Source organism: Pyrgilauda ruficollis, unplaced genomic scaffold (genome assembly GCF_017590135.1).
Source record: "Pyrgilauda ruficollis isolate IOZ18807 unplaced genomic scaffold, ASM1759013v1 scaffold112, whole genome shotgun sequence".
NCBI lineage: Eukaryota > Metazoa > Chordata > Aves > Passeriformes > Passeridae > Pyrgilauda > Pyrgilauda ruficollis.
Genome location: NW_024509433.1, coordinates 1,077,982 through 1,335,422, shown reverse-complemented (window position 1 = coordinate 1,335,422; position 257,441 = coordinate 1,077,982). Strand labels below are relative to the sequence as shown.

General features: G+C 36.3%; 1 protein-coding gene across 1 annotated transcript; it reads right to left on the bottom strand.

Annotated features, from left to right (window-relative positions):
* Positions 1 to 89,472: 89,472 nt before the first annotated feature.
* Positions 89,473 to 215,444, bottom strand: SEMA3E (semaphorin 3E). Its single transcript, XM_041477691.1, has 17 exons — positions 215,163 to 215,444; positions 148,973 to 149,133; positions 141,441 to 141,500; positions 137,740 to 137,859; positions 123,054 to 123,147; positions 116,625 to 116,744; positions 116,003 to 116,145; positions 114,145 to 114,259; positions 113,743 to 113,812; positions 112,248 to 112,392; positions 107,425 to 107,647; positions 104,678 to 104,769; positions 103,476 to 103,517; positions 99,783 to 99,949; positions 93,752 to 93,819; positions 92,146 to 92,285; positions 89,473 to 90,554 (listed from the first exon to the last, which is right to left on the bottom strand). The coding sequence occupies exons 1-17, from the start codon at positions 215,275 to 215,277 to the stop codon at positions 90,102 to 90,104; spliced, it is 2,328 nt and encodes a 775-aa protein (XP_041333625.1). The 5' UTR covers positions 215,278 to 215,444; the 3' UTR covers positions 89,473 to 90,101.
* Positions 215,445 to 257,441: the final 41,997 nt, after the last annotated feature.

Genomic DNA, 257,441 nt, shown 5'->3' with positions numbered 1-257,441 from the left:
ATGCTCCGGGCGGGCGGCTCCCCCCGCGCTCCGGGCCCGCCCCGCGCCCCGGCCTTTAAAGGCACCGCCGCCCCCGCCCCGCGCCCGCCGCCTCTTGAGGGACAGAGCTGGGACCCGCGGCCGGCCGGCCCTGCGGGTGCTGCTGCCTCCCGCTCTCCTTCCCTCTGCGTCCAAGGATGTGCTCGCGAGCAGTTAAAGCTTTCAGAAGCCTCGCTCGCCCAAAGCAAAGTAAGAGGGACTGGAAGATGCGCCTGGAGGACACCCCCCGCAAGCAACCCCTTCAGAGTAGAGTCAGCGAGGTCGGATTGCTCCGTGCCCTGAACAGCAGAGCTTTCAGTGTCCCTATGGATAGAGATTTTACAGCTTCTCTCGGTCTGGGTTTTGGTACTGGACTACCATTGTGATGGCTGTCTCCACCATATCAGTGTCATTCCAGGACAAATCAGCCCCAAACTGGACACTGTATTCCTAGTGCAGTTTCACAACAGCTGAATATATTGAGGAGAATAACCTTCTCCAACCTTCTGGCCACACTTGAGGTAGCAGAGGTCAGTCTGCCTCTGGCATTCTTCATCACAACCACATACTGCTGGAATGCAGTTCACCTGGATGTTTGCTGCAAAGCTTCTTTTGGGACAACCTATGCTGGTGCATGGAGTTACTCCTTCCCAGATACAGGACTCTCTGCTTGCCGTTCTTCAAGACCTTCCTGCCAACCTGCCCATCCTCCCACTTGTAAGGAGCAGAATGGCCCTGCTCTTTAGTGTATCTACTGCTCTCCCAGCTGATATTTGCAGAGAATGTATTCCATGCTTTGCTCACATCAGTAGCAGAGACATTGCATACCATTAGCCAGAAAGATACAAATAGTGACACGCCAGGAGTTGGATGTGATGCAAATAACCACAGCTGGTTTGAGCCCAATAGTTTGGTCTATTTTTCATCCACTGGACAGGTCTTCCTAATTTGGCTATAAGGATGTTATAGTTGATCATGCTGAAAGCCTGATGGATTGATTTGCCTGGGGTTAAACATATGCTGTCTGTTTTTAATAACCTTCCTGTCTTTTGTCTGCTTGGACATGGCTCCTAAGAGGACTTGCACTTTCCCGGGAAGGGTACTGGCCACATTTGTCGAACTGCCTGACAGTCCACTTGTGGATCTCCTTTTTGAAGATGAGTACAGTGCTTGCTTTTTTTCTGGTCAGTAGGAAACTTTCCCAGTGACTTTCTGAAGATGACTGACTTTGCAGTAGCATCAACTCCCTCATCACTTTTTGATCCATCCCATTTAGCGCCGTAAGCTTCTGCATATCCAACTGGTTTAAATACTCTCTACTACAGCTTTTCCTCACAGACCTGGGAGACTACAGGACAAACCCAATCCATAAAAGCCACTAAGTGACTTGGCCTCTCAATGTCTTTGCCACTAGTTTTCCTGCCTCATTGATCAGAGCCAAGTTTTTACCAAATCCTTTCTAGAGATCGTACTAAATTGTGGCTGCATTTGGCATATTCAAATGTGTTTGTCAAGCAAGTAGATCTTCACAAATATAATTTGTTTTAGCAAAGAAGTTGTGCCAGCATTTAGTACTCTGGCTTGTCTCCTTCAGACACAGCTGTATGCAGACAAGCTCCCAAAATGACCTACATAGGGATGCTGTACAAATATTTATAGTGCTCTTGTAGTGTAGCAATCAGAGATCATTTTTCCAGCACTGGTTCACAGTAAGTGATAAAACTAGTAGCAGCTGGGTTCTTCCTACTTTTCTCCCGAGTGACTACAAGTAGCACATCAAGAGAACAGGTCAGAGAGATCATGATAGAGCAGAGGGGAAACTATCTTAGTGGAGTATCATGACATGAGTGTAAGTGGCTGCCTCTTCAGATGGTGTTCTAGGTAAAGATATTAGAAGGGCCTGTGGGAAAGGCTACACACAATGCAGTCGCACCTGAAGGAAGGTTGATTGCCTTGACATGTAAAGAAAAGACTAAGTTCATTTAAGGGTGTTAGAAGGAAACAAATACACATCCTGACATCATTTTGCACAAGTGAGAATCATACATGTAATTATGAATAGGTGTCCAAAGTGCTGCTGCATGGAAGAAGACAAGTACAAAAAAAAAAAAAAAAAAAAAAGGGGAAAGAGGGATTTAATCAATGAAAACGTTTGGTTTTCTGATACTTACTAATGTGAGCATTCATAATACTCTTAAATATTGAATATTTCGTGGAGGGCGGTATTCCTGTCCTTCAGTTGGGTAGTCTGAAACTTTATAATGTTCCCAAATGAAAATTTTAAACAATAAGCATTAGCAGAACTCTTGGTTCCCCACTTTTAATTGTTTTATAGTGTGAATTTATTTATTCAAAGCCAAATGAGTGACTAGTTCTTCTGACTCAGACCGAGAAGTTGTCTTATGTTTAAAATACATATGCCATCTGATTTTAAACATAAGACAACTTCTCAGTCTGAGTCAGAAGACCTAGTGGCTTTGAATAAATAAATTCACTCAATAAAACAATTAAAAGAGGGGAAACAAGAGTTCTGCTGATGCTTATTGTTTAAAACTATATACACTGTTTCTGTTTCACTGTTAACTTGTCCCAAGATAGAAAATAGGAGGAAGAGATATCAAGGCCTAAGGAAGTAAGATGAGCACAAAAAGAGGCAAAGGATGAGAAATGACCTTCAGTGGGAAGTTCATTATTGGCTTCACTGGAGCCAAGGATTTCACCTTAAAAAATATGATTTCAAATATCTTAGGGATTTTTGTGGAAGCAGTCTCTTTTCACAGTTCTGTGACATTTACCTTTTCTTGTGAAAGAGCATGAAATCAATAGTTATCTGTTCCAGAAGTCCTGCTGCAGGCCTGTTTTCCCTACATCCTATCATTTCCACATCTTTCTCTCTATGTACTATATGGTCTGTCCAAAAGTGACAAGAACTCTCTCATTTTGGTGTTACCAATGAAGCTCACAAACTAATGAGTCTTAAGATTCTGTGACAGTAAGGAAAGAAAAGTTATCAAATTCATCATCCCATTTCTCAAAAATTCTAATATCTAACTTGCAAGAAACAGCTCATTGGTGCCAGCATAAAAACCCTTATTAAAAATTGCTTAATCTCTAGCACAGAAAAATATTATTAAAACCTTTTCAGAGATAAAACAGTCTTTTTTAAAGTGCATGCAAATTAGAGTTCTTCCTGCAAATTTAGAGGCAGAGATACAGAAGCAAGTTACCTTTTCTTTGATACTAGGTAATATAAAAAGGATGATCATAAATAGCAGCAAATCAAACTACCCTTTGAGGACCTGTTCACAGTTTTTGTAGCATCTTAATTGTATCTGTTAGAATCCAAAATAGACCAGCAGAATCACAAACAATTTTATATTTTACATTGAGACCATACATGGCATCTTTATCCCTGCAAAACAAAGGCACCATATATTTGAAATGACATAACTTCATTCAGACTAAACACTGTGCTTTATCAGTAATGCAGTACTTTCAACAGGGCCTGAACAATTTGGTATGCAAACTAGATACATCAGATCTCCAAAGGAGTCTGTCCAAGTTAGAGTTGAGTATGCAGAAGCAGCAAAAGGACACTAGTTCATCTTTTTCTGCTGAATCTGATCTGGGACAAGGGAATCTCAGTTAAAAGTGTATCTGCTGCACTGAGTGCTAGAAGTTAATTTACTGATTGACAGCATTGAAGACATCCAATTTTTCATCACCAAGCTATTTAGTATAGATGTGCTCCTTACATTTTGCAGTTGAGAAAAAGCCATTTAGTGCATAGAAGTTGGAGAAGTAATGCTAAGATCATCAGAAGAAAGAAGAGGTAGGTAACACCTTGGCATGAACTAGAAAAATGGGAGAAACTTTCATATCTTAATAATATGCCTGGCACTGCGCCCAGACAAAAGTGAAGAGGGTAGAGTTGTGTTAATTGTTAGCGATTACCAGAGGCTGTACTGATCAGTACCACAAAATAAGACACAGGAAGCTAGAAGAGAAGCTAGAATTTGCATAGACGTATTTATAAAACTTTACACATTAATATTTTTTTCTTCTAACTTGTACAAATACTTGGCTAAATGTTGCAGTGCCCCTATCACATTTATCTACCTCATTTCAGAGATACAGAGACTGTGGAGATGGCTAAGATGCATACAGCAGTTAAGTCCATCTGCTGTACAGAATGAGCAATACCTTGTAATGACAGCTCCCACCAGCAAGGCTTGTCTCACAAGTAATAATTCTGTGTCAAAACTGCACTCATCTATATACCAACCAAATTTTGGCTAAATACTGCACAGCAAATATTCTTGAAGATCATGACTAGTCTCCAGTCTCACCTGAATTACTACTCACCAAAACAACCAGTAAATTATGATAACAAGTAACCTTGCAAAGCATTGTGTGTTTTTGCTCTTCTATTCAAATATATATAACTATTTCTGCATAGAATTCTCTACTCCATTACTTTATAAATGCAGGTTGAGAAACTAGTGGAATAGTGATCTACCCTGTTTCAAAACTCCTTCAAAACTCACCCATTTAAGGAAAAACAACCCACCTAACCCAAAACTGAATACAGCATAAAGACTCCCAGGATTTATAAAACATCTTGGGCAGAATTATTTGCAGTACTCCAGAGTACCTGAGTGTCTGGGGTTTAGGGATACCATGCACTGTGATATAATAGCATTACTGTTATGGCATCCTTTTTAAGATCAAACAAATCACTTCTGAGAAGTCTCTGCAGATATTTAGCCTCATTATCATCAGTCTAAGTGAAACAGGATTACTACATGCACTTTACCCTACTGAATAGCCAGTGCATGGACACCTGACTAACTTTTCCCAGCAATCTCAGAACCACACTTTCTTACTTCAACAAAACAAGGTCTGGCACCTGAGTACAGCACAGGAATGCTGATATGCTCATCATATGATATGAGCATAGTATAGATTAGTCACAATGTTAAACATAATTTGCAATGAGTATTTTTACTACACAAATAGTAGTGAAGAATGGGACAAAATAGCCACTAATCTCAAAGGCTGTGTCCTAAACAACATGCAACAGCAATATTGTTGTTCTGTCCTGTTGTCCTCCTCTTGCTTCCTTTAATATGAGTTAATTCGCCTGCAGCAGTTGAGTCCAACTAATAGTGGTACAGATACCACCACAAAGAGTTCAATTTTTATTTGCTTATATGGTGAAAGAGTCATATGTGTTATTATTACAATTCAAAAGCAAACCCAAGGAAGAACCTAGGGGAAGATTTGAGCTGTCATTAGCAGCAAGTTCTGATAAATCACATCAAAATAAAGAATTGGGTTTGCACCAGCCAGCATAACAGTGAGACCCTCAGGATCTTTCTCTTAGGATTTTAATTGGTAACATAAGAGTGTTGAAAGTTCTCATTCCCCTAGCAGTTATCTCTTTCATGTCGGGAACACAATAGGAAAAACTTCATAGCCTAAACAGAGGAAAGTCTTGCTAGTGAAGTACATTTTTAGATTATATGTTCAGGTCCTGCCAATGCCACACAGAACAGGTTCATTTTAAACATAATGTTATATATTTTTTACTTCTAAATGAATCCAGGGGGTTGGGGGTTGGGGGTGTAGTGGATATTATATCAAATGTAACTCTTTTGTATTACATGGATTTTAACTAAAACCCCTAAATATTGGCCAAGGTTACCATTTCAAATGATAAGAGATTAAAGAAGCACCTGTTTCCTTCTGTAGGAGCTCACAAGTAGAATGATAACAAGAATGCAGAGCACACATTTCCAGTGGGTTCTGCCCATTGCTTACCACATATTGAGTGGCATGCTGTAGACCACGTTAAATACACTAACCAAGTTTTCTGGCATGATCTACCAACTGTCTTTTGTACAGAATTAAAGAGAAAAATGTAAAAAAGTTATCTTTGTTCTACAGTCATAGAATGGGCTCTGAATACTGCTCATTTCAGCTAAAGTAAACAACAGTTTTTATCCCAGAAAGTGTATCTGTACAGGACTAAGAAAGTTTACCCTTCTCTTCAGATATGTACTTAGAGGTTTTATACTCTTGGCATTAGAAATAGCTCCTTGCTCATAATGGCACCAAACCAGTCATATATCCCAAAGGCCTTGATTTTCATTTTAGTCCAAAATCAATTTTAGAATGGGTAAGAAGTAACCTTTGGAGGTCACCCAGACCAACCACTTCCTCAAAACAAGGCCAACATACATTATGTTGCTCAGAGCAACTTTCAGTCAAATTCAGTCAAATCTCTCAGCCTCTCCTCAGAGGACAGTTACTCCAATTTCCTAACAGTCTGGGCAACCCTTCATTGGATTTATTCCAGTTTGCCAATCTCTTTCTTATGCAGAGGAACCCAAACCTGGCTGCCGCACTCCAGATGCAATATTACAAATGCTGAGTACAAAGGAATAATCAGTTCCCTCAATTTCTTGGCTACAATACAGCCCAATATACTGTTGACCATCTAAAGTGAAGGTCTTTGCACAAATCCCTCCTGAATTTCAATGGCCTCATGTCTGCCCATTCCTCCAGTCTGTCTACATCTCCTTGGATGCCAGCCCTACCAGAGAGCTCATTGACCTCATCTGCCAGTTTGGCAGATCATGAGGTCATGAATCATGAGCAAACTTGAGGGTCCTTCTCCTCCAGATCATTGATAAACTTATTATACAGGTTAAGAGCAATCCAGTTGGCTGAAGCATGACCTACATGTTGTACATCTATTTTCTGTACTGGTATTTTCATTCAACACATTCCTCTTCATTTGTCTAGAAATGGTTTACAACAGTACTCACTCCATGATTTTTCCAGGAACAAAGGTGAGGTTGACCTGCCCTTTGTTTACTGGTATCATTTTTGGTTCTTTCTGAAGATGGCTGTAGAATTTTCCTTTCCCCAGGGAACTCAGGGGACCTCCCTCAGTCTCCACAACCTTTCAAGGACACCGAAAACTTACCTCATATGACATTGGCCAAATCTCTGAATACTCACAGATGCATCCCTTATAGTCCTGTGGATCTGTATATATTGAGATTCCTCAGATCACTGACTCTATCATCTTCCACTGTTTGACCTACCTAACACCATCTGTACCTACCCAAGCAATGTTTCTAAATTCCTCCTTAGCCTGCTTTACTCCTATAAATGTTCTTTTTGCACTGGACCCCAGCCAGGTCCTTGTTTAACCAAGACAGGCTCCTGATATATATACTAATTTTTGTGTGAGTACGAGGATGGATCATTGCTTTGTTTCAAGGAGACTGATCTTAAAGGTCTAGCTTTCATGAGCTCCTTTGCCCTTCAATACTGCTTCCCACCAGAATTACTTCCCAGTTCTCTGCCAAAACTGAAATCTACATTCTTGAAATTCAGGGTCTGGGTTCTTTCTTGCCTTCCTCAGGAATCCCCTCAGGATCTCGAGCTCTGCAATTTCATTGTCACTGACCAAGCCTGCCTGTCATTGACGGTCACATCCCCAACAAGCTCTTCAGAGGCCATGAATGTCCAGGAAAACATCACCTCTGCTTGTCACACACAACATTTGTATTATGAAGTTGTACATGACAACCTCCAGAATTTTCTGGGGATGTGTCCTGCTGTACTGCCCTTTTGGCAGGTGTCAGGCAGGCTTAAATATACTATGAGAAACAAAGTCTGTAATACAAAGATTTTAGTCAACTGTTTAAGGATGGCTGTCTACTTCTTCACTCACATTCAGAGTGTCTGTAATACACCCTTGCCAAATTTCATGTTTACTGGCCTCTCCTCTGAACCTGACATGCAAACTCTCAACTACACTGTTGCCCATGCCACAGAAGAGCTGCTTCTTTACATTAGCAGCAATTCCCTTTCTCTTTACCGTTGTCTGTCTTGAAGAAATTCTTTCCATCCATCTCAGCACACCAGGGACCTCACTAAACCTCAGACATACCTGGGATCTCATAAAATACATGTCTACTCCTGCCCAAGCTTGTCCTCTTCACCAGGAGGGTTGAGAATAAAGCCTGGACTCCCACACTGTTCACCATCGCCCCCAGAGCTTTCTTGTCACTCTTGCTAGCCTCAGGGCCTTCCCTGGCAGTGCCATTGGTGCCCATGTGGATGAGCACCCAGGAAAGCATAATATCTTTCTCTCATTTATCATAGTTCTCATACCACACAGGACATCCTTCACAGCATCCAGTACCTGAAAATGTAAATTACCATTGATTATGTGATACTTTTCACTGCCATGTGCAACTTCCATTAGCCTCTTACAAGTTCTGCAGCAGTACAATTCCAGGTGGTGTAATCTCAACTTTAGAAACAGAGCTTCTCTTATTAAATATCTAGTACCTTTGCAAAAAAAAAAAAAAAAGTTTTTTTGCCTATATGCCAAAGTTTTATTATAATGAAATAAACAATAATGAAAATCAGTAAAGTCCAAAACCCCCAAGTGTACTATATTCAGTACACTTTTCTAACTCTTACAATACCGCTTTCTTAATACCACTTTCTTTAGATAATTAGGCACGTTGCAGTGGCTTGTATTATCAGGCAATGTAGCAGTGTCTTTTTCCTCAACAAGTTGCTAACCTAAAAGATGATCCACAGCTTAAGAAACCAAGACTTCCTTTTGTTAAAGAGATTTTTTTTTATACCTGTAGGTAGCCACTAGAAGATAATCACTTCTAGTGATTAACTGTATACCACTGTGTAGGAGGCTTTCTTGTCTGTTATATGGGAACAGTGACACATCTTACTCTAACAGTGGTAATTTATGGTTTTAGGAGTTTGAAAACTCACATGCTCTAGTCATGACGTGCAAAAAAAAAATCTCAGATTTCTTGCAATTTGCAGTTCACAACTTCATCTGCTTGCTGTGTCTTTACTCAGGGAACAATTGAGTGTGTATATGTGTGTGTACTGATGACACATGGTTGGCCTGGCTACTGGGTGAACTTCAAACAGGGAACCACAGCAGTTTTATCTCAAGTGCCATGGCAGGAAAACTCCCCTGGCTCCCAAGGTCCACTACTCTTAGCAGCTTTTGCACTCTCTAAATAAACATTCAGATTTTCAGAGATCTTACCATCATTTTCACACTAAGCAGTTGGATTCTAGAGCAGGATTTAACTAAGTTAAAAGGATGCCTACATTTAATACCCACAAACAAACTCTACATGTGAGCTGAGTGTTCCCATTGCAGCTGGATGAGAGCCAGTCCATAAACCATTAAGGGGGAATCAGGTGAATAACAGATGGGATGCAATTGCATAAACATGTTATATGCTACTTAAGACTCCAGCTGCCAGTGCAGAGAGAAGGAGATCTTTTATAAGATCTATAATTTATTTTATAAATTCTCAGTCATATCTGCCAGCCCTACCATAAGGCACATTGAATGGCATTACATAGCTACCGGTGGGCACATAACTTAAGGGAGCAGTGCATACCTCATAAAGTTAGACAGCTTTGTGGGAAGCCACAGAGCCAGATTTCTTGAAATTTAGATGTCCCCATGTCTTCAGCTGCATCTCAGTTTTAGTGTGTACTGAAAAGGTAAAGTTTATAAGCCTTTCCTAAGTGCTCTATTCCTTCACAGTGCAAGCCCCTGGCTGACAAATCCAGTGCAAATAACGCCTGCAGTTAAGATCAAGAGTAGTTTTTAAGCCTCAAAGAAAAGTCTTTGTAACAGATTGAGGCATGGAGGAAGAGGAGTATGAGAACTCTTTCAAATGTTGTTTTTGAAAAATGATCAAGCCTTTCGTAGGTCTGAAGAAGTATATTTTTACAGATTTGGTGGAATGTTTGCACATTCACAGAATGACAGACTGGCTGAGGTTGGAAGGAACTTCTGGGCACTCCCATTCAGGTCCTCTGCTCATGCAGGATCACGTACAGCTGATTGCCCAGGAGCATGTACAGACAGCTTTTGAATACATCTAAGGGTGGAGACTCCACTGCTTTTCTCTAATTCAATAGAATACTGCTAAAAAACTTGCTGCTTTGCAATAATATAGCACCAAAGTTACAAATATGCCTGTGATTTAATTCGGCTACAGGGTTTCCCAAAGCAGCACAACCAACAATATACAGTCACTTTAGAGATTGTAGAACAGCAGCAAGTACACTATGAATGTAAATACCCAGCCTATTTCTCTTACCAGCTTTACTGTTAAAGAAAATGTAGCAACTAGCTGAAAAAAAAAAAAAAAAAACTCGTAAAGAATTTTAAATTACTATTATAAACTCATTCAGCTTAAAATAAACCTCACCCATTTGGGCTTGGTTATTTTTTTCAATTGCCTCCATTGATTTTAACATCGCAGATTCACTCTCACCAGCTGAAAGAGAATTTCCACTTTAACAGAGTTCATTTATATAGCACAGAGATACTCAGAGTTGTAGCAATTTAATTAGGTTTCTCAACAGTTAAGAAGTCCTTTGGACTAATTCATACAAAGAAATTCTGAGGATACAATGACAGATGAATCTACAATTTCAGCTAAAACAAGCAAATATTCCCTCCCACATGGATCCTCTTCCTTCTTTTATCTCATCTTTCCTCTTCCCCTGCCCTGAAGTATCTTTAAGTCATCATTTTGTCTAACAATAATTCCCTTAACACCTGGACTACATTTACAAAAATAAAAGTAAAAATAATCAGCTCTAACTCAGAAGGCACACAAAGAGAATCAAAGAGCAGCTGAGCACTCCCCATGGGTTCTGATGGGAGTGGTGGGATATGACCTAACTGAGTTCTCAACTTTGCCCATTACCACGGTGTCTTTGATAGTCTTGTGACTGTAGAGAAGAAAAAAAAACCACCAGCATTTTATCATTAAAAGAATGGATTTATGCAAAGATTAAGGGGAAATATGCATCCACAGTGCTATGCTAAATAAATTGATGTTCTCTTTTCTCTTTTATATTCTTTCTGTTGACCTAGAAAAGTGACTTTGAAATCTAAGATTCGTCTTTTTAAAGTATGATCTAGACTGTTTTTAGGCCTTTCACTGGTTTGTTTTCTGAGTTTGTCTGCAGTGAAATATGGAAGAAGAGTTCTATACATTCAAATATTTTCATCTGTCTTAAAAAAGTAACTCTCTCCCAATATCATTTGCAAACCAAAATTTCATAGACAAATTCTAGTACAGAAATGATTGCTATTGACTATGCTCCCTGGACCTAAAATTCCACAAAATAAAATTACATTAAGGAAATCTACAACACAGCCAAAATTCCCAATCATTGAAGATACCTCCTTCCAGAAACAACTCAAGAGCATCAAATCAAAGCTCTTAAAAGGCCAAGATTTAATAACTCCCAACAGTCTCAGGTTTGAACTTTGAGTTGTTTCTGTATTATCTTTCCATAACCTTGACTCAGTTCCTCCCTAAGGACTAGCTCCATTTTAAAATTTTATTTTGTTTTTTTCAAATCCCTTCTTAGTTAAGTCCTTTTTAAACTCTTCACCCAAAGTTCCTGACTCATTCACTTGCCTTTGGTAAATCTATGAAGTGCTGGATTATTCAGCTGCTAGAAACTGTTTTTTCTGCTACCATGAGGATCACACAGATTCCAGAGGACTACCACCTTTCTTTATTTGTTGCATTTTGACCCTAAATTGCCTAGAACATAATTTGAGAAGTTACTTATAAAAGAAAAAAATACCTAAACACAAAAGCCCAGTGGCTAAAAAATCAGTATTTTTGGACAAAACCCTGTAGGCATAACCCTAACATTTCCCTTACAGTATGAACAGGCTTATAGACAACAGTGAAATAAGTTTCAAAATCCTGCTCAATTTTAAACTCCTACTGTTACTTGGCTTCTACATTTCCCTTACAGTATGAACAGGCTTATAGACAACAGTGAAATAAGTTTCAAAATCCAGCTCAATTTTAAACTCCTACTGTTGTTACTTGGCTTCTATTGATCTCTATTTGAGAATTCTTATTTTATATCTACATTTAAGATTTTTTTTCTGTAAATTAATTATAAGCAACATAAAACTTCATGCCTTTTATAAATTTTTGTCAAAATTGCATTTTTGACTCACATTTGTTGTTTAAAAAATGATAAATGGCAGGTGGAGTACCTCTTCACCAGATATTTTTCAGACCTAGAAATTTCTAGAATTAGTAAAGATCTTCAGCAATGAGGATCACAGTACTTTCCAAAAAGATCAAAATAACTTACTTTAAACTATTTTTAGGACCATTTTTCCTACATACATGAAAGTTTAGCAATGCAAAACAGTAGCATTTAGCAATATGACTAATTTGATTATTCCCTTCTCTGTACGCTTACACAGAGTATTACACAACAGTTAAGACTGCAATAGTTGGATTGAAGTTATTATTTTTCTTCAGTTTTTATTCCCATCTTTGATAATTTTTCCTTCTTTCTCTTTTCCATTCCTCAATTAGACATTTGAAATACAATTATTTCACTGTTCATGAACATCTCTAGTAAACACCACTCTCTTCATGACGTGGAGTTGCTGTTTTACTGTTTAGTGGCTGTATCCATGATGTTCTGAAGCTTCTCACAGGACCCCTGATACCACTGATGGAGAGCACAGCCAGAAAAGGGTAATCCACAAAAGAATCAGAAATTTTAGCATAAGTCTTGCAGTTTAGTATGTGTTTCTAAAATACTAAGGAAAAAAACTAGATTATCTCTCCTGTTGGGACAAGGGAGAAAGCCATACAAGTGTTGTTTAGTTAGAACTTCGTATCTACTATTAACCTATTTTATAAAAAATTAATTATGATAAAAGATTATGTTATATAAGACTACATTTCTCTTTAACACAGCATGTGATTCTATTAAAATAAAAAATATGTTTGTGTGGTTTATTTGTTTTTTAGATTGTGATTTTTATGTATCAATAGAGACTTTTGATATTTTTCAAGGTATAAACATCTCCTAATAATACTCTAATTTTTACTACTTGGCTGGAAGTAACTTTATTATCACAATTCAAAAATGTTGAATTCAGGAATATAATTCAGAATATCCTTCAGGAATTCCACTAAGGAGATATAAACTGAAAGGTGAGTTAGTTGCTGCTAGTAACTATTCAACCAGTGATGTTCTTTTTGTTTATCTAAAAAAAATTTAGCTGCTGCTTAAATTCCCAATTCAGTAAGGAAAAACAGCTCAACATAGAAAATTACAATTAATAAAAGAGTTGCTTACCTTGAACTTCAGTTTTCCTTATAATCTAGATTTCTTCTTGTTTGTTTTGATATCTAGTGGCTCCAGAAAGCAGCAGAATGAGAATTGCCTGTGTCCCTGCGAATGTCCAGAGCGAAGAGGTTAGTCTGTGATATATTAGTCTCTCTAATCTCCTCATATCCTCCCTGGCACAGCTGAGTGTTTCGTGTAGCCCTTAATACTGAATACAGACTGCAAAATCAGTGATTCCAACTCATCATAGCAGGAGATTAATTCAATTTCACATACTGTTTTATAACATAACCATCTTATATAAGGTTTGGAAACCCATTACTTTCAGGGCAGGAATATATCAGTGGTATACCTTACTTCATTATGCATTTTTTTAAATAGTCATTTTTAATTTAGAAAACTGTCAGTAGTATATTTAATTAAATTATAGGCAGCAGTGAACAAAAAAGATACAAAACATAGCCAATCCTGATCCAAAACCCATTTGCCACGTGCCCTACTCTCACACACACAAATCCAACTCTGGACAGCTGCCAGTTCACACTTACTTTTCCTGTCTGAGCTGGGGTTTTATAACTGATAACCACCATTCCTCAAGCAAATTTATGGGCAAAGTGGGATTTCTCATTTAGTTAGCAACATATTTGTGCCAACTGTTTTTTATCAGTGTCATGTTTTTTTAAATATTTGATGGCTATACAACTAGTAAAATCTGCTTTCTTCACAATAACTACTCCAAATGACTTGCTGATTTATCCAAATTCTTAAATGCATCAAAGGGGTACAGATTTTTAATATTCACAATCTAATATTTCTTACCCACTTCATTTTTTCCCCTTAATTCTGAGTTAGTAGAATTGAAAAGAACAAACCCAAAGCATAACTGGAATGAGCTGACCCAGCACGATTTCTGCCAGTAGACCAAAGCAGATTACATCACACAAGGATTATAGATTAAGATTACTTTGCTGATTCTGTGAATGTCTATGAAGAGCTCAGATTTTTTTTCTTTACTGAAACTTTAATATTTGGGTGGGGTCATTTAGTGTCTCTTCACATGTGTAATTTCATCTATGCATTTGCTATGTCATGTTTTAAGTTGAATGCAAATTAATGTGACAGCTGTTTGTTTACTTCCACCAGCTGTCCTCGTGCACATCCATAACAGACATGACCTGTTCTAAATGGGTCTTAAGAAGATCCTTTAGACAGAAAACAGGCAGTACTGCAATGAAAGATAAGACTCAAATGAGGTATCTTCTGTTTCTACTGTGACACAAAACTGTCACATGACCAGTCCCTAATTATTTAGACACAACTATCCTATTGCTGAAATACCTTTAAATTCTTACCCTGCTTTATACTATGCTTCAGTACACCTGTAGAAAATAAAAACTTGCACTGCAGACATGTGCAACTAAAATAGGCATTTATATATTAAAAATCTCATTTGAATATTTTGAATATTCTTATTAAAATCCACTATATTTTCCCTGATCTCATAATCATGTGGTTGAAGCTTATCTTAGACCACTACAACGTTGGAGTTCATATTATGATGTTAGACTTCTACTTTTGGTTTGCTTTAACTCCTGTAGTGACCTGTGTATTCCACTGTCACATGCAAAATGAATTATGCTAAAATTTATGTATATTGGGCAAGGGAAATGTCCTTGCTGTCTGCATGCAACAGTTCTTCCAAATCATGACTCTGCATTCATTATCAATGTCATGTTTTAACACAGTTTAGCAGCTGAGGCATAGTTTGAAGAAAGTTTCTGATAGTCCATCATTATTCATGCCAGGTAATCGATTAGTTGTCCCCACTGACTGAAGCTATCACCTGTGGGTTGAAAATCTGAAACTTCAGGTGACATGTTTTCACTACAACAGTCTGCTGGCCAGTTTCTAAGGTTTATGTGGAAACTAGTAACTTTGAATTGGTTTTCAGGATCTGCTGATTGCCTGTCACTGGAGTTTGTGTAAGGGGGTTTATGCATTCCCCTTGACTCAGGTCTGGATCAATAGCAGAGTTCAGTGTGAGGGAACTGCCACCTTGACACTTACTGATTCGCTGTGGTAGTGATCGACTCTGTCACACTGCCTTTTTCTTCAAGTCTCTCTTTTCTCTGTAACAGTTGTAAGAGACCCCTAAGACAAGTAGGAAATGAAACTCCCAGTTTAAGAAATCGAGAAGTGAAAAATTAAGTCTCCGTCTTCAGCTCAGAACTGTTTAAAATTTTCAATTCCCATGTGTTTCTATTGTATATGATCAGGAGAAAGGTGCCATTCAGAAATGTTAATTGTGCAAATCCAAAATATCCAGTATCTTCAAACTTCTGAAGATTTTGTGTAAGCAACATATTTCATAATCACCGTATAGTCTGTGTAATTTTGTCCAAGAACTTTAACTTCAAAACATATCTGCTCATTAAAATATGGAAGAAAGCAGGACTAAACAAAAAATGCTGAATTCTCTTACTATGAAGCTTACTGTGACATAGAGTACATAATATTTAGAGCTATATCCTCACTTTTTAGACTATTTCCATCAGTTCTAAAAGGCCACTTTCTTCCCCCACACCTTATAGACCTTAATTTTCCTTTAAAAATATAGCTATAGCTACAACAACTATAACTGTAACTATAAATTATATTTTAAAAGGAATTGCTTAGTTTATTTTAAATGCCATACACACCTGTATGGGATGAACAGCAGAAGTGCAAACAGATCAAAGGTCAGAGAAGGGGAACTCCAGCCGCCAGAACAGGGCTTCCTGGCAGCCCAGGGAGGGAATAATGCCAGAGCAGATATCCATACTGCAGTCCATGCAGGACCCAACAATGGAGCCAGTGAATATTCCCTGAAGGAGGGACCTACACTGGAATAGACCACTGATAGACCGCTGACAAGAATTTGGCTGGTGCTATCATTACTGCTCCCATACTGGGTACTTTTTCCTGAAGGACCTATGGGGTTACCAGGCTGTTCATTTTATAATTATAGAAATCACAATTTTTATCTATATATATATGTATATAAAATTGTACATTTCAGCTCTAATATCAATGATGAAAGCAAACAGGAAGATCTGTCAGGTATCCGGTATCTGATTACAAGTTTTCTGTTACTGATAGAAATATGAGCAGAAATTCTCTGTATGCAAATGTGGTTCCACATTATCTCTCTGTTTGTCTTACCTTTTCTGCAAATCTATGTCTCTGGATACAGATGGAGGGAGAATACAAGGTTAGAGGCAACTGCCACTTTTCTGCCTCAACATTTAAAAAAATCTTTTCCAATCCAAGGTAACTATTGCTTCACTTTCACAAGAAACAGTGATTATCCTTGGACTTGAACTAAAGAAAATTGCAGTAACCACCTTCATTTCCATCTCGTGTATGTTCTCTCAGATGACATTTTCCTACTCTTCTGTGCTAGAGTGATTTTGCAAGGAGGTGTTTTTTGTTCCTGAAATGCAGGGGTTCGTTTGGCAGAAACAGCCTTCTAGAATAACCTTTAGTATTTTAAGGTTAACTGAGATGAAATTGTTATATTACTTCTGCAGAAAAATGCAGAAACCAAATACAAGGTCTCTTTTGCAGACCTCTGAGGAACAGTAGCTATTGTTTTTCTTAGTTATATGCATAAAAGCAAGGGCCTCTTTCCAACTGATGAGTATCTCTCCTGACCATGCTGCTTCTTCATGATCCAAATAGCATATTAAAAAAAATAGTATTCATTGATAATCTTTTCCAAAGATATCTCAATTAAGAATATAGCTTAACATTTAGAGTGTGGTATATCCTTGCCAACATATGAAGCAATAAACCTGGTTGAAACATTTCAGAATTTTGATTATCAGAACATGTGAAATAAAATTTTACACTTCGACCACCTTAATGTCTTTAAGTATCATATATTTTTAATATTTTAAATTTTATATTTTAATATAAAATAATATTATATTTTAATGTTTATATGTTAATATTTTAATTTTTAATGTAAATAGCCATTTCCAATTTTTACTCTTAATTCAGCAAGACTGACTAACATACATCCACTGAAGCTATAAAAAATTTTAGAGAGTAAAATTATTATCCTGTTGAAATGATTTTTTTTGTCATTAACTTATGAGTATGCAGTATTTTTTCTATTGCCTCCTCATTTAATCTTCCCTCTGCTTATTTAAAATAGAAAGTATGCAATTATATAAGCATAATATACATGTGATTAATCTACATTTTGAAGAACCTGTGGAAAAAAGTTATTGTAGTTTATACCTTTCTAATTGGTTATTTCTATATTTCAAGCATCCATTCAGCCTGTAGACATGACTGTTGCAAATAATTCAGAATTATAAAGACATTAGAATTTATTTTTAAACATCCATCTGTAGTTTTATTCTTATAATATGTCTCAATACTTAAAAATTAGAAACTTAAAAATCAGAAAAATGCCAACAGACATCGCTGCAAATTCGAATGGTGCATACCCTGTATCACCAAATGCTTCCTAATTAATGGCAAAAATAGAAAACACAGACTCTGTATGTGCTAGCAAAATAAGGCTGATTAAACACATTCATTTCTTGCGTGCTGAACCTCTTAACAGTTAATTGGATTGACATCTTCCCCGAAGAGACACACCAGCAGGTGCCTTTTGAATTCGATAGAAGTCTACAACTGCAAATCATTGATCAGTGAAAGATCCCACTGACTCCCTTTAGTCCTGCATCAGGACTTACACTGTCTGAACACGACCATGATTTGTGAGCCCTGGTACAGAGCCCAGCAACCATGGACTATCCCCATGCACTCGCTCTGTGGAAGGAGTTATAATTTATAGACTGATAAAACAGCAGATAATTCTGGTACAGAAGAAACTATTATTTTTTCCTCTGAAACACGCAGGGATCTGTTCAACGACCTTATAACCCCAGCCCTAAATGAAATCACACAATTTGGAGGAATTAGTTATGGGGTAACTTCTACCATAGATTTCAACACATTGGTGCCATGGGACTGCACCAGAAGAAATGAAGCTCGAATTGCAAAACACATTTATGCTCAGCCACAATCCTATTTCCTGCCCTCAAGCTTGAAGGTGGAACTTTGCCTTTTATATCTATTATAAATCATGTTTCCTTCCATTGCCTGCAAGCTTGCTAGACATTTCCACAGGCATAAACAGAAGCAAGCCAAAACAACTGCTTATGCTGTTAGTACAAATGATTTTCCTTACTTCAAACATTCTAACTCCTAATTAATAAACTCTTTTAAAAAAGATTCCATTCTCTCTTCCCAAAAGTAAAAATATATTTATGACTCATTGTGATATAGCTTTGATGGAAGTTTTCCTTTAGTGGAAACATTTTCTGTAAATGCAATTTATTACCTTGTTCCTAATACTTTACGCAAGTTATTTTTCCTGTGACTGTCAAATTCGATGTGCCTTCTGTAAAAGTATACCTTGAGTTAATCTCAGTCAGGATTGGCTCTTGCACAGTTCTCCTAATTTTACTATACTATTAAAAGCAAGAAATTAAAGGTTTTGTTTGTCCCAAACTGTGGTAAAATTCACTGAATATTCCTAGACAGGATTCAGAGATTTTTCTGGCAATTTCTGGAGAAAGGTATTACTTTCTTCAGCTGTGGAAACAGAATTTTTCCAAGCTCATTACTGTTAGTTGTCTTGTAGTTATAGGTGACAAGAAAAGTAATGCTATTTCTAGGGCTGTGTGGTCATCTGTGAGAACAGCAGGTTCAGTTCCATAACACTGATGAGAGAAATAATGACAAGTGTTTAAAAAAGAGTCCCTTAGACCTCTACCCCTTAGAGAAGAGCATAGATATGACTGGGTCTCCAAAGTTCACTGTGTTCAGAAGATATTTTTGTCTGCCTTACTGTTGTTACGACCCTTTCTGTGTACACTTTTCCATGTTTTTCAACCTTTCCTCCAACTGAACTGTAATTGCTTATGGTTATACCTTTCTAAAAAGGACACCAAATGTACTACTGTTTTCATAAGAACATCTATCTGCTATATAATTAACACTGTTAGTGTGCAAGAGGGAAAATGAAGTCTTCAGGGAGCATCAGGAGGAGAAAAAAGTATTTTAAAAGCACATTTAAGTTGCCTTTTCCAAACTCCACTCAAAGGTCACAACTATTTGACTTCAATAATCTAATGATACAAGTGTAAAATGCAGACAGAAGGAAAAGATCATAAAGAGGACCTTTTTTCTTTTACCGTAATAAAGAGTTTTTCTTGCAGGTACTTTACAGCTGTAATTAATTATTTACCTTGTCCTTTACAGTGCAGGACAAACAACCCCTTGCAATTTTCATTATCTAAAGAAATTACTGAGATTACAGTCACCTTGTGCCAGGGCTTCTCCTTCTCTGATATTGCCATGCTGTTCCCTTCAGCTGTGTTCCATTGCAGGGCACAGAAGTGCTAACCGCTGACAGAGGTCACCATGGCTGCATTAGACAGGGTTCATGGAGTTTTCACTGCAACACAATTATTCACATAGTCATTTCTTTATTTAGTTTTATGGAGTTAAGGCATTGCATATGGTAAATGGACAGTTCTAGAAAGTTTCTTGAGAAAATTCTCGAAATGCTACTGTTGCTTATGCATAGGTAGAAAAAAGTCTTAAGTATTCAGAAAAAAGTCCATAAAAGCAGACAGATGTCAGCATCAGTGAAAACAACAATTTTAGTATGGCAGGTGAAAGAAATTATACACCACTAGCAGCCCAAACAACAATTAATACCATCTTAAAATACATAGTATAGGAGTTGACTTCTTCCTACATGTGTTCCTATCTTCTATGGTAATTCACAGAACAAGAATGAAATCCAACACTGTTCTTATTGTTGAGAGATGAGTTAAAAAAATATTTTTAATAATTTTAACAATGCAAAGTGGGGAGGGAGGAAAAGGCCAGGTCTTGAGAAAGTGGTGCAAAGTATTATGAGACTTTGAACAGAGAAAATCATGTGGTATGCAAAGACCAGAAGTCAAAACCAGCAAATTACATGACTCTGGTTGAAATGACTTGCCTTTGGATTGAAAACATTGCTTTTGCTTTTTGGTCCGCAATGTGCCTTTTAAGTCTAATTTCCATGTATATAATACTACAGAATAAAAGTTTGCAGTGGTAACGATTTATTGCTTCTAGTAAGAAGCAGCCAAAAGTTCATAAAAGGCCAGAGCTAAGGTAAACTTAATGCTAAAGCTTCAGCAGAACAAGACATAATTTTTGAGAAAGGTTTGAGGTTTTGTCTCTTGTTTGCTTTTTCCTTTCCTCTTTCTTTTCCAGTCATGCACATGGAAGAGAATGGGTAAAGTGAACAAGAGAATCAAAGGGAGGACCCTTTGCATGTGTTTAGCTGGCTATGACTAGGTATTTATTTTATCCATAAATTGCCAGGGGCCACAGCTTTTACACTATATGAGCAACTGTACATGTCAATAGGAAAAAAAATACATTTTCTAAAGAGGTAGCAAGTTAGATGCCTAAATACTAGTGATTTCAGCTTGCTTTTCAGGCTAGCCCCTAGAAAGCAGGGGAAAAAAGGGGGGTGTGCAAAGGGGAAAGGGTGGGAATGTATCAAAAATTTCCGTTAAACCTGGGATTAAAAAGAGATGGCCACCATTGTAAAGGACACAGAAAGATATTGTGGTTGTCAAAGTTTAGGTTACTAACAGAAGACCTTTCTTGCAGATCATTAGTTTTTACCTCACTGTACACAAAACGGCACGTGAATTTCCTTTTACATGTCTCCCGCATCTTTCACTCTCAAGAGGAGAGAAAGCAAGGTAGTACTCCAAGTTTTCCTTTCATCTATCAAATTACTTTACCATTCCAGAACCTTTTTACTCCTATAAATGTTCATACTGAAAAAAAGAGGTGTTTATCTTGATATATTGATGTAAAAATATATGAGACAGAATGAGTTTACTGGTCTAGATTAACCTAAGTTTTCTATTGATAAGAGACTGAATTTTCATTTTCCTTAGAGGCTGGGTGCATCTTACCTGTCTGGGTGTCAGCGAAATACCTGACATAGTACCACACTGGTGAAAATTGGATAGTATTGAGACATTTGGGTTTGTGGAGAACTGAAAAGCAAGAAATATAGAAAAGCACAGTAAAGGGCAATCTTGGGGAAGGCTTACAAGAGAGAACTGGTCATGAGGTTAATCTTTTTAATATGCTATCTGATGTCCTTGGCACAAAGTGGAAGAGTGGGTTAATGAGATTGTCTGATTAAAAAGAATTGGAGTCATCATCTGTGCAAAAAAGAATTGAAAATTCTCTTCCATGTAGGAAAAATTGGATGACCTTGAGGGTGGTAATAACAGAAATGAAGTGAAAGTCAATAGCTTGTGAACTTTAGGCTAAACAAAGGAATTGATGCTACAATGCAGAGGGTGAGTCTGAAACAGGAGAGGAAAAGAACATGGGTAAATATATCAGTTACAGGATGACTAGAAATCATTGATGCGAGAAAGTTCTGAAAAACAGCAAAGCAATTTAAAACTATTTCAGGCTTTGTATTTGCAATAAAGAAAGAAAATTTTTTATGTCACTATGAAAGATCTTAAGGTCTTACTCCCATCTGCAGTACTGGTTAAATCAAGTATGGTAGCTCTGGTTCAAGAGAAAATAACTTGAAATAAAGCAGATAAAAAATTCAGCCAGGAGTACCACAAAGCCTGTTTTAGGAGTTAGTATTAAATGAGTACAGTTCTTTAAACCCTGGTAAGTACATGCTGAAAGAGGGATACAATTGTATACCCTTGCATCAGAAAAACAAACAAGGCAAGAATTGAAGGCAATTGAAGGCAAGAATCTACAGGACAGTGTTGACACAGGAACAAATTATACGCAGTCCTTCAAATCACAAGCCTTGCCAGCAAAACTCTCCAGCATGGGCTACTTTCTTCAGGGGTCCACAGGTCCTGCCAGGAGATTGTCTCTAGTGTGGTCTTTCCACGGGGACACAGCCTCCTTGGCCCTCCACCTGCTCTGATGTGGGCTCCTCCATGGGTTCCAGGAAGGAGGCACAGCTGTCCCACCACATCTTCCCCACGGGCTACAGGGGAATCTCTGCTGCTGGAGCACCCCCTGCCCTTCCTTCTGCTGGATCTTGTGTCTGCAGGGCTGCTGCCCACGTACTCTCACTACCTTCTCCAGCTGCAATTTCTCTTCTGCACAGTAATTTTTCCCCACTACCACCATCACAGAGGGCTCAGCCTGGCCAGCAGCAGGTCTGACCGGGAGCTGGGTGGAACTGGGTGTCTCTGGCTCTGTCGAACACAGAGGGAGCTTCTGGCAGCTTCTCGCAAAAGCCACCCCTGTAACTTCTGTCTACCAAAACCTTGCCATGCACAACAAACACAGACCTAATATTAATACTTTTAGGTTCAAATGCTGAGATCTAATGCCTATGGAGCATAAACACAAACATTTTTTGACCTGTGTATACAACATTAAAGGTTGATACATTTCCATGGAAATATCCTTAGCATGACTTTCTGCTTGAACAGGAACAACAGTTTATTTCATGACACTCAAAGAAGGTGTGCCACACATTATATTGCATAAAGACTGACCGGCCAGCTTTAGAGAAAGCTTTTACAGGAGTAGACTACAAACATAATCAAGAGGATATCAAACAGCAAGATATGCAGCACCTTCCAATTTGCACAGGTATAACTACTATCTAGGAGGTGTATTTAATCATCTGTGACAAAAAGTACATTTTGCATTAATAATGAAACTGACATTTAAGCGTTCACAGTTAGCTTTTTAGTTAATCTTCTCTGAGACCTATCCATGTATCTCTGTTGTAATTATAGCACATTTATTTCATTTAATTGATGCTTTTAATCTAAAAGGTTATGTTTTAAAACACTTTCCCCTAAAACACATAACAGGAACGAATTATTGGCAGGACAGCAAAATTGTTCTGAGGACCATAAATCAACAGAACATTAGAGATTCTGCACACTGATATTTATTTTAAGACAAAGTTACAGAAAAAAGTTACCTTTGATCATGTGTCTAAGAGTTCTAATAAGTGATCTGTTTTCAAAAGATACATGAATGGAGGAACTGCAGACAACTATTAAGGAAAATCAGCACTGCAAAGAAAAAAATGTAATTTGCCAGGTATTTCTTTTACTCAAATAGAATTGGACCTAATAGTAATCAAAGCCAACTGCAAAAATATTTTAATGTTATTTCAATCTTACTTAGTTTAGATACTGAGGCATAGAAGATTGATTTTCATCATGCTTTTTATAAATTCTGTTCAAATTCAGTGGTATATAATTCCCCAACCAAGACCCAGTTGAAAAACAAATTTTGGAAATGTTGTAACAACAAATAGTAATTCACAGAAGCACTGTCTGATAAGGTTGGAAGTGACCTCTGGCATCATTTAGTCCAATCTTTGCTGCTGCAAGGTCAGCTAGAGCTGACCAGGACCATATCAGTTCTTAACATCTCCAGGGTAGAAAACTCACAACTAAAGGCAACTTCCAGTCTTTGGTCACCCTTACAGTAAAAATTTGTTTCCTGATGTTCAGAGCCTTCAGCATCTCTGTTTGTGCCCACTGCCTCTTGTCCTTTCACCCCAGTGAAAGGGGTCTGACTCCATCCTCGTACTCTCCTTTCAGGCATTTGTATACATTAGTAAGACCTCCCAAGACTTTTGTTCTGAATAATTCCGACTCAGCTTTTTTCATAGAAGTAATGCTCTTAGCCATATTAGTGACCCTTCCCTGAACCCTGTCCAGTATGTCCCTGTGTTTCTAGTACTGGGGAGCCCAGAACAGGACACAGGACTCCAGCTGTGACCTCTCTAACAATGAATAAAGGGGAAGGATCACCCCCCTCAGCCTGGGGGCAACACTTCCTTAGACACTTGTTCTGCCAGGGTATATGCTGGTTTATTTTCAACTACATGTCCACCAGGACTCCCAGATCCATTTTCTTCAAAGCTGTGTCCCCTCTGATTGTCCCCAGCAAGCACCAGTGCCTGAAGTGGTTGTTCCTCCCCAGGTGCAGAACTTTGCCCTTCCCCTTGTTGAACTGCATGGTTGATTCTACCAGTGCACCTGGGCTGTGTGTTGGGTAGATTATATATGAGATCAATTAAGGGTAGAGGTATGACTGTGTCTGTCTGGTCAGAGGAAGGTACAAACTCCATTTCCTCTGCTAGAACAAAGAATAGGGTACTTATACTGCCAGCATTGAAATGAAGAGTTTCAAAATCAAATATTATATTAATAAACAGAGGAAGATTGTAGAGATTAGAAAGCCCTTTCACATGCAGAGGAAGAGGTAGATGAATCTCACTCCCCACTATGCTTGGGTGAATTTGTAATGTCAATTCAGTGGTAAGATTGTTTATTTCCCCTTGGGCATTTTTAACATTTTACAATTAAGATGAATACTTACTGAATCAGATAATAAAATGTGAATTAAAAAAGTAATTCTGTTTTGTCTGTCTAAACTGTTCTATCCTCTAAATGATATTAATACTACACATTTTTTTCTCTACAAGTATTTATCAGTGCTCATAAGCAGCCTGTCCTGATCTATGCACTTTTCACTTTCAAACACTCTAGGTGTCTCCATCTTTTTCACTCGATAGTTTCAGCAATAATGGGATACTGAAGTACAAAATGCATTAATATAATTAAGATTTTAAGAGCATAAAACTTTACGAAAGCAACATAGAATAATAAAAAGAACTGCTTTAAAATGAGTATTGAACACTATTATATTATTGTAACAAAACAAAGCATTTAGAACAATTAAGTTATAGCTAAGTAAAATGTTGATCGTTTTTCTGAAAAGCAGATATTTAAATGAGAACCTGAATGAACAGGTAGAAAGATTTTGACAGCTAAGTTTTAGAAAGAAAATTTAAGAAAATGAACGAACATTCAATATTTAACTCTGCTGTCAAAGCCAGACACTCAAAAAATCACAATCCAGGCACAATAAGTCATGAGATTCTAAGAGAGAACTCATGAACTCATTAGTTTTAAGGCATCTTATAGATTGAATTATTTTTATTTCCCATCTGATATGAATGTGTAAGAATGATGATCTTGGGTTTTCTCCACAACCTGAAGGGCAAAGGAGTAGATAAAATATTGAGAACTAATAGCATTATGAATCTCTTTACATGCAATATTTTGTTTAAAACCTTCGTTCCCATGAATAAGCTAAGAATTTGATCAAACTAATTTCTCCCAAGGTATGGAACTTCAAATGAAATGTTGAAAAGCATGAGAATCAAGATCAAATAATGAGAGACAACACTAATTTTAAAGAAAACCAAACACTTGACTTAATTTTGCACCACATCAGTATTATTTAAAGATTCTACCAAATTATTGTGAAAAATTTGCAGATTTGTTTGTTTGTTTCTTCTGTTTATGTCACGTGAATAAAAGGTTTTTTTTTTTTTTGAAAAATGAAACTTTTCACATAATCTGACAAAAAGCTTATAGGCAGTTTTTATTGTCCTTCAGTGGGCTTCAGACAAAATGTGCAAGGCTTCTTCTTGGAAAACTGCAATATTCAAAAAGAGTCTGCAAAAAAAAACCTGTGCTAAAAAAACCCCAAAAAAACCAACAAACCAACCGACCAAACAAACAAAAACTCAAACTCAGGCTCTTTTGCTATGCTCTTAATATACTGACATCTATTTTTTTTTTTAAACCTAGTTATTAAAGGTTCTGAACTCCTTTCTGGAAATAAAACACCTGGAGTCAAATATGAATTTTTCTGTCTTCTCTAGGAAGAGGAAAGCCCATTCTCAGGTGGATATTTTTCTGTTCCTTCTCTTTGAAGATTGCATTTTATTGATTGGATAAGACTGCAATGGAGATAATGTGTTGAATAGCATAATTCTTTGGAAAAAAGTTACATTTGACAGTTAAAAAATAAATAAGCAGAATTCTGCTATATGGAACTCAAATAGCCTTTTCTTCCTAATTGTGATGGTAATTTCTTTTTTTTTTTTGCTACATGATTTTTCAAAATAACCTCTATGTACACAACTGTCAAAGAAACTAGTTTACATGCAGATCATTGGCAAGTAAAGGAAATTTCTATAAACTCAGGAGGTGTTTTTCAACTGCCTTGGAGAAGACTCTGTGGACACTGCTGCTCTCTTCTGAAATCGTCGCCAGTAATTTATTACTCCAAAAAACAAATGTGCTCTCCTGGAGCCATAGGTTGTCCTTTCACTATCTGTTTCTTGGCAGAACCACTCATAAATAAAGGATTAGGCTTCTCACACTATGGGGATCAGGCACCAGCCTGACTTCAACAGATGAATTACAAATACACGAGACCTGAGATTTTAAAACTGCTTGAATTTAGACATTGCAGTGATTTATTTGCTAACATATAATTATTTAGATATTTTTCTTTAGGAGAAATAAGAACATATAAAAGTGCATAATTACCAAAATCGATTTTATATACTAGTTAAGCCTAAAATGAAAATAAGAGCTTTTATTTTAGCAAAGTTATGTCAACTTTATTGTCCTTGCCCAGCTGGACAGGTTGTTACAGAAAAAAAAAATATAACAGAAGAAAATATGCCCCGTGATTTAATCCTAGTATCCATCATGTTAGTTTAGATGATATTTATGGTTTCTTTAAGTTTGCTATCAGCTGTAGAAGCCAAGAAAATTACTTAGGCAATGCCTTCCAGAAACAAACTTCAGGTTTCAAGGTTAGCGAACCCATCCACCTCCTTTGACAAGACAACCTATGAGGAGTCTGGGCTGCCTCTATTTGTTCCAAATCTCTGTTTTCCCTTTCTCTCCCATGTTTTTACACCTTGTCTGAGGAGGTGCTGACATACCAAACAAATGCAGACACTTCTGTTCATCTTTCCTAAATCTCCCCATTTACAAGCGTAATTTGTTTGCTCAGAATATCCTCCTAAATTAAATGGTTTTCCAGCTAGTCCTGGGCTTTTCAGGAGCATTTGCTACATTTTAAATATGTATTATTGAATAGCAATCAACTCCATTTTATCAAACTTGCAATCTCTGGTGAGCTCACCGTAGAAACCACAACTAATTATGTTAATTTTCAATGTACAAAGGAGGGGAAAAATCAGAAGACATGGAAAGCTAAGAATGACATAAAAAGCCCATCTGTAGTTCCTTTATGTACCAATTATCCATTACTGGATAGCTGTGAGGGATTTTATTTAGGAGAGGCTACCAGTCAGCTGAAAAAAAGCAAAAGAAATGAGACACTGTGAGAAGATGAAAAGGCTACAAAACAAAGCTGATTTGTAGAGTCTAAATAAGGAGGAAAAGTGAGTTTGCAGTAAACCACATGTGGCAGGAACTGTTCAATCATTGCTGCAGGAGGTTTTCAGAATGGTGAAGTTGCTTTATTGTTCAGGCTTGGGCTATAACTATAGTGCTTTTTGTGATTGTTTTTGTTGGATTTTTTTGTTTGATTTCTTTTTCTAAGTTTGGTTGATTTTTTCTTTGTTTGGTTTTTGTTTTTTTTTTTTTTTTTTTTTTTTTTTTTTTTTTTTTTTCTGGAAGCCACATCTGGGAGTTGTGATGGAAAAGAAAAGAGAAAATACCTGGTTCCTATAATTCCATCAACAGTAGAGGCAATTTTCCCTAATTTCCATATTATAGCTTATGTTATTTCCATATTATAGCTTATGTTATTGCATACATAATCCTTTTTAAACTTAAATTAGATTTTCATAATATGACAAATGTATCAATACACAGCATTGCAAATCTTTAGCATTAAATAATTTGTGCTAAGTAGGACTTATTAATTTTAGTGTGCTTCTACAATATTAGAAAATTAATTAGTCATTTCTCCCTTGAAAATATTGAGTTAATACTGCCAGGAATTATCAACCTTTAAGAAAATTAGAGGATATTTGTAAGTACAGAGTGCTAATTTAGAACATCTACCAATGAAGCCTCTCAAAGGCTTTATGAGCACCACTAAATTTAGAATCTCAGAATCCTTCCAGATTACAGAAATATAATTATTCCTGATGTAAAACAAATTAAAACAAAGAGATTAATTGCCAGACCAAAGTCTCAGGCTGGCATGGGGAAATTTAGGTCTCTTTTTTTCTCCCTCTTCTTTGTCTTGGCTCTTGACTGTCTTAAAAGTATGCAGTTCCCACATTCACATTTCTTATCTGCCCAAATAAATTAAATACTCCCAATTAGTGATGGCAAATGATCTAAGAGTTTTCTAAATTGCCCATCAGTAGAATATAAGAGCTTCACAGAAAATGAGACTTGCATAACTAAGAAAATAAATGAACTTTACAGTTTTCAGCTCTTCTTCCTGGAATGCTCATAAGTGTCTTAATTTCAGATTTTGTTTTCAGTAATTTTAATCTACATGATAAAACAGACATCAGAGCATAAGAGCACAAAGAACAAATCCCGGTATTGCTACCAATATTCATGTGAATTACCCTTCCAAATATGGGCAATTGTGATAGCTGTTCCCATTAAAAATACTCTTAAAGATGGTGAATGATTATTTATGATATAGTATATTTGATGTCTTAGCTGATGGTTTAATATATAAACCTGTGTTTTTAGAATTTACTGAACTTTGGAACTATTGGAACCAGAGCAGTTACATGGACAATTAAAGATTGTTAGGCAACTGATTCAGGAATCAGGAAAAACAATAAATTAATAAAAAGCTAGATGCAAACCAAATTTTGTTTTCTGTAAGTTGTGACCCATTCTAATTAGGATTAAGAAGTTTTTGCAAACTCTCTGTGCTTTAGATTGAGGTATTACAGCTTTTGGGCATTCTAATGTATTTTAGTAGCAGTTTTTAAATTCTTACTTGGCTTTATTCATATAGTCATACATAATCAACCTTTTGCACTTACTCAGAACTTTTTGAGAATGATACACTTTAAAATTTTGTTTTAAATATTTTAAATTATGTTATTTTGAAGAAATATTCCTTCACTTGCGCCAGATACTCCTGCTTTTCTGCAACAGTGTGAGTATTCACAGGAAGATGTATGTGTTCGTACCAGTGAATCCTTAGTTCAGTTTTGTAAATAAGGTAAGTTAATTTGGAACTACAGAATCTCAAGCTTGTTGTGGAGTAACAAAGGCCTGACTGGGTATTTTTTTACTGACAGTCTATGGTTCAATCATTGTCTTTTCTTTCCAATTAATATTTAATCAGAAATGTTTTCTTCCTGGTAGTTTCCCACTGGAGGAGACGGAGAGTGGGAACTCAATTATTCAAAAGTCTTCAGATCCCTAAGGACTAGAACTTCAATGAAGATATAAAGATTTGTTGACCCAAATCTTCCAGTTCTGGATAAGAAGAGGTCAGGAAGACTTTCCAAAAAGACATCAAGGTTTCTACATGGTATCTGAAAGATTTGCATGCTCAGACATTCCCACAAAAGTAACAAAAAAAAAAAAAAAAAAAAAAAAAAAAAGAAAAAAACCACTCTGAACTTTCTTTTAAAGGAGAAGAAACACACACAAAAAAAAAAAAAAAAAAGGTTATATGTTTCAATACATGTTTGTAGAGCTTATTAATTAATCCAGGTAGTACAGACAATATTTTCCAAACTTTTTTGATACCTGAGACAGACGATCTTTTTTGTTAGAATGGATGGCATGAGACAGATCTCCCTGAGCAGCCCTGCTTCTGCCCAGTACAGCTCTGACCAGCTGCTGGACTTGTCATGCATGATATTCCACTCCCCAGGCTCCCTCATTCTTTCCAGGCTATTCAGAGTGGTTTCAGGGCAGAAGGCACTGGCCATCACATTATACCTGTAGGGAATTTTTACCATAAGGCATCAGAAACATTAATAGGAAAACAACTTCATAAAGACTGTAACTTTTTATTTTATTCACAAATGCAGAGAGAAATCCTGGCCAGAAGAGGAACAGAACGTATATTTTGATCTCTATTCTCAACTTCAATGAGTTTTCTTGCACAAAATGAGAAAAAAATATAGCTCAGGGCTTAGAAGTTCTGAAGTTCAAAAAAATTAATCTTGTTTTTTTATATCTTTTGAATTTTAGGTTTCAGGTAGGAAGACTACAATATCCAGTCCTGCCAATGGATTATAATCAAAGAATACCTATGTATTTACATCTTAAAGATTATCAGATAGGGTCTTGTGTGTGTGTGTTTTGGTGGGGACTTTTTAAGGGGAAAATTCTTTTCCTCTTCACATCTGTGGTTCTTTGTTGGCACTGTCTGGCTTTTTATATAGAATTATTTATGTTGCTCTTTTGTATATCTCTAATCAAATCAAACCATAGTGCTTTACTTCTCTTGGTTTGTGGGAAAATATTAACTGAAGCCCATTTTGTAAATTCACAGACAACCTGGCCAGCACAGTGTGGTAGGGTCACTGCACAGGAGGCTCCTCACTCATGATACCCAGCATTAAATTGCTAAAGAGAACAGATGCAGTAGTGAGGCAAGGAGACTGCCTTCTTCCATGCTGAATACATCCACTGCAAAAAACCTCTGTGCACAAGTCTTGTAAGGATGGTGATGGAGAACATTTTCAAAACAGGTCTAAGACTAATATGACATCATAGTAGCAGAATTCCTGTAACTCCAAAAAATATAATGGGTGAGTTATTATACATAGTGAAGAGCTATGTATTCAGCACAAGGGAAAGTAGAACAGCTGAGTATTCAGCATGCCAAAAATGATCAGGACCTTTAGTAGCCCAGGAATGCCTTTGCAAAACTGATATGAAAATTTTGTATTATATTAATTGTCTGAGCATTTGTCAGAGAGTGTCTGGATTCACTTCAACAGAAAATCAAATATCAGTTTTAAATGACAGCCAGCAAGTCTTCTGGGTTAGCAGCTTAAATAGAAAATAGGAAAAGGCAGAAAATCAGTTTAATAATGCTTTTCTCACTTTGCTGTTCATGTAGCAAGGGAGCTCAGGAAGCAATGCCATGGGTCAGTCCTTCTCCCAGCCATCCAGCATCCCATCTCTGCAAAGCAGGGCTTGGGAACTGCTCTAATAAGTTACTGTAACAAGGAAAGCTCTGGGGCCACAGTCTAAGCCTTGCTGATGGTGAACATGCTCTATCAAGCAATGTTAAACAAAACTACTATTTCTAGAGTTAAGATGATGCTGAACAAATCAAAAGATGTCTCAGCCCTCAGGGACTTATCTTATCCCTCTTAAAGAAGTATTAGCTGTTAATTTTCTGCTAATAATTCTTAGTGCAGAAATGTAAACTATCTTTGGGGTCACAGTAGAAATAAATATAAATGATGACAGAGAATGGAAATAAGGTTAAAAAAAACAAAGATGCGTAGAAAGGGTAGAGTTAAAAAAAGATCTTGAGGACAAAAAAAAATTAAATAAAACCACAAACCCCCCACCCCACCTCCCTACCACCAAAACACAAAACCCCACAGAAACACCCCCCCCCACACACACACACACAAATCCCCTCCAACAATCACAACACAAATGCATAATAATATGATAATAAAAAATCAGTTTGCTTGCAAATACTGACTTGGGATGAGTGTTAAAGATCTACAACCACCCCAATGCCTTTTTCTTCCTTCTAAATAATGCCATTTAAAACCCAAATCCTTATCTAATCTCTGGGTGCAGTATCTCTTCTTTCTATTATAGAAATTGAAGAGAAAATGTGAACAATTACTAGCATCAAATATGAACCAGGATTTAATCAGATACATTTAAGAATTTCTGTTCAGCTCTTGGATCAGACCTCAGATTTTAAACTCAGTTTTTCTGCAATACAAAATCCTCTGGACTTTGAAGAAGATTTTTCTTAGGAAGGAAAGAATTCAAAATATAACCTGACATTTAGATTTAAATTTCATTGTAAAGCAGTTGTGAAATTTTTTTTCTGCATAATTTAATCCAGGAATATATGTTATTTTACATTTTTGTAATGTGAACACATTGTACTGTATGAAGATTGTGAAGGACATGAGTAAATTGAGTGGAGAATTTTTTGCCATCTCATTCTTCTTCAGACAGTTCTTTGGCAATGAATTTTTGGCTGTTTCTTGTCAAGGCACTGACAAAGCGATTCTGAACATAAATTGGCGGCAGTAGTTTAGTTAAATTATACTAAATGTATTGATTTATGCTTCTATCTGTGATTCTTGGGACTTTCTAGACCTTTTTTTCAAAGCTCAGCTTTACAGTATGTGTTTTTTGGGAATTTGTCTTGGGCACCTAAATGGAATGAAAAATTAAACAGATTATATTTTGGTCTCTTAAAGTCAATACAATTACAGAGAAGCTGGATTTTCCCTACAGATGCTGGAATTCAGGAGGGCAATGTGAGAAATTACCTAATGTATAGCTACATAGATATGCTCAGTTTAAAACCACTTTCTCTTGACTTACAAGTATACTTATAAACTGACTACTAAATTCCACAGATATTACTTTGTCTGTAGCTGTGGCAATGTACCTCAACATATTCCATGATTAGGTTGAGATTAAAGCTTTATTTGGGGCAAAATAAAACCAATTATGTTTCAAACTACTAATTTTCTTGAGAGTCATTTATTTCTGCCACTTTTTTAACTTCCTCCCTTCCTTTCCAATGTTTCTACAGTTTCTCTTAAAGCATTTGTATTTTGATGTTTGGTTCATCTTCATGGACTACTCTCAAGATCATATTTCAATCCTTCCAAATTCCATGGTCACATGGGACATACCTTCAGCCCTGAGAGTGAACAAGGCTTTCCAAATGTTTGCCAGGTCAAGGCTTTAAACATATTTGAACAGTGCATGATGTTTTCTTCTGGAAGAGAAAACAAGAGAACTTTTCTGGCCAAAGTTATGAATGCCCTGTCCCTGGAAGTGTTCAAAGTCAGGTTGGATGGAGCAATTGGGTTTAGTGGAAAGTGTCCCTGATCCTGGAAAGGGAGTTGGAACTAGATGACATTAAAGTCACTCCCAACCCAAACCATTCAATGACTCTTTAATTCTGTGATTGCCAGGATTACTGTTCTGGCCCCCTGAGCTCAACTCCATAGGATGAGGCCTGACCCTCTCCCTTCCCGTGACACCCACAATGCCTCCGCCCAGGGAGGCTTTGCTTGAGCAAAGATGAGGAATGGGAAGAGGCCTCTTTTTCCTCCCTTGCTTTAAGGAAATGCCCCAGGAATGTCCATGTTCACATTAGATTAAATGAAAGCCCCACAATGGAAGCTGTGCTGCAGCACATGGGAGAAAAGATTTTTTCTTCCAAAACTCCAGTATCACTTTGTCCCAGATTTAATAGCATTGCAATAATAGCTAATACTGCACAGATGACTTACATGAGCATATTTGGAATATTTTAAGAAGCACATAAATAATTTGTGCATTTAATTCCTGTGTAAGTTCATGTGCAATTTTCATCTAAATCTATTACAATTGGTTGCCTAGATGGCTCCTTGCCATATAGTCATGGGTGCATGATTTCTAATCTTCCTGTGTTTTTCATCACTTTTGCACATTATTTTTTGTCACTGTATTATGGTGCTTGGCTTCCATATTGCCTTTTTGCTCTCTTCTCACATCAATTTTTATGCTAACTTTAGATGCTAATTTTTCTGCAGATATAATGTTATTTGCATTCCTCTCTGGTTTAACAATTAACCTAAGCAATCCAGTCAAAATACCACTGAAAATATTCCTATTACCACCATCAATATTTCAGAGAGAACAAAGAAAAAAACTAAGAAAATGTTATGTTAGTTATTAGCAAGGACCACTGTAAACATATTATTTTTATCAATATACAAATATTTCCTACAAAGACTTCTTATTCACTTTGATGCATAATATTATTTAACAATTTTTGACTACAGTCTCTCTAGAACCACATAGATTCTTTGTTGTAAATAAAAAGTGTTCCTATGGTAATTTTTATGATATAAAGATAAGAAATATTTCAATATATATTGCCTTTTTTTAAAAATTACCCTTAAAAATTAATTTATTTAGACAAAAGCTAACTTAAATATGACGTACAGACAGAAAACTATTAATATTTAAGTTTTTGAGTTTCCAAGTGTCTCATTCTTGTGGCCTTGGAATCAACATTTAACTTTTCCATGACTTTGCAACATCATCTGTATAACAAAGATAATACTCATCAGGCTGGAGCAAAAAGCATTAAAAGCTACTTAAAAGCTTGCTCTAAAGACTTGCTAAATGAATGGATACATTTCCATTTATTTTAATGACATTTATATCAAGCTGTTAATTCAGAGGATTACATTTTCATTAAATTTACAAGAAAAAAAATGTCAACACATGAAAAACTTCTGCTTGATCCACAGTTCCTCATAACATTTATTTTCTAAATAATGTATCCATGTGGTAATGCCTCACAGCTAAGTGATACTGCTTAGAAATGGCACTCTACCCACTTTGCTTCCTCCTTTTAGCATGGAAACAGAAAATATTATCTACAGAATAAGTGTATTAAAAGTTATAATTTTATAACTTTTATATAACTTATATATAATTATAAGTTTTTTTTTAATGTTAAAAGTACAGTAACTTCTATGGGTATCCACATGTTAAAGAGAAAGTGTATTGGCATTGTCCTCATGGCATTTAATTTCACCAATTATTAAATAGAAAATGTCTATGTTCTCAACTCACTACATGTTTTGCTTTAGTGATCTATTTCACATGTCAAAAATACTAAAAAATGAAAATTGAAATCAAGACATCATGGAGCTCAGGACTAGTGATCAAGTGGAAGTCAGGTTCAACTATCCAAGTGTACTAAAGGCCACTAAAAAAGATTAGACAATCAGTACGCTGGATAATAAAAATAATCTTCAATGTGATATTCAGTGTTGTGTCTCAAGACATGATTCCATTTGAAATATGAGTATGTTTCATATATCAGAGAGCAAACCAAATGAGACAAGAAAAAGAATGGCTATTAATTTTACAATTCTCAATTCTTCTTTATTTACTGAATTAATTTGGTTGAAATAAGTCACCATCTTGTAGAAAGTGAAATAAAAATGACTCAGAAGAGGCACAGGTATGAGGCTGAGGCACTGACCTAACCTCCAATCAGACCAAATGATGCCTAAATGTCTTTTGACTTATTATTTAACAAGTTTCACATCCTTTTTTCTTTCCAAATGACAACTGATTTTTTTTAAAAAAATCAAGCTATAAGGAATAAAACCAGAATCATAGAGTCCAAACTAACACTTGCTTTCATAGCTGAAAAAGACCCCAACAAACAACATATTAACACAATTTTCTTAAGAATCTTTTTATGAAAGGTAACTTATTTAAATTTCTCTTAAAAATTGACTGTTGTAAAGTTGTGGTTTAGTACAAGCAGCAGAAGAAAATTGCTGTGTTTTGCAAGTCGACTGCTCAGCTTGTTGATTCTGCATATTGAGGAACTGTGAGCAATGATGTCTCTTAACAGAAAAAGGCCTTTGTAAAAAGACATTTTCAGCAGAAAAATGAATCTCTTGTTAAGCTTTCACATATTTCACCATTTGGTACTGAGTCACTGAAGCATCTGGCATGAATTTCAGCACCTTTGAACCATTTATGCACTGCTAATGTTGATACACACTTCTTTGTTTATGGAAAAGAAGATATGAATACATTCATTACTGCTTATGATGGAGAAGAAGGAGTGGAGCTATCATAAGTAAATAAAAAGATTTAAAACTGAAAAAAAGCAAACCAAGAGCAACAGGCAAAATAAATGCAAATGCTACATTCATTTTTGGGAACACAGCATCTGAAATCTTTGCCAAGGTGATGATACATCACTTTTCAGATAGCATGAAGTTGAGGCAGCCAAGAGAAGCCTGAAGGAATTACTGTTGCAAGATTTTTTCACCTAATTGTTAATTTCCAAATGACATTGTTTTGAAAATAATGGCTTTGAATCAAAGTTGAAAGCATTGTTTTGGCTTATCATAGCCAAAGAACGGGGAGAATAATCTCATTACTAAAAGCTATCCTGCTTCCACAGGGAAGTTAAATTCTCAGCTGAATTTTCATAAGCTAAAAGCATCGCCAGCATTTGGGGAGACATGATTATCACAATTAATGACAAAGCAACATTTTGTCCACAGCTCCTCCACCCCACAAAATCTCTCACCCCTTCTCCAAAACAATCTAAGTACCATCATCTGTAGCTGTGAAAAGAATATATACCTACTAAAAATGTAAATTATTTATAAGAAATAAAAAATCCATTCAAAATGTAAATCCATTAGATCACAATAAAGAATTTTTAGAAACCAAGACCTTCCTATGTTATTTTGCAGTTATTTTCAATAGGAACATACTTGCAGATGTACGAGACAAAAGGGAATTTGGTGGTGCTGGATAATGACAGCATAGACCCCATTTTTATATGCTTTTCTCTGTTTACTTGACTGAAGTACTGGTGTAAATGAAAACGGAATATAAACTTTTTTTTGGCACTCACAGCTCTCTGAGGAAAATCTTTTCCACATGCAAATGCATCAGCTTCAAACTGTCTACTTAGAAAATTTAGATGGCTGAACAATTGGAGCTCTTGAGCACCTCTGCAAGTCACACCAATTTTTACCTGCTTTCCTATTCTAGTTCTTGGATCTTCTTTTTTGCTAATCAGAAATGCACTGGATTGATAATCAAAGTATTTTAATGACCTGAGAAATAACAAAGTAAGAACAACTAGATTCTGGCACATATCAGACCAGTGTAATTTTCTTCTATAAGACAGTCCATTAAAGCTCATAAAGTAGGAAGGAAAACAATACAAATAAAAGTGCTACGGTTGAATGTAAGACTAGTTAGATAACATGGCTGAAGAACAGTTATATGTAATGCATTGGCAAATAGTGAAAAACAAATCAAGCTATACTGCATAGGAAGCTGTCTTGAGACTATGGAAAAAAAATAACTTGCTAGCATTTATTCTTTTCTTATTATAATTTAGATTATTTTGGTCTGGGAGAAACTATGAATATACTGCAGGAAAATATTTAACTCTAACTTTATTACAGTGAAAAGTTTAAAAAATATCTTGAGAATTATGGAATTCTGTAGGTAAATAATACAATTTGCTTATTTGAGCAAGCTCATCCAGTTAATAAAACACAGGTAAAGAATAATCAGGCAGGCAGCGGACCAAGATTTGAGGTTACAGTGGATCAGATGCAGCACACATCAACAACATAATTTTGATAAGTAAAACCCTTCACTACTATCTAAATCAGAACAACGTGTAGAGTATTTTCAACTTTTCAAGGCATATCCCTGATGTTTGGGGTTTTTTTCATTTTATTTTTTTAATTCCAAAGTGGAAGAAACATGGACTGTTTAAAAATAAAAAAGGAGAATGTCTTTGCAAGTTGTTGAATACTCTAACTGTGAAATGTTATCTCGTGATAGTTTTTCTGTGCTAAGTCCAACCACCCAGCAAGATCCTAAGTAAATATTTGTATTTAGCAGTAATTTGTCCAGAAGAGAACAAATGTTTTAGTTAAGGAAAGACAAAAGACGATACAGTATGGCAGATAAACTTGTCACAAACATTACTGAGTGAACAGCATTACTGAGTAAAGTACAGACCACTTCTGTGATTCTGAGTTCTTATTGGACATCCCATCTCAGCAACAACTTCAAAGGTGTTAAATCATATATATTTTAGTCACTTAAATACTGATCTATGCTAACAAAATCAACATACTAAGCCAATTGTTAGATTAAGCAGATTCAAAGAATTAAATTTGGATGAGTAAATCAATATTTGGAAAGGCTCTTACAGTATCAAAGAAAAATAACACCTTATTAATCAAATCTACCCTCTAGAAAAGGAATGGGAATATCTCAGCACTCCTTTTTCACAGAAAAAACCAGCCTCCAGTCTCTCTGTCTTCTCTGAGTTTAGGAGAGAAGACTCTCTGGTACTGCTGCAGGAGAGACTATGCAACTTCTGTCACCCCTTGTATCTGCAGCTACACAGAAAAATACAGGATCATGGTAGGGAAGAACAAACATTATTGCTAGAATCAGCAGCTCTGATCAGCTGGAAAGTAGCCATGAAGAACACAATCTATCAAAAGCCTACTGTTATCCCTGAGGCTTTTATGACCCATATAAACATACTTAGGTGCATTAAAAATTAAGGAATCATAATATTATATTATTTCTTTGAATTGATGAAAAAGATATACTAAGAGGAACTATAATGAGTGCTTGAATAATAAGTAAATATACAATATCATAGTAAGAACAAGTAGCTTGTGATGTAAATATTATTATGTCTTATGGCTTTTGTTCATTTATGCTTTAATATTTTTGGGAAGAAAAAAAATCACATTAAAAAAAAAGTTAGACTTTCAATAGCATATAAATTACATCCTGAGAGATGTTCATATCGAAGCACTTAATCTTTCAGAGAAATCCTCAGCCATCTGTTTGCCTTAGGTTCAGAGAGATGGCTGAAAAGAAATAGAGAATACACCTCAGATTAATTTACAGTGCTCCCATTTGCAGTCAGACCCTAACACACAGCCCAAATGCTTATGCTTGTTTTCCTACCCTAGAAAACACGCTCATAAATCAGAAAACAGTGAAACTCCCTCTATGAAAAAACAAACCACGAAGCCTGTGTTCACAGATTCAGAACACTAGATGAGAATGTTTGCTCTCTCAACACACATCCTTTATGCAGAACATTTTTCCTCCTCTCTCACTTATCTCTTGCTTGAAGACTGCAAGAGAGTACTCAGTGAAATGTCTCACACCAAACTTAGTGCCATGATTACCTTCACCAGAAGCCATTTTATAACATTTTCATAAAATAGCACCACAGTTTCTGTAGCTCTGCCTCCTGCAAAATTTCAGACTTTATTTTCTTCTCCTTTTAGAATGAAGCTACATAGTTCATTGGAGCAGTATGTGAGAAAGCCTAGATTTTCCCCCAAATAAACAGGTAAATCTAAGAAATAGAGCACTGTGCATGGGCCTAGGCTCTCTATATATTCCACTGAAGATTGTATGCAGTCATGTTTTTGTTCAAATATTTGTCAAATAATTTTTTATTATATTGAAAAAAAGTCCAGCTGAATAGATAAAAGAACTGCAGACTGTTAGATCTGAATTGTGCTTCCAAGTAGGTTTGAGGCACCTACAATTCAAATATTAATGCTTTCATCACCTAAATCCATTAAAGCAAAAAAGATAAAAAGTAAAAGAATATAAGTATATATATCACCTGACAGGCAGGAGGAAATTCTAGGCAGTCTTTTACTGTTTTATTTAATATTATTATTGTCAAAGCATAAATTACCCAAAGTCATTTTGATGACAGAGAGCATTTACAGAAGTGTCTAATGACACTCCACCTCAAGTCCGATTTTACACTTACAGAAGGCACCAGTCAGCACTTTTATGAATAACTATTTTTTTAAACTCTTTGATTTATTTTTGTTGAACTATTCCTATAATATTCCAATCATTCGAAACAGATAAAAATATTTTTAAAATGGAAGGATCAGTATGATCATCTAGTTTGGTTTCTTTTGTCCCTCTCAAACCAATTAAACTTTTTGATTTGCAAATTGAATACAGAAGAATCTACTTAATGGGCAACAAATGTTTTAGAGAACAAATATTTTTACCTAATGATAAAAATAACCTGTGATAATGATCTTCAATTGCTTAATTGTTCTTATATTTAGAAGATAGATGTTTAAATGATACTTAAATGAAACACTGAAATTCTCAAATGCCTTATGAAATAGCTTTGACCTTTATGGTAAGCTGCCACTCAAGTTACTATCAACCTGAGCTGAATCAGAAATGCCTCCTACTCTGGTGGCTAAACAAAGGTTTCTATGAAATGAATAAAAGTATTTAACTTTTTCTTCACAGAATGGAGTCTTAATTTTGCTTTGTTTTATTTTTTTTATTACTATGACAAGTACCCTTTTCTGAAGCAAAGAGAAGAAAATGGAGATTTAAGTAGGGCAATCTCAGAGGATAAGATCCTGTAGTTCCACACTGCTTCTCACAACCTAAAGCAATGCTTAGCTACTTAGAGTTGCAGTATCATTACCAGGTAATATTTATCCTCTCCACATAGCTTCATTTTGAAATTAATAAAATGTACTTCCATACTCTTTTAGTGCTTAATTTGAACTGGAAAACAATTTTTATATGACCTGAAAGAAGACTCCAAATATTTTTGAATTATATTATATATTTATTAACTATATTAACTATTACTTACAAACATTATCTTTCATAGATCTTGAGTACTGTATCATTTGTATAAGACTTTACATCCATGCAAATATGCCTTGAGGTAACAATCAGGACTAAAAATATTCTTATGAGAATTCTTCATTCCCTGAAAAGAATAATTTCTGAGAGGAAAGAAGCTACTGAAGGATATGTTGAATGCAGAAAATTAATAAATTTCTATTTCAATACAATTAAAATTTATGGAATAGCATTATTTGTAAATAATTCTGTCAAAGAGGGATGAATCATAAAATATTGTAAAAGATAAAGATAAAATTAACATTCATTATAGCATGTTTAATAAGACATTCACGGTCTACAAACTGTCTTCAGAAGTGTCCTACTGTAGATTTTACCTAGATAGTACTTCAAACATATACTGCAACAGAAAGAAACTTACTGAAATTTATGCAGTCAGCTTACAAATTACACTAAAAATTTGCAAAACCTGAGTCACCTCCAAATTCTCCTTTCAAAAAACCCAGAACCAAACATATAAAAAAAGTGCAACTAGAATGGGTGCTAGAACATTGTGACTTCAGCACACCATGAGCTATTTGATTTTGCTAAACAACAAAACAGTTTGAAAATGATACCTTATTTTAGTTTTTATAAGACTGTAAATACATTAATAAATCATTGAGATGACAATTATGAGCATCTGTATTTTAAGTAATGCCTTGCCTTAAATATAAATTCAGTAAAAGAAAAAACAATGATGATAATGATAATAGTAATAACAAAAATAGCAACAACAATAGAAATACTAATTAAAAAACTGGTTTTTTTCAGGTCTAAAATTAGGGGGCTAAGATCAGGAATCATCAGACCAAACCCAGTAACCCACAGCATAATGTTCTTCCCTGGGTTACTTGTTTTACCCCTCTCTATACACAGTGGAGAGCACAAATATTCTCAGGAACGTGATTCATCCCATCTCCTGAAGCTGCTGTCTAAAGCAGGTCTAAAGCATGCTGTCTAGGGCATGTCAGAATCATGGCCTAGATGTTTGTTTTTCTTAGCCACTTCTAAAGGGCTCTGGGTTACTGGCTCAAAGGTAGCCAGATGACATCAAACTGTGTGCTGTGTCTTTTTCAGCAAGTGTGCCCTGCAAGAAGGAATAATCTTTCTGGTCCACAAATATTGTATTTGCAGGGATCCCCATGGCAGGGAGGAATGATGAATCTGACTCCATGTTCTTAGAAGGCTAATTTATTATTTTATGATACTATATTTTATTAAAGAATATTATACTAACTATGCTAAATAACACAGAAAAGATACTTACTCAGTGCTAAAAATATAATAATGAGAACTCGTGACTCTCTTCAGAGTCTTGGCACAGCTTGGCACTGATTGGCCATTGAGTCAGAACAACTCACAACAGAATCCAATGAAACAGTCACCGGTGGATAAACAATCTCCAACCACATTCCACATGAGCACAACAGAGGAGAAACAAATGAGATAATAATTGTTTCCCTTTTCTCTGAGGCTTCTCAGTTTTGCAGGCGCAAAATCATGGGCAAAGGGATTTCTTCAGAGAATGTGAATGCCACACACAGATGTTAAAGCAAATCATCAGCACATGGTATTGTTAAAAAGAGAGACACTGCCCATAAAGTTATTGAAGAGGCAGAAAAAAAGTAGCTCACCACTTTGCTGTTGAGATATGTTTGAAAATAATGCTGGCAATAATACTGGAAATAATGGCACAATATGTATCTGTTTTTCATTCCTGTTGAAATGGTCACCATAAGTAACATCATTAAAGAATGTAATTGCTAAATGTGCAACCCTGATATGCACCTACATCTCTGAGATGTGACGTACCCACTGCAGCTGTGGTGTGACTTACAGGTTGGCTAGTATGAGTTAAAGTCCTTTTGAAAAAGATCTGATTGTGACCACATTGCTCTTGATTTCTGTTTTGTGTGAAATTATGTTAAAAGCATTGAAAAGATATTTCAAAAAACCTGAAAATTCAGGTATCTTCTTGGTACTGCTATGTAATGGATTGGCACTCTGAAAACTGACATAGAAATTGCTGAAATATTGCTTGATTAAAAATTTAGAAGCAAGTTACCTGATTACATATAAGTAAATGGTAAAAGTGGGTTGTTAAAAAATCATATTAGAAAAGCATAAAAGCATCTAATTAAGTATGCTATAACAAGGACTCATTCGAGCTAAACTGTTTGCAGTGATCAAACATACAAGAGATTAGTGGCTAAAAAACTGTAAATTTATTCCTCATGCTGTGGAGATGATATCAGATTGAGCCAGACAGACGAAACATAAGGAGGTTCCAGCTTTGTAAACAAGTGAAGAAGCAAACAAATAAACAAACAGCAAAAGCTGGAATCTGCTTCATCATTAAAACCTAAAATAATACAAGTTGTGAAGGAGCCAATAAATCTGACAGCACACCAAGAAAAACCATTCAAGAAAAATGCTAAAATGTATGGGATGCCTCTAACATCTACAAAATAAAGATCTGTCCAGAAACTGCAGGAGATCTTGATGCATATTATGTCTTTCCTAGACAGGGAAAAAGTGCTGATAATGGAAAGATAATAAGTCTAGCTTGAAATAATACTCCCTAAACCTTCCACAGCTGAATGAGGCCACTCAATACTACGAGCCTAGGAAAGCTGTGCAGACACTTCTTTTCCACTTTGCCCTGGAATTTCACATGTATAAACCAAATTGTAGTTCAAATACCACATTTAAACAACTTCTGATGTCACTCCCCTTGAGTCTGATATGTCCAGGGAAATTAAATCAATCACATTTAATAAGTATGGAAAACCAATTATCTTATTAAGAAAGATCACAGAATTACAGGTTAATTTAAGTTGGAATAAAACTTTGGAGGTCATCTGTACCAGGTGCAAGTCAAAGCACATCTAAGTTCAAAATCAGAGATTGCTGAGGGCTTTTTCCAGTGGACTTTAGTGGACCTTCATGGATGAAAATTATGAAATTTTTAGAGAGGAACTTTTCCAAATTTTGACCACTCATTAAAAAAAAAATCAGCTTCATAATTTTTTGGTACACATGCCTGCTGTAAAATGTATGTTGCCTCTTGCCCTTTTAAAATGTACCTCAAAGGACTGCTGCTTTATTGTTATTCCTGTTATCGTATATATCTTTGAACACTGAATTAATTAATTCTGGGGACAGCTGACCCAATTATTTAATATTCTCTTTAATTTCTACCTATATAAAAGTTACAGTTCTTATTTTTATTTATGTGCCTGGGTAATTTTTTTTCCATTTTTCCATTGAAAATTCAAAATCATATTATTTTAAGCAGTTTACCTCATCTCTACAGGACTGACAGGACTTGGTTGTTGAGCATTCCTACATTCTACAGATAATATTTATCATTTCCTGATATCTCTCTAGACGAAGCTATTTACTCCACTTGTTTGGGACTGGATTTTTTCACCTCTCTTATTTAAAATAAAATCTTCATGTAGCATTAGCTGCTTTAATTTAACTTGAAAGGTTTCTCCAAACTGAAACCTATAGCTCCTAAATTGGGGAAACTTCATTAAAAACCCACATACATCATCAGAATTTATATTTTTTAAACTGTGGAACATAAAAATCTCCTCTTGGATATTAGTTGTGTTAACCAATAGTCCACTTCCTTCTGCCTCAAGCTGGAGGCTAAAAGCTCATTGATATCAGACTGTTGCTTCTTTATTTACCCAGTGCAAAAAATTACAATACTCTGGTACATCAGTAGGCAAAAATACCCATATAGCATGGCCATGCAGCAGCTAAAAATCAACACTGCCTTCATTGATACACAAGTCAAACACAAAATTCCAGTTGTTGTGATAATCAATAATGTTATGGTCATATTATGCAGTTTTTGTAACTAATCATTATTTTTAAAAACTAAAAATTGATCTAAACCAGTATCCTAATCGGTACTGCTGAGAATTTATTTCTATTAGCTAATACCAGCAGCAGTGTCACATATCAAGTGTCCTTGCTCTGATTCAATTATTTTAACTAAGAGTTGATTTTAGCTAACTTAGCAATTTATTTATATGTAAGTCCCAATTTACATTTTTTTTTTTTTTTTACTTAAACTCATATTGAATAATTGTAAAATATTATAAAAGTCTATTTCCGACTATGTCTGACAAGCAGACCTTGTAAGGACCAGAATCAACTCCCACCCAAGGCTGCCTCAGGTTGGTTGACAGGTGGTTAACAGCTATTTAGGAAGAAATGAGAGCAATTACATTCAGGGATTGCTGTGCCCTACAGCATTAGCAGCCTTTCATTCCAATCAGTACCTCAGATTTTACATCCTCTGTATGACAGAATTTCTGATATTATTTGTTTCACTAACACCATTGAAGAAATCATTTGACTAACTAAATCTCAGTCTGACCATGGGAGGTCCACAGCAGATTTCTGAGCACAAACTCAGAACAATTGGTTATAACCATCCTTTCTCAAAGTAATTTTACTCGGACCCAATTATTTAAATGCTGAGAGGTACAGACAGTCTACCAGCCCCAAAAATAGGGGCATTTTCCATGACAGTCAAGTCCACTTAGCTGAGTAAAAATATTTCAAAATGTAGGTGTTCTGTCTTTTTTTATTTGTATTTTTGTGTGTGTGTGTGTGCGTCGAGACTTTTTGTATATACTTTTAATTTTTGTTAGCTTCTTTTTTTAACTGGAAATCATTAAGAAGACTAAAGTGTTGAAATTGGCAAATTTTCCTACATAGTGCACATATTGTACCTGCCTAAATCTACCTTCTGTTTCAAATGAATAAAAAATTAACTGTATTGTCTGTGTCTTTTTGTTTTGTTTTGATTTGGTTTATTTTTTTTTTTACCCGTGTGATGTGTTTTATAAAATAGGAGAAATTTCAGACAGTGAGAGTACAGGAATAGGTAGTTTGTAGCTTTAGTGCCATTTTGGTAGGCATTAACCCACACACCCTGTTGAGAAACTGATGCATTATACCAGTGCAACTACTAAGAAATAAATATGCAAATTAGAAGGAAGTCGTGGATACAAAATCTAAAAAAACCCCTAGGAGTATGGTGGCATTTATTTATTTTTTTAGCTGTGTGGGGTAGAACGCATCTTGCATATTTAAACACAGACTTACAGTCTCAGAATTAGTTCCAAGTAATAAGTGACATCAAAGGCTTTATCATCTGCTAGAAGAAGTCATGCATCTGGATAATATTTCCTGAGGCCTTGTAAGTCCGCCACTAAAGGAAAATTCTATGCAGATCAGGGCCCTGTTTTTAAATCAGGCTTCCCATTCTTTTTTTATTTATTCAAACTTAGGAGAAAGCCATCATGGCAATCATGCTTGGAAAGAACCATTAATTAAAAGTTACAAATCTATTTCCGTGTACCAGTCTGCGTTCACATGCCTGTCCCCACCAGGTGACCTTCAACATGCAGCTGCTGTCTGTCTTGTCCTGCTAACCATGGACTTAAAGATCTGTTGAAGTACTAACATTACAATATTTACCTCATATCCAGCAGCAAGTATCTGTAGTACTGTTTTCACCAGTTAAGAGGCAGAAATACACTTCTACTTAAAGACACACGAGGCATTGTGTGCTTTGTGAAGTAATACCCAACATTTTCTCTATAATTTACACAGTCTCATCAGACTAATGTGAGGTGCTGGGGCATTTCTTTAAGGAGCTACTTGTATTCATGCTTTTCAAATGTATGTTGTCTGCATCCAAAAGTTCAGCCAGAAAAGAGTTGTTGGGATGGGACTGATGTGCTGTGGGGGGTGGATGGACTCTGGTGCTGCTCTTGCACCAGCCAGCAGCCACAAGATAGGGCTGGTGTGGCTGCAGGGTGGTTCCAGGTGCCTCCAAAACCAGTGAAACAGGCTCAGGGGCAATCAGAAAAGTGGGAGCTGCAGGGACAGACGTACACCTGAGGGACCATGGATGGCCACAGGGCAGGGACCCTCTAATGGGCCACGGCAGCACGGGTGTGAAACACTTCACTGTCTCTGGGCCGGGGCAGGATGCAGCTCAGCATAAATCAGGCTTGAAGGAGGCTCAGCTGCAGGTATTGATGGGCTGGATATGAGAAACAGGAGACATGGCCCCAAGGAAAATTGGCAGGATGAAGAGGAAAATTGGCAGGGTCAAAACTACACACAGGTAGCAAAACTGAGGAAAACAACCTATTGACAAGACTATATGTTTGTCACTCAAAGAGGAACTGAAAATAAACAATAATGAAGTAATTAATACGTAAGTGAAGAAAAATGGAACAGCAAAAGACAGTGTTAAAGGTAAAAAGGGGAATACTGATGCAACCGCAAGAAGTTATTTATTATCAGACAGAAAAGCTGCTTTAAAATGCAGGGATGATCTGACAAACACACACCACCCGTTCCTTTTTACATGAGTGACTTTCCCAAAGCTCTTTTCCCCCCATTCCAATGCCAGCTGCCGCGGAGCAGGGATGCTCCCGTGCATCCCCAGGAGGGTGGCGGGCTGTGCCACCCGCCTGTGCCTAGCACCCTCTAGTGAGCCTCGGCCGGCCGCTCCTCCTGCAAGGAATGAAAGCACTAAAAGTGATATTCCCGAAATTTCAGCCCGCAGAAATATTTGGAGAACAATGCAGATTGCTCTGACACTTGAATTTAGATGAAGGAAAATCTGTTCCAGGTGACTTTTGAGGAGGCAGATCTCTCCTTCTTTCGAACACACATCTTTATCTGGGATAAGGAGCAGAGCGGCTGCGTGTGCTATAACAGCAGGGTGGTTATCAAGGTGTTCCTTAGATTTTAAAAACTCTGTCTTAGCTCTAATAAGCTAGCTTGAGTACCTCTCCTTTTATTAATATTATTGTTTAATTGGACTGGTGATTAAAGTAATATTTAGTCTGGTCTTATTATGTTTTTTTTTTTTTGTTTTGTTTTGTTTTGTTTTGTTTTATTCCTGAGAAATAAATCTATATTCTTCTTTCCAATAAAGATGAAAACTAATTTATAAAATACTTGCAGTAGCCAACATATTTCTGGGAAACACAAATTGTTTGTCCCTTAAAACGTTGCTGCAAAGAGCAGAATCAAAAAATACTATATTATTATAATAATTAGTACAGTTACCATGCACTTCAATCTTCATTGAAGATTGATTGATTTTATGAAATTAGGTGCATTTGAAACACATTTCACTTGGATACAAAGTGAACTTAGAGAACACTTCACTATGAGTCAACTACAAATCAGAAAACCACTTTAAGGTCTATTTACTCTGGACATCTAATATCCTTTGAATAATAAAAGGTAGAGTCAAGAAGAGGAAAGGTGAAGTCCAGCAGGCACCTGGAGACAGAATGCAGTGATTATTTCATGAGATCCATTAACTGAAGGACAATCAGAGGAGGAGTATTGGTGTTATTGAGGCTCTACTTTTCTATGTTGCTTTCTGATAATAAACTTGGTACATTTCCATCACTTTCTTTCTTCCATTCCCTCCTGCCCTCTTTGAAACACTGCACTTCCAGTAAAAAGTGTGGAGACCTTAGGGGCATCCAGGGTTTTGTATTGTTTTTGTTGTCTTTCTATCTGGGTTTATGTGCTATGCTCACACTACCAAATGGTCTTCAGCACATTCATTCAGGGAAGTAGTGGTGCAACAAAAAATATATAAAAGAAAAAAAATTCAAGCAGCAAATTCAGGTTTACAAATGTTCAAAATAGTGCTCAGTACTAAGAGATGAGTAATAATCTAGAGGTAAAACTTAATGACTTCTGGATACATGAGTATAAATTATAAATTACATGGTATTAATGAAGAATTTACTGTTTGCTTAGAGAAAATAAGGCTAATTTTGAGAGAAATTTCAGTCTCAAAAAATGCTCCAGTCACTCCTTAATTACCCTACTCATTAGTTGTTTAACATAGTCTGACTACATAAATTTAGGTGAAGAAAATTAAATAGAAAACTTGTCCCTAAGGAGATCAAATGAAGTGTGCAATGGACTTGAGGGAAGCCAGGGTCTAATTTAAAGCTACCAGACATAGCTTTATACATGATATATATAAATATATAGTTTTAACTTTCTCTTCATGCAGGCACCATTCTTCCATTTTTCCTTTGTGAATGCCTGTGTTTCCCCTGAAGGAAAATGCTTTCCACAAGGCATGTCCCTCATGTAGTTTTCTCCACAAAAACAAACAAACAAGAAAACCTAAAGAAACCAAAGAAAAAACCCCTTTTGCTAACCAAACAAAAAAAAAAAAAAAATAAAGTAAGATAATTCAGCTCTGCCTAAGAGGAATGTTTCTTCCAGTTAAGAACAAATTACCGGCTAAGACCCTCGAGGCCACCTGGAATTGTTAAAAATCTTGGCACTGGATCATAAATTACAATGTTTATCAGTATTTTTCTATTTTCTTCTGTTTGTGGACACTTCAGGATTTTGGGGTTTTTTTTGTTGTTTATTTGGTTTTTTTTTTAAACTGGAATAGTAGACCACACATTAAACAAAGTTAAACCATTCAGAGGGTTATTAACCAGGTACTAGACACTAGAATTTAGTCAACAAGCGTTGAGTAAAATCTGTATGACTGGCTGACAAGCAGAATTCCCATATGTTTAGGTGAGGGTTTTTTGCTTTCTTTTAAATATAGTTTCAGTTCAAAAGGACCTGTTCCTCCCCCCTGCCCCAGAGACAAAGGAATTTGAAAAAATACTGCATCTCATATTTCTAAAAGTATACTTAATTTTCACAGCTTCCAGTGTTCCTTTACAAGAATTGAGCTGCTGAAAATCTGTCACCTTCATGAATCTTGCCAAAAAAAGTCAATTTCAAGAGGCATTGAACAAATCTAAACCCAAACTTTGAAGCTGGCTTTGATTTATATCTCTGAGTTAAATACCTAATGTTCCTTAATCAGTGCCTGTAGGGAATTAAATACCGCAAAATAGAATTCATTATAATTTCCTTAGTAAGTGACATGAAGCCTAAAACAGGGAAATCTGGGAAGGGTGGAGCAAAGACAGTCCCTTTGTGGTAGTGTGGCAACTAAATGAGGATTAGAGGGAGATTCCCATGTGGGAGCAAAATCAGCTATAGCTACTCCAACTTTCAGAGGTCAATATCACCACTTTTCAAAATGTGGAGCAAACATTTTTATTTAAAGCTTAAGGGGTTTAAAATATAAAACTAGAACTTATAACAATTTGCACAGGACTTTAAGCACGAAAAAATTTTTTTTTTTTTCATAACTGTTTGTATATATTTTAGTTAACTCTTGGAGAAGAGACTAGGACTTTTTCAGTTACCTGCTCCTGACCTAAGAGTCTACATGAAAAAGCAGATGTGTTCTTTCCCTGAAGCAGAGGTATTAGATTTTGGGTACATAAACTCAGCCTCTAAGGAATACTAAGTTTGCTGACAACACTAAATTGTGAGAAGCTGTCAGAGCAAGGGGGCCTTGCAGAGACACTCTGACAAATTAGAGAGATGGACAGTCACCAACCATGTGAGTTAACAAGGGCAAGAACCAGGGTCTGCAGCTGAGGTGGGGATGTGTGTACAGACAAGGGAAGAGGCTGGAGAGCAGCTGCAGAAAGGGACCTGGAAATCCTGGCAGTGGCAAGTTGAACATAGATCAGCAGTGTCCTGGCAGCCAGGAGGGACATCCCTGTCCTGGGGGATTCAGGCACAGCATGGCCAGCTGGGCAAGGGAGGGGATTGTCCCACTCTGCTCTGCACTGGGGTGGCCCCATCTTGAGAGCTGGGGCAGTTTTGAACAACAATATAGAAAAGAGATTGAAGTATTAGAGAGTGCCCAAAGGAGACCACGAGGTTGGTGAAGGGTCTGAAGGAGAATCCTTATGAGGATTTGCTGAGGTCGCTTGGTTTTCTCAGCCTGGAGGAAACTGAGGTCAGACCTCATTGTGGTCTTCACCTTCCTCCTGAAGGGAAGAGGAGGGGCAGACACTGATTTTTTTACTCTCGTGCCCAGTGACAGGACTTGAGGAAATGGCCTAAAGATGCCAGGGGAGGTTCACATTGGATATCAGGATATATTTTTTTACACCCAAAGGATGGTTGAGCACTGAAACAGGCTCTCCAGGGCAGTGGTCACAGTACCAAGCCTGATGAAAGTTCAAGGAGCATTTGGTGTGATTGGGGTGTCCTGCACAGGGCCAGGTGCTCGACTGGACTCCATGATTCTGATAGATCCCTTCCAACTCAGCATATTCTATGATTCTAAGACTTCACCAGACAAGTGGAAAGCTTTTCCTTAGAACTGGCTGCTGTAGGGCAGGAGTTCCTGAGAGCAGAGGGAATCTCTTTTCCTCCCATTAACTGGAGATTTTGAATTAAGAAATGGATAGCAAATATCATCTATATAATTATTTGAATAGAAGTTGTTTGGTATAGAGCTTAATACAATCATCGCATAAAGAAAACTTTGAGGACAATTAATGTATTGATCTTGTTAGTAGACAGAGAAGCATCCAGTTTAGAGATTTGAACAAGATGAAAAAACTGTTGAGCTGGTCATGTTTACCAAAAAGGCATAATTTTTAACCACATACAGAAGAAAAACTGTGAATACCTTTAGAAAATTTAGCAGACAAAAGCAGGTTAAATTCACGGTATTTAACTCGTAAATATTGAAAATTTCCCTGTAGGGTGGCTGGAGATTTTATCATGTCATGTTCTTTGAAGAACCAATATTTTTAAAAATAGAATTATAGAATGTCTTGGGTTGGAAGGGAACTTAAAGACCTGGCATGATTTCTAAAGGCTTGACCTTGCATGTTACACCTCCTGTGGTCTGAGTAATACCACTTAAAATGTTGTATGACTGTCTCCATGACAAAAAGGAATTCTAAAAAAAGACCACCTTTATCTTGAAGAATAAAATGAGCTCCTAGAGTTTCTAAGAGTTGGACTTAAAAAAGGACAAGAGAACAGCTAGCTAAAGTAAATATGGCAGAGAAATATAATTCCTGTGTTAGAACATAAGACCTGCAAAATAAAGACAGATGGGTACATGGCCCAACCCACTCAGTCATCCCATCCTGTGTGCCGTCCTGAGAATAAATAAAAGGACAAGTGCAACCATATCATTTCCTCATTCCTGATGATATTGTATTTATCAAGTGCACTTTATATCTAGCTGTGGGTGTTCTCTACATATGCTAGGGACAAGAAAAATGAATGAGTAATAGGCCAACTGAGCAGCAATATGCTAGTTAAAAGCATCGCCATTTGAAAATATACTAATGGGAGCTGAAATTCAACATCATATAAACAAATACAGCTATCTTCTACAGTCATATCTCAGCTTGGTTGTGAGACTGGGTTTCAAGATATGGCTTGTGTTAGATAAAATGTTACTGGCAAGAGAGATACACTGCATACATAGAATTAAAACATGAGGAATAATAATGAACAAGAACAAGAATATAACTAATAACTGATATAATTTAAACTAATTTTAATAGTCTAATCCTCCAAGTTATCTAATTGAAACAGCAATTCATATTAGCAATACACTTAAAATCATTACATAGAACACATATTCCTATATCGCAAAGTCTTTTTTCTCTCACATTATGATCCAACGCCCCTCCTGTCTTAAGCTTGACAGTTGTAGCTATCTTCAAGCAGGAATTGGAGTGATAGCTGTGCTGAGTTTCCAGCCTTTGTTTGTCATTTATGATGAATTAAAGTAGGAATCAAACTGAGTCAAATAGAATAGAATATTTGCATTGGAAGGGATGTGCAATGTTCATCCAGTCCAGCTGCCCAACTACTTCAGGGCTGACCAAAAGCTAAAGAACATTATTAAGGACATTGCCTAGAACACAGACAGGCTTGAAGCATTGCCCACCTCTCCAGGAAACTTGTCCCAGTTTCTGACCACTTTTCCATAAGAAATGCTTCCTAATTTTAATTCTGGAACTCGCGTCCTCTCTCTGTGTGTTGTTCACAGTGGATGAGAGTTTCTTCCTCATTCCTCTTGGGGTCTACTTAGAGTTATATTTAAATATTTTCTTATTCTAGTTTTCCTCTTCATCACTTATTCCCTTGAAGTCAGAAAGTTTTCTCCCTCAAGCCCCAGCTGACATCAAGAACTGCTTCTTGCAAGGCAGTGCCTCTCCAGCTTTGCCAGACCTTCACCATTCTTGGTGTTCACAAAGCTTCAGCTCATACAAATATGAAGCAATAGTTACTTTGCCACCAGGCAAATATAAAACTCAGCTGAAACAAAGACAAAGACAGACATGTTCTGACACCCTGCAATACCACAGCATTTCAACTCTTTTGCTGGTTATAGCAAAAATCATATTTCCTGGGTTACACAGCATTTTAAACAATTCCTGACAATTGAATTTCCTGACAATATTAATGATCAGCATTTTATTTACTCATCAAGATAAAATATCTGATTAGGAATTGAATATGAAATTCAGTCTTTAAGTGGAGAAAATGTTCTCTCTTGCTCAAGAGACACATTTCCACTATTTTATCTCCAGCCCTCAGCTGGAGGTCATGGGTGTAATAATGTGGACGTGTGAAAACTAGTGAATGTGGATGTTGAGTGTCAATAATGAATATCCATTTCAATCTGTTGAAAATCAATAGTACATGTGACAGAAATATACAAAATTACTGTATTCAAACTGAAAAGGCTTTTCAGTTTTTAAGCTCTTTGAGAGGAGTTTCTAATCAGCAGCAAGGGAGAAGATGTACTTGCTTATAAGTGAACAAGAATATAAAGTCCATTCACCTTGGGACTAAACCAAATCACATGTCAGAGCCTAAAGATAGCTCAGATTTTCTGTGGTTGACTCAGATAATCTGGTAGATTAGCCCAGACAGCGCTGTATGTATTGTCTTAGATCCTATTCATTGTGCTGGAGGATGGATATGTTCATATTGTTGATTTTTCAATCAGCATACTCCTTCTGAATAAAGGATACCATATCAAAACTGGAACAAATAAGCTGCATGGATCTTATTTATTCAAATTTCTAATTCCACTGTATTTATAGTAAAGAAGTTATTAAGAAGTGAATATTTGTTCTCTTCTCTGAGTTGTCTCTTACCTTCTTGAATAAAAAAAGTGCATTTTAATTCCATCTGAGTATTAATATCGCTGCTTTTGAAGCTTCAAAGACAAAGTCAAGATTTCCAGTGAATCTGACGGGATGCTGGGGAGATGGCAGCTCCCTGGGCTGGTGGCAGGGATCTCAGGGGCTCCCAGGTCAGCAGGGACCAGCAGACAGGGGTCTGATTCCTCACCCTGGGTAGGGCAGGGCAAGTGGGGGTCAGCCACAGCCTCTGGCACCCGGCTTCTCCCAGGGGATGCAGATTTTCTGGGACATCAGCTGGTGCGTGGGGGTCAACATGCAGGCTCTGAGACACTGGGCCACGCACTCCCACGGTTGTGACACTGCAGGACCTGAATTCAGTGGGAGGCAAAGAGTAGAGGCTGTGCTGGCCTGAGACACAGCCAGACAGTCTCTCTGTGTCTCATGAGCCATCCCTCTTTATAGTCTCCACACTAGCATTTTCCTCACAAGTTGTAAGGGAGGTGGTGAGAGAGGAGAGAGAAGCCAGTAAAGCTCCCAGTGTTTGAAACATCTGTTGAAGCCTCTCTGGCAGAGCTCCACTGCTGAGGTGAGCCCCCTGAGCAAAACAAAGCACTACAGAGATGGCATTTGGTCACTGATGTTTGCAGCTCACATAAGTGTGCTCCAAGGCTGCTTTGAACAGCCCCTTCTACTGTCATCAGTACACTGCTCAAATGAACTTAAAACAACTAATCTGTCCATATATATCCAAATTAGCGCTTGCAGAACTCCAGCCAGACCATGGCAATAATTCTCATCCTGAAACTGGCATTGTTATAGGTAGCTGTGCATAAATAATGTTCCGATTGGACACAGACCAGGAGGCATATCTTTCTTTTGCCCATTTGCTTGCCAAATGGGCTGTGACTATTTGTAGATATTACAGTACACGTTTCACATACCCACTAACACACAATAAAGTAGGATAATTGCGCAACTTACCTGCTAGCAGAATGAAAATGTAAACACAGTAAGGAGGAGAATTAGTTTGAGTCATGCAAAACCAGCATTGAAAGATTATTTGTATTAGCTGACATACTTTCCCTCTCCATTTCTAAGAATGTATTAGTAAACTTTTTTTTTTTTGTTCATGATCAAGTCCTGTACCCTCAGTATCTAATAAAATTAATGAGGCAATTATTTGGCAAGTAAAGGTAACTCAATAACTTATCCATTAAGAGTAATCTAATAAATAGTCACACCTTGGACTTTGTTCAACATAAACTCAGACTGTATTTATAGTAAAGAAATTTAAGAAACCCAAAAAGACATTAACCCAAATATATTATACCTAAGCCCCACTACAAAACTCTAAGACAGCCTCAAAGATAAAGTTTTGAAACTGGATCTCAAATGTGTGAATGTAAAGGGATCTAATTTTCTAGGACCACATTAAGAACATGGAAAGAATAATAAGAAATTGTAATAACGTTAGTCAAAAGCTTTGGAAAAGAGTGTCAAGCAGCAATTAAGGTAAAAATGGAAGATTAAGGTGTTCAAAGGGTGCTGCCTCTGTTCATAGCTAAAAATAATTCCCAAAAAATCATTCAATCATTCCTATGACTATCTTCCAGTCTATGTTTACCAAACTGAATATCACTGGGGTTAATGATTTTAGCTACTGAATACCAACAAACACATTCACTATGTTGGGACAATAAAATAAGTAAGAGAGAAATGGTGTGAAATACACTATAAATCAGGGTGTCTTAAATTACAGTCTTGAAGATGCAAGAACCCAAGGAAGTCAATTCAGGCTGAAAATGTTGTCCTTAACTGATGTAGGATTTTTTTTCAAATGACTTAAGAACAGATGGCCAGCCTCAACCCAAAATTAATTTTCTGAGTTTGATTCAACCCCACAGTACAAATTGTAAGTAATGTTTCCTGATTAATTTTAAATATTTTTCAATGGAAGAATGAGCTTTGATCTGCTTTCAGGACATTTACATCTTTTGTATGGTTGCTCTTAGAAAAAAATGTAAATTGATGCTATGCAGGATAGGCTATGGTAATTATGGTTATTGTAATTGGTTACAAAATATGAAAAGAGGAAAGTGGGAGCAGGAATTAAAAACTAGAGCAAGATGGAGAATTTCAGCTTCTAATGCTATAGATACAGAATGTGAACTTGGCTTGCAAAAATTTCCAGACGCTTGTCAAAGAAAAGTGAAAAGAGGAAACAGAAAATCTGGAAGATCTTAAAGATAGATGCAAAAAGACTGAAATTTGAAGATTAAAGGGATTAAAACTATGAGATCCTGAAAATTTTGGCCATCATGTCCAAAGTTCCTGAACACGAGAGACATATATTCTATATGAAAGACATATATTCTATATATGAAAGTAAGAGTTTCCAGAACGTCTGAGGACTAATTTGACTCAGGTCTGAAAATTGAATCAAAATGCAAGGAATAGCTTCCCTTTACTCAAGTCATCTTTCCTACAGACAGATTTCCAGATCAGAGAAGATTGTTAAATCATGCTGCCTTACACAGCTTCACAGACTAAATCATCAACTTTCAAGAACAAAAATAAAGCCAGGCTTTAAACCTGTGTGCTTTAAGAGCAGTCTTAAAACACTTTACTCTAATTGAAGCAAACAAGTATATTTTCTGCATCAGGGAAAAGAGGGGAAACTACTCTCACTCTTTTATTTAAAAAAACAGCTTTGGGTTTTAGATTAGGAACTTTGTCAACTTCCATCTTCCATGTAACTGCTGGAAAGAAAAGAGTTCACCACCAGCTGTGCTGGAGCATAAGGTAATGAGCTAATTTAGCTGACTTTAGTCAAGGGGGGACTGAGGGTCTTCTTGGACAGCATTTCTTAAATTAATCTAATTACTAACAGCTTAACAAGAATTAGATAAACTGCAAATGGGCAGTTTTTTTGCTAAGTCTATTTTCTCTTTTCCAGTTTTCCTAATGTGAATTAACTATGAAAATTGAAATATCAGAATGCCTAGAATTACATTTTTTTGTGTATTTAGACAGCTTTGGCACATGGAGTTTGATTTCTGGTCAGATGATGGATATGTGGGGAGTAGAAGAGTTGCATGCACAGCTCAAGTCATAAATATAGTGAAAAGAATGAAAATCCTTTTGGTTGATATTAATACTGCAATTAAGGAGACACGGTAAAAGTAAATTACATTCATTGTCATTTAAAATTTTTTTGGTTTTTTTGTTAGATAGACTTACAGGGAATTTTATTTCTTTTAGAAAAAAACTACTACTTAACTAATCTTCCAATATGAGAATAGGAGGCAGAATGCTAAAATAGATAAAGATCTATATTATGTTTTCTCACCAAGAATATTAAGAAGCAGGTTTGCCAGATTTTCTCAAATGTACCTTTGGGCTTCAAAAAGCTTAATTAATTTATATCTTGTGGATACAATTTGCTTGATCTGCACCCAATATTCCTTGGGTGTATTCAATCACTCAGAATATTGCTATTGAATTTAATAATGCTTATAGGGGAGGAAGCAGAACCCTCTTGCACTTCTTTGAAAACACAGTCTGTTAGAGAAGACCCTAAATCAAAGGGTCTGACACATCCTGCCATGCATGTGAAATAATTCTCTGCCAGAATGCATTAGTGGAGGGATGAATTATGTACCAGTGCCTTCATTACAGCTGACATTAGAGTGTGATTCTTATTCTAGTTTCATATATTTTTTGTTACTTCAGGAAAAACATCCCTGCTTTTCCCTCCTTCACAAAACCCCACAAAGCCAAACAAATAAGATGATTTTATATCTGAGTCTGGATTTTTTTTAAAATTTCTTTCAGGAGTTCTCATTTCTATTCTAGATTGTTGTTTTGATTTTAGATACTAAAACAACTTTTAACTGTAGCTGTTACCTGCACTGAAAGCATTAATTAGTGAGAACAGTATAGGGAAATGTGTGATGGCAGTCAAAGTGCCTTTATTTTTAAAATAAATTCAGGTCAACACACTTGTATGTCAGCTGGTTTCCATCTCTAAAACCCTGGAGTTTCACTCTAAGGTAATTGTGAAACAATTCCATCAAATAGATTTCACAAAAGGCACCTTAATGGGAAGGCCAGTAAATATATTTATTACAGGTCTTTGTTCTATGGCAGAGCTTGAAGGCTGAAGCTGGGGGCAGGATCCCATTTAGACTATCCACTGTATAGAAAGGGAAAGTGCTGTCCTGAAGAGCTAAGGAAACAAATTATGAAAGACAGAAATGTCCAAAGCCACATGGAAAATGGGTAGCAGACTAACAGATTTTTCTTGCTCTCCCTGTCGTACTTTTTCTAGTCTCATGGACAGAAGATGACACAGTCATAACGATGCCTGACTTTGGCACTTGCAGGGTCGGTGGTTTTCATGATGGAGACAGAAATCCCACAAAATAACCCCGTTGTCTGGGAAAAGCATTTACACTTCACACAGACACACAGTCTCAACACAGAGCAGTTTTGTCAGATTAAAATATAAAAAATGGATGCAAATGTGTGCAGAAACACTTTAAACTGGAGCTCCAGATCCCATTGCCCAGTGACACAATAATGTATCTTTCTCTCTGCTGTTATTCCACAGACACCCATCTTGTAGACATTTGAAAAAGGAAATAATGTCCCTATGGCTGCTGAGTCACTCTCAGGGTAGCACTTGCCTATGTATGTAATGAATCTCAATAATGGGACATGAGGGCAGTTCTACAGGGGAGCAAAACATGCTGGGGATAACTGGAGGTGTGTGTGTGGAAATAATGCTGTGGGGCATCTTCCTGAAGGGAATATTTCAACTCTGACATACCTAGAAAAGGGGAGCTTACCAGACCAAAGTCATTCATCTGGGTGTGTTCCATGGACAGAAATGCAGCAGCAAATTAGGGCTGAAAAAATCTGATCCAAACCATGGGACACACCTGTCTGTCACAGTGTGAAAAAGGGAAGGACTGAGAGCAAAACCAGCAAACCCATCCTTCTGAATTAGGCATTGCTGGAGAATATGTCCCAGGAGGCAGTGCCATGATCCTGAGTGAGGCTGAGTGACCTGGCTATTCTTTGAAGTCTTTCATTTTTGCCAGAAATATATTACATAGATGTTTGTGACCCCTTTAACAAAAACAGGAAAAGGACAGGCTTGGATGACTAGTTTTCATTTTGGCATATTGCAGTGAGCTGATTTTTTTCTGTCAGGTGGTACCAAGCCTGTGTGAAAGGCCTTGCTTTAGTTTTTTGGTCAGAAAGTTCCTGTCAGCATCATGCACTGTGGCTTGTTTTTTTGCCCTTCAAAAAAGACTCTTTCTTCTGTGACTCTTAAGGTATAATAGATTTTGGAAATGCAGAAGAAATTATTAAACAATCTGCAAATAGAAAAAGTATCTGTATATCCTGCTTTTGCTACTCTCACTGAGAGTAATATTGTGTTTTAAAAATCAGCTGGACAGGTTTATAAGCTCCCCACAAAATGAAGGATTTTCAATACCTTTCTGTATTTCCAAACAACAAAAGTGAAAAAACAGACATTTCTTGAAAGAGTGACTTGAGTTCAAGTTAACCAAAATAACTTGAAAATCTCAAAGTGAAAAACTTATTAATTTTGAAATTTCCCTAACGTCATTGTTTTCAGATAATTGGGTGTGACAATAGCCCAGTGGGAAAACAGGACCACTTTGCAATATACATTTGGCCCAAAACTCAAAAAAAGTCAAAGCATAACTATGTTCTTCTGGAAGCTCACTAAAGTGATCCTGGATTCTGGACTGCATTCACAACTCTGTGCTGTATTTGACATTAACACTGTCATTTTAAAATTTAGAACAATGAGGAAAATGCTCAGTTGAACTCTGTTTCCAGTGTTGCAGTGACCATCCATCAAGTAGAATTTTTCTCCAGTGGTCTTGTAAAATTTTTGGTTAAGCTGCATTAATATGGAAATTGGGAAATACTTAGCCATAGGAAATGAAATATGGGGAGATGTAAATGTGTCTTTTTTTGTTTGTTTGTTTGTTAAGCAAACTCTTTATAGGTATAAAGCCTGAGAATGTTAAAATAGCCCGTATGTTTTCTTCTGAGAGTCTTGGATTAGAATGAATGGCATTTACAACCAGGGCATTTTAACTGCTGGACATAAACTTCATGGACTTGGTTGTTTGTAGTACAGCTTTTTTAACAAAACAAAATAGCACACAAGATGTAACCTGGATGCTATACCTATCAGAGGTACACTGTATAGGAAATGAACAGCCAGGTAGAATGTAGGGAAGGGTTAATCTATCAAGAGGGTTAACCTGCATTAAAGGAACTTGCTTAGAATTAGTAAGAATGAGATGGGGGAACTTAGAAAATTTTCCTTTACATTATATCTCTTTACTTAAATGATATTCACATCCCAGGTATTGTTTCCTACTACTAATATGAACAGCTTATTAGCAATGGAGGACAGTGCTTTACTCCATTGAAATAACTGAAAAAAAGTTCCTGACTACCACCTCCAATAATTCCAAATTCATAGCTTGGTAATAATTCTATTTGTGCATTTTGCTATATATATATAGCACATCTTGGATATTCAGCTTACTTCCCCATACTTATCCCTTTATTTTCAAGATAATTTTTAATTAAATGTCTTGAATTTATAAGGCAACAGAAGAAGTTTTGCCTAAACCTGTACACAATGATGTTTCATATGTATCCTCTGCTCAGCACATCAGGCTCCCTCTCTTTTCAGACACCAGATGTTGCAGAGCTCTGACCCCTGTAGGCTGCCTGTGTAGCCAGACAGGGACTAACAACAGGACAATACATAATAGGTGCACCACAGAGTTATAAATTAACATTAACAGCAGTTCCAGCCAGAGGCAATAAGTGTCCTGAGCCTACCCATATGCACTATAAACTTAATGTTTGCTTTTGGAGTTAGGACAGCCAAAGATCTGTCTGGTTACAAGATCCAACACTTCCACCTGAGTTTGGCATCCACTGATCAGGTAGTTATTCAAAAGAGGGTTGTCACATCAAACTGATTTTTATGCCTGGCCTTTCTGGTAGTCACTGAGTCATAGAATTGTTTGGGTTGGAACAGACCTCTAAGGTCATTGAGTCCAGCCATCAACCCAGCACTGCCAAGTCTACCACTAAACCATGTCCCCAAGTGCCACATCTGCTACACATCTTTTAAATGCTTCCACAGATGGCAGCCTTGGGCAGCCTGATCCAAAAATACTTGACAGCCTATTTGGTGAGGAAATTTTTTTTTCTGATGTTCTGTTCAGTTCAAACCCCAGCCTGTTGCAACTTGTGGCCATTTCCTCTTGTTCTATTGCTTGAGAGCAAGGCTGACCCCCACCTGGCTACAATCTCCTTTCTGGTAATTGTAGAGAGCAAAAAGGTCCCTCTGGCCCTCCTTTTCTTCAGACTAAACAATGCCATTTATTATATATGTTGAAGACATGAAAGCATGTTTCTTCTTAATCACAATCATATGTAAATATATAAAAAGACATTAAAAAGTCATTAAAGGAAGAGAAAATCTCACATCTAGCTCCAGTGAAAGAAATCAAAGTTAGTTAATAATTCACAGGGGAAGAGTGTGGGCAGCTATTTTCAATGGATAATCGTTCATATTTTCTCTGTGGTTCATTTTTTGACTCTTGTGTGTTTGGCATTGCTTTTTCACATCTCACCTAATCCAGAAATACTGAATAGCTTTGGGCAGTGTCAATACCTGAAGGATTAAGTAAGGGGTTTTCTTCAAATTTAAATGAGCAGACAGTGAAATTAATATGAATTACTCAGCAGTTAGAAACATGGGACTGACTTCCTATTATCAGAAGAAAGGTAGATAGTTTACAAAATTATACAGTGTGTGCTTGCAATGGGTTTATCTGGGCATGTCATTAACTACTTGTGTTGCTGCTTGCAGGAAAATCTGCCATAAATGTCTGACCATGGAGTTAGACTAAACAGCATATTCTGGATCCTAATACCTCACCTGTGTTTGGAAGTCTCAACCATAACTTTGCCAATGTAAAAGGAAATAGTCACAGTAATATCCTTGGGAGTGCTTCAAGGTTAGCTGAAATTATTGAAAGAACTACCAGCTTCATGAGATTTGATTTGAAGTGACTGGGTTCAAAGAGCTTATTGGACTCAATAGTTAAAATTATAAATCATCACAATATGATATTTAGTCATCTTATGATTATTTCATTGTCAATCCTATAATTATATGGTGATCAAGGTTAACTTATGTCCATTTGTCCAGTGCTGTTTTTCATTCTCAAATTCAAGACCATCTGTACTTTATATCAAAAAATCCAGTTAACCCAGGAGCACCTTGCAGCCCTGTAAAATATGAAACCTCAAAGTTGGGTAAAAGTGCATCTAAAAAGCTTGTGTTCACTCAGTAAAGCTTGTGTTCACTCTCAGTCATCCAAGTGACACAGAATTGTGTTTGAAATACAGTGCTCTATCCCACCACCAAGGTTAATGTGTACACTCATGCCTCGCCTGTTTTCTACCAGATTTCTGATGTGACTGCCTCTACATACTAAATGATAGGTCCTTTGCATTTCCCAGACATTACAATCAATCACTTCCAGCTCTGCAGCTCACCTTTGTTTTGCAAGCCTGGTCATTTTCTCTTAGCTGTGCTGTGTCTTTATTAATCACACCAGCTATCATCTCCTTAGGTAAAAATAACATTGATAACTGTGGCAAAAAAATTATTACAGAGAACCGAGAGAAAAATCCATCTCAGAAAGAATGTAAGCTAAGTATTAGTGGTTGTTATATACAGTTGTCACCATTTAATGATTTAGGAACAGGTCCTGGTTCTTTTGCACAATCTCTTTCTGCTACTCCCACACACTTCAACATTTATGGTTTTTTTCCTCTCTCCAGAGTGCAAAACCACCCATAATTCCTTTAAACTTTCTTTCTTTTTTTTTTTTTCCCTGACCCATACTATTTGTCTTTAGTGGAGAAGAAGGATTACTGGTTTTAAAGAAGCACATTGAAATCACTGCAGCTATTTCCTGATCCCTGGTTAAAAACTTAGTTCATAATTTGTTCATAGTGGCTCCAAACCAGTTCCTACCTCTGCCAAGTTCAGAGAAATCATGAGTGTTTATCTGTATTGATTTTGATCTGGCACTACTACTTGAATGGAGAAAAGTTCTTGCCTGTGAACAAAATGATGTAGAAAATAATTTAGAGCTATATTCTGAATTCTAATCATACTGGAATACAACCTTTCACAAAGAAGTCACAACCAAGTGAAATACTCTACTTAAGAAAATCTTGAAAGAATATAGCTGGATTGTACTGCATGACTTGGAAGTAAAAATATCACTGAATATATGGAATATTGTGGGCATGGAGAATCTTGGGACAAAATCAGTCTGTCAGTTTCTGTTTAGCTAAACTTTATTTAACAGTCTGGATCAGTAGATGCAAGGCAGGCAATCAGAAATTTCTGTGTGCCAGTCCTGATTCTAACTCTTGGCAGGTAAATTGCCCGTGGCTGAGATAATGGCCACTAATTCAAAAGCGCTGTTTCCTCACCCCTGGCGTAAGTCTGTTATGTATAGAGTAGAGCAATTAGCCTACATTTTACATGAGGAGTAGTTTGACTATAAAAAATATTCTGTAGCTGATGCTTAATATGAAAGAACTCACAAGCAGATTTGAAGAAATAAGATCCTATAAATAACCAAACATTTGGTGTCTAAGAAATATAAACATTTGAATATATGAAAAAAGGTATTTCTGTGGCATGGCAAGATCTATAAATGGAGTACTGAGTGGAAAAAAATGGTGATGAGTCAGGAAAAAGTTGAGAGAGAAAAGAAAATGTACGAAAGAGACTGCATTAATGACATGTCTTTAAAAACACAGGAAGTTATCAGAAACATAGGATTGCAGATCCTTTATATTTCAGAACAGCTTTCTTTAAAATTTATGTGACACAAAATCTTCTCAGATGCTTGTGATAGTTGGGTCATAGTATTTGATAGTATTGGGTTGGGCTGGGATGGAGTTAATTTTTCCCACAGTATCTCTCCTACTGATGTGCTTTGCATTGGTAGGCAGAAAAGTGTTGGTAACAGACCAGTGTTGAGCTGCTGCTGAGCAGGATGGGCACAGCTTCAGTGCCACCCCTCAGCACTCCCCCCTCACCAGTGCCCTTGTGGTGGGCAGGATCTTGGCAGGGGACACAGCCAGGACATCTGAGCCAGACTGAACAAAGGGGTAGTCCACACCCAGTATGGTGCTGGTGGTGGTAAAGCAGGCAATGGAGGACCTCATTCTGGAGCAGGATGTCCAAAGGAAGCAGTGACCCTGTGGAAAAGCCAAGCTGGCTCAACTCCAGCTGGACCTGAGAACCTACGCAGAGAGAAGCCCACGCTGGAGCAGGGCTGCTGGTAGGACTTGTGACCCCACAGAGAACTCAGCCTGGAGCAGTTTGTGAAGAACTGCAGCCCATGGGAAGGGGAAATGTTGGAAAAGTTTGTGGAGGACTGTCCCCTGTGGGAGGGACCCATGCTGGAACAAGGGAAGAGTGTGGGCAGACCTTCCCTGTGGAGTAAGGAGAGGCAGAGACAACATGTGATGAACTGACCACAACCCCCATTCCCCCTGGGGAGGACAAAGTGGAGCAATTGGGAGTGAAGTTAAGGCTTGTGGGGAAGGGCAAGATAAGGTGTTTTTAAGATTTTTTATAATTTTTTATTATTTTCCTGTTACAATTTGATAAATAATAAATTCAGTTAGTCTCTCCAAGTCAAATCTGTTTTGCCTTTGACAATAACTGCTGAGTGATCTCTCCCTGCCCTTACCTCAACCCACAAGCCTTTTGTTATATTTTTTGTCCTGCTGAGGAAGGCAGTGAGGAAGGCAGAATGGCTTTGGTGGGCTCTTGGCATCAAGCCAGGGTCAAACCACCACAACAGTACACGTGGGGTCATGAGCAAAATCACCCTGGAGTCAGTTTAGAGGCAACAGTAGATTTGGGGGGGTTATTTTTCCATTAAGTGTGATTTTCCACATTTCTTGACCAAAGAAACTCATCAGTTCCCAGGTAATTTCACTCTCCATTTCTCCTCCACCAATCAAATTGACATGGTTCCACATTTGCAAATACTGCAATGAAACAGGATTTTTTTTTAGCTAGTGTTTCAGAATATTCACAAAAAGCACATTTTGAATTAATGGTCAATAGCATTTATTTTAGAAAAGCGATTCTTGAAGTTACATTATAATATGCAATCAAGAAAAATTAAATCAGGTATTTGAGTACTATAAAGTACTGAGAAATCATGGATTTATTCTTAAAATAATTATTTGAAATACAGATACATTTAAATTTTCATTACCTGCGTTTGTTTCATGCTTTCTGAAAAATGTCTGAATTCCACATTTTCATGTTGTTTCATTTTTGTCATCCAAATCTTCAGTTTCAAAAGCATATTAAAAAGTTACAGTCTAAAATGACTTGATTCCATGATCTTCCATTTTAAAATGGCAGATGGTGGTCCTTTGAACACTTATCAGAGGGTCTCTGAGTTTCTCACAAACAAAAAAAAAAAATCAAGAGATATTCTGTAAGTAATTTGCTGGAATTTATTTTCATTTATTTTTAGAAACAGACCAAAAGGTTCTCAAGACTGTTCTTGCTGCTAAACTGAGTATGAGAAATGGACTCTAATTCCCTGACTTATGAATTATTGGAGACTCTCTCCCCATTGCAACATTAATACATCTCAATTTGTGTCACTACCTACCATCCATGTAGCCAGGTCTGTAGCTTTTTCAAAAAATTACAAAGCTTATTTCCCACCCTTGTAACTCATTTGGAAGGAAAACAGAAGAAAACTAGATGATTGCAAAGAATCCCCAATTCACTACTTTAGATAAAATCTACCATTATTCTGCTTCAATGTAGTGTTTTCTTTGTAGTCATATTTTTACCAATGCTATCCATAGCCTTGCTTGAAAAAAAAAATTAAAAGCCAAGGACTGTTAGAAAAAAAAGGTGCCATTAAGATATAAAGACAAAAGGAAAGCTTTCCAATGCATTTGGAAGTAAAACACAGTTAGAAATCTTACAACCTCGTCCCTTTTTATTCTAGCACCTCATTAAATCTGCAGGATACCATAATCTTATATCCAACCCTTCCTAAAAGCAAGACATGTGCTACCAAACAACTTAGAAGATGGGTTTCAAATACTAAACTTTTCTAATGCAAAAGGTTTTATTAAGGAAACTTTACAGTCTGACTAAGCATGAGACTCTCTGGCAATCACACTCCTGAGGACAGAGAATGCCACTCTTGGGACTGAAGTCACTGCACAGCGGTGGCTCCAGTGACCCAAATGGTCCCTGCTTGGTTCCCCATACACCCCACTCACACAGTCAGACCAGTTTCCTTACTGGCTCGACCCCAGGAATCACAGAACAGAGTCTCAGATGATTTGCTCAATAAAGAAATCTATTTACAGTGCTGTAACACAGAAACAACTCAAGGTGGTGCCTCCAAGGAGGGACCCCAAAAAAAGGAACCTCAGGACTTTTATATCCTTGCAGTCCAAGCAAGTCAAGTGAAGGAAAAGCAAAGCAAAGGTCAAGCCAAGGAAAGCAGTGCCATGGAAAGGGCCCTGGGGATCCTGGTTGATGGCAAGTTGAACATGAATCAGCAGTGCCCTAGCAGCCTGGAGAGCCAAGCCTGGCACCATCAAGAGCAGAACTGCCAGCCAAGCAAGGGAGGGGATTGTTCCACTCTGCTCTGCGCTGGGGTGGCCTCACTTTGAGTCATGGGGGCAGTTTTGGGCACCACAATATAAGACATTATGCTGTTAGAAGTTGTGCAAGGAAGGCCATGAGGATGGTGAAGGATGTAAAGGTGAAGCCAAAAGAAGAGAGGCTGAGGTGGCTTGGGTTGTTCAGCCTGCAGAAGAGGAGACTGAAAGGAGAACCCATTGCAGTCTGCATCTTCCTTAAGAGGAGACCTGAAAGGAGAACCCATTGCAGTCTGCAGCTTCCTTGAGAGGTGAAGCAGAGGGGCAGGCACTGACCTCTTCTCTCTAGTGACCAAAGGAATGGACTGAAGTTGTGTCAGGGGAGGTTTAGGTTGGATTTTAGGAAAAGATTCTTCACCTCTAGTGGGCAGAGCTTGGGCACCAGACAAGCTTCTCAGAGAAGTGGTCACAGCAGCAGCCCGACAGAGTTCAAGAAGTGTTTGGACAATGCTCCCAGGCACAGGGTGTGAATCTTGGGGTGTCCTGTGCAGGGCCAGAAGCTGGACTTAATGATCCCTGTGGGTCCCTTACAACTCAGGACATGCAGTAATTCTGTGATATGAACAGTCAGCTTCTTTGTGTCAAGCTGTCTGGCAGCATGGGAATAACTGACAGCCAGACTATAACTGCTGTAAATAAAGTAAGCAGCAGGTAAATACAGGACAATTTTACTGTGTTTTTCATTTGGTCGATGAATCTTGTACTTCCTTCTTTTAATTCTCCAGTCTTTATTAAACAAGGCCTAATTTTAATTGCACTTCTTTTTTTCCTGCTAATCTTTACTTTTAATTTTGAAAGAAAAAAGCAAAGCTAAAATACATTGTTATCCTGCTGGAATGTAATTTTCTGTTGCTATGGGCAACAAAGCTCTGTTTACCTAATGGGTTGTTTTGCTACAAAGGGGAAAAATATCCCCTGGGGAGCAATAGAGATTGTGTCCTCCACTGTCATATCTTATGACTAACAGAGGCAGAGAAGCTTCCAGAGGTATATGAGCTTCAGCTATCAGAAGGGGTTAATTTGTTCTCCATTCTCTTCTTTCCATCTTCCATTTCCTCACAATGAGCATATACAAGTTTCTCCTTGTACTGCAGCATGTTTTATCACAATGCTGAGTTGTCACTGAAGGTTTTACTGACTGGTATATTTGCTATTATACTGTTTCTCTAAGAAGGTTATTAATGAGAACAGAGGATGGCACAATATTAAATCATTGTAACAATGGGAATGAGACACAGCACATTGTCTTCCCATTGTCTTGAAAATGTGATGGGTAAAAGGAGGAAAAAATAGCTTGAAATATCCCATGAAAATGTGCTGAGCAGAATGAGCAACAAGAAATCATACATTACACTTCATACTGCTCTTAAAGCCAGCAGTGGCAGTGCTGTGAAGAGGTGACACGTTGACCACTGGCTCCTAGGCTGTGGTTGTGTGACTGAGTGTGACTTACAGCAGCTTAGCAACTTATTTCTTCACAGCTGTGCTCGCTTTCTGGCTTTTTTTTCATGCTTTTCACTCTCTCATTTATGAAACAGGATGTATGTAGGCTCTCTGACAGCTTCACAAACCAGCCTATTTTGCCCCACAAGCAGAAGGAATCAGGAGAAAGAGCTGAGTCAGACCTGCAATTTCAGCTGATAATGGGCAGCAGCTTCAACCACTGAGATTTCCTTGGCTTGGCTATCAGAAAAATCACAGCTACTATCAACAATTAGATTTGTTCTATCTTTTGTCATCACTGAAATAGCAGCAGAGCTATATCTACAAAGGGGCTTGCTGATATTTTGTTACCCAGTATGTAAATCTGGATCTTCACAGTACCTTGGCTTTGCAGCTCCAGTCTGCAGTCAGTAGTTGCAGGTTTCCAGCTATGCAGCTTGAGTGCAGAGCAGGAATGAAAAGGTATAGAAGCAGGAGTTACCTGACATGCCTGAGGGCTCTTTCAAACCAGGGAATTAGGACACCCTGTCTCATACCTTAATGCAGAAGCATTGAAGTTGGTGTTTTATTTGATCTACAGTCTGTGTAACCCAGTAAAATAGGCTGGGGTTTCTACAAACTGCTATATAACTTTAATTTTAAAATTTGCTTTTTTAAGTATAGAAAGGTGATTTTTTTTCCCTTATTACTGTGCTTTCAATAAATTTTGGAAGGATTCTTACTTTTTAACACCACTACTCCTTTACTCTGGTTTTCTCAGTACATTGTTTTCTGAAGACTTTAAATATCTGAAGATATTAAAACTATCATCTGCTTATTTTTCACAGTAGTTGCATGATAGAATTCTCATTATTTTTATTGTATTTATAATTGTTTGTACTTCTCACACAGAGTTAATGATTAGCTGGCTAGTACAGAGAACAGAATGAAGGAAATCAATATTAAATCAGAGGAGTAAAATAACCTGAGTAGCTCAGAAAACCTGCGAAGGAAAGCAAACACTCAGATGACATGATGATTAATGCAGTTTAATAGCACAGAAAGAAGGCATGGCTTATAGTTCCTTGCCCCACACTCCAATTTGCAGTGTTAGAATGCTGTGCCTTTGCCTCCTGAAACTGGAGCACACTGCTGCTGCAGAGGATGGTGTTCCCAGTGCTAGTCTGAAAAAAATGCTTGGCAATTGTTACTGAGCTGAAAACCAACAGCTCCTCTACCTCCTTTAACCTCATGAAAGGAAAGTTAATTCCTGCCCTGTGTGTGTCCTCAGATCAGACCAGAATACATCCAGGCAGTTGTGATTATGTTGATGCTATACTTGACCTCACACTCAAGAAACTGAAAGCACAAATAATCCAGGTTAGCACAAGAAAAAATCACTTTTTGTCTTACTCCCTGGTTGTAGAATGAAGGACTGCATTTAGTACCCCTACCAGCAAGCTACAGGAAAGCTGAATCCTCTTTGTATTTTCCCAGCATTAGAGGAATTCACAAACTAGATATATGTAGGAAAAAATTAGACTGGAATATATAATCAATTAAAAATGTCTTCCTGTTCTATAACCAAAAATACAGCAATTCACACTTACACACAACTCACTGTCCTAAAACACAAAAATATGCTGTCATGATAAAATTAGAACTATTTAAAAATCTTTAAGATGCTCAAGTGTTAGCAGTGTCAGAGTGCAAGAAAAGAGGTTATTTTTGAAAAGTTTATCAGGTTTTCATGATGGAAGAAAGTAATGAGAGAAGCCTAAAAGTTTTCAACAAAATCACTACACATGACCAAGCCCTTTCCACAGGGCTTGGTCTCACCTGTGACAAATTTTGCATCACAGGTTTCAAGCTAATTTTTATCAACTTTGTGACTCTTTTAGCAACTTTTGTCACTACTGATGAAGCAAGAAAGATCATAGACCTTCAGATTTTCAATACTAAGTCTTAGAGGTTGTCACTACTGCTTAAAATACAGTGCTGTCAAGATGGATGCTCCAGCAATAGAAGTGGATTCCTCTTACAGCAAATTGCACTCCTTGATTTTCAAGATTGGATTGAGAAGGGCCTCTTTCGAGGAGAAGGAAACAGTATTGTTTAATTGCTTTGATCTTTTAAAACTTAGATGAAGTAATGCTTTTTATTTTTTTTCTGTTAAACTTAACATTACACAAGAGCCTCTACAGTGGTGAAACAGAAGATTGCCCATAAATATTCTAGCAATATCAGACTGTGTTAGGCATTTTGGGCATCTGTTTTGGTGTAATCCCCATTTGTGTCATGATATCAGCAAAACATGACTGGTCATACAAATACTGCCCTTAAACGTTTCAGATGATACAGAACAAGAAAAGGTAGTCAAACATATCACATAATAACTATCAGGAATAATGTGGTGGCTTGTGTTTGTTCTTTTCCAAAACACGAATTTTATTATCTCTTCTTATCTCAGAAGTATCAAAATGGCTTAGTGTAGATCGGTTCACTTTCAGTGAGTCTCTTAAATGTGTGCAGTCAGGATACTGCTGCCCACTGCCAAGTGCTGCAGATACAGATTTTTGGCTTTCCAAGGGCTCTTTGCCAACACAGAGAGGAGCTGTATTTTCCTCTTAGTCCTACCTCACAGTCCTACCAACTGCATGTGTTTTATGAACAGAGGAACTTTTTTTATAGAGGCACTGTAGAGCACGATTTTTCAGTATGTGACACTATGTGACTTATCTAAGGTTTCTGCATAGAAGGAATTTTAGTTATTTCCCTTCATGCATTAAATATGAGACTTGTGATTCTAGCTTCACGAAAATCTGAGACATTCACGGAAGTTTTGACAATTCAGCTATGTAATGTCTGCTCCTTATGTTTCTGTGAGTGCTTCTTACACCTTTAGCACTGAGGATGACTCACCACCCGAACACAGCTGGAGTGAGAAAACCGGTTACAGCCAGGGGACAAAAAAAAGAATTATGAATCAGCTTTTCACCCTGCCCAGCTGCAGGGCTGTTCTGTGCTCACATGGTATGCACAGCTACTTGACAGGGCTTGTAATGTGGCGTGTGGCTGTGGTGGACATAACAGATGGTGACATGCTGTCACATTAAAGCTGCTGAGCTGTGTAACAAGGTCTGTGGCAGGGACCTGAGTACAGACTCAGAAATTTGGTCAGTGAGGTTGGAGGTCAGCTTTGATATGGAGCAGCTGTGTAAACTTGGTTGCTTGTTTGAAAAAGAGGTCTACTGGCCTTAGGAACTGCATTTTAGTTCAGAACCTGTCTTGGTCCTTGCCTGAGTTACACTTTAAACATGCCTTGGATTTGCTGAGCTTGACCCTGGTCCTCAGAGCTGACTTCCCACACAAATCTTGGACTTGCTGCATTGCCGTGGACTTCTCTGGTCACCTGGACTCTGGGCTGAGCACAGCTGCCATGCCCAGCCTGTGCCACTCACCCCACTGAGGTGCAGAGGGACTGGTCTTGCTTGGTGAGGCCACTGCCCTGTGGACCAAGGTGGCACATCCCCATCCCTTGCTGCTGCCTGTCACTCTGCTCCTGTCCACATGCTGCTCAAAGCTAAAAGAAAAAAAAATAAAAAAGAAAAAAAAAATAAAAAGGAAAATCTTTTAAAATTAAATCCTGAACCATCTGTGTTGGAGATAAAAGGGACCTGAAAAAATGACTGAGATCCCACAGTTCAATGCTATTTAATTAAGGTGGCAAATAACTGCATCAAAATTTAAAATACTATCCCATGCTGACTTCTTAGCTAATGCTCAGAGGTCATGGAGCATGTTTGAGATAAATTGATGTGCTTTCTGGAAAATGTCTCCAAATTATCAGGAACAGCTAAAAATGTTATTTATGTATATTTAAGCTTTTCATTAAATCTTTTTTTCGGTTAAGAGTGACTTTGACTTTTCCTCTGTATCTTTAAAGTATTAATGACATATCAGAAGACTTGCAAAGAAATGATAAAATGAATACTCCGAAGCTTTTCCAAATCAACACTGATTTAGAAGGTGAACACTGAGTTTCTCTTCTAAATCTGATCCAATGTTTCTCCCCACAAAAATTCAGAAGGAAGATTCAGATAAGCAGTGCACCTATGCAAATATTAAATTCCCCTTAATAAAAAGCACTCATATTTCATGTATTCATTTGTGCTATTTTTAATGTAAAATTTAGCATTTGTATATAAGAGTCATTACTTGTATAATTGATTTTGTTATAACTATTTGTCCCATCCTGAACTTGATTCTGAGGATGAGAATCTGTTTGCCAAGATCAGAGAGAGGACTTTTCCTCTCCTCCAACTATAGAAGAAAATTATGAAAAATAAATCTCTATCTGTCAGATGGTTAATTCAGGTTCATCTAGATTCTCTACAGACTCTGTGAATTATTCTCATAGCTTTTGTGTTAACATTTATATTTTATTTTTGCTGTTATTATTTCTCTACTGTTATTATTAGCAATTGAATGCAACTCACAGTGGAAAAAAATGCAGTCACATCAATCTGAAAAATCAGTGGTTTAAAATCTGTTCTGAAGGCACCTCAGCAGAGATATGCAGTTGCACTGGATCATGTATTGTATGCACGCAAATTAAAATATTAATTAAAAATAGTAAATTAAACAAATAATTCCAAAGAAAACAAATATCACACTATATTTGTAGCTTTAATTTGATCCTTTGATGCATAACCACTCTTTAAAATGTGAAACAAAAAGAAATCATAGCTCTACCAATAGGATTCTTCCCTTATTCAGGGCAAAAAAATGAACAATAAGTTATTCAATATTTTGCTTGTACAATTTATGCCTTACTACAGTACTATTGTTGTATTATTTGAACAAATGTCCAATAGCAAAATTTTTCATTTCTTTTGCAGTCTGGTATCTGAGTGCATAATTAATGCTAAATTATTAATTTCACAAAGACCTGCCCCCAAAGGTAGATGGATTATTGCACCAGTCAAGAAATCCCCATCGTTTCCATTTTAATGATTCTAAGAAAATGTCTCAAACACTGGGGAGCTGATGAGTGGCAAGCACACCTAGTTCAAGAGTCAGAAAAGGTATCTGTAAAGCACAGAATAGCTTTCCCTGTTTTACTAGATGTCAGCTTGCCCTTCTTCTCCATCACTCACCCAGGGAAATGACTATCTCATAGCAAAGGGGACCAATCTGCTCATTAGTTAATAAGGACTGTCAGCACAGCTTCTTCACTTGTCTTTTTTCATCATTATTTTTTATTTTTGTCTACTTTGACCTGGATTGAGAAGCTTCAAAAACTTTTTCAGCAAAAATCATCTGGCCCAGTTAAGCTCATCCAGGCACAGAAATAAGTGAACTGAGAAATAAGTTTGTCACTATGATCAGTGGTGCAGTGATTTCCAATTCCAGGATTAAGTATGCCTCTCTGCAGTTTGTATGGAGGGAATAGACTCTGTCTGTCTGACAAGGAGCTTGGTATTTTCAGGAACTCAGACTAAGATGGATTCCCTTCTAATTGCTGGGAGAGATGGCAATGAATATTTATGCTTTATTGCAGCATTACTGGAGGATTTGAAGAGAAATTCTCTTTTCTCTGACCCAAAGATCTGCTAGAACAAGAGCCCTGATCAGAGCATTATACACCAAAAAGGTGTACCTCTATGCCTCAGACTGGCTACATTTTATTTCAATTTTTATTTTTTTTCTCTCTGTAACAGATGGATTTAACTTTTTGCCTTCCCACAAGAGTACCTTCATTTGGATACTTGAATTTGGACAACTTCCAGGCCTGGCATTCAGACACTCATCCCTTTGAATGGTAAAGAGACAAAGGAGGAAGAGGCATGGTAAAGGCAGCATCTTTTGATGATCCACAGGCTATTTGAGAGATGATCAGAGGGTGGTCAGATGTTCTGCAGAACATGCATGTCACAGTTCCTCCTCCACATGGACTTACACATGGAGTGGAAGAGCTTGCCTTCATTCAGAACACCTGAGGTCTTCACATCAAGTGACATCCTTGGAAATGGATCTCAGCATTCCCACCCATGAATAATGACTCTACACAGCTGTGCCTCTGCAGCTGCACGCTGTGGATCACTGCACACCTGTAGCCCCCAGCCAAGTTTGGAATGGATGTCCTGCCTTCCACCTTAATTCTGAGCAAAGGCAGCAATTCTACTCTGCTGCTTTTCACTAGTTCATTACCAAGATTCTAGGATTCTTGCTAGCTGTTGGTGTTGGATAAGAAATCTAAAACAAATTTTTAAAAGACTGCCAGGACATTGATCATGGTGGAGCTTCCTTCAGTAGCTTCCAAGATAATTTGAAAAAAATGGAATAAAGTATAGACCAAACCAATATTTTACATCCAATTTACAACTTTCAATGTACAGGGTGTTGTTTTATTTAATTAAAAAGAAAATTAAATCACCATTAATCACAGTCTCCTCCACACAGAAGATACAACCTAATGTATGTTTTGTACAGATTAATTAAAACTACCGACAGTTCTGTTTATTGGTTTGCTTTTTGTTTAATGGTAGATAAGAGTAATACATATTTTGGAGTTATCCATAAGAATGAATGTCTTTTTTCAGACACATGGTAAAAATTTATCAGGATGCCTCTCTACAAATATATATATTCAAATATTTTATATAAGTGTATATAAAACTATATTTATACATTTATTTATATATTTATGCATACAATAATATGTCTCTGTAGATATAATATTTTTCTTGGATTATCTTCCTCAAATGGTTACTTACATATAATGTCTGTGTTGTAATTAATAACAGAAGAAAGGAATAAAGCCTAATAAAAACAAGTGCTGCACAATGCACTGACCAATGCCCAGCCTGTCCCCAGGCAGCTCCTGACCAAGTCCCCCCAGTTTCTGCACTGGACACAACACTCCATGGTATGGGACATCCCTTTGGTCAGCTCAGGTCAGCTGTCCTGGCCCTGCTTCCCCCTCGGATTCTTGTGCACCTGCCCACTGGCAGAGCCTGGGAAACTGAAAAGTCCTGGATTTAGTGTAAGTGCTTCCAAGCAATATCTAAAACCTCACTGTTAGCAACATCAGTTAGCAACAATATTCTCAGTCTGAATCCAAAACACAGCACTGTACCAGTTAGCAGGCAGAAAATAAACTCTATCCAAGCCAAACCCACAACAGAGCATAAATCCCTCTCTATTCTATTCTATTCTATTCTATTCTATTCTATTCTATTCTATTCTATTCTATTCTATTCTATTCTATTCTATTCTATTCTATTCTATTCTATTCTATTCTATTCTATTCTATTCTATTCTATTCTATTCTATTCTATTCTATTCTATTCTATTCTATTCCGTTTGGGACAGTTGTTCATCTCATCCTCTAAGGAATATGTGTGAACCTTGTTTAGGAAACTTTCTAGCCTGTGTCTATTGCACAGTACATAAAATTAATTTGGTTTAGCTGTTTTTCTTATCCTGCTTGAATGCTTTTTTTAAAATAGTATCGTCTATCAGCCTTGTAAATTCTCTAGCAGGTTGCCTTCTTCTGATGTATTTGAAAATTTTCATTATTAGTTTTCATACCTCTAGCAAGTTTCTCCCTAAAATATTTTTCTTTTCTTTTCTTTTTTTTTTATTATCTTCTAGCTTCCCTCATTGCAGTTTTATATCTAATTTGACATTTTATCCTCTTCTGTGTCTTTGTGTTGCAAAGCCTCCCTTTTTGGAAAGTTGATTTTATGTTCTTAATACTTATTTTCTTTATTATTTAACCATGATATCTGGCTTGAGGGTTTTTTTGTTTGACTGGTTGTTTTCATTTGGGTGTGGTTTTTTGTTTGTTTGTTTCCTTGTGTGTGTGTACGTGTGTTCCTCATACATTTTGTTTCTCACTTTCTGATTCTGTGTATTTTTAAGTTAAATATCTATTAAGACATTTTTAACTAATTTTTCTTGGAAGTATTTTATCCTGTGAGCAGTTTATTTTATCTCATTCTCACTTTCTTCATCCTGTATGTATGGATTCCACCTTTATAGAAGGAGTATCCTCCAAGGGTTATCAGATTTCACTACGGTATGGTCCCTGTTACTCAAAAATGAAATTGCTGATATGTTATTGCCTCTTCAATCTTTTGTCCTGAACCAGGATGGCACTGATGTAAAAGTCATTTGCTCTCTTGTGAATGTTCTATCTACTCCAATAGACAATAGCAGTTTTAAAGTGCAGTTTATACACCATGTTTCCCATGTTCACTTCAATTAAGGAGGGCTCACTGAAGATTTACTCAATTCTTGTTTTAATTCACAATTATTGTAATATTTTTCATCATTTTCAGAACATATTTTTTCTTTTATAATTTGTTTCTTCAATAAATCTATTATTACATTTTTCCTAATTCAAGTAGGAATTTCAATCTATGAAGACTATGTGACACATTGTGACAGCAAAGGCTTATTGACTATTATTTTTTGACAGAATCCCTCTCCTTTTCACAAGTGCAGTAGACTCTCTCATTCTCATATTATTGAACTACAATAACAGCATAATGATTATTTTCTTTCTATCAAGTTTCCAACTGGCATATTAAATAGATATTTGTCTTATAAAAGTATGTTATTCATCATAAATATGTGTTATTCAAAACTGGGTATTTCATCCAGGATTTTGCAAAAAATATAATTACACAGTAGTTTTATGTTAAAAGTAATTTAATGTAAACTACCAGTACAGATCGTCTAAATCCAGCTGCTTATTTTTATTTCCACATTTAACTGAATTTTATGCTTTTAGCATTTATTTCTCTGCTTGCCTCCATTTTTTTACTGTTGTTACAGCCTTTACTTTATAACAATCCTTGCAAGGAATTGATTACCTCTAACTATTTTTTCTTTATTCATTTTTTGTTTATTGATTTTTATCTTTATTTATGCTTAGCTCTAAAACTTTTTCAAAAGTTAAGTGCAGGCATATGTGCAACCGAACATATTTTTCTCTAGATTCCATATTTCTTGAAGAGTTTTCCCTTGTTTTTTGTAAAATTTAAACAATTTCTCTTTATGTGAAGGACTGTCTGCCTGCCTGCCTCCCTGCCTGCCTGCCTGCCTGCCTGTATATCCCTGTGCTTAAAATTAGAAATATTTCAAAGAACACTGTCTAAGAAATTCTGATCCAAAGCCTCCATACAAAAGTCTACATCTGCCATCAAGAACCTCTCTGGTATCTGCAAGAGCTGCCAATCACCAGCCCCCCTACTGCACTCTGTAAAATGCTGCTTCACTATCTTGTGCCTGCTTCGCATTCAATGGACTCTGGAATCAGAATCCCCCTGAACACAGGTTTTTTAACTTATACGCCAGCTCTCCATCCTGTGTTCTGCTAATCTTGACCCTCTCAAGCACAGATCTGATAGAGGCAGCAGGAACACAGCTATGGCTTGTTCTTTGACACCTTTATTTCACAGTTCTCCATCTTCATGGAGATTCAATGTGAATGCCAGCTGGGGCCTTGTGTTCCTTCCCACAATTTATGCTTCACGTTTTTAAGCACTGCAAAACACATCTTCATGTACACATTTGGGTTGGTTGTGAGAGCAGAGAGTAAACAGCACTCAACATGAAATCACCTGTGGATTCCAGCTGTTCCTGGAGTTTTGCAGCTGCAAGTACCATTATTGGTGCCCTGGGAACAGACTGTAAATAACTGTAAGACAATAAATTATTTCACTGTGGAGGTGAGATGTCTGCAGGCCACTTGTCAGAGGTAAAAGACTTTGGAGCTGTCTGTGTGAGAACCAGAGCAGAGGACCTCACGTTTTGGTAAGAGGAGATGAAAACGGGCAGACAAAGTGTCCATTTTGGGGACTTTCTGTTGGGGTAAAGGAAGACTTGTATTCTGCTGTTGAGCCTAGAATTGTGATAATTTGCATTTTAAATATATAAAGTTCTATTCCTTTTAATATTCTTATTTCAGTTCTGTGTCTTCCTCTACTTACAGTCCAAGCTGGAGACACATTCCTTTGTTTATAATTGCTCATAAATTTCAGCTCTTCCTGACAGATACAAATAGGGGTTTTCAGTATTTTTAAGAAAAAGTTATTTAAAAGTTGTTCACTCTGATTCTTATTCAGGTTTGTTATGTTTTAGCTGTACCAAGAGAGTCTAAAGGGGCCATATATCAAAAGGTTTTCTGAATTCTCAGTTTCTGTGCTTACTGTACCTAGGTATTGGAGCTTTTCCATCTATTAATGAAGGTATTTATGGTGTTCACTCAATGCAGCAGTGAGAGCAGCCAGGCCAGTTCCTGCAAGTGTCAGATACTTTTAATTTAGAGAAGTTTTAAATTCTTAGGCTTAGCTTGTAAACATATATATTCTATAGCACTATTTGCTAAGAGGTGTATTTTGTATGTGCATTGCACGTTTATGTGACTACAAATCCTCAGATATGTCCCTAAGTCATACACAGAGGGCAACACAAGGAAATAATCCTGGAAATCAAACAGCCTTCAAACAAATATGTGAGTTTTATCTAAAAATAATTATTTCTGATGCAAATGAATATGTAAAAGGGTCATGGATCCTTTTTGCAATAGGAAATTCAGCTTACAAATAATTTCATTCTGGCTTTTTTTTTTTTTCTGTTCCTACTGTCCTTTGACCCTGCCGTGCCTCTAGCATAATTGTATCAGTTTGTGAATCCTTGACTTTGATCCCCCCAGGGAGCCCCACAAGCCCCTGCTCAGACAGAGCTGAGAATGGTACTCAGGGAAAGCAATGAGGGGCCAGGGCTGGTGTAGCTGGAAGGCAAAAATTACTCAAGAATTGAGAATATGATTATGGAATGAAATGGGGTCAAAATTCAATTCTCATGTAAGTGGCAGAGTTGATAAACTGTGCCATTTGTTTGCCCCCCTTTCTGATGTGTGTAGTTGGCGCAAGTGTGTTATGTGTTCCAGCTGTCCTGGTCTGCAATGTCAGGAAACAAAATTGTCATTATTTTTTCCTTTCAAGAAGTAGGACATATGTTACTTATTTGCTGAGCAGCAAAATTGCCTCTTCACCATTATCTCAGCTATGTGCAAAGGAATTGAGTTGTCCTTCTAGAATGAGAATTTGGAAAAAATATACAGTAAACAAATTATCTGAATGCGCTTGTCCAGATCTCTTTCCTGTATATTCCTACAGATATTTAAATGTTTGGGTTTTTGATTTGAACCCTGCAATCTATCTAAATAGCAAATGAGGTATGCGTGCAACCTATTAGCATACAGAAAAACTTTATAAAGTTATATTAGGCATATGAGGTAGCTTTCAGAATGGCCAATGACTTTTTCCCCAAACTGGTTCACAGCTTGTGTTTGCCCATGACCAGACACATTGCTGTGTAAATCTAATCCACTGCTGATATTTCTCTTTTAATAATGTTAACCGTGCCAAGTGTGCTAATAGATCAGTTTCAAGTTCCTCAAGCTGAATCCCTGATCTGAAGAAGAATCTTTCCCTGCTAAGAAGAAAGTCTGTAGCTGGTATCTGTGAAGTGCCTAGCACAGTGTTTGCTTCTAAGCAATTGTATTTTAAATACAGTAATATTTTTAAAAATCTTCACTGCAGAAATAAGGGGAACTCAAAAGACTGCTGATGCAAGAAAAACCACACTGATATAGTAAGAGATTTGAGAACAGAGTCATAGCAGAAAACTTCTAGCATAAAATCCTCATTTTCTGGGAACAGAATGCAGGTTTTCATTTAGAAAACCTGAATGATATACTAGTTTTGCAAGTAACTCGAAAATATTTTAAAATGATGACATAAACAAAAATGGCAGGACTAGGAAAATGTCAAGGTACTAAGAGAAATTGCAGTTGTCTACAGGCACGCTACCATGTGTAGCAATTATCTGTTAATTCAGTAGTCCCTGGAAGCTAATGTATAATTACCACTATTGTCTGTACTTTCATTAGAACTGGGCAATCTTGGACTCTAAAATTTCATCTCATACCATGTGAAGCAGATTCCTATCATCTTTGTTATGACCATGAGCCATACATGTGGCTCACAGATACAGTAGGACTATGAATCATAGAATTATGGAATCATAGAATGTTTGACATGGAAGGCCCCTGTGAAGACCGTGTAGTCCAACCCCCCTACCAGGGGCAGGGCCAGCTTTCACTAGATCAAGTTGCTCAAGGCCCTGTCTAAACTGACCTTGAGTACTTCTATTGATGGGGAAATCACAACTCCTCTGGGCAACCTGTCCCAGTGTCTCATGAAAAAAAAAAATAAATCTTCCTTTATTCAATCTGACTCTACCTCCTTTCAGTTTAAAATCATTAGCTCTTGTCATGTTGCTACACACCCTAGTAAAAAGTCCTTCCCCATTGTTCTTCTAAACCCCCTTTGTATATTGACCAAAATACCATTTCCCCACAGCCTTCTCTTCTCCAGGCTGAGCTCCAACTCTCAATCTCTCTGCATATAAGAGGTACTCTATCTCTCTGATAATTTTTGTGCCCCTCTTCTCAACCTGCTCCAACAGGATCTTGGTGGGCAACCATTAAAGTAAGACCAGGATTCCAAACAGGATCCTTCTTTTTTTTTCCATGGTCCCAGTTTCTGTCCTTTTCACGACGATCGTGAGGCAAATGTGAGAAAGGATTCCAAACAGGATCCTTTTTTTTTTTCCATGGTCCCAGTTTCTGTCCTTTTCAAAGGATCGTGAGGCAAATGTGAGAAGTTTTGGACAGAGACTTACACCGGGGCTGGATGCAATACTCCAGGTGGAGTCACACAAGAGCAGAGTAGAAAGGGATAATCACCTTCCTTGATTCCTTCCTTGACTTTCTGGCCTTTCTTCTTGTGAGGTAGCCCAGGATAGGGTTGACTTTCTGAGCTGCAAGTCGACATGGCCATGTCTTACTGAATTTTTCTTCTCCTGATATGCACTTCTCTTAACCCCATCATGCCCCAGACTGTCCTGATACTGGGGTTTGCCCTGACCCCAGTGCAGGGCCTTGGACTTGGCCTTGTCGAACTATATGAGTTTCTCATGGGTCCACTCCAGGTCCCTCTGGATGGCCTCCCTGCCCTCTAGCAAATAACTGCACCACTCAGTTCTGTGTTCCTCACGTGCTGGGGGTGCATTCAATCTCACTGTCTGTCATTAATGAAGATATTGAAAGGAACCAGTCTCAGTCCCCTGAGGGAGACCATTTTTTACTGATCTCCATTTGGACACCGAGCCATTGACTGCAACCCTTTGGATGCAACCATCCAGTTCTTTCAGGAACTTCCTCAGGAGAAGAGGGTGTGGGTTTACAACTGAACAGAGTTGTGAAGGGGTGGGACATTGGCATGATAAAAAGCACTGTCCTACCTTTCAGGATCTGTCTCTTATTGGCCTCAAAGCCCAGCTTGCCACCTCTGGTAATGATTGTTCACCCCATCTGTCTTATGCAGAGCAGAGCCTTGTCATTACACTCTCAAAAACTCACCTCCTCCCACTCTGCAACCTGGCCTGTGTTTTTTTTGTCATTAACATTTCAGTCTCTCACAATAACCAGCTCTCACTGAAAGAAACAAAACAGTTTGTCTCCAAAGAAACTAAGAAGAAACTTCTTTAATTCTATTGCAAAGTAGCTACTGATTTCAAACTCATCAGGTTGGTTTTACTTATTTCAGGTAAAAGTCTTGTATGCATTAAAGAAAGACACACCATCTGTGCTGCATAAATCACTGCCTTGACTATGCCCTTAATTATTCAGACCTTGGTCTCTTTGCCTGCCTAGATCTTGTGTGAGAGAACAGCCTTTGTTATGCTGATGACAGGAAGATTCAGTTTCAGGTAAGAAGAGATTTCCCACAGTGTGGCTTTTGTTTATGGCTACAAAAATAGACTAATTGCTTCATTTGATACATTGTTTTTATGTGGCATAAACCCACGAATTTGTAGGAGATGGACTAAATATGAGACAAGAAAGAGATCAGTCTCTTTTGCATCTCTCCTTCTTTTCAAGTCCTTTATAACCTTATGTTTAGTGAAAGGGAAGCAAACACACTTCCTCTATAGCCTGAATAGAATGGGGACTAACATGATTATTCTGCAAGCTTTGAAAGTTTAGCTCATGTTCATATTCTGCTCCCACCAAGCTAAAAGATTGATATATTCTCTTTTCCTGTAGCCTTTGTGTAATTGCAGTGTTGATGACCCTCTCTGCAGTTGCTTTGCTCTGTGGAGCCTATGACATCTGCTGACCAAGGATTGCCATTCACTTAATTTTAATTCTGTGAATCCAGCTTTCCAAGAGGGAAAATTCAAACTACAGAAGTACAGAAGTTGCTAAAAATTATTTATTTTTTCAGACTCCTTCTCCTGCATTGCACAGTATCAAATGCAGTGAACTGTAAATGAGAAAGGCTTCCCCACCTACCAGTCCTCCCACAGCACCCTTTGCTCCTGCCATATGGATTTTGCAATGTCCCACACAAGACTTCTCAATCCTGATGCTGTCTCATGGCTGGATGTAGTGGTTTGGGGCAAAACCACAGTGGCTCAGACCAGAGCTGCACAGGAACACACTGAAAACAACCAGTGGCAAGAATCCTCTCTTTGGGGATGTGCTCCCTGGCACAAGCTGTGGATGTGGCAATCCTCTTGGCAGCTTTAGCTCCACTGGCAACTGTTGGAGAGGATGGAGTTCACACTGACCCTCCTTTCACCACCAAAGACACAGATCAAAGTCAGGAGAACCCAGAAAGGCCACTCTTGCAACTCTTTTTCCTCTGTGGTTTCCCAAGTTGTGCATTTTAGGTGCTTTGAAAAGGAGGCACAGGATGGAAATATGTTTCTGCTTTTCTGGAGCATATTCTCTTTGCAATTAAAAATTTCTCCACATTTCATAATCCATCCAGGCACAAGAACTATAATAAAAAATCACAACTCAAAGTATTTTATAAAGCTTCTGTGGGTGAGCAGTTCTTATATCATTATAGACACTAACATCACACCAATATAAATAACTCACAGCCAAATATTCGTCTTCCAGATGAAAATTCCCTGTGAAAACTGCAACATTTAATGAAATTCAGGAAACAATGCCATGAAAGTGTGGAAAACAGTCAAAAAGCCACAGCACAGAGCAGACAGGGTAATGTTCTGGGCTGGGGGAGTCATAATTTTATACTGGAGTTTAAATGATTTTTTTTTTTCATGTACACACTACAAAGGTCAGTGCACATTAAAAGAATAATACTATAGTTTTCAGATGATAAAAAAATCTCATCTCTGACCTTTTGAAAGTTATATTTCAGGTTCATTAATATCTCTTTTTTACAGAAATGTGGTGTAAAAGTGTGTTAAAATTTAATCCCCCAGATTCTAAGCAAATATAAAAATAATGGTTTCTTAAAATTTGTCTCTAATGAAATATGACCTATGAGACATGAGAGTACATTTAAAAAAACCCTCTGAACAAAACTGTTGTGCAATATATATTTTCTTGTTGAATGCTGTCAATGTCACCCTCCCCAGTGACTTTGTTTAGTTGTTCTCTAATGCAAAATTGCTGAGAAGTAGTTATCATATTTTCATATATATGGATAGCTCTAATATTTTGGAGTATTTATTTTGAGACAAACACCAGCTTGAAATATTTTTTTCTGATTACCTGAAATGTAATCATGGTGGAGTTAATCTGATGAATCCTCTACTTGTAATGAGCACATGTTAAAAGGACAGATTGCTGTTTAAAAATTTATATTTCTTTTTCATCAACAATTAGAATGGAAAAAGCTTTAAAAAATACAACCCCCCAACCATACAATCAAAATCTCATACCTTCACCCTTTTCCCTAAAAAAAAAAAAAAAAAAAAAAAAAAAAGAAAAAAAAATATGTTGCTCTTTGCTCTTGTGCTTTGAATATTAATATGGGCTGTACTCTGGACTCCATCTGAGAAGACCATGAATGGACATCACTGTAAAAAGAATTTGTACTCCTTGACAGACTTACTAACTTCAGATTTTTCACTCTTAACACTATTCCAGAGAGTTCCGCTCTATAACAGGAATGACTGAGGAGTCTGTGTTAGACTGTAGTACCAGAAACTGCCTGGGAAAAAATATTGATTACTACATGATTACTACAGATTCCTTCTCTCCCTGCTTTTGGAGCACAAGCTGGGGTCTCCCTGATGATTTGACTTGTCTGCTCACCTGGCACTACTCTTCATTGCTGCAGCAGGACACTGCACTCTGACAAGGGGAGCTTTGGCCACAGGCCAGAGAGATAAATGAGAGTCAAGGGTCTGTAAAGAAGGAATCAAGGGATGTAAAAACATCTTTTCATCCCTCTGGTGGTTATTGTGAAGCTAAGCCAATTTAAAATGTAAAAAGCACTATCAAATGTTGATTTTTTTAATTATTGAAGAATAATATTGTATTAAGTAAAATATTTAAGCAGAAGAAAACACAGTAAACTGAATACTAATGATCTTTATGCTTGAGTTAAAGCTACAAGTGGAATATTTCTATTATCTTGATTATGATAAGGTCCACAGTGCATTCTTTAAGTTCTGATTAACAGCATGTTTTAATACACCTAGCAAATTAAAATGCAGAAAATGCTCATGGTGAATTAATCATGTCCACTGGTATGCAAATTTCACCTCTTGATATTGGGAAAGGGAGAAGACAGTGAATTATAGCTGTTGTGGTTTATGATGCTGATGATGGTTATGACATTATTAGGTGCCTTCACAGACATACTTGAAGTCCAGGTTGAGAGGACTTGGCAAATGTGATTCTTCAGTGAGAAAAAAACATCATGAGCTATCTGCCTGTATGTTGGAAATAATGAAACTCAAATTGACTAGAGATAGTCCAAGAGTTCATAAGTTATAAGCAACAAATGCAGCCACATTAAATATAATCCTGGACTATTCTTAAAACATAGCTTTCCAAAGCTGTGCAAAACCACTTTCAAAGACATGAAACTCTGTTGTTGAATTAACTGACAGTGCAAGTAAAGAGATGTCTTGTTTCAGTGGGGTTTTCTGCTTGATGCCTTTGGGGAAATCTACTGAAACAAGTTCACGAAGGACCCTTAGCCCACAGGTGTCCTGAAACAGGATTTGTGTTGCACAAAACCATTCACTGATCCAGGCTTCTCTTCCTGCAACCACATGTGCTCTTTCTAGATAGGCATCTATAAGAACCTCAAGAAATCTTCGAATTAGGCAGATAGGGCTTCCATGCTTCAAGTTTGTTCAATTGAGCTCCATTCTCTTACTCTCACTACAGCAAATTATGAGCACATGTGCACAAATGCTTAACAAAGTATTTCCTGGTTCAACATTACCTGAGAGCCATATCCCAAAGGAGCAAAGCTCTTTTGTGAAATGCAATTGCAGTAATGGATTAGGTTGATGTTTGGCAAATGTGATCTTCAACATGTGCATCACTGTAGAAAGCTGATTAACTCGTAGTGACAAGAGGTTTTCTTGACATTGCTAGCTCTGCTATCTTTCTGTTTATAGTGCTAGTCAGATAACTTATTTCCTCAAAAAATAAAATACTAAAAAATCACTCATTGAAAGTAAAAAAACTAAACATCACCCAAAGGGAAACTTGCCAATCATGGCTTCATTTACAATAAATACTCATGTCAGCTGGACATGAATTCCCCATTAAAAACAGTAATTTGGTGAAGTGAACAGGATTCCAGGGCTGATAGGAATTGCAGGCATCCTGCTTGGTTACAGCTGTAAAAAAGCTCACTTTCAGTGCCTCTTATCTGGACAGTGCAGCTGTCAGAGGCATTTGTGCCTTCTGGACTCAGAGATATAAAGTTGCATAAATAACTCCAGCCTCAGTGCTCCAAGGTAGAATAAGGAGATTACTGTTTGTTTTGTTTGTTTTTTTTTTTTTTGTTTTTGTTTTTTTTTTTTTAGAGGGAAACTGACTGACATTTAGGAGAAAATTGATTTTTTTCTCCCCTGTCAGGGTTAAGAACCAGCCAGCAACCAAGCCCCAGCACAGAAACTCATTCACTCCTCATCCAGCAGGATCAGGGAGAGAACTGGAATGGTGAAAGAGAGAAAACTTGTGAGTTGAGATAAAGAAAGTTTAATAGGGAAAGCTAAAGCCATGTGCACAAGCAAAGTAAAGCAAGGAATTAATTCACTGCTTCCCATGGCAGGCAGGTGTTCAGCCATCTCCAGGAGAGCAGGGCCTCATCATATGTAACAGTGACTTGGGAAGACAATCATCATTACTCCAAATTTCCCCCCAGTCTCCTTCTTCCTCTCACTTTATAAACTGACCATGATGTCACATGGTTTGGAGTATTTGTTTGGGTCACCTGTCCCAGCTGCATCTCCCCCCAACCTCTCACATGTCCCCAGGTCCCTCATCAGTGTGGCAATGTGAAAAGCAAAGAAAGGCCCTGGCTCTGTGTAATCCCTGCTCAGCAATTAAAAAAAAAAAAAAAACAAAACCAAACAACAACAACAAAAAACAACCCTCTCTGTATTATCAACCCTGTGTTCAGAACAATTCCAAAACATTTCCTAGTAGCAGACACTGTGAAGAAAATTAACTCTACACCAGCCAAAACCAGCATACTCTTGAAATTTAAGAGAAAATAAAAGAACAAGAGAAACTCCATAACTGTGTTAATTATGTTGATTCAAGCACTTTTTCAAACATGATTTTTACTTGTGCTATTCAGGTACCTGAATAATTCCCCTTCAGGGCAATTATTTTGCTTGATTGCCTACAGAAGGAGATCTGTTTCATGCTACAGAATAGCAGTGTATATCCAATATTTTGAGATATAAAAGCTAGGAGTTGCACATCAGGCTAACATTCTCCTGCCCTCATGTCCCAGAGAATCTGAGAGCACAGCAGTCTGTACAAGGTGACAGTAATCTCACTGGCACCAAAAGAGCAAGAGCAAAGCAAAGGAAGTGTTAATCCAAGTGCTCTGGATTTTCCTTCATCACAAAACAAGGTAGAGCCCAAAGCTTTACCCAAATTGTGGCTTCTCAGTGAGTTTCCATTGGTTAGCATCTTCTGGGCTTAAGTGACAAAGTTCCACTCTCAAAATACATTCACATCAGGCAGACTGTATCTACTCATTACCCTGTGCCACATTTCCCATTTGGCAACTGTATACATACATCCTTCTGTCCTTATCTGTGGTCTCTGCTCATAAAATGCATGGTGAAGGACATCTAAAATTAACAATGTGTGACTAGTGAGCTGCAGATAATCATGCTGTCTGGGGAAAATATAAGAAATAATACAGATTATTTCAGCCAAATATGGTTCTTAATTATATTTATAATTTGACCACTTCATGCACATACAAAATACATCAAACTCATAATGATAAGAAGCAAACAATGGCCCCCAAATATACAAAGAAGCATTTTAAATAATTTTGTGCTAAATGCACATTTGTGCATATCCTTCCAAAATACACTGTCACGCTTTCTCTTCTTCCATAGATGTCAGAGCACTCTTTGACCAGACCTTGTAGTTCTGAATTCTCATAGGCATTGCAACCATGAAAGGAGCAAGGTGTAAGCTAAAAATTTAATTTTTAAAAGGCAAATAAAAAGGTAATGCAATTCTCATGTAAACACTAAAGAGATGGATAGGTAAAAACATACACTCTCATATTAAATCAAGAATCCTGATTTCCATATAAGATGATTTCCACCTGAAATCTCAATGAATGAGACAAAGTTATATCTGTTCCATGAGGCTGAGATGCTATAATTCCCTTCTAATAGTTAATTAATGATACATTTAGCACTAGATACTTGCAAATTAATCAAAAAATAAATAATAACTCCCATTGTTGTTTAAAATAATTTATCCATAATTCATCAGAAAATTATTTTAGTAGTGTTTTAGAAGTTTTCCACCAAGGGTGTCAGTGAGGTTTGTACAGGGCATTAAGTTCAGATCAGGGATGCTTGTTCTGTGTGTGTTCTCTGCCACAGCTTGCGGTGCTGGTGCTTTCTATACAGCTGTAAACAAACAGAGGATGATCTGTTTGTTTACAGCTGTAAACAGAGCTGTCCCAGAAACATGAGTTCATCCAGTCTCCTGTCTCAGACCAAATCTAGCAAGTACTAGATTTGAATTAACTCTGCAAGGACCAGCAGAGCATCCGGTTCCATCTCTTAGATATTGTAGCTAAACTAAGTGCAAACCCCCAGATACCCGATTCCCTTAACAGGCTGATGAAGATTTATCTGCTGCTGTACCCACACCAGGTGAATCCCTGTTTTCCTCACACTGGTTGCTGACAGTGTGCCATGTGCTCCTTCCAAGCACGGGGTCAGTCTCTGCTCCCAGAAGAGCACAGCAAAGCTCACTGGCCCTGTCAGCAGCTGTGAGCTCCTCTCACAAACAGCCTGCTTGGAAAACACTGGGTTAGCACTGATTGCTGCCTTCGGCAACACAGCAAGCCACAAACCTCTGCTACCCAGGGTGCTAATTCCCACTTGTCCAGGCCTAGAAGTTGAAACTTAACATGAAACTCTTTGTAGGTGATGAATCCCTTGTATATTTTCTTCATGGCATAAAAATTTGGATCAGCTTGGCTATTTCCCCTACTGGCATCATGTTCTTATTTTAGGAGTAAACTCATTTTTGACTAATTTGTGTTTACATTTAGCTTGCATTTATGCTTAACTTGTGTTTAATTTCCCTTTCTTATTTTAAATTTTTAATTAAAAAAAAAGTCCCCAATCCAATTCATGTTGTAATATTAAATTTCTCAGGTATTGACATACTAGGTTTTCTGCATTTTCTAGTTCTGGTTTCTTAAAGCAAGTTTTTCTTATATACATACACATATATATCTTTTCTTATATATGTACACATATATACTTTTTTAAAAAAAGTCAGTCTTGTAAGACCTGGAATGTAAATGACTTAGTTATTTTGATCTCCTTTTCTGGTATCACTCATAAGAGGAGCAAAGCAGCCCTTTTGAACAGAGACCACACATCAGAAAAAGGTTTATGTGGACCAGATCCTGAAACTACAGAAACACAGCTCCACAATGCTGAATTTTTTGGTTTTTTTTTTTTTTTTTCAATCTGTATTCTAACTTTTTTATAACTGCATTTTATCCCAAAAGCACACTAACAACGTAAAGCATCACTTATTTAAAATGCTGCCTTCCCTGTATAAATTACTTCAAACACTGCCTTCTAAATCTGTGGCTTTAACACATGGAGACTAAAAGTGTCTGCTAAAAGCAAACCAGCTGGGGATCTTGGTAATACTTCTTTGCTTATACATATTTCTTCAAAAAAGTAATTTAAATATCGTGTATCGCTTTCTTTAGCCACAAGAGGGCGATCCCTTAATTCCTGTCCGCTAAGGCAATGCACAGACACAAGATGGCTTGTTTTCTATCTAAGCCATTATTTCAGCTTTTTATGTAGATAAATTGATGAATTTAATTCTGTCTTTGTTCTCAGCATGCATGTGGCTTACATGAAATTACTAGGCAATATTATTTAGCTGTGGGAGCACACTGCGCTTCATAAATGGCTGATACTGAAAAAAAAAAAAGGTGGGAAGTAAATAGGATTTCCCTTCATTATCTTTAGAAGTAGCAGTACACTGTATTAACACAACTCGTTCTCAGTGATGAACTCAGACAGGTCACAATCAAAAGGAATAAGATCTTAAGACGTGCTGCTTTCAGAAGCATGAGAAATTTGTGAAACAAAGAAAAGATATCTCTTATACTTTTCATCCACTTGTGAATGTTTAGCTATTTGAATTTGTTAAATATGCCATCATGTGCAACAATATACAGCGCAAGCACAATCCACACAGGAAACTGATTCAAGCACTCAAAACCTGAAGATTGTCACATCCTCCCTAATGCAAAACTCTGATTGCATTTGCTTACTTAGAATCAGATAGTTGGGAAGATTTTGTTTAAAATGCTTCTAAACAGTCATCATGAGTGTACAATATAACTTACCATAGCATTTTTGTTTTCAGTCCCAATATTTTACATATATAAACCTGTGAAATTTACTCAAACCAAGACTGATTTCTCCCTCTTAAGTCCAAATAAAATTTTGCTCAGAAACAGTGGATGGATTTTGTCCATCAAGAGTCAGCTATGTTCCTGGGCAGCCGGTAATGCTCTGGCCTGATCCTTGCCTTCTTCTCCTGAGGGCTGGCATATTTCCACTTGGATGGAGACATTTTCAGCTTTTTTCTCTTCTTATCTGTACACCACACTTTTTCACAGTATTCTTCCACCCTCTGGAAGTTGCTGTAACCTATCAGTTGAAGAAATTCCTTATACCATGGCTTTGAAGCCTGAGGTATACTGCTCTGCATTGGGCATGGCATTTTGTGAGGGATCTCCTCCTCATAGTCTTTATTGAACATTTCATCTACACGTTCTTCCTCGACTATTTCCAGGGTGATTTTCCTGACAGTGTGAACAATGCTGTGTTCCACTGTCTGACAAAAATAAGTCCCTGCATCCAGTCGATGCAGCTTCAGGAATAAAAGGCCAAGGTCCATTTTTATTATTCTATCATCGGTCTTCACCTGAAAAAAACCCCATAAAATGCAGTTATAGAACACAGGCCTTTGCTATTACATTAAACCAATTCAATTATTTTTGAACTGTATTTTCATGACTGTAATATTAAATTTTGAGAGGAAGATTAGAGGTCTACAAATTTTTAATTCAGAGTGTTTTTGTAATATTAAATAAAAAATATTTACTTGAAGTAAACAAGAGATTGAGTTGTAAATGGAGAACAATCTAAAGAACCTGGGAAGCATGGAAGAACATACAGTGAAGCAGACAGATCCATGTTTTAATTGCAAAGGGAAATAAGTTAGAAATATTCAAATAATCTACAGGATGGAAGAAAAAAAGGGCATTTGCCAGCTGACCTTTGATAAGGATCCCTGTGAATTCTCCTATAGACTGGTATGCTTTTGAGGAGACATTCATAAAAGTATTTACATATCTAACTGCAGGACCATTGTGATCTTAAAGCCTCAGTTCTGAGTCTGCTGTTTGAGTTCCTCCTACAGTTCCTGAGGACTACAGTAATGTTCCTGAGACATTCGCAGATGTTGGCAAGCAGGGAGCACTGAGCTGTCTAATTCAGCATCAGGAGTGGCCAGGAAATGGTATCCTCAACTTTTCATTTAACAGTAAGGTGACGAATTTAAGCAGAGGTACTGAGTGATGAAGGGATCAAAAGCAGCCTGAAGAGAATGAACTCAGGACCTGGCAGCACTGAGGGAGGAGGAACTGGATGAGAGCTGGCCATGACCACTTGTAGAAAACCAACTGTATCCTGTGCTGTGCAACAAGAAGTGTGGCCAACTGGTCGAGGGAGGTGATTCTCTCCCTCCACTCTGCTCTGGTTAGCCCCCACCTGGAGTGCTGCATCCATCTCTGGGATCCTCAGAACAAGGCAGACATGGACCTGTTAGAGCGGGACTGGAGGAGGGTCACAAAAATGAAGAGAGGAATGGGGCACTTCTATGAAGAAAGAGAGAGCTGGCGTTGCTCAGCCTAGAGGAGAGGAGGTTCTAGAGCTTATTTTGACCTTTCAGTACTTAAAGGGGGCTTATAAGAAAGATGGGGATGTTTTTACCAGGCCCTATCTACACTATATCTACATATCTACACTGCAGTGATAGCTACACTGATGTGTACCAGAGAAGTATTGAGGAATATATATGATAGCACTTATGAACACTTTCATATGGTAAAATACATGTAAGAGAGGCAGAAAGTCCACCAACACTCATTTCCAAAAAATTCTGTAATAAATGGGTGAGGCAGCAAGAATGAATAGAAGTTAAACTAGACAAACACTGGAAAAAATACATACACATTTCTTCCCTGCAAAAACATACCAAGAGAAGTAATGGATTTTCCTTTGCTTTGAGATTTTAAATTAGCTTCACTCTATGTCTAACATCTGCATTCAAGATGATGAATGCAAACCTCAGATGAAATTCTCAGGTCTATTAGTTCAAGAGACCAGATGAACATAGTGATTTTCCCTGACACCCATGTACATTTCAGCAACTGGTGGCAGAAATCCAGTGAAGAGATAATGTTCCTAACAGGCTCTTCTATTGAAAAAAGTTAGTCTATAAAAATATTTACCTCTTCCTTCTTAGTTTCATGTGCCCTCTGGACAAACCAGATGACTTTTGCTTGTAAGGTCCGAGGGGTACACTCCAGAAGAGTGCTGTTGTACTCTATTCCATAAACAAATCGCTCCTCAGTCTTCTCCAGAACTTCACCTAGAAGGGAAATAAATGTTTCAGAAATGTCTTACTGCAAGTACTTGCTGCACTCCATGTTCAGGGTATTTTTACTTTTAGGAGTGAAACTTAATTCAGATCCAACCAGACAGTGACTGGAAAGTAATGTCTAAGGAAGATCTGACCTGCTAAATTAATTTTCCCACTATCCCAGGCTTTCACAGCATCTGACCAAATTGTGCTGTGACTCACCCAAGATTATAGAGAAACAGATCTCAGCCTTTCACAGTGCTAATTGCTTGTGCCTGGTTCTTATGAATAGTTAATTTCATTTTCACTCAGTGAAACAGGAGGATTCAAAACATGTTTAAATATAATAAAAAAATTCAATTTTTTTAGGGATAATTACAGCACATAACTGTTTGCAGAATGACACTATAAATACTCTAACCAATGTTATACATATCCAAGCTATACATCTATTAACTGAATGTACAGTTTGGGCCCAAGGGTGCTACTAAAAACAAGGTGAATGAATTAAATCAATATTTATTTCTGGTTTTCAATCCAACAAAACATCTGGAGGAGGATAAACTAGTTGTTACACTGGGCAAAACCAACTGCTTCATTAATGAAATAATTTTATTCCATAATAGTGAGGAAGATTCTTGAGCGCAAATAGCTTTATATCCTAAAAAAATACACTCTTTTATATAATTGCGATTTCTCTGTTGTATTTCAAACTTGTGGAGAATTAGCACTTAATATTGGAATATACTTTTCCAAAATGTACAATATCCTCCAATGGACTTCAATTTTAATAAAGATTTCTCTAGTAAAAAAAAATATATATATATGTAAATATTTAAAATAGTGTTTCTCTGGATATCATTCTGGAAGAAACTTTTATGTTTTATTTTTTTCTTCTATAAATGTATTGCATATTATCCTGCAAAACACCGAGCATTTCCATGCAATTGTTTTCTTTTTGGTTCTCTATTCCCAATACCCATGTTTGAAATCCTCACTTTCCAAGGTGTGGATAAGAGTACTCTATCATATTTTTTTAAAGAGAAAACTTGATCATAAATACATATTTTTATTCTGTAATGTCACTGCTCATGCCTGTTCTTAAATTTTAAGTGTCCTGACTATTTCATACATATTTCAGCAGCTCCATTGTTTCTTATCCCTGCCTCATCTTTCTGCTTTTTTTTTTTTTTTTTTTCCCTGTTGGGAGCCATTGGGATGCATTCTCCACATCTTTAGTCTGAATGTCAGTGCTGCAGCACCACATGAACATTTTGGGATGCACCTGACCTGCCATGAGACAGCCACCCTTAGACCTGGATGGCAGGGGCTCAGCCCCATGGCTCTTACAACATGACAGGAACATGCCAGTGAAAACCAGCAGGTGAGATCATGGTCTGGCTCGTGCTCTTGGCAAGCTCTGGGCTGGCTGTTCCAGGCCTTTACAAGCATTTGTACTTGAGTGAATAAATTACCAATGAACTGCTGGCCAAAGCACTGCTGCGCTGCGTTCCCGTGCCGAACGTCTTGTCTGCGGAAACGTCTGGAGGGAAAAAAGTGAAAATATTTGAGAGAACGTGTTTAGCTTACATGGCTCATGCCAAACTAGCCTTCGTTAAAAACTTAAGGAGTTAAACATTGATGGCTAACAATTTACCATTGTGAGAAGTGCTCATCTATAAATCAGTATTTTGTCTCTGCTCAACCTATTGGGAGTTATGTGTCTGAAAAAAGAAACATGCTTGTCTGGAGAAGAGGTACAATTATGTGGCCATTTTATATATAACTATACGAATGTTATAAATACGAAAAGAAGATCCTTTGAACTGACTGGGTAACATTCAGTCATAGGGACCTTTAGCTTGTCTTTGGGTTCTCTCTCTCTCTCTCTCCAAAAAGGAAGGAAATATTCCTTTTTTAATTCAGCACAGTTTGCCATCTGTGTGAAAGGCACTTCTTTTATCCTTTACTCTCATGTTTTTTTGGGTTTTTTTTTTCTTCACTTGAGAATCTCAACGTGTGGAAGAAATATTTTATTTTATTTCACCTTTGTACCAGACAGCTACTGAGCTCATTTTTCTCAACAGGGAAATATACACATTCATGAATGCCCATGCCTAGAAGGTGAACTGGTGGAAGAAGAACTGGGGTCAGAAGATGTGAGCCCCGTTTTTGACCTGGAAAAAATACAAGTCATTTTGAAAGAAAAATCATTCTGATTTTTGAGGTTTGAGTTTTTTATTGCATTTACAGAAAAACAAAAATTTAAAACCATTGTTATATGGTGTGTTCCCAGAAGAATTGTGCCTTCATATAGCATTTGTTTTCTTTGAATGTCTTGATAAATAAAATTAAGATTGTTTACTTGGCAAATAAGAGAGCCTATTGGAATGCTGTATCTTGCTACGTTAGTATGTCCAACAACCTCAAACGTAGTTTTTTCTAAGTATACTGTTTTTATGTTTGCATAATGAGTAATTCTATACAGTATTGCCAATGCCATACATAACAGATTAACAGAATATGCAGTGCAGCAAATCTTACACAGTAGGTATGTGTACAGTATAAATTATGTTAAAAACAAACAAAGCCAAAGAATTCTGTTATTCTTTGCATTTACTAGTGAAATAAGGTTATTCTCCAGTTCTACATGAACCTAAATAATAAAATTTTAAATTGTCACAAATCAAATTTACTGAAACTATTTAGATTTACACTATCTAAAATTCTTGTCCATTCTTGTAATGGATGTTATAATTTCATTTTTAATCTGGCTGTAGACAGTGATTATTTTTTGAGTTCTGTCAGCGACATGAACTCCTGATCCAGAGTTCTTGGTGGAACAAGATTAACCTCCATTGATATTCAGAGAAGAGTGAGCGTTTTTCCATTCTTGTTTCAGGGGAATCTGGAAATTCAGTGAAGACTGAATTGGGCTTTTAGGGAGAAATGCTAACAGTACTTGCATCCTATTAAAGAAAAACAGAGGTAGCAACTGGGCCTTGTTCTGCTCTGGGTGTTGTCATTGCCACGTGTAGTTCAGTGCTGATAAATGTTGTCACCAGGTCTGCAAGTCTGTGTGTGTAGATTACTCAGACGAGACATTCTCCTGCACAAATATACATAAACACTATAGGATATGCATTAGCCTTTGAAAAAACAAACAAGACAATCCTGCTGCTGTCAGGTCCAACAGCCTTATCTAGTAGGAACTGGTAGCAAACATGTTCTGTTTACTCATCAGTTCCTTAAGGTCATTGTAAAGCTAAAAAAAAATCCTAGTTCTATAAAACAGGATTATTTCTCCAGTTGTCAAAATCATTAAAGAAAAAGAAATGTTTGTTTGATGGAATTTTACTGTTGCAGCTGTGATGACTGGGGAAGATACAGCACCTTCACTTACTATTTTCAGTGCCTTCACTTACTATTTTCTCAAATAGAAGGAAAAAATCGAGAGAGGTGCTGAAAAAGAGGGAGATGCTGGGAGATAAACTCATTTCACAAATACTGACATAAGTGTGGTATTATTTTATTTTTTCTTAGAAATTATTTTACTCAGAATAATAGAGTATCAGACAATCCCTGAGATAAATTACTGTAAGGAAAAATTTTCAGTGATTAACAAAGGTACTGAATTTCAGGAAGTACCTTTTGCAATCTGTAATTTCATTGATTTAGATTTCACCCCTTAATACTCTGCTTTCAGGAACCTAGTAAAAATTATCTGCAAGAAAGCACTACAGTCATCATCATCATCATTGCCATCACCATGACTTTAATTTTTCTTTATTATTTCCCAGGAATGTATGAGACAAAATCAAAAGTCTTGTGAAGAAAAGGCACCACTCAGGTTTGCATAAGTAAATCAGGAGACTGCGTGCCTGCTGGTGGAGTTGGTGATGGAGAAAGAAGACAGAGAGGAAAAGGAGGCGGGAGAGAGACTGTCAGCTTCTAAAAATTAGCTATCGAATCACACAATGCTTACCCAAGTTCAAAGACATTTTTAAATTACTTCAGACCTTTTTCAGCCTGGATGGTGAGCTGGTACAGCAAAGAATCTCACTTGTAGAATTTGGTGCTTGTTTAGATAAAAATTGAAACTGCCTAAATACAGATTGCAGAGCTAATAGTGAACTAAAGCATTTAAGTCCTGGACCTCTGCTTTCTCAAGTGCACTTCACAAAATTTGAATGCAATAGAAATTCCTTCTGCTATCTGAGGTATTTGCAGTATTCAGGAGCCACACACCTGTAATTACCATGGAATTGTGATGTGCTGTGCTGTGCTGCCAGCATCAAGATATGGGGTTTTGGACTCAGTTCCCATATTTAATTAGTTATCCAGGAGATACATGTACAAGGAGTTATAGACTTTCACAATTTAAAAAATCAATACCGGATGCCAAGCATAAGGTTTTCATATTTATGCTTTACTTCTCTCTAAATCTGTTACATGACTTAGTTCACAGATTTCTATTTAGTGTTACTAACTAAACTACTAAACACTTGTTATACCTTGGAGGCATCAGGATCTAAAGCAGACAGCATTTGGATCAAAGTGGGGAGGACACATTGTACATCCCTGCCCCAATTCAATTCTTCATCAGTAGGACTGGAATTAAAAGGAGAGCTTTGAGCAGAGCCCTTACCCACTAGCAGCACTGCTCTTACGGATCAAAAGTCAACATAAATGTACAGATTGAAGGACACATTTGAGCAGAGACAGGTGGTACTAAGGTCAGCTCAAGTGTGTTGCAATGTAAGGCACAACTCCATGACTCCAATAAAGGGACAAGTATCAGGAGCAGGAGAAAGATGCCCCTTGCACTCACATTACTTGTATTGCCATGTACAGCTTCAGCAGAAATCTGGAGCCTTGAGACAAGGCCATACTAAGACATGAATGTTCTGGGATGTGGCAGTAATTAAATTAAAAGCCATGGCAGGTTTATCAACTAATCAGTGCTACTTGGTATCAAAGAACTCCACGCTGTGTGCCGGGACCTGCCTTGTCCCCGAGTACTCTTCACATGGCACCTGACAGGAAGCAACCTAAAACAACTTCCATACACATGTCCCTAGTACCTCTCCCTGCCTCTCCATGTACCACGCAGTTAGTGTAAGGTCTTAAATTTAAAATGCTCTGAGCTTCAGCTGTGACCTAAAGTGAACAAAGCAAATGCCATTCATGCCTCTCAGCACTGTTAGTTTTGCTGGCTCTTCCCCAGACTGATATGGAAAACAAGTTTTGCAGACTTCAAGAACATTCAATTGAGTGCAAATCCCTTCTCCACTGCTACAGTGCTTATCTTAAGAGAAGGAGGGAGATAGCAGCAGTATTTTCTTCTTTTAGAGGCTGACCTGCTGAATGTTGGGGAAGTAAGGCACAGGAAGGTGCCTGGGTGCTGCCCATATCACTCCACCCTGGATAAATGTGTTTTCAGGGAACTCAAAGCCTGCTGGTCTGGAAATTGTCTTAGGTGAGAAACATGTACAACAAAGTCCAGGCCTCAGTGAGTTTCTCTCATCCTTTCTTAGACAACAAGTAACCTGCACAATATAAATGGTGATACTGCTAGCAAGCTAAAATGCTGATGGGGAATTTTTAACCCCTCTTCTCCTTCCCTCCCAAATGACTTTTACATCATCAGATGAGTAACCCATATGCTTTATCATTACGATAATCCAATTTCTACTTATACTGTAGGACATTAATCTCCCTGGCCCGCTGTATAGCTGCTCATCTTTCTTAATCTGGGGCCTGAAAATTTTAACCAGACTCATTTCACCCTGAGCAGTAAACCAGAGCCCACTTCTTCCCTTCCCTATATTCACAAAAGGCACAAGAAAATTGTGCAGTCCTGCTTGTAAAAGCTGTGTAGGTTTCCTGCTTGGTTTAACCTATGCCTTAGTGCAGTAAATCCAAAAGATTCTCAATTATGCTGAGTCACACACTGTGTTTCTCATTTGTACTTTTAAATATGCCTTATCCAAAAAGTGATGTTACCAAAGGTAACATCCATAATGAATCCATGACTGGATTCATTATCTTTTAAAAAAAAAAAATGTATGGAAATGTCTATTATGCCTGACAATAGTCAGCATGCATTTGAGTGCATCCTGGTTCGAGGAAAGATAAAATATACCAGATGAAAAATGACTAAATACAAAGCCCCATATTCCTGGTTTTTTTTTAAAAAAAACAATAACAGATTTGGGATACTGTGACTTGGTTTGCACTTAACCATCTCCAGAAGTTTTCAAAAGTCTCTCTGGAATTTGTTAAATTCATTCTTATAGTCCTTGTGGGTCTAATATAAATGAGCATATATTTTTTAAACTAGTAATTGCTAAAAAAGCCACATAAATTATTTGAATTATGCAACACCAAAATTTTGCTGATTCAGGTAAGAAATTGCTCTGTCTAGGTGACAAAGATGACTAATTTTTGTGAAAATGTCTGGATTAAAACATGCATGTTCTAGATACTTGATCTGTGCAGCTGAATTGCAGAACCTGGGTTTGAGAGGGAAGGGAGGACAACAGGTCCCAAGGAAATCATTGAATGAAAGAGTGAAGGTCAAGAACCATGAATAAGTGAAGGGTGATATAGAGAGTCTCCACAAGAAAAAATTAAAGCACCCAAATCAGGTCTGTGCTTTGAACTTGCCTCTAGAGTAATTTGCTTTTCAATTCACCTCAGAAAACCTAAAGCAAAACTTAGCTTTTGCAGAAAATCTGTTCTGGTGGATTTTGGTTGGTGAAGGTATATTACTAATAACAAAGTATCTTTGATTTTTTTTTTTTTTAATTCTGTTGTATATGTATGGTGGGTCTTGACAGCTGGTCTGCAAGCAAAGCTGAGTTAATAGAAGAAATGACAAGTGATGATTTTTGAATGTATCTATAGCAAGGCCATCAGCATGGAAACAAATTAGAAAAGATACATGAACATTCTTATAAGTTAGGCCATGTGCAAAGTAGATGTGTATACGTGCCTTATTAAATTTCTGTAAAACTTTTGCCAATTATATTGATGCTAATTGCTTTGCATCAATGAATATAAGTTATTGTCATGTAGTTAATGACTTAAGATCACGCTTTGTTAAGAGTATATAAGCTAAAGAACACGCAAAATAAAAACTTTTTCTTCTTGAACCCTAATCAAGTGTGTGTATGTCACTTGTGTGACATTTGGTGCTACCTGTTCTAGGGTCACTGATATTGCAAAGACACGAAAAGATGTTTGAGGAAATTAGGGTTTACAGTGTGATGCAAATAATTACGAAGTGACTTAGCTCTGGTCATAAAAATATTCCTGCTACTGTGATTTATGCCATCTTGTGAGTATGGCTCCTTGCAATCCCCTAAGGTTATGCTGAGAAATAAGATGATGACGTCTCATGGGCTGTGTCTGAGGGGGACATACGAAGTATTCTGTGTTGCAGTAGAAACTGCTGATGTAGATATTTGTAAAAAGAGTATCAGAAGAAGCAGGAGCTCTCACCTCTTTGCCTGCACTGCTGTGGGGTAGTAGCGGGAGCAGGAGATCCCGTCCCAAGCGCAGTAGGGATCCCGAGCCAGGCAGCAGTCAGCGCAGGCTGTGCCGTACATGTCACACTGGTGGAACTTCACTTGGGCTATGACCGCCTCGGATCCCACGTAGAGCTGTTGCTGCAAAAAATGCACCACATAGGGTTCCTGGAATGTCCACTAAAACTTCTCTTTCCAATGCAGTTATTGAAATTGTTAAATTAACCGTTGCTTGTTGTGCTTCCAGCCTGTGACCTGAGGGAGGCAGAGTTACTCTGCAGGAAAATATCTGATTACAGATTAAACTCTCCTACTGAGGACAGAGAAACAGAAAGAAGGCAAAATGAACAAGTTTATTTTACATTTCCTTGCTTCTGAAGTTTCAGCTTGTGTTTGAATAGGCAAGGGTTTACATTTCTTTTTCTTCATCAAGATATTTTCCAGTGCCTCCCTCTTTACACTTGTCTGTCACCTAACTGATCTGCAAAACAACCCCAGCTTGACAGGAAAGATTTTAAACAAAGAAGTTAAAATATGCAAGGGTTATATGCAAACTCAATTTTAAAATGGGAGTTTTCAAGTAAATTTAACTCTTGATGGAGCTACTTAGAAAATGGTCACATATTTACATGCACAGTAGTGCTATGATTTTTATAACACCTCAGTGCATAGGAGATAGATGACAGATAGATAGACAGATAGATAGATAGATAGATAGATAGGCATTTAATTGTTTTCCTGTTTCTGTGCATAGATAGATAGATAGATAGATAGATAGATAGATAGATAGATATTTACTTGTTTTCCTGTTTCTGTGTAGTCTTTCCTTACAAATTACCTGGTCACTATCTACTTTTTTAGTATTTATTTGCAGGGTTTAGGTGGGGGTTTTTCAGCATTAGCATTCATTGTTTGAATCTTTTGAGCTCACATAGATGTCCTTTTCAACTCAAATAACAAATAATCAATTTAATTCTTCAGATGCTAGCACAATAAATTCAGAAGAGAATAGCTGGAATTGAAAGGAACTTGTGGAAGAGTCTTGTTACTGACGAATGTAAATTTTCTGAACACAGAAAATATGCATTGTGCACTGCAGTAGAAACCGCTGATGCACAGCTCACTTCCACAGTTTTACCAGTCAGAAAAAGGATTCCTAAGTTGTGCTCATCCTAGTGGCCAAACTTAGTTTCTAAGTTTCCTATTCTTCTCTCAAGCTCTCAAAATCTGGTATTTTAAAGTTACTTAAAGCTGGAAAATACCGACACCTTATTTAGTCTATCACAAAATATAATTTTTAATCTGGATAGTCTGTTCTTGTTCCTTATTATATTTCTTATATCTCTTTAGATCATAGAAATTTAACTTTCAGAGATGCCAGGGGAATAAACTAGGAGAGGCTGGTAACAACAATGCTCGAAGATTTTTTCTGGTGAGATAAACCAGATGATAGTAGCAGGAACTCAGTCTGCCAACTGGAATGAAGAGAAAACCTAGGATACTTGTTTGAGGGGAATTCTTTGTCTGCAAGTGCTGAAGTTTGATTGTCCCAGAAGACATGAACAACACTTTCAATGAGACATATGAGATGAGATTTTCTCTTTTATCTTTTAACCGGGGTAAAGACTTCTTTAAGTCTTGGTAAATCACAGGAGGGAAAAGAAGCATCTGATATCTAGCCAACTGAACATCAAAGAACATTCTTTCCCAGTCTCTGCAGATAACAAGCTCAGCCCTGAAATGTGATATTTTACTGTACCATCACTTGGTGAAGACTGGTCAGTGTTATAAGGATATGGAGACATAGGTAGCAAGGAGATCTCCACAGGGTCAGTAACTCCAAGTTCAAAAGACATCAGCAAAAATGCTTGAGGTACAACATTTTTTTCATGTATACTCAACTACGTTATATTCCTGCTGACTTTAAAGACAAAATTACTTGGTGCCAACTCTGACCGTAGCACATATTCTAACATTTAATTGTCATCAGTGTCAGAAAACTGTATCCAATTTCAAGAATAAGTTTATCTACATTAACAAGCTGATCTTGGTTTTTTTTAATCTGATATTGTTTTGCCACCAATGTTTAAGAATCCTCATATACACAGTAGGAAGTCACTTCACACAGTAAAATATCTTCACACAGTAAAACATATATATATATATATATATATATATATATATATATATATGACTCTCCTATTCTCTCTCTCAGTTTTCTTTTTGATCTCTTGAAAAAGTAAAGCTACTTTTACTTCTCACAAGTTTTTTTCTTCAACTTCTGGGTTGCTCTGGTGGCTTTTTTGAAGATCGGTCCAGCGTAGCACATATTCTAACATTTAATTGTCATCAGTGTCAGAAAACTGTATCCAATTTCAAGAATAAGTTTATCTACATTAACAAGCTGATCTTGGTTTTTTTTAATCTGATATTGTTTTGCCACCAATGTTTAAGAATCCTCATATACACAGTAGGAAGTCACTTCACACATCGGTCCAGATTTTCCAGATATGCCTTGAATTAGTAGAGTTAGCACACCTCTTGGGAGATGAATATAAGGTGGGGAATGTTACTTCATATTTTATGATATCTCTGTTTTACTCTTCCAACAAAACCCTTTAACCATGACAATTCATTGAGAGTTAAAGGTAAGGCAAACATCTGAAAAGACACCAAGTCTTTCTCCAAATCATCACTTAGGTGCAGTGTTAGATTGTTCATTATTAGATAATCTAATCTCCAGAGCTGCTTTCACAGTCTGTGGGAAAAGACTGAGGCAGGAAATAATTCAAAATACTTTGACCCAAATCCTTCTCTGAATTACCATCACAGGACTTTGACCTTCTGCATTACATACAGGAAGAATGCAAGCTGATTAGACACCAAGACTCAAATAACCCTTTGGGGCACAGTCACACCTCCTAATAGTGCAGATTTCATTCTTTCTTATTCGTGTTTCACTGTGTTTATGTGCACCTACATTGCACCCACTGTCTAACATCACTATGGACATGTTTAACATTAAGATATAACTATCCTTGGATGTTTATAATGGCTCTATGCTGAGATGATATGATGACATATAGACAGATGATTGATATGATATGATATGATATGATATGATGATATGATATGGAAGAGAATCTGCCCACAAAAATAATAAATTGGGTGTTTACATCAGCAGAAATTTTCAGAAACTCAAAAACAACTCAGATCCAAACAGCCCTACAGGGCAACTGAATATGTGGGAGAGCCAGCAAGGCTCTTTTTGCTGATATCCCCATGGGGCTGAAGTCTGTCTGCATTTATCAACAGAGAACTTTTCTGTGAATTGCCATATCCACCAAGCTAATCTCTACTGTGATTAGTACCATGGTAACTCATGAAACAGATTGTTTTTTACTTGCATTGATATTTTGGTATGGTATTGTGAACTAAGGATATTTACCACTGGAACTGAAAAACATAAATACATTATAAAGGAACAGAGCATATAACCATATAAGCATATAAGTTTATATTACAGAACAATTACATGTATCAAACCAGATCTCATTATAGATGATGTACATCTGTCCATCTTATCCATACATCTAGCTCTATGCAGTTTACAGCTTCATTATGTTTGAGTCACAGTCATCATATTTCAAACTTGCAAAATACTTACCCTTTTCGAAGAGATTTCCATAGAAATAATAGGAACTGGCATCTAAAAAAATAGGAAATATTTGTTTGCTTAGAAAAAATGATATCTTTTTGCTATGAACATAAATCAGGTAAAATAGTATTGGTATTTACTTACGACATTCAGCTTTGCTAGATACTTTGACTTTCTTTAAGAAAGATGTGAGGAAATTGTGACTTTCAGAAATATTGCTTTAAAACAGTTTATTTGGAAACAAGCAGCCAACACTTAATTCAGGATTATCAGAGCTACAGGAACACTACAATTTCCCTGTCAAACATGACATTAGCTCTTGTCACCACAGAATGTCTTTTGTCCTGCTTGAGAGTGATAAGTGGAGTGTTCCTTACAACAAAACATTCATTGAAGATAAGATGAAAATAGCAGGAATTCCTTCTTTTACCATTGTCCTCTCTGCCCTCTGCTCAGATTTCTTGGAGCAATACATAGCCCCTTATATTTCTATTCGAAACTAGCTTTATCAAGAAGAGCAAATTCTGTGATTTTCCCTGCAGGCAACAAATGAATAGTTACACTGCCTAAATTCAGGTACCAGATTTAAATGTCTAACTTTTTATATTAGATTCTCCCTATAGTTTGCAGCAGGCTAGTGTAAATATAGCTTTATTTGGCTAATGTGACGTGATGAGAATACTCACTAAGAATTTCATTATGTTAGCTTTGTCACATGCCAAGAACTGAGCTTTAGTCGTAGGTTGTTCCTTAGGAGAATGGAGTTCTGCCTCACTAAGAGCCATGTTTACCCACTGTAGAGACAGGTTAGCTGATTCACTTTTTCTGAGTGGACTTTTTTCTATCTGGAGACCTCATTTAGGTCTCCAAGATTGTAGCAGGCACATTTTTATGTGTGCAGTTATACTTTTTTAATTACTTAATTAGATATGAGGGAAAACTAAACAAAATGCAGTAAGTTTCTAATTAAAAGTTACACTCCAATGTCCAAGCACGTAAATAGGAAGGCACTATTCGTGATTTCCTTCAGCATGCTTTAGTACTTGGGACATTAGAAAAACTTCCTTTGAAAATGAAGGTTTCCTGTCATAAAATTTCTAGATAATGAGAAAATTTCTTGCACACAAGTATTATATATTTGACTATCCTCAGATTTTTTTGACATTTTAATTCTGATGAAAATTCAAGACTTTGTATACAACGCAGTTCACCTTGAATACTTGCAGCTCTTCAAGAATCACTTCTTCCATTGATTCTGTCTCTTGATTGTAAATTGTTATAACTTTCAGCACAATACCATTATCTGGACAAAAATTTAAAAGAAAACAAAACAAAAGTAAAGGTTATGATTGGTTGAAACATTTATATAACATTTATATACTCTAGGACACCTTCAAATACCTGAAATTACTTCAAATTGTTAATGGATTGAAATTTATACATATGAAGAGGTAATTACATTGTGCTGTCATTAGTGAGGATTCTTACTCTTAGAAAATGAAATATATGACAATTTGTCCCTGGCAAATAAGAGTCAATTTAGACACTTGAAAGATACATAATTAATTGTATTTTTCAAATATTGGGTCATAACACATTGTGAATAGCAAAAGGATCACAGAGGACAACCATATTTGAGAAAAAGAAATGGGAGTGGGTGGAAGCCTAGTGCATTGAGGCAAGCAAGTGTAAAGTAGCTTTAATTATAGGATCTGAGTGTTTACACTAGATAGCAAACTACTAATATCCTTAATTGCTGACAGCAGCTCCATTCCCCCAGGCAAAAGTATAAAAGCCTTCAAGGGCTTTTGTGCACAATTCTTACCCTTCTCTAAGGAACCACCAAGCTGCTGTTGAGCTGAAGGTGTAGTTGAAAGGAGATGAACCAAAATATAGGATGCACATTCAAAGAGACTAAGGCACATTGGACTTAGATTTATCAACCTCTCAGTCTCTGCAACTCTTGCAGGAAAGTAAAACACACAAATAACATCTGGTCTTCCACCACTTTGGTTTTGCCTTGCTGGCTATTTATAGAAAAGCCTTGCTCTCCTTAAACTGAAAATCTGTCATCAACAATGGCAAATATCACTTCTTTTCTTCTGTTATTTTCAGTCATCTTTCATTTACAGGAGACATATTAAGCAGGGAAGCACTGGGGAAATCGTTCAGCAAAAGATCAAAGGGTGAAACAAAAAGAGAAACCATTAAACTGGGGTCATACACCATTTTTCAAAGAGACTATGTAATCAAAGGCAACCATTTTGTAGTAGAACAGTGAAAAGAATTTGTATTCTGAGCTGTGATTTTCATAAGTAAGTCCCTCTTCAAATCCTGCTGACAGACATGTGAAAGCTCTGATGTTCAGACTTCGCCTTTGATGAACCTTTCTAAACTGCACTGCTACCCTAAAGAAACTTGCTCAGCTGTACGATGCTGCTTACTTATGTTACACAGCAGGTGTTGGACTGGGATTAAAAAAATATATATATCAACCCTTTCTAATATTATATTGCCCAAATAAGCACTCAGTTTTCTGATGGGAGCTTTGCTGGAGTAGTGATTGCAGGTTTCATTTCAGAGTTTCTAAAACCCGAATTCTTTTGCTGGAATTTCATGCTACCTGGGATCAGACAGCCTGAGAACACTAGGCAGCTGTTGGGGACCAATCCAGCACAGCTCTAAAGAACACATTTAATCCACTTCGGATTCGACTTTGCTGAACAAAAGACTTGTGTACAATAATATTTGATGCAGTCACAATTAAAAATGCAAGGAGAAAATATAAAGGATGTAGGGCCCACTGTAAAATCTGCTGTACAGAAATAAGTAACACATGATACAATGTTTTACAGACCATTGTTAAGTCCATTACCAAGACCATACCAAGGCTGTTTAAAACCATAGAAAACAGAACTGATATAAATAGTGCTTTGCTATTCTATTAACATGATTTTTTTAATGTTCTCAACACTGAAATGTACTTACCAGAGGAATTTCATTAGTAAAAAATAATTCACTGGAACTGCTTTCCTAGACAAAATGGTCAAAATTATTTGTGATACCACTCCTGATGTTAAATTGATTAAATGTGAATGTAAGAATCCTTGGTTTTTTTCTAGACAGATTAGATGTGACTTAATTCTTGTGTAGTGACAGCCTTTCCTCTTGTTTTCTTAAGTTTTTCTATTTTTCAAAGACCATTAGGGTATTGATTTTTTCTCTGCTTTCTTAGACTTATACTGAAGGTATATGTTATATTTTGCCTTTATTGTGTTTGTTAGGAAGATGCTTAAAAATTCTTGTTAAACAAGCTCTCCATGTTTTAGTGAAATGGCACAGACGAAAGACAAGAAAACTTGGCAGGAAACTTCTAACAGTTTTGGGATTTTTAAAATCGGGCATTTCCTCCTTCCTTCCTTCCTTGAGCTATGTTGAAACCAAAATCTGGAAGCTGGAAGGTTTTTTTAATGGTATCAGTTAGACTTGTTGTCTCCAGAACTCGGGAAAAGAAACTGTGGAATAAAGCCAATAACTTGAATGGATATTTTTGGAAATCATATCACCTTTGCTTCTCTCAGGTCTCCAAGTCTCAGCTTAGAGATATGACAGTGTTCTGAAGTTTAAAAAATAAGGCTGGCTGTTTTTTTTAATATTCTTTTTTGAAGAGAAAAGAAATGGAAATGGAATTTTCATTTTCTCTTGCTAGTTTTTAAATAGTTCCCTACCATTACTTTCCTATATGTTAGCATCACAGTGAAGCACATGTCTGGAATGACTAACACCCTCTGTAAGGTGAAGGCATGAAAAGAAAGGTTGATAAAAATAAATGCTGTATAGATTTGCTTAATCCTGGAAAAAACAAACAAACAACAAAACAAAACAAAGAAAAAAGAGAAAGAAACAAAAACTTGTTAAATTGTAAATGTAAAAATTCTTTCTTGTTTTCTTTATTTACCTGTGCCAATGAACAGAACATCATATTGCCCATCTTCAGCTTCCACTCTGTCCACTGCTATTTGTTTAAGATTGTACTTTCCATCTGTTTTAACTAGTATTGGTCTCTTATGAACAGGCCTGATGGGCTGATACATCAGTGGATGACTCCTGGCAAAATGGACAGCTTCATCAGGATAGTCTTTAGTGGTGGTATACAGCCCGCCATTCACCTTGCTGGCACACTGCAAAAACACAGAACACAGATTATCCTGAAAGCTTGCCCAAGAAATTGTCAGAAAAGAGTCTTGTTTTCAGGGATAAAGATAAGTCTACAGAAAACCGAGCACAGAAAACCACAGCAGGAATTAGGACAGTGAACCCTGTGCTTTATGCGTGTGTGGATTATTAATCATAAGAAGGAAATGCTGAGCAGTGCCTTGGCATTGCCATGTTTAGGAAGCAGGAGTTCGTCCCCCTTTGGCATACTAAGACAGAATAAAGGGTAACACCTTTAGATTTTGACAAAAGCCATAGTGCTTATTTCTTCCCCAAACTCATATTGAAGATGTAATCAAAATGGCCATGGACAGAGTAAGAAGAAAGGGCTTTTCTGTCCCAGTAGAGAAACAGACATGCAAAGTCAGCAGAACACTAATGCTTTAAATCAAGCTCTAGTCTTGTTATTTTTTGATTGCAAAATGTATTACCATAAGAAACTAAACTAAACTTAAAAATTATGCCAACAGTAATTCTTGATTTCAGGAATTTTAACAGTATTATGTTTGATTCTGATTCCTGACTCTAGATGACAGCATTATATATCACAGTTTAGCTTCAAATACCAATGTTTGCACTGATCAATCTACCAGTTTGTAAAGCAAATAAACGTTATGTCAATGACTGATTAAAAGAGGCTTACTCCTTGAGTTAAATGTGCAATTAGAAATAATTTACTGCATTAAAGAGAAAAGTTAATTTTAGGATGCTTTGTGAAGGAGATAGTGTTTCCCAGCTGAACATAGATCCTACATTTCTAATTTGCTTCATGATGTCTAATTGGAACCATTTATGATCAAGCTGGGAATATCTCAGTAACCATTTACTTTCTCTAAATATTCATAAGACGGTGTGGTTTTAAGAAGCATTTCAAGTAAAGCCACAGTAGCAGACTTTCTCTATTTAAATTGGATTTTTCAATCAATAAAATGAAATACAATACTCCTTAAGTTTACTGGAAACAGTAATTTTAAACTTGTGGTCAGCTGTAATCAACAATAACAAACTCCTGCACTTGTCAAGCAGGGCAATGTTTGTTTCCACTTTTTGGGTTTAGCTACAGGAATGTATTTGTTCACTGTTGCTTTAGAAGTAATTGTCTAATCAACCTAGTGATGGAATTTTACCAGCTGTTTGCAATAAAGAGACAGAGCTGGAGCACGAAGACAGGCTGAGCCTGTGCTTCCCATGCACTGCACAGCGTATCAAGTGAATAGGCATTGCCAGGTTCCCTTTGCAAAGTTCTAGTCCTGGAGAGATTTAATACAAATAATCATTCACTGGCTTTTTCATTTTAATTAAATAAAATCAAGTAGTCTAGAAAGGAAACAGTAGATGCAGCTGTCTCTAAAGTCTATCAACCTCACTTGATATAGCTGATGTCATTTCCAGAAGCAACACAGCCTAAATGAACTAAAAAAAACAGGAGAGACCATGGCAGAGGATTGTGGAGTCTGTCAGAATCTGTGTGATTCTTAAGAGCGGCTTTCTGTTTATTTAGCTTTAAGCTCTACTCTCATTCCCCATAGACTTCTTCTTTACTCATTCAATACCTAAGATCAATGAGTGCTGACTCTCAGAGACACCCATTAGCAGGTTATTTTTTGCCTCTTGTCACCATCACTTCTGTAATAGGAAAGGCAGTGGGATTTAGTTTACCAACATGCTGCACATTGTTTGGAGTGTGGAGCCTAACACTTGACTACAGCCTGCTACACAATTTCTCTTCATGCTACTGGATAAACATTGAAAAGACCTCTAAACTGTGCCATAAATGAGTAGCTAAAAATGAAGCAATTAATGCTCTGTTACCTGGCAGAGCCATCTACTTCAGCCTCTGATGTGCTCTGCAACGTATAAAGAAATCCACAATTAAATCTATTAGCACTCAGGAGAGACCTGCTTCCTCAGCTATTTTTTTCCCTGATATTGGGAAATTACTTGCACTCTTCTGTTCCTTTTTCTGTTCCTATGCCTTGCCTTTTTGGGCAGGTGACACTCTAATCTGACCCATACACAGCCAAGGAAGAGAAGCATTGGAAGCAAGTGGAACTTAGGGCAGCCTTCCTATAAATCATTGTCAACCTTGCTGAAGTGCTGGCTCTGTGTTCTCTCCTTCTTGCCAAAAAGACACCATTTAATCTTCAGTGCTAGGAGATATCAATGTTATAACTGCAGTCATTAACATTGAATTCATGCCTCTGTTTAATGCTAGTCCAAATAACATATGTGAGGTGTTCTACTGCCCGGAAAAAAATGAATACCACTTAAAAAACTTGGATTGTATCATCTTTGCAAAATATACAGCTACTCCGCAATCCATGCACAATACAGTCTCATTATTTGGTAAAACTGCAAAACCCATACATCTGCTATACAAAATATATTATAAGAAACCAATAATTCATATTAATTCAACCATTTATCCTAAAAAGTGATAATTTTTTTACCTGTTTTTCTATCCTGACTCAATACTAATGACTTAAATTGATGTCAAACAAACAAAAAAAAATATTTAGTATTGATGCCAGCACTGCTACAGTGGTAGCTCATTGGCTAGGATGGTCAAATCATATTCATAATGTTTAAATCCTAGATAATCTCTTTTTTGCAGTATCTGCATCTAAATTTTGACTTATGTCTGTAACCTCAAGAGAAGTAGAGAAAAACATTAATTTTAAATTATTAATTTAAAATGAGAAATGTCATGTATTTGAAATCATACAACATGGAGAAAGGTGTCACTGGAATGGAGTAGCCAATCTAATATGCCTTTTCACCTCTCTTTCAAGAGATTCAGTGGTAAATTAATTGTATGCAATGCTTACTTATGGAAATGATTGCTTTTAGTATAAAAGGGAATATAGATTCAGCTAGCAAAGGGAAAACAGCACTGAAGGGAATGTCCAGCAACTGTTCATTACATCTTTAAGTTCAAGAGAGTGAGCCCCAAGCCTAAGAGAAGATTAGGAAGCAAAGTGTGAAAACTGGGGGGTGATTTAACAGCTGTTAGAAATGTCTTTGCTCAGAGCTAGAAATCTGCCCAATGCTGACATGGCAAGGGGTAGACCTTCATGACTGTAAACAAAAGCAGCTTTGCAGCACAAGACAATTGCCATGGATGGGTAGGTAGCTGTAATCCCAAAAGGCACAGGGTAAAAAAGAAATCCTGGATGTTCTGCTTCCCTGAGTTAGGCTGGCATTGCCTACCTCCTCCTGTAGGCTGTGCCTGCCCTGTGAGATGGTGACAGGCCCTGCCATGCAAAGGGCACCTTTGACCTGCACTGATGGGTGCCCTCCTCACCCCTCCAGAGGGGATGTGAGCACCTGGCACAGAAACAGCCAAAACACTAAAAAGACACTGAAACAGGAAAAGGGCTTGAGGTGAAGATTACTTGCGATGCCCTTGTGAAAACAACATGGCAATTCCTTGTAGAAGTTGTTTGTCTCTTAAGTCATGAGTTTGTGATTTCCTCCAGAAATCTAAGTACCAGACAGGAACAGCTCCATACATGACAGCACCTCTATAGCTGCTGAATTCTTGCTACAGTAATTCCCATTTAATTGCATGTTCAAAACACATCTTGTTTCTTTCCTTCAGTTAATCGCCATTGAGGAAAAAAAAAGTTTATAAAGAAACTTGTGTGAAAATTAACAAAAAGTATGAGTAATTTTTATGAGTTTGTTTTTTACAGTGTTATTTTAATATTTTTATATTCTTTGTAAGTGATACAGAGCATGAATGTAGATAAGCTCAGGAACCTGATTGAAGGGTAGAAAAATCTCACTCTGTGATGTCTGAAAGGAAATCAATGAACTGTGAGGTTGTCAGACCATTGCTTCCAGAAAGAACCAATCTTGAGCAAAGGACTTTCAATAATGGAGAACTTGCTCCTTATCTACAAATGCATTTATTCTGATTAGTTAGTTTTATTAATATATGTCTAACTTCTTACCTGCTCATTGATCTAAATTACAGAAGTATTTAAATTTGATCCTTTTGGAAAATGAGGTGGAAAAAAAGGAACGAGACCACCCTGAAAACAACTGAAATATTGAAACTATTGAAATAGTGGATTCTTTTTTTTTGGGGGGGGGGGGAGGTTGTTGTTGTTGTTGGGGGTTTTTTTACTTCCTTTAACTCTTGCTAAATGTCCCAGTTTCAGCATGCTAAAGAAAGAAAGATTCCTTCATAGGTAACGCACTTAATGTTTCTGAATGAAACTGAATGCATCAGATCAGCCTCTTTCTATCCCGTTTGCCTGGGGTCCTAATTTTGGGACCTTAGGACCTTTGCACAATGTTGATAAAATCATGTCCCAACAGAATTATTAAAAATCATATATAGTTAATCCCACTATTTTCCTTTGGAGAATGTATGGTTCTAGTACTTGACTAAACCTAGTGCTGAGCCATTCCACACTTTTCCAGAATAGCTGGAGTATGCAGATATTCAAAGAATATCCTGGACTGTGAAGTCAGGAAGATTTGTACATTAGCAGCAGTCTGCTTTTTCTTTCCGAAATCATTTACACAGCAAAGCAGTGGAAAATAGACTGTACTTACTGAACCAGGTCTAGGATAAGGTACTTTTCTTTCATAGAGAGCCCAGTGGTATTCAGGTCCTTCTTTATGAGCATATGGTCCATTGAAAGCTGCTCGGACACTTGCCATGTGGTAAACACATATAGCATATCCTCTGAATATGTTGCTACAAAGTAAAATTTAAAGACATTATCAAAGCAATATGCCACATTCTGTCCAGATAATGTTATGTAATTAAAATTACATTTTTATGTAATTTTAAATTACATTATTATGTAATTAAAAACAAGTCACATTTCAACAGCATTCAGGGAGAAAACACTTATTCATCACTATGTGCTTTTCTTCTAAATACTGCATCCAATGTTCTTCAAAAGTCTTTAATTTATTTGTATTCATAACAGTTCTCCAAGGAAGCTCTGTGTTGTTATGCCAAAATTTGATGCTAGTGTACACAAACTCTAAATTACTTGTTTAGAAACAGAGAAAGCAAAACAGAGTGAACTTAGGTCTGTATGTCTTTGATTAGGGACTTAAACAGTTTAAGATTTTAACATTTTTCCTACTATTTTTTGCTTGGAAAGATGGGACCAACCAATGCTGACTAAAAGAAACAGTCCTAAAATGAGTCCTTTTTGTATTGAATGGGAATGTTGGTTGGTATTATTAGTTAGATCAGATCACTTTATGTTGAACAATCCAGATAAAAGTTTCTATTTTATTTTTAAATTTTATTTTATTTTGTTCCAGAAGAACAACTGTTTTTAGTTTTTTCAGGGTTTTTTTTGTTTGTTTGTTTTTTAAAGAAGCATGAGTGCTCTCTACAAAGAAATTATTTCTGAAGACTGCAAAAGATGATCCAGAAAATTTCAATTTGGTGCCCAACTTTCTCTACTGGCATCAAGAGTCATGAGGAAATGCCAGGTGTTTGCAACCCTAGGGGAGCAGATCTGCCTTCTCTTACTAAAAAAAACCAAATCAGGAGAAAGTGGCAAAAGCATAGGCACTCTTTTCTACCAGTTACATCCTAAACAGTCAGATTTCCAAGCTGAGAGTACTGCGTGCTTGTGCCTGAGCTAGGCTGCAGTGGAAAGGGAAAAGGAGGCCACCAGTAGCATTGCAGCTGCTGCTTTAGGCTTCACTAAGAAATTAGTAGGAACTTAAGCTGCTATCTACTTAACCTTGAATTACAGTGGAGCTCTTAAAAGAAGACAGGTGGCTCTGAGATGCTGTTCTTATGAGCATGCAGATGTGCCTGTACTTTGACATAGGAAGATGTCAAGCTGAGAAACAATTAATTTGTGATCCAGGTATACTGAATCACAGAATGAGACTTCAAGCCCTTGAGTGTTATAGAGAAGTTTTTACATTAACAAGAAAACCCACTGTGAATAGAACTGAGATTAAACTGTTTACTACATAGTTGCTAAGGGATATGTATCATCCAGCTTCTATCCCTTTAACAGACTGTTCAAACATTCCTCTATGGTTGCTATTATTTCTGCTAGTTGTTTACCTTGTCGTGTTGAAGAGGCCAAATATCACTGGATTTTTGTTATCACGAGTTTGCAGCAAAAACACATCCTCTGTAAAATTTAAATGCAATGTTATTGTTAAAAATCTACTTTTTTCAGCCTGCCAAAAGAAAATTAATTGATTCTTAAAAGCATAATCATATTTTTATTTATTCCATTTAATTTTATGCAGATTTTAATCTTTTAAAAACAATGCAGTACATAAAGGAGTAATTTGTGATGGTGAACTCCATATGTGCAGAACTTCATATACATTGGAAACAACACTCACCACCATTCCCTGACAGTGAATACAAGTGCAATATTTGACATTAAGAAGTTTTATCATGAAGGTATATGATTTTTTCCATGGTTTCTAGTTGTTTGCTGGCTAGGATATTTACCTAATTCATCAAAATGTGTATCAATTCCATTTCTCCCTGGCACAGAACAAACTAGTCTGGTTTTGAGGAAAGTGGTCCATTTATTGACGAGCATTCGCTGGCCTCCCATGTCATTCTGTGTAGAGAGAAACAAACGCCAGTGGTAATATGAATGAGTAAGTCTAGAAGCACAAACATCTCTGATGAATTAGCTGCTCATTATAACTTCTAATGTCAAAAGCATCCATTTTCAAACCACATGTTTATTACTAGAATTATTTTTCTGGAGTCAGTTTTCAAGTAGGATTGCACTGATCAAGTCCAGGTCTCATTAAGATCTGTGGTTTCATAAGAATTTTTTAATTCTGCACCACATCCCTGGATAGTTTTAGCTATACAGCTGTTGCAAAACTTTTTTTTATTGCTCGTTTTTGCAAACTAGACATACTGAGCACATTACTGAAGTTTAGCTTTGCTTTAAGAGCTCAGTGTGGGGTTAGTTCAGTGTATCTGGAAACTGAAGCCCTGAATATATCTATAGACCTGGTGCAGGTGAGGCAAGTCTGAGGCCATTATTTACATGGTTTTCTAACAATTTCAACAACTTTAAATAACACTTGCCTTGCTATGGCTGTGTCACCTTTTCCTTGCTCTTGCAACTGTTGGGACTTTCAAGAAAAGGGAACATTTAGTACTACTTGCTTTAGGATGCATCCTCAATCTGTGGTCTTAAATTCAAGATCTGTGTAACTGGTTCTTGAAGGCTCTGCAATAGGCTTGTAAAACTCCTCTTACAAACAGAGATCTGTTTTTCTTAGAAAAGTAGATATATGCAGAATAGGTGCCTCTGTGTTACAAAACCTGTTACAGCTCATATGAAGATGTAAAGCTGCAGGAAAAAAGCCAGTTCTTGAATCACCAGCCAGGTATTTTTTGTATTCACTAAATCAAATCTGAATTATGACATACAGCTGTGAAGTTAATGGCCAGATAAATTTTGGAGAAGTGGAAGAGAAAGGTCAGTGGGATTTTCGTTTAACTCATAGCTAGAGATAAGACTTCCTGGTGGATATATTGCAGAATAGGGGGAACTGTTAAAATAATCTATCCAGGCATATATTCAGAACAGAAGCCAAAGAATTCCAGCTTGGATCTTGATGCAGGTTGAAATTCAGAAATTCAAGTCTCTTTGTGAACATTAATGTCTGAGGCTGCAATTTGGTACTTCACATACATCAGATGGTTTTAAATTATACAGGAGTACCTGAGAAAGTTTAAGGGGCAGTATGCTGGTGAGCATACATGACAAATACCACTTATTGAGGTGATAGAAAATAATTAAATTGTATCTTGTTCTTTGCCCAATAGCCTCTGAACTATCCCCTAAACTATATTCCCTGCAGTTAGGAGGGGGAATACAAACTTTCTTTTTAAGCAAAATCAGGTGTTAAGAAATAACCTTCTCTTTCTTTCCTTACATCAAACTGATGTAGCCCCAGTGGGAAAATGGGAGAGCTCCTCTCATCAACCTTACACTAGCTGGTTATTAGAAGAGGAAAGCACCCAAAATTCCTCAGTGTTTAGAGAGCACCAATACGGGCAGCTGGGAGATCTAATGTTAACAGTGCTCCTCTCCAGCAACTGCCCGAGATCTTACGGTTGTGTGTGGGGCCAGGGAGCCAAAAAGAGATGAGATCAACACATCAGGAGGATGGCCCCACCGGGAAATGGAGTATAGAATAGAGCAGTACAGGGAAGCAAAATCTTTCCTCATGATCTTTATGCCCCTGGTAAAACTTAAGTCTGTTTGTGATAATTTGCTGGACAATTCATCATTTGTTCTAGTCTCTTATCTGCACAATCAGAGAAAGGTTCTTACCGCACATACACGTCCCACTCTGGTATATATGGCATGAGTGCTTGTCTCAGCTTCCAAAGCTTTCTCAGTAAAGAAGAAATATACTTTGTTATCATCGTGGTCTTCATTGTCAGGAATCATGTATGAGCCAACGAATTTTGGTTCTTTAAAAAAAACCAAAAAGGAGTTGATTCAAGTAATTAAAATACTGCCTTATTTTTTCAAACCTTAAAACCAGCCTATAGCAATGCAAAAAATAAAATTAAATGTAAGGGCTCTGTCAGTCAGAGAGCTTTTTAAGGGCAATTGGGTGATAGTAAACAGTAAAATAGTTACAAGAAATATTAAAAAAAAAAAAAAAAGTTTTTTTGGTAGGTATCTGTAGAACATGTGGAATAGATTAACGGCGATATATTTTTACATCTTCAACTATTTTTATATCTTCAACTGACAAATTAATATTCCTTTGTATTTTTGCTAAAGACAGTTTTCCAGTCCCATTCTCTGTGTTTTACACATTTTAATTTGAACTAGGCTAAAACCCCACACTGATATTTGCATAGTAATCTGTGATCCCATGCAAACCAGAAATGGTCTAGCCATCTGAAACACCTCTGGTTTCAGCTCCTTCTCCGCCCCACACCTTTCAGCAGGCGCTCATTGTCCGGCTCAGTGCGAAGATGGGCCACGCGGTTCATGGAGCGAAACACGGCAGCGTCTCTTCCCCAGTAGTCACTGTAGAGACCAGTAAAAAGTTCACCACCTGCAGACCAGACATCATAATAAAAACCTAAAATGAAATGATTTGGTGATACTCCACATATTAATTTCATTGCACGTTATAGGAATCATATTATAAATACTGTATGTGCTAATGATTAGGCTGAGAGGTTTTCCAGGCATCCTACTGAACTGTTCCACTTCACCTGGAATAATTACGGTTTGGGAATCACTTGCTGGCTGAGGGGATTCTGTGTTCAGTGGACACAAAAGAAAGGGACTATTTTTCTCTGGTCCAGCAATAAGTTGTTTTCACAGCATTGAAATATTTACCAGTGCAAGGACAGAACCTGAGATTTCATCCATCCTCCACAACTGGTGATTAATTGTTCTTGAAAAATTTATAAAAACAGAAATTGGGTCTCATTTTCAAAGGATTTAGATGGTACTCACAAATTGAGCAATCATCATAAAATTTAGAAATAATACACTGAATGACAGACACTGTAGAAAAATAAATATGTATATAGGTACAATTTAATATGTTCAAAAATCAAGCCTATCTCTGACCTATCTTAATTTGTGATATTGGATATATTTTACTTTGGGCAAATGCCATCCATACTTCTGCCTTTCAGTTTTGCATGGACACTATTCCCCTTAACTTACCAAGCATTAACAATAACTTATTTCATATCCCTGTTGACTTGGATTACAAATTTTTTAGCCCAAATTTAAGAAGCAGACAGCTTCAGCAAGCAGTTGTCACTAGGTGGCATCCTTATGCTAGAAAATAACACAAAAGGAATTAAACTGCACAAGGGGAGGAAAATAAATTATTTCCAGTTGAAGGCTAATCTGAGTGGAGTGATACAGCTTCCTGCATCCTAATCAAAATAAACATGACTGATCCACCCAAATAATGTTTGCTGTCACTTATAAAGGATTTTAGCAGAAAGCAAGAATTTTGTTTGCAAGTCTCCCACCAAGTGCGAATCTTGTTTCTTTTAAGAGAGACACATGAATTGAATGGTGGCATAATTGTGAATGATTATTCTGAAAAGTTAATATTTTGGCAGCTGGGACTGGCTCCAACACCTCTGCTGAGCTGGATCTGAGCATAGTTTTGCCTTAGGCTTCATCATATCCAGAATGGTTATTGCCCTGGAAAATATATGGTTGAGATTTACTGTAAAATATTGGCAAGTGAAGCAAAATGTAAGTATAAATTATAGCATCCATAGAAATGAAGGTTGCCCAAAACTAATAGGGAACTTTATTTTTTAAATAGCACAGAACTGCCTAAACTGTAGAATTTGCCAGTGTCTCTATAACTTTACTTGCTTTAAACAATCCCTAATTAATAAGTTATATTAGTCATATATCCCCCTTTGGGAATTCCATTGGGAAATATGTCAGACTGGCTAGTGTTCATTTTAGTTTAGGTGATGTGTAGTGCAAAACAGGACATTTTATCTTTTCAGAACTATAATGAATCTTGGAAAATGCATCAGTGTAAGGTAAATGATTCATCACATATTGCCAATGATCAGGATTGACATCTGTGAGTCCAGATGTGCCCAAGTTTGAATATGAAGTATATTCCTTCTGTTTGACATAGGTATAAAATGTTATAAATAACTAACCTCCTGGTATGGCATTCTACTGTATACTGAAGAAGTTATGACTGATTGTACCTGTGAGATCCTGAGGGGAGAAAATGGAAGTCCCAGTCCTGGAGAAATATTGTTCCATGAAAGATATTTTACAGATACAGAAATAAAGTCTGATTTTCACGTTGAGCTGTTACTAAACTAAATATAAATATCGTTTGTGAGCCGATAGGTCACTTCACCTAAGACCAAAAATGGGACAATACTGACAAATGTGACTGTCAAATATCTCAGCACAAAAACATTCAACGTAATGTTGAATAATAATTACAAGATATTTTGTGCTTTTGACACTAGGAGGATCTTCTCTTGTCCTTTTCAATAGCCTTTTGTATAAATGTAAGTTATAAATTTTGAACACTGCTAGGTTTTTACAGGTGCTGACCAATTCCAGATTTAGAGATAACCTAAGACTGAGGCTTGAAGAATTCTGGAAAGATTTCTACTTTTTTCTCCTCCCTTGAAAAACTACTAACGCATACCAATTCAATCCTGTTTTGGTTGCAGGGTTTCATACTGCTGCACATCACACTGATGAACCTCCACCTTCCAGTGAAAATCAGCTGAGTAACTTCAGAGACCTTCACTACTCCTCCCCTTTTCCAGTCTAATTTTAGCTGTATGTTAAATTCCTAAAATCTAAGTTTTGTTAATCAGGTTAACAGCCTGGTTAATCATGTTCTAAAATGAATAAAAAGTTTATTCTTTCCTTATTTAAGCAAACAGAAAACTCCCATGGACCTCAAAGACCAATTTTAGCTCAAGTGATACACTCATACTTTTTAGGTAGCATTTTTTCATCTTTTAGCTAACATCTATTCAAGCTAACAAATATAGCAAACTTCAATGGAGACCATTTTAAAATACCTTCATTTTGCCTTTTATTCAAGACAAAATATTAATAAATTAAAATACAAACTTTTTCTTCTAAACCCTTCAAAATTCCTAGGTGACATCCCTAAACCAGAACAGATTGAAGCATTTAAATTAAATTAATCATACAAAAGATTGCTATAAATAGGCTGCTACCACCTTAAGGCATGTTTTTTGTACCTGCATGCACGAAATTGGAAGGTACAAATGCAAACACAAGATATTATTCATCAGTGTTCTTTTTAGTGTAAAATGGAAAAATTACTTTATTAATAAAGCATTAGAATGTAATGAGTAGAACACAAACTGCATCTTTCATGCATTTCTTTGACTGTCAGTCAGTTATTACTCACATGATGACTAAAATCAGAAGACTAATTCACATTTTAGAAAAATGATACCTTTGGCAGTATGAAAACAGAAAATTAAAAAAAAACCCTATTGTTTAACTGGTAAACTAGTATATCTGTATATTTGTATTTTATGTCTTTCACTCAGGTACTTTGTCTTTTGTTGTGAGAAAAAATGTGTTTTTGTCTAGACTAGAAGAAAAGATACAAATACCTAACTTTTAAAACTGTAAAAGCGAAAATACTTTTGGAATGGATTCCCTGGATATTAACCCATTCAGATGTACTTTAGGTTTCTCACCACTTGCTTCTAATATATTGCAGGTAAGAATACATGGACATAAACTAATTTCTCAGCTAGTGTGGTCTAAGTTAATCAGTGTGCAAGATCTGGTATCAAAAATAGTTTTGGCTATTGAAAGCAGATGGGGGAATAAAAATCCAAAAGTTTTATATACCATTGAGCTAAACATGAACATTTTATTCAGTCAGTCTGCCATCCAACTTCCATTCTGTTTCCTGATGCTGGCAATAAATTAGTTGTTCGTATCTTGAGGAATTCATCACAAGCTACTTCACTAGTGGGTCAGATAACCTACAATAATGCTTAGAACAGCACAGATATTTCATTTTAAAGCCAAGTCATGAACTGTTGCTTTCTTGGATTGGGTATCTTAACTCTTGTGTTGAAATACATAAAGAGATGGGGAACAAGAGATTATCTTTCTTCCTAAACTAATCCAGCTAAATCTGGTCCTAAATGGTTATGGTGCAAATGATCTTTCAAGATAACGATTTTAAAAGCATTTAAAATTTTATAAGAGGTATGTAAAGCTTTCTTGTTAGCCTAATCCTACTGTTAGTCAATGGCTATGGTGGTGTAGGTGCTGTGTTCATGTGAGGGGCAGAGGTGGGAGCAGGTTTTGAACACTTTCCTTAGTAGGAAGAAGGTGCTGGTGTGTGCTTTTCCAACAGGTTTGCATAAAACCTTTTCAAGGACATGCACATTGGCTGAACCTGCATGAGAGAGTGCAGACAGCTCTGGGGTGCAGCCTCCAACATCATGCTGACTTCATACCTGGAGAAGATTTCACTTTCTAAGAAAATTGAAGTGCATGATGAAGAATTAAACCTCCAAGCATTGGAAGAAGGACTGGAAGACCAGTCCTGGAGGGTGCGTGGTGTAGTTTGCTTCTCCTGTCATGGGGTAATGTCCGTCACGAGCTGAACTCAGTGCTCATCTAAATGAAGAAGCATCCCTTCCTTCTCAGTGCATTTGGCATTAGAAGTCTTCTCATTCTCAAATGTCAGTTAAAGATTATTATTCACTATGTTTGTATCTAGGTCTCCCAACCTTTTCAACTGGCTACCTGCAGAGACAAAGGACATACATCCTGGAGTCTAAGGTGCAGCATTTTATTCTGTGAACTGTGTGTCTCTGGGTAGTAGAAGTTGGTAGAATAAAATAGAATAAATGGAAATCCAAACTTCTTTAAGATAATCTTCCTAAGTGTTGAAAGTGTATAACTCCAATAGTTAAAAATATGAAATAATAAATAAAATAATAAAATCTTGGAAGAATTTTCTTATGCTTTTAAAATATCATTGAATGACAACTTGAAATTATAGAATTTCCTAATGGATAGCTAGAAAAATAGCCTCTACATATTTTGCTAGTTTTGATGAAGAGGTGAAAGTTAGTCTGTTTTTTGGTGTATCAGTGATCTGAAAAAAATATTATTTTCTCCTGTTAATCTTGCTACATTACAGAATTTTTAGCTTTGTCAGATATCTTTGTCAATGGACTTCCAAGACTCTAATCAGCCTTTACCAGGGAAGGGTAAAGGAATTTTTTTCTCCTTCAGATAAAAATATGAGGATCCATAGGACCTCCCATAATTCAGGCAAACTCTTAAAGCTCAGTGGGACAATCTGGCTTCCATTTAAGCAAATAAAATTCACATTGATCTCACAGTAGGAACATGATCAGGTTAATTTATTTACTTAGTGCTTTCTGAGGAAAGGTTAAGAAGGACTTCAAGATTAGACCGTGAGGTTTCAGGCCTACAGCAATTCTGTGAGTCTTTGTTCCCAGGCTAAGCTGAGACTGGAATCTGTCAAAAACTGTAGAAACAATTTAGGAATAAGGGTGGGATAAAAGCATGACAATCTGTGCTTCATGGATTTTGAAGGGTCAGGCAAAATACAGTGTGTTTTTCTGATTCTTCTATGACTTCTTAACCTACTAACTCTTAAGAATTAGAGCTCTAATTTACTTTTTTAAATGAAATTAAAGGATATTTTGATGAATTGCTGCAGTTGAAAGATTTGTCATTACTACTGAAGATTCTTCTTTTAATTAATTTGTTAATGTAAAGGAATAAATAAACCTAGCATGTAAAAACACAGCTGTCACTCATGACCGATATTTCATCACCACCATGGATACCATTGTAGTTAATCATCAGAGAATTTAGTTGCCTGATTTTAAGATGCAGAGACAAATGTAAATATCAAAAGGGACCTAAAATCCTCTTTTTTTATCCTTGAAAAATAGAAAATTTATTTAATCTTTAGCTTCTTTTTCTAGCTCTTTATTTTAATCTATATCCCTTTTGAATGCTCAGTTTCTGTTCATGCTTTCTAAACCCAGAAATCCTTGTGCTACTCCCTAACTCCATCGAGCTTTTACGATTTACCTGCTGTTCCAGGCTATTTTTAGTCATTGTACAGTTAGTCAGTAGTGCCAACACTGTCTTTGCTTCATCTCACAAAATGTTTTAAGAAAACATTTTTGAGGAAAGCCCATATGGTTTGCTATATCACAGCTCCAAAGATCCCAGTCCTATAGTGCTACACTTCCCATCAAGGCCCAGAGGAGCACTATCTCAGCACAGTTTCCTGGCAAGGCAGAACTTAGACTGAATTCTATTTTTATATCTTTTGAGTATGAGATCAACTCTTCTAACACAGAATCACAAGTTTGCGATAGTTTTGTTAGAAGGCAGTATTGAAATGAAAAAATAAAAAGCATCTCAAGAATGATAATTTATATAATCAATAAAGCTTGATATAAAAACAGTTAAATTCACATTTTTACAGGGTGCTTGTGGCTCAGATTCATCTCAGTAGATGAAAACAAAAGTGGTGTAAATGACTAAGCCAGTCATGCTTCTTTGCTTTTAAGGAAAGCGGGAAATTATTATTTCCATAATTACACAACAATCAATTACCTTCAGGATGACACATGTCATTCAACATTTCACTTCAGTGAGACGCCCTTGCTGTGGTTAATGCTGCCTGGAATGTAATATTAATGTGGGCAGCACCACGAGGATTAAGTCTGACATGTGGAAGATTGCAATGGAAGGCTGACAACACTTTGGTGTGCTGAAGAAAGAGACTCAGAATGACAGATTGACAGGACTGTGAAGCTTGTGACATAAAGATCATTACCAATTAAGATGGAGGTGAAGGAAGAACTGGGGTCAAAAGGGCACCTGCCTCGTCCTCTCTCAAATTTGTGCGATTCCAGTTGAAACAGATGATCCTTAAATAAAATAAAATAAAAAAAAAGACAGAGAACACCATAAACCCTACAGGCAAAAAAACACAGTCCTTAGTGGCAAGCTTTAACTTTGTTATACCTTTGTAGAGGATTGACTTCATTAGGGAGAAAACACAATTATGGTTGCTCACTGATGTACTAGTAAAAATTCTCTGGTTTCTACAGATCACCTTTGTTGTGCACTGCCCAAAAAGAATCAGAAAGCTATGCACTAAAATTGCACTTTTTTCATTTCTGTGGGAGTAGGGAGGAAAGATTCCTCTATCTTTTCTCCAAATTATCTAAACATTAAATAGATATCTCACCATGGAATGTGTTTTCCCCCCTTAAATAATTTTTTTTCCCAGTAGTTATTAAATATATCAGACTGTGTTATCTTCTCTTCATAGCTTGGAGATGTTTATATATATTCTTCATAGAAGTATGTTTAGGAATGAATCCCCAGTTACAGTTTTCAGAGCAGATGTGATTTCTTCAGTGGATTTAACAGAATATGGGTATAAAAAATATTGGCAACTTGGTTTAAATTGTCTATATAAGGCTGTAAAGACTGAGAAAGAATTTACAATTTAAATTTTCATTTGCAATGGTACATTTGTCTCAGCTTTCACAGAAAAGCCCATTAATGTCTGATTAAAATATCAAGTGAGAGCACAATATTTTTAATTTAGATATTAACAGAAGAGCATGCCAAAAACATAGAGAAAGGGGAAAATAAAAGGGCAAACAGATAGAAAGCTATGAAAACTTGATTAAAAATATGCCATGCAGCCATCAAGTGTGTGACAAGCAAATATTTTGATAATTTAGTAGTTCCAGTTCTTTGTACAGTTTTACTCAAAAGGCCACTGAAATGCAGATTATATCAACATATTGGATAAATGTAATCTACCTGTTCATTAAACTAAGTCTCAGGTTCATTTTCCTAATATACGAGACAAATATTTTGTGAGGCATAAAGTTACATGCAACAGGAAACCAAATCCCCCAAAATTTTGAGAAATACTTGTCTCAGTCTCTCCCTTACAGAGCACATTATCAAAAATGTCCAAGGGACTTTTTAGTCATAAAAATCAAGTTTTATTAGACTGGACTTTTCACATATTTATTAGACTAACTCAGTATTTGCACAGAAAAAAAATCTTGATAATCTAAAACTTAAATATTCTCAAGCAAGTGCAATTGCCCCAGAAACTAAATGAATATTCTCTTCAGGTGACTTCACGACAGTTATGTTCTCCTGCAAAAAAGCCCCAGCCTAAAAAGAAGAGGACCAAAGAAGCAGGAGGTGGAAAAATGAAAGATAAAAATAATAATAATAATTATAATAATAATAATAATAATAGTAAAAGATATAAGGAAAGTGAAAAGTTGTAGAGCTCTTAGTTCCCCCTGATTGACAAATAATTGAATCTTTATGTGCATTTAATTTAAAACAGTCAATATTAAATTTGTCATAAGCCCCTTGACTTCAAAGGATTAGTCACATCTTAATCCCCAGATCAGACAAGCTGATGTACCTGTCTTCCATTCTCAACTGTCTAAATCATACATGTAACTTTGCTGCAACTTCTGGTCAAAAAGAAACATTCCCAGTAGTTAGAGAGCTTATACAAAAAATACAAGCTTATACAATATAATAGAATAATAAAATAAAATAAAATAAAATAAAACAAAATAAAATAAAATAAAGCAAAAGCCATATACATTTTAGGTTATGGACGTAAATCTCATGAGGTAACAAAGCACTTATAATCTCACCTGTCCAGAAGCTTCTTTGTTGGCCTAACTCTGGTACATTAGTGCCTGGTTGTTAAAGCTGATATAGCAGAAAATAACTGTCTTGGGTAGAGACTGATGTTGCAGGAATATTGTTTTATGCTGTATCAGCAACAATTTCACATCAGTAGTAACTATTCCCCCTCTGCTGTTGGGCAAATGTCAAACAATGAAGAAATATTTCCCTGTGTGTGGAAATCTCAGTCCCATTCCATACTTTTCAAACACCACATACCATGTATTTTTCAAGACTAAATACTGTAACATTTTGAGTCAACAATGGATAAAAAAAAAGAGTGAGGTGAACTCAGGAAGGAAAAGAAAAACTTTCTGAAATACTGAAAAAGTACTTGGGAGCCACAATGGCATAAAAATTGTTGTAAAGGAAATATTTCTAAAACCCATCTGAAGTTATGTATTCTCTAGTTGGGTATTCAAAATAAAGTTACTCATTAAATAGTTTCTCCAGGACCTCAACTAAACTATTATTCAGTGAGTTGGTTCAATAAAGATTTAGAAGTGGAGAGACAAACCAAGAGTTAAAAATTGATACATTATTCTTCTCTTCCTGGTGTATAGTTTGTGGCTCTCATTCAGTCCTACGTAGGGAATAGAAACTGAAAGCTGCCTTGCTGTTGGAGGAGACATGATTCCACCAGATCATCATAAAACACACTTCATATTTTGGTCTTCCCCTGATAAAATGCCACTGGTCCTCGCAGCAGGGAGATGTGGCCAGTGGTGGAGTCTCCTGGATGATGTGGAAGAACTTTTCATCACTGTGCACAAAATAGTACCAGCACAATGAAAAAGTTACTAATGTAGTTAATAATTTCCCTGAGAACCAGAATTAAATCAATGGTTAAGACAAACCCATCTCTTTTAACATTCATAACATGAATGTGTTTAGAACAGCTAACTATATGACTGTGGAATAAAAATGCTAAACAATATACATAATATTCTTTCATTGTCTGGAATTTATGAATAAGGATTGTAGCCTAAATACATAATCTAGTGTTAACACTGGTGGTAGACAAAAAAATTGGATTTCAGTGCAATTTGGTGGAATTTTTAAGAGGAGATCACTAGTTTTGATATAAAGCAGGATGTGTGTCTCATAAATGCTTGCAGACGTAGGTAACTGTCTGAAAAGTTGCTGAAAATGTAAGCAATGACTCCTTCAAGAAAGATTTTCCACCTTCAGCTTTTAGGACAGCATGCCAAATATTCCATGGTTGCAATAAGTTATTCCTATCACGGGGGCAAGTAACTGAAGTTCAGGTGTAAGATGTGTCAGCTTCCATGGGATCCCAGTTTAAATGAAATAAGCGTTGCACATTAATAATCAGCTTTGAAGGCTAATTCCATAATTCTAACCCTCCTTGCAGTTTTTGACATTGAAATCCCCTGAGAAGCATCAGAGTAAAACTGACAGTTTCCTCACAGATTATACAGCCCATCAATTCAACATCACAATTTATTTTATGGGCATTTTTCAATGGTTAGGGTAAAAACTATGCAAAAGCACATATGGAGGGCTGGGAGTGGAATTACATGTTTCTACATGCAGCTTGGGAAAAGAAATGGGCTTCTGGGTTTGATTTATGATACCAGTGACTCAGGAAACATAATACGCTTTCAACTAATATTAAAATAATAATGTTATTTCAAAGAAATAGAAGATATTTTCAAAGCATCTAACATTTTGCTACTAACTTGATATGAATTGATAATTTTAGACAATGAAGGCTAGAATAATGTAGGCTATCACAATGGTGAAAGAAAAGGTCAATCAGAGGCATTAAAATTTAAAGACTGAATTTAACTTTTGTTGCAGAAAATTGCTTTCACTAATGCCAAGTGCTGCTTTGCTCCAGGTCAAGGCAACACTTATGCATGTGATTAATTTAAAACACATGCTTACTTCCATTCCTGTTCAGCAAAGTACCTAAGCCTATTCTGAACATTAATACAATAGTATCTTTTCACTAAACCAGGGACTTAAAGATACAGAAGTTTTAGTTGTGTTTTCCTAGGATATTATTTTTATGAGAGAAAAATAATTTGATTTTCTGTGAGAATTTGTGGTGTTTTGGTTATTTCACTTTAAATTTTATTATTTTCCATGCAATAAAAAAGTAAACCATATCATACTGGCATTTTTAAAGGAGAATGAAACCATTTCATAATCTTTCGTGACACTCTAAACTGTGTATGCATTTGTTACAACAGTATTGACATGGTCTTCTCTCAAGGAGGCCTGTGCATTTTTGTGATTGGCATGACACTAAACTGTGTATGCATTTGTTACAACAGTATTGACATGGTCTGCTCTCAAGGAGGCCTGTGCATTTTTTTCCCCCCTAACAAGTCCATATTTTTTACCTTGCTGGATATTAAATCATATTAGAGTACAGTAGGGAAAGCCTGTGAAGATTTTTTTTAAGAATATTTTTAAACACTGGCTATACTATTCACTACTGCTCTAAAGCACTGGTCAAAATTCTTTCTCAGCTTTAATGATCTCCTAGTTCTTCAGTTTAGAGTGAGAATGACATTACATGCAAAAGCTGTTTGTTACTATCCATTTCTAGCTGTCTTTTTTTGAAGACAACTAGAAAAAGGAGGTTCATATGCAAAGTGAACCGACAGGGAAAGAATAAAAATAGAGAAAATAGAGATTCTCTCCTTGTGCAAAGCTATGAGAAACATTCTCTTAAAATTGTCAATAAAGCCACATGGGGCTAGTGTCATATATGTTGCACTCTTTTTTATATTCAAGCAATTCTTAAAACATCAAAAATGGGAGTGTACATTGCACTTCAGCTTTTGTCATGATCAAAAAATTTCTATGCATTCACCCAGTATTCAATCACCCACATAAGAAAAAAAATCCAGTTACACCAGTGAAATGCTTTACAAACCTCATCTTGATTTCCATTCTCTTTCACACTATAATGGTTTCAGTATCAATTCACATATAAATTTACTTTCTTTGCAAATATTCTTTTGTTTTGTATAGTCTGAAAATAGTATTTTTCACATCTTTTCTCTTTCTTTTATACTTATCCTTACATTTTTATTTCAACATAGACAGACACACTGAATACACAGTACAGAGGCTTCTTTTAGGAAGGATGAACCTTGACTTCCCCATTACAAAAAAAAAAATAAAAAGCTGAAAGATCACAGAACAAGTCTGTAAATCAGCAGAAAATATAATTCAGATATAAGTCTCCACAACGAACATTCAACTCCATGACCTGCCTTAATCTATACACTTGCCTCATCAAGAGGGCAGGCGGTAAAAGAGATCTACAAGAAAATAGTTTGTCCTTGTACAACAGCAGGAAATAACTTACTGGTTCAGACCTGAAAAGGTGTCTCATATTATTTAGCCCTATGTATTTAAGCAGACTAAATTCTGTTGCTAAGAAAAATGCGCATTAGCATTATCTGATAAATATAGTCCCAAATATTAGCTAGGTGTCTAATTGCTACAAAGCCAAATAATTCATTGAAAAATTAAAAATCTAAACCCAGTGGAATATAATTGAGTTTATATAAAGGAACCTGTGCTCCAAATACTTACAATAATACTAATAAGTTCCTATTGCAGCACAGTGCCCTATTTAAGTCACCATAAAACAGGCATACAGGTATATGGGTGAGCAAGACAAGGATGCTCCAACAGGGAAAGAACTTTGCATGTAATGTCTTCTTTAACTAATCCAAACATTAATTTTCAAAAGGATCTAAGCACTGGCAAAAAATCTCTTCTCGTTGTCAGAGGATTATTAACTTTTAAAATTATACCTTCAGCATTCAATCAACTTTATTTTCCAAGCCAGATAGGGATACAATATTAGGAATAGAGTCCTCAAAAACTGTCTGCAATAGTCAGGTCTCTGCTATTTGACATAATTAAGATTATTTGGGAGGTAGTATTTCTTCTGAGGATCTGTTTTCAATCCTCTTTACTATCCAGTGACATACTGAAAAGATCAATCGCCCTATGGGATGAGAGTGCATAAAATATTATAGACATTAAATCCTCCCTAAAAATTCAGATGCATTTTTCAGGTCTGTGCATTTTATTCCACAGTTAAATGATTAAGACACATTGGGCTCCAATCTGAAAATGTGTTTAAAATCTGGAACTATGTCAGACTGCTGTCTGAGTTTGCAAAAGGATTAGCAATTTGTGACTTGTGTCAAAATATCTGGCCTAAAGTGACAGAAATAATATATTTTCCTGACTTAATGAATGTGAAAAAATCTGGCAAAAGAAAAAAAGATCCCATCACAGTGCACACAGAAATCAGAGGTATTTACCCTTAGCAGCTCACAGTGTTTCAGCAGAAGTGATTGCATTGATCAGAATTTTAGAAGGGACACCTTTGTGTGACCTTGAACTGGTCACATAAACTCATTAGGGGTCTTATGGCAAAGAATAGAGCCATTAGAAGTGTTGATTATATTACACTAATGTGCTAGTTAATATGTATGAAAGTTTCATGGACCACATAAAGACTCTCTAGAATTAAAATGTATGAGCAGCAGTATATGGTGATATAGTCTTATAATCAAGGGAAAGAGAAGGTAAAGAGAGTCCACAAATGCTGAACAAAAGTGAAAGGATTTCAGTGGGGAAGTGCAGAGTCTTTACACAGGGCCCCACTAACCAAGGCCCTTCCTCTTCCATGGTTTTGACAGGCTAAACTTGTGCTGAGATTGTGAGGGTCATATCAGAGCAAATACCAAATAAAACTCTCTCTAATGACCTAATCTAAAGATTGCTAGCATAACAACTGGGGACAAAGGTCATGAAGAAATAAAAAAGGAAGGATGCATCTCTAAGGTTTGAGCTTTTATCTAGGCTTTAGTGGTGAAAGGAGGAAGAGATGTGTTGGGCATGAAAAGAACAGCTACATTAACCTGGGAATGGATTTCAGAAGGACTCATATATCCTGTTCTCCATGGAGTGGAGCCTTAGACAGCCAACAGCCCTTTTGCAGAGCTTCAGCTGGGAATGTCTAAATTGGCCATTCTGGAAAAAAGGGCAGAGGAGTGGATCCATTGGCTCCTGATGACACAGATGAACTGCTAGACACTTATTTTTACTTTCTATATAGATATCAGTCCAATAAGAAAAATATCAGTTATTTTCCATAGATGGATTATACAATATTAAGGGTTCATCTCATAATGTAAAAATATTAATGAAACATGTTTTTCCTTGTTTTAATTATGATAACACCTTCTTGATTTGTAAGTCTATTCTTCAAACAATGATACAGACTTCACCAGGTGCTGTCACTTAGAAAGATACTTTCTCTCATAAATAAATGTGGCAGAATCTAAAAATCATTATGAGAGCTGGAATATTTCAGTTACCCCCATCAAATTACCACACAGGTGGAGGATTTCTTTCTCTGTGGGATAACATGATTATTCCTCTGTATGGATTCATTCTCCCTGGACCATCTGTGTTTAATCTTGCAAAGGGGCAGGTCTAATATGATGGAAAATTCATTTCATATGGCTGACCAACTCACACACTCTACCAGTCTCCCAAATTGAACTTACACTTCATGTATGGCCATATTTAGACAATATTCAAAAGTAATGAATGTTATTCACCTCATTTTATGGATGGAATGCACTTTCAAAAAACCTGTCTGTTATAAATGTAAGAATGACTGATAAGAGCAACTGTGCTGTTACAGAATACTTTACTTTCTCCAGAGCATTTCTCTAAGTACATAGCTATTTGATAAACAATGTGCATTGTAGAATTATTAAGAAATACAAACAGTTGACATACATCAAAGCACAGTTCTTATGAGGTATCATTGATGAATGCTCTTTTCCTGAAGGTTTTCCTAAATTTTATTTTTGCTAGAAAGATGATTTTTTTTTTTAATTTAGCAGTGATTTAAATAATCACATGATTTCTTTCCTAGTAAAGTTTACAAAAGCACTGAGGAGGCCAAAATAAGAAAGAGAAAATGTTAATGAAAGCTCAGTTTATGGAGTGCTTGGAATACTGAGTTAAAGGCCAGAAGCCTGCTAAGAAGATTTTAATACAACCATATCCAAAGTGTTGCATCTTGGAATAGGGAACAGAGTTTGTATCTGAAGTACATCAGAACACCCCAGAAGATGGAAGTTCAGATCCTTCTTCAGACTGCTTTCATGTATTACACTCAGGTGCCTCATTTAGGATCTTGGACATCCCAGATGCCTTGTTAAAGCTGACACTGACAGGCAACACCAGCAATCTCTTCATTTACCTTGTTATACAAGACTGATAATTAGCTGCGTCAGCAAAGTGTGTAACCTGGGATAACTTTGTGCTCAAGTGAAGAACTTTGGGTCAAGCGCAAGCTGCTAAAAAGAGATTTCTCATTGAGATATCGTGCCAAGAACTCAGCACTTGAGTCCATGAAAGAGGAATCTCAAACAGAGGTAGGGCAGTGACCTTGCCTGTACACACACCATGGAATAGCATGTGTGGTTCTAGTGTCTGCACTTCCAGAAGATGTGAAAATACTGCAGAGAGTTCACAGGAAGGACACATGTAAGACTGAGGAGTCCTGGTGATAGGAGGTTTAAGGAGCTATATTTATTCAGCTTATCAAAAAAAAAGTGAAGAGGTGGCTTGATCTTTGTGCATAGGTACTTACAGGAGGAAAAGATGTGGAAAAGATAGTGGGAGACTTTTCAACTTTGCTATCAAAGGAATATTAAGGTAAAATGACAGGAAGCTGAAGTTAGAAAAAATTGACCTTGAATAAGTGGCTATTTCCTAACACTAAAAGTAATTAAATATTAGAACAGCTAATATTTAGGTCAGAGAAACAGTGGTATTACCCCTTATCCCCTTTTGCAGCACAGCATGTTTGTTGTTTTCTGTGAGCATACATGTTATCTTCACCTAATGAATTTTCTGTCTGAGTTAGGTACCATTTTAACCTCTCTTGAAATGTATGCATATTCAGCTTCCAGAACATGAAATGCTTTAATCTAAATGATGTGTGAGGGTGCATAGATGTTTTGGTGCAATTTGGCAGTCTGTGGTGTGGGCATGCAAACCAAAGGATGTAAATGAACCCCTCTGGTAAAAGATTTTATGACCTGTGTTGCCCACTTGGCAGAACTTCATATGTGTTTAGTGGATGGTGCTCCAAATGGTGGCTTTTCACCCATGCAGAAGGACACTGTGTCTCTAAGCAAATATTTTCAGGGCAAAAATTTGTCACACATTCTATCTAATGAAGAACTGACCAACACCCACTTCTATTTGGTCAGTGAAACCAGATGTTCCTCTGCCTTAATCCTCTGAAAACACTGTGGAGATGAGGTAATAGGAACAAGCATGGAGAGGGATCAGCTTGGCAGGTCATTGCTTGTTTTGATTATAAAAATACGTCAGAAACAACTTTCTTATTGTAAAATAATAGATAGAAATATGTCTACAATTTTGTTTTTCAACAAAGCTGGAAGAATGATGACATTACCACATGCTGGTCAAGAGCAAAAGATTTATGCCATGTCAAAGATAAACTGAGATATGACTGGCATATTCTCTCATGACTTGCATGTGAATTCACTCTAGTTTGTTAAAGCAAGAGCTGCGGAGCTCATGTTGCCTACGTTTGGTTGGTGTGGAGGGGTAAACAGAAATCTTATTGCACAATTGAACCTTGTCGTTGTTTTGCATTGAACCACAGAATGCGTAGAAAAATGTGTCATTCCCCACACTCAACAAGATATTAAAGGCAAGGTAGATTAGAAAGAAAAACTTCCAATTTGACTGAACTGTCTTCCAAACAAAAAAATACACTTGCTGCTTACAAAATGCAAGTCCTCTCTAACAGGACTAAAGACTCAGAATTTAGAACTGGTTTTCCCCGGTAAGGAGAAATGCAATTGGAAAATTGAGGAGCAAATAACATAACAAGGATTACATCAGATTAGGAACACCTAGAGGAGAATCCCAAAAACCACCAGTGCATTTTGTGGAAAGGGTGGCTTAATCCATCAGCCTTCTGAGGTAGAGAAATACAGCTGGAGGCAGTTTACTGAGTTAAATGAGGCACTGAAATGGCACTCTGCCAGCTCCATGTACATATTAAAAATTTACAGCGTGTTATGGAGGAAAAATTCTTCATGCATAGTTCTTTCTCATAAATTTAATTCCCTCAACAGGTTTTGTCATGCAGAGATGCCTTCGTCTTCAGGAATCAGCTCTATCTTGTCCCCATGTAGCTTGCAAAAACTTGGGATATTGTTTCTGCACATTGTTTTCTTTTGGAATTTCTACTAATTTTGCAGGTCCTATGGAGGCAGAGTAATTTTTAGCTGTACTTAGTGAAACTCCCATGTGGATGTGTTAAAGGTGTTTTGTGAGTTAGTGAATAAGGCAGTATGGATCACTGGAAAGCCTCCAGGACACCCCTACAACCTGTTGTTCTACTGAATAGATAACTCATAAAGATAAAGCATTACCTGACTGCAGGTCCTCTGATTTATCTAAGGTTCATTAAAATTCACCCAGGGTATTTTGAGCTATACAGAGCAGTGCCAGAGTACTCTTTTACTAGCAGCTAGATGACTGAGACAAAAAGCACTTCCTTCAGCACTTGTCACCCGCCAAAACTGAGAAGTTTATATAAATGCAAAAGGAAGACACTAAATGCAGGTGCTTCCCCCTTCCCTGCCCCACCCTGCCTTGCTGGCATCAAAGTAAACAAGAGAGAAAAATATCAATTTGGTGAGAATCAAAGCAAAATAAGATTTTTTTTTCTGAACTTTTCTTCATCTTCTATATCTTGTTTGAAGACTTATCTCAGATTTTCTCTTGCAGTGTACATGGGAAGGATGCATATGCATTTCCTCATGAGAAATTTGGGGTGCAGGGTGTCTGACTCTTCTTTCTTCAGGAAAAATAATGTTTATTTAACGAATTCACCTTAATTTCTGGATGAAATAAAAAAAAAAATCCAAAAACCAAACAAACAAACAAACAAACAACAACAACAACAACAAAAAAAACCCTGAAAGAACCCAATCTTTTCTGACCTGCACTGATTTTTGACATTTGGAAACATTTCATGAAGTCAGAGATAATGAATTCAATTACTGGCTGGCATTTAACTTGCCTGTGTTTTCTTGGACAAGACTTCATAGTATGTTCTGTAGCAAACACCAGTAGTTTTGTCTGCAAAGTCAGCACTCTTACTTTTCCTAATTTGTAACCTAATTCTAAATGGCAGAAAAACATTGGGTATTTTGCCGAAATGTTTAAATTTGGAAAAGCAACATTGATCAAAGTAATTAGAAACAGAGAAAAAGATAAAAAGCTTCTGTCAGTGACTATACTTCTATATTTTTAGAAATATAATAACTGAGACTTCTTTATGAGACTGAACAGCCTGAAATTCCTAAGTGAAATCAATTAAACCAATATTGGAATAGAATGCAGTAAACCATTTTATATTTAATCTTTCAAATGGATATATAGTGTATAATAGAACTTATAAGTAATTTGATTTAGAAAAATATATTTGGTTATACTCTGGTGGTACAACACAAGTTAGATGTAGAATTAAATAAAACCAATATTTATTTCTTGGTTGGTTTCTATGATCAACACATTAAGACAAAACGCATGGCATAGTGAAATTTCTATAACCACGGAAAGCACAAAAGAATCTGTAATCTATCGTAGCACAATGTGCATGTGAAAGGTTTCAAAGCACATTTCATTCACTTCATAGTAAGGATAATACTTTCTAGAGAGGCTGGCTGGGAAGTGGACATTATTGCTGTGTTTTTCAAGAACATTAGATGTTCTGTTTTTAAGGCAGTTCCACGGTATAATGACCTGCCAATGAAGCAATCAAATTCTGCTTATTTTTGGAAATCTCCTTTTGGTTTCATGATTTGTTGACAAGAGCTCAGTGTTCTGCAAGACCCAGCTCAAACCTGGTTTTGATACGAAAAGATGAATTTGTGGTTGTATAAGTATGTAAGATTTTACACAGGAGGCAGAATGCTCCTTTTCACAAACTGTACTGCACCTCACAAACCCATGCTAAATCAGGATGCCATACAGTGTGCCTGTGATCATGGCTTTGGGAAATCTTCACATTTCAAAGGAAAACCAGCAATGCTTCATTTTCTTACCAAATGGCTATTCAGAAATGGATGGCTATGCAAACTTTTGTTGGAAGCCAACTACAAAATAAATGTCCCTGCAACATAGGACTAGTGATCACCAAGATCCAGAGCCTTAACTGGATGTTGGGTTCCACCACGTTCCTCTTTGGCCTGCTCAGAAAATAGGAAGAGGCAATGTTGCAGAAGATACAGTCCTGCTATTCTGTTACAAGCTGAAATGCCTCTCTAAATTCATCTCTGGGTTATATTTATATACCATCATAACTTAAGAACCCTGCAGTTTTTATTGACAGGGTCCCATCCTTCCCACTCTATCAGCTCAGGGAGTGCTGTTGAAACTTCTAGTTAAGGTCCCTGATGACAGAGCAAGTATTTTTCTATGCTGATACTGCTGGTTAATAGTTACATGTGAAAGTGTGCATCTACCTTCAGATGCTGCATTAGTTATGTATCTGGATACACAGAAATTTGTCATAAAAGGCTCCCTCCTTTCCTACATCCCACACTTACACCTCAACATGTCTGAGAAGTGACATTGTTCAAATATATATGAGCCTCAAACATACCTTGTGTTACTCAGGCATGAGGAGGTGTAAAAAGGTTTATAGTCATATTTTAAGTACTGTTTCATTTGCTACTGTCCTTTCCATGACAGTCAGACAGTGAGAAAAGGGCCAGAGAGATGAGGTGGAAGAAATAGAGGGGAGTAATTAGATGTTTTAGGAAGAGAGCACTCTGACCAGACAGATCAGCAGAGACTGAGCTGCAGTTTTCTGCAGAAGGATCTTGTCCTTTCACTTCCTGCAGTTACACCATGTCCTTATCACTCAAAGAAAGCAAGATTACTATTTGCCCACTCAACCACGTACCATGTGTTATTTTTAACCTACCATATAAATGGCATCTGTCTCTTTTAATCCTGATGGTCAGCTTTTCAGATAACAGGAAACAGTATAGCTACTTGTTAGTTTAGAAAATATATTTCCTGTCTACACAACCAAAAAAAAAAAAAAAAGGAAATTTTCCCATGATTTCAGTGTGGGTAAAGTTTTAGAACCTCAGTGTGACAAGAGAGAATAATAAACAAAAATAGGGGAAGGAAGGATAAGATAAGGGGATAATGATGGGTAACACAGTCATATCTATCTTGTTTCTCATTTTTTGTTTGGTTGGCTTCTATTTTTATTAGTCTGTTGTTTATGCTTTCTAAAATAGTGTTCCTACATATACAGCCATTACTTCCTTCAAACTCTACCTGGAAGCCTGACAGAAGGTTTGTGAGAGGAACAAAGAAGACATGCAAATTTGCCTTATTTTAACATTGTTTATTATCCAGCTCCTTCCTTAATTTCAGAAGACGACGCATTTCTGCAATTCATACAACTCTGAATCTAAGTGCCGTGCTAGAGTTCTAACTTCTGAGATGCTTTTTATTTTGACAGCAGTTGGAGGTGCACAGCATGGACTGGATCCTTGGAGATTGCTTCTGGTGATGTTGTTCTCATTTGTTTTGCCATAAGGATGTATCATTACTCAGAAAAGATTAATCAAAAACATTTGCCTGAAGTAAATCCCTCAGTTATTTCCATGAGTACACTTTAAAAAACTTTATATATGAGATTAATATTTATTCAAGACAAGAGTTCCTGGCAATAGGGGAAAGCAAGATTCTCTTGGATGGTGCTGTAGCATCAGATGCATGACAAGGGCTCAGCTCCACCAGGAACCAACTCAACAAAACCATTGACCAGCAATCCTTCCTGATACCTGCCAGTTAAAAGCAATCTTTTCTTTGGGTTATAAATCATCTCCATCTATTAAGTCCCACCTCACAAAGTGCATTTCCAAGAATCCATCTGTTCCTAAAGCTGTCATCACATGTGCCTTCAGCAGCCTAGATCTGATGCCCAAGGAGTTTTACATGCTAATTTAAAATGAGAGGTTGGTGCTTCTGCTGAGTCTTTAAACCTGCTCTGATATAGCTGAGACAGAAAGGATCCCAGTTCCTGAGACATCCAGATAATTTCTATTTTGCATAAGAAATATATTCAAAATATTGCATTGTTCTTCTTATTGCATTGTTCTTCTTATTGATCTCTGCAATACGGTTTCACTCAGCTGAAAGCATCATTAAGGAGCTGACATGTATTTGCTGAACAAGACCAGTATAAAGAAGCTGAATTTTCCAAAGATTCATTAAGAAATTCAGTCTCCCATCAAACTAACACATATTTTGATATATGATGCAATTAAAAAAAAAAAAAAGACAAACCAAACTCCAAGAGATTTAGCTATAACTCCCTCCAAAAATTTAATCTTTTTTTCTTAAGAATTACTATATAAGCTTATCCAGTGAAAAACACACCAAAAAAACTAAGATAAAAAAGTCTTTGGATTCTTTGCATAATTCTCCAGAATATATTTTAAATATCAGTGAGTTCCTCTGATTATAAACTGAATTGTAGTTCAGCATTACACTTCATCAGGGAAAATATCTATCAGATGAGAGCTGTGAACAACTGAACTTAAATATTTATTTTTAACCACAGAGGCTTTGCAGGAATCTAGACCAAAAGAATCAGTACTATAAACCAAATTTCTTACCTCTGATGGATGTCCAGCTCTTACAAAAGTACAGAGTGGATCAAAAGCTCCTGTTCCACAAGCCAGAAGATGGGTCCTGTTGTATCGGTGAAGGACACGGATGTAATTTGCACATTCATCCTAGTTTACGTAAAAAATAAACATGGGGAAATATTAGCTTTTAAAATATATTTTTTTTTTAGTATCTTATATGCCTATAGGTGACTTTCTAATATTGAATCTGTCTATTCTATTTCACTTCATGTTACTAACTCTATGCCATAAGTTTCATGGGTGGGCATTTTTACATTAAAAAAGCAAGTTTAGAGCACTGATTGATCATGTTTTCTTTTAGATGCTTAAACAGTTAGGAGTTACTAAATTATAAAAAACACACTTTTGTGCTTCTTTAGTCATGGAGATAATCTGACATTTGAATAAATCTTAACTATGTATTATTGGATACATAGGACACGTACATAAGATTCACAGCAGAAGATGTGAATGGTCAGCAAACATCTCTCTGGAGTTAAATACTTTATCTCGATAAAAATATAATTTTTATTGCACCATTAATTTATGTTATAATTAATTGTTAATCAATATTTTTAATATTGTATAGACACATTGTCTGTTTCCACTGTTTAAACCCCTTTAAAAAAGAAATATTCATTTCCCCCAGGGCAATATTTTGTGACTCATTAGTGTATTTGCACCTTCATAAATATTACAATTAAAACATTTTCAAACAGTGGGGTCATTATTCCTGTGCTAAACTAGAAATGGAGAGAGTGAGATGAAAGTATCCATTGATTTTGGGACTCCTGGGATTTGGTTTTAGATTTTTTTATTTTTGGCATCTTATAATGGTTTCTATGAGTGGAGCAAAATTACTGTTCATTTCAATTCATTGCTCAACATTTCTGCAACTTAGAACCCTGAGCTTTAAGAGTCACATCAAGTTTAAGACATTTAAAATGGAATTAATCTGAGCTAACTTTAGCTATTCTGGCATTTAGACATGCAATTTATGTATTTATTTGTCATTCAATATATGCAATTTAATTCTCTCTGGCTTTTTTAATAGCCAGTGAAGTAGGCCAGACATCTCCAAAAGACCATTAATAGAATACTGAAATGAAAATGTAAAACAGAATGGAGGAATTTCCTTTTTTGAAAATTTCCAGTTTTTCACTGATAACTACTCTCATTTTTGGACTGTGGTATCTGTGTGAGAACAATCCTGGGTCTTATTAACCAACAGCAAGAATTTAATGTCAAAAAGGAGGAGTCTGCAGGGAATTCATAGGCAGAATTCAACACTTGCAAATCCACATTAGGTTCAAAACTAAGAAACCATCTTTGTTCTTTCTTCAGATCCCTGAATCATTCAGTGTAAGTCTTCCAAATGCTCCAGCAAATAAAAAAGGAAAGAATTCTCCCCTGCTACTTGATTCTCCTTAACTGTTCATCCTCAGGATATATCATGCTAATTTACAGAAGTAAGTAACCTACACAAGACATGACCTGTTGTGTAATTAAATATTATGCATATACAAAGCGCAAATCAACCCTTTAATATCTAACTTTTGGAATTTCTTGATTTGTAACTAATTTGTTCCTTTTCTTTTTTTTAAGGAAATAAAAACTTAAGGTCAGATGAATTGAGGGAAGAATGGGGTTAAGTCAGCAGCATGTGATTCTCCTTGTATGGATCAGTACTCAAAGACAGAGGTGTCCACTTTTTATGCTCATTTCCCAAATGTTTGCTGACTTGTGGCAGTAAAGTGCTATTCCATAGGTATTTTATGATGCCATGAAGTTTTTGAATGGATGCTTTACTGTGCAGTAATGCTGTTCCTGGTTCTCCCTCTCCTCCTTCCTGACTTATTTCCTTTGTTTGCTCTCAGTGGTGGTCTCTTCTTTACACTATGGTTTACTTTTTTTATCCATACACGCCTTCAGCTCTTGATCTTTGTGCCAAAAATCATTTTAGGGATTTAAGATTTTTTTAAATGGTAGTCTCACTCCTTCACATAGTCCTAATTAAGGACTATTCACATACCTAATTAAATCTCATGTGAGAATCAGAATATTGTTTGGTATTACAGTACTACAAAATTTTAAAATTTTAATGTATTTTTCTTAAAGGCACTACTTCTAGAATCTTGTGATTATTTAAAAGCTCTGTTTTTTTTCTGTAAAAGCAGTAGTTACTCCAAAACTTCATGTAGCAGAGAAATGTGGGAAACACATGAAACTCTTTAAATAACCACATTCACAGAATGCAAATTTGAGGATTTATAACAACAAACTGGATTGCAAAAAGGTTTTGAGTTTTAGGGAAACATAAGTCTGAGTGAGCTATCTTTGTTTTGAAACAACAGTACCTATTTCTGCATTTTTTAACAAAACAAATATTGTCAGATATTTGTTTTGTTAAAAATGTAGTGGTGAAAGAAGTGGTAGAGCTTTTTTCACCACTACATTTTGTTAAAAATGTAGTGGTGAAAAATGTAGTGGTGAAAGAAGGATACTAGAGCTTTAGCTAATAACAGGCAAGGTAGTATTAAATAAAGACCAAATAATTTAGGTTTGGGATTCATTTAATATGACCATAAAGTTCAGCCATTGTAGAAAACCACCATTTTCAACCAAAGCCACCTGAAATTATCAAGGACATAAAAGTAACCTGAAAAACTACAATGAACTCTTAAGAATCTTCAAAAAGGATCAGCTCTAGGCCAGGTAAATAGGAAGAGTTGGGGTATTATTATTATTATTACTACTACTACTACTAATACATGTAATACATTCCAGTCTGGTTCCTTAATGCAGACAGTTCTCAAGCTTTTACTTCAGAAGAAATCTTTATAGCTTCCTAATTTACTGGGAGTTTATGGTGGTTATTGTTGAGGCTGCTGTTTGCTGTGTTTCTGGGCAAAGCTTGTATGTCCCCTTCCATGTCCTACATTCCTGTCACTGTTGCTGTAAAACTATCATAATTTTCACATCCCTTGGTTCAGTGTGAGCTCTCTCAGCTGTGGGATTTATTAGGTGTACTCTCTGTGTGTTTATGAGGTGCAGATAATGAGCTTGGTGCACTGCAAAATTAAAGAGAGCTCCCCTCCAGAAGAACTTTCATCCTGTGCTGCCAATGATATCAGCTGCTGTGTGGCAGTGAGCTTTCAAGTCTTTTCCCAGGAAATTATTACAGTCAGGGCACGAGAACAAAACAGGCCTGAGATTCATTAAAACAGAGTATTCTTATTAATAGAACAAGAAACCTATAGGAAAATATAAATTACTGTGTATTTTATAATTATTAATAACTTAACAGCTTTTTTGAATGTATTCTAGAGAATGTAAATTTTAAAGACAAACTGGAATGTGAATATGGAGAAGATAATCTCTGCGTATGAAAAGAAAAGGACAGAGAAATGGAAAAGGAAAATTAAGGTCCCTTCTTTGATAGTACAAGAACAAGAATTAGAAGAAAGTTTAGGCGATCAAAAGTGTTCATTGCCTGTTTACGAGCTGGTTTGAAGAGCAATTAAACTAATAATTTAATGTGTTCACAGTACTTACATGTTTTAAACCTGCAACACTTCTCTTTATATCTGTGCTTTAATCTCTCTTAAGTTAGGGATGCCTGAATCCTTGTTTTGGACCAGCCATTGGTATAATTAAAGTATATTTGATCTGTAATTAGTGATACTTACAGCATCTCTTCCTTTAATTATGCATTCTTCTGCCTGCAGAGGTGTACTAGGCCAATGGATCTGAGGAAAAAAAAAATTGGCAGTCTGATTATGGAAATCCAGCTTTTCCATTATTGCTCACATCAAAGATTCTCAGATCAGAAGTACAAAATCATAGAACAGCCCAGGTTGGAAGGTGCCTCAAAAGACCATCTGGTCCAGCTTTTGGTGGGAATGGGAGCCCGGGTGAGATTATCTATAACTCTGTCCAAGACATCTTTAAATCCCCTACTGACAGAAACTCCACCACGTCCCTGGCTCCTTGTGAAGGGAGAGCCACTTTCCTCTTTGAGATGCCACTTAAATACTTAAGTACTGGAATATTGTCATGAGTTCTCCTGAGCCTTGCTTCCCCTGAGAGAAAAGACCTTCAGTCTCTCCTTCATTGGAACACAACTGTCTTGATGAGGACAGCACAGCAAACTTATCAGTAGTCAACAGAATTTAAAGGAAGGTAATGTATGGAACATTTTATATGAATTCAGTAGAAAAATCTATGCTAAACTGTCAGTGATTTTCAACATAGTTATTAATCTCGAACTACTGATTTCCTGCTTGAAGTGACACTTAGGAAAGAAAATGGCTTACAGTGAAGTTACTAAGGGTCAGCAATTAACCTTATGGGAATAGGATCGGCTCTTCACAGTCAGGCTTACTAGAAGTGAAGCCAAATTACACAAGTGAAGTTTTTTTCAGCTATCTACTGTATAACATTTAGGTTTCATCCCAGATGCATGATTTGTTGGGATAAAAACAATATTAAACAATGACTGATCACACTGGAATGATTACTTAATTTCTTACAACATTTAAAAGAGAAAACAAAAACATGTTCACATCAGTGATATCAGGCTTGGCTGAAACCAAGTAAATATCCAAAAACTGATGTCATCATTAAGACATTTTTGTCAATAATCCAATCACAATTTGATTTTTTTTTTCTGTCTGGAAAATATTTTTAAATTAAATTTTACTGCTAAGCTTTTTTCTTCACTTTTTTTTTTTTTTTTTTGGATGATTGAACTGTCTTACTTTTCTTGAAATAATAAATAGTTCTGAGAAAATGATGAATTATTAGAAAACTTAATTGCAGACAAGTGGGGATAAATTATTAATCCTAGATTCCTGGGGCTTGAAAGTAAAAGACACAGTTCCCTTTAATATCTTCCTTAATGAATTGGATGTGGAAATTAAAGGAATACTAAGTAAATTGGCCAATGGCACTGAAATGGGAGGAGATGTTGACTCTCTTGAGGGCCAAGGCACTGCAGAGACCAGGACAAATCAGAGGGCTGGGCAATCACCAACTGTATCAAGTTTAACAAGGGCAAGTGCATTCTGCCCCTGGGAAAGTGGAACCTCAGTGCTGTGTACGGATCAGGGAATGAGAGGCTGGAGAGCAGCTACAGAAAGGGACCTGGGGGTCCTAGCCAATGGCAAACTGAGTGAGTCAGCAGTGCCCTGGCAGTGCTTAGGTCTCACACCATCTAAATCCAAGTTAATCAGAGCATCTGTTTTCAGTCAGATGGTCTTGCAGTTATCTATGAGTGATCAAAATTACTCTCATCTAGTCTCTGCATTGCTGCTGTATAGTCTGGAAATGTACCTGGACTCTGCTGAACTCCCTTGAAGGTGCTCATCCAGTCATCCTGGTCAGACCATTCCTGGTTCATTCATTGCAAAACTCAGGCTCCACAGTCATTTATTTTAGTCATTGGTCAGGAATTCAATGAAGCTTGGGTTAAGCCCATCCTTAACCCAAAAAACCTAGGAGTTATGAGATTGCTAAGATCTCTCGAGGCTCAAAAGTATGAAAACACAGCTTTCACTTCCCAAAGACATGTTCTAACTAGCAGGCTAAAATGAGAGGTTTTGCCCACACCAGGTGTAGGTGTCTGTTAGGAACCACAGAGGGAATAAAACACTTGACTCTGTAACCTGATATTAAATACACTGTGTGTAGATGATTATTTTGGCATTTGGAGACTAAGTCCCAGTGCTGCTGAACATTCTTTGTATGTACATTTTCCACTTAAGATATACTGAATTAAATACACATACAGAATTAAGAGAAAAAAGCCAAAGAGGTAACCTAATGCTCCTGCTTTGTCTGGAATGTCAAAAAGCAGCTGCAGTGGAGCTACATAAATTTAGTCCTTGGCACAGAAAAAAAGAATAAACCATGGAGCTGCAGAATGGTTTGGGTTGGAAGGGACCCTTAAAGACCAACTAGTGTAACCACCTGCTATAGTCAGCGACATCTTTCACTCATTGTTGCTCCATCCAGCCTGACCTTGAACAGTTCCTGGGATGGAGCATTCACAACTTCTGTGTGGCAAACTGTTCCAGGGTCTCACCATGTTCATAGTTAAGAAGTTCTTCCTAATATCTAATCTAAATCTACAATATTTTATTTTAAAACATCTGTCTCTTGTCCTGTCACTACAGGCCCTGAGAATACTCTCTGCCTTTTCTGTAAGGCCCCTTTACAAATTGAAACTCCAGCATAAGGTTTCCCTAGAGCTTTCTCTTCTTCAGGCTGAACCCCAGTTCTGTCAGCCTGTCTTCATAGGAGAGATGTTCCAGCCCTCTGAATATTTTTGTGGCCCTCCTCACAAAATTACTGACTTCTAAGGCAAGTCCATGTTCATTGCCTGAAGTGCATGGGTCTAAATTATTAGTCTAGTAATAGATATATGTCTCCTGACGGAGTTTTTCTATCCGCAAATTATTTTTAAAACTCATAACTCTTGCAAGGCTCTTGAGTTTTAACATAAATAAGTGTTACCATTTTAATATCTTCAAGAGTATTTTAGAATTGAGACTAAAAAAATCTCTGCATGGTAGATTTTGCTATCATACCAAATTTTAAATTAGCACAACATAGGATGTGTTTGCACTGCATGAAAATCCAGATATTAATCAGCTGCAATGGTAGTTTTTAACCTGCGATATATTATTTTTCCTGATGTTTATGTTTGAGAGGTGTGACAATTACAAGCCTTAATTTTTAATTGGTTCTCTGATGGGATTACAATCATTTGGCAAGCTATCAAAAAGTATTTTAGGAAATCTGCCTGGGTATATAGAGTGTATTAGCATCACACTGGCATACATCCCACTGGCTGCAGTCTGGACATAACTATTGGCTTGAACATAATTTTTCAAAATTTTTCACCACTTCAGATAACTGTGAATGAAATTTTAAAATTGCTTGTTTAGTGATGCTTTCTCCTATTGTACCACAGTATTCTCATCCTTGACCTCGATGATGTAATTTTAGCTCTGTAAAAAACACTGTAGGGAAAAGATCTTTTTAAATATACTCATCATGGGAAAAAAATGGCGTTGTAAGGAAGTACAGATATGGGGAAAACTTTAATTGGAGCTGGAATGCTAATTAGTGTCTGCAAACATCCTCTCCATTCAGCCACTAGCTTTAAAAACCAGGATGATATCTATACTGAAAACTAATTTAAAAAAATTATATGAGCTTTATAGCACTCCAGGCCAAAATAGACTACCGTGTGCTCTAGTCTGAACTCTAATGTGTGACAGGACAATTAAGCAATTCAACCAGCCTGTCCCCAGTTTAAGTCAATAAATAGTGCTTAATTAACAGCTAACTTGTGCTTGGCTGAAACATAATTTCTTTAAAAATATCTGCTGATGACTGAATATTGTATATATTTATCAACAAATACATGGTCACGTTCCCTCTTGGAAGGTTATTCCAATGGATAATTAAACTCACTAAATTGTGTACTTCTTATTTCAGTTTAGATTTGTGCACATTCCTAGGCAGTATTCAAAGAAGACACAAGCAAGATGTGATCTTGCAAACCTGTGTTCAGCCAGCTCTGGAGGGAAGTAGAACTTCACTAGAGGCAAGATATATGATGAGGTCTCTATAATTTATTCCAGCAGAGATATAAAACAAAATCTGGAGCCATCTCACACTAGGCGAGAAACAGAACAATCAAAATCTGCCTGCACAAGCCCATTTAGAGAAGTGGGAAGGTTTCTTCCAGACTCAGATCTTCCTAAGACCCTTGAAGCAGAAGCTATCTGTAAGGAATTTTTGGGTAAATAGGAAGAGCAGTTTATTTTCACTCCAACATGAGACAAAAGGAAGAAGAAAGGTCCCCTTCTTTATGAACTGTATGACCAGTGGTGATGAGCTACTGGCACTGGCTCAAGTTTGCTGTTAACAAAGATCCTCTCTGGCACCAATTGCAAGGAACTGCAATGTTTTTAAAAACAAACTTGGCACTGGATACCAAAAAAAAGTTCTCTATCTTTTAGATCACTACAAGCCTTTAAGGCTTTGGACCAAATACTCAAATATGGGTACGGATTTATTCCAAAGATGCTGTCAAAGGGAATGAGATCTTAGGGAAAACAAAGTTAAGTGAAATGTGCCTACAAAGCGTTGTCTCTACACAAGGTTTTGAGTGCTTATCTGGCTCTAATTCTCTGTAAACACTGATACATATATTTCATATTCTCCCTTATTCTTGCTACTCTTAGTGTATGGGCACTCTTCACCTAGAAACAAGACATCTAAGTAATGTTCAAAAACATATAGCATTATGTTACTCTATAGTTAGAGTTATATAACGCTATATGTTACATATAGCATTAAATACTCTAAGCAACAATACAATACACTCTGTATGTATTAGATGAGAGATACAGAGAGCAAAGTAGGCAAAATAAACATAATTGGACAAATAAAGAAGTCAGGGTCTTTCCCTTTCCCAGGTGACATGGAAGGTTTTTGCCACAGTTGAGAGCTCAAACCAAATGTCTGGATTTCCTCACCAATGCTAGAATGACAGTAGTAGTATTGTTCCTGAAGGCCTTTTCCCCCAATTTTTTTAATGTATATGAAAAATTGGTGAGGATAAATGTATTTAAAATAATTTGGTAGAGATTTGTATAAACAGCCATTAGGTTACATGAAAAAGCTATAATCAACTCTTCAGAATGTTGCAGTGTATTTTAAAGCTGAAGAGAATTGAACCTGAAGAAAACATGTAGTCTATTAAACACAGATTTATAGGAGGCATACCTCATATGCATCACTTAAGTTTTTTGGAAATGTTGAATTACTTTGGCAGTTAACAGGTCTCAATGCAAAAGCATTTTATGTCTACTCAGCATTTAGTTGTTTTTCTTTGGGATAACTTCTAATATGCTGGCTAGAACTGAATTCTTTGGTCTTTTTACAGCAAAAGGCATAAATCTCTAGTTGGGAATGGATTTCAGTTTGGTTTTTAGAAAGCATATTCATATTTTAAATTGTTGAGAAAGGGATGACTATTAATTAAAAGACATAAACTGTTTTCTGGGTCACAGAAGATGAAGATCAATACGATTCTGCCCAAAACTTCATGAAACCTTTCTTTTGCAGATAGTGAATCATCCTGTTTACCAGAGAGATAATAAAATCCAGGAATTTGCCTGCACTCATATAATTTCTGTGGATTACAACTTCTAGTTTAGATTAATTAAGTTAAACTCTTCAGTCAAAAAGAAAAGGTCAAAGACTAACCAACACACAGTTAAACATCAATTAATTAAGAACTTTGGTAATAATTAATCAACCACTCTCTCAACTCCAGCAACTTTCTCTAATGTATGTCAGCAATTAAGGATTCCTATAACAAAAATGTCTCATTCCACACTTTTGCTGATAAAGATGCAAAGTGATCATACTTTCCTTAACTATCCCTGAATGAGATCTGCACTGAATGAACTCTTGGAAAAAGAGAAAAAGCTCATGCCATTTGTACTCAAGGCAGCTAGGTCCCAGTGAGATCATGTTTCTAAAGGTGCCAGGCCAAGCTTCATTTATTTCAGTTTCTCATCTTTAGCATAAAAAAGGCAAGAAGAGTTTTCATCACTTTGCCATACTCTGCGCAGGTCTCCAGACAGAGAACATGGTTTCAGAGGAAATGGCTGATATTCCACTTAAAATCAAGAAGGGGAGCAGTGAACTTCGAGTGTGTCCAGATGGGACGATGGTGGTTGGACAGAAGCATGAAGTGCTCTATCTTGTCATCTTTCCTCACAGATTTACTGCCAAAGGAGGAAGAATACAGTGGAGATAAAAAGCTTATTTTATAGAAACAAATGCTGTCTAAATGTTTTCATATCTGTGAGCTCTAATATCTTGTCACAGGATATTAATAATTTGTATCAAAGTGAAAAGGAATTAGCTTATATCTCACTGTTGAGGAACAAAGCTCAGTATGTAACTCTGCCCCCTGAGGAGTTAAATTTTGGGTGGGGATTTTTTTTAATGGTGATAAATTCTCAGATAGCCTCCCTGAATAGATTCATATCCCATAAAAAGGATGACATTCCCAAACGTTTATAAAAAGAATAAAGCATATTATATCTGTTCACTATATATAGTAGTGGAACATGCTAATTATGCTTGGAGATAAGCAAAGATACTTATCGTAAAGTTGGCCAGAGTGTTGACATAAGAATAATGATATTCACCTTTAGCAAGGAGGCAGAAAGAAAAGAATTTGAAACATTAGTGGTCAGTGCAGTATAGAAATCAACAAAAATATTTTTCCCAAGTGACTTTATTTTACTCACTTTTTATTTTACTAATTGATTTGCAAATAAATGAAAATACATCAAAACACATTGAGAAAATTTAAAGAAGTACATAAAGAAAACACTGAAATATTTCAGGAGATCATTTGTCTGCATTCAAAATGGTTGAACAATGGAACAATGCTCCTGCCAGCTTCCCTTGCCACTGTATGTTTCCAATTCTAGCTTCCAAGGGCAGAAGGGAGTAAGGAATCCAAGGCTCACATCAGCTCAGACTCCAGCCTCTCCACTTCAGTTGTCAGTTTGCCAATCACTTGTGGTTTCTACAATATACTGTGTTCTCTGGCAAGATTATGACTTAACCCACCTTTCTCCCACAGACCACTGAGTAGCCTCCAAATGCCACTTTCAGTCATTACATAATAGCACATCTGGCTCAAACCAATGCAAAATCCAGTTTCTAAAGGTTAAAAAAACCCCAAAAACTTCTAGGTTTATGCTGCTATTGAAAACTTATAGTTTACATGCTATATTTTTCCCTTAACATTTTCTCTTCCGAAACTCCCCAAAAATATCAGGGAGATATTATTCCTCAATAAAACAGTGGAGCTACAGAAATCAAATATCTACAAATGTGAGGTGCTCTAAACATCTGTTACCATGCTGAAATTCAGTGAGAAATAGTTGTACGACCCCAAGTCTCCTCATACAGAGTGAGCCTTGTGGGTGAAGATGGGGGAGAAAATGGTAATTAGTGTATTTTTCTTAAATATAAATATGGCCTTAGAGTTCATGCACAAAACACCTACAAAAACTCCATTACCTCAGTCAGGCAAGTTCTAATATCCTGCGCTACGTGTTGCGACATGAGGTGACTAATATCTATTACATATGTATATATATGGCTTTTACTCCACCTCTCGGTAGTTGTCGCTGATTCGATCCAAACTGAGGGAATACAAGAGGTCTCTTCCTCCCACGAACAGTCGCTCTTGATACTCATCCAGCAGCATCACATGAAGTCCAAGATATCCAAACGGGCTACGAAAGACTGACGTCCTGTTTAAATCCCAGAGCTCTGAAATACAATCAGAGTGTTCGTGATAAATACCAAACAGCTTAGCTTTCATGGCTTCATTTTCATATCCTCCTAGGGAACTGGGCGAGAAGTTGTGGGACATTAAAATGCTAAACATATAACCTTTGAGTAAGAAAGAGACACGAAACACCTGGGAACAATTTTCAAACTAAGCCAGTTCTCAAGGAGGTTTGTCTCCGAGTCTTTCCATCATAATCTTTATGCCTAAAATATGAGATAGGGAGAGATGAAAATTAGTTTTCTCCTGGACATTTTCTGAAAAGGAAGAAGTACTTAGCACAATAACTGCAAATGGGGGAAAATTAATGAATTAATGGAAATTGAAAAAAAATACTGGAAATTGTGTCCTTGTCTTTCAGGTATGTTAAACTTCAGATTTTCAGTGTACACACTATTTTTACCTGGGTTTGTATTTTTAGGAGGATGACATTGTGAGTTTTAAGCTTAGCACTGTCTTCACCTAGCTCACTGAATTTATTGCCTTTAAATTCAGTCAAAACAGTATGAAATCTGTGAAATGCATATGAATAATTTTCCAACGCTGCTTTTGTCAAGAAATGCACTGACCTGATATGGGAATCTGAGGTTTAGCTGTACATAATCTAGGCTAAAACCAGTTCCACTAAGAAAAGGAAATTAATTCTGGGTAATGTTGCCAAAACGTGGATTCAGGCCTCAGGAAGCAAGAAAGAGGCAAAACATGGGGATCTCTCTGCACTGTGCTGCAGAGCACAGCCTGGCTAGCAGCAGGTCAGAAAGGCTGAAAATAATTTTGTTGTTGAGAAGCCTCCAAAGGAGTCATTTGAGAGAGTACCCTCGGATTCCCTCCACAACGACAGAGCTTGGACTGGGGGAAAGCAACAACGTTCTTATCTCTGTACTGTGGCAAATTATTTTATTTTTAAGAAATCACTTTTGGTAAAACTAATTAAATACGCTTATCCTCACAGCTTTTCATAAGCATAATTTTTTCAATTGTTTGGTTGTGGTCCTGAAGCTGATGTTGGAAGAAGTGAGATTGTCCCTGAGCTAGAAATGACAAATGAGCCCCCATCCAGTTTGGAGGCTCCCGCTCACATGCCACACCAGCAGTTATGTTCATTTTTCCATGCTGCACCTTAACATAGAAACCACATTTGATGTTGTGTTAGCAAGAAATTTAATGCTCAAAAAGGGTATTAATATAATCCAACAAATTGACAACATTTCTTTTAATTTTAAATTATTAAGTATATGGTGTGTATGATTTCAGTAATAGGATAAATATGTTTTACTCCATTTACTCGGTAGGCAGAATTCAGGCAATAGAGGCTAAAAGTAACTAGTTTCTGAAAGTTATTTCCTTAGATGATAAAATTTACATCAAAGGAGCTTTAGCAAAAATTGAGCCTCACATATGATGTCTTTCTCGAGTGATCTTCAAACAGAAACTATTAAATAGTTGTACCTGTGTGAGACTGGCCTCACTTAACAAATGGAAAACTAAGTCACAGAGAGGAACATCATGATGAAGAGAACAAGAGACTTTTTTGTCTAAGCATTGCATTCTAACCAGTGGATAGATACACATTTTTTGACAGTGATGCACTCAGCACACAGCTGCACAGCAGTGTGGAAATGGCACTTTCAAAGCTTGCTCTTGCCAAGCAAATGAGCAGATTGCTGTTTTGGAAGAACATTGCTTGTTTCTGAACAGATTAGAAATGAAATGAAAGCAGAGCTAGAAATACACTTTTGGTCCTAAATAAAGCCAGTTTTTATTTGCAAGAATATAAATCATTCAATATATATTATTTTTGAATCAGCCTTGGAGTGGAAAGAATTGCATTTTAAATTCTAGTTATATACAAGCAACAAAAGGTTACTGTGGTAGCTTCCCCTGATTTATTTTCATGTTGTCCTGAAGGCAAATTGTTCATAAATGAGACAATATTTCTTTACATAGATCAGAGATATGACTCATGTGTTCTCATAATGATGAACAATTTTCTACCCGATCACATAAACTGATAACTGCTCATATAAGAGTCAGTCCTGCAAAGCACACCTGCAAATCTTATTGTCTTAAAAGGAAGTTGAGAATATGAAACATCTTTCAAGATAGAACTTGTAAAAAGAGATCTTTCTAAGACTACATCCAGCAAACTACACAGACATGGGGTTTTTGTGGGGGGTAAAGACAAGAATAGAAGTGAACCCTACATCTGAAAGGGCTAGAAAACAGCACGCAGTTGGGTTTGGAGAGTGATTTTGTACTGAATCACAAATGTAGCAATAGTATGTAGATCCTTTGATAGGTAGTAGGATTTCCATACTTTGTAGGATACATGAGATATTAGGATAATGCAGCACCTCCTGAATACCTGGAGAATGAGTGGTATATCTGGGAGTCTGAAACAGTATTAGAAGCTTGCCATTTCTAGGCAAGTAAATCTCACCATGGTGTGGTTTATTGTAAATGACACAGGTTCTGAAGCAGTAGAACATAATTTTTGTTGTGCTATGCCCCTTCAGCAAAGCTGGTTGGCTTCAATGCAGCCCTGCAGGAATGCAGATGTACTGCACCTGGACGAGCTGCTGCCTCCACACATAGCACAGCTTTCATGCTCACACAAATGCATTGTTAGCTCTTGGAATCATGGAATGGTTTGGATTGGAAGAGACCTTAAAGATATCTGGTTCCAGCCCTCCTGCCACAGTTTCTCCAAGCCCAGGTTTCTCCAAGCCCTGTTCAACCTGGCCTTCAATACTTCCAGGGATGGGGCACCCGCATGTTCTCTGGACAACATGCCAGTGTCTCTCAGTGAGTGTGTCACCCTCACAATAAAAGATTTCGCACAACTAATCTAAACTTTTGCTCTTACAGTTTAGAGCTATTACCCCTTGTTAGAACAAGGGTAATACCCTTGTGAAAAGTTCCACTCCAGCTCTCTTTTAGCCCCTTTAAATACTGAGAACTGCTATAAGATCTTCCTAAAGGTTTCTCTTCTCCAGGCTGAACAGTCCCAGCTCTCTCAGCCTGTCTTTATACTAGAGGTGCTCCAGTCCTCTGATGAGCTTTGTGACATCCTCTGGACTTGCTCCAAACAGGTCTATGTTCTTCTTATGTGGGGGACCCCAGAGCTGGGGTTTTGAGCAAATTTTCCCAAAATTTACCTTCAGTTACCTTGAAGAAGCTTATGCGCACAAGGATACCTTGTAAATACAGATTTCTTGAGGTGTCTAGAGTTGCACTCCTGGTCCTGCTGATACCCTTTAATTAAAAAATAAATTTCTAGACAATGTCTAAACTTCAGCATAATATAGAAAGATGTTGTTCCTTGATCTAATATTAGGATTTAATGTCCATATTTATGGGCACAACTAGCACACTTACAAGATCAGGCACAATTTTCTTCAACAACCTGGCCACAGAAAATATAGTGCTACCTAAAATTTTTAAAATATTCTAATGGCTAAATCGGTCACCTGAGGAATAACAAACATGAGGTCAATTTCCTTTTCTAAATGGATTGAAACTCAGGTTTTTCTCCTTCCCTAATAAGGTCTAATCACAAGTTATTAGCTACTAGATTGGTAGGGAAGGATGGATGCTTTCTCCATTTCCTTTTGAAGCTGTACAACAACATATATAACTATTTAATATTTAATAAATTATACAAACTCTGCCAGCACATGGGTTAGAAACCCTCGGCTTCTTCCTCATGTGGGAGTAACTAAGGGTTTCAGTTGAGCAGAACCCTTCTTTTTACTGAGTTTATATAGATTTCTGTGACAAAAAGAAAAAAAAAACCAAAAACAAAAAGGCAAAACAAACAAACCCTAAAAAAGTTACCTGGGACAAAAAAAAAAAAAAAAAAAACAAACCAAAACCAAAAAGGCAAAACAAACAAACAAACCCTAAAAAAGTTATTTCTTCTGTAAAGATCTTGCATAAAGAAGCAAAAAGCCAGAGACACAGAGGATGAATTATTCAGGGTGAATATATTGCTAGTGCTCAGCACATAGAAAAAAAGAGAAAACTTTCCTAATCTTATCTTTTGGTAAAAACAAATCTTCTCAAGTACTGATCCATAAATTTGAGACAATATTATCTTTTGTGCTATAGTGCTTTTCCATTTTAATCTAAAGACTCAAGACCATAACTAAACCCACCCCAGTGCAGCAAACAGCATTTTACTCAACCAGGGAAAGACTACTTCAATATTTACATACTCCTATATGGCACTTCACTTTACTTCTGAAAGCTTTAAAGCAAGTCTGCACTGCTGAATTACATTTCATAAGAGAACAAATCTTATTTCTTTCTATTTTAAAAGCTGAGAACAAAACTGATGGTTTGCTATCTGTCTGACAGAGCTTGCTGGCAAATGTTCAGACTCGTCTTGCTTACCATAACGTCTCTTATAGCAGATCTACTTTGGTGAATGTGTTCATACTGTACCCTGTTTGACAAAATGGATTCTATTACACATTGATCTAACAATGTTAGTTATATTCCTAAGGTAATTTCTTGGATATTTTAATGAGCAGTATATAATTCTTATTTTCAAGATTATTTTAGAACAGTAATTTCTTCAATTAGAAAAAAAAAGTCACTCCATTTTTATTTAATTTTTTTAATATAAATTATTGGTAATTTAATTATGCTTAGAAAATCAAATGTGAAAATCTCAATGCTGCTCCACAGCAACCAAACTATAGTGACATTTCATTTTTAACACATTCTCAGCATTTAAGCACGTTTTGAGTCATATAAAATTTTGGTCCTTGAATATAGACAAATACCACTGCAAATTTTTAATATTTTTTCTTTTTCTCAGGGAGTGACAAAGCTGCTGTTGCTCTGCTCTTCTCTTCATAGCATTACATCATCACAACCACACAAGTCTCTTGCCTTTGCCCTTTTTTGCCCTCATAAATATCTTTGGCTCCCATTTTAAATTCTTCAGAAATATAGTCTCACCTCCCACTCTACTTCATGCTGCAGATCATTCTTCCAGCAAAGATGTTTTCCAGATGCAGGGCACTGACAAATGAGCCCACATAAGGTGGATGTTTCAGTGCTGCTTTACAGGAAGAGTTAATGGCTGGGGTTGCCTTCTGTCCCCATCAATAATGTGAAAGGCCACTGATATAAAGTCTAGGTAATGTGAGCACCTGAATGACATCTTATGCTTCAAATTATTGTCACATTCCTGGAATACAGATACTGCAGTGGAACAAGTTTTGCAAGAACTTTGTGAACCTTATGTAATTTTAATTAATTTAGCTTTTTGCTATATTGCTGACAAGTGATAACAAAATCTGCTTACATGTGACAAGAAAGAGACAGAAAGAAAAACGAGAAAAAATAAAAAGAGACATAGAGGAGAGCCTGAAATATCTGTGACACAGTTTATGAATTACAGGTCAATCATAAGACCAGGAAATATATGTATCTTCTGTTTTAAAACACTGGTACTTTAAGGCAAATATTTATTTGAGGGTACTCTAAACTCATCCATCACAAGGACAAAAATATAAACTTACAAGTGGTTGAATCTTTTTTGACAAGGTTAAGACATCTAACTGGCAATATTCTATATAAAATTAGTAGGAAGCAGAAGATTTCTTCCCAGGGGAAAAAAATAGAGAGAAAAATTCACCTAAAATCCCCAATTCTGCTGAATGTGAGACTGACAATTTTCAATTGACAGTTTTCTGTGCTTACAGTCCTCAGTCAAATATAACCCTGTAAAAATAATTACAGAATCATGATAGTGATTGTCAGGTAATGGGAAGTTACATTAACTCATGTCAAACAGCAAGGAACTGAACTGGTTGGGAAGTAGAAAAGGGAAGAGTGTTAACTAGCTAGAGGTGGCCAAAGTAAATCCTCCTGCATGAGATTTGGTAGCAAAATCTGAGCTAAGAACTGTAATATCAGAATTAATTGCAAATAGTAAACTAACTAAAAAATCCAGGGTAGTAGTAATGCTGAAAGATACCACTATAATTTCAAAACACTGTTGTTAAGATATTTTACTGTTTTATTGAGAGAATATGAACCAGCAGGAGATAGGTTTAAAAGTCGGTGCCGGGGACTGAAGTATGAGATTTCGCTGCTTGAGGTTTTATCTATGTGGGTGCCAGGCAGATGCCTCAGAAACTTGGCAGAGAAGGAGACAGAAAGCAAACTCTAGTAACAACAAGAAAAAACCCATTAGTCCATAACTACTTTCATATGATTCAACCTCTGCTCTTAACAGCAGGTGAGTTTGGCTGTTGAGCTTTATTTTGGGAATGTAATTGGCTTCATGAAGGGAGCTGGTGCAGCAAAGCCCATGAATAATTTTGCTTATTTGGTTCTCTTCTTCTGAGTGTTCAGGATTTAGTGAGTTTAAATTATAGTCAAAACTTCAAACAAAATCTTTCCCCGCAGTCTGTTGAAATTACAGAGGCAAAGTTTCTGAAATTAAAAGGTACAGTTTGGGGAGACAAGAATAGTTTCAATCTGTACACAAGACAAAACACTCTTCTGGCTTTTTTTCCCCTCTAAGAATATTGGAAAAACCTAAAACTGGAACATATAAGAAATATTGGGAAATATTTTTGTTTCTTCTAATTCTTCATCAATATTATAAATTTCTTTCTGAATGGTAGACTGTATGATAGCTTCAGAAATGTGTTTTTCTATTAAAACATTACAGCAGAAATATAAATTGGAATTTTTCTACTCTGCAGTTATTCCAGTCTATGGAAGACACAAGCATCCATGAAATAGTCTTTGTGAACTTTATGTACTTCATCCAATATACCTCTAAGGAAATAAGCACAAAAAGAAAGGTCCTTTTAAAATTATACTCACATAAGATGTTTTACATTATGTTTAATATCTTAATAGTGTTAACAAGTGAAATAATCGATTTATAAAACTTGAGTTTTAGAAGGTACATGTGGTTCAAATAATCAGAGACCTCTGCTGATGAAACACAGACAGTCCAGTCTCTTGAGGACCTGATTTATTAAGGTGTACCACTTACTACATGGTTATTACCACACCAGTATGGGAAGAGGAGAATTCTTCCTATGGAGAGATCCTGTGTTTTGACAGAAAGAGAATCTGGTGCCTTCATTTAAAATGAAGATGCCAAGAGTCAGGGGTTTATGCTATTCAAAATGACTGTTAAATTGAATTTCCCCTGTAAAAGATGGATTAAAAGGAGCTATCTCATGTGATTTTCAGCAGCATATGCTCTCGGGCAGGATGGCATGTGATTGACAGTGTATGTAAGGCTATCTGGAGTCATCAACAGGAAAAAAAAGAATTGAGAAGAAAGGAGGCATTGTAAGAAAAGCAAAAGGCAGAGGGAAAATTGAAATGGAAATAACTAAAAAGATGAAAGGAAATTTTCAAAGTATTTTATTCCTGTGAAATAAATTACTCACAGCATATCAGAGTTCGAGACAATATTCCACAGGTGAGTTTAGAAAGACTTGTTACAGCTCACACACTGAAATAAACTCAATTTTCCCTGAACATAGAAACTCTATAAACAGCAGTGAATAGACTCCTCTAGAAATGAACATTTTGTTAGATTAAAGTTTGTTCTTTTAATTGACCAGAATATCTTCTCTGGAAAGATTTACCTCAAAGAAAGGAGATGTATTCAGCTGCATCAGTGTCTTTGGAAGGCCTACCTCATGTGAGTTCACTGGCACTAATACATCCATGGTTTGACCCTGCTTTTCCTGATACATCTCAAATACTTTTAAATACTAATGAAAACTAAATACATCAAAGGTCTTTTTGGTGCCTTTATTTTAATTATGCGTTTTTCTTTATCATGACACAGAGCTTTATGAAAGAATTCAAGCTGTTATATTGCAGGGTTGGATATTTCATATTCAGCTTTTGTTTTGTTCAAAGTCGGGTGTCTAGTTTAAGGTACTTATCCAGCTGTCTTTTATCAGAACAAAAGAAAAAGGTATTCCCAAATGGCATTTTAAAATTCCTTTATAAGAGCATCCAAACAAATATAATCTGAAAACAGTAATTTCTATAATCCAAATTTTAGGAATGTGATCTAAATTTTAGATACATAATGAACTTGGAACGGAGTGGATGAATTCCACTCTAAAATGCATTCTATAAATAAAGCAAGGTTGTATTTTATCAATGTTTGCAATATTAATCACTGCAGTGATGGGCAACACATAGAAATAGCTATCTTTGTTGTCTCTTCTGTTTCTCCCCCAGTATACCTATCTGTAAAATTCTGGTTAAGTAAATGCCTTGGAAGAGAGAGACAGAAAAAAGCTTTATTTGAATAACTTAGGGCATATTTCAGACCTTTCAGAATCAATAATGCTTTGCAAATATTAACAGTCAAAACATTCTTTAGCCATTTGACTTTGAGCTGGTAGAACTCAACACAGTTGATCTTAAATAGAGTAAATGAAGAATAAAAGTCAATAATAGGGAGCCATAATGGTCATGTAGCTATTATGAATTGTGTTATTTACTGTTGCATATTATCATCAAGCCTTCATGGGTATGTCCACCCATCCTCCCTTTCCTTCTTCCCCCCCACACTGTTCATTTGTTTCTGATGGATTTTGCAAGACAGAGAAATGAGAGTGCTTGTTTAGAAGTTTTTTGTACTTTGATGTAAACATTATCTTTTCTCATGTCACATTTGATTATCCAGTGGAGTGATACAACAGACTGTACTGAATTTCAGCTGTTGCTTGTGCTCCTAAGTCTTTCAGGTGCTTTTAGAAAAATTCCCAATGATAACAAAAGCCCCTCTTACAGTGAAGAGAATTCTACATTAGAACAGAGAAACAGTCTTCTGAAATTAAATGTAACATCTCTGTATCCTCACTTGACCCAATGGTAATCATAAAAAAACTCCCATAAACCTCTCCCACTTCAAAATAGAATGTTTTGTTTTCTCCCTATGACTGTCCTGAATAATTTTGCACAGGATGAAAAAACACTACACACTTATGGGTGTTCCTTAATTTGTTCTTTCTTTACTGCAATTTAGAAATTCACCTTCGTCTTGATTCTTGGTTTAACACTGGGGCTTAATTTCAGATGTTTTGGGGTAAATCTGTCTTTTCTACTTATAGCTATCTTTACAGAAGGTAGAATGTGAGATAATTTCATTAATGTCCTTTATTTCTCACCAGGGCTACTGATGTTGAGAACTATAGACATACTATGAAAATGAAGGATTGTAACATTTTTTATAATGAAGAGTTGTGCAGAAGTTCATAGAGATCTAGGGATTAAATCATAGATGCAGACAGAGCTTTGTGTTGGAAAGAACATTCAAAGATCATCTACCACAACCCCCTGCCAGAGCCAGGGACTGTCACTGCTTCCACCAGCTTGGTGACATCCACAAACTTGCTGAGGGTGGTCTCAATCCCTCAGTCTATCTTGCTGTTAAAGATATAAATAGTACCAGTTCCAGTACATCCATTATCCTCATTAATAGATTATGTACTGCTCAGAGCTGAAAAAACACACAGCCCTGGACAACTGTTTTCTCCAGGAATTTCCAATCAAACTGGAAGGCACAGCCAAAACAAAATTTAAAAAAATGAAACCAAAATTAAAAAAAAACCTGTCATGAAGACATGGTAAATGAGAAAATAATAATTTCAATATTCATAAAATACTCCAGGGTTTGAATTTACAGTGCAAATCCACATGATTTGCACTGATCACTCAGCAGATCTACATAAAACTGCTGGACAGTTCATATTTTGAATACAAGAACAATGGGTGACCCACAGTCCTGAGAATTTGCCCTCAGAAAAAAAGGGAGCATAACACACAATACGTATTGGAATTGGGAGAGAACATTTTTCAGATTCTGAAAGGATTTTTAAAGATTTTGGAAAATTTTTCCATTCCAAACTACAATAAAAACTTCAAATACAGAGCATTTTCAAACATCAAAAAATCCAGTTATTTTCCCATGGATGGAATTATTTTGATAATTTTGCATGTTTTATTTTGATTAATGCAGTCCTCTGTTTTTATAGTAACTCAACTAACATTTCAAAATTATATGTTCTTAATACAAAATAGAAGGCTTAATTTAAAACATGCAAATATCCCTTTTTGGCCAAAATATTAATCAATGGAAAAATAATTAAATTTCTGTAATTTCATAATGATTCACAGAGAAAAATTACATCAAAATCCAAAACCAAAACTAGAATCTGTACCTCTAGCAAAGAACTTCTGCATACCTTTAAAGTACCTATTATTATGCCTTCTCTAAGAAGATTATCTTTAATGAAATTTACCTATCTCCAAAAGAAATAGAACTTATGAAAAAACTGGACTTTTCAGAGTAGTGTGTAGAGATTGAAAAATGTAGAGAAAAATTAATATAGAAGACAAAATTCAGAATCCTTTTACAAAATTACAAGACAATTGCTAAATATCAACTTTTGAGATATGTGGTTACATCCAAAATAATTGTCAATATAAATATGAAAAATGTGAAGATATATTAGAACTATGGATCCCAAGTGCTATATACTTTTTTCTTAGAATAGAATAGTGCAATGTTTTTTCTTAGAATAGAATAGAAACAGAGATTTATATTCTGCATATTATTTACAGGTGTGGGACTATCTGAGGACAAATTAATTTTTTAATACCTGCTGCATATTGCACTAGTATTTATATATCAGAATACAATTCTCTATGCCTGCCACTAGGAAAAACATGTAGAAAGAACATAATGAACTGTATGAAATAACTTGTCACAGAATAATATATTTATCAAACTGTCAGAAGTAAGCACACTTAGGAATGAATAGGTCCAAAACATATATTATTTAACTGAGAGCTATTTAACTGTTTATATTATATTTCATAAATACTTTAGAGGAAGATGTTACACTTAAGTAGTTCTGCCACTTATTATATAAGCTAAACTAAAGTTCAAGGGGATTTCTCTGTTTAAGAATTAAAGAATTGGGTCATATTCTGACCCTTGTAGGATATTATAAAATAGTGTTTGATCTGAAGACAGTGGGACATTTCTTTAAAAAGAAGAAGAGAAAGGAGACAATATATTAGAAAATACTCATACATGTAAATGAAAATGCAATGTATCTGGTTTCTTTCTGCCAACGTTTTTCACATAAATATCTATATACACTGTTTCTGATTTCAACAGGCTCTCTTGTAGAAGGATATATTTCTCAATATAAACATCTCATCTAGCAGCCACTGAGAGACCACACAGGCCATGATGTGTGTTGTATGTATATCACAAGAAAGCCCCCCAAAAATGGTTTTCATTGCATGTTTTGCAATCTCATTCACTGATCCAAATTTGGTGTATGATAAGTATCAAACATTCCCTACCCATTTTCCACTGTTGGAAGAAATGGAAGATAAATTTGTTAAACCTCAACACAATAATATGTATTTGTTTTTGTAAAAAAGAAAGGGAAAAGTAAACAGGAAATACCACAAGGACAAGACAAGGCATTATGGTGGGTAATCTAGCAATAAGGATACGAATAATGTAAAAGTCAAATCTATCAGTTTCAGAATAATCTGCAAAGGCAAGTGGTGGAACTGCTAGTAGATGAGCCAATTAAAAAAAGATAGGAGGAAACATCTGACAATCTGTTTTAGTTAGTAGCCACATACTAGTGGGGAAAGGATTAGCTATCTTCCAGGTTATTTCCCCATTTTCATTTTTCATAATATAATTTACACTAAAGAACAAAGTTTTCTACTAGCACAGGATGTTGATACCAGATCAGTAGTTGGATGTGTCACATCTGCAAGTAAAATATTTCTATGCAACAGTAAAATTAAAAAAAAAAGGATTTACATTTATCTGCACAGAAAATATTCATCCAAGGAAAATTTGTGACCCATAGAATGTGTGTTTTTGTGCATGTGTGCAGGTATGTTTATATGCATATACAAAATGTTATTTCACACGAAGCTCTCATTTTTTAAGACAGCATTGCTCAGCAACTGAAAGTATTCTAATAAAGGTACAAAAAATGATAGCTATAATGAGAATCTCTATTTCCAGAAGCAACCTTGGATTTTTCTTTTTCCTGTTTCAACTTACTTCTCTTTTCGTGCTGTTTTTTTTTTTTGGGTTTTTTTTTTTTTCCTTTTTGAAGTTAGTTTCAGAGATGCCAGTACGAAAATAAAGCTCTACTCTAAAATTTGTTAAAGTGCTTATTTATACCTACACATCCCTATGCATGTCTAGCCTGATGCTGCTATTAATGCCATTTGGCAGTAACTATTTTTTCTGTTGTTATCAATTTTTTTTGTCTATGCCCACCACCATTATCTGAATAGCTTTAAAAATGCTGAACAGCTATTGGAAACAATCACATTTTCTTCCTTGTAGAATTTAGCACTTGGCTGATTCTCAGGTCAGACAGTCAGTGGAATTTGCGCTGCTCTCTTTGTTGCTCTATTTAGAAGGTTTATAAAGATCAGAAGACAGGTCCTTTAGAAGGATTTATTGTCACTGTGTATCTGTTGGTGGTTTACTGATAAGGATTTACACGTCCTGCTCTAGGAAAGCAGCAGTATGGATACTGTCTGTGTTGAAAACTGGAGCTGTGGTGTTTACGTGTATGCCTTGACTTGGTCAAGGCAGCTGTGGCTTCCACCAAGTCAGCTGCCCTTGTTCTTGCATTTATACCAAAAATATAAGCATCAGCACCTTAACACAAATTACATGTCTTGAAATGCCATCCTCTGCTTCAAGTAAGTTGTACTAAAGACATCTAAGGAATCTCTTCACATTAAATATTTACCTCCTTTTCACATTCTTTTGTGAAAGAGCTTTAAATGAAAAATCCAAGTAGGGCAAGTCTACATAATATTAATGTAAATAGTCAAAAGTTCTATTGCACAAGAGTTCTAAGAGATTTGGATTTATTTTTGCTTAAACACCTTCATTTTTTTCAATACAACCCAGTTTGGGTTTTTAGTCACAGAACACAAATTTCACATCAAGCTACAAACTCTATGAAGATGCAGGTAATTTTTCTTGACCAGTGAGTCTTTTTGGGGGAGAAAAATAAAAAAGAAAGAAAGATAAATATATGTGTTTAGAGAATGGTGTAGCAAATCATGCAATGGATGGACTCAACATAGGTAATGATTCATTTTCAAATGTGCTGTATTGTCTCTAGGCAAAAGACCATAGCAGCCAAAGAAGATGGAGTGGCCACTGTGCAAAAGGCAGCACTGTAAATTGCTCAATGACATTTCACTTATTCATACCTGTGTAGAATCTTGTCCTTGATGCACCCTATTGCTGTTTCTGAATTATTTATACAGTCTGCTCATCTAAATTACAGAAGGAATTATCCAGTGCTAGGAACAAGAAGATATGATGCCTACTACGTAAATCCAAAATACATTTGATTTATAAAACAGTTTTAGGCTGCATTTAAAAATTGTGCATCCAAGCCTATTAATAATGTTTGCAGCCCTTTCTTTTATGACTGCAGTGAGCTGTAATGGTATTCTACCAACAGAGTAATTTTCAGATCAGATGGTCCACTTCCTTGTATTTAGACTAAAGATTGCACATTCAGTCTCCATAGAATTTGGCCTCTTCTTACACATTAATCTTGTGTAATAAATGACAGAAGCCTTCAAAATGTATTAACACAGGTGGACCTTTGGTGCTTATTTGCAGCCCTGTGGAATAGTGTGCTTCAGGCTGTTTGCACAGGTCCAGTAGCAGGGTTAGAGCTCAGGAGTGATAAGGTTACCTAAACTGTAGCACAACTAAAGAAAGTCCAGCCATCCAAGAAAATCAAGGTTGATTTCTACATGTCACATTTAAAAACTAAATATGTGTATTGCCTGAGGAATGCATTTGAGACAGCCAAGCCTGGTAGGAAAGAATGTTTTCAGAGCACTATTTCAACAGGAGTATTTCTACTGGGAATAAATAAACTGCTGAATGTGCCTCATTTTTTAATGCTCCACAGATGTAAACTGTATTTGATTCTATTGTCTATAATTTAATTTAATGCTTGGAATGTTGCAGCAATATACAGTAACTGATATGCCCTTTGATTGAGAAACAGCTATACCAAAAAAGTTTATATTATTTTCCTGCTCTATAGAACCTCCTCATTATAAAAAAAAGGTTCATTTTAGCATGCATTTCTATTATTCAATCTTTATTAGAAATGACATACAGAACTGAGAGCATGACAATGCCTGCTTTATGTCTTATTAATTGGAAAGCTCTTCTGTTCAAGTTGAATGGGATTTTTCTTTGTGCTGTTAACTGTGAACAGTATCTCAAAATAGTGGTTCAATAGAAGGATTGGCTGACTAGCACCATCATCTGTACTGTGAAATTCTTTTTGTGGAAAGTTTTCCTCCAAGTGTTTTTTATATATCTTTATCCCCATTCCTATTAAACACCTCTAATTTAATATACAACTTAGTATTCCATACAAGAAAGATTTAAAGGAATGAAGAAATAATCAAAAGTATTTTTGACTTGGAAGTTTTTCTAGTCAGAGAATTAACAAATATTTATATTAAATGCATGGCACTACATTGTGACTCAGAGTATAACAGAATATTAATGTTTTACTCCATATTATTTCAACACTTTTCTAATACATATATTTTAGAAAAATAGTTTATATTGACATGTCAGTACTTTGGTTTCTTTTCCAATCGCAATATTTCTGTTGTTTCAAAGCTGTTCTTTAGATGCTGGGCAGACAAACAGAATCTACATTTTAACTTTTAGAAGAGCTAGTGGTATATTTATAATGCAAAAGTTCTTAAAATAAAAAGTGCCTTTAAACATTTTTAACTAGTTTTATATATATATATATATACACATATATATTTATAATGACAGCCTAGTCACAGTGTGTTGAGACACCTGAAGGATATATTAATTTTTCCATAAAACTAGACCTTGACTATCTAGTCCTTAGTTACACAGTGTATTAGATTTTATTCTCATGGCTTAATTTCGACATAAGCAACAGACCTTCTAAAATAATTATTATATATGTGCAAAGTTTGCTTCTGATAGAAGCAACTTGCATAAGAGGCTGCATACATCTGGAAGCTGGTTGAAAGAAAATGCATTTATGTGTTGGTTCCATGATTGATAGGTAGTGTGAATAGTGGGGCTTACATTTTTGTCCTGTTTATCACTTTTTAAAATGGTAGATAGGTGAACAACTCATCTATACACATCACATGGTTTTTAGCACAAATCAGCTAATAGGAAATACATGTCAAGGTCTAGGATTTGTTATCAGTTTAATGCTGCAATAATATATTATAATGAAGGTGGTGCTAGAGTGCTTATTTGCTCGTGCATAAAAATCCATAGAAATAGTATACCAATCATTTACTAACACTATAAAATAATCTACTTCTTTTTGAAGAATTGGAGATTGTTGAACACTGAATCACTTGCTGATAAGGATACCTTCCAAATATAAATATTTGTATTCCTTGGGGGATAGTCTTCTCCAGAGGAACGAGGAGCACTTTGCTTTGGCTTTGTGCCTAACTACACACCTTTAATGTGTGACAATCTCAAAACTCTTGTACAGCACGTTGTACCTGGAGGTTAAGTGTGGTATGTTAAGGGGAGACCAATTTCAATTAAAAATGCAATAATGGCATTAAAATACGCACTGCCATAGTCTCAGGCTCTTTGCTGTTACTGACAATAGGATCTTATTGAGGTTTGTTTGGTTCTGTGTGCTCAGGGAATGATATAGTTGCTAAAGGTGTGGACAGTGGCTACTCAGCTGCATTTCAGAGAAGGAAAAAACCCAGCAATGTAAAATTGTTATTCACATTAAGGCACTTCAGCCTGCCTTTGGGAGAGTGTCAGGTTTTACTTTCAGTCTACTTAGAATCTCCAGTCCTTTGCTGGCTTACTTGAAGAAAGAGCATTAAAAAAATCCAAGAGATATATTTGGTAATCTTTATTTATGACAAATTAAATAGCAGAAATATGTTTAAATTAACAGAAGAAGCATTGCCTTGAAAATCAATTAATTATAAAGCAACAATAGGGTTGCTGTGCTCGGTAATTACACAGGCCCACACTGTGCTAAGCACAGAAGAATCTGACATTTAGACTTCGTGAGCTAACAAACTCTGAAAATTATTCCAGCTTATTTAAAAGTGTATCTTGAAAATGGAAACTGATCCTTCAGTTGGCAGGTTACTTGCCAGGTATTTTATTCGCCTCTAAGTTCAAAAGATATGACCCTCTGAACTTCAAGGCAGGGACAGGCAAGTTGCCTTTGAAAAAGCAAGGGGAATAAAGCAAGAAGAAGACTGAGCAAAACTTTTTATGTCTAAAAAAGAACTGACTACAGAGAAAGCATCAATTATTAGTGCTGTGAGCAATTATTGCTATTACTAATGAGCACCCTCACTTAGAGATATGGTGACATCTTTTAAGAGACAGATTTGGGGGCAGATTTTTAATGAGCTCTCCTTATACTTACAAATACTTTGCTGTTCCCCCACAACACAGAAGGGTTGAATGTCTTTTCTCATGAAACTTAAAACTAAGTTAATTTTCTTACTCTTTCTGTAAAGATCTCTTCCTCTGAACTATTTGGTGAGCTGTATTAATTTTTTCAATAAAGTTTATAACAGATTTTGAAAAACTCTTAGGCCTTCCTCTTTCACTGTACCCAACACAACAGATTCAGTGTCTCAGTGTCAATGTGGAGACCAAAGATGAGGGGTGTTCCTCAAGGGCTGGCACTGGGACTGGCAGGGCTTAACACATTTACCAGCAACATGGCCAGTGGGACTGAGCACCCTCAGCAGGTTTGCTGACAACACCAACCTCAGTGGTGTGGTCGACACACCGGAGGGAACAGATGTCATCCAGAAGAACCTTGAGAGGCTTGAGAAGTGGGACTGTACAAATGTCACCAAGTTCAACAAGGCCAAGTGAAGGTGTTGCACATGGGTCAGGCAATATCTAGCACAAGAACAGGCTGGGTGGAGAATGGATTGAGAGCAGCCCAGCGGAGAAGGACTTGGGGAATTTGGTGCATGCAAAGCTTGCCCTGACCTGACAATGTGGGCTCACATACCAGAAAACCACCTCTATCCTAGGCTGCATCCAAAGCAGCACAGGCAGCAGGTTGAGGGGGTGATGCTGCCACTTTACTGCACTCTCATGAGACCACACCTGCAGTGCTGCATCCAGCTCTGGGGTCCCAAACATAAGAATATGGATGTGTTGGAGCAAGTCCAGAGGAATCCATGAAGATGGTCAGAGGACTGGAGCATCTCTCCTTGGAGAGATGAAATAAAATAATAGTTTAAGATGACCATTTTTCTTCTGCTTAAGTGGATATTTACTGTACTTGAACTGACTTATTTTCAATTCTTTTTTTCTGGCCTATACTCAAGCCACATACTCTTCGCTGGACAATGAGGTTGTTTGTCAAATGCAAGTATAGGATGCCACCACTGCTGATATTTGTCATTATTTATTGTTTTCCCTGAATGAACACTATTAGTGCTTGCATGTCAACTCAAATTCAAATTGTTTTCATTACATGTGAAATGGAAAATATCCCAGCAATGTCTTGTTCTGTTCAAATACCTTGCTAACATTACACTCCATATAAGCTGTAGAATGAAAAATAGTTTTGCCAAGAGGGATGAAAACTGAGTGTGTGGTGAAGAAACCAATTATTATAGCAAGAGTGTTTAGTGGAAACACTCTCTGGAAAGCCAAGTCTTTTTGGTGGGTAAGTGACAAAAACGATGACTAACTGGAAGGATGATAAATCTCCTTTTGTATAAAAATGTAAGAAAAAATTCTGGTAAAAAAAGCAATTATCTGCAAAAGTCAAGTGGGAGATAAAATGAATGCACAGATTAATCAAACTAGGCTATATCCCATTAATCATATATCTTGAAATGGTATAAAAAGAGCTTTACTTTATGACTTTTTTATGCACTGTTGATGAACTTTATGTATTTTTGTGAAGTAGCCAAACTGTCAGCTTGACAAATGTTTTCACGTCATGAAAAACCTCAGGGCGGTGTTATTTCTCTCGCGTGCTGATGACTGCAGGAAAGTATAGCATAAAAAATTTCAGTGTCTGGTCTCAAGGATGACTTTGATTGTCTTGGCAACAAATTTAATGATATTTAACAAAAATTTATGGGGAAAAGTCACTATGAATAGTGTCTTCCCTAGTCTTCATTCCATTCAATTATGAAATGTAAATGAATTAAACCAAGAGATAGAATTCAGAGACTGAATTTAAATGTATTTGTACTGTAAAGTGAACAGTGTATTAGCAGATTTATGAATACAACTAATGAATTTTAGTTCATAGTTGTCAGAATTATCTAAATTGCATTCAGCTACTTTTATCCTCAAACAAGATAGCAAATAACACCAACACCAAAGACCTGCAGCTGATGCAACTACAACACAACCTGGAGAGGTGTGAAACTGCAACCTCCTCTTCTCTTGAAAAGTAACAATTCTTTAATAGGCCCTGCTAGTGTGAAAGAATATGGCTTTCTTGGCTTCAGAAATATTACTAAATTAAAGCATTTTATGTCTCAGAGGCCACATGGCATACATCCATAAAGCTAAAATGTTCCACTGTCTGCATCTCCAAGCAACATAACGTCATCCAACCCTCCCTATGTAGAATAGCCCTTGTATTGTTTCCTGAACCATGCCCAAATATTATTTGGAAGAGTACTGTTTTTCAAAGTTGCCAAGAAGAACATCAAAAATTTAAATACTAGGAATTATCACATGTCAATGCTTCAGTGGTTCTTGTGCTCTGGATTTACCTTTTAAAATGATACGTGATCTTTTCTAAATTGACTCTGATGGGTTTGTTTCCATTTGGGTAATTTTTTGTTTTATGGCAGGTCTATTTCGTTCCAAAATGTATTAATTAATATTTAACTAATATATTAGAGCGGAGTTGGGAGAACTGAGAAGAATTTCTGTTGTACCAGACATCTCATATGTGTACAATAAAGGCCCAGTCCTTTGCCTTTAAGTTAGACAAAACAGTAGGGAAATATTCACGTGCTACCTCATAGCCAAGGAGCAATAATGAGAATGTCATGTCACCACAGTAATGCTAATGAGCAGTGGTAACTTCAGTTACCATCAACAACAGCTTAAGAAAAGCATATCTGTAATCTATTAATTAAAATCTAGTTAAGAAGCTGCTTTGACTTACTTAGGTTTACAGCATAGCTCAATATTAATAATTTGTTTAATCTAAGAAGCATTTGAGTATGGAATGCAAAATTAAGACATAAGAAATGAATTCAAGAATTTCAAATTTCATTTGAAATAATCCAAATGTGGTTATAGGGATATATCCAGCCCCCAGGGAACCCGTACCACAGGAAAGGTCCTAGGATCTAACACAGCAATCTATTTCACAGTGATGATACGTGAAATAATTGCTTCAAATTATGGAAATTGTAATTACATTGAAGACAGTGACACTTTTCCCCAGCATGGTCTTCTCATCAGATAAACACATGTTCTACAGTAGATATATATTGATAAATCATATTATATTGTGCTTAGGCACAAACTCTGCTCTCTAGGGAAAACAGTGAAGTTGTATGAACAATGCTATTTTTTATGAGTAACTTAGCAACTGCAACTTGTTCTAGTGCCAAGAACAGAATCTAAGGGTTGTAGTCAGAATTTTGCTTCAGTTCTTTTTCTTTCTATCATCAGAGTCTCCATAACCAGAACTGTAAGGATTGTGTACTCCTGATATGGGGATTCCTCCTTAGAGTAGATCTTCAGCTATGCTACTCAGCATAGGCAGGGAGCTGTCTGCCATGTTTCCTTAAGAGGTGATCTACAAATTATTGCTATGATTATAAATATACTTTTTAGAATTTCACTCTTTCCTCTTTTTAATGTATATATATGAATATAATCTATATTATAAACCATAATAGTATAACTCTGCCAGCTTCTTACTCAACTAAAGCATGAAAGAGTTTCATTTTCATATGCCTCTACTAACCTTTGGCTTCTCACTTCAACTATGTGATAAATCACCATCTTGTGATGAAAAGCCAGCTTTTCTCATTTAAGAGATGAATAATAAGCTTGAGTGCACTATGGGATCAACCTTTCTGTGCCAATATTTCCTCACTCATATTTTGCTGTAGGCACGGTGCTACATTTTCCTCTTTATAATGTAGACATGCTGAATTGCACAATCCAAAATTAAACAATCTAAACTAAAAAACCACATCAAAGTAAAACAAAGGAAGGAGCTATTTAGCTCCACAATAAGATTACAGATATGTTTTCCACTGTCTTAAGTCCACTTAGATAATTATTTAGAAATATTTTTCTGATTCTGAAAAGAGAATGCAAGATTAATTATAAATTACTTCATTTACTAATATTGACTGGCAATTTTCTGCTGACCCTGACAAAAATCTGATGCCTCTGGAATAATTCTAATACTGACCAGGTCACACAGAACATGTGCTGCCCCACCTAGAGTCTTCTGATATATAATACATGCACAAGAATGAAAATGGATTGCTATTATCATTCATGAATAAGTATGTCAATAGAATTAAAAGTTCATAGCTAATTCAATCAGTATATTTAGTTGTATAAGTAAAACAATCCATTCTCTAGACTGCTGAAAGCACATAATCTTTAAATGTGCTTCCACTTTATGATGTGAATATTATTTTTAAATAGTATAGTATATTTGTCTTCATATTCAGTTGCTCATAGTATTTCAGACTTCAAAATCTTCCTCAACTCTGTTGTGTTACATTTAATTTTATCTTTTTTTTTTCTGTATCTAGCACTTTTTTCCTATGTCTATAAATACATATATTTGTATGGACAAGACGTTAATGTAGATTTACGATATTTATAAATGTTGAATTTTTATTTTTCATTGTTGAACATTTTTGGATTAGAACTTAATAAAAACAGTGAGTATAATTAAACAAATAAAATTATCTCCATGTGTTTCTATACTTCCATGGCCCATGAGTTTGTTAGAAGGGTGAAAAATTGTTATTGCTCTCAAGAGGTATAAATAAACTACAAACCTTAAATCGTGTTTTTCTCATTTACTTTAATATGTTTGAAGATCATTCTTCCAGGAAAAAAAATGAATGAAGTTAACTACAAAACCACAATATTAAGAATCTAAATGAGGTAGTATTCTGTAGAGGTCTGATGTTTACTTTTTCTTATCTTCACTTGCCCTTCATTGTTTTAAAATTTGTTGCATTGTTTGAAGCATAAAGGAAACAAAAATACAGATATAAGGTTCCTAGATATTTTCCTTTACTTTACACTAATACTTTCCATTGAGAATGCATCCAAGCAATTCCATGAAGTAGAGGAGAAATTGTAGATATTTAGGATAGAGTATATTAAAATATGTAAATATTATTACACTTATAACCAGGAGATATTCAGGAGAAATTATTACACTTACAACAAAAAATATACAGGAGAATTCTCTCTAGAAGCCAAAGACACTAAATACAAACCCACAGAGAACAGCAACGGCAACAACAAAAAGAACAAAACATTAAAAACAAAAAAGAAAGAAAGAAAAAAAATGGGGAGGGGAGAAAGGAAAACAATGACTACCAAGAATCTATCTCATCTGCTGCTCATTAGGGCACAGTTACTCGTGGATTAGATAAGCATATAATAGGACTCCCTGCTGTTTATGCCTCATCATTTTTGGATGGAAGTATGTTCTATCAGCAGAAATGTGGCTGCATTTCAATCTGGTCACACTTTACTGGCATGTTCATTCTGTATCTTTTATAAGACCTGCTGATGTCACATGGAAAAGTTTGAAACAGTCAATTTAGGGAAAATATTATTGTAATAGAATATATTTGCTGCATAACTTCACTATTTGCCTTGCCCCTGGAAACATTTCTACAAAAGTAGTTTATTTGTCCCCCAAAATTCACTTTCTTTTACCTCTTCTGATTATTAGATAAGCACATGTTTCTAAATTTTTTTTAAACAGTTTTGCAGCTACTTACTACTACCTTGCTACTACACAACTCAAAATAGGATTTTCCAATGGCATGAGCTGTGATGTGTGGGAGATCATCTGTGTGGAAGGAAAAGGAAAGGACACCCCACCACACACCCGTACTGAGTTCTGTGAGCCATCTGTACCACTAACCTGAGACTTCTTTCAGATCATGCTGCTTCAGCTTTTTTCCAGAGTAAAAGTGAGTAATTCAGTCTCCTGAGCTGCAGCAGAGACACCATGTGTTCACAGAGCTTTGCTCTGGGTTCTGGCAGCAGAAGCAGGAAGCTGGAGGGGTTTTACAGAGCTGTACAAAATCTCTGCCTTCTCACTGGGGAGTCCCAGCCCCTGGTCCTGGTAGGTGATAAAGAAACTGCCTTGAGGCTTGAAAGGGGAAGTGGTGCTCAGCATCCTCACTGGTGCAGGGCTGGCAGATGTTTGCATCTTCCCCATGCCTTTCCAAGAGTGTTTCCCAGACTGTTGAATCTATGATTTTATGACTGTCTTACCTATGCCTCGTTCAGTATTTCCCGATTCCGCTGGAAACACTTTGCTTAATAGATTTTAGGAGCCCCTCTTTCTTTCCATGGTCAATCCCTCTGCTTAGCTAATAATCTCTCTGGAATCAGCTCTTACACTTCTGTTTTCTTCCTCCTTCTGGGTCCCAAAAATCTTGGCTGCAGCTTTTAACAGTCATTTGTTATGGACCTTTGTGTTCACATCCAAACATTCAATACTATTAAAATTTCATTTAGTTTATTTCAGTCTAACGCTTCTTCCTTAAGGTCATCTATTTTGTTCATTATCTGCTAATTTCTTTAGCAAATTGCTTGATTTTCTGCCAAGCCTATAAATGAGTCTATTAAAGATGAAGCATTCCATGAATAACCCTTGTGGAATTCTGAAAAAAAACCTCTCTTCAAATACAGCTTCTATCCTTATGTTTTTTCTTAGTTTTATAAGGTGTGTGCTAATACCTGTCTAACTCTAACCCTTTGGCTGACTAATAGCATCTTATAGCACTATATTAAATGTTTTATTGAAGTCTAAACACATTTTCTCTACTACATTTCATGTCTGAAGGAATCAATCCCATAGTAAATAAAAATATATTAGTACAAGTAACTGGATTACTCTTTGATGAAACTGTCTTCAGTATCATCTTGCTTTCAGTTTAATTCTATTTTAAGGGTGGGTTTCTTCCTTTAAATTGAAGGAATATTCCACCTAAACTTAGCAAAACATAATGTAGGCATCTGGTGTAAAGTAGCCTTTTAGGTTCCAAATGAAAGATGTAAGCATACGTGAAGAATAAATCACTTCATACATTAGCACCCCTACATATACACAGACATATTTGGAACCAAAGGAGACACCTATTTTCTCTCTTGAATGAAGTAGGATTGATACTTTTAGATAACTCAATCAGCCTCTAGCTGGGGCTGAATATTATGTTTTCTGACTTGAAGTTGTGAAAACCCTTACAGCTTTTTTTCTAAATCAAATAAAGACACTTCCCTTTTATAAATCTATTGTTAGTATTAATCTATTCTTTTCAATTTGATATGATTTCCCTCATTAAAAGCAAATTTTGATTTAGTTTTAGCTCATACTTAGATCATCTCTAAGTTCTGCCATTACTGAAGAGTGATCTAATTGTCTTCTCCTTCCTATTATCTCTTTCAGGTACCTAAAGTTCTTACAAGTGCAGTCATTGTGGAGACTAAGATATCTAGATGTTTTACAAAAATATATTACATAAGCGCATTGAATGTGGTGTCAGGGAAAACAAAAGAAAAAAATAATCAGATTTTATTCTACTTTTTAAAGAAAAAAAAACCCTACTGATTTTAACTGGTATGACTTAATGGACCATAAGGAAAAACACTGATGCAGGCAGCAGACTTGTACCTATTTCCTCAAAGCGTGTCTGGAAAATCCTGGCTCCCAGCTCCAGCCCTGCAGCATCCCCCAATGGGTACAACAGAAGTGCTTGAATAGGAACAGTAGCTGGACTGACAACTCTGCATTCCATAGGCTTTTGCTGCTGCATTTTAACATGACCACCACAGATAGTTTTTTCTGAAATCCAGTTGAGGGTGCCAAGTCTAAGGATACTACTCTGAAAATAACAGGAAAAAAAATCAACTTCTCTGCTATAAACATAACTATATCCTTATGTCAATGTTATTTTTTGTGCTTTTTGGTGTCAAATTGGACAGCAGTGACACAAAGTCTGTAATATGAAGTAAAATGAATTCCAGATGGATTGCCCCAGTTTGTTATTTCAGTAGCATTCAGAACAATTTTAATTTATTTTTACTAAAAATTGTAGCTTACAAAGATGCCTTTGATGGTTTAGCTCAAGGGTGTAAATACATAAATACATACTTGTGCTTTAAAATGAAGACCACAAAGTCCTTAAATATCAGTAACAGCTAGTCAGATGCTGCAGCATATGGGGATTTGGAACCTTTGGCAGTGGTCTTCATCAAAACTACCTTATAATTTTAGGATTTTATTAGTTTTTAATATATGCATAAAATGAGACACACACACCTAAAATATAACTCTGAACTTACTTTATTTGGATTCAGACATCTGTATTTATCATTAATAATCCATCAGAAGACTTCATTGAAGACAATTTTGAGGCAGGTGCAAGTCAGTTGGTTAAAAAGGGAAGAGGGACAGGGCTTGTTCAGACAAACGAGCAAACAGGCATTTCACCATTTCCTAGCAGTTAGTTCATTGTCTTGCAGGAAATACTCTAAGGTTGTGATTCCTGTTTCCCATGGTATACATGCCTTTCAGGGTATGAGATATAGGATGCAATAACATTTCTTGATCAATTGAACACACTCATCTCAAGCTTTCTGTTTGGAGTTTAGATGAGTTTTAGGTCTCCAAAGGCCAATATATATCTAGTTGAGATACACTGAACCTCATTCTAAAAGGTGAAACTGCAATGGATAAACATATTTGTCTGACTTGTTACATGCAGTGAAATTTCTTTTGCATCAAATGAGATTACAATTAAGTTGAATATTGATTGAACTTGGTTGTTTCCATAAATTAGAAACTATGCATTATTTCACATGTGACTTTCCATATGAGAAAACTAGTTCTTTAATGTTAAAATTCAAGAATTCAGTTACTAGGACAAATCAAATGCTTCAGGTTAAACATGGCAAAGTTTGCCATACCCAGCACTAATATTGGACTGAATATCAGAGAAACCCCAAGAAAAACAAAAAAAAAGAAATTTAGTCCCCCAGATACTTTATGTAGCATTTCCTTTACACTCTCCTCAAAAATATTTTTATTCATGTGGATTTGGAGTCATTCCACCCCATGTAAAAGCTTAGGGGCACACAAGGTACAAATCCAGTCACTGAATTTCCTAATAGTTAATGGAGACAAGTATGATCCTCCAAAGAATAATTTAGCTTAAATTATTTTGCCTTCTGGAAAAGCCCATCTTTTTCCACTGACTGCACGAGCCACTTAGTAAGATCAAAATATTAATTAAAGCATTATAGGTGCCTGAATTTAGATAAGATGAACATATGCTTTGACTCCTACAATGAATATAGTGACACAGATGTGGTTAGGATGTTATAAATGCTGGCATTTCCATCCTGCTTCATTTACAAACATCTTGTATTATTGGTGTAGTATGTGATAGTTTGATAGTCTTTGAGCCAGGAAAGTTATTTTCAGTCACAATGCTGGTACATGATGTATGGTGGCAGTATGTGTAGTGGGTAGTGGCAGTAAATATTTTCCTGCCTTTGCTAGTTATTTGTCTTAGCTCTGAACTGCAGAGAACCACCTACTCAGCTGCAAGAATAGTTCAGTCCCTATGCCATTGAGTCTTCACTGCAGACTCTGGGACCACCAGGAAGGTCCAAATATCTGAGCTCCAGATTGTCTACGCAGTTTGCCAGTTACTATTTACTTGCTAGCCAAGTAATTGCATGCTTCATGGCTTGTAATAATAAAGATATTTAATCCTATTTACTTCATTTAAAAAGAAAGAAAGAAAAGAAAAAGTTGCAGCTAGCATTCATGACAAGGTTATTAGAATATATGTCAGCCAGGGTTTGGTTTCAGGCCAAAGGAAATTACAGATACACCATTATTTCTATTAATTGCAACTTAAGTACTTTTCAAAACCTCACTAAATGCCAAGGAAATTGCCATCAGAAATTGCACTGGTAACTCAAGGTTTTTTAGCAATTGCAATTCACTTGCAATTTCAATTGTTTTCAGTCAAGTGCATTAGAAACTGCTAGGGTTGCAGTTAAGGCTTCCAGGGAAACAGGCATGTTACAATACTTACACAGTCAAAGAAGTCAGAAGACAGGGCTCTGCTTTCACTTTCACATCTATAAAATCATTCTTAACAATCTCAATTTAAGATCTCAGGACCACATTTAAAGGACAGTTTAATGGCATTGTCCTTGCATAATAGCCTGGAAATATTTAAGCTTAGAAACATAATTTATTTTTCATAGAGATGCAGATATATGGCTATCACCTCATAAAACATTAAAGGCAGCATATCCAACTCCAGAAATCTGATATTTAGATATGTTCTAATCTACAATAGGGAAGTGAGTCTTTCCAGGAAGATAGCTTTTCAACTCTCCATTGTCCAACAAGTCCAACATTGCTGACATGAACTGGGCTTTAGAGGTGGTTATTTCTCTTAAGGATGCTCACAAGACAAACTCAAGTAGAGCTTCTGGTACAAGAATTTTCTAATCCTATTTATAGGCCTATTATTGATAAAATAGGTTTCATTGCTCCCAATCCACCTAGTTCACTTGCAGTTACAAAGTTAAAAAATTACTTTTAAAGACTCTTTATTTAATAATGATGATCCATCTGTGTTTAAGATCTTTGGATTTCAGAATCTGCTACCAGCCTATTGGTAGGATCATTGCCATTCTGGTACACAAACTATGTTTTTGATGTTTTTTTCTCCTTAGCACTCTCTGTTAAATACTTTGGTTTTCCTCTCCAGATCTTTCAGATTGCTTACGTTATCAAATCAACACTTAAGCTATAAAGCATCTGAATAATTTCCAGTATGATTCTGTGATAAGTAAACAGAAGTATGCTGTCTGCCACATATAGATTATATTCAGGTTTCACCCAAATGCCCATTGTTACCTATTCACGCATAGCTGAGCTTCACTGCCATCTCCTGTGCAACATTTAAGGCAAAATTTCCAGATCCCTTTCATTTACTTTGTTAAAACATTTAGCACAGTAGGTCTAAGAATAATGTTTTACTTTCATGTTTTCCTAGTAGTTAGCTTAATAGGTTATCTGTAGATCAAAAGATCTGAAAACATGAAGATTGAAATTGAATAATAAATATCTGCCTGAATTAGAACCAGAGTTTTAGGAGGCAGCTTTCACATTCATGCTTCAGTTTGCAGTATTCTTTAAAGTTTTAATCCAAGAAAACAATATGAAGGGCAGCCTTCTGGTTAAAGCTGGGCTGAAAAATTTTTTATTTAATATTTCTTAGCTCTTATTCTGGTTGTACGGTAATCTTCCAAGGAAGCATTTGAAAGGCTCTTACAGACCATCTTCCAAAAAGTGTATTTCAAAATTCCCTAGACAGAATATTCAGATTAACCATGAACATAACTTACATACATGGTGACTTTATATCATCAATTGAGGATGACCCTGCAGATCACCTTTAACATCTCAAATCTCATCAGGGTAAAAAAAGTAACATTCTATTGGTTCAGCGGTCACTAGGGGTAAAAGAAATCACTGAGGCCAATGCTAAGCATGTCCCAGTGAATACTGAAATTCCTCTGACAGCCACAGCTCCTGATGAAATCACGTGGTGTGTTAAGGTCTGCCCATAGCTGGTTCACATACAGCAAGGGGATGTTATTGAAACTGTTAGAAGTTTGGATGATTAAGGAAAATAACTGGCTAAAACCCAGTCTCTCTCAGTGCCTGTGAATAATCTAATATCAATGAGGAACAGACCACACAAATTCATGCAGCCCTTTACATTTGGATTAAAATTTGCCAAGGCTTCAAAAATTAGGCAACCTATGAAAGTGTTCTTAGGAAAGTCAGAATGAGAACCATGGCTTCTGAAGCAGCTGGAGGATTTCACAAGGCTTCCCTTTCACCTGGCCTGGTTAAACCCTCTAAACTGAGAGTTTAAACTATGAGATATTTCCAGATCAAACTGTATTTTCTATGCTGATGCAGTCTATATATCCATGTGAGTTTTTAAAATAATGAAACCTGCCTGGGAAAAAAATAAACTAATGAGTCTTAGGAAACAAGGAAGTATCAAGCCCAACAACACATGTTCTCATCTAAAATGTTGTAGCCTCTTACGTAGAATATTACAATTATTACATAAGAAAAGTTAAAGTATCAATTCCAACCATTCCTTTTAATTAATGAGCTCTCTGAAATAAATTGATTTTATTTCTTTTTCAAATCAATGTAAATCTATGTTTATGGTATCATGGTAATTCTTGTTGGATTTATGGTCAAGGTAATTTTACTCTGCAAGAACCCACTTCAATGTAGTAGTAATTTTGAATCAAACACCATATTAGTTTAAAACACCAAACAGATTCTTCTGATCATAAAATATATCCAGCCATCAAGTTATTTTTGAGGAGGATTTTTTTAGTGGACTTAATTCCTTTTTAATTTTCTAGGTCTGACCAAGAGATGAATAATTCTAAATTGTCTAAATAAGTTTATCATTTAGATTTTAATTGATAGTTTCTTGTTCTTCTTGTCAGAATGCATTCACTTCAGAGAGAAGGATTTTTGCGGCTGCTTCACAATTTTTCTTTTATATCACATTAATCTCAAAACTAGAATCACTGAGGCAGTGGATTCCACTAATTACTGGTATAGAGATACTCATGGAAATAAACTTATATCATTTTAACAGTGCAAAACCTGTGCAGAAATCTCAAGTTTCACTTCATTTTATTTAGTCAAGACCAATAATCTCATAATCCTTAGGAGACTCTGCAAGCACAAACAGAAGCAGCCAGCTGTGAAGGAGCTGTGCTGAAGTAGCAGGGAGGAAACCTGTCACTGAAATACCATAATGCTTTCTCCAAAGCCTTCAGGCAATTTCTCCCCTTTCAGGCAACCACTTAGTTTTGAAATGCTTGCTTTGTGCTAAAACTGCCATATCATTAGATCAATCTCTTTTTTGGTCTCAACTATTCCAGTTATTAAAAGATATAATCAACATCTTTGATGGATTAAGTAATGATCCAATAAAACTGCACTCAGCCAAACATAGATTTTTAACCCTGTAACTTCTTCACTGAAGAGTTCCTTTATGAGAAAAAAAGAAGGAAAAAAATACCAATTGGTTATAATTAGTCTGTACCTGTTGAAAATGTAGTGAGATAATCTTTTTTATTAACAGATGGTGAATATTTAAGATTTGAATCCTTCAAAATACAGGTTAATGTATGTATCACTGTAATCAGAAGCACATGATGATGGGGAAAGTCATATCCCTAAACTTAATTAAGCACAGACATAACAAAGAAACATTTATAAAAATAATGTTGTGGGTTTTTTTTTTCTTGAGGCACTAAAATTGCAATAGCAATTACAACACATACCTAGCAACAGTCTGCTAGTTAAAGTGGATATTGCAAACTGTACCAAATGCTTGTCTTCATGTCTAAAGAACAAGCTGCCTATTGGACTGCAAATGGGTCTTTAATAAATGAGAGTTTCCTCAAAGGAATGAAACATATTGACTCCTTTTCTAAAGGGATAAACCACTCTGTATGTTTAATTAGCATTCTGAAAGTTGAGAAACTGAAAAAAAAATTAATTAAAATGAAGCAGAGTGTAAAGCAAATGTGATTAAAACTACAAAAATATCTTGTCATGATACCAAAAGTGGTTTACATTTAATATGAGTATAGTTCTTTCCCTTAATTTTCCTTAAGAACTTTTCATCTTTAAATCTCTTGTTAGCTTTAATTTGAAGCAAACTGAAGTTCTATTATAGAAAAAAAATACTAAAAGCATTGACTAATATTAACTATATAATGTGACTTAATCATTCTTTTTAAATCCATAGGCTATCTTGGATGTTCACTGCTGCACATCTAAGGTATTTAAAACAGTATTCCATACTATGTCAAGACAAGGAACATAGCAACTCAAGAGACCTTGGCTGCCAGAAGAAACTGTTCAATTCTCCCCCACAGAGAGCTGAAGGATGAACAGGACAAGAAATCTGCTTCTGAAAACCATGAAATGCTCAGGAGTCTGACCTTCTGCTCCTGCAGCTGGCTGCACCAACCAGCCCAGACAAGTTAGCCCAAGTTAACACAGTCCTCACCACTAGCCGATATGCAGAACACTAAATATTGCTATTCCAGCAGATCAGGATAAATACACCAAATTAAAAATTGAAATAAAGGAAAAAATGTTCTTGTTCATAATACTAAAGCAGTTTTGCTTATTTAGATCATTACTTGTCTTCATGTTTTTCAGAATGTCCTCTATCTTTGACTTTTCCTTCCTGCTATATCTTTTTAAGAATTTAAATATGACTTCAATATGTGGCTATTATCTTTTCTACTGATTTTTAATACAGGGTTCAAGCACTTGTCTGGAAATTCCATTATGGGATTAAGTAATTGATTTACCATAGTAAAATTTGCACCCTTCCTACTTTCAACTCTGCTCTTATGCATTTTTAAGTGTTAAAATCCTGCTAATGTCATCAGATGGTGAGTTGATAGAGGCTTACATCTCTTAGTGTGAGTTGTCTAAAAATTAGATGTGAAGTCTAAACAGGTACAGAGGGATCCTCCACCTCTGTACATTTAAAAACAGCAGGAAACCACTTGGAGGTGGAAATTCATCTCACCTCTCACATGAATTAGCTTTGGGAGCATTTCTTTTTTCCATAGGCCATAGAGAAATTCTGAGCTAAATGGACATTTAAAGTTAGGTGTGATGATTATGAGCCTTAGTTAAATCTATTTTAAAGTAGGCTTTTTTTCCTCTATGTGTTTTATAATTGCTTTTGGCAAGCTTTATTTTCTAAATTATTTTCTTATTATGCTATTGGCAAATTTTTACTATTATCATTAAATAACATTTTAAAAAATAATGGGTTGATTATGGGAAGTTATCTTCTCCAAACTGCAGACAATGGCACTTTTCAAATAAGCTTTCTTTTTTCACATTTTCTTGTTTATATGAAATGCACAGTGCACAGTTTTCTAATAACAGTTTTACTGCAGATGGTGTAAATCTGCAAAAAATTCATCTAAAGTATTTAAAGAACAACAGTTACGATTTATGATCACAAGTGCATTAAAGTCTTGTCTATTACTGAAACAGATCCTGACATGTCTGTGATTTGACTGAGAACATTATCTCACAAATTGGTCACTAATTGCTGTTGAAAATCAATTCACTGAAATAATGGCTCGGAAGTATTGCTGAATGATTTGTCATGAAAGATATATATGAGCGAAGATAAAATGCTTTAATTTCAGCTGCAATTTATAAGTTATGTCTGGGCTGCCAATCACATCTAACAGTCAGGGCACCTCTTCCAGTGGTCGGAAATCCTGTCAGCATTTTCACAAGTGGGAAGTAATTGAATTAACTGCAAAATGCTAACATTATCCCTTTTCATGTGCACTGGAAAGAAAAAAGAAATTACATGTCATAAAAAGAGTGAAATGTTTTAAGACAGAAGCAATTAGGGGGCACAACAGCAGGCTGACCCATTTTCTATTCTAGATTGCATGGGTCTCTCTGCTACATTATATAAAGAAGCTAAAAATATAGGCATTAACTTGCAAAAGGAAAAAAAAAAAACAAACAGTAGGGACTTAAACCTGTGTCTCAGGGAAGTTAAAAGGATCTTTAATTGACTAGAAAAAGAGTAAGATCTGCTACTCAGCACACCATATATATAATGTGTACATATTTAAATATATCTATCTATATATACACACTATCCTAATATTCAATATAGCAAATAATATAGCCCAGTATTAAGTAAAATCTTAGCAGGTTCATTGGCACTAGTGTTAGTCATAATGAGCTAAGAAAAGTCAGAACAGATGCTAAATTTCCATAGGGACATTCAGCTGTTTTCTCAGCATGATAAAGAGGGTACTTTTATCTTTTCTGGTCTTAATAAAGGCACACAAGGATAAAAAATATTAATTTCAATTACCATAGAAAAACCATAAATAGGCGTGTTCCATTGTATCCATATTTCACTCTTCTTCATAACACTTGATTACATAGCACAATATATTTAAAAAATTACCTAAAATACTTCTTTTCTGTCTTCACCTAACATAAGCAAAACATTTGTTTCTTATTGGATGAAAATATTTTATTGAAATCAATGGGACTTAGATCCTATTAGGATTCACTTGACCACAATTTCACCTGCAACTGAGCGCCAAAAATGTTTTTATTACTATTTATTTTGACCTCTTTCATTACACAGGGTGTAAAATTTAATGAAGTAATTTCTGCATCAAGCATAATAACTTCCTGATGAGCTTAAGTACATGATTTAGAGAAAGACTCAGCTATTGCTGCTCCATCACTTTGGTTAGAAAATTCTCTCAACAATTAATTATTCTCATTATTTTTAAAAAATGTCTACATAATTTCCTATCCAAATCTGTCTTACTATACCTTTGTCTGTTACATTGTCTGTGTTTTAAAAAGATAAATTACTCTGTGATGGCAGTTTTGGAAGGATTTCATATGAACTCAAGAGAAACATTTCTGCTTTTTTTTTACTTTAACTTTATGTGGCCATTCAGGCATGGTGATGGGCAAGCTGCCATTAGATATTTTCCTAATTAACACAATTTAGTTGAAGACATAAATGTTCTCTGAAGCAAAGACGACAAAAGCAGGCTAAAAGAGCAAATTACACAAGTGAGCCAAATTGATTCTTAAGGCAGCAGACAAGTTGTGTACGTCAAATAAAGTGAGGGCAAGACAAGCCAGAATGGCTTGTTTCAAATGAAGAAAGAAAAAAAAAACCTAACTTTTCAAGGAAAAAAGCACCATAAAACAGCAAATGGACCAAACAAACTCAACACAGGTATGTCTTAAAATATAAAGGGTAGACTAAACAGCAGAATCATCACCATGATTCACACAGATTAATAATTTCCAAAGGGGGAATCTAGATTAAATATTTATATACATTGTTTAAATCCCTTAAGAGATGGTAGCAGTCATAAATGTTTTTCTCATTCAAGTTGCCAAATACATTAAGGAGTTTACAAAGTGGTGAGCAAGGGATTTGATCACCTTCAGCTCATGGCTAGCATATAAAAACCATGTTTTCATTGAGAAAGAGGGGAAAGAGAAGCAAACAGATGCTGAGAAGAATGAGAAAGGGAAGTTATCCTGTCTTTTGATGAAGCCAAGGACTAGTGTTCCTTGACAACACAACTGTGACATGACATAAGTATGCTCCTTAGTCTAAAGAGATCTGATATTTCTGAATATAATCTCTTTTTCATCAAAAACTGGGGGTTTAACTTTCTTGCACAAGAAGTCTTCAGGACAATTTGTCCTTGTCACCTGCTCTTATTTTTCTAAAAAATAAACTCCTTATAAAGCTGTTTCAGACAGGAGAGATGTGAAGGATTTGTTTACAAGCTTATAATCAGCAGCATATGAACTCTATAGCAAGGATAAAGTTACACATGCTAACCTCTTGCCTTACTCATGAAGATCTGAAGTCTGGCCTGTGATATAAAGTCTCAACATGAATGACCTTGTGAGCCATAATTAAAATTCCTTGAAACAAAGGTTTTTCAAAAGTTTTAATAGTTTGCAGCCCTGGCATGTGTAGCCCATGCTCCTGGGGCACTGACTTAGGTGAACTGACTACAGCTGGAATCTCACTACAGCAAAACGTGGGGATGAGATACAAAGATTTTATGGAATAACTGATGCTTTTCACCCATTAGTGTCAGCGTGGGCTGGCTTTTTTGTTACATCTAAAGAAAGAAAAGAAAAGTGGAATTACAGTTTCCTTTCAATTTATTCCTTGAAGGCTAATGAAAATTAATCTTTACACAAATATAAATAAAAAAATATAAATTTGGTGATTCTGTCCTAATAAATCATAGTACAGAAGACTTTCAGAAACTGTATCTAAATAAAGGGGACTCCATCTGATCTGATTTCAGGAAGGGTGGAAAACCTTCTCTTTTGGAAACATTTTTATGTGTATTAATACCACAAACAGAAGCTTCTTTCTACTTTCTTAAGGAAGCTGAATGTTATACTTGAAGCATACTACACAGAATTTAGTCTATGAATGCATGTATTATCCTTTCCATTTCTCCAAGAGGGGAATTTTTTCCCTTGGAGGAGTATGGGCAGTCAAAACAAAGCTGGCTGAAAACTCAGTGCTGGGGAACAGAACCATGTTTTAATGGAAAACTTCCTTATAGAAATGTCAATTTCTTGCTAAGAACATCTGATATATAGGAAACATATATACTTTAAATAATGTCCATAAAGAAATAACTGACATTGAAGTTCTGTTCTTTGTGTGAATAATATTTTCACCACATTAGTTTCTTGGTTTTTTAGTTAAGAACAAACACGTGAATGATAAAAAAGGGTAACTAAATACAGAATGCCTATTGTGCACTAACTAGTGAATGAAAATCTCTGTACAACTTGTGCAAGGGATTATAACTGAGTAAATGGTACAGTGCTAACCTACAGCACAGGAACAATTACTGAGAGGGTGTTCTGAGACGTGTATTTAAAGAATGAAACTTTATAAACTAAAAGTGTGGAGATGTGTGTATGCATACATACATGTATATCTGTGTATAGAGACACATCAAAGAAATGTGTGTCTTATACACACTACATCATTTTACATATAAACACATTCATATGCTGCTTGCCTCATCCTAATATTTACTTTCATCTTACTGTGTCAGAAGAATATATGATCATTACAAAATGAGGTTACCAATTAGTTCACCTTTTTCAAATACCAAGCTGTTCTTACAAATGTGCACCTGGAGCCCAGTGCCACACTGGTGCTGGCGAAGTTCTCATTGAATTTCAAGAGCATTAACTTACTGATGCTGCATTGTATCAGTTCAAGGACACACTTTTCTACTCCTTTACTAAAACCACTACTAATCTTTAGGGATCTTCTCACAAACCACTGAATGCTACATCCAGTAGTTCTTAGTGTGGCGGCTGTCCAGATTGTGATTACAGTGAGGGAGAGCAAAGCTAAAACACTTTTTCCATTGATATAAAGCAGCAGACCAGGAGCATAAAAAGAATAAGCTTGTTTTCATATTATGAGAAAAAAGCACTTGAATGGTGAGGCACAAACTCTTACATATTTTGCTTCTTTCACCAAGGCAATTATCGAGTAAAGCAAATAAAAATATTGCCACTGGTCTTTTGTAGGTGTATATTCTGATTTGTAAGGACATTCTTATTCAGAACACAAATTAAGCATAATTGCCACCCTAAGGAAGAATGGATTAATATTGAGCTGAAGGGATTTATCATGAATAACTCTGTAGATACATTTGCAGCAATGTTAACATTTTGGCTTTATTAGAACATTAGAACATGAACACATTTCAACAGACCCTGACATACAGGGACACGTAAAATTCTTCACTTGAGTAAATCTGCAGAAAGATTTTTTTTATGCTCCTTGGAAACACCCAGCTGCACTTCCACAGAGTGGGTGTTTAAAAGAGATTCAACTGACAGGTATCCAAGAAGCTGTAAAATCTGCAAGCCTTCTAGAATAAGGAACCACATCTTTGTATTTCTATTGAAATGTGTACAGTTTCTGCTGTATTTATCACTGTGAGATTCATGATGAACACAGTGGAAGGAATGAAGCAGAATCATGACCTCAGATTTTCTAATGACCTCATCAGAGTTACTTTACATGTCCTCAATTCAAGCCAAAAGCACATGAAAATACAAACATCATGAAGAAGTTGCTCTTTGCAAACCCAGACATGTAAACTCCAAACCTCAGTACTCACTTTGCTGTTGAAATAGATTATTCCTTTATTTTAACTCCAAGTAGGAGGCTGCATGTAACTCCTGGGTAACCCAGGGAAACACTGGGAATCACAGACAACCATCCCTCTGAGTCATAATTCCTCCCTTGCTTCCTCCTTTCACCCTCAGTCCTTCCATTTGCTTGTGGTCTTTTCCAGAAATAAATTCCTGTGCCACCTCCATGCCAGCTCAGCTGCACTGGCCAGCGAGTGGAAGAACTGAGCCAAAGGCAATGTTAATTCCCTGTGTCCTGGGGTGTTACCCAGGCTGGGCAGGCAGCAGAGCCTGCCCAGAGCTCCAGGCAGCCCTGCCAGCCTGGGAGGCTCATGGAGGATTACAAAGCAGTTGTGGGCTGTTCAGTGATTGCCCTTTATGTGGGCATTTCACTCTTATTCTTAACCTAACCATTCTCATTAACACCAGAGATCCAGAGTCTAGATGACACTCTAAACTGCACATGGGTTTCAGTGATTCAAGAAGTAAAAACATTACTGATATATAAATAAACAAGTATGACTAGCTACTGGCAGCAATTCTCTTAGGGACTGCTACTGGCTAAATAGGCTTCCAGATGGAAGAAAAATTTAGGGTCCAGGCATTGTCTGATTTAATACATTTAACTGTTGTGCTTTCTCATTTGTCAGCAAAAGTAAACTTTCTTTTACAGAACAGGCCTGCAAAAGCTGAAAATCTTCAAAGCAATTAAAATTGAACTTCTAAATCACCAAATCTGCGTCAGTTACAGAGAAGTAGGATCTGTCTCTCCCAGACTCATATTTTCACTGCAAATGCTTTTTTTTTTTTTTTTAAGGCTCTCAGAATAACCTATTAGAACCACTTATAATACATTAAGTTTCTCACATACTTTTAAATTACTTGGCTCCTGTTCAGAGTTTAAAATAGAAATTGATGTGAGAATCAAGGCAGGGTTGCAGCAGCCTCAAAGAAAGCTAAATTCAGTGCTACAGTGCAGATGATACACACAGTTTTTATTAGCTGTGTAATAAAATTCCACGATGAAGATAACATTTAAAGCAATAATTAGAAATTCTGTTTGAAACACTCCAATTTAGTATGTTGACAACTTCCTAAACATATGGAGAACTTCGGGGCGTCCAGAATTTCCTTAGCCAGGACACTGCTGTAGCTTTCAAGTTGCCATAAGCCAGCCTTGCTTTCACCTGTATCCTCTCCTTAATGACTTAAATGTTTTTTAAAAAGTAATAACTGCAGTGGAAGGACACACAAGGGATCTCAACACAAGATGAAAGTTCTCCACTGAAGGTGAGGGATAAAAAATTTTGTTGCCACCAGCCAAAAAAGGAAGTTGAATTCAGACCTCTTACATCTCATTAAAAAATGTTCTACATATTAAGTTAGGCAGGAATGAAGTTACATCAAGAGAGAAAAATTGATACCCCATCTCCTGTTTCAAAAGCAGATTATTACCTTTAAAAAGTAAAAAGGTTTATAGGTCTGTCTTGTAGATATCTGAAACTCTCAGTTACATGAGAACTGCCACTGTAACATTGCCCCTTTTCCCTACTGACTGGCACAGTGCAGCTCCTCAGTTTGTTTCTGACTTTAAAGATTATACTTTGCAGTGTGGTGTCAGTTCTCTCTCTGCTGAGACACAGAACTTTCACATGTAGGGGAAACTGGAGGGAGATACGGGGCCTTAGTGCTCATTACAGAGGACAAGACTATCAATGAAGTAGTGGAGCACCTGAATTTTTATTGAATCAGCCAATATCTTGAGGTGCTTTCTTCCTCTTTCTGGTCCATTCGCTCATATCTCACCTTGGGGAGATAGCAGCAGACATAGTTTATTCCAGTTTTATTCAATTTAGATTGTGACCAAGACACAGGATTTGACTTCCTTGTTTTTCTGATATTATCTCATACTTGCCTAAAAACCATCTAAAATCAACATTAGTTGTTGCTGATCCTAATGGATCCCTGCTCATCAAAAGATAGATTGGATATAAGAAAATTCACCCTAACAGTTATTTAATGATACTGCGCCTTACTGTATGATATTTTCAATGGATTTGTTTATGGCCAGTTACTTGCCAAGATTATGCCCACTACAATAAAACTTTTTCCCATTTCATCTCTCTTCAAGTGCAAATTTTTCCTGATTATTATGCAAAGTTGATGGGGAAGTAAGGTAAATAAACAAACACAAAAAATCAACAAATGGAATATAATCCTAACAAATATTTTCTGTGTCCAATTTTATGTAAAATTGTTAATGGAATAATTTGCAAAGAAACTAGGATGCATTTTGGATTTTTTTTTAATAACAATTTTTTTGACTTAAAAATAAAATTAAATATGAAGGCCATCAAAGAAATGAGAGTTATAGCTCTTGAAACATGGCTGAGACACCATGAAATGTCTCTCTTCAACATTTTTAATGCATTTCTTAAAGATGCCTTTCTTGGCAAAGCCTGTATATTTTTCAAACTGGAAAAAACTCTGTCTCAATGAATGTCGATGCTCTGCTAGAAAATATTTCTGTAATAAGAAACATACAAGCTTAACTCATTGTGTCTGAAAGTTACTGGAGCTTGGGGAGGTCCATGGAGTTGAGGCAATATGGGGGGAAAATTTCATGGCCTTCAAAGTTGCTTAGCTAGGAAGGGAAAGGGACTGAGAGAGAAGAGTCTCGACTCTTGTCACTTGTCTATATAATTTAGAGGCTCATAATATTTCAGATGTGGCACCAGCATGGGTAGTTTAAACTGACTGACTTTTCACAGGCACAACCATGCTGTTGCTTGACCTCTGCCTTGAAGAGGGCACTAAAAATTATATAAATAATTTTAGCAGATACATGTTGGATTTCCAAATGAGTAAACTGGGCAGATGGCTTATTTAATGAGAACCATGTCTTTAAAGAGCACTGTACATCTTCTGCAGTGCTCTGAGATCTCCAAGGGAAAAGTAGTCTTAATACAAATAATTTATACAGAAATTAAGTTATAATAGCAAAGTATAATTTAAATCAATTTAATCTCCAGTGTCACTCAAATAAGGACCACAGTATAGTGCTATGAAATACTGGATTTTACTTCTGACCATCAGCACTTTTGACCATCAGCATTTTGACAACATCAAATTTTCAAATCTTTCTCTTGCCTGAATAAGGCCATCTATGTATAATTTTACACTTTCATTTTTTATATATGCACTTTTCATATGAACTGTATTTCCATTCCAGCTAGACTAACCACAGTAAATAATCTTTTAAAAAATCTTTTTTTTTCTCTCATGTGGCTATTTTAATAGGTTGTTTCTTTCAGATATAAGCAATAGAACTTGAGATATTTTTTATTAGTAGACAAGCCTTATTCCATTATTTATTTTTCATGTTTCTAACTGTTATTTCTGTAAAACAGAAAGAGTCACTTTCAGATCGGATTATGAAGGTAAAGAAAGAACATGATATAATGTGAAAAATGAATGACTCAAAAATCAATGTGGGTGATGTCAAATGGCTGTCTTCAAGAAATTTCAGACACCCATACATGTGATTGTGTTTGGCCTTCTGTGCTGTGTAATTACAAATTCAGAAACTAGATTTTAAACCCTATAAAATCATATTACATAGCACTCATGTCTGTGCAGTAGTATGTGCTGCAGACAGCTCAACTGTTTTGCAGAATTATTAAACCAATATGAGTAAGGAATTTGATCTTTGCATATAAAAACCTCAATTAAATTCTCAGAAGAATAACATTATAAAGCTAGGTTTCCCTAGATTACAAGATCAGAATAGAGACATTGCATTAAATCCTATGGAGGATGCCAGAATAGTAGTAAATTTCTGTAATGCTTATTTTTCCAATAAGAAGGGGCACTATAAGGATATACAACCAAAAATTAGTTTAATACTGCAGATATTTTCAGACAAAAGGCAAACTGTGCTCCCTGGAAGCAGAAGAATCTTCCTACAGATTTACACAAATGTCACCCTAATCTCACTCACACTCATACTGGATAAAGACAATAATGTATTCAAAAATATAAATAACTAAAGACATATAGATATGCCAGATTGTTTTAATTAAAGTAATATTGGAAAAGCATTGTGTTGTGCTTGAAATTGTCATGTTTATGAATATTTGATACAAAATGTATATGTAATTTAATAAATAGAGCACTTTAGAAGAATGATAAATAGAAGCTGTGCTGGAATATATTGCCAGATATAAGTGCAGCAATGTTTATACCTGCCTTTTAGTAATTCATACTTTTTTTACAATGATGTTTTATATACTTTTCTCAAAAGAAGGTAATTAAATATATTGTTAAACAGCTCACATGTAGCATGAAATCAGAATTCTACTTCATAAGAAAAATAAACAACTTTCTTTGAAGAGTTAAGAAATATCACCTGAAAATCACCTGTTGTTCTCCTTCTCAAAGACAAGAGTCTGACAAAGTGCTGGATTATGTGTCATTTGAGAGGTACATGGGTACTTTCAGAAATAACTCATTAGGAGAATTCAATATTAATAATAGGATTTTCAAAGGGTTTCAAGTGGGTTATATAAAGACTTGGTCACTGAAATCCCACATCCTTCACTGCAAATGTCAGCTAACGTGAACCTTTTAGTGATAAAGTCACACAGAGACAATCACTCATTTATGGTTATATTGTACTTAGTTATCATTTACTTGAGCCAAATGCTAATCTGAGCATACAGAGACTTCTTTAAAAGTGCAAGTCAGCAACAGGAGGACAAAGTTAGTGTTGAACTAAAACTAAAATGGCAGAGTTAAAGAAAAGTTGATGTTATTTTCAGGTTACATTTGCCTTAAAAGAAACATGTTCCTCTTGTTGCTTTGTGAAAAATATATTTATTAGTTTTCATTAAGTAAAGTAAAAAATTTCCACGAAGAATTCCACTTCTCAGGTGCTTCCATAAAAAATGCTTTCCATAAATAATTGCAAAATCAATTCACATTAGTATTTATTTTTTATGAAGCTTTAGATCAGTAGGGATGACCCATCTAACAGAGTTATCAGTGGATTATAAATATAATATAAATGGATTGAGTGGAATTGCTAGTTAAAATTCTGTGATATTCCAGACATGGCATCTTAAACACTGCATTTGCAATTATACCTCTGTTTATGCAAGACTTTAATTCAGAACATAATTGGGAATGGTGCTAAAAATGTTAAAGCATAATGGGATGGATCACAGAAAGTTGTTCAGTTGTTCCATCAAGTCACACTGAAAAGTCACATGAAAACTGAATGTCTGCATTGTTCCTATATATAACCAAATTATTTAAATGATAGTTGCTTTTCTGAATTTAAAATGAATTACTCATTATTAAATTTAAAACTAATTACTCATTATTAAATATCTCTAAGTATCTTAATTAGGCTTACTTACATATGTTTATAAAGAAAATATATCCTGGAAATATCTTTCTTTTAAAGAAAGGAATACTGCTCAATCCATGCTTCTCTCTGGTCTCTTTTCTAAAGGCTTTTTGTTTTTAAATAAAACCGATGTGCTGTGATTTTTGTTGTCAGTGTGCAATTTTTTTCCATTTCCAGTGCTTTCTAAAACAGTGAAATCCATTAAAGTCAGAGAAAACATTATTCTATACATAACAGGGTATCCTTTTTAACTAGAATTACTTTCTTTTTCCCTGAGGATGGAAAAAATATGCTGTGGTTAAACAGGATAAAGCTTCCTAAATTTTTCTTTCCTTTCAAATTCAGTCATGCAGTAGCAACTAAAATGATATATTTCAAAAGTTTGCCTAAAGTCCAATGAAAAAAGTGCATCAGATCAAAACTGAACATTAATGATGAAAGAGTATCAGAGCTGCCTGTATAAATTAGAAGTCTATTGACAGTAAAATTGTATTAAGCTTGTGCATGCCTTTGCATTGAAGAGAGCTGGACTGAATTATGCCAAATAAGAAACGTCCCAGGAATGTGAAGGATAGAAGAGAACATTATAAAGATCTATCCTGACCCTGTGTGCACAGTACAGGCAGCACTATTTCAAAAGTCAGACATATGAAAAGGCCCCTTCTTGTACCAGTCATATTCTCATAGGAAATGCCATATTATAGGCGTTGCTAAATAAATATTGGTATTTATACATATATGTCTGTTGAGAAACATTTCTATTTATTTTAAAAATAAATATATATATAATATGCATGTTATAATATTATTTAACCAAATATACATAATGAGAGACTAAAGACAGAATGATGTCCTCATATCAGCCAACAGAAACTAACTATAATCTCTTTAGGCTCTTTATGTGAAGAACAACTGGAATGTATTGAGTTCTGCCTTGGGGGGGATGAAGAACCAGTTGAGTTTATGGGTAAGAATTAAGGGGCAGAATGACATGAGTAACACTGCTGTGGGTGTTCACTAAAGGCCACCTGAACCAACCACCCTGATATCTGCTCCAAAGACAGCATAGCCAGGCACACACAGGCCAGGAGGTTCAATGCAAAACACTGATTTTCAGTAAATGTAGAAAATGTACCATTCAAAGTTGGATTTATGAGAATTGTTCCCTGTCGGATTAATGAGAAGGGCCAAAGATTGAGTGGAAATTACAAGCACAATACTGAACTAGGTAGCCAGGTGTGCTGATTGCTTTGGTACAAGATAGTTTGGAGACCTCAAGCAGATCCCAGCCATTAGGAGAGGTTGCTGCTGGTGATACACCACATCCCAGACAGAGCAAAGGCTCCACTGGCTCCTGCAAAACCTCATTTGAATGTATATAGCTAATCCAGAGGAGCAGTCCTGTATGATTACCACTTCCACTTAATTCTCATCCAACACTACTCATCTGGGCTGACCCAGCAGATCTCCACAAGCCTAAGAAAGCTGTAGATAAACTGGACCTGCACTTATGAAAACAGTGAAATCAGTGTAGAGCACTGAAGTTTTGGGTGATACATCAATTTAAACTGAGTTGCAATGTAAACTCCAATGGATTTGGAATTTGAATGCAATCTCATTTGCACTGAGAGGCAAAGAAAGTGAGTCTATTAAAACTGGATACTGGGAAACCAATATTTGGCATAAGCAGAGAAAGTGTAAGTAGAAACTTATGCACGTGTAGCATACATAACAACGAAAACTTTAATTCCTAGATTATTCAGTATATCAAAATGAAAAGCTACTCTTTCATAGAGGAGAAAATTTTGCTGCTGTTGAAATATTTGCTTCATGAATATGTGTGTAGTCACTCTGGAAAAAAAGATATTTTAAGTATGATGATTGAAATGCCAGGTGTAGACTAACTCATTTTACATAATAACATTCATTAACAAATAAAATTATCATCATTGTCATCATCAGGCCTAATTCCTCCTCTTCTGCTGTGAAATTGATTTATCACACAGAGGTTGTGAAACTCTGTTTGTACCAATATTTAATACAATTTGCCTCAGACTCTTCAGATTTCTCTTCAGAAATAGTACAGAAAAGGCCAGGTGTGGACAAAATTGGCTTAGGCATTCTTATTGCTCACTTGCCCAAGCATCTTTTTACAATCAATCACTTCAATGTGTACAAGTTGAGACAAGACATACTCTTATTGAAACAAATGCTTCTGCAAACCAGTTTTTGCAATCATTGACACAAGCCCCAGATATTGATGTATTCTGCTCTGACAATCCTACTTTTGGATGGCTGCGCTGGAGACTGCAGGAATTGGAATTACTGTTGTAATAATTCATCTATAACAAGCTGAATATGCTGAGTAGGAGAAAAGTAAACTGAATAGCCTTTTTGAACTGTTAACATTGTGATGTCTCTGAATATGTTCAGCTACTGATCACTGCAGGTGAGTAACAAGAATTCCTGCCGGTAAAAGGTATATATTCTTGCAACATATGGTGTGAAAAAAATATTGTTCCACAAGATGCGGACAGATGTGGTTTTTCGGATCTGTAAGAATGATAAACTGTCTAACTGACCCACAGTGAAGCAGAAAACTCTATCCTTTCCTTAATTAATAGTCCAGGAAACTGGCTGTATTCCCTGGATCTGTTCTCTAGTAAGCTGAAACACCGGAGATCGCTGCTTCTCAATTACATGTAGTGAGTGCAAGATTTTAGTGTCCTGCAGGCTATTCAAAACTGAAGTCTTGAAGACAGAATTGTTGCTTAAGTTACAGAGTGGCCTCCAGCATCTTTTTAAAGTCTGAAATTACTGATGGGAGGAGAAAATTGTTAATGGCCAGGATGAGCTACAAAAGTTACTCGGCCAAGATATGCTAACCTCCGTATTGTAACAGTTCTTTTGTTTTTCAGACAGTCCCACAGGATAAGGGAATCTGGCTTTAGAACTTCAAGAGGTATTCAAATGACAATGAAGCCTTTTTTGAACACTGAGGTATGGTATTGAAATACTGTATTTAGCTATATAAGTATTACCTACAGAAGAGTTTTACATCTCTTAATATGGTCCTAAAATCAGTAAGCAATTTATAAAGCTACTTAGAAGAACAGGAAAATAGCTATCATGCTTTATAAACAGCAGAAATAACAAATTTCAAAATGCAATATACAACAGAAAATATAAGCCAATTAAATAATTAATTAAATTGAAAACATTGCCAGAGCCAACTAATGAATAACAAAGTACTCAGGACCTGTGCAATATATATATAGACTTTATCTATGAAGATCATTCACATAATGTGAAAAGTGAGGATGGTTTCTACAACAATATATCTATATTTATACTTATTATTTCTTTGAAAAAGAAGTATTAACTTACAACAAAATGTGTATGTTCATTTGAGCAAGCATATAGCTTTTTCAAGACTGTATGTAAAAATTCATGCAATCTACTTTGTTGCTGTTAAGTGTTATTTTCAATACGTAGCCGAGCTATGTATTCGCAAGGAGAAAAAAGCCAGAGATATACAAACACACACAATCTTTTTCATCTACCTTCCATCTATCTAGGATCAGATTGAAAAATTTCTACAGCTCTTGATATTGTTTTAAATATTACTACTAATATTAATAATTGGAACATGGCAAGCTGAACATGGATCAGCAGTGCCCTGGCAGCCAGGAGGACTTAGCCATGTCCTGGGATATCAGGCACAGCTGGCTGAGGGGGGAATTTTTCTTCTCTGCTCTGCATTAGTGCAGTCCCACCTCAAGTCCGTGTGCAGTTTTGGGCTCCACAAGACGAGGAGATAAAGGTATCATAGGGAGGGCTATGAAGATGGTGATAGGTCTAAAAGGAAAGCTGCACAAGGAGTGGTTGGAGTCACTTGTTCAGCCTGGAGGAGACTGAAGGGGAGACTTCACCCTGACCTGCAGCTTCCTCACAAGGGAAGTGTAGGGGCAGACACTGCTCTCTTCTCTGGTGCTCAGCAACAGCAACCAAGGAAATGGCATGGAGATGAGTCAGGGGAGGATAGGTTGGATATTAGAAGAAATGGTGTTCCCCCAGAGGATGGTTGGACATTAGAACAGCCCTTCCCAGAGACATTAGCACATCAACAAGCCTGGCAGAGTTAAATAAGTGTTTAAACAATGGTCTCAGGCACAGGGTATGATTCTGGAGGTGTCCTGTGCAGGGCCAGGAGTTGGACTTAATGATCCCAATGGGGCCCTTCCAACTTAGGATGTAATATGATGATATTCAAGTAAAGAGAAGCCCATACCTCCTTTACAAATGTGAGGCAGCATTAAAAAAAAAAAAAAAAAAGAAAAAAAAAAAAAAAAAAAAAAAAAAAAAGCCATTTTGAAAACTGGTATTAATCATGCCAAGTGAGAAGTTGGCATTTAAAGGGTTATGGGTGCAAACCATAATACAAATTAATGCAACATAATTCTTCAGTTCAAATCTGTTTTCAATGTGCTTATGTAAGTCAGCCTGAGATCACCAACTATAGATGTGGAAAGGCTGCACTGGATTCCATTCCAGCAGTTCCAAATAGAGAATTTGTCCTAAAACTGCTTACCCAAACTGTATTGCCACAGAACTAGCACTGAAGTACAGAACTAGCAATGTTAGAAATTCAGAGTTCTTGCTCTTATTTAAAATGGAATGAATATACAAAGAAAATCATATCTGAGGGATTTTTTTGTAATTCTGTATCTTCCTTAAGAATATTGCTACATTTCCATTTCTGATCCTCGCTATAAATACAGGGATAAAAAAAAAGGCATGAGGGAAATAGAGAGATATTTAGATAAACTATCTAAATATTTAATATCCTACAAAACTGCTGTTCTTTGTTTTGGTTTTCATTTCAACAAAGTAATCATTTTGGAGTGTAGTTTACGTGAATCTTTGCTAACAACTGGGTTTAAAATAAGTCAGTCACTTCCCACATTTTATTCAGGGAGTCTGGTTATGATTTTCCCAAAATGTAGGTAAGAAAAACAGAGGCTACAACTTCTAATGCCAAAACATTTGGAAAAAGCAACAAGTTTTCAGACACAAGATCTTTTCTGCAGGTAGCTCAGATGTTGCATCTCCACCTCAGATGTAGGATTGTGATCTCACAGCATGACAGTTAGCACTTCAGTTAGATTAAGAGTATCCTAATTAGGAAAACAACCCAACTGTTCCACTGATTGAAGATCTGAAAGAATAGGAAGACCACCCATTTCTTCAGTGGATATATGTCTGTAACTGCAACATAGGACAGCATTTAAAAACACAACATACACAGGTCAAGAGTAGGCAGATTATCAATTTACATGAAATTTTTATTTTCTGCTCTCTTTCTAGTGTGTTGACTTGGACCCTGTAGATAATAAGAATACTGCAGATTCTCACAACAACCTGTGAATAATTTGCCCATCATCATTCTGGTTGTAGCATGTGGGTGATGGCAGTAAGGGCAGGCCTGATGAGGCAATACTATAAAATCATGCCAGAGGAAGTGTGTCACAGCCTTACTCAATTTCAGCACATTAATCTGTACCATCCTGAAGCCAACTCCAGTGGCTTTTTAGAGGTGATTGCTCTGGTTTGCATTTTTTCTTAGGGGGATGGAGAAGAGACATGATGGAATTGTTTTCTCCTTTCCCTTTCATCCTGCCCCACTGAAATTTTTCAGAAGGTGCTCACAGAATATTCCTTGTCTCTTACATCAATATATCAATATCAATAGTCCTAAGAGCAAACCACTACAGGAACAGTTCAAATGGACTGAAGAATCATAAACAACCAAAAACTGAGTATGGATGCATATAAATCTGGAAAATACCGTTTTATGAATTAAAATGGAATATTCTACACGAATATGATTAGCATCCACCAGAGCCTAAATCAACTTAAGTTCCCAAACAATACAAATTCACCAGCATATTTCTAACACCTCCAAGATAATTAATTGTGAACAGAAAGAAAGAGGTAACATTTGAAAGGATCACACTTCATGCTTCTTCACTAATGTTAATGTGGGCTTCTCCTAGGTTCTCATTCACACAAGAAACCTTGGGCTCAGTTTAGGAGAACTGCAACTCAAGTGAAAAGCCCAGTTTGGGTTGTGGTATGTGAACTAGTTCTGACCTGATTTTGCAGTGAGAATGCAGTGAAAACAAAACTGATTCAGCTTCCAAACCCACAAGCTGCCTCAAAATTTGGAAAAGATCACAAGAGAGAGCCAGCTGAAGCACTGAAACGTCAGAGGGTATGTTCACAGAAGTCCCAAACACATGTTCTGAAGATATGCTGAACTTCAGCTTCATCATGTGATATATAGCTCAAATCTTATTCAAGAATGGCCTTAATGCATACAATAATTAATACAAATGGGATGTGTATTTAAGTAGGAAGGTCTTGTCCTTTCTCTTCCCCTTTTTCTATAGAATATTTTTCTAGAACTATTTGATCAACATCTGAGAGACAAGTTAAAATTACATAGAATACAATGCATTATTCATTACATATTTCTGAATTCATTATGCACTGATTTTAACAACTCAGAACAAATTCCACATATTCTTATATCATCAGTCATCATTAAAAAAATCTTTAAACAAGGGAATCTACGCTTTTAGCACAGACAACAAACACAAAAGAATATTCAATTTAGAAATGCTCAGCTTGGGAAAACAAAAACACTCCATTTATTCAGTAGTCATGAATGATCTGTTGTTCCGTATAGTTATGTCCCTCTTTTTCCAGATTATCCAAGAGCAGAAGAAAGTTTCATCTGTTATTAAATTCTGGATGGCCTAAACAGTACATCAGAAATACAGTCTAGTAACTTAGCCATATACATTTTACCCAAGAATTTATTGCAGATTGAGACAATTTTCTTAAATCAAAAGCTGAATCATTTCAACTATAAATTCAGTCATTGATTGTCCATATCTCGGAGTTAACACAAAATTATTGCTACTAAAATTCTTTAGACTTTTTCCAGGTTGCATTGGAAATCTAAAGGAGCAAATAAAAAAAGTGAAGCACATCTCTGGAAAAGATTGACAGCTTTGGAAGGCAAAAGTTCCACTGCCAACAAACATGTTGTAGTCTCAGATTAAATGTTTTAAATAATAGACAATTTTCCAGAAACTTTGTAGAGTTTTCTCCTTATCTAAGGTTAAGGGCATTACAACTGCTGCTGTTCTGAAATGCACACCAGTCAGTTTTTGAAGTCTTCTACAGGTGAATGATAATTTGATGTCTCTGTTCTCAGTGCCATTGTCAATTCTTATTGAAATCCAGCTCCACAAAACTAAAACTAACCTTAAAACAAGTGTGTGGTTTAGAAGGACGAACAGGAGTTACTGATATTCCAGACATCGGCACAGGCTACAGAACACAACAGTTTCCAACTTCCTATAACAAACTGAGCATCACAGAAAAAGCTGTAAATAAAAAAGTGTCAAAAGAAGGCAGTTAAAGCCCATTGCCAGTCCTTGTTAAATTAAATTTATAAGGTAAGCACCAGAAAGGAGCATGAGAAAAACTGGAAATAAAGGAATGTTTGTTTTGATACCAAACATGGATGTCAGTTTAATTCTGGGGGTTTTTTTTATATAATAGAAGATTAGAAAAAGAATATAATAAACAGGTGTCTGACCATTAAAAAGAAGGGGGAAAGCAACCTTAAAACCTGCATCCAAATTGTCTATCAAGAGACAAAAAAAAAAAAAAATCCATTCTCTCCTACAGAAAATACTTTCTTTCCTGAATGGGATTAGGACCAGACTGACTGAGTTGAAAGCAATGGTGGGCCTGTGTCTTTTCAAACATCACAAAACATACAATCATAGACCCATTTAGGTTGGAAAAGGCCCCTAAGATCCTTGAGTCCAACCACAAACCCAGCACTGCCAACTCACCACTAAATCTAAACACTCCATCTGTACACTTCTCTGGGCAAGCTAATTCAATGCTTGACAACCCTTTCCGTGTAGAACCTTTACCTAATACCCAACACAAACCTCCACTGGCACAACTAAATCCCGTACCTTGAGCTGAAAATTTAACTGTTGCTTTCTGTATTTTCATTATTTTTTTCACCTTAAAAAAAAAAAAAAAAAAAAAAATCCCCAGACAATACAGAAAATCCTCTTTTTGTAAAAATCTTTAAGCATTTCCTCATCCAGAGCTCCCAAAATTGAGAAAGAGGCATAAACCACAAAAGAATGGGTGGAAACACTTCCAGGATATGCAAACAAGAACCTATATCTAATGCAACTGTTGAAACAAAGTGCATGTATTCTAAAATATGAAAAGTGCATTTATTTCTTAAATTAATTTAAAGTACACAGAGAGAGCCATAAAGATACTTCTACTACTACTTCTACTGGAGAGAATGTTAAAGACATGGTCTTGGCAAAGATTAGTGATGATACAGAAAACAATAATTTGATATAAAAACATATCTTGGACATCTCTTTTGTTAATTATCTGGTATAATAAAGAAAACATCTAAAGAAATTCTATTTAAATGATTCCTTCTTGGAATGGCTTGTTTTGGACCATATAAAAGGAAGTTTTAATCAAAAATAGAAAAAAAAATTATACTTGAGATATTAAGTAACAGTGATAAAAGCAGAATTAACTTTAGTTCTTAGAGCAGTAATGATATAAAATATCTAAAATAAAAAATTAACCTAAGATATGACATTTCAGAAAACAGTTAAAACCAAAACAAAAATGAAACTTATACCAAAAATAACAGGACTCATATAATATAAAATTAACTTAAATCCTTGTATTACTAGCTGGAAGCTAAATAAACACATGATACTAATCATAACTATTTCTGGATATTGAAGAATCAGGCAAATGAATTTTAAAAACTCCACTGGCAAAGCAAAAAGAGTCTTGGACCCTTTTTTTTCATAAAGCAGAAACCTTTTCAAAAGAAACAAATGGCCCATTGAGGCCAACAGAAGAGAATCAGTCATGAACATGAACTGAGGGGGATTTGGTACTTGACCAAGTTATGATGAGGTAAACTCAGAATGCTTCAGCCTCTGAATTTAGTAAATTTATCCTCAAATTGACAACAATGCTGTAAAGTTAGTTTAATTTATATTTTCAGCAGGCTGGAAATGTGCACTTAGATGCTATATGATTTGTTAAACCACTGGAAACTCTTCCTGAGCCCTGCATGTGTGAATTGCAAAGTTAACATCAAATCTGAAGAATCTGTAGACAAACCCCAAACCAGGGAAGTTGTCTACAGAAGGATCCATGTACACAAGGATCCATCCAATGCTACTTTAGAAGAAATGAGCAACTGAACATTTGCTGTGTTCTTCATCACAATAATTTAATCAAATACTTTTTCAAGATGTACTTGTTTCAAATAATGATGATAAACCTCTGTCCTAGAGAAAAAGTATCATTTATAGTCACTGATAATGTGTGAAGTTTTTAGTACTTATTGGTATTCATAGAAAAAAAAAACCCCAGGAATTTTGACAGCTTGGAAGCTCTTATAATGGCAGATGAGATTTTCCAAAAACACATGTTATATACCCAGAAATAAGTGCAAAGCTCTTTCAATTTACTGTCCATTTTTTCCAATATTTGAAAAGATTTGAAAACATTTTGTTTCCAAGAATTTTATGCAATGTTGAACACTATAATTTTCAAAAACTATGACTTATTCCTAAGAAACTCTAATTTCAAAACATGGGACTTCAAAGAAAAATATTGTCACTCAATTTATTAAAATGGCAGTTATCACTAAATCAGTTCATATGAAATTTCTGAATTAAATATTTCTCTGTGAACAAAACTAAGCATTATTGTGGAGTCTAAAATTGAAAGACAACAGCCATTTACTTTTTCAAAGCATTGCTACTGTTTCTGACAACTGAGATAGGACAAGGCTCATTTTAACATTCCTAAACTATCTGTAAAATTGAAGTTAATTAACAGTATCTAGATAAACATTACAAAAGAACAAATGGCAGCAGCTTAAGGAAAAATTTGGTTTCATCAGCACACCAGAATTTTTGGAATGCATTTACAGCACAATCAATACAAGGAAAAAGGTTAATTTATCTAACTTAGTATCTCAAAGCACTTTAAATAAAATACTTCACTTAAACTTTAGAGATTACAGATTAAAAAACCTGCTTGCTAGCAAAGCATAAAACAATTTATTACTAGTTTATCAGTCTGAGCTGAGAATGACACCATCTAAGATAATACAAAGTAAATACAGAATGCTTTTTTGTTATTACTCCTGAAGCAGGATGTGCTCAGATACCCATAGATTGTATTTTTTAGCTTGCTTGTCTAATGCACTTTTCAACTGCCAGCCTGATTCTTCTTTTCTTGAAATTTTCATGTTAGCAAGTCTTTTCGGAAAAGATTGCTAATACTGATGTAGTGGGTTTGATTTATTTTAGATGAAGCCCCATCTCACTACCTCAGTTATGTGGTCTTCTCTAAACATCAGTGCAAATGTTTATCTAGTGAAGACTCTCATCTTTCAGTCATATAGAATTTGTATGGTCTTTTTTCCCCGGTGTTCTCTTCCTTTAGCATTATATTGATCTGGGACACTTCCATCATTCCTTGGCTTCTTGCTTTAATATTCCAGAAATCACCACATGTACATTGCCAAGACTCCCCTGGGAATAAAAGCATGTCAAAATCCTAGAGGGAAGGGCTAGGGTAATAATTCTAACCGATTTGAAAGCAAGTAGTAGCACAGAAAATAGCTTCCAAGTACTCAGTTATTGCACTGGCTTCAATTACTGTCAAAGGCAAAAAACTTCAAAACAAAACCCCATGTTTTTTATTAATTTTATTTCTCTTAATACTTAAAAATACAGACTTAGTGCCTTTAATTCATTAAATAAGAAAATACCTTCAGGGTAAATCATCATTGGATACCATGTGGATTTCACAGGAACAGCTACCTGCAACAGAGGAGACTGAAATTTCCATGGGAACTATTGGAAAAGATAATTATGTTGCCACTGAAATGACAGTAGTTATCTGACTTCTCTACAGAATTATCAGCTTGGAAGGACCAAGAGAGGAATGATTTATCACAGTAAAAATTATTTTATTGCCTTGTGATGCAAACAAGTCTAATTTCCACAGAAAATCAGGTGTTCTGGAGCACTCTGCTAATTGGTGACACAATCCTTGTTCCCTACGACACATGAGATCCCACTGACCAATTTTAAATCCTGTGGGAAAAGAGAGAGGAGTACAAGCAGTCTAAAAATATCAAGTTTTTCCAAGTTTCCTGAAAGTCAGCAGCTAAGAAATAGAAATACTCCATTAGTCCCTAAAAAAAGGAGAACAAAATCATTAGAAAACTAACACAATTAGCAGGCCAATTAATTGTCAGTTAGCACATGCAAACTAATTGGTCAACAAGCCCATGCAGAAACAACTATACCTCTGCTATTTCTGGCCCACCTAGAGAGCCAAATAAGTGTTTATTGAATAAAAAGAGTTGAAGAAATACTGTTGAAGGTTCCATGAGAGGGATATAGCTGCTCTGAGACCTTAGTGCCTGGCATGCCCTTATATCTGCAGTAGGGAAACATTAGGAATGAGGAAAATGATTATGACTTTGGAAGAATTAAGTGATTTAATAAAAAGTGAAGATAGTAAAAAAGCTAGTAATAAGAAAATAACATCTCAGGCTATTTCAGTAGAGGAAAGAAGAGAAAAAAACCCAAGGAACATGTGAAATAAGGATATGGGAATATAGAATACATCCTGCATTTTCCAAGTTTATCTTCTTTAATGATAGCCTGCTATTGAGGCATGTCTTTGTTCATATGCCTTATTGCCAGTGTCACACTACTCAAAGGTATTTCAGTCTCATGAGCTAAAACAATAGGTAGTTAGAAGGAAGTTTTAGTCTCCATGTAGGTTGTATAATTCTACTGAGAAGCAAATTATGAGGTTTAGCAAGACTTAAATACATCCCAGGAGCTTGCTGAAAGTTTTCCATAAAATTTCAAATGAATCCAGATTTCTCAAATCTAATTGATGATCACACATTATTGGTGATCAAATAAACCTATCAAAAAACCTCTCAGTGAAATAAAAGGCCTTGACTTTCCAAAAACAAAAGACTTTAATTAAAAAAATATTTGGTTTAAAGACAAGTTTCATAGGTACTATAACTTCTGTAGGCATGATATCAGATCTCTGGATTTCACCATCCAAGATAGACACCAACCATCAGTTGTGAGGTCTTTATTTGGGTTCATCTTCTATATTTTCAGCAGGTATGAGGTCTTTTTAAGGATTAAAAATCAGTATATGTTTAAATTAGGAACTGATGGGTTAAAAGCAAGTCTTGTCCAATCAACAGTATTAAGATCAGCACAGCTTTAAAATGCAATTATGGAACCTGCTCTCAGGACCTATCTCCGCACTCTAGTGCTCTCAAATGCATTTTTAAAAGTCTGTAAACAATTCTGTAGTGAGTAAGCAGTATCAGCATTGTTACAATTCCTGTAACTGCAGGACTCAAGATGCCAACAGAAACACGTTCTCTCCCTGTGCTACTGTGATGTGTTTGCAACCATAATTATGGTGCTCAGGTGGATGCTGTAACAGCTAAACTCTGCCATCAAAATTAAAATGTCTGGCAAAAGCAGACCTTGAAGGCTGAAGGACCAAACACTTACAAAGCAAAACCACTGAGACAAAATTCACACAGAAATCAACACCTGTAGAAACTTATCACCATGTTGTGAACAGCTGAATGCAGAGGCCAAACCACTCCAACAAGACTGAAGCCAGGCTACAGTCCTGCATATAATGGATGGCTAATTCAGAAATCTCTGGAGCGCCTTTTCATCATAGGTTAGAAACCTACTTTCTGCATGTTAATTTATAGTATAGACCATTGAAAATCTAAAACATGCTAAGACATGACAATTTAACTCTCAGATTTTCCCCATGGGTCCTGCAACGCTCCCTGGCACTGGTATCAGATATCAGGAAATGTCAATATCTCTGTTACCTTTCAACAATCCCAACGTAAAGCATTTCTATGCTGCTATCAAATTCACAGCACACTTCAGGAGCTGTTTCACAAGAATGTACAAACACTAATCATTATTATTTTCAGATCTCCATGCTGTAATTTTTTTGCTTTGTTTTACTCTTAAATTAAAAGTACAAGGAGTTTTCAACAGTCCAGACATCTAATTTTACAGCTCAAAGATTTTAGTACTATTACACATTAAAGCAGTAAATGTGAAACCACAAAAAAGAAAAAAAATCCATTAGCCTGATATTATGAAGTAATCTTACATTTTTTTAAGAAAGTAAGGGGTTGTTCCATGTCAAGAAAATTACAGAGACCACATATAGCCCTCGTAAAATTTTTTCCACAATTCTAAATGACATGTACCCACACATATTACAGTGCTCTATAAAAGCTTCAAAGAAGCATCTTCTGGAAATACCATTTTCCTTATGACAAAGGAGGACAGTAAGTTGTAATTCTCAAGATTTTCCATAAGTGTTTAACTGGAGAATAAAATAGAAAGTGAAATTTTACACATAAAATTTTCAAAATTTCAAGTTGCTTTGTAGGGTCTGGGGTATGGGCAAAATAGAACAACTTTTGTCATGATTGATTTTAATAGATCACTGCAGGGATGGCATCAAAGAATCCATGCCATAGATTTTGATCTTGCAAACAGACCTCAACTTTTCAATCAAAGAAGCAATTTGTATCATTAAAAGTACACATATGAGATAAAAAAACTTATAGAACCAAAGCTTCAGGATACAGTCTTTAAGGCCACTTTGTGTGCAGTGTGCTTGTATCTAACATCCAGCACATTTTGTGTGCTTGTACCTAACCTCCAGCAGTTTTTTACTGCTTCTTTGCTAAGGAGTAGCTGAGCTGTGGCAGACAGCTGTGAGTGGCTCACCTATTTCATACAAAAGTACATCAATTTAGCTTAAACTGTTCTGAAAGCTGCTTAACCTAAACATGTCAGGCTTAATCTAAATCAGCATATTGTGCATGGAAGCAGGTGCAGAGCACATCAGTCATTACTATGGTCCAGAGACAATTGTGTCCAGCACCCCTTGGGAGCAACTTACACTGCTCAGGTCACTGCTCAAATGCCTACACCTCCATCCTCTTCTTCCAGACCATTATTAGATCAAAGACACACTACTTAGGAAAAATATCTTCACTTATAATTTATCCAGGCAATAGTACTGCAGCTTGTAAACTCTGCAGTAAGTCATTCTCAGACAAAGTGTTTTACCCTTACATGTATAACATGCTAGACCCATCATCAGATATTCTTCCCAAATTCATCTTACTTACTTTTATTGAAATGTAAGGACTCTGCTTTAAGCTGACCACTATACCCCCTCTAAACTCAACAAAGACAGAAATAGACCTCTAGGTGAAACACAATGACCAAATGGATCACCTCTTTCAGAGAGTAAGGTCAGGAGCAAGGAATATCCTGACAACTTTGTAGTCACAAAAGTTTATGGGAGGTTTGCTATTGTAATTAGTGAAATAAGGTCTCTGTTCAATTTTTGCATTAATTATTCTGGTTTTGTAATAAAGGTTTAATATATTTAGCAGCAGAATTTAAGGACAGTATACTGCATTCAGAGCCATTGTTGGAGAAACACTCTTTACTGTAACTTTGACTTCTAAATGTGAAGCATTTTATTTACAAAAACTCAATTCTTCTAGAAATTAAACAACCCACTGCATTGCTTGAAATCACAGAAGCTGCAGTCACTCAACAAGGAATACTATGGAATCAGGAAAGTGCTTGGGACTGTTTACAGCCTGGTTATGAGCTATAATAAGTGCTGAACCTGCTGAATACTTTAACACCTTCTCAGTAGTGTGTTTAGAAATGACTGCTATCCCAGATGCTTGTGTAACCTGAAAATATGCAGGAGGACATGGCCATGCCTAAGATAAGCAGAGAAGAGAGAATAATGACTTGCTGCGTGTAAACACGGGCACGTAAAGACAAGACATTTTCTCAGTAACAACATTAATAAAAACAAGATCTCCAAGACAGCTTATGTCTTTCTGGGCTCACCGACAGCACATATTTTCAAGCTTTGCATCATACCATTCTCAACCAACTAAGATGAAATATTTAATATATAAAGGAATAGGTTTATTTTCCTTTACTCTTGGCTTTTACCACACACCCACAGGAGAGCACTTAGCTTAATCATAAATAAAGAGTTGCAGGAGCTCATGGAATTGAGCAACACTTGCTAACCTTTAGCTTTCTGGATGAAAAATGACCTTCAGCAATGACCCCAGTGAATAGTGCTATCTGGAATAACTCCTTCACATCAAGAAACCTATTATTTTGCTATTATTAAGTTTTAGTAGCACTGCTGGGAGAAACCATCTGTTAAAAGAGAAACAAGGTACTAACCCTTAGGTATGTGGGGACTGTTGTTTTCTGCAATCAGTTTAAGGCACTTTTCATTCATTTTGTACAATTTCCTTTCACCAGTGTCAGGAAGATCAGAATAAGAAAAGACCAAAATCCTTGTGGTGTTTATTGCACATCAACAAATAAAAGATATATTTACAGCTGCATTCACCGCTTTACTAGGCCTATTAAACAAATGTGTTGTAAGAAAGAGCTTATAAAGCAAACTTAGCAACAGTAAAAACCCCATTGTTTGACTCCCCACAGAAGCTTCAATTGCTTCACAGTATGAAGTCAGGAATCCTTTAGATGAAAATAAACACAGAAGAAGTAGAGAACAGATACATTAAGGATGTGAAGAGGAGTTAAATCTTCTTTCACTGAATGCCTATCTTCCAAGCACTGGTCCCTGGGTTTAGAGAATTATTTGGAGGGGGGGGGGGAGGGAAGAAAAAAAAAGACCCATCATCATGTCAGAGGTGTCTAGCATGGGTTGAGAATTTATGTTTATGTGTAAATATATTTTTGGGGATTTAAAAAAATAGAAATAGAAGGCAAACTGCAAATGCTGAACAAGCAAATCTCCTAAAACCTGAAATTCTTCATTACTGATGTAGTAAAAAATGCTAGCAACATGATTTCACAAGGACCATAAACAACCTTTTTTCATATCTATTCCTGCCAAATCACAGTCTGAAGAGTACTGTATATTGCCTGTCATCAAATTCTTATAAATAATGAACATCTTTTGCTCAGGCCAAAGAGATAGGAGAAGCTGTCAGTGATATTTTTGTCTTTTTCCCAGTTTTGGCTACTAGACATTTTTTGGTTGAGTTTAGTTTTTTATTTTAATTTTATTTTTCATTAATGAAATTTTTTGCCTTTAATTTTTTTCTGTATTTTGACATTAAATAGTCATAAAGATCCTTTGAATAATATTGCAATAGGTACCACAAAGCAGACAAGTCTCATGTTTCTCATAATCTTCTTTGACTAGAAAGTTTCCTTCACAATTAGCAATTTCTGATATGAAAATTCAACCAAGAATGGTAATATAATTTTCAACTGTTACATGTGTATGTCAAACTAGGCTTTGCCATTTGACCATTAGAAGGTTTCTTTTGCATTGACTTTGTAACATGCAGAAGTTTACAAAACCAGTTTTTAATCCATTCCTTGATACTGGAGGTCTGAGTACCAAGAGCCAACCAGTAGCAGGCAGGTGAGTTACAGAAGGTGCTGTGGCACTGTGCTTCCCCATGGAAAAGCAAAGGCAACACGATGGAGTGTTGCTGCTTCCTGGTACACAGAATTGGTTCTGTTCTCATGGAGTTTACGAGGGAAAAGGCTGGCACTTCCACAGGGCAAATGAAGTTTCAGTCTGAAACACAACACTGCGTTCAGGAACAAATCTTAGATCATTACATGTAACTGGAGGACTCTTGTTGACTTTTAATAAGAGCTGAGCAGATTCTGATTGACAGAAGAGGCAATAAAGCGCACCAAGTACTCTAGCAAGACAGCATAGACATGACATAAACAACTGCCAATTCTCTGCTTTCACCTGAGACTAATAAAAAGTAATTTAAATATGAGATTCAACTTTTATTTCATCAAAAATTATTTTGCAGCTACATGAGTGAACCAAGTTTTGCAGCTATTGGCTGCACACACAGGCTGGGTGTCATGCCAGGGCCAAGATGTTTGGCAGGCATCCCTGTGACAACTTTGTGGTTGCAGACCTCCTGTACATACTTGCACAGAAACTGTAAAAGGAACCTTTGACATGTCATTACATTCTGGAGGTCCTCTGAATTTCAGGTAAAATAAGAAGGAGTAGACTAGAAGAGGAACAAAGATTTGTTACTAGGATTTTACATTCACCAAGAGCAGTGCAGCTAAACAGTACATTTGGATGCTTGATTGTAACGTGCTGCAATTTACAAATCCTTTGAAGAGGTCTAGCATCAAAATGCCACAAAGAACCCCTGAGAAAAACCAGAGAAACCACTCCTTCTGTTTGTAACATTGTGTCTTAAAAAATGAAAAAAGCCCACCAAACAAAATTTATCTTAAAATACTTTTTCTTGGGTGATTTTTTTAAGTATGAAAATCATCACAGGGTAAGAAAAAACTGAATACATAATGGAACATTCCTGCTTTACATTGTTTTTAAAGGGGAAAAAATAGTCTTTTGACTGCTATAAAACAGTTTGCCAAAGGGATGCAGCATGAGTGAAAGCATATCAATTTATAGCTTAAACTGAGAAGAAAATGCTTAGAGGAAAAGCACATTGAAGTCAGCTTTCAATTGAAGTCGTTAACAAGGAGAAATCTCTCTTCCAAAATAAGAATTTGTAGCCTTGAGGTTGATCAGAAGAACCAAGATCAAGGAAAAAAATGGAATTTGTCAATGTGAGATACAAACATTGGTTTTAAAATTGCGCTCTGAGGGAATCATGATGGTTTCCTTTGTTTTAATATAAACAGTAGGCTCAGTAGATTCAGTTCCTCAAACTGAATCTTGGTGATGACAATTTAAATTTTTCACCAATTTCAAGATGGAGTTTATTTTTAAAACTCATCAAATATTGTTTCTTCAAAATTATTTAAGTCCTTTCATAAGAGGAGTTTGAAATTATGGCTAAAGTACTACACATTTTTATAATGCAATATTTTCATTCTTTTTCAACATGCTCTTTCATGTTTAATTCTGAATCCTTAACTGATTTAAATAAATGCCAAACATTAACTAACCAACACAAAACATTTTAAATAGTGTACTCAAGAGGACTTTTTTCCCCTGTAAAACAAAGATTATTATCTTTATCCCTACAGGCTATGAATTTCTTCAAGAAATGACGATTTTTGTAATTATACTGTCTGCATGCTATAATTTCATCATATTTGCCTGGCTACAAGAAGAAAACCAGGGCAGGAGTTTTAATAATATATAAACTTCCACTGTACACTTTTAGTATACTTATTGATCAAAAGTTTCTCAAAAGGCCTGACACAGATGCTCACCCTTGCACACCATCCTGTAAATCATGCAAATAGCATTAATCCTGTTTTCATTTAAGCAAAATATAACGCCTGCTTTCAGTGAAATAATGATGAGTACGATATCTGATGAAGAGTTTAAAATAGCAGATGGTGTTATCACTTTGAAAGCAGGGAGTTAGCTGCAGAGAAGCAGCAACATGCAGGATATTCTGGTCTTGCACCTTCAGATAGTTCTTTAAAGCAGGAACAGGAAAGTGATTGATGTTAGGCTGCAAACAGTCTGCTCCTTGCATCCCCGGAATGGCACTTATCACATCAGAGCTCTGCTACAGCAATACTTACAGCAGCCTTTGTCAACAAAATGCAGTTATGAAAGGAACTAGCACAAATTCTCTGCCAAAAAATTCCTGTCTCAGTGAGCAAATCTCTCTAGGATTACTTGTAAGCACTCCAGAACTTCCTAGCAGTCACCTTTTGTGATATGGATAGATAATAAACCTGAATCTTGTCCTAAATGTTGGTAGATAATCAGTTGCCTATCCAGTGGGAAGTGCAAAACTCTCCTCTCTGCCTTATAAGTGGCCTAGAGATGCTTGTACATCTTCGCCTAAGATATTTCTAAGTTGATATTGAGTTATACATGGCCTCAACAATTATAAAATATTACTCATCACATGTTTTTTCCAAAAATTTGTAATTCTGGTTATCAGCCCTTATACCCTAGCACATTTACATGTGGAGCCATAATGTAAACCATTAGTTTCCAAACCCTTGGAATTTTACTGCTCTTTAATTCAATGTAAGAAATATAAAAAACTTCAATCTGTTATATATACACACACATTTTACAGATACATTTATATGTATCTGTATTGTTTTGCAGATATATTTATATGTATATATGTTTGTGTGTGAATACATATACGATATCCTCTACTTTTTTTGTACATAGATCTCTCTGGACTATATGTAAGCAAAGAACACAAGTCAGTTCTTTATCCTGGTACAAAGTCAAGGTGATTTATATAAAGCATGAATTAACATCTTTATTGAATTTGAACTTGCTTTGGTAGGAAAACTACTATTTCCTAGTCACTCAAAGCTAGTAAAAGCTGTTAAAAATAGAAAACATTTTCATGGATGAAATTGAACTAGTCATGATTCAGCTCTGGGTTATGAGGCTAGTCATTAATTAGCCATGATTTAAGTGGCCAGTTGATTACTAATTGAAAATACTATACTTTTATGAAACATATTTGCCTACTTTAGAATTTGGAAATAACATTCTAAATATTCCCTACATTTTTGTTACTCAATGTAGTTGTTAGCCCCTGAGTAAATTTTACTGCCCTCTAGCTAGAGAATAGAGTAAGATATCATGGATAAACATGGTAAAACTCTTAGTCTTAATTACAATAAATTCTAAATTGCAAATATCAGGAATGTTAAAGTAGGTGTGTTCAAACTGCAGTTCCTGCAAATGGCAATGAAACATTTTTTCTGCTGTAACAGACCTCAGCAGCCCTCCAGGATGACTAGTCAGCCCTAAAAAATCTAAATTCTTCTACATTAAATGTTTTATATTACACATTTTACATATTAAAATCTGACTATGAACATGGAGAGCACCAGTTTTTGTCTGCAACATTTCATCTCCCCCTTCCTTAGCAGTATGTTACTATTTGAAATATTTGTGCTTGGAGAATACATTTTTTTAACCCAGATGATTTCCTTCTAAGTTCAGTGTGCTCCTTCTGCCTGCTGCTGCTTGACCCTGCTGTAGAAAGTTGCAAGCAGTTCCAACAACAGGTAAAAAGACATATTTCAATGGGTAAGGCAGGCACAGCCACTACTCAAACACACTTTTTCCAGACAAGAGAAGTGTCCAGTGCATAGCTACACAACCTGAGGTCAGGTAATGCCAAAACCCCTCAAGTTATTCAAGAGAATGTAGTGGCAAAACAGAAAACAGATCCCTCAAGATGTGCAAAGTGCTGCACATAACTGCACCAGACCCCATTGCAGCAACAGAACTGTACAGACCACTCTAAAGGCTCAACATCTCATTTTCATACTGCATTACCTTTGTTCTTTACCATAATTATGAACTAGGAAGAAAAAAACCCATCCCAAACCAATTAGAAATACAAAGAAAACCATGCATAATGCTTGAATTAGACAATTATGTCCTTCATGTGCCTTTCAGGCCCACATGTTTCCAGTGTAGCTCTGTCAGGCTTATAAAAATATATCCCTCCTGTCCTCTGGAAACTCAATCCATTTCAATCTGTAATGTAAATAGTTTCTTTTTAACACGCAGTGTGTGCTGATTTCACCTTAATTATATATTTCCCATTGCGAGAACTCAAACTGTGGGATACTGGGAAAGAATTTAACCAGCAGCCTATAAAGAATAGGGGCTGAAGCTTGGCTTCCATAAACACCTCATTAGCCAGAGTCTGTACTGTATGTAAAATGAGCTAATGACTTTTAAATGAAGTTGTCAACCCATAACCTAATAATGCGGAAATCTATTTCTCTATAATAGTAACAAGATATAACACATTTTTATCTCTACAAATCAACATGAAGCTATTGGAGTACACAGATCTTGGTTGGTCGTCTTGAAACATTGATCTTTAGTGCAATCATAACACTAATACCACGAGTGGTACTGATTGCAGCATAAATTTCCTAATGGACACAAGATGATGGTTTGAGGAAAACAACTTCAAGTTCTGGATATAAACCTATCTCAACTTACTAAAAATGAAGTTAGAACCATAAAATGACTGCTAGGTGGTTATAGGATCAATCACACCTGATAAAGAAATGGCCAGATTCCCATTTGAGTTTACTGTGAATGAAGACCATCATCTGCCTTAGCAAAAATCACCATTACAGTTTGCATTGACTTGACAGGTTTAACAGTAGTTCATGAATGCAGGACTTTCATTACACTCCCACTGAAGCAGAGTAAATGGCCATGGAGTCAAACAGAGGTTGCACAATATATCCCTTAATTGGCAGGGGGATTGTGGTATTCCTATCCATCAGGCGACCCCTCTGCAAGGGTTAGGACCTGATCTTGTTGCTGTGGGTTTGGAGACGTGTGTGCACTGCAGGTGAAGGTCTGGTTTGCTGTGAGAGCAAAAGGTTCCCATTCACTGTCAGACCACTAACTCACTTTCACTGAGCACCACCCTAAAAGTGATTTAGAGATCATTTGTGAATTTATAAAAATCAAAAAAGACTCTTAATTCTTGCAAGCGTTCTCTTGACTCTAAAGAAACAAGACTTTAAAATGGACTGATTTTAAACATCCTTCCATTAAAAAAAAAAAAAATCTGATGTTCATAACCTCATCATACCCATCACAGAAGCTTTTAACTTTCCAGTCAGCACTGGCATATCTTGCAAGGGCCTGGATCCCAATTAGCCACCAACATCTGCAGTTCCAAAGGGAGGTAGTCAGCAGGCCTGCTGACTTCCATGTTGCAGGGTCTTTGCAGTGAATTTTTTATCTGAGGCTGCAGCTACTCCACACTGAAAATTTGCACATATGGGCTTCATCCTCTGTGCCACAGCAACAACTCATAGGACAGGCTGAAGCACCTTCATACAGAGGGTGCACGACCACCTCTTTGTAACTACCCCAACCTCCCTGGTACCCACATCAGCTTTCTCTGCAGCAAATGCAATTAAGATGAGGGTCCCTCCTGCTGTTCCTGTTTGATTAGTGAGGACAGCAGTGACATTTGCTCATTGTCTTCATGCTTGGTCGCTACATTCTTTTGGCTGGGAGGGCTCAGTGGCTGTTCCCAGGGTGGCAGGCAGGTATGCCATTTCCACCCCTTGGCTGGGGATATGTGGTCAGGCACTCCCTGACTGCACGCTGCTTGTAAAATCAGCCACATTTCCTAAGGGCAAAAAATGTGACAGGGTATTGTACAAGGTGAAATATAACATGGTGATGTGTGTGACTGTGGTAGGGAATTTATGAGGACAGATCTTTCTGTGTTGTTGGATCTGAGGGAACTGCCATCAGGCAGGTAAGGTTTGGCCCTCTGTGAGAAATGGATGTTTTAAGATCTCTTTGAAGGTATCAGAGTTATGATGTGTTATGGCCAAATTACTGGCTCAGTGCTGAAAAGAGAAGTAGTATGCAGTGAAATGTACACTAGTTCCGACCGCTGGAAAGCAATTACTACTACAAGTGAGCAGAGAAGCAGTTAATAGTCACAGCACCATAGTGGGGAGCTTTGCCAAAATTTTCAGCTAAGCCAAAGTCCTGAACCAACATAATACTTGGTCTATTTGTCTCATTTACTGTGCTCTTCTCATCCCCCTTACTCCATCAGAAGCAAACAATGTCAATAACAATTATAGCCCTAGCAGTTACATCTAGAAATAAATCAATATTCAAATGCACATTTTCAACAATAAGAGATGTGAAAAGATTGTACAATCAGCATTTGGCACTCATTCCTACTGTACTCTGAAACGACAGGTTAAAAGAAAAGTGGTTTATATGTTAAAAGGGGTCATATAATTTATTTCATTCAGAGCAATTAATTTTTTACTTACAAGACAGCTTTCCATGAAAAATACTTCTTTTTCTAAAACATTTCATAGCCCTATAAAAGCAAACCCCATTTCTTATAGCTTCCGAGCAAGACTTTCAGACCAATTATCCTATTCAGCTTCTCCCTTCCTTATAATTGGTAATTTAGCTTGCTATATAAAACACAATTAAACCTTGTTAAGAGAAAAGCTGTATACACATGGAGCTCTAGATGCTGCTAATTCTTAAAACTTAGCCATTCTTAAAACAGGTATTCTAATGTACTTCACCCTGATATAGCTTAGTTATCACTTGCATAACCATTGAAGTGTTCTTGAGTAAATTGGAATTTGCTCATTCCCAACTATGTCAGCAAAAAAGCATTTTGTTTTCATCTGTGCCTAAGAGGTAATATCCAAACATTATTGATTGGCCAATCACCACTTTATCTTGCACAATTACATTTCTTTCTCCTATTGCAATGACCATCTGTCATACCTGTCTATGTATATAATCTACAAATGTATGTCCTGCTGCAGAGAACTCAAATGCTATGGCTGTGCACAGGTATTTTATATATATACAGGATTAAACCCAAATCATAGGGAAGAATTTAAATCACATGCAGTCCAGAACAGAACAGAGACATTTAAGGAGGTAAGGAAAAATGATTCAGCTTTCAGGTAACTGAAACTTAAATAATTTTAAGCAAAAAATAAAACTTATAAGTATTCTACATAAATATATCAGGAAAAATAACATTTTTCCTTTGGGTAACTCAGTTAAACAGCAAGCAGACTTACATTGGCAGGTACTCATTTTAATTATAGTGTGATGACACTTGCTAGTTTAGAAAATGAATCATATGGTTGCACAGGAATTCAGTCCTTTTGCCTTGGCTATATTTGTAGACAGATAGAATTCTAAAAGTGAAACAGACATTTAATTGTTCAAGGGTTACATGATGCACATTTATTCAGTAGTAATTTCAGGTTATCTTCTCCATTTCTTTCCCTCTTATTAAGAGACCTGACAGCCTTCTTACAGCACGGAGAGTAAGAGAGAATGGCATGCAAATCTAACACACTTTCAGGTAGAAGAATATTTCAGTAGTCTAAAATCATCACTGCAAGTATCTTAAGTCTTCCAGAATTCAGTAGACTTAATCTAGGATGCAGTTTAGCACAAGGAAACAATTCACAAGATTTCTGAACAGGAACATTTTACTCTATCAAAGGACCATAATTTAATCCTGATGCAATACATTCAGTGAAGGCAATGAACTTGCACAGTACAAAGTCTTTAAAAACCTGGCACACTGACCTACCTTTATGTGACAGACGTAACCTTGGCTGCCTCGTATCTGCTGCGTGACATCCAGCCGGTAGCTCTAGTAACAAGCCATACAGTGCCAGGATTAGAAGGTCCTGAGCAGATGCCATCCTGCCCAAGATAAATTTCTTGCTCTCTTCACTGAACTGCTGCTGTTTGTTTGTTGTTTTGCTCCAACTTCCACTTCCACTTTGCCAGTGCAGTTAGATGTGTCTCTTTGGTCAGTTTGTGGGGTGTCTCTGTGGGAAATTCAATGTTCATCAGAGCAGCACACAGCCTCAGCTAGCCATTTGTCAAGCTGCGCAAATGTCATGTAAAAATATTCCCTCCCTAGGACAATTGTTTATAAAGTGCAAGGACATTCCAAGGCGTTACTCTGCAGTGTTGTGTCTTGAGCTGTCTTTAGTAACTCTGCCAGTGGATTCAGGAAGAAGCTGTATTTTCAGTCCCTCCTGCAAGGCAATTCATTCAGAGAAGGAGGGAGGGAGGGGAAAAAAAAAAAAAACCACACGGAAAAAAGGAGAAAGCACCCTCCTCCTTGGTGCTCCTCAGAACTCAGCCCCTTGCTCTGACTTGCCAAACAGCTAGTTTTAATTCACCTTTCACCTTTGCTAATTAAAAACAAGAAGTGCCATTCCCTCCTGGAGTTGCAGGATCCACCCAGCGGGAAGCCGGGCTGTCAGGCTGCTGTATTCACTGGGAAAGTTCAGGGAGGGTTTAGGCAATGTACAGTCCTAGCTGCTTCTAGGAAGCGTTTTAATCCACGTGCCGTGCACTGATTCCTCAATTGCTTTGTGGTTTCGTGTTGTAAAACGCCAGGAGAAGGGTCAGAATTCCTCCTGTCCCTCCCTTTCAAAAAGTCATTTCAGCTTTTGTTCCCAGCTCAGTTTTAGAGGAGGATCAACCCTTGCATTAACTATTTAAGTACGTTATCACTTAGTGTCGTTAAACAGCATGCTTAAGTGGATCAGGTTTTGTAAAAAGAGTATAGCTGTATTTCCTCACTTTAAAGAAAAAGGATCTGCTTTTTACATTTTTTTCCCCCTTGTATGCTTTTACACAGTGGCATCTCCCCTTTACATTTTAAATGTCTCTGAGTCTGGAACCTGAGGTCATCTATATATGTCAGTAAAATTATTTATCTGTAGATGCCTGTAGGATTGGGCAGTATTTAAAAAAATATTAAAGCCTGATCAACGCACTGTGATGATTAAAAGCATCAGATTTAGAAGTGTCAAGCAGCTACCTCTTACACTGCTAACAAGTACCAGAAAACTTCATCTCTTTTTTCGCATTTGTAACTTAAAATATACCCATGGCAAGAACTAGGTTTTTATACATCAAAACTACAGATGTCTGGAATACATTAATTAAGGAATAAAGTTCTATGTAATTAAGATCTCATGCATATAATCATTTAGGATTATGCAAGGTGCATTTTAGACATTAACAATTGCACCATTTTAATAGGATGAAGCATTAAAGTCATGTAAAGTCTTTATAATTTTCATTGTTTTTTACAGAAAAAGAAACACAAAGAAAGGAAAATGAAAACTAATATATGCATTTGACAATAATGCACTCGAAAAAAAAAAAACTGGTAGTCAACCAGAGATAATAATATCTGGAGAGAAAGATTTAATAAGACATGTCTGTATGCCAGCAAACTGAAAAGAACCCAGAACAATAATATAATGAAATGCTAATAAATGTAATAGCAGGATACATAGATGGGAGAGGACAGATCCGTTCAAGAAGAATAAAATACATGAACTACTAGGACAGAGAAAAAAAATGCAGCTGTGGTGAAAGGACAGAAGTAAATCATCAGAGTGCCCAAGGACTCCTGGAGGCTGCTGTATAATCAGGAGCGGGGAGCAGGTCATGTCTACCTGTTAGTTCTCCAGGAGCAGGTCATGTACACATACCTGGGCTTGCTTTGAACCAGCTGGAAGCTGTGCCAGCAGCAGCTGAACCTCGGGAGCACCAGCTAAATCACACGGCTATTTGCTCCAATTCTTGCACACAATTGCTGGTTGCAGTGGATTTTATGCTGATGTGCCAGCTGTCTGGGAATAGCTCAGCATGAGTACTTGAGATACTGTCAGTGGAGAAGGCAATGCAGGCTCTGCCTGCAAGCACAGACCTCAGCAGGGATGAGTTTGTATCCACCTGATGGGATTGTTATTACTGGCACCTTTCTGTGCTACTGAGGCATACAGGTGTTCTGCCTTTGGCCATTAAGATCTGCTGTAAAGCAGCATGATCTGGTCCCTGTCAAGGTTAGTGAAGGCTCCCCTTTGATTGTGACACTGTGAGCTCTTATTGAAATATTTGCATTTTTCCTAAAAGAAAACCGAAACCATCTCACAAACACACAATTAAGATATTTCTCAAAGACTCATTCTCTGTCATCATAAGCTTACAAAATGTAAACAGTTCTGATTCTGTGGTAGTCCAAATGGATTTTTTTTCTTTGAAAGATCTTGTTGTGGAAAATTCAATACTTTTTCTTATTTATGATATGTACTTTCAAAAAGTACACAAAAATCCAAATGTGAGCTCACACTATGAAAGCTAAAACCATATTCAGTGAATAAAGCAAATATTAGTGCAGTATCTCAAATCTTGTCTCTCTCTAGAATTCCTCTCCAAGCTGCTATATGGTGTTATTTATTACTTTTCCTGGGCTTCAGCTGGCATATGAGATGCTTAACAGACTGAATAGGTACACTTTGGTTATCCTGAGATGGAACCAAAAAGGTTACTGTGGCGAATCCAAAACAATTTCCCCAACATTCAAGTTCTGTTTTCATTTTCCAACAGGGGAAAGGGAGCTGGAGAGGGAGCACAAGTGTGCTGCTAGAAGCTGTGGGCCTTGTTTTGTATTTAGATAAGATGCAGGGTGCAGCAGGTCTACTCAAACAAATACACGCATACAAATAAGGGCAATTCCCCCACCAACCTGAGCTTGCATGCACTCACTTGCATTTCTACCCCCACATATCACAGCCATTACACAACTCCTTGGCTCTCTACAAACACAACGTGACCCAGGGCTGGAGCTCCAGAGGAGTCAGAAATACCCAAACAAGCTGATTTTCATATTTGTGCCCAAGGACAAAGCTTTTTTGTCTGAAATCTGATTCTCAAGCAGGGTGGGCTGCGTGGGTGCCTCAGGCTCCTTCCCTGCCTGCTGAGGGAAGGGCTGGGGCAGAGGCAGAAGCTGGAGCTGCTGCTCAATGTTCAGGCTTTGGCTGTCAGCAAGAAATCTGGGAATGGCTGCTGGGCATGGGGAAAGATGCCTGCACTCAAAGTAACCTAACAATAGAAAAGGAAAATTCACACACAGGTACATGAAGAAGATAGATTTTTTTTTTCCCCCCTAAATTTGTGTTTTCACAGGGTGAATCCTTTATTTATAATTCACAGATTGCTGTGTGAGGATTGCAAGCCCTTACAACCTTACACAACAAGTTTTGCGGCAAAGCAAGGGGTGGAAAGGTACACATAATTTCAACCCAAGAGAAATGTGTGGCCTCAGGCTAGGCAGTCAAGCTCTATACCTCAGCATCTTTTCAATTTAAAAGGTACACAGTCCTGCCCCAAGGGGTTAGACTTTTTCCTATACAGTTTTAAATAGTAAGTGGAAGGATGGCAACACAGATGTTCAAATATTAGGATTCAGTCTTAGATCAGTACAAACACGAGGCCCCAAGGCTATGGAGCCCTCATGTAGTACAGTACAAGGGTCTCTGAAGAGTAAACAAGGTGGGTTTACTCCTTATTTTCTGTTTAATAAGGCAAATACAACACATCTCTGTCAAACCTGAGTTTGTTTCAGTAGTATAATTGCCATTTAAGTAAATGCTGACAGACAAGTTAAAAAAATGCCCGAAAACATGCCTGTAAGTATTTGAAAATTCAAATGCAAACCCTATATTTGATTGCCAGTGTAGAATCCCTATAATTACACTATGCTAAAGAGGAAGATGAAGAGCTTTTTTAAAAGGGAGAAAAAAAGGTTGCTGTGTACATATGCAGTCTTTATGTACAGTAAAAGAGTCCATTAAAAGAACTACAAATTAATTGTGAGTTGCTATGTGAAGTCTGTGAACCATAGTTTGATTTGCTACAGCTGCTGCAGATCCAGAGCAATCATAATGAAATTGTTCAGCCTGTAAATCTAAGAACTCTAACACAAAATACTTCTGACATATTGTGTGAACTGGTTTAAGTTTAACTGATAGAGTGAAATGTAAACGCAGGAGCATGACATAAAGAAGTAGATCTGCAGCTACTAGTACTACTAACAAATTCTATACATTATAACCATAAAGCAAAATGAAATGTTTAGAAAATTTAAAGCTGGGGTGGTCCAAGATTTGCCATAACCATAACTAGAAACCAGGTTTAAAATTTACAAAACTGCTTCTTTCTTCTGATGACAATATACTGAACCAAAGCAGGAATTCTCTCTTTTTTTCTGTCTCTGACTATGACCAGATCTAAAGAAGGTGAGCAACCCCAAAAGGAGCTGTGTGGCCTTCAACAAAGTTATTGGCACCTGTGTTTGCATTAGTATGGTACCTGCAGTAGATGTAGCACACAGGTAATGATATCTCCATTTATTTAATACAAAATATTTAAAAGGCTCAGATAACAACTTATTTTACAGTTCTTCATCTGTAAATCTTTTTATGATACTACTTGTCCACTGGGCATTGCAGTTCATATTGACATGTTGACTTTTAAATTCTGTCATACAAAATTCTTATAACAGATGTAGGATTTGAAAGAAAGATCTATAATGCATCATGTAACTGTTACCTCTGCCTTATCTCTGCCTTTGAGGTGGGAATTCATGTCTGCTCCAGTCTCTGCTACAAACTGGCCACTGACTCCCTCATGTGAGCTGTACTGGGAGAAATGGTTACACCAACCTGTGTCAGGTTCTGCAGCATCCTAACTCCCAGCAAACCCCTAAAAAGTCCATATGGACACTTTTGTTAAGAGTGCTGGCGAGACACAACAAAAAACCAAAAACCTATCCTACAGGTGAGTAATCATTCAGTAATATCTTCTGGAATCTCTCTCAAGGAAAAAGGAGCAGAACCACCACTTCAATGACACCACTGACCCTCAGGAGGATATGCTAACTGATAGCAGAAGAATGCTGCCAGATCTTGCTTGTTATAAGGAAATAACAGTAAATAATAATAAGACTTGGTCCTCTATATACTTTTCAGACTAGAAGTATTTTAGGTCTTTGCTTTTGTCATCAGGAGTAGGACTAACCCTGTGTGAAACTAGAAGTGTTTCTATGAGATGTCTCCAGGACAGGGAAGTGTTATTTCTCTTGTTTCATACACAGTGCATTCTCTTTGATCCAAGACAAAATTTAGACAACATTCATTAAGCAAAAGAGATTGACTTAACATGAACCTGTACTTCAAAATAACCACAAAATTACATGATAAATTAATACTCTGGAAGAAGAATAAGAGTCTCAATTAAATTACATTCCTCAGCTCCAGGACAGGGTTTTGGCAGGTAAATATAGAAACAGACTGTCCTTGGAAAATTATTTTTTGCCATAACATTGTATCCATGTGTAATTACAGGTAATGTTGATATTGTTTGGGACATAGATTGGGTATTTTGGCTAACCTATAAAAACCAGAAATAAATACTTCTTTCTTCAAATTCAGGCCTCTTAACAGATTTCTTTATAGGTTGCACTAAAAAGCAGGCATATCAGTGTATCTTACTCCTGAAATCAACTCCATGTGCCTGACTTACAATTACTACATGGGTCACCACAATCTGTATGATTAGTTATGGATGAAAATCAAATTACTGATTTCTCTAGAGGAATGTATTTTTGATGATATTTTTGCTACTAAATAATTACTGAAGTCTCTCAAAAAAAAAAAATTAAAAAGAAACAGCTGTTTGTTGAAGATGAAATATGGCTTGATATATTTCCTATCGTGATCACTGAGCAGGAAATAAAATTGTAATTGTCAAAAGTCTAATATTAAGTAGTTATATCTATTAGATATTTCCTATTAACTCAAAGTGAGGGATATATTTTATTAAGGATTAATGATGCCCTTTATTAACCCAAATTATCAATGTGAATACCATTTAGTTCTTCTCCCTTTACATCATTTTGCTTCTGGTTCATTTCTTCTTGGTGCTTCATTATTTGAAAAGGAGACAATACAACAAACAAATAACTGGTTAAGAAAGGATGATTTTTTTATGGCTTAGAGGTGCCATTTAGTGGCCTCAGCTCCTAGCTATTAATTTCTGTGCAGAGGAATAAGTGATTTGGCCACTGTTGGAGACAGTTGTAGACAATATCTTTCTTTCTATGGTCAGATGTGCAAAATTATAACCTACACATTTTCTGTCTGAAATCTATGACCATCATTTAATGAAATTATCATCTTGAGGTGAAATGAAAAGCATTTGTTAAAAAATTAACCATTTTGACTACAAAACAGTTACAAGTTTCAAAGCTACAAATGCATTTTGATACAGAATATTTAAAAATCAATACCAGCTTTATTGTCCACTAAAAGATTCCACATACCTATTTGAGCAAGTTGGTGACATCGTCTGTTCTGGACACAAGTTCTGGGCTACATTTAGTTTGCATTTTTACTCCTAGTAGTGGAAGGCATATGCCATGACAGATCCCAAACACAGAGAGCTGGTATATGCTATGGCATTTGCAGCAGTGGGACATAATCTGCTTTCAGAAATGTATTAGATTTCTTGTGACAGCAACATGGGTCCAAAACCTGAGGGAGAGAAGAAGTAAATCCAAAGAAATTCTTCTGGCTTTTAACAGAGGGTGTGCTTGGAAGTGAGCTGTCTGTATTCAGCTCCAACACACAAAGAAGCTTAGCAGATATGCTTCTGTGTCACAGTGGTTAAAGCATTAATTCTCCCCGTGGCTTAAAGATGTTCCTAGGTATATATCCTGCTTTGAATCCCTGTACAGCTGTCAGGCAGCTGGGATGCTGAGTACTGAAACACACAAATCCCCTGTGTTTTGCAGCAGTTCCTGGTGAGCAGTGTCTGATCCCACTGCAGCCATGGGGAGCTTTGGGAAGGAGTTCTCCAACCTTTCAGACTGTACAAAACCTCTCCAAGAAAAGAACCCCCAGTGTGGTGAGAACTGAAAAAATCTATTTCCCTTGAGGTCTTCAGAAATCCCAGCATTAACCAGATAATAGCTTTCAAAGGAGAAAACCACAAAATCCATTGCTGTGTTTCTAACCACTTAACTGTACTCACACACCCTCCCTGCACCCACGCTCTGTGTAAGAGAAATTATGGTTGGACTGACTGACTGCCCTTTGCTGTGTGACAGCTGAAACAAAAAGGTCTGGCTCTACATTCAGAACTTGGGTGTTCTTTACACCACAATTTTTTTTCATCTGCTTTATTATTATTATCATGAAGAAAGTCTTTATCATTGGATTTTGCTTTTGACATCTGTCTAGACAGATATTTGTTTGAACCACCAACACATTTTAAGAAAAAGAGAGAAAAAAAAAAAAGGAAACGAAAAACCCCAAAACCAAGGGCTTTAATAAATTTTCTTTATTGAGGAGCCAACAACTTCAGCTTTCAAGAAATCTCTGGACAGGGTATCAAACAGCATTAAGTAAATCCTTTAAATTACAACCTTGAGGAAGTGAAAGAGGAGTTTCAGTCTACTTTACAACTAGATATGTGAATTGCTTATCTCAGGGAAATATGTTGTCAGCCTGTTAGGGTTCATTTATATCATTATTAAGGCTGTACAAGTATTACCTTCATCTACTGAGATAATGTCCTCTTTGTAATCATATTATATTGTTCCAGTAGCAAAATCTATGGTTTCAGTCATTAGAACAAATACTCAGAAATCCAGTGCTATAGCTGTGTAGTGAAAGCGCAATAGTATTGCAAGATGTGAGAAAAACATCAAAAATCTAATCCTGAGCTCTCTTGGCTGATAGAGAAATTTCATCTAAACAAATTTCCCCAATTCAAAAGAACAGTAATGAGATAGAAGTATAAACAGGAGGTGAGGAATTGTCTGTATGTGAAAGGATGTCCTCAGGCAAGGGAGGTTTGCTCCCTTTCCATAGCAAAGCTGAATTCAAAGTTAAATGCTGTGAAACAAGCTACCAAGAAAATCAAGGGCAGCCTCACACCAGCAGGATGAGTGAGGCAGTGGACTGGCTGGCTCGGGATGTGGTCAAAGCCATGTTATTTGAGGCATTTTTAACTAGGCTACCCTGCCCTGCTGGGAGGTGTACCGGATGATGTATTAGTTGTTTTCCATCCCTGGATGCCGTGATCTTATAAATGTTGTGGCTCAGGACCATGTCTCTTTTGAATTTACAAAACCACTTTGTATGTAGTGGGAAGGCAGGGATTAGAGAGCCAATTAATTAGACCAGTACAAGACTATTTTTACAGCGACATAGTACATTGGGTGAAGGCACAGTGAAAACCACATTTCTCTGGTTAGTGTCTCTGTAGGGATTCTCTGAATCATAATTTGTTTTTATATGTGACCATCTTCCTCCAAGACCAAAGAGGGGCACGACCTAATAGGCAAAGTCACCATAGACTGTAGTTTAGTCTGCTATGACTTCCCTACTCTAACACAAAGCACATGTTTAGTCCTTAAAATAGAAAAGTTAAAGTAGGCAAAACCAGAAGGACAGAAAAATTATGGCTGCCTGAGGGAATCCCTGATTTACAATGCAGCAAGTTGTACAGTCTGGTGTTGCTGTGCAAGTTGATGTTCAGCACAACCACCATAGTAGTTGCTATGATAAAGTTTAAAAAAAATAACAATAATTAAAATATTATTTGTTGAATCATCTGGAATATGGAAGTGCTCTGTAAAATATAGAACCCTCTCATTTTGGTTCTTGTGCATCACTCCTGCAGTCTGTGTAGCTCTTATTCCTTCAGTTAAATTTTCCTATGGATTCAGAGCCAAATTGTTGCATCATCAGAAAGGCCAGAAACAGGATGGCCTCATTCTCTGGTTGTGTAAAATGACTTGATTCAATTCCTATTAATAGGAACAGCTAAGAACACCAAATATCCTGAAATTATTACTGTTGATGAGAAGTGTGAATATGTTATTAACATTCATTCAAAAAAGCCACTATTTTATGCCTTAAATTCACAAAACAGAATTCTTGTGATTGCATCAAGTTAGTTGCAGCATTATTTGTGAAAAAATGAAAACAGTATAAATAAAATAAATTTCTTCTGTTCCAATAATCCAAGGCAACAGATTTACCCTTCAAACTACAAACAGTTCCAGTGATTTTACCAGTGGCGTTCATGTGCTTTAAGTTAATGTTCAGTGATTTGCTGGGTTGGGCTTCAAAATCTTGGTTTTTTTTTAGTAACATACAAATAGGAAATTAAACAGAATTTTTTTGTTCCCAGTGTTAGAAAAATGCAAGGTATTTCTTAGTTTTAGATCTGTTTATCCTGTTTTGGGAATTTCCCCAAAACAGTCATTTCTGTGAAACTGCTTCTTGATAAAGGGCCAAATTTTGCAAGTGTACAGTAAAAAATGTTCCAAGGTGAAAAACTGAGGTGTTGATTGGGCAGAACCAGTTCCAGAGGTGTGAGGGCAAGTAAAGGAAGGCCAGGGGTGGAAGTGGGATTGTGTCCCCAGTGTTAAAGGAACTGGGGGATATTTTTTGGCTATAAGAACATGTGTCCTTACAACTTGGGGATAACATACCATAGAGCTGGTGGGTCACATCCACTTACAGAAAGTGTGGACCAAAGATTTCCCTAGAGTCCTGAGGTCCTGAGGTGTGATTATCATCCTCTGTGTTTTACTAGTTTCAAATTGTCTAATAATACTTTGAGGGCTGTGTTACAGTTCACTAGTTTGGCAATTTTATGAAACAAAATTAAGTTTCTCTGATTGCATGTCATCAGGTGAGTTACTTAGTGACTAATCAACACTTACTCCAGGTAATTTCTGGTCTCAAGGTCAAAGTATGCTCAAGCTTGAGAAGATTCACCTGTAGCCTGTATTAAAGTGATGGTTATGAATAATTAAAAAAAAAATTGTTATAGAAGGAAAGGAGCTAAGCAGTATAACCAGTGGAATTTATACCCTGTTTTGACTGCGCTAACACTTTACCTGGGGACAAACAGGACAGCAGACTCAGTGTGCATCTGTCCACATGAACACTTTTGTTCTCATCTGATGACTTTGGAGCGAATTTTCTGATTCACACACCACACCTTGGTGCACACCTTAAATTTCATAGAAGTGGGAGAAGATACAAAGTGAATTCCTTTGGGATGAAACTGGGACATACATTTGAATCTTGTACCCAACATGCTCCTGATGTTGCTGGGCTCCAGTCCATGGCATCAAATTACAGCTATTCCAAAATTAAGCTCCTGAAATTCATATAGATGTCAGGGTTTGTTAATGTTATAAAAACTGGTTCCAGTGACTGCTGTCTCCCAACTGCTGGCAAATTCATATTGAATTCATTGAATGATTTCAGATACAACTATTTTCATGGAAAAAGCTAGGAAGTGATTAGGCTCATAAAACTTTTAAAGCAAGAGTATGTATTTTCCCTATCCTAATCCATCAGTGATTAGATACCCACTGTTGAGAAATCTGACTGTAAACTATGTCAACATTATATTTAAATTCATAAATATGAACTCCTCTTGGTTTTGTAGTTTGTTAATTTTCTTTAAGGTACCAGTGCATAAGGTTGATCTGTGGTCCGGTATTTTTGCATTCCCATCTCAAACACGAGGATTATCTGACACAGATCTGCTTGGACCTTTCCTCTGAGGTTTACTATGGATGTAATCTTTCATTCTGCAAAAACTTTTTTTTTCTTTTTCTTTTTTTTTTTTTTTGAGACAGAGAAAAAGTGTTTTGCATTCTATTCAACTTGAAACTTAATTTTCATTTTTAGAGTACCCAAACCTCAAACCTCATTTTCACTTTCCAAGTACTCAAGTACAATTATTCACATAGCACAATTCACAGGACCTCCCCTGATCTGGCACACAGTTCCCATGTTCAGATCCTCAGACTGAAACACTCAGCAAAATGGAAGCCTGTCTGAGAAAAATTACTATTACTTGTCACTTTTATGGAAATGTGCCATTTTCTTCTAAAAAAGGGGTGTGCTTGATCAAGAAAGCCTGCCAACTAAAATTATATATTTATAAACACATAAATCTTGATCAGCCGTAGCTGGGAGTTTATTTCTCTGTGGGCTGAACACCCAATAAATGACCAATTGACTTCTATGTTTGAATAGCTGTAAGATGGGAGGAATTATTTGGTACTGGAGGTCATATTTTATTTATTTCAGTTCAAGGGCCAGTAATTTTCCACAGCTAATATCCTGTTTTTAAAATATCTTTAAATTATCTCCCTAAAAATAAAATTACATACTCACAGATGTCTTTCACTGGCACTTAGTTTTCGGAAAGTCTTAATTCTAAGCTTGTGTCATTGAACTGCTTCTTTTCAGAGATATTCCCAGGAATTTCTCTTAGTGTAAAGGTTTCCATGAGTATTTTCTCCCAGATTTTAGTGTTTCAGGATCTTATGATTATTTTCTTTTAATTTCTGTAGAAGACCCACAACCTAGACTCCCAAACCCCATGATCTGAAAAATATCTTTCACTGAGATATAATTCACCATGATCACCTTTCCCAGTCTTTTTTTGTTTGTTTGTTTGTTTGTTTTTTTCCATGGGAAAATAATAGTTATGAAGACGACTTCCCTGTTTGAAAGAAACAAGAAATACATATAGAGTTCACTAGAAAGTGGTCTACATTCCTTTGGACAAAGAAAAGAAGAGAGTGCCTTGGTGCCAAAATCAATTTGCAAGCTATGTGTCAAAGAGGAGCCAGCACAGAGCAATGAAGTTGGAAATTGAGAAATGTCATTTCAGGTAACTGTGCTTTTAGGATAGGATGTGAAAACATCCTAAATAGAAGGTAAAGCTACAAGAGAAAGTTTCAAAGGATCTAAAAAAACAGAGTCTGTCATGGTATTAAGGTCCAATGAGAGGATGGACACCGGTGGTTCATGTCTATGGACCCCTTCAGTTTGCCTCCATAACCACAGCAGAGGAAGAAGTGATCAGTTCTGTTGGGCTTTTATGTACCTGCATTTAATTTTAGAAGCAACAGCCGAGAGAGAGAGACAGAAAGAGACTGAGAGGGAGAGAGACAGCACATATTTTGGTGCTCAAGTGTACGGCAGTATTGATGAAAGAAAAAAACAAACATCAACCTTGTTCACACGAACCACATGATTCTCTGCAATCAAATCTATACTTTTCCTTTTTTCACTGTAGCTATGACAAGATGACATGTTCATTTTAATGTGATAAATGTTGCTTAAAATGGGACTCAGCCCAAACACGTCATACTAACCACTGGTCAATAAAACTAGAAATCAGCCTGCTCTAGCTGCTAATGTTCTGGACAGGATTTGGCCTGGAACAAATCCTTACAACTGCTGGTACTCTGAAAGTTGTGAATTCAAATCAGAAATTATATTCTGTACAAAGTATTAATTTTGGAACTATATTCTCCAGAAATTTGTAAATTCTTTCTATGTTACTTGGAAGATAGAGAATGCAAAGCATCTGGAAAGAATAGAAATTAATAATCAGTAACAGTTTTGAAAACTGGTTTTAGTTTGGATCTCTTCCTTACCTTGGGCTGCCCTTCATCCCTGTGGGGTTTTCACAGCCTTACCCATTTAATTGACTCCTTGGTAGCAAGAGTTCATTTAAATTTCCTGATCTTTAGTCTACTGTAAAGGCTCGTAGCAACATTTGGAATGCTGACCATTGACCAAATTTCCTGCAAATGCAACTTTTTGGGGGCTGGAATTCTTCCCTTCTTTCCACCATATAAATAGCCCATGACATTTGGTGTCTGAGTTCTGTCTATAAAGGGTAATATTTTTAGTATTACCAGATAGCAAAATGGGATTCCAAATCTCTCTGGACATTTTGGATTAAATTCCTGCATCATAAAAACATAGTAAAAATTAATGTAAAATGTTCAAACTAACTAATAATTATTTGCCTTTTGTGATCCACAACTTGTTTTTAGGCAGGCATTTCAGTCTGCCTCAGACCTCACCTATTAATTTCTTCCTTTTCTGTAATGTTTCTTCTACAGTTAAATGATCATCAAATGTAAAAGCAAAAAATAGGAAAAAGGATTTTATTTGTAAAGTTTATTTCTATATTGGAAAACAAGCTTATGATTTTAAATATTTGGTGGGAAGATCGTGAGATAAAAAACTTCCTTTTGCCATAATTTGACTGGCAGCAACAAAAGCTGTGTTTAAGTTTTACTGTGGTCACTACAAAAAAGCCTCACTTACTCCATCCAGAAACCTGGGAAAATTGTACAAACACTAATGCTGTTCTATGATCTAACTTTCTAACCTGACAGAAAAAGGGTTAACACGTTTTATATAACAGCCAAAATTTGGATCCAAGGAAGAAAAGAACACATGTAAATAGGTAGATAGACAGAACAATGCATAATTCTCAGAGGATAATTAAAACTGCTTAGCAGTCTTTTTCTCCAGGGAAGCAAGTTTTTAAAATAACTACCTCTTAAATAGAACTAACACATACAAAACCAAGGATGTCTTAGATCTATTGGTCCTTTTCATTTTTTTATCTCTTTGCTCCACACAAGTATCTCTCATATGGCTTCTTATTTATTATTTCTACTTTATAGAATGTAGCAAACTTTTAGATTCTCTATAGAACTTCTGAATGGCTGAACTCATTTAAGCAGCTTAATTTAGCTGAGATAAAATCTACCTGGGTTGCTTAGCTTTATGAAGAACGCAGTAAGTCTCCCTAAAATACTGACTATGTGTGTCATGTTGTTCAACAGAAAATGTGTTTCCTAATTGCAAGCCCATTTCTTCCAATCAGCAGCCAGACACAGCACCATGGTTCATGGATATCTATTTTGTTATTTCATTGTCTGGTGAAAAAAAGTAAGTTTAAAGGTCCAGAAAAATGGAATTTACTTGAATAATAGCAAGCCAGCTGCTTCCTTTTACAACTGGTGAAATGAATACACAGCTTCTTGCTGCTTTCTAAACCTGCTCTATTTGGAGCCAAAAAACCTGTACGAATGTCAAATGAATGATACTGAACAGCAGCACCTTAAAGGATTAATTCTGCAAATGAAACCAAATAATTAACATTCAGGAGATACAGATTCAATTCCTGTCTGCTTTTGTGGTGTTTGTTGAGGTCATTTAATTTCTTTGTGTCTGAGATCCCCTGTAATAAAAAACTGAGATGTTACTTTACATGTTAAAAGTATACAGCAAAGATATTTCTTTGAATATTTATGGAGTCTAAACATATCAAGTCTGGAACACAAACACCTTTGGGACAGTCAATCATCTTATAAAAATGCATACATTTTATACTTCAAAATACTTTACACATCATACTGTAAGACTAATTCTACTTATTCATATATTCCCTGCTTAAGAAGCAGCAAGAGAGTCGTGTTGAATTTTAAATAAAGCGTATTCTTTCCAATTCAAAAGCTAAGATAACCTTCTCTCCTACATGTCTGAAACTTTTAAAAATTGCACAAAACTAAGGATTTGAAAACTTTTCCTAAAATACTCATGCAAAACTTGTAGAAATTAAAAAACTTCCTTTTAGGAAACATCATTTGTCACGTAAGGGAGGCAGATGTTATTAATTATCAAATAGAGACCATGTTCATACCGTGTAAAAGCACAAAAAGTGCAGTAGCACTGTAAGTGAACCAGAAAATTACAATTATTACAATGTGTTGTTTTTGCTAGAGGTGGTAAACCTAACATCATATTCAGTAAGAAGGAATGTTGCTTTTCCTTTAAAAAAATGGTTACGGGAGAAATCTCTGGAAGTTATGTCTCTCAGTTCTCTTTAGCTAAAAGACTTTCTGTTGCATTGATTTCTGATTTTACAGTGTTACAAAATGGATGAAGTTTGCAGTAGAACAGAGTGACAAATTGTGACAGAGTCCAACAAGTCAGTGTGATGTGGTTCTGCTTCACTGGCTTCCCGTGCGAGTGTGAATTACCTGAAAAGGTCATTTTTCTCTCCTTCCTTCCTCTTCTTTCTCAACTGTTTGACAGAACATATTTTATGGCACACCTGAGTGTGAGCTAATATTATAGACACCAACTCAAATGCTGAAATATCAGTAGACAGAAGGTTTTTATTCCTACTTTATTGACAATCAAATATATCCAGAATGCCCAGGATATCAAATGTATTGACATAAAATTGTGTCAGCTCTTTTTCTCCCAGCATCTCCTGTAAGCCAACATGCTGGATCCAAGCTTGTCACTCCTTCATACTTGCAGTTCTTTACAAATCATATGACAAATTTGACTTTGACCTGTTTTTGTATTAAATTTTGACCCTTATTACAGGGATGTTACAAGATTTAAAATTGTGTATATCTATCAAAATAATAATTGCAATAAAGCCACATGAAGTGATAGAATAACTAAGGGAAAGAGACCATTTAATGCAGCACAGGACTTGTGTGTCTTCCTTTAAATTCATTTCCACAGAAAACCAAACCACTTTCTGATAAATACAGAGTAAAAAAATGAAAGGAAATAAATGCTAGCATCAAACTAATCAAACTTTCTAATTTATATATTGCTTTTGATTTGTCACTGAATTCACTTTCCAAAATTGGAGACTCTCTCTCCCTGGGTGAGAATTACTTATATTTAGTTTAAATATTCATTCAACTTAAGCTAGACATTGATAGAAATTGTAAAGCATTTAAACAGTAAGGAGACAAAATACAGACCCTTTAAGCAATAATCCATCAAAGTTTACAGACTTACATATGAAATTTCATGTTTCAAATGCCTGATTTGTAATTAAAAAGAAAAAAAGAAAATGTTTCACTGTCTATTATTTCATCTGCAGATGTGAAAAACACTTTTTCCTAAATACATGGATAGACCGTTTAAAAACGAAAACTAATAAACGAATTTAAAAATTTTAGATTTTAAAAATTTAAAAATGTACCTGAGTTAACATTATATTTACAGTTTTCTTTGTACAGGAAACTGCCACATGACAAGATCTTTTATATAGTGAGCACAATAACCCATTGAGGCCTAAATTCTTCAAATTACCTGGTGCTGGGCTATTTTGTAAGGACAGCCTGCCAGACCCAGTGGCTGAGCTGGGGGTAGTGGGTTTTCACAGAGCCTGTTGGAAGCAGCAAGAGCTCTGCTTGTCAAAGCTGTGTCCTTTTCACACAGTCTGTAGCGTGCAGCTGCACGTGTTGCAAACGTGGTTTTGTGATAATCCTGAACATGCTCTTAACTTACACCACGCCAAATGGAATTAAGCACAACATTAGTAAGATAGTCTGAAAAACAGAATATGAAAAGAAGTTCCAAAATAGGGGTTTTTCTTCGTTTACAGTAAAAATTATTCAGCTTTCATTTATATCTTGTCATTTCCATGCATAGATAGTTGAAAACATGAGTTTCCAAACAGGCAGAAATTTTCCACATGGCTCTTCAAGACTTTTCAATGTTGAAAAGATATTCGTGTTGAAGACCCTTGGAAACACAATACTGAGTTTAATTTCTGTCTTTCTGGGCCATGATTTTTAGCTTAGATTTTTTTGTCTACATGTGTTCTATCTTGACTTTTGTATGAAATCATAGTCCAATATTTTACTAATTCAAAAAAGTAAATTTAGAGTTACATGGAATATATTACCCTTTTTTAATGTACAAGTGACATTGTGCTATTTATTTAGTGACAACTTTTCCTGTTCCTCTGCTTCATCACTGTCATTTAACTTTGATCAGTTCTTTGCTTTTTATGCCGTAACAAATACTAACAGCAATACCCTGTTGCCTTCCCTCTCTCTGTGTGAACTGGCATTTTAATCTGCACCAGAAAAGCAGGGTGGTTTCAAGCACATCTTGCCAATAGAGAGGTCATTTCCTCTGTGATGTCGATTCCCTCCCCACCTTCTGAACCAGCCTCCCAGGAACTTTGCAGAGTTGCTAAACAGGGAACAGGGAGAAGCAGGAGAAGCAAAGTCTATTTGCAGCTGGAAACAGTTGGGTATTTAGAGGCAGTAGAGTCTTTATTTGTCAAGATATTTCTTCCTTCCTTAGTGAATAAGCACTTCTTGAATTAGAAGCAACAGTCTAACTGATGGTCTCATTTCTATTCATAGATGTCATAGGTGGCTGCTCAGAAAACAGGAAAAAATGTTGTGTAGGGTGAACATAGGTACCAGTGTAGTGGATGGAAATGGAAAGTAATAGAATCTGTGTACTCTCTAATGACACTTGTTAGACTTTTCAAACATAAAAATTCAGCTCTTTGAATTGCTCAGTGAAGTAGAATATGCTCAGAGTATGTCTGAATTACTCAGGTCAGCCAGATCATTTGTTTCAGGTACAGAAATGAGAAGTGAACTTTTACTGTAAGAGACAGGCAAAGACAAAATCACATTAGTGCCCCTTGAGGATATACTGATGTGCTTCTGGTCCATCTACTAACAGAAATATTCTAATAAAATGATTGAGTATACTGAGTTTATATACACTTAATTAACAACTAGATTTGAGTTTATATACATACTGAGTTTATATACACTTAATTAACAACTAGAGAATGAAAGAGGGTGGCTGTAAAAGATCTTTAGGGTTTTTTTAATGACTATTATGTTTCCTAAAATATGACTATTATGGTGAATCACAGCTGTCAAGCCCAGAATTTTTATCTCTGTGGTGGAGGGAACCAGATAATTCAGAGGAGGATTCAAGAAAACTGTTGAGGAACATGGAGCAGCTTTTCACAAAATATTATCCCTTCTGCCTTGTTTGATGAGAATTACCAGCCATGATACAACAACAACCAACAATCCTTGATGTCTATATTCTCATAACAAGGAAGAAAAATCAGTCAGAAACCAGTAATCCTGTCTATGTTACTTCATCCAAAATATTTAAATTGCTTTTGTTTTATAGTGCATCCTCTGATAGCTCAAATGCATTGATACTTCTATATTCTGGCAAGATCAGGAAAGAGATGTTCCAGAGAGCAGAAGAAGATAAAAGATCAATTGAGTGCTGGCAAGAAAGATCTTTATTTTGATTATATTGATGATTTTACTTGGCTACGAGATCGCATTCTTAGGCAATTCTGGTCTGTTGATCACTCTTAGAGAAGACTGCACAGAATTTTTTAACTTTCAAAAGGAAAAGCAGTCCAAAAATATATTGCCTACTAAACCTGGCCAAGTGAGTATCAAACTATGTCACCTCGCCCTGACATAAATTAGATCCCTAGTTCATAAATAGTCCCATTAATTTCTCTGAGACTATTCCTGGATACAGGTGATACTCAGTCTGCGTAAAGTCATTAATCTATTTTTAACAAAATCCAACTAAAGAGAGCCTGAAATGGTATTCACAGATCACACACATTTTATGTTAAAAACCACATATCCTGAAGTTGTCCCATTGGCTCCATGATTCCTTCAGTTCGTCAACCTATCCTGTGAATGTTGAATCAAGTGCTACTCATGCAAGGAGAGAAAATCACAGTGATTCTCTGATACTTCCAAAGTTAAGATGTCAGTAGTGTTTGTGTATTTCTTTAATATCTTCATAGGCAATGAGTGAAAACAAGACAAAAATGTGTATTATGCTGTTTATTAATAGTTTTTCCCATGCTGTTATTAAACCTTTACAAAATGGGAATAAAAATATCAAGAATAGTTTAATCTTGCTGTGAAGGATAAAGTGAGGATCCAAATAAAATTAATAAATTCCTATTCCTTCTTAAAAAATTCCTTCTTAAAAATTCCTTTTAAAAGCAATAAATTCCTATTCCTTTTTAACACAATCATGTTGCAATCTAGGAGTGGGCATGGGATTCCCCGCTTCTAAATCCTCAAGATAAAACTAATCAAATTTTGAAAACTGGTCTGTAGTCACATGGAAAGCTTTCCTGCAGGAAAAGCTAGATTATTTTTTTATATTGAGTTGCATTTGAATTAGATGTACTCTGAATTTTTCAGAACGACTGAAAAATATGAGTTAATGATACTTAAGGTATTTATGAATGACATTCTCATCAGAGACCTGTAACAGGGTCTGATATATCTTACGTTTGTCTTTTTCTAGGAACATGCCCATCCTTATCAAGCTGGAGGCAGAGATTTATGCAGAGTTTGGCCTTCTATTCTCCAGGTATTTTCCAGGTCAGAGACCTGTAACAGGGTCTGATATATCTTACGTTTGTCTTTTTCTAGGAACATGCTCATCCTTATCAAGCTGGGGGCAGGGATTTATGAGAAGTTTGATGTCAGGCCTTCTATTCTCCCGGTATTTTCCAGCATGTTACATCCATGTGATGCCCATGAGATATGATTTTTCTTCCTTCATTACCACAAAGGATTCCAGCTAAAGCCCTGTTGTGTCTAACAGTGACCATTATGCAGTGCAGCATTCCTGATGTTTGCAGTGACAGTTGACTTTTGCTTATCTGACATAATCTTTCATTGCTATAGCTACTTTTCAGGAGATTTGGTGGACTTGGCAGGCATCATGCATTATAACTATCAAATCCCCTAGAAACAGTTGTGGAGGCACTGAGGGCAGGCTGGCACTTCCTTGTATGAGGGTGGAAAAAACTGTTTGTTTCCAAATGGATAGCATGGCTCCAAATAGAGCACAGTTATAGTGGTTCTTTTATTAAGACTGACTTATGCAAAATCTGATTTATGTAACAGTCAGCCAACCTTCTGAGTAGCTTAACTTCCAAAGGGACTGTAGAATACAAAGCCATCCTTTGGCTTTAAGGTTGCTACCAGCAACATGTAATAATAGATTGTAAGTCAATGGAAAACAGGAAAAAAAAGGTTACATACTCAAGGCACATCTCTAATCCAGACAAGTTCCTTTTTTGATTTTCATTTTACTCATAATATGGATCTTAATTGTTTTTACTGATGTTAATCCTAATGACTTTAAAGCTATGAATCCCATTTTAATTGTAAAATCAGAACAAAGATTCGTTATCAGGACTTAAAAACCAGAAGACTGTACAAGGATGTGTAACCCAACAGACAGTATTCAAATGTGCATTGATTTATTTTTAGGACTGTGCTTACTGAATATCAATCACAAAGTTACCAGTGTTGTGGCAGTTGAAAGACAGCAGATTTTTTCTGCTTGTAAGGACATGGGTGTTTCAGATTTTCCTTATTTCCTTTCTCAAGCAGCTATGCTACTCTCTTCTTTCTAAAAGCTCCCTCACAATCTGGGAATAAAAACCTTTGTGACACTTGCTATTTGCTCTATGTCCCATCAAACTAGTGCAAAACCACTCTCTGTGGAAGGCTCCCCAATGTTCTGTTCAGCATCAATTAGATTACTTTTGACATGAAGAAAGGTTTCACAAGGAAAGCATTACAGCAACTCTATGCAGGGCCACCTTCTTCTTTTATTGAGATGTCTTGGATTTGCCTCATTTAAATTCTCTGCTAAAATCATTAGGTAAAATCTTTGTATGACACCAGAAACTAGAGCCAAAGAAGTTATTAAAGTCTTGGCATAGGAGTCAAGTGGCAATCGTAGTCAAGGTTACTTGACTTGTGCTCTTAGATAACTGAAAATATTTTACTCGGTATTTAAGAAACTGAAAGTTTGTCCTGAGTGCCAGCTTAGCATAAAGGCAGATTTACTGACTGGGTTAACTCAAGTTTTGTTCTTCACTAATAAACAAGTTAGTAAGTTGCTAAAGTTCTTGGTGCATGAAGATATAAGCTGTGTTCTGGTATAATCTTTCAATGATGAAATGGAAATGAAAGTAACTAGACAGCCAAGATTCATAAATATTGTATAATAACACCTGTGCATTTATTCTTTGTAAAACTATTTACAAAGAAGATTAAATGCTGTATCTCGGAAGGAAGTGTTTTTTGTATTGCATCAGACAAAAATGTGTGACTCAGTCTGGACTCTCTTCTTGGTTTTGGGCGCTGATTCCTGTATGTCAGTGTTAATCCCCCATTGTTCCTACCTTAAAAGCTATCTGATTGAACTTCTTCTTCAATCATTCTCTAACAATTGGGTTGATTCAACACATTCATTCATTCCAAGACAAGACAGGACATGAGGAGAAATAACAAGTGTGTTTTCTTCTTGTATTTCAGAGAGACACAGCAAGTCATTTCATATACTCAGTGCAAGGCCTCTTAGGCAAAACATGTGACATCAACTTTTCTACTCTGGAATAAGTGGACTTGCAAAATACTTCTTAGCTGCAATGTACAGCCATCATTTCCATTTGACAGCTTCAGATAAAATCATATTTCTGCAGGGAACTGGGAGCAGGTGAGGAAGTCAAGAGACATTATTGTGCTGTGAAAAAAAAGGCATGACTTTTGATAGAGACAGTCTGAGCACACTGTGTCCATTAATTCAATGGAAAGCATTATACCATATCGTGTTAGTGCATAATATGTGTTTCATTTTATTGCAAGATATTCCTTTTGATCTGTGCAAGAGGGAAAGAAAAACCACTCAAGTTCCTGCAATAACCCTTCCTGTTCTTACTTAGTTACTATTCATAATACAGGCTTCTAGAAATTGGATGGTATTGATCCCCATCTTTTGCCGATTCCACAGAATACAAGAGAGTGTTATGGGCTGAATAGAAGTGGCTGATTTTCACATGGCAAGTTGGAGAAAGCCATGCACACAGCTATGGAGTGGGAGCCAAATAATCTGTGTTCTAGTGCTCTTCCCAACTGCCAGAATTGAGGCTTTTCTATAGGAAGAGTTAAATGGGAATTGCAAAAAGCCTGATCATTTTTATTATAAAACTATGGCCAGAGATAGTTTTAAGTTTCTCAAGTATTGACAAACAAGGTCATCGCTAGGAAAATTTGTCTATATTTATCTGCTGTGGGAATGTGCAAAATGCAGTGTGCATTTATTGCTCTAAAGGGGGTGGAATGGGGAGGAGAGAGAAGCAAGAAGGAAAGAGAGCAGAACAGAGCAAAGTATTTTCTCTTTTGAAGTTATGGCATCTTTTTTATCTCCTCATGTAAGTGATCGTGACTGTGCTGCAAAAGCTCAATTAGGCATGAACTATGATCCTTTGGGGTGCTGTACTGATGTTAAACTGAGATTAAGTTCTCTCCCACACAAATCTATTTCACTTTAGAATTTAATATGGATGAAGTAGCTTTTATAAACCTTCCAACTGGAGAAACATAAGATTCTGACAACTCTACTAGCAAGTGTCACTTTGCAAATATATAAAGCTAGCAATTGATTTTCTTTCTCTAGTCTTCTAGAACCAAGATTTAGCTGAGAATTCTGTGGATCAGATTCATAATGGTACTAGAAATCCAGGATATATGTTCTTTTCTTGATATCAGTAGCGACTGGAATTACCAGCCAAGATGTAGTTCTTCTCAACACGTTCTACAAATATGAAATACTCTCCCTGTAGTTGCTGAAATCTTCAAAAAAACTGAATGAAGAAAAAAGTCACATTTCAAATTTACATCTATTATCTTATTTATGGCTTGAATTTACATGGAGAAAGATAAGCATAAGTCAGGAAAGGATTTAGTAAGGGCAGAGGAGTAGCATCATTGCTGGAAATAGAAACTAAAGATAAATTTTGTCTCACCTCTGCTTTTCCATATGAAAGTTAGACTTATAACTTGAAATCCCAAGGTATCTGTTGAACACTGATAAGCAACAAGGATCACTTAAAAATCACATACAACCAACTCTCCAAATAAGTCACTATTTATTTTTAAATTCTTAAATATTTTTATTTGCTTTAGTATTCAGAAGTATTAACTATTATATAAATAAATAAAATATAAATAAATACAGGTTTTTTGTCTAACATTTCCAGAAAGTCATGCTATGAGTTTTCAGCACAATATAATACTCTTATTGAAGATAATTTTTTTGGAGGAATTAAAAATTCACTTTGTAGGACTCATGCTAAAAAGGCTCAGATTAGCTTGCAAGTTAGACAAAATCCACATATTTCAAGACACTTGTGACTTTTTGAATAAAATCAAGTGAAGTAATTTCTGAAATACAAATAAATAATATTCAAACTTTGCCCACTTGCAAATTAGAACCTTTCCTTCAAACTCCCTACCCTGAGTAGGCTTAATGGATGATTAATTTCAAATCTGGGGAAAGAAATGTGCTATTGAGCACATACATTGTGCAGTTCATATACAAAACACACGTAGGAAGTAGCATTGTGATTTTCACTTTCCCATATTACTCTTAAACCTGGATATTTGAGACACTCCCCATGAAATTAGGGTATCTTGTGAAGGTGTAGGGTACACTCAAGACTCTGTTCTCTGAAACATAATTCTGCTTGTAGGCAAACAAACACCAAAACTGTTCCTTTGGGGTAGCAGTTGTTAAAAGAAAGGCTATGTTAATGGCTGCAATCATACCACGACTTAAATTCTTCCTTTGCTCTAAAGCTGCTCAGAGGGTCAGGTCAGTATGTTCCTAGTACTGGTAAAAATCTAAGCGTTTATAACCCAAAAAAACCTCTATTTGTTAAAAATTCTGTAAAGTTCAAAGAAATTTCCTTTTCAGTCAAACAGGGCTGGCTACACTGGGCTGAGCGTTTATTGCCACCACTTTTCACCACTGCCAATTAGCACCTACCAGTGAACACAAAGCCAGATGGTCATTGCCACTGAGGGCTTGCTGTCAAGAATTTCCCTTTCCTAAATATGGGTGTGTGAATGAAGGAGAGGGAGGGGGGAAGTTGCATGTAAGGAATAGAAGTCGTATAAAACCTGCTTTGTGTTTTTACAGAAAGGAACCCAGCAAGAAATTTTATGATGTTATCACAGCTACTTCTAAAAAAAGAATTCTATTTAAACAGAATAAGGGTTCCATTCTTCATCTTATTTTGGAAACTCTGTATAGTATAAGCTTAAATGGATTTAGCTCAGGTACCTAGGAAAACAGGAAGATTGACAGCATTGTTTTGGACTGTTTTAGTGGGAAAAGCAGTTTATAGAAATCCTGTCTTTTTCTATTTAGAAATTAAATTATTTAACCCTTCAAAAAACATCAGAAATCAATGCACTGCAAGGAAAACTCTGACCCACTCATCAGGGAATTTTGCTGCAGTAATTAGTTGCTATTAATTATAATTATGTATAAGAATACAAAATATGTTCTATTAAAGAGAAGCACAATATTGTATTATTACAGAAATTCTGAGAGATATTATACTTTGAATAAGATGCAAATTTACTAAAGCTATATTCAAGTGGCACAGAGCCATAATTTTTTTGGATCTTGATGAAATTTCACTTGACTAATTGCTCCTATATTTCTTACACTGCTATGAAGATTCCTTATTATACTCCTACTTTCCGTGTCATCTGGGTGTACATTCACAAAGGATGTTGGATTTTTTTCTTCAACCATACTCGAATTTCATTAATGGATACAGAGAGCTAACATATTGGCCATAAAATCTGAGTGCTCTTGGGTCTTTGGATAAGAATTGTTATATGCAAGACTGACAGCTAAATGAAACACCTCTCACTGTGCTCTCCAGCTCAGCATTTTTTCTTCCACATATCATGTCTTACTACTTTTGCCTTATCTGCCATCACAGATAGTTAGCTGATAGGAAGGCAGTTGTATAAATTAGAAATTAAACCCTTGCCTGGTGGTGGAGGTTAATGGGGCACAAAATACAGATCATAATGATGGAGTGAATTAATAAGTAACATGTGTACTATTTAAAAATATCCCTTTTTATTATAGTTTAGAAATCCTTCATTATAAAGGAGTCAATGCTGCAATGTTGCTGAGCTCATCAAAATGTAGGAAAAGGAATGCTGGTTTCTGTTTGTATTTGATAAGTCATCTATGAGAAACATAAATTATTAATTGTTTAGAAGGTGTAGGCTTTTACTGTTTACATTTGAGCGTGCTTTTTTCCCCCTAGTGTCACCAAATAAGTATTTAAAGTTAAAATAGTAGAACATTATTTTTAACATATAATCTCTTTATAAAATAAGTCACAGTTGCAAACAAAGTCTAAAAGGGTGCCACAAGTGCATGTATCCCATTTGTTTAGAGTGACTCATTGAGACTTCCTCTGAAAACTGAAATTCTTACTGAGATTAGAGCATGAACTCCAATAATGAAAATGTTGTTCAGTATGAATTTCAGTCTTGGGACAGTATGGGAGGGTGGATGCTAATACTAGACTGTGGTAATATCATTATGTAATTAGTAGCTATTTTGGATCTGGGTATCTGTCACTGTAACTCTTTAATTACGCTTATGTATTCACATGGGGTGACATGTACACATTCAGATCACAAAATAGTTTTCCTCTTAGTGAAGAATTTCAGCATCTAGTTGGGTAAGGGACTGTGATTATTAGAAGACAGTGTTCCATATATAGCTTCCACAGCTTAAGCTGTGTGATATAGTTGTTCACTGACACATAAGTACTTTGCGAAGCACATGGCATGCTCTGATATTTAACATTTTGATCCCATTTGTAGGTTGAGAACAGAAATTCCTCAGTTTAGTTTATTTTGTATTCCTTCTCTTGTCCTTATTTTATGTCTTTTCTACCCCTTTCGTTATTTTAAAGACATCTTATAGAGCTTCTGGTCTTCCAGTGAAATATTCCAGTCTTGGAAATCTGACCTTTTATGTGAACATTGCAGAAAAGGAGCAGATTCATAGCTTTTAAATCCAGAAGGGACCATTCGATCATCAAACCTGACCTGTATAACACAAGCAAAAGAATTTACCCTCTATTGAGTCCAATAATTTGTCTGTAAAACATCCAGTAACAGGATGTTACTGTTTTAAGAGTAGTTTAAAACTGTGCAGGTCTCATTTTAATTTTTCAACAGTGGTTTCAGTATATAATTCAAGTAATACTTATAGAATATGTCTATTAATATTTCTGGGATTTTATATAGATCTTTGGCTAAGCCTTAATTTAATTTATTAATCCACTGGTGAAACATATGTTGCATTGCATTTGTGTGGTTTCAAATCTGAGTGTTAAAATTATCCAAATCAGACTGTGCTGCCATTAAACCAAATTATTTCATCTCTCTCAGAGGCATCCACCTGCACCTATATAAATAACCAGGCTTAAATTCAAGATTTGCAGTTGTGAACACTGCACAGCTTCTCACAGATTCAGCTTTCATAATTCTATACAGCACAGAAAAATGCAAGGGCACTATCGAATTGGCAGTTCACATCTGTAATTGCCACACCATATATAATAGCATTTATCTGAGCTTTATTTAGCTCTGACTCCTCAGCTGCCCACAAGTTGATGGGAAAAGTTACTTTATGCAAAAACATTAAGAGAGATGCATGCTGTGGAAACAGGCTCAGATACTAAACCAGCAATGAGAATCATGTTCAAGCTATACAGTAGTTTTGTTTTTAAAAGTGTGAACACCAAATGCTCCATTGAGTTACTGTGCAAAATGGTTCCTCTGAGAATAGTAGTAAATGGCTAACACAGAGATTTTGGGATAAATCAAACCCAACTCAATCCTCCTAACCAGTAAAAACAATTGTGAAGGAAGAGTGCAATTCCTCATCACAGCTACTCTTGAGTGGAAGTAGACCTTTTCATTTTCACTGAGTAACACTCAGTGTAAATGTCTGCTACAGAGTATGGGGACAGACAGAGAGCCACTAATTTCCTAACAACTCACCACAGTTAGAAGATAGATCAGTAGCTACATGGGGACAGACAGAGAGCCACTAATTTCCTAACAACTCACCACAGTTATATCAGTAGCTATGATCACATTGAATATAATGTAAGAGATGTAATAAATGTCATGAGAAATACAAAAATCACACTCCTCAAAGCTGACACATAGTTAACTACTGCTAACGCTGTGGTTTCGGAGTGTGATACAAACCAGGGAAAGTCATCCTTGGACACGATTGAATTTTTAAGCAAGGAAGCCACAATTTACTGCTTTGTCAGAACTGACTAAGAGACTTGCTATTTGTAAGAAATAGCACACAGTGTGCAATTAAGCTTCTGGAGAATGAGTGGACATTGCCTGCAAGTTAACCAGCATGTCAGGGGTGGTCAAATGCATTGGAGTCAAAGTCTCCAAAGTGAAGTGTGAATGTGTTGTACAGGTCACTGTTGAGAGCTATCTTCCTGGGGGATTGGAGGAGCATCCACATTTTTAATGGGAATCACCATCCTGCATTGCCAAGTTAACTGTCAGTAATGTTAGCATATCACATCTCAGGTTTGCTGAGCAGGGAGACAGGACAGGAACCAGGGCCATAAAGGAGCTGTTAATATTGCCTTTTGTAAACCAACATAGAGAGGCCTGCTCACACACACAGTCAAAGGGGAGACACAGGAACAGAGTTACATTCTCCCCAGACTGAGCTCATGCATCCTGCTTTTTGTCCTGTTGGATTTTGCATGTCTGTGAGCTGGCTCAGAGCACAGGGAGGGACAGCCCCAGAGGCAGAGCTTGCTTGTCCCTGCTATTTAGAGGTAAATGCCATCTAGACATGTATAAGGAGTACCATCTAATCAAGCTCATTGTGGCCTCTGAAGCCACTGAAGATATTTTAGATGCCAAACTGAATCCAGACATGAAAAGAGAACACTTTTGGAAACTGCACGATCGAAAGATCATCTGAAAACTGTTAAAAAGCCTCTGCAAACCACATAAAACACTGGGAGATAAAGAAGCTATTAATCAGGAGCAAGAAAAAGAAGGTGGCAAAATCCTCTCACTATGATTCACTGATTAAGTTACAACTGGGAGAAAATTCTGCAATTTGCGGCTTACAAACAAGGGGAAAAAAACAGGTATTTTAACTCAGCAGGGTAATACTCAAGTTATGACAAATCAACAAAGTACTAAACTATGTGTTCTGTACTTCTTTGTCTCCTCAAGAAGTTTTGTTGGTTTTTTTTTCAGATCATGACTATAAGTAGAAAGAGTTGAGTGGGGAGAAGAATCCACATGGATAAAAAGCAATTCATATTTGAGTGAATTTAATATTTCATTGAACTTCATTAATTTTCCTGGTGCCAAATCAACTATCCAATGTAAGAGATATTCTACAGTGCTTGAAGTTCATTTCTGAATCACACATGTCTAGCCATACATTTAGGGAAAAATATTATAAAGGCTACTGAAATAGAAGGGTTACTCTTAGGCATTATTTATATTTTAAAATAACAGAACAGATAAGTATGACACTGAAAATTAGAGAAAAAGGATTCAAGGAGTCTTTGAAAAAAAATTATTTTGGGAAAGTGTGTTTGTCGACACAGTCCAAAGTATTTATACTAAAAATAAATGCAGATACAAAACAGAAGTTTGAATAATAGCTATGCTATTAATATTTAGTGAATAGTAAACATGAAATGTTTATGAAAAGTGAACAGGAAATGAATGCAGAAAATACTTTCCAGGATAAAAATATTTGTGACTTGTATCTGCTGCCTCTCATAGAGACACTGCTCTGCAAGAGTTGCAAACCCAACAGAGTTGAGAGCATCTGGGAGACCAAACCTGGGAGCCATGGCCTTATAGAGGAGAAAGGTGTAGCAGAACTCTTGGTCACTGGTGCTTTGCCTGTGTGAGAAAAAACAATTCCCCAGTTACTCCTCTCTGTGGTATTTATAGGACTACCTCCCTCTCCATGGGGCAGGTAGTCAGATCATAGAATGATAAAATATCCTGTGCTGGAAGGGTCCCATCAGGATCATCAAGTCCAACCCTGGCCCTGAACAGAACACGTCAAGAATCACACAGTGTGTCTGAGAGCATTGTCCAAATTCTTCTTGAACTCTTGGTGCTGTGACCACTTCTCTTGGGAGCCAGTTCCAGCACCCAGCCAACCCCTGAGTGAAGATCCTTTTCCTAATATCCAAATTAAACCTCCCCTGACTCAACTTTATGCATTCATGTGGGTCATCTCACTGGCCACCAGAGAGAACAGATCAGTGCCTGCCCCTCCACGTCCCCTCATGAGGAAGCTGCAGACTGCAATGAGGTATGAGTCTGGCCTCTGAATTTTTATATGCATTTTTTTGTACCCAAGGGGAAGATGGAAAGTTCCTTGCCTGAGCAGAGAGAGACATGTAGAATGGCAATTCTAAGCAAGCATTGTCAAGTAACTCAAGGTAGAGAATCTGAAACCTGGATTTTCATTGCAATCCAACGTAAATTCATGTGCAGGGAGTCAGGCTTTAATACACAGCATGTAGGAGTGTAACTGTTTTTCATGCTTCCCTATGTTCCTATGGGAATATTCAAGAAAAAAAAAAACAGTTAAGAAATGTAGTAAACTTATACAGAGTTTTAGAAGTTTTAATGCTGAGAGACACAAGGTCAAACGAGAAGATAAGGCACAATGGCAATCAGCAGAATGCAAAGGGGTGATTAACATGGAGAATGGACCAACTGAGATGGCCCCAGAAACCACAGCTGTGATGATTCAACAAAGTGTAAGACAACCCCTTTACAGCACTGAAAACATCAGTGATGTGCTACTGGGAAGGACTGCAGCGGCCTCCTTCTGTCCTGAAGCATTACTGTAAAGACTTGCAGTACACTGCTGAAATAAAAGCAGAGAAAGGTTTGCAACCCTGTGTTGTTAACACAGACTAGAAAGATGCTGTGATGTTCATTAAAGCTTTCTTTACAACTGCTCCAGCAAATTGAGTTTGTACCACACATGCATTGAAATGTTGCAGTGAAGTCATAGGAACATAGAATCTTGGTGTGGCTTGGGTTGAAACAGCTCTAAAAGATGATCAAGGTCCACACCCTCACATCTCCCTCACACTCACAGGGACACCTTCCACTAGACCTGACCCTATCTGACCTGGCCTTGAACACTTCCAGGAATGGGGCATCCAGAGCTTTTCTGGGCAACCTGTGCCAGTGCCTCACCACCCCCACAGGGAAGAGTTTCTTCCTTCTGTTCAATCTAAATCTACTCTATTCCAGTTTAAAACTGTGACCCCTTGTGCTATCAATATAACACATCTATTATTCTTTTAAACTTCTTTTAAGTATTGGAAGGCTGTTCCAAGGTGCCCTGCAGCCTCCACTTCTACAGGCTAAACATCCCTAAATTTCTCAGCTTTTCTTCATTAGAAAGGTGCTCTAACCTCCCCCTCCCCCTGAGACATTTTTATGCTGATTACTCAAGATCTGGCTAAAATCAATGCATGCACTTACAAGACATGCATAAAGTATTTTCTTTATCTATCAGAAAATAAACTTACACACACAGTGTGCCAAGGAGAACACTTTCGTGATAAGAATTATCTAGTAAAAAATTTTGAGCTGTACAGGAACACTTCCATTTAAAAATAAATTGCAATTGAAAGCACATATTCAAAAAAGATTTTTTTATTTAAAAAAATGAGTTGTATTTGGAATATATCCTAAGACAATTCCACTGATTCTCTGCAGAAACCATTGCTGTTCCACACCTTGCAGCTTTTTCCTACAAAATCAGGTGGATTATGAATACTAAGTGCCATGACAGGAGTAGTAGAAAGTACAACAAAACACTCATCAAATTGAACAAATAGGCTAAAACCAACTTGAGGGTAAAAGATATCCATAAGAAAATTGAGAACTTTTGTTTAATTCACCTCCTTTCAGGTAAAATGATCGCTCTGTTGATTTTACAGACTTTGCTTTCATCCCCTCTTCAGGGCAGCAGGGAAATCCAACTTGTCACGTGTTTTACCATAAGTACATTCAAAGTTTGTATTGCAAATAAATTTTGTTTTATGCAACCCAAATTGGGTCCATGCATCTATTTTTCATTGTTATTAAGTCCACTGCACCTAGTTTTAACAGAACTCACACTTTTTTTTTTTCTTTTATCGTTTTTGACTTTGCAAATTTGTTATTCAACTCACAGAGATCAAAGACTGAAAACTGGCCTCTTCCTCAAATACAGCATCAGTCATTGGCCAATGCAGATGTGAGCAAAAGCATCTTAGCCTCTCTGTTTCCATACAGAAAAAAGTATTGCTTTGCTGACACTAAAATGGGAACTGCAATCAAGACATACATAATCTTACAATGCAATAGACACCATATTTTTTCCTAAAAACAAATAGTAAATACTACCTGTAGGATTTGTCACTAAACAGGAAGTTTGGACAACTGCATGATTTGAATTGTATATATTGTCCATGAATATTCAGCTTGCTAAAACACTTTCACTTTCCTACCAACACGGTGTGAAACACAGCAGCCCATTCCTTTCTAATTCAAAAAAATTGCTTCAATGACATGCCAACGTATGCAACATACTTGATGCTGCTCAAATGCAACCAACAGCAAAACCCCCAGAAATTGCAAAAGTTATGGTAGAAGAACAAATGCCATACCTTATACTGAAATTATTCTTTGTATTTCTTTATATTAAGCTCATCCCAGATCCAGCTGCTTGTACTCCAGATCTACCAAGTCATGGCACAAATTCCTAACACAACTCCATGCTGAGTCGCCCTCTGGCTGTGGTTTGGAAGGAGCTGAATCTTTCCATAGGATGGGAAACTTCCGCTTATGGTACAACTGTTCCTACTCAAACTCTACCAGAAGCAGAATTAGTAGTACTTTCCAATTTCTTTTTTCATTATCCTGCATAGAATTATCTTAAAAATGTTCATACTTTATCAACATTTAATTAGCATTTTTGTAGTCCTATAAAAGCTAATCAGAATGAATATAAGGCAGTTCTAGAACAATTAAAAAATCAAAGGCTGCTTCTCTAAAAACAGATCAGAAGTGCAAAGTTTTGGTGGATAATGAATTTGCAGTTAAAGAAAAAGCAATTGAAACTTATTTGCATGGAACAAAGAACAGTCTTCAAACCTGAAAATTCCTATCCAGAATCAGGTTGTTCAGCTGCATAGGTGATTGAGATTTACATTTAAGGCCATTTCGAATTTTGCAGTATGAATAGAACATATATACTAAAACATTTTCATTTTGATACAGTAATTTGGCAATATACTAATATTAGCATTATTTTCCCCCATAGTAGTTTTAGCTTGAGAAATGTTATCTACTTTCTCAGGCACAGACATTTTCAGTTACATACTATATTTGATGTTAAAGACACTATTCCAGAAATATCCAGCTGACACACAGAAAAAATAAATAGGGGTCATTTGAAAAAGGACCACTTCCCAGTAGGAGTCCTTATAAATCCCTTGTGAAATGAGACTTGTATTGTCTTGCCTGATACTAATAAGGTATAATGAGTAGAGTTTCTGAAAGAGCTATTGTAGTCTATCTGCCAAGTGGAAAACTGTACGTCCAAACCACTAATTAGACTGTTATCATAACTTACACAAATTGTGAATCTAAACTGAAGGAATCCACTGGGGCTAGTAGAATGCTCCTGGTCTCCTGTTCACATAAATTTAAACGTAATGACTGTGCTAACAGAACCTGAAATACAGGCCTACTCCACATGTGCAATTTTAACTTCAGAAAGTACTTCCAAAAGCAAAAGTGAAATGGTGGGAGAGTAATTTTATTCATAGCAATTGGGATCAATTAACTGACTTTGTTCTTGCCAAATCAGTATGATATGCCTTTAGCCGTGAAATGTGTTTTTCAATAATATTTTGCAAATAAAAATTAATTAAAATGAGACTTCCTTAAGGAATTTTCTGTTTATTGAGGTAATAGGTGTACTTAAGAATATATATCTCTCTCTTCATTGTATTTACATATATATACGGATGTATATATGCATGCATACAAATATATAATTGCACTTCTTGAATAGGTATATGTATGCACAGACAAACAGAAAGAGCAAGAGAAAAGTCAATGTGCACAGACTTCAGGCGACTTTTCTTGGAAAAGTAATGGTGGGAAACCAACTTAACTCTTGTAACTCTTGCTAGAACCAGAATTATCTTGGCCTTTCCTTTATAATTAGCTCCCTGAAGAAGAGGACATGATTTTAAAATTTTCGTAAGAAAGAAAACTAGGATTCCTTTTTATCCAGAGGAATATTTGAGTATTCTCTTTATCCAAGGAGTATAGAAAAGTAGAAAAATATTTTTGAACCAATTTCCCCTTTCTGCTTGCAAGGGGAACTTTGCTTTCATATGATGTTGTAATTAACTCAATGGTCTTTGAAGTGCAGCGAACTTTTCATGCTACCTAATCCCTAGGGAGTTACTCATTTGTTTCATCTAAACCTTGGCTGATCAGTCCATGTGTTTCACAGCACCTTCCATCATCTCTGAGCTGCATTCCCTCAGTCCCACATTTAAATGATTTTGCCTGCCACCCCCTGAAGTTTCCGAAACTTTCTCTTTTTTTTGCCATGAGATTCCATCTCACCTAATCTTGAAAGAGAAAAATACATGACTAAGAAAAAATATGAAACACATCTCACCCATCATAAAGACTAAAATGCATGAAGGACTGAGGTTTGGAGGATAAAGTTTGGAAAAGAGAGGAAAGGGCCTTAAGTCTAGAATGTTCAGAAGCACAACAAATCAAGTTCTGAAATAAATCATTGTATCCACCCAAAAGAAGATATTCTCTCCTGCACATTAACAAATGCAAATCTCCTTCCAGACATTTTTCAAAGCTAGTTAAATGGAGTTATTTCCAGGCACCAAGTTTAGCTTAAATTAGATAATGTGGTGAATAGACTTCACAATAAACCTTCTGTAGTCAGTAATCTGTCTGCATGACTATTTATTCCTCGTGAGGAACTGTTACTGCTGATGCATATAATTCCAGATCTTATTTCAGCAGAATATGGACCAGATTTGTTCAGAAGTCATGGACCTTATGAATTTTACCACTTCTATATTTTTGTAAGAAAGTAATAATTATACACATACTTTCAGCAAAGTCAGGATTTTTTTACTTTTTGAAACTCACCTTCTTTCTGAAATACAAAAGTTATGTATATACTGCCCAGAGAAGTGTTGGATGTCCCATACATGGAAGTGTTAAAGGCCAAGCTGGATGGGGCTTTGAACAAACAGGTATAGCAGAAGGTGTCCCTGCCAATGGCAGGGGTGTTGGAACAAGATGATCTTTAAGATCCCTTCCAACCCAAACAATTCTATGTTTCTATGATAATACCATCAAAATGCTACAGAACTTAACTGCTGATGACCCCTTTCTCCTGAGCCCAAATAATTGGCAATCTGTTGGAAGAAGAAAAACTGTAACTGATTATGCGGGTGTTCTGAACAAACACTAATATTCCCGGTTTCTATTCCCAATGTCAAACTCTATTCTGAAATTTTATGATAGAAAAACAATACAAAACAAAACAAACTACAAAAACAATCACAGTTCAAAACCCTTTATTCTCCACAAATCAATAAAAAAGAAACAGAAGGCATGTGGGAGAAATTATTTAAAAATCACAGCGACAGTATTAAAACTCAGAAGATGCTGCAAATGCATTGCTTGAATTTTTCTTTTATCTCAAGATTCATTATTAAATACAATCATAACCTCATCAACTAAGGGATTGCTGTGTGGAATAACATCATGTTAATAAAGAAAGGGGATGGAGAACTGGCTAACCTCCAAAAGTTTCAAATTTATTTTCACTGAACAAATATTCCAAATGTTACTTGCTTATCAGAATATGCAAGATTTTGAAGCTATGAATGATGATTGGAAATCTAACTCTTTCAATACATTTGATTTATCTTTTACCTTTCCAGTCCACTTACACTTTAGGGCTAGGCTTTCCTGAGTTACTTGTCCTCATGATTGGAAATGACAAACCATAAAAGCAGTATTCATTTTGTCTTTAGTTTAGAGATGGGAGTGAGGCTCACAAAGTGTAGGTTCAGTGTTTGACACAGAGAGTCAACCTAGGTCTCGAGTCGGAGACACGTGGAAAGTCACAGTGCCATAATGAGTTACCCAATATAGCTGAACTGCAGCAGCATTTATCTTCAGTCTCTTAGCCTGTGACAAGTGTGAAGTGATTTACATTTCTTTGGTCCTCAACGAAATATGTGATGAAAGAGGATGAGGATTATTTGAATCACTTCACATTTGCCACAAACCAAGGGAACACAAAGGGACAGTTAAAACAAGTTGGTTGCTCTTCGGTAGCTTATCTCTGTGGGAACTTGTCCATGTGCCTAAGCACATAACTCTACTTCTTCAAAAGAGATAATACTGCTTCTTTCTCTTCCCTTTTTGCCTTAGATGATTGTAAATTCATCAGACCCAAGAGGGTCTCATAATAGGGAGGTCCATTCATCAGGTGATTGTAAATTCATCAGGACCCAAGGGGTCTCTTTTTTTTGAAACTTCTTTTATATTAATAAAGGAAGTTCAATAAATAATACCACTTTTCTTGGCTCATTCTCACAGAGATAGAAATATATGGCACTGTTGCCACCTAAAAATATTTCCATTTTCAAATATTATCATGTGATAAATCACACAATAAACATGGGATATAAAATTTACAACACTTGAATCTTACAGAAGAGATAGTTAAATAAGTGTTTACCTGTGCTGGTCAACGTGTCTGAACAGTGAATCTACAGTTCACCCTTGTCAGGGGCTGAGAGAATGATAATGTTAACAGAGTTTTTATTTTAATCAGTCTCGTTTCCAAAATGTTCATACTAGGCACCTAAAACACTCTTTAAATGAACTCTAAAAATTAGGAAATAGGAGACTTTTTTTCACATGAAATATGATGTAATCCTTAAATATATGGCTAATTTTGCTTCTGTCAGAGGAGTATGTCATCACAAGATGGTTATTTATCTTTACACAAATAAACTTAACCTTTCTAGTTCCTTAATTGTCTGAGGTTTTTTAACAATCTTGTTTTGACATAGACACACATTCAATGAACACACAGTGCTGAAACAACCATTATCTCAATATTGTGTGGGTCCCCACGGCACCTAAAACACTCTTTAAATGAACTCTAAAAATTAGGAAATAGGAGACATTTTTTGCACTTGAAATGTGATGTAGTCTTTAAATATATGGTTAATTTTGCTTCTGTCAGAGGAGTATATCATCACAAGATGGCTATTTATCTTTACACAAGTAAACTTAACATTTCTAGTTCCTTAATTGTCTGAGGATTTTTTAACAATCTTGTTTTGACATAGACACACATTCAATAAACACACAGTGCTGAAACAACAATTATCTCAATATTGTGTGGGTCCCGATAATTTTTTCTTTTAAACCCTGTGTGGTTTTGGTTCTTCATTCAATTTTTACAACTTTTGCTGGAACTATTTGACAAACAGTATCTATATTTCTACACACCTCTCTGCAGCTCTCTAATGAAGTCTGGGCAAGCCTGTTTCTTTCAGGAATTTGGCCAATAAAGGTAATTAAGAAAGCTTTTCATGCCAGCTTTCCACAGGGAATATTAAAGAAAATAAGAAAGAATGGAAAAGTAAATATTTTTTCTAGCTGAAAAAATTCCACTAAAGGCACCTGCACAATAATTCATCTTTTTCCAAATTTCAGATCACTGGATTTAAGGTTTTGAGAATGTTCAATGTCAGTTGGAGAAAGGACATTTCTGCATTACTCAGATATAAACTAATCTCACTCTTCTCAGAGGCAATAAGGGTATTAAGTTCAGAAGCTTCATCTTGGTTCATCTACTGCAGTATATTTGAAAATCATGTGGACTCATATTTAACTACTTTATCAGTCTTTTCTCCAAGATTATTTCTTGCTTGTATATTACCTTATTCTTTGATGCTTTATATGGGTATATTTTAATTTTGGCATTTAATTAATTTTGTTTTCTACATTTACCTACTCTTCTAACTTGTCTGTAGCCTCCCAAGCCCTTTTCATTGGTAATTACTATCCCTCTTTTGTTTCATACATTTATTTGCTTCAGAAATTCTTTCACTTCTTCTGATATCACCCAAAAAAACTGCTGTTTCCATTTTTGCTCTGAGGACATTCCCATTCTCCTTATAGTCTTAATTATCTACTGTCTTACTCAGAAATTATTACTGATATTCTTTAACTCATATTTTAGACCAACACTTTATAATTGGTGTTATTTTTTAGCTTCTCCTCCACCTCTGTGGCTGGTCTTTATTAGGGCACACAATGTAGTGTGTGCCCTAAAACATTGCATCGCTGTAGAATCCCCTTGAGTAGGGAAATCCTCATTTTAGCAGGCCTTACCAGATTTGTCACTTTGGCCTCTTTAGTGGGAGAAAAAAGGGACACAATTACAAATGAAACAAATGAGAACCAGTGTGTCTTCTTATTTGTATTAAGAAGAAAAGGAATTTGTGTAATGAAGTTCCTACATACTCCTCAGATGGCATTTGGCTTCCACAATGTTTTCTGTTTCTCAAGCTTATGAGATGATACTTGGTTTATAATTCTGACCCTAAGTGCACTGAAATCATAAACATTTTAAATGACTAATTTATGATATACATAGACTGAAAGTTACACAATAAAAAACAATATTTATTTATAATAACATATATTTATCCATTATTTCTGTATTTAAAAAAAAATTAAAAGCTATATCCTCTTCTAAATAATGTATTATGTTCTTCATTCTTACACAAAGTGAAATCAACTCCTCTGCCATGTACTTCAGTCAAACTGGCTTCATAGCAGTTTACAAAGCTTCATTGTAGGGGTGAAAGAGAGATATTTCTCTGTGGGAAGTTAACTCATTTCTGCAGGCTGTATGGTTTGTTATTTGAAGACTTGGTTGCACTTTAAAAAAAGGGTCCAGGGTCAGTAAGTTCCCACTTACCTTGCTACCAAATTCCATCTTGTCTTAGACCAGAAGAAAAATTCTTCAAAACAAAATTCACATAATTATTCTGCAGTATTCAAATAAGACCAAAACTTATCTTTTTGTCCTGCCTCTATCAATTGATATGAATCTCCTAAAAAAGGTAGATGAGAGTCCTAACATGATGTAGTTCATCATCTCAAATTCAAAAAGAGATGTATCAGCAGTGATACAGCAGAAAATTAACAGGACATAAAACCTTCAGCTTGTAAGAATAATCAGAATAGTTTTAAAAGTTGAAACATATTTCCTGAGTAAGACTATCAGGAGTATGTTAAGCCTTCACTTTTTAATGTGCCATCCTAACAGACTATCAAATAAAATTGTTGGGCCAGGGTATTACTTTTATGTCATTCAACACTGCCACTCAAATTAATTTAAAAGATTTTGTAGTGGCAGATGATTAACCTGTTGGGAAAAAATTCTTTTAGCCAAGCACAAATGTAAGGATTTTCTCCTTAGAACATTGGGCTTGATCAAAGAATAAATCAGAAATTATGGATCAAACCATACATCTCATAATTTCTCTCATGTCAAATCTGAGGGAAAAAAAATCTCTAATGTAAACGTATTGTAGCATGACCATGTGTAAGTAAGAATAAATAAAACCAACTATTCATAAGTGGAAGCACAGAAATAAAAATATTGGAATAGACAAGAGCAATAGAATTTTGATTATAAAGGTCACACATGACAGGAATATCTCATACAACCCTATAAAGCAAGCCCACAAAATGTCTGTGAAGAAATCTGCATTTATATTCTGCTCTTGACCATGAAGGCTAATTATTACTTTGTAAATTCAATTAACCATGATATGGGTAGAAAAATACTTCCAATATGCATATTAGATTATCGGATTAAAAACTAATCACTGTAAGCACAGAAGCCCAGAGGAACACTGCTAGGCTGAGAATGCTCCATGGATCAAAGTGAAGAGGGTAGCAGGAGCCACTTCCTTGAGGATATTTGAGAAGCAGGTTGGGAGCTTTGTCTTTGGTGAAAAACCCACCAAGGACATTCATTCATGCTCAGTTTTGGTGGACTTTGGAACACAGAATCACAACAACACCTTCATTGTTCATGGACTCAGGACCCCCTGATATTTTAAAATAAAGAATTCCTAAATCCTTAGGGCTTGAAATAGTGATCCATTAGCATGCCCACAACCAGAATTGTGTGTCCCATTTTATTTTAACAAGTCCCACTCTCCCTCACCACCCACAAAATATAATTAGAGGAAGTCCATGGAAACAATATCACATATCTTCTACCAAAACAAGACAATTTGTCTTGCACGTGTCCTAAAAAGGATCTAAAATTTTAATATTAACATTAAACAAATTTTAGAGTGGGTTCAGGAGTTTGTGTTTCTACCCACAGAAGAGTGCATTGTGTTGCCAGTGATACAAAGAGATTATTGAAAGAAGAAAGGATGCCTGAAAATAAAAAACATTAATGGAAAAAATAAACAAACACCTCAACTTTTACTTTCTTTTTTTTTTTTTCATCTTATGTTGCTGTGATAGTCTGTCAACTGTTGACCATTCCTACCAACCTGATACAAATGATCTGACACGTTACTTTGCTCGTGTCCTAGATTATACTCCTTGGCTTTCTCAGAAACTGCTCCTACATACACTGAATAACTCTGATTTCTTATTTTTATCAAATTTCTGAGGCTTAAATCAGGGTTGCAAAATTGTACCTGAAGATGATAACACATTTACTGTCTTATGACACTTCCAGAAGAGAAGTGGGAAGATCCCTAATCATAGACATTAGACAGCTCCAAAGTTTCTTACCAAATTAGGACTGATACAGTGCTGGATGTATGCAAGCTGTGGTCTCATTTCCTGAGTTTGTGTGTTCAGCCTCAGATCCAGGCAAAATAAATGTTCAGTTACTCAAAAAGGTCTCTTGAAACTTACACTGTCTGACAGGGGGTCACTCAAGCTAGCAACTTCCAGAAGGTTGTAACCCGTACCTCACACAGCCTGGAGAAGGTTGAGTCCACCAGCTTCTCCTGGCCACGTGTTTTCCAAGACAGAGCATTCTACAGCTCCTTAAAGTTTAGAATAGAAAAATGTGAATTTGTTTCCAGAGCTTCATTGATAGACGAGTGACCCCTTAATCAAAGGCTCTGGAAAGAAAAATAAGTATAGATTCTGATATGAATTTAGAATATCTTGAATGTTTTCAGATTCAATATATTGAAAGTCACTGGGAAATTAATTGCAAAAATCTAACAATCAAATATTGAGATTGAAAATATTGGGCTGAAATTACAATAAATTCTCCTTGATATGCAGCTTTTACTTTGTATAAGCATAGAAATTTAATAAGATATCCAATAATGTATGAAACATATATTTGAGGCCAAGTTACATTTGTAGTGGGAACTATCATGAATTTCTTTATTTTGGTGAAAGGAAAACCTATATGGGAATATAATGTCTGTGTTTTTGAAATTTCAATTCACAAAAAACTGAAAGGCAAAACACACTACTAATTATTAATTTCTTAATTATAGCCACACAAAAGTGGCCTCCAAAAGATTTTTGAACATAATTTTTCAAAATACTGAATTGTTCTTGCTAAACAAGAAAAAATGTGCATCACATTTAATGAGCAGTATTTGAGTTTATGTAGTCTAAAAATATTTATTAAGATCAAAAAGGGAATCTTGAAAATAGGAAAATGATAATTTTTAATTTAGTACAACAGCAAACTCCTGAACCCCAACTTACCAACTACCTACCATGGAACAAGCTAATGAATTATAACAAAATCCAGATGCTATTTTCTCTTCTAAGCTTCAGGGTTTGAGCATCTTTTCAATTTGGACCTAAGCTGGGGTAGTCGTCAAAAAGAAGATACATTCAAGAAGCAGTGGAAAATTGTCAGAAAGGGAAACACTGCCAGAGCAAGCAATAACCTACATGAAAACACCCTACAGTAATTCTACATTGGCAAAGAATTATGTATAGTCTGCACATAATGGAAATTTTTTTACTCTTCTAGTAACAGTTCAAGACTGACTTAAAGCAGAAACTCATTGAGGAACCAATTCGCAATAAAATGTATAAGGAAAATTCCATTCTTAAGTATTCAACCAATAGCAAAGCTTTATTCTCCTTCATATTTTGCTTTACTTAATGCAGTTCTCTTTACATTAACATCTCAATTTTCACTATGTTCAATAATAGCACTAGAAACACTGTAATTTTTTAAGTCCACTACTATATCAAAACATTTATTGCATTAAATATTGCAAGCCAAATACTTTTCAAAAACTTCTCAGACAATAACCATATAATCTGTAAATCTGGAAATAGCATAGTGAAAGCATAAGTTGATGACAGCCACACTTACTGATTCCTCTGAAAATAAAGAACTTAGAGTGAGGTAGATTAATCTAGTAAGTATGTAAGCTAAACAAAATATTACTAGAGTAAAATTTAATCCTGAGATATTTCACTCCCTTGAATTGTTTGCTTCCTAAAACAAAAGAAGGGAACAGAAAATACTGGGTTCATAAGCTACTCACTATAAATTGCTTTGGGTCAGATCCTGAGGATCTAGAAAAACCTAGAAGATACCTCGGGCAAATCTCACTGACTTCAAGAATAAACTATTTTCAGCTTACCAAGAAAAAAAAAAAAAAAAAAAAAAAAAAAAAAAGGGTCCTGCAATTTTTGATTATAAAATGTTCTGCTTCTTTAAGACCTTTCATTGAAATGATCTTCCAAATGTATAGTGCTCAAGTTAAAAAAAAATTCCTTTTACAGAATACCTCAACTTCTATTAAATAGTCTTCTATGAAACAATTATCAGTTATAAAAATAGGTGGAAGGCCCAGCTGTAAACGTACTTGTAAATTTTGGCAATGACTTGAAACAGTACAGGATTTAGACCAAACTATTTTATGGACAGGAATGTGGAAGCACTGGAAAGTTAAATAGAATTGCTCTTTTAGGAAACCTTCAGATATCTGAAGTACTCTGTGTATTTGGGGTATATATTAACAAAAGAAAACTGAGTCCTTTTAATGAGCATGAGGGAACATTCTTCCTTTAAGGGTGGAAAATGAGAGCATTCTTCCTTAAAGGGTGGAAACAGAGTGATTCAAGGCCTGGAGAAATGGGATTACCTTCTATGTTATGCTTCCATCTTCATCTGTGACAATCTGGTCAGGACCTGCACCCTGACACGCTGGCAGACGCATACATGGATCTGTCTTG

What these genes read in the sequence shown, in the direction of transcription:
- SEMA3E (XM_041477691.1), bottom strand. Translation starts at nt 215,277, where the DNA reads ATGGCATCTGCTCAGGACCTTCTAATCCTGGCACTGTATGGCTTGTTA. An exon ending in GAGTGGGACGTGTATGTGCG is followed by an intron (nt 114,260 to 116,002) that starts GTAAGAACCTTT and finishes CTCTCTACACAG; the next exon opens with AATGACATGGGAGGCCAGCG. An exon ending in TGGAAATCTCTTCGAAAAGG is followed by an intron (nt 99,950 to 103,475) that starts GTAAGTATTTTG and finishes CATTTTTTGCAG; the next exon opens with CAACAGCTCTACGTGGGATC.